Source organism: Anas platyrhynchos, chromosome 3, assembly GCF_047663525.1.
Source record: "Anas platyrhynchos isolate ZD024472 breed Pekin duck chromosome 3, IASCAAS_PekinDuck_T2T, whole genome shotgun sequence".
NCBI lineage: Eukaryota > Metazoa > Chordata > Aves > Anseriformes > Anatidae > Anas > Anas platyrhynchos.
In genome coordinates, this window is record NC_092589.1 from 35,618,448 (window position 1) to 35,905,178 (window position 286,731).

Consider the following 286,731-nt stretch of genomic DNA (forward strand, 5'->3'; position numbering starts at 1 on the left):
GGCATGACCCACAGACGAGCTCTCAGGGAGGAGAAGAAATCTGCTGGTTATGATGGGGTTGCAAGAACTCAGTTGGGAGGACTCACGTTGCCCATCTGGAGAACTGCAGACTGTTCTTTAGGATGGGGAGATGTGGACTGGGGAGCTGGGATTTGGATGCTGAGGAGGATGGAGTGGCAAAGCATGATCACTGTAAGGTGTATCTGCTTGCAGCACCTTCCCCAAGCACCTTAGCTTGCCTCCAGGCTCCAGTCATGCTATCTTCCCATGTCCTGCATCTTCCCCCTCCTTCTGGCAGTTATTTGAGGTTAATGGTCTGGATGATGATCTTCTACTGCAGCTCCAAGGTAACGCAGTTGCTGTGGTAAAAGGTCCTGAGAGACGTTCTTACTCTCAGGAAAGGAATCCCCACCTTGTACCAGTGGGGCAGCAGGGCAAGGGGGTGGGGAAACTGAGCCATGAATTAACTCAGAGACCCCCACTTTCTCCACAGAAGCAGAAGATGTGGGGGGCAGGGTATGGGAATACACATTAAAGGAGCTCTTGGGGAAGCAGGCAGAAGACTGGAGACACATGCACAGGGCAAAATCTAAGGGAACACCATCTGGAGAAAAGGGTGAACAGAGCACTGGATGTAGCAGAGAAAGTTAGGAGGATGGGGAAGGGGTAAAGGCTTTCAGGTTTTGCTATGGAAATGTGTTCAGGACCTTTCAGAGGGGCAGGAAGGAGCCCGGGTGCCTCTGTGAATGGGGACACAAGGCAGGGGCTGTGAGGGAGCCTGGAGAAAGGCAGTGTAGCATTTGCTCTGCTACAACTGGCAGGTGCCTGTGTTTTTTGAACAGAAGGTCATATATTTTGTGTGAAGTCTCCTGCATCTAGGGAATGACTTTAATGTAGCTTGAAGTGCCAATAAGTAGAACAAGTATGTGCCATTACCAATAACAATAACAGCCCCAGAATATTTTCCACGCAAGGATCTCAAAGCACTTATTTTTATGACTTATTCATTGACTCTTTATGTCCCCTGGGTGGGAGGGGATTATAACGATCACCCACTTTACACATGGTGGAACTGAGGGTAAGTGCCTGGGCTGTGAGCAGAGCCGTGACTGTTCTCCTCTGACAGCATCAATTTCCCAAGTCATTGGTTGAGAGGCAAAAAAACCTGCAGCAGCTGCTGGGAAACCTTTGGCATCACGAGGAGTGTGGAGAGGGCACCGTCACACCTTGCTCAGGCCACTGCCAGGTGGGGAGGACAGACATACAGACACGCTGGGAGGCCACCTAATGCCTTGCTTCTTTCCCTGGGTTTGGCACGTGGTCAGGTGCATGGGGCTATGCATACCCTGGGGAAAGGAGGCTGGGTTGGTTTAAATAACTGTCCTGCTATGTGTCGGTGATGATCTGCTACCTAACCGTCCCCTCCGGTCATGGTCCAAGCTCCAAAGTGTCCTGGCTCCATCTCTGGCTGTCTCCATCTCACAGGCTAAAGCAAAAGGCCTTCTGCAGCTGCTGAGGGGCTGGGGGAGCTGCGTGGCGGAGCTGAGAGTTATTGCTATGGCATTCATGGAGCATGTTGCTATGAATCGATATCTCACCATAATTATCTCATTTGCCCATTTTTCAAATTAGGTAACAAGGTTGAGCGCTTGACCAGACCATCCCTCATCCATTTACGCTTCCTCCCCTCCTTGGCAGAGGAGGGGAGCCCCTCTGCCATTAATCAGCAGGCTGTGGGGTAGGGGGGTTACACCCTGAAGCCTCCCAGCTCCGTTTGCCCGTCATGTCTGCATGTCGTCACCAAAAGGTGGGAGGCCAGGCCCGACCTCCCCCGCGGGGTGGCTGCTTGCCCCGGCTGACTGCGTGCTGAGGTGGGAGGCGGAGGGGAATGAGCTCACGCTCTGCTCAGACGGTGACATTTCCATGGGGCAGCGCTCATCCATCACCGTGCGGTGGCTGGGGAGAGCTGTTAACTGCTTCGGGCTGGCTGGCTGCCTCCCGCGCTGCAGCCAGGCCTGGGTCCCCAGGGAAGCCTCCCTTTGTACCTGCCCTTTTCTTCTTGGGGACAGACAGACTCTTCCAGCACGCTTCCAGCCAGCGTGGGTGCTCACAGAGTGCGCCAGACAGACAGATATCCACCTCTTCACTCAGAGGTCGATCCCTGGCAGGATCCATCACCTCCCCACGCCGTGGCCAGGGTGGTTCTGTTGGAGCACCCCTGCTCATGCAGGTGGCCAGTTGGCTTCTGTGAAAACGATAAGCACTCAAAATCAGAGGCCCTGCCAGCTTAAATCCCACCCCACGTATCCTCATCCCTCCCTGCGGAGCCTCCTCCGCAGCCAGCCTCTGGGGCAATGCCTGTTAGCAGGTATTACAAGCAAAGCACATGCTTGTAGTCAGATGGCTCATTAGCTCCTGCTCCTCTGGGGATGTCCCCATGTGTTTCTGCTGCTCCCTCTCTCCTGTGACAGCAGAGGCTGGCACCCCTCCCCGCCTTTGTCAGTGCTAGATAAGGAGCAATTAGAGAGTCATTAATCTGCAGAAAGGAGGGCAGGAGGGGCACCAGCTGCTAAGCTGCTGTTGCAGGGCTGAAGCATGGCGATTCGGGGGATCAGAGATGGGGAGCTGGCTGGTGCCTCTCCCTTGCTGTCAATTAGTCCAAGAGGTTAGCTATACCTCCAAGGAGCCAGGGGACCTTGGTGCAGTTCTGAAAACCGCAGGCAGACTCTTTGGAGACTAATTGGGGTCTTTCACCTCCTTTTAGTTGCTTCCAAGTGATTTGCTCTGGAGCGCAAGCAGGAGAGGAGGCACTTACTTTGCCAGATGCCGGGAGTCAGCAGGCATTTACCAGTGCACCGGAGTTCGAGGAAAAATAGAAAAAGAGTCCCGAGAGAGATGGTCTTGAGGTGCTCTGCTGCTAGGAGCAGACCCTCATAGGGCAGAATGGTGTCTGCAGAGGCATGGGGGATTCCCAGATCCTGCTTTCAGATGCTGCAGTGAAAGCCACCAGCTTTCCAGAGTCTCCCTGCTTTTGCATCTTTCTCTGTGCCCAGATCCTCAGGTGAATGCTCACCCATTCATTTCTTCTGCTTGGTCCCAGAATCCTGAAGTGCATTGCCTGACCTCTCTGCCAGGCCTCTGGGCTTTGCTCAGCCCTTTCACAAACTGGGCTAGACTGGACCCACGTATGGAAGCACAGCCCCAGCTGGACCCCAAGCCTAAAGGATTTGGATCCCCACATCTGTTTCCTCCCATCCCCTTCCAACTCCCCATATAACACACCGCCTACTTAGTCCCCACAGGGAGCCTCAGTGCTCAACCAGTATGGGACCACTTGTCTTCTCCTGCACCTTCTCCCTTGGTGGGACATATATGGGTAAAGGAAGTTGTCCCACAAAAAGGCAAGGAGAAGGCCTGCTCGGAGGTCTCTTCCAGGAAATGTGCCTCCTCCTGAGGAGAGGAGCACGGGACAGGATTGCTCTGAAGAGACAATCTGGACTGCACCAAAATACACCACGCGACGAGCTTGAATGGCGGCTGGTTATGAGCCCCTGGGGGGGCAGCTGGATTCAGGCTCAGTTATTAAGACCATAAATCATGGAGACAGCCACGGGGAAGGCTGATGAGGCAGGCACGGGCAGCCAGGAGTGCTGGGAGGGAGAGGCGGTGGGCACCGGCGGCACACGGCTGCTCCACGTTGCCTGTTATTTTAGGAGTTTTTCACTTTTATGGCAGTGCTGTCAGTTCTCTCAGAAGACGGGGCCGAATGATTTCAGGCTCCCCAATTTCCTGCAGGCCCAGGTGTGAATGCCAAGTCACTCCTGATGAAGAGGGAGACGGCAGCTGCAAGGGGTGCAGAGCAGGAGGGACGGGGCTGGGTGAGCACCACAGTAACGAGGAGGGCCTGTCCTCAGGGCAGGAAAAGGCCAGCACTGGGGATGGCAGTGCTTTCACCACCAACAGCAGAAGGGAGCCTTCGGTTCGCCTCCAGAAGAAAAACCTTTGCCACATGTGGCCTACGTATGCCCCATGAGGCCCATGTCACCACTCCCTCCTCCTCACGGTGCCCTTGGAGCATTCCTCGTGCCATGGTCTCAATGTGTGTGAAGGACAATCCTCCAGCTGCATGCATGAGATGGCAGGAACCTGGGCCTGAAACTCGGGAGAGAAAACAAGGATCCCTGCCTTAGTGCCTCCATATCACCTCTGTGAGGAGAAAAGAGGTCGGGGATCCTCCCATGCTGGTGCAGGGCAGGGTCCTGGCCAGGAACCACAGCTCAGCCACCACGCATGGGCTGGGAACCCTCCTCCCCATCCTTGGGGGTGCCGAGCACTTTCTGATGGATGCTCCCCTCCCACCAGAGGTGCTGCAGCCCCATGGTTTGCTGCAGAGGATCACAGAAGAGCTGAAAGCTCGTGTGCTTTCCTCCAGGCCAGGCCTAGTCCCATCTGCAGAACTTGCCTGTGGCTTGCTCTGCCCCAGGGGAGGCTCCACGCTGCCAGCTGCAGCCCCAGCTCAAATACCAACAGCACGCTGGGCTCCAGCTGCCAAAACCCCCGCCTCGCCTCCATTGGGAAGCATCAGGCACTGCCTCTCCCCAAGGCAATGTGCAGTCATTAGCTAATTAATCCCCATTCCCTCTCCACTGAATCCCAGCTCTCTGCCAAAGCAGAGGCAGGACGCTAATCCAGCCCAGCTTCCCCTCCCCTGCACGCTGCCGAGCTGATGGACAAGGTTTTCCCAGCCTGACTCACGACCCCCTGCTGCTCTGGGGCTGACAGGGGCTGGCAGGATGCTGCTGTGGTGGGCTGTAGCTACAGCCCGTATCTCTAAATCTTCTCGGATTTTTAGGTCACTTTGTTCTCCTTATAAATCCTGGCCCCGTTGTGCAAGCCATAAATCTTTCTCTCCAGTCAGCATCATTTATTTTTTTTTCCTCCGGTCTTGTTAAAATAACAGGGTCAGAAAATTTAAAATCCAGATTGTTGCATTTTCTGCAGTTTTGGAGCATAATAAGTATTATCTTCTTCTCTGGGAAACTGTCACAAACTCATGGCCAGGCAGGACAGCTTGGGGATTTGGGGGGGGAGAGGAACGGGGGAAAAAGGGAACCAAAAGATCTGCACTCTCACAGCCCTCATAGGTGGGCAAAATCTCATCACAACCATCCCTGCTCAGTGCTCTGCAGCTTTCCCCTTTACCCCTCAGTGCCATCAGCACCTTCTCAGCCCCATCCTTGCCCCACTGCTTCCTCACCCCTTCCCACAGGATGCTGCTGGGTACCCACCCGGGAGGAGCAGCCCCTCTCCTCTGCCACCTGCCTGGGGATGTGGACAGGCACCGTGACACCACGGGTCTGCGTGTTGGCACAGCGGGAAATTGCCCCTGCTAAGCATCAGGTACCTGGGCAGCCCTGCATGGGCCAGGAGCCTGCCAACAAGGCGTGTGTGAAAACCCAAGGGGTGTGACACTGGTGTGACACCAGCAGTCCTGTGCGCAGCTAGATGGGAGCCCGCAGAAGTGCAGCCAAGCATCCTTGTGTGTCTGCATTACTGTCCTCTTCTTAATGACCGTACAGCCAGTGTTTCTGCAGGTTTCATGTGAAGGACTGTACTCACTTGAGCGTGCAGTCAATACCCCTTTTCATCTTCATCACTCACTGTCTGGCTCCAGGCTTTATTTATTCCACAGCATCGAATCCCAAGCCAAAGACCAAAATGGCTCATTCTCCTGTGGCCTTTTCAGTGGGCATTCCCAGTGATTGCAAACTTTAACAGAATTAGCATTGCTCTTACCTTTGGAGGTGATATTGCTGTCTCCAGTGCGTGCAGGAGGAGCTGAGCCATAGCAGCTCTGCAATCAATAGCACAGAGCACCTTGCAGGAGCAGCCTGGACCTCAATCTAGTTTCAAATCTGCTGGCACATCCTCCTCTCCCACTGGGAAGGATTGCAGCATAAGCCCAGGTCCAAGTCAGTGTGGAGGCTGTGAGGATGACTGCAGATGGGGTGTACGGCACAAATTAAAGTGTGAAGTCTGGGGTATTCTTGATGGTGATACCCTGTATGGGAGAGCTAGGGACCCTGCTTTTAAAGTGTGAGTGTCATTTTATGGCAGACAACATGCTGAAAGTTGGGAGAGCTTCTGCAGAGCCCCATTGTTAGGACATCTCAGCCAGGTGGAATTAACAATTAATGAGAAAAATACACAATGACAAGGCACTGGGAGAGCCCTGACTTTCTCCAGGCAGTCCTAGATGTCAGAATCATACCGGTAGAAGTGGAGGGTATGGCTGTAGCTTAACCAACCCTATGATAAGCTCTTATAGTGATATCTCTTTTTACTAAAACCTTGATGTTGGGATGAAATATTTTTTAAGCCAGGTTCTTGCTCCTGAAGCCCTGAAGACCTCTGTGCCATAAAGAAGACACCTTCAGCCAAGAACATCTCAGGCATTGCATGGACCACAACCAGCACAGCCCATTCCCTTAGGGGCCCATGAAATAGCCAGGCCCATGCTGGAGACCCCAGGGTGCAAGGCAGTACTGGAGGTTGGAAGCAGAGGTTTGGATAAGGCAGCAGCAGTGTAGGATATAAGGACATCAGGGAGGGCTTTTTGCAGCTCACTCTGTGCCCCTTCACACGGCGGCCCCAGTGCTGGCAACCCCAAACCTGTCCACATCGTATCCCATGCCCAGTCACCATGCAGAGGTTTGAGCAAGAATAAGAAGCCTTCCCCAGGGACATAACCAGGAAAAGTCAAAGGCCAAACTTCAGCATGTCCCTTGGTGTCAGGCAGCAAGAGCAGCTCCTCCCTGCCGCAGCCACCATGAACAGAAACCAAAGGCTGCATCCCTGTCCCCTGGTCTCCATCCCAACCCGGCACAGACGGACACGCAGGCTCACCCGCTGGGGTACTGCAGCTTTATTCGAATGAAACAATCCACGCTGAGAGTCTATAGGTTACACGGCGGGCGCGTCGGGGTTTGGGGGGGGTGGGAGGTGGACGAGGCAACGCTTATAAAACATCTCACCCTGTTTAAAAGGTTCGGTTCAGTCCCTTTGTGCTTTGTGCTTTGAACGTTGCGGACGTCTGGGTGTCGTGGCGGCGACAGGGCCCCGGCTCTGCTCGGCGGCAGAGGCAGCACCCTACGAGATGTGGAGCGGGACGGGACAAGACGTGGTGGCGATGAGGAGGCAGGTGGAGGCTCTGTCCCAGGGCCCCCACCCAGGATGCCGATGTGAAAAGAAACAGGCGACACCAGAGGACCCCCCCTTTCTCCGTGGTATCCCCAAATACACAGAGTCTGTGCACAGCTCCTTTCGGGGGGGTGTTTCTGGGTGCTTCCGTCAGGTCAACACATACTTTCTACTGGCCTTGGCAACCTGGAAGCATGAGAGGGGTGGCATCTTGCTGGCTCTGGATCCCACTGAAGTGGCTCACTGTTGGGCCTGAGCTGGTTCTCCCTGCCCCTTGCAAGCTGAGGACGGGATTTTGGTGTGATCCCCATCTATGGGATCCAGGGATGATCTGCTGCTGGTCTCTCCAGGCTGGAAATGAAATGCCTGGTGAGGGTGAGTTTGGGGTAGGAGGATGGAGTGAGGAAGAGTGTGGGAAGCACTGCCTGATGCTCACCTCTGGCCACAGCTGCTGCCCCGTGAGGCAGTCGCATACTGGGTGACAGCCCCTTTCCTCCTCTGTGTGCGTTGTAATACAGGCAGGATGGTTCTGGTTGGGAAAAAAGACCCAAGTGAAACCATCCAGCACCAAATCTCCCACCCCATCTAGACACAGGGGACTGTCTCCATGCTGTTAGGCAAGGGCTATGACCAAAAGCACAAAGAAGAGCCAAGTATCTGTAGCATCCCCAGCTTTTTGGGAATGTCCTGAGAGATGGATGCATGTCGTGGAGCCCTCTGGGGTTAGAGGGTAGATATAGATGATCCCAAGAGCCATGAAAACAGGCCAAGATCATCTACTTGAAAGCACTGGCACTAGGCCCCTTTACCCAGAGCTGATGCCACCAGTTACACCAATGCACTGAGAAGCTAGGGCTGGGGAGCAGAAGAGGACAAACAGCAAGGCTTGATAAGAGCAACAGGTCACCTCCAGCAAACTCTGGGAGAGTCTTGTCCCAGGACGTTACGTACCAAGGGGCCCCTAGGAAACAACCAGATAAATGCACAGGAAAGCTCCTTTGCTCCGCTTCCCCCACCAGCATCCGAATTCCCCAGGGAACCTTCCAGTGGCAGCAAGGAATTGATTTTCCCCTCTCACCACAACCTAGGTGCTGTCTGAGCCCACCGTGCCATTACAGCCTCTGCTGGCTGTTGCTCTGTGTTTACTGGTACCAGTAACCAATTCCCAGGACCAAGGCCCAGTGGGACAAGATATATACCAAATGTCCCCACCTTGGAGGGCGCTCAGCACCTTGCCCGAGGTGCTCAGCACAGGATCAGGCACTTGAGGGGGAACATCTGCAATCACCTCCTGGGCTGGCTGAGGGATGGGTTGACCCACCCGGAGACCTGCAAAGGGTTCGAGTGTGGCCAGTGGGAGAAGGGAAAGCTGGGAAGCTGCTGCATCCAGAAGAGGTTTTTAAGTCCTTTCTCCTCTCTACTGCATCACTGGCAGCTGCTGCACACCCACACCTCTGTTTGCAGTCCCGATCTTTTCACATGCTGCTAAGATGATGCACCTCACCAAAACTGGACCTACACTGTGCAAGCAACTCCTGGAGACACCTTCATCTCAATGCCATCTTATTATCACAGCACCAAAAGAAAACCAGCTGGTGCCTGCCAGCAGGGGCTGAGATGCAGGTGGGGAGGTGGGGCAGCTCTCTTGGAGCTGTGTGGGCTCAGCCTGCACGCAGAGCAGCTGTAATGCTGGGGGCAAAGAAGTTGCTGCTCACCCCCCTGCCTGAGCAGGACTGCCAACGCCTGGTGTATTTCAGCTCCGACCCAGTTCCTGCCTGTGCTGATGAACTTGTGCCACAGGTATGCAAGTTTTGACCATCCAGGAGTAAATCCTCGCGGTAACAGCTGGGTTTTATGCAACCGAAAGCCACGCTGCTGCCTAGATGGCAAGACCAGAGCCCAGCTCCTTCTGCCAAAGGAGACCAGGAGGAACGCAGAGATGCTGATGCAGGGTGGCAGAGCAGGCAGTTACCCTTCAGCAGGCTCAGTGCTTAGCCAAGGACTGGCTGTTATCACATCAACCACCGCCAGCAGAGCAGCCAGCCCTGGGCACCAGCCCTGCTGTGGGGAATGGCACTGTGTGAGGGCTGTCCAGCTGTGCTATGCTGCGTCCAGGCCACCCTGGGGGTAAAAAATCCCACTGCAAGCCAAGCACTCATAGCTAAATCAGCCTTTAGGGCAGGAGTCAATGGAAGCATAAAATTGTGCCTCCTTCCACAGCAGCAAGTGGTTTATAGGCCATCCCCAAGCTATACAAAAAAGCGCAGACCTTCCCAGGTCTCCACACAAAAGCTATTTGCCCAGCTCTCCCTGCCAGCAGAGACAGCTTCTCCCTTGCTCCTGTTCCTTTGCAGCTTCCCCAGGGCTTTTCACCATTGCAGTGGTACAGGTTCAAGCTGGGCAATCTGATCTAAGGGCTTTTCTTTCTTCTCCTTCACCTACCATCCAAGCAGCTGCAGAGCTGAGCCTGCTGCCTGCCACCACTGAAAACAAGAGCAATGCAGTGTGGAGCCTTCTTTCCTTTTCACAATTAATGCCATCATGCCCTGGCTCATCCTCTCAGCCATCCTTGGCGCTGTCATGAGCCCTCTTTTTCCCATGGGAAGACAGGATGTGACCTTCACAAGGTCCCTGATGGAGCCAACACATGCCCTGAAGTCCTCTTGTCTTTCTGCTCCATCACCAGCACCCAGGCAGCCCCAGCAGCCCTGTGCCAGATGGAGATGGAGATGGAGGGAGCCAGATGGAGAAGGTGACCACACCAGGCAGTGAGCAGCCACCTGAAGACCCCAGAATCCCCCGTGATGGGCTGGGTGGTTGCAGACAATCAGGCAAACTGGCACGTGTCTTGCTCCAAAGGGGTGACTGCTGAAAAGCACATATATATCACAGCTACCAATTGGGATGCTGAGTGTACTGGGGCTATTCAGCTCCCTGCTGGAAACCACCAGCCGCCAGTTATTACCAGGGAGTGTAAATTGGGTCCTGTTAAAATGCAATTTCCAGAGCTCTCCGGGACTTGTTTTTCTGCAAATGCCTTTTGTCTGCATTAAATGCCTTCCCAGGCTGAGCAGGATGAGCAGGTAATAGTGGGGCCAAAGTAAAACACACATGGAGGCAGCACCTGGCTTTCCCAGCAGCCTGCATGGGGTCGTGCTGCTATTTGCCCGGTGGCTCCGCAGTGCAGGGTGCACCCGCATTGAAGGCAGCCTGGAAGAGACAAGATGCCCTGAGCAGTTCAGATCCCTGCCAAAGCCATGAGGGCGAGAGATGGCTTCTCTCTTGCACAGCAGACACTCACAGTGCAGCTCCTGTCCCCATCAAAGGCAGCATCCTGCTCCCTGGGCGCAGAGCTGGGCATCACCTGGGGGCGATGACGGATGAAGGAGCCCCTGGCTATTCCCACAGGCAGAACTCCCTGCCTGAGCCCTGCTGAGGGATAGAGGGGAGCAGGGATTCCTCCTGCTGGCACCTTGCACAGGGGTGGGCGCAGCCTGGAGGCAAGGCTGAGGGCAGTGATGGAGGGATGCTGATTGGTGACTGTCCCGGCCGGCTGGGTGCCCAAGAGCAGAGTGGTTCTCCAGGTGCGGAGAGGGAGGGACAGGCTGGGGAGGGGGCTCCCTGCCCTCCCTGCGGCACTGCTGCATTTCCACGTCATTCTGGAGGAGTGCACCCGCAGGACTTTGTACAGAGAGAAATCAGATTTCCATACTTCGAACAGCAATGGAGAGCGGAACACAATTTGTACGGCGTTTACTATTCTCGTTCATACAACCACAAATTATCCTTGCAGGAGATTTTCCAGCCTAAACACCTGAACACCCCCCCCACCACCACCACCACTGTTCCCCTGATCGCCACCCTACCTCCTTCCAGAACAAAACCACCTCCCAGAAGCCGGGCTCCCCGTCGCTGCGGGGCAGACCAGGCGCGCCGTGCCCACCCGTGCAGCTCAGGAGCTGCCGAGCCATTCACACGCTCCGCGCCGCGCTGAGATTTGTCACGGAGATGAAACATCTTTTCGCTCCCGTACGGCCGGGAAGAGCTGTGCTCAGGCATTCCGAATTACTTAACTTCGCATCAAATGAAACACATTTGCTCCCTCGCTTTCCAGCGGCTGATCTACGTGGGAGAAAAATAGGCTATTACTACTACCAGCCGGGAGCTGCTCCTCGGAGCAAGTAGTAGGAATTTGTATTTGTGTTGCTAAAAGCCATTGATTAAAGTCCTGTTGATGACCTGTTATTGGGACTTGCATCAAAACGTGGAAAATTATAATACAAAAACTGTATTTTTTTTTCTTTTCAGAATACAATGAACAACTACAAAAAGAGGTTTCAAATGAAAGTTTCTTTGTAAGCCCCGCTTGTAACTACACAGTAGCAGTCACTACTTCTAATATCTACAGCTTATACCCAGGAGCCTGCACACTCACATATTTTCTGTTTTATACTCTGGAAAAAAAAGAAAAAAAAAAAAGAAAAAAAAAAAAAGAAATGGAGTATATATCGGCTAACACCCACACAGCATTCTTCCTAATGTATTTCTACAACTACCAAGCAGAGGTCTCCTTGTAAATAAAAGCAGTCTCTTAAATTTATATTGCACTTTTCTTCTGCAGGGACTTTCATTCTATGTACAGGAATAATCTCCACCATCACTGAAATGCAGCCACTTCTGGAGCGGAATAAAGCAGCTACTCGATAGGCACACAGCAACATAAAACATCAGGGAGAGAAACATAATGTACCCAGTTGGGACTGCAACAGATATTTAAGAAGACAGTCTGTAATTAAGTTTAAGGACAGTTATTTAGCCAGAACACTGCGAATAGTGTGAGGGGGTCTTTAATTGCGAGGGGTAAGGGGCATGGCTTTATGTCTCACCTGGGGTGCATTACCTCCTCGAGAAGAATTGCCCCCTCAAGCATGGGGCTGGGGTAGCAAACCCCAAATACCACTGCCCTTGGAGAGCAGGGATGGAGCCTTCCCCTCCACCACAGCACACACACACACGCACAAACAGACCCCCTCCATCGCTGCACAGCTTCTCATCCTTGCTGCTGAAGTGCCTCTTTCCTCTACTACGCTCTCTCTGCACACCTGCCAGGGAAATGAGGTCCTTCCTTTCTTCCTCGGTACTTCTGACAAGCCGAGGCACTTGGGTTAATGACTTTCCCCCAAACTCGCCAGCAGCTGCTTTCAAGCCAGAGGTAAAGGAGAAGAGCTCTAAGTGGGAAGGGGCTCCCTGAGACTGTTTCTGAAGCTGCTGTGCTGGCAAGAGGCACGCCTGCTCCTGGCAGCAGGAGAAGGCTTCACCTCTGGCTGGGGCGAGCTGCTGGATCTGCCCTGGACCCATGGCCACGGGTCAGCTTGTGAGGCATTTACACCCTTCCTCGCAGGTATGTTCCACCAGTGCTGGAGCAAGGCCATGAGGGGCTCTGCCTCAAGGCCTAGGAGTTGCCCTGAGCTCTTGCCAGGGGCAGAGTGATGAATTCTGGCCTCCAACAAACACGGAGGACAGGAAGAGAAGAGCAATGGACGGAAAGAGCTCAGCTAAAAGATGACAAGGGCACTGATTGCCTGTGAAAATGGCAACAGACAGCAAGAAGCTGAGTTGCTCTAGGCACACACAACATCCCATAGCGCTGCCTGGCCCTGGGAGAGTGCCACAGATCTTCTGGTCAGATATTCAGTGTGATCAAGGTCTGGGCTCTGGAGGGAGGAACGGAGACAGAGCAGATGATAGGGATCATTCCTGGAAGTGGAGAAGAGCAACAGGAGCAAGGCCCTCTCATCCCTTTCACCTGTCTTGCAAGGCCCCCTGTGAAGGAGTTCCCCTTGTCCCTCAGAGCTGTTGCCCTTTTCTCTCTCCAAAGCTGGATGGGAGGTGTTAGTGCAGAGGAACTCCTGCCCAGGAGCAAAGAGAGCTGGGTTTGAGGACTTCAGACTGCATTTCTTGGGAGTGAAACAGAAGCTTTTCCCCTCCATCTGTGGAGAAAAGGAGGCACCAGCCGTTTCCAGAAGCTGAGCAGCGCAGGAGGCAGCCAGTACATTCAGGTGGTTTTGGACAAACACAGCTGTCTCAGGGAAGCTGATGTGGTCATTAGAAATGGGGAGAGAGCCATGGGTACGGGGGGTGGTGAGGGAGCTCATTGTACATCTGTGGTGCCCTGGGTGTGGAGTTCAGGTGGGGTGCCCCTTAGGGGGAGAAATCCTGTTTATATAGCAGGCTGGTAAGCCCCAGTCCACAGCACTATGGGGCCAACTCTGTCCCGTGCAGGGAGCCAAATCATGCCCAGAGCTGCTTCCAGTAGCAGCAAGGCTCTCACAGTGCTGGGCAGTCCCTTCTCCTGGGGCTTCACCTGAAGCAGCATGTGCCTCCACCCTGAGCAGGCCAGGTCTGCTGCAGAGACACCAGCTTTACCCCTTCCTGATGCCAGCAGAAAGAAGACGAAGCCCCCACTCCCTGTTTGTTCCCATGTGTCTCAGGGACAAACAGCAGCAGAGCTCAGCACGAGTCCCTTTTTCTAGTCCAGCTTCCTGCCTCCATCCTTCCTTGGGGCACTTTCCTGCCTGTCCCACCTTGCAGCTCCTCAACCTATTTCATCGCCAGTGGGAGCAGAGTAGCCCTAAGACTGCACGTGCTGACAAAACCCAGCCACCTCTCCCCTGAGCAGCGGTGCTGTTGCCACATTTCACAATCTCTGCAGATAAGGCCTCAGCAGTTTTCTGACCAGGGGCTGCCTCGTGGGCACGGGGCCTGCTGCTTGGCAGGAGGAGGTTGAGATGCCTGACCTTTCCCATAACCCAAAACACTTGAGCGTTGGGGAGTTAGGCAAAGGAATTAAAGATTATAATAAATAACTAATGAGACAGACAGAGAAGCAATCCTGGGCTTAGGGCTGAGGCGGCTCGTATCCCAAATTAAGTCTGGGGAAGCCAATGTGCAACAGCTTCCCCCTTCCCATCCCACCCCACCCCACCCCAGCGCATTCCTCAGCCCTGCTGAGAGACCTTTCTGTCTGCAGCTCAGACCTGCTCTCACAGCTTCTCCATCCAGCCGGAGGTGCTGAGAGAGGGAACGAGGCTGAGGCCAGCACCACGGCCGGCTCCAGCCGGGCCTCCCCCACCCCTGAGCACGGTCCATGGGATGGGTCCATTCCTGCTCCGTCTTCTTCAGGCCGCCGGGCGAGAAGCACAGAGAGGTGGGGACAGGACGGCAGCGCGAGCCAAAGCAAACCACACTGGGTGTAGGGAGGGGCAATTAAATACATGGGAGCCTGGAGGATGAGGGTGGATGGAGACACTGAAGCACATGCGGACAAGGCAAGGTGCTCCGGCCGCTGGCATGTGGGGCTACCGCTGCGGTGCTGCAGGGCAGCCCCAGCCAGCAGGGGAGCACGGGGCGCCGAGGGGAGCACTGCGGTGTGTCGTCCACGAAGCCGTGGGCTCTGCAGTAAAGAAGGTAACTGTTCTGGTAGAAATTTGTGCTTTAATATATTTTTTGTTTGTTTGTTTGTTTAAAACAAGTTCCCACTTCCCTGAGGAAGCCCTGTCCGACATTCCCGAGGAACCATGGGGGTGTTTTTTTTCCTCCTTTAGTTGCTCTTCACATTTCTTCATTCCTATTTTTTGTCTTTCATTCCTTCTTTCCTGTTTTCTGTTTCTTTCCTTCCTTCCTCTCTTTCTCTCACTCTCTTGTGCACGTGCTTTTTAAAAAAACCTTGTCTTTATTTTTTAAATTTTGTTTTAGACATTACGACTTTCTCAAGGAGTGCTCCAGTTCTGAGCCAGATCCCTTTGCGTGGTCATGCCTGTCAGTCTTTGGTAACGTATGGACACTTTGGTGTGCCAGTGAGGAGGGGAGGAAGAGGAGCAGAGGTGGCTGAGTAGGAAAGGAGCAGGAATGTCTCGGTCCGAAGACAGGAGCGCTCGCTTGCCATCATCTGAGCAGCACGTAAAGGAAGAAAGTCAATGGGCCACAAAGACAAGGGCTGTGCAGGGCTGGGACACCATTTCCTGGAAGAGCAACCGCTGCCAGCCAAGGAGAGAGAAAGAGAATTAGTGATGGGACAGAGACAGACCTCATCAAACACGTCAGTGCACATCAGTGTCACCACCTCTCCTCCCACCCCAAACCACAAAGCACATCTCAGATCTAATGAAAGTTCTTTATACCCTTCCCTGGACATTTTCAAGGCTTCCCAATTTTATTTTCTTTCCAGCAGGGGTGAAAATGCTGAATCTTGGTTACTTTTGCAATCCAACCTTCCTCTCTTTCTCAGAAGATTCAACTTGAGCCAAAAAAAAAGTTCTGCTTGTGGTTTGGTTGGAGCTTGGCCATGCTAGGCTGAAACAGATCTTTAACTGCACTGAAAATTTGGACATTTTTGGGGTGTTCTGCCTGTTTTGATGTTTTTTTTTTTTCCCCTTCACCTTTGGAACTAAGAAAATTGTTGACAGAAACTCTTTCTCAACATTATTTTTCCTTTTTCTTTCAAAATAAATAAATCAAACCATGCTTGCAAATCTCTGGCTTGCATACAATGGACATCAGCTCTCCTGCCTACCTGGGGCATGTTACTGAGGGCACAGTCAGGACTAAGGCATGGGACACACCAGTGATTCCTACCCCGGGACTAACATCTGCATACTGATTGTGCACCTTGCTATGGCTTCGACCTCAGTGAGATGGGGCTGTCTCATTTCCTGGAAAGCCGGCACCAGGAAAACGTGGATGTGAGCTAAGCACCATTGTCAGGGTAAGGAGGGAGGTGATATTTAGCTCAGGTAGCTTGCTCCCATCACTCATGTGATACCCTGCCTGGCCATGCCTCTCTGCTCAGAGGGCAATGGGAAGAAGAACAGCACTCCTTGCTCCAGGCCACAAGAGGCAGATTTTTTTTCCTGGATAAAGGTTGACTTAACCCTGCAGAAGCCCTTTAGCACTTTCCCTTTCCAAAGCCGCCATACCTAGGGCTTCCAGGAAATTAAATATTGCAGAAGCTTTTAGCAGCCTGGGGGCAACACCTCCAACCCAACCTACTGGCATGGACTTCAGCATGCTGGTGTCTCCTACAGGATCCAGTTGCTCCTCTGAGCTCTTGCTGACTCACTGCTATAAAGAATGAGTTCAAGGGTCTGACAGGGCCTCTCCTATCTTCTGTTGGAGGAGCTGACCATCTTGTTGGGTCCCATCAGTACATTCCTGTGCTGTGAAAGGAGCTATACATCCCTAGCACATGCATTCACGTCTGCACCCCCACCGGCTGGTTTTCCCCTGAGGCACACACACTCTCACCCTTGTTTGGTCCAATTGGCTTCCTCGGACAGTCCCCCTTTTTCAGAGTGACATCGTCGATGGCAATGTCCCCCTCGTAGCTCGTGCCCCGGACACCTTCAAAGATGATCTGCAACCAGAGCACGGGGCAGAGCCCCCTGTGAAGCTGCGGAGGACCTGCTCCCTTCCCATGCAGGGGGAACAGCCTCACTGTGGGGCTCTGCAGGGACAAGCAGGGCACAGACCAGCCCTTACCAGTCCCCCAGTGATCGACTCCCCCTATCTCTCCAGCACCCACAGGATTTGGAGGGCTGAGCCCCATAGCTTAGTGGGTCAACCCCCGTGTGCTTTGCATCTGCAGAGTCAAAAAATGAGCATGTAGAGTTTTGCTTTATTTAGTATGTTACATGAGCAAACCCAGCACTGAATAGCACTCACAAGAGTAACTAAATCCTTATTTATTATTTTACAGTACCCAAAAGTGTGCTGGGCGTTTTGCCACAGTACCACATCTTACCAGCCTGCACAGCCCCAGCTCTCACAAACAACCCTACAACAGCCAAGTACCCTGTTGGGCAAAGGCACCGGCAATAAAACATCCAGTAACAAAGCCACACACTTGTCTGTTACTTATAAATGATTTGTCGAGGGGATACAGCGTGCCCAGTCCACATTCACAGGCTGTCCTATGGTCCTAAACCAGAGGCACCGTGGGGATGGGCTCTTATACTTACCTGGAAGGGTCCTGGCGGGTTGATGGGCACGTGAGCTTGCTGCCACATGTTCCCCCTGTTCCCGCTGAGTGACCACACCTGGGTGTCGATGGCCCGCTTGTTCCGCACACGAACCAGCAGATTCAAGGAGCCTGTAGGGGAGAAACCGGGCGCTGGTGACAGGGGGCATGCAGGAAACCCAGCCCAATGGGCTGATCCTCGGCGTAGCTCTTTCTCCTGGGTTGACCTGCATGTCCCACTGGCAATATTTCAACCACCTGGGCTATTCAAGGGAGGATACAGACCCTGATGAAGACAAAGAGGACCTGATGAGGAAGAAAGAGTCTGTGGCATGGCTGATGTGGTCTTGCACAAGAAGTGGGTGGCAGAAAAGCTTGCTGCAAGGGACTTCCAGAGAGGTCCTGTTCAACCTCCTGCCTGAAGCTGTTTCCTGAAATTCTCTGAGGACAACAGCTTTTCTGAATGTCCAACATGAACCTTCAACGCTGCCATGTGTGGCCACTGTTCCCTGTTATATTGTCACATACTACCGGTAAGAGTTTGGACCAGTTATCTTTGTAATTACCCTTCAAATAGTCAGGGGCCAAGGGCTGATAGCAGCCTCCTCTTCACCAGACTGAGCAAGTTCAGCTCCTATGACCTCTCTTCTCCAGGACATGTGCTCCTGGCCCTTGACCAGCCTGATGCCTCTCTGATGGACCCACACCAGTTCCTCCACATCCTACTTGAACTGGGGAGGCCAGGACACACGTTCCCCTCTCTACATTCACCACTAACACCTGGCACATGCAGCCTACAGCCTTCTCCTTGCTCTCTGGCCATTAGAAATGTGACCCATGTCCTCAGCAGCCACTTGCTTCCCATCCCAGCCCCCAGGTTTCAGAGGGACACAAACACTCCGTGAATCAGCACTGGCTTTAGGCCCTTGCAATCAAAACAATTCCCCAAAGGTTTTGTCTACCATTAAAACAAAAACAAAGCCAACAAATCTCAAAGCGTTTTCAGTTTTCGCTTTGAAAAGTGTCACACCCCCCCTACACTCCATCCACAAATGAAACTATCTGTTTACCTTTCTGTAGTGTCTTTTCAGCAATCCTCCCCAGCTGACTGTTTTTTTGTTTGTTTGTTTGTTTTTCCTTTTCTGAAAACATTTTTAAACATTCATTTGGGGTTGAACTGAAACACTTTTTTTTTTTTTTCAATTCAGCTGGTGAACCAAAAAAATCAATCATGACTCTATGGTTGTTCATCAGTGTTTCTGGTCTCATACCCAGACGTATTACCTCTGAGAGCAGAGAGGCAATAACAGCCTTTACTTAGGTGTCCTTAGTCTGTCTGTGCTTGGGATGCTGCTTTCCCACCTGGTGCACTTTTCTGAAAGGCAGCAGGGAATGGTCAGGTGAAGGGGTAGGGAAAGAGGCTTTCCTAAATAACGTCCTTCCTATACAATACCCTGAAATTCTTCTTGGCATGTCAGCCCTGGGGTTACTGTGTGAAGGACAAGGACATGGAAGTACCCCTGTCAAGTGCCTGGCTGTCAGAGAGCGAGATACATTACAGGGAGTTCAGAGATGCACAATAAAGATGATTAAATGTTTAGATTCTGAGTGGCTGACTTACAAGAAAAGGTTAAAAGAATGAAATATGTGTATAATTTAGTGAACTGAGAAAAGACGGGCATGGTTATTGACTGGAAATATTCAGAAGCTCTAGCATTAATGCTGGCTGAGAAAACCAGATGAAAGGCCTGACCAGCCAGGGAGAGGGCAGGACTGCAGGGTCTGCAGGGAAGGAGGGCTTCCTCCTGTCATCGGGAGGACATCTCACCACCTGGGATGCAGCCTGACCAGCCCACAGAGCCAACATCCCCCTTCCAATTCCTGCAAGCCAAAGGCGAGTAAGAGAAAGGGGAGAAACATCCTTCTGCCTGGAAATATCCCACTATTGATTTCCTTTCCCCAGTGGTTCTGAGTTTCCCAGCTGGGATGCACACCACAGCCCAAGGTGAGGAGAGAAATAACTTGTTTCTCTCCTGGGATCAGCTGGCACTGTGCGAGCTCAGGGACACAGAGGCAAGCAGGTGGGATCACTCTCCTGGAAATGCTATGCCTAGGATGGACAGAAGGCACCACAGGAGCCTCTGGCAAAACCAGCTTTGAGCCACTGGCTTCTTGGTGTCCTCCTTGACCTCTGGAGCTTTGGAGCAGTCTCACTGGGACACATACCTGGTCCTCACTGGGGCCTGTGGCCAAACCGGTGGCCCACGCGGGGTCTACGCAACCCCATAGATCAATGTCAGCCACAGTGTGTTCAGAGCAGCTAATTACAGAGGCCAGAGCTGGTGAGGTGAGGAACTGAGAGAGAATGAAGAATTAATGTGGAGCTGCCAGCAAGCATGGATTAAAAACAACCGCTGTCTATTCTAACCTCATTTGGGGACTTGCAGCTAGGATCTGCTGCACCAGAGCCTGGCTGAGCAGCCAGCACTGGGACAAATCAGGCGGCAAATGAACTTTGGTGCCCTAGGATAAAAGAGAAGGAGAGATAGAAAGGGACCCAGAGAAGCATCTGGAATGCAAATCAGTGCCCCCAAAGCACTGGCTGTGAATACCTGGCCTGAACCCAAACTGAGCCTGAGCATTTCCTGGCTGACAGCTCACTGTCCTTGCAGCGAGAGGAGAAAAAGTTTCAACCTTTTGGCCTCCAAATTCCCTAGTAGAACTGTTCTGAACACGAGCAGGCACTCTTCAAGTGGTTTGCAATTGGAAAGGAAGCTCCCCTATCTGCCCACAACATGCTATGTTTCACCATCCCTGTCTACACACTGAAAACTGAAGGTCAAAACAGCCAAGCAATATGCCCATGACTGTCTTACAAATCAGTCAGAGGTGCAAAGGGGGGTCAGATCTGCTGCTTGTAGCCTACGTGCAATCCCAGCTAAGTTACAAAGCCTCCCCAAGGCTGGGAAACAGCCACAAACCCTCCCTTCTCCAGTAACACTGTCACTGGGAATGTGCTTCTGGGAGACATGGCAGGGACTCTAGGCCTTCAAACTAAACAGGGGTGAAGCCCCTGTCCATATGAGCTGGGCTGACAGTGTCGTAGGTGTTAAAGAGTGCACAAGTCTTCTGCTTTAGTCCTTTCCTCCGTGTGTCTGTCTGCCACAGTCTGCCAGTCCAGCTTAATGGCATGTATCCTGGGGTGGAAGTGCCTGGAAATGAACATTCAGAACTGAGCTACAGGCAGAGCCATCTAACTTAGCAGTCCTGTGCTACAGAAAGCCCCAAGTCACCTCTCTAATTGCTCAGAGCTTCTTTATCTCTGCTTTCCAGTCTGGCCTGAAAGGCAGCTCCGTGATGGAACAAGTGCTGCAGGGCTTTGTGTTTTCCAAGGGAAAGCTTTGGGTGCAGCCCACTGCCCCAGCACCAGATGTTGTTCCAGGATCCTACTTACATCAGAATCCCTATGCAGAAAGTAGATGAAGGCTCTGGCTAAATTGGAAGGTGGAACCTATGGAGATATTGAAGTCCATAGCTCCTGACCCCTGGTGAATCCACAGGTCCCCACACCCACCTCTGTGCAATGTGGCAACATCCCTCTCAGGCCTAATTAACTCTGCTCATACCCTATGTACGTTTCAGCATGAAACACAAGTTCAGGCCAAGCCTGATGCTTGTAAGATCCCAAAGATGCTCCTCCTGGAGCAGAAATTCATCACCCAAACACCACCGTGCAGAAGGTAGGCAATGCACGGACCACTCCTGTGCGGGGACTGGGGACCCCATTCACAGCTGTGACGCTAACTGGCCACATGATCCTTAGCAAACTGCTTTCACTCTCCGTGCTTTATTCCCCTTATCCGCTGACATGACATGATGAAGGTGATGAAGAGGGATAATAACGTTCACTGGTTGAGAGGGGAATTCAGAAACATCAAATGTTTTACGAGTGCTCTAAGACCTGAGAAAGAATATACCAGAGAACAGGAATACCTGAGCTCTTCTGCCTTTCCAACAGTCAAAGGTGAAGAAAAACCAAAGTAGGACCTACCCTCCAACCCCCATGCCTCTATCAGTGAAAGGCCCTTCTGGGATGTTCTCCTATGCCAGCTGTTGCAGCCAAGTCTTTTGTCTGTTTTTGTACTAAATTCATATCCAGTTTCTTGTATCAGAGTCCAAATCCATCTGGCCAGTTTTGTCACCTCTTTGTTTAGCCATCGCCTTTTCCCCATCTCCTCCATCAGATGTGCCTGGCATTTCCTAAGGGCACACACAAAGACGGGCCATCTATCTGCTGCCGAATCTCTCCAGCTGACCAGAGGCGGGCAAACACAAGAGAAGTCCCAGGATGCCCGCAATCCTGTTGTTACTCTCCCCAAACAAGGCAATCTTCACATTTCTCTTGTAATCTGTATTATTCCTTCTCCCCAAACAAAAGCGAGAATAAAGGCCAGTGAGGAGCGATGAGGAATCAATTACAGCAGGAGCGAGCCCTGCCTTCTGCTGGCTCCCTTTAAGACCAAAGCTGGCATTTCAAGAGTGGCACGCACACAAAAGAGCACCAGCTGGGCTGCCAGATAGGGTAGCCCAAGGGATGCCTTTAAATGTTACCTTCTCACAAGAAGAAAAGGTCTCCTCTCAGTTTCCACGGGTTGGGGACTTCACTGTCACACTGAAAAGCAGCGTGGATCTGGAAGAGCTGGAAAGGCCCAGAGGGGCAGCACCATGGGCACAGGACGTGTGGGGTGGCCGAACAGGCAGAGGTTGCCTCCAGGGCTCTCTGGGGGGCAGCTGGGAGAGTGAACATGGGGTGGGAAAAGGCTGCTGCATGCAGAGTTGGGCACACAGCTCAGTTTATGAGGTTGGGGGGGAAGAGGGGATGAAATTAGCCATAAAGTGAAGGGAAGACAATGCTGTGCGCTGGGAGGCAGGGTGCTGTGCCAGGCAGAGCTCCGTGGGCTGCATCAGGAAGCTTGTCAGGATTCACAGCCAGGAGCAGGGGGTGCTGCAGGCTCAGGCTGATCTCACCACAGCTCCCTGCCACCTTCCTGCAGCATCCCAGCTCTGGGACCAGGTGTTCCCAGTCTCTATGAACTGTGAAGTTCTGTCTGCAGCCACCGTTTGGGCTTGGCACCCAACTGAAGCTGTCCAGAGAGGGGAATGCAGGGTTTGGAGCCCTGTGGAAATTCCCAGGGCATTACAACTGCATAGAAGACAAACTGAGAAGAGATGCAGAATCTGAATCGTGTCCAGTGGGGAGAGGACAGGGACACTATATAGCCTGACAGAGTCATTTGCAGACCTAATATGAGGTCTAAAGCCAGACCTTGGAGAGAAGAGCTCTTACCTCTCAAACAGGGGCTTTGAGCACTTCCTTAAGTGTGGTTTAGTGTAACACTGCTGATCACAAACTACAAGCCCAAAGCTTAGTGCAGGCAAATCCCAGGAGCGAACAAAAGTCCCCAGAAAGAATTTATTACAGCTCATAATCCCCAGAACAAATACACGCCTCTGCCTCTCTCCCCCTCTCCCTCTCTCATTTAAATGGATGTTAATGAAAAGCAGTCCGTGTCAGGCTTGTGTTCTCAGTTACAGTGCTGTGGGGGAAAGTTACTGCTCCGAGAGCCAGGAAGCAGAGAGTGGAAAAACAATCGTAGCACAGATAGAGACAGGGAAATAATATCAGCTTGTACTGAGTCATAATTTTAAGGAATGTGAGTTGCCTTCATGCCATGATAGGATGTATTTATTCCTTCACAGTCTCTAATGATGCTTCATACATTAATATATGCGGAATAAGACAGTTAAAGCCCTTCAGCTTCTTCCACCCCTGGTTACACAGAAACCTTATCTCAATGAATCTTTAATTGATCCCATCTTGGTGTGAAGGGCCCCCGTGTCCACTCACAGGGTCACTACACAGACCCCTTCCACTCCTTCAGCAACTTCAGGGAGCTTGTCAATACCAAATACACCGAGTCTTGGTCACAGTTTGGAAAGCAGGGCTATCCCAGCTCTATTCACGAGGTATCCCCTTTGGCTTTAGAGAGACTGAGCACGTTCAGAGCTGTGTCACAGGCCTGCTAATTGCTACGGGATGCTGACTTTCAGCTTCATTATGCTGGGGAGACTCTGATGAAAGGGATCGGGGGAATCACAGCCTCCAGTTCCCTGCTGTGGCTGGGACTTTCTGAGGATAAACACCAATATAGTAAGTTTTGATTGGCAATGTTTCCCCTACGGCAAACCTGTGAAAATCATTTATGTCTCGCTACAGGGAATTTTCTTGGATTTTACTGTGGATTTAAAAATCAAAGAAACAAACACATCTCCACCCCTGACCTCCTAAACCACCATCAAATGAGGATGGGCTTGAAGCAACATCCCCTGACATGGCAAAGCCAATCGCACAGATTGATCTATGATCCATCACTATCTGACCTGCCTGGCATGCATGTGAATGTTGGGATGGGGGGAACAGACCAGCAGAGAAGCAACAACACTGCAAAAAGGCAAAGTGGCCACGGGGCTGGCAACCTGAGGGTTACATGCTGCATGGAAAGGGACCTGGGGCATGCAGGCAGTGGGGTAAATGCAATGGCATGGTCGTGCCTACCTTATATGACGAGGAATGGAAGTGCTAACAGGAGGGGAGTGGGCAAGCTCCAGCTACAGCTCCTTCTCTCTAGGATATCCCCACCTGCCTGTGTGCACGGAGAGCAGATGGTGATTTGGTAGGAGCAGACTTGCAGTGGAGCTACGCTTGAGCTCCTTTGCTCATTTGATCCAAAGTCTAATTAGAGAAAGTGTTGGCACATGAAGATGAACAGTACAAGACATCCATTTTTGAAGCCATGTGTACAAAGAAAAATCCTGCCATCCCTCTTCATGGAAAATTCCCTCAGAGGTTGTTTGTGACCAGTAACAGGCTTTCCCACACGTGGACAAGAGGATGTGGATTAAGAAATTCAAAAACAGGAAAAAGAAATCTCTACATTCCATAAAGTCAAATTAATGCTGTCTCAGAAGAACAAAGGCCCACCTATTATGCAGCTGGAACAGAGCAGAGGGAGGGTTCAGAGTCTGGCATCTAAAAGATGAGAAGCAGGAGTCCTCAGGCATTTCGCCAACTCCACATCTGATTCATCATGCCATCTTGCTTAACCACATCCCTTTCCAGTACTTAAAACATGTTGCAGGGGACAACATGGACAGGCTATGTCCTTCCCCGCAGGACAGTTGAGGTGTTTGACTCCCAGCCCCAAGCCCTGCTCCATTTCCACAAGCCCTGAATGCCACCTTGGGCACCAGCTCTGCTCCTGGGTGCCAGCTCACTCTGCTGCTGCCACCCACCTGTGTCCAGCACCAGAGCCATCATGGCAAGGTGCACCAGGCCTGTCTGACCAGCTGGGTGCAAATCTGTGGGATCAGGCTAGGAGCATCTTCTGCTGAGCTGAAGGCACCCTTTGTGTTCAGTCCAGACACCCAGCCTAAGAGCCACCAGGCCCTCTGTTTGCCCACACCTCCTGGAGACCTCCTGATCCATAGATGAGAGCACCTAAATTCATCTCAAACCCCAGAACACAGTCTAGGTTATGGTCCTAAGGCCTTGCTGAGGACAGATGTCCGACCACGACTTCTAATTACATAGGCCAAGCATAAGGCAGGGTTTTGGACCTACTCTGGTGAGATGTCTGTGAAGAACTACCCAAAGGCACCAGTGCTGGTCAGCCCAGGGATTGGATCTACAGCATCCCGTCTTTCTTCCCCTCAGACATTTTTTGGGACCAAGCTGTCTGAAGGCAGCCAAGCAGTTCCTTTCCTTTCACTGTTGCTGTAGCTGGTGGTACCCAGAAGGAGACCTTAGCTGGTCTAAGGGAAAATGGAAGTACAAGGAGCATAGCACGAAGGAGATGACACGTAATTGACTTTTCCCACCAGTTCTGCAGAGTGAAGAGGCAGAGTGAGCCAGAGCTGCTGTGAGGTCTGCCTGCTCCTTGCTCACCCTCTGTTTCGCGACGTGCCCAGATGCCTCCAGGCAGACTCCTCTCTTCCCCCAGCTTTCATAACTGACCCTTTCCTCTCTGCCACCAGAGACAGCCAGCCCCTCTGTGCATCTCCTGTTCCCAGCTCACTGTGCTCAGCTCTCTGACTAGCTGCAAGGGAAGCCTGCTGCACAGACACCGCCAGGTTTAAACGAGCACTTGCAGCCCTTCTGCAGGTAGGCTTCACAAAGACCTCAGTCAGAGGGGAAGGAGCCTCTCAGAGCCCCCAGGATACAAGTGGTGTTGGGGGAGGCTTCCTGACAAAACCCCTGCAGAAGCAGATGTACTTACGCTGTCTCTTCTCTGTCCCTATTAACAGCCTATTTCCCCATCATCGCCCAGGAGCCAAGCACAGGGCAGCTGCACGGCTGCGGGGCTTGCAGCAGATGGGCTGTGTTAGTGCAGGGCCGAAGCAGGCAAGACAGCAGGGATGAGCAGCTGAGATCAAGTATTCTTCCTCTTGAACTGGAGACTCTGCTCAAAAGCTGCTCTCTGGCTTCCTCTGCCTGTCCCAAAGAAAGGCGGATGTTTAGGGCCTGGGAAGTGGGGAGGACAGGGTCCTCTCCAGGCACTGTAAGAAGGCTGTTGAGCAGGCTGTGTTCCCGGCTTTGAGGTGGGATGGATGATTATAACCACAGACTCCCTTCCCATTTCATGCCTGGCTATAATTTCCCCAAGAAACTTACTGGGGAGAGGCTGAAATGGTGAGGCTCCCAACCAGGATGTGCAAACTCCAGCAGTTCGGGTGCTGGGGTGCCTGTCACCCATGTGGGGCTCTCTTTGGGAGAAGCAGGCACTCCTGGAAGCAGTGGTGATGACTGACACTTGTTGAACATTTTTATATTTTCTGGGAAGCATTTCAATACATGTTACACAATTAAGTCTCGCTAAAGCTCAAGAACAGGCTGGGATGGTTGCACAGGTAGTGCAAGATAGTTTTGTCCCCTGCCCCCCAACTTTATCCAGTCAGAGCACCTGGGAGGTCTCTGGAGGTGCACCTGGAAAGGCCAACTTCAGCTTCCACTTGTACAAGTGTGAAACTAGATGCTGGCGAAACAGCTGATGCTCCATGGAGAATGGAAGAGTGACCTGGAAGAATCCAGACAGGCACTTAGAGCTCCCATTTTCTCTTAAGCCTCTGTAATGCTTTGTATCTACCAATTTCAGAGTCTGAATAATTGATACAACACCTGATCGTTCAGGAGATGATCAGGTTGCAGTTTATCCTTACTCAGCTTTGCACATGGCTGCAGCTGCTGTGAGCCAAGTCTGAATGGAAAGATGCTTTGCTCAGAGCCTGGAGGAAGGGAAGGGGGGTTGCAGCAGCTTCCCACAGAACAAGTAACAGTGAATTAAATCAGGTAAGCAGGAGCAAAGAAGATCTATGAGGATTCAGGGCACCTGCAAATGAGTTGGTGTCAGCGATCTGTGCCTGACATTCTCTCCAACAAATTCTGTAGTAGGATCATGGCTGGAAAATCAGCAGAAGAGGACTTTTGAAGAAGGCAACATTTCAGTGTCTGTCTGCACTGGAAACTTGATTCAGTGATGCACTGATAGGGCGGGTGGCAAGGAAAGCTGGGCATCAGTGCACACGGATTCAAGGTAATAGCAGAATGCCTGCATCGACACGAAGACACGCTGTTCATGAAATAAACAGGACAACACATATATGACTCTCTTTTCTTCTTCAAGGGTTCTTCAACTTCACGTCAAGCTCTTTGGGCTAGGGACATTTCAGTCCCACATCTGTAAGCTGTGTCAAGCTTGCTGTTGGTGCTGTTTGTAAAGTAAACATCCAGTCAAGCTGTGGACACCAGTTATTTACTGGGTTCCAGCAAGAGTAACTGAAGGGAGTTGTCTGCCCTTGGTTATGCAGGAACTTTGATTAGATGATATATTGGTCCCATCTGGCCTTAATAATCTTTAGATCTATGGCTTTAATCCAAAGCTCACTGAAGTCTTTAGAAAAGCAATGACTTCAACAGCCTTTGGTTCAGAGCCACAGTATTGAACCTACAGAGCTTGAATGACACTTTACAAATACGTAGTTACCTTGCCAGGTATTTATAATCCTTGCTCATGATCATGGTATTTGACTAACTTCCAAAAGAACCGAGCAGATACTATCAGAAGAGACCACAGTCTATCCAAAGGGTCCATACCATAGCCCACAGCAAGCTGCTTGACGACTGCACGGAACATTAGTTAAATACACATCCATTGATGGATGAATGAGTAAAGCCAAGAACCCATTTGAATAAGTGGAAAAAGAAAGGGTATAAAAAAAAATTGAATACATTTTTTCATTACAAACTGTTCACTTAGCTCTAACTGCAAGTTGTTTTCAGGAGCCTTGGGGGAAGTGAATCACACTCATTAGGAAAATCAGCCTCCCCTCAATCAATCCAATGATGTAATCTCTACCGTGTAGAAATACTGCTCTGGTCACAATGGCATGGATTTAATTAATTTTGCAGTCATATATTAGGAAAACTTTGTATCTCCTGCAAAATGCAGCTTCCTCCAGGGTGGTACCTGTATAACTGCATGCAGTAGCATGGTGCTGTATGCTCAGCCAACAGAACGCATTTATCCAGGGGGTTTGGGTGGGAACAAGGGAGCTGAGATGTTGAATATTACGAAAAGGACTTCTTCATGGTTCAGGGCACTTTTACATTGACATAGCTGGTACCTGTCAGTTTGTGTGACCTAACACCTCTCTTACTACTGTCACTTGTCAGAAACAAGAAGCAACCATGGCAGGCATCCCTGCAAACATTGTCCCCTATTGCATTCATCCACCACGACCTCTCAGACACACCTTTGCACTAGCTGCGTTATTTGAGTTGGAGAAGAGAAGCAGCAATTCAGTTTGGCAGGCCTCCCTGTCTGTGTTTCCTGCTCAGCAGGGGGGGTGTCAGTGGTGACACCACCAGCCCACAAACCTATTACCCTGGTAAAACAGCTTACGGCTTTCTTGAACTTGGATGCTGTGGCAAGTGGTGTGATCAGGGCTCATTGTTTCTGCTGACTCAGAACTAAAATCCCTTTTAATCAGTCCCAAACACTGTTCCTCACAGTAGTTTACAATTTCACTGAAAGCTTCCCATCCTGATTATACACAGGCCAGGCTTAGCTGGTGTGATCAGATAGGGGCCGTATCAGCACCAAGCTGGAACAACAGCACCTGTAACTCTCCAGGTTTTTCATAGATCTTGGATGCATCCCAGAAAATAAGCTTCTTCTCTGATTTCTGGAAGAGGGACTTGCCAAGGTAAGTCTGTGGCACTGCTAGTGCAGATAAGCGGCTTGAACTATAAAACTACAAACCAAGAGCAGGATCTTCAGACATTGTGTTTAACCAGGCCTGGCTCTCGAAGCCCAGGACCTGCCAGATTTACTAGGGGAAGCAGATTAACATTTACAGCTTGGGAGACACCCCAGGGCGGGGAGGGGTCTTTGCCCTCTCCCCTTTCAGAAACCCCATGCTATAAGCCTGTGTGCAGTCATGAGATCTTTAAAAGCACAGCAAAAATAGTTTGGAAAGGATCTGCCAGTGAGCTCACCAATCAAAAGGAGGCTAAAAATTGCTATTTGGGTCATTTGATATCACTGCTTACACATAGGTAACCCCTGCAAGCATCCCCCTAGTAGGCAGCCTCTGGGAAGGGAGGAAGAGCTCGATGGTGGAAGCCTGTGGGGATCTGTCCCTAGCTTCAAGGCTGACTCACCAGGCCAGTAACTTGATAAAGAGTTGCACTTGATAACTGGTCACTGCCTGCCGTGCCTTCCTCTCCTGAAGGAAGGTGCAAAGCAAGCAATTCCTCATTTGACATATCTGCACCTGCTGCAAACAAGGCACCCTTGTTCTTGAATGTCTGATGGAAACCGTATTTCTTCCCTTCTCCTCCTCCTGATTTTCTTGTTTGGGCTGGCAGGATTGTAGGGCAGAGCAAATGCTCTCTCTGGAGGGGGGCAAAGGAAGGAAAAACGATGACCAAATAACTCCAGAAGAATGGGAATTGCCTCCAGGGAGCTCCCCTTCACCCTGCTCTCTCATCAGCTGCAAGATATTCAACATCATCCTGCTCTGCAAGCCGCTGAATATTTTATACCACGGCTACAAACGCTCCATTTGTATTCTGTTTCTCTCTTTCGTCATATCTATTATAAACGAGTAGTGTCTGAAAACTCTCCCAGGGAAGATTTGCCTGGATGGCTATGGATATTTTATAGTCAAATTGTGAGAGTAAACCAGCTTTCAAGTTCTGTAGAGGGGGAAAAGGGTAATAAAAGGGTTATTAAAAAAATAAATAAATGTCGGGGTTTTATACGGCTTCCTTTCACAGTGACAGAGCTTCAGTTGGCTCCACGATGGAGCTGGAGCTGCTATGAGAGACTTGAGTTGAGAGATCTCGTCTTGCTGGCACTGTTTGCCATCAGGAGACATCTGATACACTATGGTGGGCTCAGCAGGGCTGGAATCTGGCTTGGTAGGGCTGGGCTGACACTAGGTGACAGGGGTGAGGGATGGGTCTGCAGGCACTGGGGACAGGTGGATACAGGGGAAGCGATATGGACATGACCCAGGATTGTGGCCACCCCATCTTTACCTTCATATCAACACTTACGTGATACAGGTAGGAGGCCAGGGTCTGCCTCTTCATTTGGCAGGAGTCCTAGCAAGGGGGGCTGTATCTGAGGGTGGCTCTCCTCCTCTCCAGCCAGGGACTAAAGAGGAAGGTGGCAACAAGCTGAAGAAGCTTGCAGGCTGCCACTTCCACAGGGGGATCTCAGAGGACTTCAGCCACCAAAGGCATCAAAATTGGCACCATCCAAACAAGCTAAAGGTTTCTAGCTGGAATTCACAACCTTCACACAAGCAAAACAAGCCAGGGAGTATCCAACATGCATTAGAAAGGCAGATCGAGCCATTAGACCTACTGTTGGAACAGAGAGCATCCCAAATGTGGGTTCATTCATGTGTGGATACAAAGGACTGAATTTCAAATTACGGATGGATATATTGTGGGTTTCCTAGACCAAAGCACATCTTCTGTAGCCCAAGAGAAAAGAACTTATCCTCATTTTTTTTCTCTTTCTTTCTGACTCTATCTAATCAGTCTAATTTTTAAATAATTTATTCTCTCTCAGCTCAGCAGCACCCACCCTGGAAAATCATCACATAGTATTAAAACAGTCTATTTACTTCAGACAAATTTAACAGCCCCTTTGTGCATCCAGGGGGAAATAGGAATCAGGCAGGGACAATAAGGGAAAAATCAATTGATGTAGAAGGCACCTGAAGCTGGGAAATACAAATAGCACTTGGCGGCTTCCCGAGGTCTTTGGCTTAACTGTATATTTTGCTCTGGGCAATTTGTGGATGAAGCAAATGAGTGAAGAGTTTAAAATGTTAAAAGCCAAAAACCAGTCATGAACTGATTCCATAGCATGCCCAGTCCACACTGTCTCTGGACAAACCACGTGAATACTGTCAAACAAAACTCTCTTCCAATACAGACCAAAGCTAAGGGGCTTTTTCTTTCCCAATGAAATGAACTTGAAAATAGGATATACAGCTGTATTCCTAAAGGAAACAAAGCAAGAGGAGGTCTTCTCCCTCCACATCTTTTTTCCTTGTCAGTCTCCCATTTCCATTTCTCCCCATCGCTCTGTGCCACCTGTGATTGCAGTCACAGAAACCTGAATCCCTTACAAAAATGCCAGGAGAAAACAGGTGGGCATTAGGCAGCAAAGCCGACTGACCACAAAGGGGAATGGTAGAGAAAAGGGAATTTGCCAGCCAGCGTTAGCAGCTGGACTCTGTCAGCTAAGCAAGCCCAGGAAAACCTGCTGTCAGCCTGTACCAACAGCCTGAGTAACCTGCCAGCATGAAGGCAGCACAGAGCAGCCCATCTGCAGGAGAAATACAGGTATGTGGAAACACCTCTGACCTAGCAGAAAACACCTCTGACTGCAGAAAGCAAACACGGGTCCTCTTAGCAAAGACAGAGATGGAGACCTGCTCAGTGAACCGCAATCCATCCCTTACCGCTGGCACCCACGGGGTCAGGGTTTCAGCCTAGCCCCCACTGAGACAAGAAGATTTTACAGCTTAAACTCTCTGCTCAGCCACACATGCACAGGGACATGATGGCCGGACTCGGGAGTGTGCTCCCTCCCAATGCCATCCACGATGCTGAGGCAGAGAGCTGTTAATTAACCCCGTTTATTGAAGGGCGGACACATTCCTGCCTGGGCCCTGATTTTTCAGTCAGGCTCCAGTCCAGCAGGTGATTAATAACCCAGCGTGCTGTGGGAAGAGTGCATCTATTATTCAAATTAATGAAATTATAATCAAGAGGTGACGAATTAGCAATTGCTCCTTGACTGGATATGGAAACTCATTAGTGTGCCAGGCACTTCTGTGGCGCTCGCTGCGCTCGTAGGCTTACGGTTGGAGAGGAAGGAGCCAGGCAGAGCAGGGAGCCCCTGGGCACAGCTTTGCCCTGGCACGCACATCCTGACCATTCCAAAATAGCTGCGGCCACCACAGAGCTCTCCAGTCCCATACAGTGCCTCCACCTCCATCTCCTCTCTGACACCCCACTGTCTAGAGCAAGGCAGCTGTGGCCATGTGAAGGAGAAGCACATGAATGCAGCTGCAATGCTCTTTTTTTGTGGAGGGTAGGGGGGGGCCTGTGCCAGAGAAGGCACGAACCAGAGGGGAAGGTGTGATGGCTGACTTCAGGAAACCGTCCCTAGGACAGGCGGCAGCAGCCACACAATCCTAGCACTGCTAAGCTGTGGGTAAGGGACAACCATCTGAAGACCATCCTGCTGCTTTGAGCACTGGAGCGAGATTCCCACCCACCCAAATCGCTGGCTGCAGTCGTGGCTGGTGGAGCTGAGGCTGGAGGTCTTCCCTGACACCCTGATCCAGGCTGGAGCTGCCCGTCCCCAGACGGTACTCACCGATGTGCTTGCCGTACATGTGGTAGTAGAAGGAGACACAGTAGTACTTGGCCGTAATGTTGTAGAGGGGGCTGATCAGCCGGGCTTTGTCTCCCGTCACCCGGGGCCGAGATGCCTCGATGAACATGTAATAACCTACACAAGGAGAGGGAAAGGTGGGGAAAGGCAGCACGCACGGCATCTCCTGCTCTGCAAGTGAGGGCATGCTGGAGGCTGGGAGACCACTCCTCCTCCAAGAGACATGGCCTTGCTCTTCCCATTCAATTGTGATCCCAGCCAGAAATATTCCTAGAATATCTGCAGGTGTTCTCCCTGATGGGATTGGCAGACCCCATGTTAATGCACACAGCTGATGAGTCCCCGAACATGCATGCACAACTCTGTTTGGGGGCAAAACGAGCCCTGCTCCTGCAGCACAAGGAGCCCCAGAGCTGGCTGGCAAGAAGGAAAGCAGAAAGGGGATGGTGAAACCAACCCAGCCTAATTTCTCGGCCTCAAGCAGAAGGAGAGAGCATTCAATACATTTGGCCTAAACAACGTTGTTATCTAAAGAGAACAATACCAAAGTAGTTGCTAACAACCCAGGGAGGAATAGATTAGCTACTTGATTTGTTGGCATCATTTTCAATACTGGATCAGGCTGGCATACTGAACGCTAACAGGAAAAGCCATTTTCTTAGCTGGCCACTGGATGTTTCCTTTTTATTATTTTTTTTTTTCTGAGTTCAGAGAGTTGTGCTTGCATACAAATGTACTTTCCTTATTACAGAAAGGGAAAAGTAATATCCAGCTAAATCTGGAGTGTGTACCCCATGCGCAGCTCATGTGAGCAGTACATAACACCATTCTCCTCCAGCCAGGGGTGAGGCACCTGGTGAGTGTCACCTCCCCCAGCCTCATTCCCCGTGCTGCTGTTTAATACCGAGGAGATATGGTTGCCCAACTGAAGCCTTCTTTGAGGAAACAGCTGTCTAAAACCAGCAGGGTGATTTCTAGGTGTTAGAAACATTCTCCTAGTTGTTTATCCTTTTTTGACTTCAAAACAAGCATCAGACGGGACAAGGACATTAGGCAGTAGGCAATTAGCTGGTAACAAGAACTAATGCTCACACTATTCCCTTAAACAAAGTCGTGGGCGTTTTAATTGTGTGTTTAGTGCCAATCAGTAACATGCAAATTAACCGCCTGCTCCCTGCACCCTGTGCGGAGGAGAAGCGTGTGTGCGGAAAGCAGATCAGTGCTCCGCCGGCTCCCAGAGCCTCAGGACTCCCGACGAGCAGTGGTGTGTGCCTCGCCTCCACAGCCGAGCCAGAAGAAACCCAGAAGTGTGCCTACCCTCCGGCGTACCGCTGATGTCCGTGGGGGGCCCCGTGTTGACGGTGCGCTTGGGGTTCTGGGTCAGGGCATTCTGCCGCGTCCAGTCGAAGTTGTCCATCTTGTCCTGCACGAAGCCACAGATCTTCTCGTCCTCGAAGCGGCAGGTGTTATCTGCAGGGAAGGACAGGGGATGGTCAGCTGCAGCTTCTCAAACCTCCTCCTGAGGCTGCCTGGCTGCTTGAGGAAGGCACACGCTGCTGCTGTGGCAGCGCTGCGGCTCTGTGTGGAGCCGAGGACAGATGGGCAGCCCCCAGCCCCAGGAGGAGGCTGGAAAGGAAAATTTCTGTGATTAGTGTGATTATGGAAGGGTGAATCCAGGCTGATGGATGCAATGATCTGGCAAAATAGAGTAAGGCTAATAGGACTAAAGAGAAAGAGAGGTTCTGCTAGGAGGTCTCAGGGAGCAGACGTAGAGGAGGGCAAAAATGGTAAGAGGAGCACAGAAGGCAAACAGGCCACAAGGGCTTTTAAACCAGAACAACTTGATGGTAGAATAATTTACCCAGGAGAGAGGAGAAAGTGCGAGATGATGACCCCCACTTTGGTCTATGTATTAAACTAAACTATGGCACACATGAAAAAATCAGCTGTGGAGAAGAGGTCAGCTCAGCGCTACAAACATGTCATTTAGCTACAGCACATTCAATTTATACCAGCTAAGAGACACATTTGCTATTGCACCTTATGCTGGTTCACCTAACAAAGTAAGCTATGCAGGCAAAGGGTTTTTATGTAGGATCAAACACCCGTGCAAAAGGGCTTCCTTCTACTGCTACCACAAGATGGTCACACCTTATGGCAATATTATAAGGCAGGTGAAAAACCTGGGACATAGGCATGACCCAATACAGACTTAAAAAGAACGGTGTGAATTGGGCTTGACCAGACTGAAGATGGTCTTTTGTCTGCCCTTTGTGGTGAAAAGGTACTTCCTGAGCCACAAAACCAAAGGCAAAGGACAAGCCTTGCACCGCTAATATGGTTGGAGAAGGATAGGGAAAACAAGCAGAAAAGAAAGAGAAAATAAGTCCAAGATTGGTTATGAAAATTGCTCTGTGTTTTTGAAAGACCCATGGGCAGAAATCAGAATTGGGGAATGAGCTGAGAGTGGGATCTCAGAGCTTGTAAGTGGTACAGACACAGCAAGCACAGATCTCTATCTTCTGCCTTTATTTTAGAGCCAAGAGTTTGTGCTGTGAAACTGGAAGATAAGGTAACTAAAACCCATGAAAGAACACGCAGAAATGAAAAACATGTTCTTTCTGAGGACTTCAGATTTGTTAGAAACCTCATCCACGGCATGATGATGCGTGATTCAACTCTTTGGGGTTTACCCCCACCCTGTTCCTGCTGTCATGGCCAGATGAAGAGAAGCCTGAATGCCTGCCTGGGCTCCTGCATTCCTCCATCCTCAGGTGTTGTTTGTTTTGGTTCCTAAATAGGATGCCTCAGGCTTTCTGTCTGAGCTTGGGTGGCTCTAGCAGGACTTGTAGGACAGAGCAGGGTCAGCAATCTATGTGCTGGGTGCCAATGATGGGATGGGGAAGGGAAGTTTCCTCCAAGACCAGGGTGAAAAGCTTGAGACATGGTATGTTTTGTTGGTGGAGCTTCTCATACCTACTATGCACCCCGAAAACTGCCTTCTTGTACCAGAGAGAAGAGACCAGCCATGAAATGAACAGCACCTTGACTCTGAGATGCTACACCTCCCAGCTCCTACCTCACAGCTAAAGCCCCTCTGATTTGTGAAAGAAAACAACTGTCTGCCACAGACATCAACAACTTGCACACCCCTGTGCTCTGTCATTCTGGCCTAGCTCTCCCTCCAAAGCAGTCAGAAAAGAGGAGGCAGTGTCCTCCCATGGCCCATGAAGTGGTTGGACACTGCTGCAAACCAAGGGCTCGGTTCATGGATCGGGGCAGCTGGTTTTTCTTCTAGCTCAGCAGGAAACACCGTGCCTGTGAGCTGAGCACAGCCATAGGGAGCTTGGCTGGGCTGTCCACTTAACTGCTGATTAACCCTGGCTAAGTGCTTTCCGTTCAATCTGCTCATTTCTAATTAGCATCCTAATCCAAATTAGCCGCTGCTCCACAGTGCAGTGCCGGGCGCCGGGGGCCACGTGGTGGATGGAGCTGCAGGCAGGATCGGATGGGGCAGATGCCTGCAGGGGCTGAAGCCCAGTAATAAAACAGGCCAGAGGGGCTCTATCATCCCCAGCACAAGGAGAAGGAGGGGGAAAAGGGTGAGAAAACAGCTTCTAAGGGTCCTTCCCCAGCCATCGTGGCTGAGAGGAGGGCACCCATGGCTGTAGCAGGAACCTCAGAGGAGGCACTGGAGCCCACAAGCTTTCTGATATTGCTGGTGTAGTCTAGCACCCCTGGCTTGTCTTTCTCAGACTGAAAACAAATATTCTGTAGCTCCAACTTATAGGATGCTGGCTGCAGTCAGAAGACAAGAGTTTTCTCTTACAATGGCATTGCTCGACACAGCAGAATCTACCTTGACTGTCCTTTTGCAATCAAAGGCTGTGGGACAGGGAGGGTTTGCACCTCTGACCCTGTCGTGCTTGTGGGCCTTCAGAGGAGGTAGGTAACATCTTTCCCCAACACAAAATTCCCTTAACAGGGAAAATCAGACAGAAATCAGAGCTGAAATATGTAACACAGAGGCCAGACCAGCAACTGACTGAGAGGGAGCAAACCCACAAAGAAAAAAAGCAGAGAAACCAAAGGAGAAGGAGCCTAGGGAGAAAGCCCAAGTTCAGGTGGAGATCTGAGAGAAGGTGGTCAAAAGACTCAGCTTGGGAAGAGAGGAAAAAAACAGATCTCTGCAAGACAAAAGGACAGTGTTCTTGGCTTACAAGTGCCAGGTGATGGCCTGTTGTATAAGAAGTCCCACACACCCATGGAAAGAGGTCTTGAAAGCCTGAAGATGGTAGGAAGAGGCTGCACTTACTGCTGCATGTGGGACACCTGCCACAGGACAAGGCATAGTGTGCTACAGACTCCTAGCTCCTTGAATGCCAAAACAGGGCCCTGACTCCATCCTCTCCTCTCGCTCAGATGCAGCAATTTCCAAAAGGCAATGCTTCCAGCAGAGATCACAAAGGGGAGGAGGACCCTGGGCACCACAGCAAGATCAGGCTTACTTGCAACACCTTCTGCTGTGGGGGAGTTTAACTACAGCATGTTGCCCCTGCTTGGCTTGGGATCTCAAGGCACTTTGCAGCAACTAATGAACAAGGCTTCTCAATATCTCCAGGAAGCAGCAATGCCTCTCTTTATATATCTCTTGCATTACACGTGGGGAAACAGAAGCACAAAAATATAGGCAGACACATTTAAGGTCACAGCAGGCAGTTCTAAAGCTGGAAACAGAACCCAGGTGTTCTGACTCCTGGTCCTTTGGTTTAAAACAAACCATGGGAAGGCAGAAGCTCTGCTGTTTCTCCAGGCTAGAAGTGGAGATGCCCAGAATGACTTGGATATGTTCGGTGTGGTTTGGGACACCACCAGTATGTCACCTCTGGATGGTTATCAGCAATGCTGACTGGGAGAAAACTGGCAGATCCATCTGAAAAGTAAACCTTTCAATGACCCACTGTGTCTCAGAGGCCACAGCAGTGATCTAACTGCTGACCTTGTCTGTGTGAAGCAAATCTTCTTTCAGGCTCACACCATCTGCCAGGGATCCTGGCTCAGCACTGTGGAGCAAAGGAACCTTCCTGTTTAAAAATTAAACAGGGGCTTTAAATATTGAACACAGAAGTTGTTCTCTGGATTGTTAGAGGCGAGGTGGAAGTAGCAAGGGAGCTGGTTCCTCAAAGGCTGGAGTTAGTGCTGTCTTCACCAAACAGATTTCCTTGGCAGGCTTTGCAGTGGCAGCAGCTCAAAGTGCAGAGCTGTTTGCTCCTGGTTACAGGCACCTCCCTGCATCCCCAAGGGAGAGACCCTCAGCCATGGCTATTAGCATTTCTCGTTGCTTTACCTTCTTGAGAAACATAATGGAGGTTTTCATTTCAAGTCCTTAGGGAGAAGCCATTCCTGGCCCTGAAATTCTGACTGCCAGATGAATGCATACAAAAAATAATAATATGATCCTAGCTGCAAACTATGGGTGAATAGCAGATGGAAGCTCATTCGAATAAAATTGCTTTCATCATTTAGCTGTGCTCTGACGGCTGAAACTGGCTTGGAGCACAAGGGACCATGATCCGAGCCTCAGCTCTGCCACAGACCCACAGTGTGACCCACAGCCCGTCACTGGAGGTCACTTTCCCAACTAGAATATGAAGACAATGCAAACTGGATTGTGACCTCAAAGTACTCTGGGATTTAAGAAGCAGCATGTAACAAAATTTTCCTTGATAAGTTTCTAAAGCATTTATAACCAGTAATGGAAGAAAGCTTCACAATACAATAGCTGTTTGGGTCACACTAGAACACTATGTGCTTTAATATTCCCATCTACCACACTGGGATAATATTGCCTGTACAATCCCATTTGCCATTGTGATACAAGGAACTGGTGGCACTGCAGTGTTTGGGTTAGAAAGTGAAGGCTATATCCAAATGAAATTGCAGGGTCAAAGTAAGAAGGGCAGAACAGATTCTCCAGCACTGGAATTTAGACATGATATTAAAGATATTAAAGAGATATTAAAGACAAAACCTTAGAAATATGATAACTCTAATAGATTTTTTTTTTTTTTTTTAAGATAAATTCTGGTTTCTAGAACCAGATGAACTGTTTTTTAAGAGTTATTCAGTCTTACTGCTAACCTTTAAGTGAAATTTTCAATGTCTTTTGTTCACTCCCTCTGCTTTTAGATTGCTTCTGCTTTATAACCCTAGCACCTGGCTCTGTAACCATGGCACATGCATGCCTGCCCCAGTGCCATTAACATCTTATTAGGCTGGGAGAGAAAATGCATGAAGAAATAATTGTATTAAGTGACTCTCAGAGTTTGTAAATTAATCACCATTGTGCATGCCCTTGGATCAGGCTGCCAGAGGCATTAATCATCCAATCTTTGCCTTTCACTTGAGAGCTCTCAATGTTTGCTCCCAGAATTTGGCTGGGAAGCCTAGTGTGAGGATACCTTTGCAATCCCCTCCCTACGCCTTCCCCTGGGGCTGGTGGTAGGAAGGGAAGTAGGGGGAAAAAGTGGCAGTAGCAAGGCTTTCCATGATGCTGAGCTGAGAGGCTGGCAACTGGGCTGTGGCCCAGAGACAGAGCTAAGAGGCTTTGCACTCATATTTGCAATGGCAGCAGGTCTGAAAGGAAGGGGCATCTCTGAAAGCAAGTGTGCTGGCTGCAGTTTTAAGGCAGTCAATCTCAAGGTGTGAACTCAGAGGCAAGACCCTAATGACTGGCCCAGCAGTCCTGATGTTCAGCACAGGCTGGATAACATATCGAGGAAAAACCTTAAGTGCTGGGTTTACTGCATGAAAACAGAAGCGTAGATGAGTACTCCTCTGCCATACACAAATTTCACGTAACATTCTTGTCTCAGTCAAGCTGCCAAAGCAATCCCAGATGAGCAGTCTGAAGGCTCAGCTTACAAAGACCCCAAGGAGACTGACACAATTAGACCGAAGTTGCCCTGGCATTACCAGTGATACATGCAGTGTAAAAGCAAGTGGCAAAAGGCCAGATTTTGTCACTTCGTCCAGTGAGCCAGGATGCTCACCTACTCCAGCAAGTGCCAAAGGACACATTCTGGAGTGGGTCCCTGGCAATACGTTCAGAGTTTCCAAGTGAGTTCCCTCTGGAGAACGTTAGAGGAGGATCAGAAAGTGGGGAAAAGCAAAGAAAAGGGAACCAGGGACTACAGCTACAAATTCCATCTGCCTCTGTGAGAAGCTCCTGCTCTCAGGTAAGGTATGATGCATCAAATCATCCTCAGAGAGTGAACAAATGCCTCATGGCTGCCTTAACAAGATAATCCTGCTCCCAATTTCCTTGTAATTACTGTCCAGTCCCACCTCCTCCTGCCCACTGGTATTCTGCAGTGCAGCATAACATTTGCCTGCCTATACACAGCCTACTACCTAAGATTACTGAATGCTGTTTCAGCTTCTTTTAATTTTTACTCAGCAGCTGGAAATGAAAAAAAAAAAAAAAAGAAAGAAAAAAGAAAAAAAAAAAAAAGAACATTTACATGGAATGAGCTCTGTGGACCACCAGCAAGGAATCTGCCCATCTCTGCCCAAGAATTTTGCCTGGTCTTATATCCAGCAATCAAAGCACAGGAACTTTGTTTCATCCCCTGGAGATCACTCCACCACTACTTACAGCATGCTAGAAATCCTCTTTTATGCTCAACAGAAACCATTGTGTTCTTGTTAAAGACCACCATTCGGAGATGTTGTGTATTTTGCTCTCAAAATCAATGGGAGCTCTTGGTGCTCACTAAGGATGGGCCTGCATCTAAATGTCAGGCTGCCTTGGCAGGAATGACTGGAAGGTAAATGAGCAAGTAAACAGAGATGACACTGGAGGGGAAGAAGATAGGAACCAGGCTCAAAGAGTTTGCAAGAGGAACCAGATCTGAGCTGGAGACTGCTCCATAGCAGCCTGCAGAGGTGTCAAGCAGTACCCTTTCCAATCAAGAAGAACATGGGGGTTACAGACATTAAATGCAGACATTTTGGAGGACGTAGAATAATCTGCTTACTGGATGCAGACTGCTAATACTAGGGGGAAGGTGGGTTCCAATTCACAGCCTACCCAGTTACAGAGATACCAGGTGTAAATGGGAAGTATGTCTCTGGCATATGCCTTTGCAATAACTCAAGGTACAAAAAAAAAAAAAAAAAAAAAAAAGCCACTACTTATTGGAAGCATTATTACTGTACGAAATTTCATGCTGGTTTTTTTTTTGAAAAATATTTTTGCAAAGTCAGTGCTGTTTTCCAGCTTGCCTGATCTGCTGGAGCACTTGACTAACATGCATTACATTCAGAACATAAATACAAAGGTCTTGTTGCTTACCTGTTGGGTTGGGATAGCTGATTGCTGGAAAAGAAAATGGAAAAACAGCAAGTCACAACAGCTTGTACTCCCTCAAATCACAAATTACAATCAAAGCCTGAAAATAAAACAAGCACATCAAGAAAGGTCATAGATGTACAAATCTCCTAACAGCACCCCTGCAAAACAGCAGTGCTTGGTGTCTGCCTTGGCGATGGAACAAGCTGCTGGCTCACTGATTCAAGCAGCAACAAATCCGAAGAAGAAAATCCCACCTAAGTGGTGAACATGGGACTGCACAGGGGAACTGTTCTGGTATCCAAGCAGTTTCTTTCTGGAGCACCCACTGGCAGCTAAAGCTTAGTATCTGTGAGGGACATCAAAGTAGTTTGAGACACTGTGGAAGTCTGAAACAAGTATCTTAGAGATACTTGATGTGGTATGACTCCCCAGGACAAGAGGGTTCTGTGAAATCAGGCAAGCATAGCAGGAAGGGGCTCTACACTTTCTGCTAAAATACAGGTCCAGTCTCCTGAGGGAAATCAAGACATCACAAGGTTGTGAGAATGCAGTGAGAGAAGGTAGCTGTTGGGATAATGGAGAAAAAAAGCATGGTCACTGTCTATCAACGTGATGATCTGAGGTTCAGGGTGTTGGACAGAGCTACAGGATTACTAGTTGCTAGTTAGGAAAGGACCTGAATTCTTTCAGATCTGGAAAGAAAGAAGCCTCTTGAAATCCTCTTGCTTTTATGGGCATGTGGCTAATATGTAGCATCCACTGGCTATCCTCTAAAATACACCACTGAGCTACAGGAGACTGCAGGACAGCCTGACTGGGGATTGGGGTTTTGGTGCTCTCCTGCTCACAGTGCAGAGCATTTGTTGGAGCCACTGAGTGAAGAATAAGTAGAGATTGATCCTCAGAGGTCTCTATCTGGTTCTCTGCATTGATGGCAGCAGCCAAAACGTGACATAGTGTGGCTGCACCATGCCATCAAACCTTTATACAGCACACAGATCCACCTGAGGGTCACAGGAGACAACGTGTACACATGCCCATGTCCCTAGGCCTGACCCACTGCCAGAGGCTCGGGCCTGATCTCGTAGCCAGGGCTGAGGAGGAGACACCTACGTTCCATGTACCGGATGATGCGGGCAGCCATGTCCCCAGCCCCAAAGCTGGTGATGGGCGTCAGGCGAACTTCGTAGCTCTGAGGCACTTTCAGGTTGGGCAAGATGTGCTCCAGCAGCAGGCCCTTCTCCATCTTCTGCACAGGAATGAAGGTTTGGATGGTGCTTCTCTGAGCCAGCTGCATTGAAAGAGAACACACGGTGTCACGATGATGCTGAAATTAAAAACCTGAGAGGTTCTATTCAGTGATCCTCTGCAGTCATGAACAGGCTCCCTCTTTCTCCAAAGCCCATCGAGGAAGGAGACGAGCCATGCTAGCTGAACCTTACTAGCTGAACAGTGTTCGGTGTACGAAGGCAGCAAGGATGTTTCAAGAAAACCATGGGAAAAATATCCTTGTCAAAATCACCACCACTGAAAATGATGAATTATGTGTCAGCAACACTTCCCTGCTACAGTCATGCTTGCTTGGCGGGGGAAGGACAAGAACAAAGATTGCATTGTAAAGATACAGTTCCCTGCCTGCTGTTGTGCAGTGCCTAGATCCCTGTGGCAAGATTTGGTCCTGCTGTGTTGTTCAGGAACTGGTCCTGGTAATAAGACCTCTGGTAGGGCTTTCCATGGCCCTATGTTCACTTCCCAGTCACTCAGCCTCCCACTGATGTATCCTCTAGGCTGACAGGTTTAATTGCCAAGGCATTTCTTCTGATAGCTGGGCCCAGGGATCATCATTAAGTCTGTAGTTATGGGACTGAAGCAGGGTTGCAGGGAGGAAGGTTTACAGCAAATCCATCAGTTAGGAGTGTGAGGCAAGACTATGGAGCAAGGCCATGGCAGGGGTGGAGGCCATCAGCAAGGCAGGGCAGGGGAGGGATACAGACAGAGCACCTGGGAACAGCAAGCACATGCAATCCCTCCTCTGCTTGCCTCCAGCCCTACCATACGTGACTCTGAGTTCAAAATGAGAAGCAATGACTGCCTCTGAAGCGCTCACAGTGCCAGAGCCCCGTTCTTTTCCATCATGGTCAGGACCCAAGACCTCACTTGAACTGGGTGGATGGAGCTCCCAAGCAAAGGGCAGGGCTTGAACAGATCCTGCCATGGTACTCCAGGGTCCCCTGTGGTTGCCCGTGGTTCTTACAGTGCACAGCAGCTTTGTAGCTGCCTTGAACAGATCAGGGTGTAAGTTGCTTGAGGAACTGCTTTTGGCACCCTCCTCCCCTGGAAAAAGGGCCAGAGAACTGGGAACTGCTCCGGTGCCTTCCTCCATCACCATCCCTCCCAGGGATCAGTCCCAGTGGGCAGGAGCAGGGCAGTGCCTCAGGGAACCAAGCAAGAACTTGGCACCGGGATACTGTCAGGATCCATTCGCATCAACAACGCCCCATCTGCACGCACGCAGGCTGGGTGCTGATCCAACTGGCATGCCTACCGCCCAGCCCTTCCATCTGCCAGCCCGCGGCACTGCTGCTCTGCCAAGCGAGAGTGGAGCTGGCTCTCGGCAGCTCCGATCTCACCTGGGATCGGTAGCACCAGATCCCCAATTACCTGGGAGGAGAAGAGGGGACACAAGCCAGAAGTAGGGGTTTGGAGCAGTATAGCATGGGGCCCTGACATGGGGCTTTTGGGGTGCAGAGCAGGACCAGGGGGCTGGCAGCAGCTCCTCCTTGCAGACTGCCTCGAGGCCTGGGCGCTGGGAAGGCAGCCCGCAAATAGGAGGGGGTCAGGAGCCATTTCCCTCGTCTAGACATAACCTTTAGAAGAGAAACAAAATGGAGAATCGAAGAGAAGCCTGAGGGTGAGGTTCAGACAGTGCAAATTCCACCTCAGCTGGGAGTTATGTGGAATTTGGGTATCTGAAGCCTCTGGGAGCAAAGTGAAATCACGTACTCTCCCACATCACCTAATCCAGGACACTGAGAAATCAGCCTCCAGTCTGGACTGCAGAGCTCTAGGTTCCCCAGTGAAGTCTATCTGCAGGGACACGTGGGTTTAATCAAATAAATACCTGGCTGCCACATAGGTTTGGCTGTAAATCAGAAAAGAAAAACTGCACCTGTGTCCCCATGGGTCGCAACTGTCCTGCTCCCAGGTGAGACTTGTATCTCCAGGCAATGGGCAAGGCACAGCTGGTGTACTGGACATACCTCCTCCAGCAGCATAGGAAAAAAGTTTTGCGAAGGCAGAGAGAGGGAACAGGCTGGAGCTCAGCATGGTTTAAAAGACATGAAATCAGTGCAAGAGAGAACAAAGCTCCAGCCAGCCACTCGCCCTGTGTGCGCAGAGCTGGTGTGGGCTTGCAGTGACTAGTACACGTCCAGTACAGAGCAACATTAGGGTCAAAGACTGGCTCTGCCTCCCCCTCCCCAAACACCCTTTGCCTCCCTGACTGCCAGCAGCAGGTCTTTGCAGAGCTGCATGCATCAGCCCAGCTGGAACCCGTTTTCAATCCTTTCCTCCCATCTCCCACTGCTGCTCTTCTACCTTGCTGCCCTGGTATCTTCTTCCCTCTATCCCCTCTGCAGCCTCTTTCCTCCTTCTGGTCACGCTGGCCCAGTGCTCCAACTTAATACTGCTGTGGTGCAGTTAATAAAGCAGAGGCAGGCACAGAGGATGGTGAAACGCTGGCCACCTTATTAGAGATGCTGAAGCCTCTGTGGAGGATCTCACGCACCAAGCTCATTCATCACCAGGCTCAGGATGCTGCCAGCAGGGCCAGAACAAGAGCACAGCGCAACGCACAGCCTCATTTCTGCCTTCACCTCCTTCCATTTCAAATAATGAGAGGGAGGGGATGGGAAGAGAAAAAACAAACAAACCCACACTGTTTCCACCAGCTGGCTGTGAATATCACACAGGATGCAGAGGTGGGAATGCTCTTGCAGCACGGGTTTGCTAGAAACACCTTACAAAAGACAAAATCAGCCCCAGGTGGGGCATATGTATTCACACAAACAGTATGCAAGCTGTCCCTTTCCCTGTCACTTGTAAGCAATATTGGCAACCAAGGGAGAGCACGCACAAACACTCACATATGTATTTAATGCCTCAAGCCTCCCAGAACAGCAGACTAGGTCTGCCCGTTCTCATTCCTCACCATCACACCCTGTCGGCAGTCCTTGTCTACCCAGTCCCTGACTTATCCTGTGAACTGGTTTGTCATCCACAGAGAGGGCTTGGCCAGCCGAGCCAGCTCATGGTCCAGGAACACACAGCAAGAGCCTCAGAGAGAAAAGCGAGGTGCCACACTACCTCTGCCACCACATTGTGTTCCCAGCTGGGACACCGTCTCAGCAGAAAGGTCCAAAGTACGACACCACCACGCCTAGGCTTTCTGTTTATTACAGGAACAAAGAATGTCCTTTTCAGACTGAATGACATTTAAGCCAGGTACATAACAGCTAGCAGATATAATAAAGCCTAGGCATATTAGCAAACACATCCATCAATAGTTAATGTTGCACTGCTGCCTGGCAAGCCACACGAGGGATTCACAAGAGCACGGTCACCCATGTGTGCTGGGACTCGGTGCGACCCGAGCAGCCATGCACGTGCCCCCACAGCCTGCTGCACTCCAAGCAGCTGCACGCTTGTTTAGGGGAGAAACTGAAATCAGAAAGGAAACCTGTTTCAGCATTGGGCTCCGGGGAATCGTTGCAAACACCAGCTAGAAAAATGTACACTAAAATCGTGCAGATTCCCCAGCAAGCAGATCAGAGCAAAGGAACCGCTTGGCGGGCACCCTGCTTCCCAGCACTCCACTCCTGCTGATCTCTCCTTATTTGTCCCCGTTTTTCAACAACCTTGCTCAGCACACGAGCTCTGCTCTCCAGCACCCTCTCTCAAAATCCTTTCTCCACGCCCTCACCCTCTCTCCCTTCTTTCCTCTGCCTCCTTCCAGTTCCCCTGGGTGCTCCTTCGTTCAGCACCAACCAGAAGGGGTGGCCGCCTGCCCAGTGATGCTCTCACCCCCAGCTAACTGCAGGCATGGGAAGCTGGGGAAACTCCTGGCTCCCGTCCCCAGCCACATGGGCTGAAGACAGAGGAGATGGACACAAAAGTGGGCTGGGGTGACCCGGCAGTCTCACACCAGCTCTTATTTCACTCCCTGTGCATTTCCACAGCACCTCACCAGGAACAATCACACCACTGGTTTTAACACGATGACACTAGCAGCACTTGTGGTCTTCAAGTGGTGACAGCCAGGAAAGATGCTCCCAGACACCCTGCCTTGGGACTGGAAGGGATTGAGCTTTTTTATGGTGCTGGTGGCAACTCCTGAGACGAATGCAGGACTCTGCAATGCAAAGCACCATGCTACTACAGCAGACATGCCTTGCCCTCTATTTCTGCACCAATTGCACCTCCAGAGCTACAGGATCCCTTGCAGAGAGGTATCTTCAAAGAGTTTAGATGCCACAGGCTTCTCAAGATTGGAGAAAAAAAAAAGAGAAAAAAAAAAAAGGAAAAGGTGATGACAGGATTTATGATTACAGTGTCCAAGACTGAGCAAATTGCCCAAAGGCCAGACCCGCAGGTGCCCCATTTGCCTTGAAATGAACAGCAGTTGGGCTGGGACAATGAGCAGAGTTGTCCCCACACAGAGCTTCTCGCATTAAGGTATTTAATCCTCCAGTGGCTACTGCTAAAGAAGGAGAGTCCAGGAGATTAGTTCCATGGGTGAAAATAATATCATAGCAAATTCCTTGGGAAAAGAGAAATTAAAAATGTTCAAAAAACAGAGGCATGAGGAAGGTGGAGACAAGACAACTACTGGACACGAAGCTGCAGGATTTTCCACTGATCCTTCTCTCCCACTTCTTCCCATTCACTCTCTGGCACATGGCAGTGGATTGAGAGTCTGGTCTTTGACATCGCCTTGGCACCACAGGACAGAGCAGAGGAAGATGGGTTTTTCTTGACGTTACATTTGGACACTATGGATTTGATTCTTGCTCTCCGTGTTTAGGCAGAGGGATAAAACCCCTCTGCACTGGCAACATCCTCCCAACTTCCAGGAGTTTAGGAAAGGGAGCAGCATGGCCACCTTCAGGGATGCAGCAGGGGAGGTACAGTGCTGGCTCAGAGTCCAGTCCCCTGGCATCGCAGGGGACTTCTGTTCATTTGTTTTATGAACATATCACATCCCATCTTAAAAGCCATTCCCGTTTGGCCTGCTGCTCCTGCTGGATGGCTGTTCCAGGGCCTGACCGCCCTAATGATCTCATTTCCAGCCTGAATTTATTCACAGGCAGCTTGCACCCAGTTGATCTTGTGACAGTATTGTCCTTTAGCTTAAATGGCCCTTTTCCCTCCCTGCTGCTTGACCCTCTGTTGTTTTCATAGACAGCAATCACATCCCCTTTCACCCTTTGCTTCGCTAGGCTAAGCAAGCAGAGCACTCTGTGCTTCCTCTTGTAACACACTCTCACTTTCCCTGATCTACTCTATAATCCTTTACTGCACGATCCCACTCCCTGGGTATCCCAGCCCTGCATACAGCATGCAGTTGCTCCACTCCACCTTCCCTGGAGGCACCTCGGGCTTCATGTAGGAGTGCATTTGCCCTTTCCCACACCTGCCTCTCACCAGCAGCTCCCTGCAATCAGCTCATTCACCCACATCATGCCTCCACGTCAATCATTTCCTACTGACGAGCTCCCAGCTTGTAGCAGATTCCTCTGCTAGCACGTCCCACGGTCACAACCTTGCATTTGTACTGCTGCATTTCATCCCACCCGACCCACTCAAGTAGTTTTCAGTCTCCCAGATCTTCTTTACAGTATCCTGATCTTTCACTGTGGTGTCATTACCTTCCCAATGGTTATCACACACATATTTCAGCAGCACACACCTAACAGGAGATTCTGATCTGACTGCAAGTTATGAGCCACAGTGAAGACGTCTTCTCCCTCAGCAGGGTAGCTGCCATCTGCAAAAGCAATTTAGGTGAGTTTGGGGTAGTGGAGAAATTTGGTTTGGTTATGGAGACTTACAGTAGCTGTGACATTTCCCTACAATTTCTCATTAAACTTCCTGTGCCTGTTAGATTGGATAGAAACATGTTCCTGGGTTAGTAATTCATCACCACCTTGAACTGAAATGATGTCAAGCATAAACAGCATCAATTAAAGCTCTAGGATAAATTTAAACATGGATTCATTTCCGTTTCCTTGCTTGATGACCAATACTTATTAGAGGTTTCTAGAGCAAATAATCACACTGCAAACAAAATTGGCATCTGCTAGACAAGCACACCGGTGAACTGAAATTCATGCCTACGTTGTTCATCAGTCAAGCACACAGGTTCAGACTCTGGGGTTAAGCAAGCATGAGTGGCCAAAGCAAATCCATTATTCAGTCTAAATGAGGAGTCTTGGAAGGTTTTCTTCCTAGACCGTCCTTAGCAGAAGGCTCCCTTTCTGGGCTGAGACATCCCTAGCTCCAAAGAGAGAAGTAACCACGACCTTCAGTAGCTGCAGAGGACAGCTGGAACCATCCTAGCCAGGAGACAGCCTCTCTCTCTTTCACGCAGGCAATCAGCTGCCCATCCTCATTAGGTGCCGAGAGCAGCAGTTTACAGCTTCCCAGAGAAGCCAAATTGGTGCTGTCATGAATTACTGTAAGTGCTTGTTCCACACTCTTCAATAATGTCTTTCATTAGGGGCTGATCAGAAAGCAATATGTATTTTATTAGCATATGTTCCCCGGTCTAAGAAGAGCAGACCTAATCTTCACTCTGTCAGGGAGACAAAGTGAAAGCCTTAACCGAGGCACAGCATGACTGGCAACGTCATGAGCCATGGCCTGAGTGGAGCATTGCAAGGCTGCGTGTCCTGAGGAGCCCAGGTGCTGGAGGAGAAGAGAGGTAAAACAGCAGCTGAATTTGGGGAGCGGTGGGAAGGGAGGGAGAGCCACACGCTCCCCAGTCTGTGCAAGGAGCCTGTGTTGGGGTCCGTGTGGCCTGAGAAGTAAAAGCAACCCAAATTGTCCCAGCTTCAGTTAAGTTGGGCCCTGAGCCATATTGCCTGTAATACGGTTGAGCCTTACAAGTGAGACCCATGCAACCAACAGGCATTGCCACCTCCCAGGCCCCCTTTAGACTCTGTCAGAGCACACTGTTAGGGCACCTTCACCCTTACAAACCACAGATAATAAACTATGGGGCTATTGCTTACTGGAGCAGAAGCTGCCTTTGGGTGGGACTCCGGGCTTTCCAGTCTGGTACACATAAAGAAGGTACACAGGCAAGTATCATCCCCGTGCCTATGGGCCACCTCTAACACAACTGCATTTGCAATCTTACCTCTAGTAAAGCAGGGGCAGGCAGCACAGCATATGCAGGGAGAGCCATAAAAATCCTTCACGTTTCTCCATGCTGCCTGCACTGGCAGCAAGACTGCATAGGCTTTGTTTCTTTCTGAGGCATGGTCAAAAAATCCTCCTAGTGCATACTCCTGCCAGTTTGTCACCAGCTACGGGAGAGATTACATCTCCTTTCCAAGCCCTTCCCCCTTCACACGCTTTCTCTGCTTATCTCCAACATGCTCTAGGAAGCGAGAGCCAGGAAAAAAGAAAAAAAGAAAAAGAAAAAAGAAAAAGGAAACAAAAAAGGAGATGGAAACAATAGACTGAAGAGGTGGAAAATAAGGAGAGGGAATAGGGAAGGGGAAGGTGTGTAAAGAAAAGACTCCAAAGCAGCAGGAGGAACATGGACTGACTACTGACAACAGACGAGCAGAGTAAATGGGAGGAAGCTACATCACAGACTATCAATAGGGACTCTCAAAAAGACTCAATAACCGGCATGTACCCCTTGAAGCCACTGAAGGAGTGTGGATCAGAGATGCACACAAAGGACTTGCTTTTACCTTTGAGACCTGGCAAGCATTTTTCATCCTGTGCTCAGTTTTGTAAAACAGAAGCCAAGAGCCTGCTAGATACAAACAAGCACGAGGGTGTGAAAACAACATCTCAAGCCTGCAACGCTGATACGAGGGGGTATATTGGTTGGGTGAATGTGATTATCTCTTCTCTCACATTCTCCTTACCCTGAATGAGCACTGAACAGTGGTGTTAGGAGCTAGAGGTAGATGAGATTTTGTAACTACATGCGTTTTAAGAGCATATGAGCCTTTCTAGCAAGATTATTCATACTGTTCTCAGGCACTGTAACTATTCCAAACAGAGCTAAGAGTGGAAAAACTGTTCTAATTATTTCCTTATACCAGGAAAGCTAAACAATAGCCTGCTTTTTCTCTTGCCCAATCAAGTGCTTGAATTGCACTGGGAGCAGTTCTTATGAAAAGTGAATGTTAAAATGAAATCTCAACTCCAACATACCTTTCGAATGGCAAGCCATGTTGTAAAGCTTTTTTATACCCTGTTGTGGGCAGGTTACTTTACTTGGTATAATCCGAGAGGAGAAATGGTAGCATAATCCTGAGGCATGATCAACTTGCCACCACTTATATTGCCATTTTGTCCCCGATTACCTGATTGCAAATGATCTCTGGACCAAGAAAACCATGAATCATAATGAAGAGCAATGTGCGAATGCAAAAAGACGGAATTAGTCAGGCAAATTCATTTCTTAGGCATTGTTTGCGGGCCAAGGGAAGTCTCACTAGCAGAACTGGAAGGTATTTGGCAGGCCTAGGGGAAAACTCATCCCACTGCTCCCAGGTGTTTCCACTGAACTCACCTGACCCACCTGTGCTGTTCAGACCAGTGTTGAGCATCCCTGGCCAGCCTTGCAGGAGCCACCCTGACCCTCCAGCTGACAGGGCTAACAACAACCATGGCCAGGCAGACACCTCCGCCTGCAGTGAGGAAGGGCCTGGAGGAAACTCTTGGAAACTCCATTGGCACAGGGTGGAAGCTCCGCTGTTGCTGACTTAGCCAGTAATGAATACATACATGAAATGAGGAAAAAGCTTCTTGCTTCCCACCCCCTCCTAACATCCCTCTGGGATGAGCCTTCCCCTCCAGCACAGGTAGAGAGGGTCTTGCTTTAGCAGCTGCTCTCGTGGACGCACCCCAAAAGGCGGATTGCTGGGGGTGAAAAGAGGGATGGCTCGGCGTGCTGTCAGCTGCAGTGACTGATGCTGTGTCCCCTTTACAGGCAGGAGAGAACACAGCTGAGGCAGGATCCTGCTCTCTCTGCTCCCAGCTGCCTGTGGTACAGTTATGGCTTTACTCCCCAGGCCCTTCATAACAATCTCATTAAGACTCAAGCAGAGCTTGTCCATCAAATGCTATTGATCAGCCAGCTCTCCTTCCTCCAGAGCGTGGCTGCCACTCAACCCCACCACGTCCCAAACCTCTCCTCCTCTTGCAGCCTAAAAAGGCAGTGTCACCTCTCCCTCCCCTCGCTTTCCCTGGCTTTGCATCGTGATGGCTGTTTGAACCATCTGCTAAACACACTGCCCTGACACACTGGCTTCCTTCTGCAGCCTTTTCCACCTCCCTCAGGGCTGACTTCTCGCAGCATCACGTACGCCACTAGCATAACTGAAGGCAACTGGCTGGAGAGCACAAATGTAATCTGCCTATTCTCACTGCCTGCACAAAAGTTGGAAAAAAAGAAAAAAAAAAAAAAAGCATCAGCAGGGGAGACGGGGGAGTTAGAGCTGAAAAACCACCTCTTCTTGCTACAGAGGGCAGCTCAGCAGGTAGGTGAAATTGCGTTGATTTGACTTTGTCCCATACGACAGCAGCCTGTGATCAGACATCAAACTAGCAGACGGGGCAGGCAAAAAAGAAAAGAGGACTACAGAAGCTTTCCAGCAGGCGTGACTTACAAGCCTTCCCACAACAGAAGGTCTGCTTTGAAATTCAGTTCTGGGCAAACATTGCAAGGCCAAGTCACTGCAGTCCCCAGTCCTGACACCAGTGAGACAGCCCCAGCACAAACCATACCCAGTGACACAATGAATGGTAACGGGATGTGCCTTTTGTCACACCCCATGAGTTTTTTGATCCATGGAGCAGCTAACAAGTAGCCAGGGGCACTATCTGTTTCTTCGTGAGAAACCACGCTCCTCTTCCTCAGGCTGGGACAGTGATGCTGTAGCAGGGAGGAGGAAAGGAAAAGGGGCTTGCACTTCCCTTTTCCATGTGCCCTGTCTATGCCTTGCGCTGACACATCAAACCATGCCGTCCAGTTAAGCAGACTCTCAGCTTCACTCAGCGGGGAGGATTTCTTGGAGGAATCAGCATCACAAGCGCTTTCCATCCTCCAGGTAACACCGGGTGAGCTCTGTACAGCTCACATTTGATCCAGAGCACGATGGCACCCTCCCCAGTTTACCAACCACAACCTCATCCTTTAATCTTATCTTCTAGTATGAAAAGGAGTTAAAAGAACCTCCTAGAGAGCTAAGCTCTCCTAAAGCCTCATGGCATCACCTCCCCGGCTCCTGCAGTGTCCCCCACCTGAAAACACTAGAGGGGGTCACGCAGGATGGGGCCACGAGGATCACAGGGCCATAAGGAGCCTCGGGATGAGGGCTATGGACACAGGCCTATTCACAGCCCCATCTCTGTTACCTTGGTGATGGCAGCGCTGCCCAGACAGCATGCAGCCCCTGGGAGCCAGCAACACGTTAGCCTGTTTGTTTGTAAAACGAGTTCAGCCACCCCTGCCTGTCTTATGCAGAGCTTTCTTCTGTAGCGCTCAGGCAAGCCCCCCTGAAGAAAGAAACAAAGGATCTGGGGAGACCATATAGTGGCCTTACAGTCAGTACCTAAAGGGGACCTACAGGAAAGCTGAGGAGGGACTCTGTCAGGGAATGTAGTTATAGGACAAGTGGTAATGGCTTTAAACTAAAAGAGGGTAGGTTTAGATTAGACATTAGGAAGAAGTTCTTTACTCAGAGGGTGGTGAGGCCCTGGCACAGGCTGCCCAGAGCAGCTGTGAGTGCCCCATCCCTGGAGGTGCTCAAGGCCAGGCTGGATGGGGCTTTGGGCAACCTGGGCTGGTGGGAGGTGTCCCTGCCCATGGCAGGGGGTTGGAAGCAGGTGATCTTTAAGGGCCCTTCCAACCCAAACCAAGCATTGGAAGATGCATCCAGCTTCATCAGGTTGTGCTTGTCATGCATCAAGGGCCACCTACACGGGTTCATCAAGCTACAGTGGTGCCTGAAGGGGGGGAAACAGTAGTGTGAGCTAACTCTGCACTAATGCTTAATGTAGAAGCATATGGCCTCAAGTACGGTTTACTCGTCCTCCCTCTCGAGTCGCACAACCCCTGCTTGGTAAGTGATGAGAGAGCATGAGGGCCGGCCCTGCCCTGCCCTGTCCTGCACGCCCTTGGAGTGGCGGCTGGCTCCGTGCACTGATGAGGCCCCAGGCAGCCAGCAGCTGACAGACGCTGCTGAAGTGGGCTCCGAGGAGAGCAAAAGAATGACTTGGAGGTAGAAATGAAGAGATACAGATCTGCAGCCCGTGGGCCTCGGTGTAAAGATGATCCCACTGGGTTGCAATGGCCGTCAGCAGAGTTAACCTTCTGCCCTAATCACAATCATTAAATTCCTGCTAACGCCCCTGTCCTATGTATGTCCAAACAGCTCTGTTCTCTGTCACCTCCCCTCACGGTGAGCCTGGCTCCCCACCGCCACAGCTCTCATTAACGCTGCTCTGGCTGGCTGATGAGGCGAGTGGCAGCCTGCTCAGGAGCCCAGATGAGTTTTGTGGACAGCAGGGGATGTTTATCCAACATGGAGGGGATGAAAGTACAAACAAAGAGCGGCTGCACAATTACTCGGGCATCGCGTAGGGCCACTCTCATTAAAGACAGTCTCCCTGACATGAATTAATCTGAAGTGACAACCCAGTGAGCTAAATTAGCACATGGGTCCGGGCTTGGCTGGGTGCAAATCGCAGGGGTCTGTCTGCCAGGTAGGGCTGAGCCGGTTCCACAGAGGGGAAAGACAGGAAGGTGTTAAGCTGGCCTTCTTCTGCCCAAGTCTACCCAGGAAGGTGCAGGGGAAACGGCAGCCTCAGGTCTCCTCGAGGGGCACAATGAAGATTAAACTCCCCTTCTGCACCAATACCTTCTCCTTCCTCTTTCTCCTGCAGCCTCAGGTCACAGATGGGTTCCAGCTCATTACGTGCACAGTAATTCTGCCACTATCCCCTGCAACCGTAACCACCAGCCCAGCTCAGATCTTTCCTCCAGGATGCAACCTGCTTGCAGTATTAGATGGCTTCTCATTTCTCTTTAATGTTAGAGCAGAGCTCTGGGAGGGGATAAAATACACAGAGAGAAACAAGCAACTTAAAAGGCTTTTTATTTTTTAAGCAAAGATCTGGTTTGAGGAGGCTGCTTTGAATCCCCAAGCAACGAAAAGCATTTTCAGTTGGAGTGCAGTGGCTCAGTGCCTTTCCATGCTACAAGAGCATAGGGAAGAAAAAAGCTGACCAAGCAATCACCCCAAAGCCTTCTGGATCAGCCCACAACCAAATGACCCAAGGCTGTGGACTCATTAAGTTCGCTGGCTACAGTGAAGTAAGACAGACGGCATTTGGAGCAGTTGCCTTGGAGCAAGAAAGGGAAAACCTCCCAAACCCCCAGAACAGCCATCTGTGAGCTCCTGCAGCTCTTCAATGGGGAAGTTTTCCCTATGGAATTGGCACTCGACACTACGCCACTGCCTAGCCCACCTGACTGATGCACTCCAGGAAATCACAGCCTATTTACCAAGACACACAACAAAGGCTTTACAAGAAGCTTGCTCCACAATGCTATCGTATGTGCTTTGCCTGGGTCAGTGGCTCCAAGCTGTCAGGCTGTTTATTAGGTTTTAATCTAAGGTTAATTCTTATTCTACTGGAACTGGTGCGTCTGCTGTGACACTCAGCCTGCGCCATGGTGCTGGGAACAATCGGCTCCTATGGAAATGCACCTGTCTGTGTTGCTGGAAGCCCCCATGCATTACTTAAGAAACCAAATTCCCCCAGACTGCTTGCAAACCCCACAGGAATGCCCAGCCAGCCAGTGGAAGCTGTTGAACAGGGAGAGTTGGAAGAGCACAGCACCAACCAATTAATAAGCAGCACTTTTGCTCTCACCCAGCCCCGTTTTCAGCAGCTGCAGCAAACAAATTTAATTCAAGGGTTCCCAGGTGCCTTGCAAAGCATTCTGCGACTTAGGGATCTTCACATTACATATGCCAAGAGCTCTTCAAGCAAACTGGGGAGAGCAAAAGGAAAACCAGCAAAGCATGTCACCGTCAGCGGGCATCCCAGCTGGCTGCTCTTTGGATATCAGCTCAGCAATAGTTAACTTCCCCCCAGACAGCCCCTCACCACCCAGCAGGTACCCTGAGAGGTGTGCAGTTCGATTTTCCTTCATCCTTAGGATACAGAAGAGCACTTGGCCATGGAGACCAGTGAGCTCCCACAGGGCTGGAGGAGGAGCTGGCTGGGTAAGCTTTCATCAACTTGATGACGACAATAAATCAATAAATAAATCAACTACCTGTAATGTCGTCGTCCCTCCTCCCCCCCCCCCCCCCCCCCCCCCCCCCTTTTTTTTTTTAATCTGGGGAGAATATCCACTTCAATCCCAGCTCTCTGGGAGGGTTTTTGTGCCACCCCAGCTAGAACCTGGAAGCCATTGCATCCAGCGAGGATGGTGCACAGGCAACCAGTGGCTCTCCATGAGACGCAAGTGGCTTTGTAGGAGGGCCAGGAGACAATATCATGAACACCCTTTCCCGACTGTTTCCTGCTTGTGCTCAACAGAGTTTGGTAACAAATCTCCCCTGCTGCTTCCTTTCTCTGCTGTCCCTTATTCAGATTCAAGCCACCAAGATGGGAACTGCAGCCATTTCTAAGAGCCTGCCCATACATGAGATTGGATTACAGCAGGGTCACAGTACAACACTCCTCCAAAATACACCACTCAAGAGTCAATACGATGTAGTGCTGCTGCACAAGAAACATTAACAGCAATAACTGACAGGGTGTGAACAAAATCAAAAGGTTTAACTTTCACGGGCACTCAGCTTCCTTTATGTCATAAAGCAGAAATGTGGCTTTTCCTTCTCTTAATCCCTTTCAGGAGAAGCTGAATGAGGACAAGATCCAAAATTACTTTTAGGCACTATGCAAGAGGAAAAAAAACTCAATATCACTGGAGAAAGATAAAAATCACAAATTAGTTTGTTGAGTTTCTGTGCTGATAATAGCAAAACTTGGCTAACGGGGAAGGGGTACTATGACAAACTGCCTTCATTATTAGAGGCTCCCCTGTGTCCTGCATTATTATTAAGCACTGACAATGTGCTCTGCGCTGTATGAATAACAAACAAAGGCTGTCCCACCCCAGAGAGCTCACAAGCAAACGGAGACATAAAACTGAAGCCTACTGTGCAGAACTAGAGGAGAGAGACACTGGGATCTTTTTAATTATTTTGTTTTCTATCTGCAGTAAACAAACTTCTTACAAAATGCATTTGCTTCCAAGCTACTACTGAATGGCAAGAACCGCCAATTTTAAGTGTCCCCGTTTTTAAAATGTGTTGAATGCAGGCACTTTGCTGAGCTTGGATGAAAGTACATGGCAATCCTGTTAGGTTAATGTGCTCTTTAGAAACATCAGACTCTTACCTAACCTTCTCCAACCAGTGATCTCTTCAATGTTCCCTCAGTTCACTCCGCACCCCACCCGCCCCAGCTCTGGCGTGATTTCTGTTCAGATTCAGAAAACCTTGAAACCCACTTCTCTTCCCCTGCAGAGTTTATATAGTCCCAATAGCTTCATTACTGAGACAGTATGAAAGCCCTTTTGCAACACAAACAGACACTGACTTTTTCCTGCAGTTCCTGCCTGGAGAGCTCTTCAGCTTATTCCCTTTATTTCATACAAGTGGGGAGGGTAGAATTCCACTTGCTTGAATCTTTGGCCTATAAAATCTCTAAAACTTACTAATGACTGTGGGCTTTTGTTCATATTAAAACCCCCTTCAGAACACTGAGCATTAACAGTCCAAGGGGAGGCAGTGGGGCTTTGAAAGCTCTCGATTGTACCCAACACCTGACTTAATGAACACTGAGCTGTGTACTCAGCCTGTCTCTCCCATTCAGCGGGGAAGGCATAAGTCTATCAAGGTCTGGCAGTTTCCCCAACTACAGCTCTTAATCAGCAAGGAGGCATTGATGGAGCTGCTTTCTGAGGTTCTCTTCCCAAGAGCACGCACTGAGGCTCCAGAAGAGCAGACCTTACCTGCCTGACTTCCAGGCGATACTTGAGGATGGGATCCACAGCATCAGGCTCCTTCTGTGTCCACTGCAAGATGTAAGAGTAATTCTTGGATTGCTTCTGGCTCAAGGTGGGGTTGGGAGTATCATAGTAAAACTCTGGGCTGTAAGCTTTTGCTGAAGGAAAAAAACAAAAGGAGGAAAGTAAAGAGTGGGATGGAAGGGGAACATAAATTACAAAGAGATGCGGTGCGAGTGGAAGGGGACTGCTCACCCAATTTGCTTTTGACATGGCAAATCCCTTTAATATTCCACCTGGAGTTGCATTGACATGCTAAACTGTTCATGGCATCTTTCTCTGTGGATCACTACTACTTTCCCAGCCTAACCTACTGGGAGGGTTCATAGACCCACAACACCAGTGGGGCATGACCAACACCCAGCTGGGGAACAGCTTCAGTACTCCAGCTGGAACCAGCTCTCATATTTGTCTTGCTTTTGTAGTTTGGATTGAGGTAACGACTTTAAACTGGCACTTCTCCTCTTTCATCTGCTGCTTCACAGAGTCCCCTGCTAACAATCCCTGAAGAAAGATCATTTGGCCAGTAGGTCATAGGAAAAGCATTATTTATCGCACAGGGACCACGGCATTTAAAAGGAGACCTTGCTCTTTCTGCATCTCCCCTGCCCTGGCAGCACAGTGCTCCAGCCTCTTTGTAACGTGACGGTCACCTCTGCAGCAAAGGGGATGCTGACCTCAGCCAGGGTGAAAACAGCAGGAGCTTTGGCAAGGGCAGAAATGTCTTTTCTAAACCCACCTCTCCTCTTAAAAACAGAGGGCAGCAGGAGGAAAAGAAACACAGAAGAAACAATGTACTGGAGAGAAATTGGATGGTTCAGAGAATAAGGGATTTCCCATCATTTCCCCAGCTGCTGCTGTCCCGAACCAGTAACAAACAGGGCTTGAAAGCTGGCCGCCTGCAAAGCTCATCCAATTTTCTGGAAGTGACTGAGAGCCCTCCCTGGCATTGCCCTGCCAAAAACTGCCCCAAAATGCTGCCACAAGGCAATGCTGGCTGCAGCCCAGTGGGCAGCAGGCATGGCTGGACACCACGAGGACAGCAAATTTAAGCTTGTAGGGCAGCAGGCATGGCTGGACACCACGAGGACAGCAAATTTAAGCTTCTACAGAGGGATCCTACAGGCTCAGGCATTCTCCTTCCCCATTATATGACAAGACTCTCCCAAAATGTCACCATGTCCACGCGGATGAATTTTGGCTTAGGTGTTGCACCCAGCTTCTCAGAGTGAGTCAGGAACAACTTGAGGTCTTACCCCAAAAGGGCCTGTTTGAGATTACCTTCCCTTCTCCCTGTGCAATTCAATTTTTGGGAGGTTCTGGGCAAGGCAGGAGCTGGCCCTGAACACGAAGCCTCCTTTCTGAGGTCAGGTCCAATCTGGACCTGCACAGACCAGCACCGCGCAGAGCAGAGCAGACACAAACAGCATCTCCCCAAGCAGTCTGCCACACCTTGCCACTTGAATCATGGGCCCTGCCATTCAGTGTGGTTATAATTAGGCTCGAAAGGATTCAGTGTTTATTTTTTATGAACTCAGATGGATAATATTGATGTTTATTTCCAAGTCCTTTTTTTCTTATTATTTTTATTGACTTGAATTTTTGCACAAGCAAGAAGTTCAGAACCACCTCAGAGACTAATTGCTGCTTATTCAACTTGTATTGACTGTGGAAGTCAAGCTTCATAATGGATTCAGAAATAAAATCAGAACTGATGATAATCATAATCTTGCATGATATTAATTCCTTATTAATTGACTCTAAAATAGAAATAGAAGCTAAAAAAAAATCCTTCCAATAGAAAGGAAGCACATCAAAATACTTTTGGAACTTCCTTTCTGGAAACTTTTACCATTGCCAGAAAGTTTTGTCTTTTTCTTTCAGCTGACAGGAAGAGCTAAAGGTTATTCACTCAGTCTTTCAGGGCTTTTCTGAGCTTGCAGATAGATAGTGGGAGAGCAGCTGGTGACCAGTATGGGTGGCCCTGATAACTTGCTCAAGGGAGTGGGTTGGATGCCTCACTGTTCTTTCAAAATATTACCAAAAAAAGCTAATCTCCCATCCACAGAAGAAACTAATCCCATCCAATAGACCTTGGCAGGTTTATGTACTCTGTTTCTAGTCTGTCTGAACGCCTCACAGTCACAACTGAGTCACTGCCTCCCCATCAGACAGGAAGGTTCATGGACCTTCTTTCACAGAGCAGAAACAAAAAGCGACTATGCTGTTCCTCCACAGAGGAAGTCTGTAGCAGATGTGAATTTAAACTAGAGCTGAAGTGCCCTAGTCCAGCCACTGGATTATTTTTCAGGTTGCTCTAGAGGTTCAATTAGAGGTCTAATTGATTTGTAGCTGTGCAGGACACAGGCAGAGACATTTGGAGCTGAAAAGCCAGCATCAGCTATCAACACCTTGGAAAAAGAGGAAAGATGCAGAAAAACAAATGCTTGCAGCTTTCCAGATGCAGGCTCTGTAGGGATGACCACTGCTTTCTGCTGAGGGGATCTTGCCATGGGGGACATGCCATGGCACATAGGATGGCAGTGTGTACTTGTTACTACTTCCAGCAAGAAACTGAGAACCTGGGAGCGTTCCCGAACTTGTTAAGAACAAAGTTCACCCTGATGGATGGCTCATAGCGAGATATGGTTTGCCATGTAGTTAGGGAGATGAGAGTTGCAAGCATATGAAGAAAGATTAGGTAGCCAAGGCTCTGAATTGTAATCCACTGCCAGACAAATTTTGGGAGACACCCACAGTTGAGGGTAAGGTCCCGAAAAATGTTCCACAGAATAGAAATGGTTTGGGTTGCCCCATTCCTGAGAGCATCTCAGAGTTACAGCATAACTGAGCTTTTCCAGACCCTAGGAAAGATTTAAAGATTTGCTTTAAAGTCTGGCCTCTTTGCATATTATTTATTCTCTCTTTCTCTCTCTCTCTCATTTTTTTTTTTTCCCCACTCCTGTCTTGACATGTTTTATAAATTGGCCCTATTCTGGAAAAACAATATTTTGGCTGAATTTACTGTTTATTAAGGCAACTTCATCTGAGAGCTTGTCTAGAATCTGGTGCCCAAGTCAATTCTGAGGTCATGGGAAAAACAGATTTAATGATCAGTTAGAGAGGCTAGGTCAGATGTGTGGTTTTAGATGCTATAACTCTGCCATCCCTCTCTGCAGTTGCAGGTGCTAGAAAGCAGCTCTGGTGCATGCTGGAAAAACAAAGCAAAACAAAACAAAACTGAGCAGTAAATCCAATAGTACTAGTATCCAACCCCAGATCATGTTTGTCCTAGCAGACATTGTGATTCAAAGACAGCCTGGAGTCACAGGGAAGGTGTAGGAATATGTGGTACCATTGGTTTGTTTGTTTCAGAGGGGAAATTAGATGTTTTTGGAGACTGCTGGCAGGATGTAGAGCCTTTCAATCATCCTTGGTCAATACTTACCTACCAAGCTTGAAAATACTACTACCAAGCCTGAAAGCTGATGACAGCCTCAAGTTTTAGTCTTTCAGGCAAATTTCTAAATACTGCTAACATACAACAAAGGCTGGCACTAACTGCCCCGGGTCCATCCCAGACTTGAAGGACTGCCTGGATGGTGGAGACACTGTGGGCTTACAGAAAGTCACCCCATGTACAAAGGAGGCAGCAGAAGTGGGACACGCTGCTTGTACCAGCATTTACTGGGATCAAGCTTCCCACCTCTGTGCCCCCATCTCACATCTCGCTCCCACGTGCGCTCTGGGACTTACCAGACACCTGGAAGAGGCAGGCGGAGACCCCCACATCATTGGAAATGCTGCACTCGTAGTTTCCACTGGTCTCCCGGCTCACGCTGTCCACCTTCAGCTCCGAGTAGTCCTGCTGCTCCGCCGGGGGCTGCGGCAGGAGGGTCCCGTTGAAGCGCCAGACGGAGGTGGCCACCTTCATGGGGCTGCCCTTCAGCATGGTGCAGCGCAGGGTGACGCTGCGCCCCACGCCCTGGCGCACATCCTGGAAGGCTGGCTCCACCACCGGCGGGACTGGGGACCGAACAGAGCAACAGACAGGGGTGTCATCAGGGGACAGCCACCTCGCGCAGCGCGGCCAACACGACACTGCCTCTGAAGAGACAGGTGACGGTTATTTCTGAGGTGATATTTGTTTTCTATCCAGAGACAGATTTGTTGGACTGAAAGCAGTGATAACTGCCTGGCATCTCCTTCTGACTGGGCTGGAGCCACCTATTAACTCCCTCCCATTTATTAGGTAGTTTTATTTATTTATTTATTTTTTAACAAGTTCTCATCCCATGGGGAAGCTGAGCACCATAGCTTGGGTTCAGTCCCTGGATCCCAACCAGAATAACCTTGGTCCTCATTCCTCATATCCAGCATAAATTGTACCACCCAAGCAGGCAGGTACACTCACAGGCAGTAACATTCATGTCCTTCTCTTCAGTGTCCAACCATCCTACCAGAGACACCATGTTCAGATGGTGAGATGAACATTGTGTGTCCTCAGACCTCAAGGGATGTTAGAGGAATATATCAATAAAATACACTAAGGACTGGCTACCAGGACCCTTGGTCCTATTCTAATCTCTGCCAGCAATGCCCTGGTGTCATGAGGTGAATCAGTTCTCTCCATGCCAGTTTCTTTGCCAGTTACATGAGAGTGATGATATGTGGATGTCTTCCTAGCAAAGGGGGTTAACTCTTGATCTTTAGCACTTGCAAAAAATTACAGGAACCTCATGATTTGGGCATGGCTGAGGCAGAGCAAGGAGAAAGTCTGTGTTGGTATTGCTTGGGTCAACAACCTTATTTAACACAGTGGCAGAGGACCTCAGTCTCCACAGCCATCTGGTGGACATGCTTCATATGCAATAAGATCTTAATTAAAACACTGGAGCATAGGAATAACCAGCAACTCTCCCTCTAAAATGAGAAAATGCTTCCTGAACACAAAGCAGCTGTTAGCCCAAATGGACCAGAGGGAGGACAGATTTATAGCAGCTCCGGCACAACCACAGCTCACCTTCCCTGGGTTCAGAGCACCTGATTTTCCACTGACAACATCCTACAAAGCACCTGTCCCCTCTGAACGTCTGCAGAGCTGCCAAGCAGGGGTCCCCTCCTGCAGCCTGACCCCAGCAAGGCCCTCCAACAGCTCTGTAATATTGGTGACCTCTCCATCAGCCACCGTATGGGTCTGCCATGCAGTGTCCTCTCCCTATGGACACCGCCGAATCTGTGGGTATGCCTCCTACCAGCACCTCCTCCACCTGACAGCCCCACTCAGCTGTGGCTGATTGTTTTCTAGGTATCTGTTCTCAGCTCTCAGCCTCTGGGCCCTTCACTGCACTTAAGTGGATTAAAAGCAACCCTTGACTGAGCTCACGTTGCCGTGCTGAGTGGCATGGTCAGCTCATTACAGATGGCTTTGCTAGCAATGTGTCTCAGCGGGTGCTCCAAGCACTGACTTGCCTTTGGCTCGCATGTCTCCCACCTCACGGTGAGAATTATGTGAGAAGTTGTTTGATTAGACCTAGTGCCATGAATGTGTCATCTCCATCCCTAGCTGCTATCCCATTTCTTGGGTCACATCTGCTCCTTAATTGAAGACGGCGGGGTCTCACATTATAATCAAGGCTGGCTGGTGACATAGGGAAAAAAAAAAAAAAGGAAAGAAAGAAAAAGAAAAATGGGACAAAAGAGAAAGGAAGGTTTAAAAATAACATGTCACAGCAGCTCCAGATGTGCTCAAAACAATCCACTTCACAAAAGGGAGAGAGAGGAATGGGAGATGAGCACCGCGTGCGGAGCTGAGATAGAGGAAGAGAAAAGGTCTGGACGAGGACAAAGTGCCCCCCCCGGACAAAGTGTCCCCCCCAGGGCCACAGGCTGTGCCCCTCTGTTAGGGAGGGTCTGGGACTGGGAAAGGGACACAGAGAAGCAGGGCTGGGACCGTCCAGATGCTTCCTTAGGTCCCAGGAACAGCAGGGCAGCCATGGATGCGGAAGATATTTAATCTTCTTCAGCAGGGAAATGGGATTTACTTGGCTTACATGGGGACAGGCTCAGGACCTATATTACCACCTTGTGAAGGGAATGTCTCAAAGTACCTACACAGTAAAAACTGGTTATATTTTCTCCTCTTGCCTCTGGCACTAGGAAAAACCCAACAAGCACTGACCGTGCAGATGGTCCTGGAGCCCCCGAGTTTTCTGGAGAGAGCAGGAGGAGCTCATCCCATGAGCACAAAGGATGGAGCACCACGGCAGAGGGCAGCTGGTGCTGAAGGACGCCGGAGGTTATGAAAGAAATGAATGGTCACCAGCAATTACAGAGCCAGACATCAGCTCTGGCCCCGACAGCTGCTGGGGAGCCCACACTTCTGCAGGTAGGCTACACATAAAAGGGAGACCCGTGACCAAAGCGGGGATTCAGATTGCAAACCCTAGTGGATAACCACATGGCCTTTTCTCATTCTCAGCTTAACACAAAAGAAAGCTTGTTTAAATGAGCTGGTACTCTGACTGCCTCGGAGCAGAGCCCTCCAACACGACTCCTGCACAGATACCCTGGGGGAGCTGCAGGAAATGATAATGATTTTCCAGGTGCCTCTGACACCCAGAGGGAAGCAGCATCCCTGCTGGCCGTAAGGGAACTGATCTGCTGTGCACAGCAATATTGGGCTGTTCTGGCTCACTAAGCTGTTGTGGTGCTCTTTGGGGAGCCTGGGAATCAGACTGAGTTTTTAGCCTGCTTCCAAAGGAGGGCCCTTGTCCAGAGGCTCCTGAAGTGCCTTCCCGTGTCTCCCTGATCTCCAGCACAGGCAGCTGAGGTGCTCTGTTAAGCAGCAGCCACATCCCAGGCGGCAGGTTGCTACACTTGAAGAGGGAGTTAAAAAAAAAACAACCAACCCTTTGCATACACAGGGCACCAGGATTCCCTGGTAGGCATCACGGCAAACAAATATAGGCGATTACTGCTTTCTCTCAGCACAGCTTAGCTCTGAAAGAGCTAGTCAGCAGGAGGAGTGATGCAGGGGGTGAAGAGGGCAGCACATTGCTGTTGTAGGCAGCGATGGAGGAGCAAGGCTCCTCCGGCAACCTTGTTAAGATGCGGCTGCTGTGAGAAACAAGGCAGGGCAGCCTGCCTTCACAGTAGAATTATTGTGCAACAGAAGAAAACATAATCACTCACCTGCTCGTTAGGAGCAAATCAAATCAGCCCAACACAGGCAACCTACTCCAGTGTGCCAGGCACCAGGATGCAAAGCTGGGCTGCAGGCAGCTCCCTTGCTGTGAGCCCGAGCAGATGCTCTGCTCTGAAGGGGTTGCTAAACTGGCACGGTGTTCACAATGATGAAGGGCAAGAGCAAGGAAAGCACAACAAAGAAGTGTCAAGTGCCAGGGGGTGTTGCTTTGTACCCCAATTAGCTCTCATTTTCTTGGTTTCATTGGAAACGCAGCACGGAAATGCACTGTCTTGCCAGATGAGTGAGGAAAGCATTGGCCGCTGGGCTGTGGCCAAGTCATCAAACACTTGTTTTAAAAGTCCATTCTTATTTGAGCCTTGTGGAAAGGAGAACTGTTCTTTCTCACAAGACTCAGAGTATTTACTGGAGAGAGCACAGTCTTCGTGCTCTTTTCGTAGAACCTTGTGGTTCTACTCGGGCACAGCTCAGGGAGGACTACTCTGTGATCCCTGTGATACCATCTGCTTGCTGCAGGTTTCCACCAAGCTCAGATGCCTCCAGAAGGCATCTACTTGTGTCAAGGATGCTTCATCCACCAAGGATTAAGTCAGAGCACCCCAGGATGGCAGCAATGGACCATGAACAAACACCTTCTACTCTGCCCTCCAGAGTCCAGTCATCATTTACATTTCTATTTAAATCTGGAAAGTACAGCACTTAACATAAGCTATGAAAATAGCAAGCCTTGCTAGGTTAGAAAGCAGCTTGATTTTCAGCAGCTCTCAGCCTAATCTGCTGAATGAGTCCCTCCAAGCTTAGCCATGCAATTACAGCACCAGTGGGACTCCTGCTTGCAGGCTCCACCTCACCCTGTGTGTGTGAGCTCATAATTGACCATTCATTTACGGAATTAAAACTGCAAAGGACACACAGAAAATCTGGTATGAAAGACTGCGCTTTCCGCTTAATTTCAATTATTAGGTGTGTTTTGTTACCCAAAGTGGCTAAATATATCAGACAATAATTATTCTCCAGAAAATAAATCAGCGTGGACTGCTATCAAGGCCTTATGGAACATATATGACTCCATCCAACATCCATTTACATTCTGGTAGGTACCCTCCTGCAGTTGCACTGGATTTATCTAGATAACAAAAGCAATGCCAGCAGAGGGTACCCTTTTTATCCGGTTCCTGGTCCCATAATCTAGGATGCTAGATACGTCACAGGCATCATTCATGATGCTGCACTGTTGCCTTCACAGACAGTAGAAAACTCCATGGTTTGAGTTCCAGGAGAGATCACAGCTCTCCACCCAAACCAGAGGGAAGCTCTTGTGTTGTCACAAGACTGAGAAGTCACAGCTGAGTAATTCTATTCCCTCCAGTAGCAACCATAATCCACACACCAATAACGCACACCGGGCACCAGCCAAAGCAGTTTTCCATTTGGAAACAAATATCCAACCAATATTTGCAAGCTCAGTCTCCTCTGCTTGTTTCTGAGATATAATTGAGTAGTTAGGAGAGGGGAGATGGAGGAAGGCTAGCTCAACCAATCTGAGCTAAAAGCCAGAATATTTTTCTTTCATCTTCTATGCCTTTTGCCTTTGCACTCCAGTTTCCCCACATATAAAAAGATAAAACGTGTATTTCTGCAAAATACTTGAAAGCCAAGTTGCAAGTATTGTTATTTCAAACAAAACAAATTTATTTGAGTACATTTTCTGCCAGACAAGTGGGTGGAGGAAGGAGAGGAGCAGGGCGCAGAGCAGAGCAGGGTTAGTTCGGTGCTAGTTGACTGCTTTTAAAAGAAGAACAAATGAAATAAATTCACTACCAGCTGTTCTGCTTTGCTCTTCTCTGAACTTTCCAAGCCAATTAGCTCAACCTATCTTCACCTTGTTTTAATGAAGAGGGATTTGCTAAAGGATTTCCTCCTCTGCATGATGAGCTGTGGTGATTACTACATGAGATCCCCTAGCTCACTTTGCAAAGCGCTTTAAAGAAAGTCCACCCTGTGTGGGAATTTCCCGACCTTCTGCCTCACATATATGTCTCCTCCAAAAAGATCTGTCCCAGACATGCTGGAACTCCACTCAGACTCACTGCCCAATTAATTCATGCTAACAAGACTCTACAAAGATGAGCATTCCCTTGCAGTGTAAAGCCACCTCATTCCCATGCCTCACTTACCTTCAAGTGCCTGCTTTCAAAACAGTGCGCTCCCCTAATTGAAACAGATGAGTGGGAAAGGATGATGTATGTGCAGAAGACACACACATTTGTATGTGAAACGCACGCTGTTAACCCTCCCCCCACCAACACAACACCCAATTAGAAAAGTTATTCACAAAAGAAATAAAGAGGGTAAGGGAGTGGGCATGCCTATTTCAGGAGCGATGCCTACAATTACTGCCTGACCAATGACATAACCCAAATCTAGACTTTGCAGGAAAATGTTGTCGCTAACTCACAGGCAATTTTGCTGGTAATAGCACGGTGAAGCAGATGGACAGCTACGCCAGATCTGGGATTCTCTTGCCCACCCACACACCCACAAGGGGAAGTCCTCCCGTTTGAAGCAGCGTCAGACCACCAACTCTCCGCTCAGATTTTGCGTCTGTCTCCTAAAAGATAACGAGATGCCAGCTCATACCCATGCATCCATTATTACATGCTTCTGTTTAACAAATGGGGCTGGCAGTGACATCCTGCTCCCAATAGCATATAAATAGTTTAGATGCAAACATTCACTAACAGTCAGCCAATGACACTCTTTCCCCAAAAGCATCCCACATGCATTAACTTTTGGCAGAGAACCAGTTATCTTACTACTCAATAATTCATAGGTGTGCTACTCAGCTGGGTAGTTCTGGGAATAAAGAAACCCATTGCCAGTGAAAACTAAGGAGAAACAAAACAAAACAAACAAAAATCAATTTAAAAAAAAATGCCAACAAAGAACCAAATGGGATTCTTCTTCCAGAATGGAGAATCCACATCTTTCCTCCTACTTCAGGGTTTAATGAGTAGGTTTTTGTTACCATCTAACTTCATTCCCTTGCTGCAGTTTAAACCTATTGCAAGTCATCCCCATAGCTGGTGTTTTCATCCTAATAATCAACTCTGACCTATCCCCGCAGCTCTCAACCTGAACAAATAACAAAAGGAGAGAAATTTTGGCCCTCTTCTGAAGTCCTTGACAAATGATGTTGGCATTTCATACACATACATGCCTACACATTTCCCCTTTCTCTCCTTCCCTCTGCTCTTCAAGTGGCAGGAGCACAGCCTTAGTTCCTATTTAGGTTTTTGTTTTCTCTGGGCAGAGAGAATTTGGGAGAATCTGGGCCTTAGAATATTAAATGCCAGAGGAATCACATCTAGTTTGAGGAAGGAGAAAAGTAAAAGACAAATCTGAAAGTACAGCTCTGGCTCTCCTCACATGCCTGGCAGAGACAAGCAGGGCACAAGGGCCTATAAAGGGGCAGAGAGCAACAAGTACTGTTTAAATCCTTGTGAGCAGGAACAGAGCTGCTTGGCCCATTCCAGCAGAATGGGTTTCCCTATTCTTCCATCCACAGATTAAAACAGAGGGAAAACAACCGATCTGCGGTGTTCATAGTCCTAGGATAGGCCCTCCATATTCCTGTGAAGGATTGGAACAACTGAGAATCACAGAATCACAGAATTTCTAGGTTGGAAGAGACCCCAAGATCATCGAGTCCAACCACTGACCTAACACTAACAGTCCCCACTAAACCATATCCCTAAGCTCTACATCTAAACTGAAAAGGGAAAAGCCTGATCCTCTTCCCAAGTTTGACAACAAACTTGGAGCTAGCTGAAACAGGACTTTGAAGTCCTAATTTATCCTAATGTCCTCTATATGAACCTCTCCGTGAACTTCCAGTGGCTTGCTGAAAGAGTTCATCACATACATCTGAGTCGTAACACGCATCTGAAGCTTGGGCAGCATGTCCTACTGTTGGGCAGGAGCCACCTCCTGTGTTTGAGCTGCTTTGTACCACAGTGGAGCTACCCTGGGAAGGAAAACAAATACCAGCCAGCACGTTCCCTATAGCAAATCTAGCGAAAAATCTTTGGACTCCAGACAGCATCCAATTAGTGCCACTGCTAGGGCTCACGCCCAGAGTATGCAGCTGCCTGCAAGGAATTGACTGAGTTTCCCCTTGTCTCCTCTGGAGGATCTCACAGGTAGCTCTCCCAGAAGAGCTACCAGGTAGATGTGACTGCAAGTAGCAATCCAGTAACAACAGGCTCCAGTTCCATCACCAGCCGCCTGAGCAATTCAATTGCCTCCATATGTTTGGACCCTTTTAAATAAAATAACTGAAAGTTAGGGGCAGGGAGGTTGCAGAATAAAATGCCTCTGAGAACCACAATCCTGTCAAAAGGGAGGAGAGCTTCTGCTTTAGAAATGCAATGATTTTCAGAGCCACAGGTGGTCAGAGCCTTCAGCTCACAGCTGGGCTACAGCGTTACCTCACCTTCTGTTTTCTGAAAGCTAAATTGGGAGCACTAGATGATCCCTCCACAGCTGCTTTCAAAACAGGCAAGCAAAACAAGAGGTAGCATAGCCAAAAGAAAAAAATGTTGATTAAAAAATCAGAGCTCTTTTAATGTAAAGGTGCTGTCAGAGCTGGAAAGGGGAGAGATCCAAGCCAGAAAGAGCCTGGTAGGGGGAAAAAGGGCAGTCCAAGGCAATTAAGATAATCAAATATTAACCAGCACTGCTTAATATGCTTGCTTTGAATTCTCTGCCTGTACTATTAAGCAAAAAGGATGCATGGGGCAAAGCTAGACTAGGAGGAATTAATGCAGTGGTTCTTCACCTATCTACACAGTGAAAAGAGGTCAAGCTTCCCACGAAAACTTGGCTCTTCCTCAGACTCTCCTTCAGGCCTGGTAAGGGATTTGGGTCAGGAAAGAAGAACTTATCAAAGAACAACACCCAGTTCTCCATCGTTTCTCTGTCTGCTGCCTCTGAGTTCTGCCGCCCGTCGTTTAATACCCTGCTCTGCTAACTGTCATCATTACGCCGTTTTTCCATCCTTCACCCGTGATTGATCTTGATTCATCTGAGGAAAATGACGACAATGAAAACGTAACCATTCAGAAGGAGGCTGAAAGGACGCTCAAACTAAAAGATTTATGCCAGATATTCAGTCTCATAGATGAAGCAGCTGAGGTCAACAAATATCAAAGCAATTTTTCCCATAAGAATTAATGTAACAAGGGGGGTGGTGCATACAGGAACTTAAGAAATGCACACAATTTAAAAACACAGGATCAGCAGATGTAGCATAGAGAAAGGAGAGGCAAGAACATTTTTTACTATAGGCATTTTTGCTGTCTCTCTGTGAATGGTTCTCTCTTCATCACTGTCACCATCATCTTCAGATGAATCAAGATAGATCAAATCAATCAAGGATGAAGGGTGGAAAAAATGGAGATAGATTCAGGCGAAATGGCCGGGGTCTTCCAGAGCAGTGACTGGCTCCAAAAAGCCAGCATCTCTGCCATCTGAAAGTCCTGTATTCCCTCTTCATCCTTCACACTGTTGCCTGCATGACTTTTAAATGTGTGAGTGTCCCAAGTCCCTGTGTCCAACTCCTCCTCTATTAACTAATTCTAATGGAAAAATGCACTTTCAGCAGATTGCTGGTCACAGAAAAGCACCTCTCTACACCTTGTTCCCAAAACTGGTGGCTACCTATGGTCCCTGTGGAGGCTGTTTTTTTTGTCTAGGTTGGATAGTAGCAATGACAGGACAGTGAAAGATTCTGGGCATCAACCAGGCCCCTGTCATAAACTGATTAAGAAAAATGGGTTGTTAAGCCATTTAGTCTCACATTTTAGAATTATTTCTCTGCTGTTTCAATAATTTAGCCTCATAGCATCCCATGCTGAGCCTGGTGTACGCATACTTAACAACCTCATGCCATTAACAGCAAGACGTATTGAGCTACAGAGAGATCTGCTTGCACTGTTAACCAAGTATCTATTGCACAGAGGACACAAAACTAAGTATGAGGAGTTATTACAAAAGCTTGCTCACTGATCCACACAACAGGAAGAAGGCAAGCTTCCCATGTGGATCAACCTCCTGCTCTAACAGTGGGCAGAAAGCATGGGCAGGAGCTGGACCAGAACCCAGAGGAGGTGACCATCAGCTCCCAGCCAGGCCAGCAGCCTCCAGTCTCCCCAGCCATCATCAGGAGTCTGTGAGTACAGTCTTTGGCAACTTGTTTCTTCAGGCCTGAATTATACCAGCTGTATCAGAGGATATGGACTCAAGCTACAGAGGACTCACTTACCTGCTGGAAACTTCATGTTTTCTCTCTGCATCGCCACCCATGCTTCCAGAGAAGCAGCACACCAACCTCTGAACTGCTGAAGCATGCGTGCAACCCCACAGCTCTCACCTTTCTCTGCATTAGGAAGAGCAGTGTCACTTCTGACAGCTCTAGGTGTGGTGGCCTCCCAGAAATCACTCTCTGGGTCTCAGGGTCTCCTCTGCAGCGGAAGGCACAGGACAGAGGCCAGTGACAAAGCTGGCAATCATTCAAGGACAGCAGCCTGCTCTCTTGACCTCCCCATCTGGCTGTCAGCTCTGTCCCATCTCACCTGGACTTGGACCAGGAGACGGAAATTTATTAGCAAGCCCACGCACCAGATAAATCTGCTCTGACATTTGATTTTCCAGGCTGCTTCTGTGTCTGACCCTAAACTGGGACAGAACTAGAGAAACCACTTGGAGGAGCAGCATCCCTGCCACAGCTACTTTTTCATGTTGACTGAGGAGAACTCAGGTAGCAGCAAAGATGTTCTGCAGATCAACCAGTAGTGATACGCACTTTCTTTCTTCTCCTGATGGCCTCAGGTCAGAGCGGATTTTGGTCCAACAGATAAATGCCTGTAATCTGTTCCATAATGCTTCCTTTGTTCACAATCCCAATGTTTTGGGAGCACAAAAAGTTAGCCCATTGCCTTCCTCATTCTCACCCATTGCATCAAGAGTTGAAACCGGATCCTGGCCTGAGTCAGTCCATCAGCAGTCTTCAGCCTGAGGAGTCGTGGCAGCATTCACTGTAACACGGCACCCTGCTCCTTCCACCTTCTCTGTGATAGATTGCAACAGCTCCCAGAATCAGATACCCCAGGTGAAAAGGACATTTTAAACACATTTCAACAACTTTTGCTGAGCCATCCCACTGTGGTGGGCAGAGAGAGGACATAATTCTGTGTACAGCTCTGGAAAGAACCTGCATGAACTGAAATCTGGGAATATTTGTGGCTAATTCTATGATTAAAGTCAGAAATTAAGGGAAGACAGGCTTCTCCATGTCCTGTTTGTGAGACTTTTGCTCAATCTGGAAATCCTGGTCTGAATTCGTCTGTGCAAAAATGGCCAAATTAAAGGGTAACAACAGATCATAAAACCTCAAAAATGCCTTATGAAGTAGCAAAACATGGAGGAAAAATGTATTGGAGGGGAAGTGCGTGATGGCATTCTGTGAACATCAGAGGAGATAAAATTATCCTGTAAACTCCATGCTTGTGTAGCTTATAAGAGTACAGATATGAACCAATTGGGTCAATGTAAGCAGAGGAGAACTCAGAACAAACAGCAATAAACCTTTTTTTTTTTTTTTTTTCCTCACTGATTTCAGAAAAAGAACTCATGGAAGATGAATGTGGGATGCAACCGTACAAATTAAAAAATGAATGGTGATTAATATAGTTTTATGGGTCCTTGGCAGACAAACTGGGTAGTGTTTGAGAAAGCAACAAGAAAAGTAACTATCTTGTCATAACATCCTCAGGCGTTGGAAGGATCCTGGCTTGCTTCCACACGACAGACTAATTGAAGATGTAATACTATTCAAATGTAGCCCACATTAAGCAGCTTAAAAACACATTAGCTGAAAGAGTTCAAAAAGGAATTTTAAATTGGCGCACACACCACTGAGGTCTCTCTAGTGATAGGGCAGACCTCCTCTAGGAAGGCTTCCCTGGTGAGATCCCATATGAAACTCTTAAGCTGGTTCTATTTCACATCACCACCAAGGTCAGAAAGCCAGCCAGCAGGTTGGCATAGTTAAAGCATATCAGTCACAAAGTCCCCAGATCCGTCTGTGTAGCCAGCATCACACATAAGCAACCACCTTGGTGTCTGAATAACCTTGCTTCCATTTGCAGTTGGGATGGTGGGGTGCAGATTTTGGCACAACTCTGGGATGCGGCTTGGGCGTTGCTTCTTTCCATCCCTACAGAGCCTACAAAGGCAGTGTTTTAATGTGTGTTAACTGAGGATCACCATCATTAAGCACTTATGTCAGGATAAGATACTAATGTCTTTGGAGAACATAAAATACGCAGAAGTATATAACATACTTGGGAGATACCTCATGCAGCACAACTTGGTTTGCTTGATAGATTGGGTTTATGGTAACAGCACTCAATTTGCCTCAGAAAGTGTGAAGATCTGGAAAGAAAACTGTTGAGCAGAGAATGTGTCACTCTGTCAGGACAATGACTCCGGGAGGATCCTGAGTCAATATAGCCAGCTTTAATTTGTAGTCCGAAGATGTCCAAAGCTTTGGATGGTTGAGCCAAAGATTAAGAAACAAATTGTGAGGTGGACTTCACTCCTGTATCTGCATTGTTGAGAAAATTTTTGAAAATCTCTTGAACAGGGGTGACCACCATGCTGCCAGCATGATGCTGAAAAAGGGGGAGGGAGGTATGAAAAACATGCCTTGCAGTGAATGGCTAGGAGACTCTTCCTGACTGTGTACAGAAAAAAGGCTAAGAGATTAAGAGATTACTTGTTCTGGTATCTCAGACTACACAAGATAGAGACTGCTAATAACAAATAGTTCTTTATGTGAGAAGACAAAAGCATAAACAGAGCTTGTATTTGGAAACTGAAATAAGACAGGCTTAGATTAAGTAATGACCACTGAAGCATGGGAGTATAAATCCATTGGAACAATTTACTGAGGGAAGCAACTTACTGAGGGACACAGTGAATTCTCTGTCACTTCAGTCTATGAGTAGCTGCTGCACAAAAAATGTACAAATAGTGCAAGTTTAGATCCACAAAGGTAAATTAACCATGTTGCTCAGCTCCACGACTAAGAGTGATGACACTTGGCATTTCAATAATTCTCCTACAGAGACAAACAGCACAAAAAGGTTATAAAGAGATCAAAGAATATTTGCTTTCTCAGAGACATCAGGAAGCTGGAGTTCCAGCATTTTGGATAGGCACATTGGAGCACATAACCTTATACAAGCAATTTTCAAAAAAGAAAGGAAAAAAGAAATCCTCCCAAGCACCTTTCCTTCTCCCTTTAAAACCAGTAGGTGAGCTCATTTCCATCTTTTCATTTTTACATATGAGCTAGTCCCTAGAAAGTCAAACAGAATGAAAACTTGCCCATTTCCGTGCATAAATCTGGACTTCTGCAAGGCCTCATTACAAGCAGTTCAAGGGCAGGAGAAAAAAATACAATAACAACCAGACCACAAAGATCTGTTCTGAATGCTGCTCTGTTTTTCTTTCACCCACTAACTGCCACCATCTTCCCATCCTTTTGGATCCATTATGCTCTTTCCTGCAAACCACCTTACACAGAGCACTGCTCCCTTTTCTTCAAGCCCCAGCTCCGTGTTTTACAGCACACATATTGGCTGAAGGGCCTGTGTTATGCACATGCTGTGAACTGCTAAGAAAATGCCAGCAAAGCTAGCACTATTAAACCCATCTATATCACATTAAGCTCTTATTAGCTACTGCATTTTAGCTTATGATTATGACGGTAAAATACCTCTTCGCAATCAGCACTTGGTAAGGAAAACTCCTGTACTGTGCAAATGCCACTCTTATTTATTGTTCTCTTGACCTCAGCCTCAGCCACTGTCAGGAACCCATTAGTTTTGGCACTCCAACCAATCCCTCCCATCAAACATGTGGCTGACTTGGACCCAGAGTTGCAGCATATTTGGAATGGATGAGATTTACAGCCCTCACTTCATCAGACTTAAGCACAGGTCACAACAGATCAAGAGCCTACAAAGGATCAGCTGGAATGGCCTTAAATTGCCTTTCTTTCCTCACCAGCAGGGATCTACCCCAGGTGCCTCTTCCCCACAAAAATGGAGCAATTTTCAGTCTCTCCTACTTTCCACTCATCCCCCTGCAGCTTCGGCAAGCAGCAAACAAACTCAGAAGTCAGCTTCCTCCCAGTCAACAGTAATGAAAAATTTCCATGGTTTCCTGCGATCGCACATAACCCCAGAAACAAGGACTCCGAAATCATGCAAAATGCAACAGGTCTGCATGCAACTAGGAAATTTAAGTCTGTCTGTCAATCCGGGGGACCAATGAGGGCTTTGCAAGGTTTATCACTGAGTTCATGAAAGAAAACACACTGTTTTATCTGAGTCCTGGAGACCAATTAAATCTAAATCAGAAGCAAAAACTGAGGTAGGATACAAGCGTGTGCACACACATGCTTATTTGTGTTTGCAATAGAGACACAAAGAGAGAGAGAAATCAGAAACCATATGAAGTGAAATAGGGTGAGAGGTGCATGTTGGAAATGTGATCTCTGTGCATTGAGAAAACAGTTTCCTGGCTTCAAAGAAAAAATAGTTTATTTCTCAGAGACAGACCCAAGCAGAGAAGCACAAGCTAGTAACTGAGCATTTTTTTTTTTTCCCACAGAAAGCTCCAAAAAGATTTACACCTTTCCCAAAAACTGAACCCTCAGCTCCCCAGTACCGTGTCCCAGGCAGAACTGGTGGCAGGAAGACTTGTTAAGCTGCAGAGAAGCCTGAACACTTCTGAAATGTAATTCATATGCAGACAGTTTCCCTGCAGGAGTGACTGTAATTGGTGCTGTTTCAGAGTTTGGGGTAAGGATGTCCACAGCTGATTACAATTCAGACCCCTCCCTGGGATGCTCAGTTTCTCCTTAGGTTTTCTATTCACACTGAGAGTGCTTCAGAGGGACTTCCCAGCACAAGACCCCTCTTCAAAGGTGGCTTTGCTGTTCTGTGCCTTGCCTCTACGTGCCCTCTGCAGTCCTCCAGTGGGTCAGGAGGAACTCGCTCTGCTCCAGCACCAGGGCACAGAGAGAAGGTGAGGGATAGCACAGGAACCTATTCCTGCACCCTCACAGGTGCAGCCTGAAGGAGTTTGTGGCTCAAAAATTATGGGAGAAAAGCAAAGCCACAGTGCCACAGCACCACATCGTTTCTCTCTGGCAGAGAGGCTGGGGACAGCAGGCCTCAGCTCCCTAGGTCCTGTGTCAGGTCTGATGTCATATGTGCTCCCTTGCAAGTGTGGACAGCTGTTTTCACCTCTCCGTGCCTCAGGCTCTTCTGCAGAGTCTGAGAGTTATTATGAGACAATGACTTGCTTTTTTTGCCTGCCTTTTGTCTTCCTGGTTCCCCTAGCGAGTCTGGGTCCATGGCATCTCTCTCTGGGCACTCTACGTGCTTGCTTCCTGGTCACCAAGAGGCAGGATTTGATAGGGCCAGGCTATTCCCTCGTTTTCCACCTTGTGATCACAGCCTTAAAATGAGATCTGACAGCAGTTTTCTAACTCCCTTCATCTACCACTTTCCTTCCCCTGGTCTCCTGTTGCCAGTGGTAGTGCACAGCTTGCAGTATAGCACATGCCTCCCCAAATCTATTTTGCTCAGGGGCTAGCAGCAGCTCTCTGTCTTGCCAGAACATATACACAAGCCTTCCCATCCTCCTAGCTCCCATATCCCTAGCCTAGGTCCCTAGACTCAAGACTTTTCTCTTTCAAGAAAATCTTTAAACCAGTATCTGAACTTAAGCAGCACTAGTTGTGGTGGTCAGCCTTGAGAGGGTCACTGTAGGGGAGCAATTATCCAAAAAGAATTGACCAACACTGTCTGCCACCCACTATGTCTGCGCAGCTCTCGTCTCTCCTTTCCTGCCAAAATGGTATAGTTTGGACATCTCTCTCACTTGATAAAATTAAGTTGCTCTCCCTAGAGAGTCTGGCAAAAATAAAACAGAATAATGGCAGCTTATGGAAAGTGTATTTGTTTCTCCCCACAGTGACTGAGAAATGGATTAGCTGATTTAAACCGGTTGTCTTCTAAGCAAACGAATTCATCTCTCTAGGTGAGGAGCTCTCACACAAGCTTTTACTCATCCTCTCGTTACAGCCACAGAGGTGTTTAGAGATGAGTAATGAGCAACAGAAAGGCTGAACGGCAGCACAGGCAGGCTGCGATCCAGGTAGCAGACCCAGCTCTCCCCTCTTAGGAGGGCTCCCCACCTTCCTGAGGCACACATCTGGGCGTCATCGTCTCTTCCCTCATTGACGTTTCCCCAGGACACAGTAAGCAGGCCTCATGGTGCTTTGCAGAGGTAAATCTGAAAAGCTCTCAGGATGCAAGGGAGACTTCCCAAGAAAATCTTGGTGAGTGGCAGCACATGCGAACCTTCCCCCTCAGGCAGCAAGCAGTGAAGAGACTGGGGTCCTGCAGAACAAGTCCTAACTGCTGTGTGCTGAAAGGAAAAAAAGTTAGGCAAGCCGAAATTCATACAGCTGCTTTACCCTGGGAAATATTTTTTTTTCCTCCAAACATACACATACCAAATGCTACAAAAAAGCAACACTGGGAGTCCTGGGGCTTTGATCCATGAAGACAAAGACTGCAAAAGCAGCCACAAAGAAGAAGGTTTTGGCTGAGCATCCCTTGGCATGTCAGACTAGCTGCCCCTCACAGCCATGAGGCTGGCAGGAGGGTAGGGCCAACAGGTCCTAGACAAGCAGGAGCCATTCCCTCTTAGGCCACATTTGGTACAACCTCATCTTAAGATTCAAGCTGAAACCGATGTAAGCGCTGTCACAGTCTCTGTCTGCCAGGCCCCAGGCCCAATAGATGGTAATTGTTAAAACAAATCCGTGGCCAGCTAAGCCTCTGTGGTTGTTACTGTGCTCTGAACCATGGCCATTTGGATTTATAGCCATGACGGAGTAAAATGGATTCCTCCTTCAGCCCATCCTTAGACTGACAACCCTAATTACTTGTTAGCAGCCCAGGCACTGGGCAGCAGAGTGAGCAATCCTCACGCTGCAGCACTGAGGACAGGGCTGTATGCACAAACACAAACTCAGAGCAACGTAATCCCAGACGCAGCGCTGCTAGCTGAAAATGTGTTGACAATCAGGAACAAAACTCTCTGCTCTTAACAAGGGGGTTTATATGTGTTGATAGAAACACAGAAATAATGTATACTCTCAGCTTAGTTACACAAACCTCTGTATAACAAATTAGGTAGGAAACAGGGAGGATTTCCATCAGAGTGGGACCAGACGACAGGGTCAAGCTTTGTCTGTTCAGGCTGCTGGGTTGAGGTCACGTCCATGACTGCAAATGATTTTCTTCTCCGTAATGAAAGTCTCCAGATTTGCAAACACTGAATTTGCAGAAAGCACAGTTTGCCTGTGACTTTGAATGCAGAAACGTCTTTCCTGGAACCTCAGGTAATTCTTAAACCTTTGATGGCTTAATATTACCCAGAGCACTCCAGAGCCCTGTTTGGCATGAGAGCCTAGGGTTACCCTTTTACCCTTTTTTGGGAGCAAGACCCAAAGCAGGATATAGTGCAGCGGTACTGGAACATGAGTGGAAGGGCAGGAAAGACGCAGCCACTTTAAGGGTAGAAAAAGCACCTCCTGCCCCCACTTTAGCTTCCGAACTGCATTTGCCAGCTTGGAGGAGGGTGTCAGAATAGACTTCACTAATGAAAATAATAATAATAAAAAAAATAAAATACAACTACTATTAATAAACGTACTCACAAATGAATCCAGCCAAGTCTAAAATTCTTAGCAGATGGCTCCACACTCCAGCGCATGTGGCCAAGCAGCAAGATGGATAAGCCAGCTCCGTCACAGATATGGGTCAGCTCTGGCCAGGGACATCTCATTTCTCTCAGACTCCCTTCACATGAGCAGGGAGAGCTTCAGCAAGCTCTCAGGAGCCAAAAGTCCCATCCTAACCACTCTGAAGAACCATCTTCAAGCCAGGAGCATGTCTCAAGAGCACTTTTAACAGAGCAGTTAATATCCACACTTCTGTTTCAGAGGGGGTAGGACATCTGCAAAGAGCGCTGACACTGAGAGATGGCTTCAACAGTTGATCGAAACAGTTTAATGCATTTCTGTTTCCAGTTGCTTGGATCCAGCGATGCTCCTTACTTATTTACAGTATCACTCCCTCCTCTCCTCCCTGCTCTTCTGTTTGCTACATAGATAACGGGAAATTGATGCTGACTATTGCCCGTCTGAGCCCTGCCAATGGGTTCAGGAGGGTTTTAAAGAGGAATAAGTCAACAGGGTGACCAAGAATAACATTTGCCAGCATGTGAGCCCAGATGGGAAAACAAATCCTTGCATACCTGAACATTTCTTTAAGTGACAAGGGCAACAGATGCCTCAACAGGACATAATCTGGCTGCCTTTCAGGTAGGGGCTAAGCCAGACTTTCTCGTCACTGGCCCTGTGGCCATTCCTGTGTCTAGGAATATTCACATTTCCTGAAGTCCTGTTAACTGTGATAGCTGCCCTTCCAAAGAAAAATGTTGGTCTACTTTCCTGATTGCACCTAACAGTCATTATGCTTTGAAGTTAAACACAATAATCCACCTGCTGCTGTGTGTGACAAAACTCAACCTAAGGGCAGTAAACCTAATTCTTTGGAGATCAATCCCAGGTGATTGTGGACTATTATTTTGAATCCAGAAGGCTCCAAGCTCTCAGGTCATGTTATTCATTTCCTAGTCTTTATTCCTGCCAAGATGTCACCTGTAGTGTGACCCAAAGATGAAAAACAGCATCAGCTTTCAGACTGGACTATCCAAAACAAGGTCAACTCTACATAAATATTTCCTTCTTCCTCTTCCCTTCTTTCTGTGAGCACTTAGAGATATCAAGACTTCTGCCAAAGATAAGAATGGCACCAGCAAAAGTCAGCTTATCCAGTAAACAGAATTTGGTAAACTAATTACAGCTCTCAGTAGAGAAGATAGGTTCCCCGCTATCAGTTTTTGCTGTTTAGCCACAGAGAGAGAACCTATTCAGGTGTTCGATAGTCTCCCCTCAAGCAAGGGCCTGAGAAAAGTAGCAAGTACTGTGAGGATAAACAGATCAGAGGGAAAGTACTGGAGGCAATGCATCAAGGATTAGGTGTGATGAGGCGGGCAGGGTTGAGCTGGACTTTGACAGAGCTGTTCAGCAGTTTATGATATGGTCAGGACTGACAAGCCTTCAGGACTGACACAATATCATTCATGCAAACAGGGTAACGTACTGGGACTGAAATTTATACCACGCTGTTATATGAGGCTCCAAGAAAGCAAATGTAACATCACCATGATAAGATAGTCCTCTCAAAGGCCAGTTATTGCAAAGGCTAGAGCTTAGAGTTACTCCTGTTCCTTGTAATTCATTGAAATGCTATTTTAAACAGGCTTTCAGGATACATATTTTCAGGATATATATATTTTCTTCAATTTGCTATTATATACTTGTTAAATTTGCATCCAGGTAACATCATTTTCAGTGATCCACACATACACATTTTTTTTGTTTCCTCCTTTCATACATACTGGCTCAAATGATATTTTGTAAACCAAAATGCACAGAATGCCGTATATTTGCAAGCCCAGTATGTGTTTTACAACCTTATGCTGATCTCATCTACACAGGGTGACCCAGTCCTGATTTTAAACCCACCTCTGCAGAAGATTCACTTTGCTGCTGGGACTTTTTCTTGAGTGAGTACCTAATCCTGGAAAAAGGCTTGACAACAGCATTAACAATAGCATCGATATTATTAACAACAGTACTCTGCCCTTCCATGGCTATTTTTGTTCCAAGATTTCAAAGTGCTGTGTTTATTATGCCTCACAAATCCTCAAAGAGACAGATCAGTTTTATTCCTGCTTTAAAGATATAGGAAAAGACAAGAAATTGTCGCTCCGTGTGGCAGCTAGGTTCCCAGGAGTTCCGACAAGCCCAATGTCTCACTCTAACCAGTATATAACATTTCTTTATCTTAACCACAGAGCTATGAGGCTGCAAGGACTTTCACAAACTTATTAATCTTCCAAACCCCTACAGTTCAGACCAAGAAGTCGAGGGAACAGACCATCCAGCCTGTCAGAGAGCTGATGATAGAAAATTACTGCCTATAAGATAAAAGAAGAACAAGTTTTTCTGCTTGCAAAATAAAGAATAAAAAAAATAAAAAAAGCTTTTTTTTTTTCTTTTAGGGGAGGGGGGTATAGCTGACTTTTTCTTTTAGTCTTCTTTTTCTCTCTCTTTCCAATACTGCAGTGCAGTTGGCAAAGCCTATTTGTGGGCTAGTTTGCTACAGCACAGAACGATATGCATGAGGGTGAGGGGAGAAAAAGAAAAGAAAAAAGAAACACAGAAACAGGTTCTGACATCTAATCAGATCTGCTGTATTGATTTTGCAACTTTAGCTTTGGAGCAAATCAGAGAAACAGCCACATTATCACCCAGAATTCGCTCTTCCCTTGAGCGAGCCGGTTCAAAGGGAGCTCACGCAGGCACACACGGAGGCACGTCCGCATGCACACACACACACACGCACGCGGCCGCATGGATGCGCGTCACCCGCGCAGGCTCTCCGGTGGGAAGCGCTCATCACGGAGGCTGCAGAAGCCACACGATCCCCATTTCCGACAAGATGAGAATTCCAGAGCAAGCGAGCAGACTAATGAGCTCCCCGCGCTGCAGAGCAGCGTTTCAATTAACCACCGCGGCCCCCGCCGCCGCACCCAGCGCCTTCCAGCTGCCTGAACAAGGAGGAGAGGCACAAGCAGGGACTATGCTCTTTGTTGTTGGCTTTTTTTTAGGGGAACTGAAAGGGATATAAAGAGGATGGGGGCAATTCTTGCCCTACTTTCTTGCTCCACGGTTTGTTTTTCATGCCGCTGTTACCTGGGCTAGATCACAACAAAGCGTTGGTTGGCCTTGGGAAGAGCAATAGGAGGAATATGTTGAGTTGCTCTTTACAAAGAAGTTCATTGCCTCTTTGCCTTCTTGTGGGTCACATTTGGGGCTCCGCCCCACAACAGCTTCTGGTTTCTACCCACAATCTATTGCTCAGGGAGTCATGTCCTCCCCCTCCAGACCAAGATTCAGGGCTGTGCTTCCCCTCCAGACTACCTAGCAAAACTGGATTCAGCCCAGGCTGAACCCCTCCCTCTGCAAGGGCAATGAGAGACAGTGAGGACCACACTACCTTCAAACACCACCTCTGAACTGAGGACACCAGCAGATCTCATGGTTCTTTGCTCCAGAGTGAGATTTTGTTGCATCTCCCATCAGTTCTTGGGGTGAAAGAGTCACCCTTCCTGCTGTGTGCCTCTCCCAGCCTGCCTCCCAAAACAGCTTAAACCAAGACACTCATGTCCACCCTGCTTAGGGGAAGCTTCTCCATCCACACTTACCTTCACAGAAATCTGCACACATTTTTCTGTCCGTGTGCTGTGATTCAGCTGCTGACATGCTCCCAAATGGACAGACTGATCGTTTTAAAAGGGGGTTCTTTGAATATGCAAAGTGCTTGCAGGATCTGGCATATCTTTGTTACTGCTGTGCTCCCACCAGCTTGAATCAGCCAGCAGTATGCCTGCTTGCTGCAGACAGGTTATCTGCTCCGGTCTTGCTTCTCCTCTCCCCAGGGATCAAGCCGGGGAGGAGTGTGGCAGCGTGTCTAATGAGTGCTGCTGTGCTGTGCTGTGCGTGGATGCTCTGCAGTCACAGCCCAGAGACAGCATGCCTGGGTGCAAATTAACCTGCTCCCTACCATCCCACACCTGCCAGCTCCATGCAGCTCAGAGGATTTCAGCCATCCTGCTATCCCAACAGGATGAGGTCTTCAAGGGAGGGCTGTTCCTGCAGTCACTGCTCCTTCCAGACTGAGGCATTTCACCCTGCTGCCTTCACCCTGATTCAAAATCAGGAAGGAGACAGCACAGCCCCTCTGCTTCTGCCTGCCCTCAGCATGTCAAAACAGACCTTGACACCACAGGAGCACTCCTTTACCTGGAGGCGGGAACTGCTGCGGGGAAAAGATGCGGTCACCCAATGCAGACACCAGCAGCATCCCTCCCTCCACACTCACCTTTACGCACAGATATCACTGCCAAGCGGAGCTGCGAGTGTTACCCAGCACTGAAATCACTCAATACACCACATGCTAAGAATCAGTTTTCTGTTGCTTACAGCTTTGCTGCATGGAAACGGGGATTATGCAGTCCATAGTAGGGTCTGCCTACCTCTGCTTTTTTGGCAAAATGGTTCAGGCATGTCCAGAAGTGACAGCTGTGGGAACTTAGTTGCAGAAAGCGTTATGAGGTAGAAGTGGTGTCATTGACATTCATTTGCTGTCTTTTGAGTGCTTGACTTCACAGCCTTATTAATATGCCCTGAAGATATTTTGCACGTATGTTACGCACGCAAATGCACACCCTGCAAAGCTGCTGTTTTGCAGTCACCCACTGATCGGGAAATGGGAAGCATCGTGTACGAACACACACACAACACCCCTTGCATCACACTGCCTGCACGGTATCCTGCCCCTGCCTTCTGCAGCCAGGCCAATTAAATACAAACCGCTCAAAGGTCCCCAGACAAAAGAGACGTGTCGGCTCAGCCCAGTAAGAAAGGTCAGCCCTGCCTGAAAGCTGCACAGTGTGTCAGAGATGCTTAGCCCACACGCTTACGCACACGCAGGCATTCAGACCGGCGCCCCAGGACTGTATGGTTATACTCACACTGCACGTTGAGCTGCACCAGGGCTTCCCGGGGTCTGATGTTAAAGCCGTTGTACCTGGCTGTCTGACACTTATAGGTCCCGCTCATCTCTCGGCTCACACTCTCCAGGCGCAGCTTCCCATCGTATGTCTCCGTCGTCATTGTCCCTGAAGGCATGGGGGTTTCCTTATCTACCCGGGACCAGATGATGGGTGGCTTGGGCTTCCCTCGCACCTCGCACTGCAGCTCAGCCCTGGAGCCCTCCCGGACGGTGATGGTGGACTGACCCTTGGGGACACTGATGGTTGGTGGCACTAAAAGGGAGATAAGAAGGGACTGGTTTTACACTTAGTTTCCAGCACGTGAGGAACATTCTTGAGATGCCTTTGTCTGCATCACACCAACAGCCCTGAGAGCTGCTTAACTTGACTCTGGTCATACCAGTGCAACCCCTACAGGAACACAGTGCCCGTGTAAATCATCCTACAGGACCTGAAGCTGCAGGGCACCAAGGAAGATCCTGAGCTTCTCCAGGAATTGACCCCCATGCCAATGGAAAGTGCCAGCTTTACTTGAACATCCACCCAGCTCCCACTTCTCTGGATGAAAAATGCTCTCCAGCAGCAGGGCTAGCACTGATGAACCCCATATCAAACAACTCTTTGATCCATGTCTCCGTTTCTGGTCAGTGAATTTCCCAAATAGAACTGCAAACTTTTGACACAGAAATAGAAATTGTATCTACCAAGGCACCTAGTCCTCTTACACAGGTGAGACCAAAGCCAAGATTTATAGGATTAGTGTTTTGCAGACCTCCTGCCTTGCCAGACACCCATAATCTCTGTATACTTTACCTTGAGATACACATGTGCTGGTTATCTCTGGCTCACATGAGACAGGAATTCCAGTAAAGATCGCTTCTGTGCCTCCTTCCAGGCCAGACTGAGAATAGCTCACTGAGCCAGAACTGCTGCCTAGTTGGGGCTAGAGCTGATGGTACAGCAACACTCAAGAAATACCCAGATATCAGTAGGGAAAAAAAAAAACTTTGCTGATAAATAAAGCTAAAAAAACCCACAACACCAAAACAAACAATCAGGAGAAAAACAACCCAAGGATTGCAGCTAAAAGGAGCAGAGGTTTCAGTGGGAAGAAATTTGTTGTTCATGTCCCCAAGTCCACCAATACCCCTTCCCAGGAAGGGGAAGCTCATGCCAAAAAACATGTTATGTTGACATTTTATTTGTATTAGGCTTCAGAATTAACAGTTCAGCTAAAGCAACTATGGAAGCAATCGTTTTCTGAAAGCTCCTCTTTCAGCCCTTCAAGCTGACAGTGGCAACACTTGGATTGACACTTCCATAACCACAAGGGCTACGTACCTCATCTCCATTTAAAGAAAAGTTAAGGACTACAGCAGCCATAACAAGCTGTATTAGCTCAATTCTGCTCCAGCAAAGGAGATTGTGCTACAATAATTGCATACATTACAGCCCACAGCAGCTTTAGAGGAGATTTAGGATGGCTCCAGCCCCGTCTCCCGCAGCAGTGACCTCCCTGTGCAACAGGGAGGCCACATTTTCAATTTGCAACTCTCCCATGGGCTGGGGAACCTCATCACTCCCTGTCCTGAGCAGCGCCGCGGACGACAGCACTCTTGGTGCTGACACCGCCAGCAGCCGTTCACCTGGCGAGAGGCAATTTTCTCCATGGGGAAAAGCTGTAAATTGTATTTGGAATTTTATTTTTATTTTTTTTTTAATTAAAGCTTGTCTCCTCAGAGGCACTCAGTGGAAGCTGCCACCTTGGTGCGCACAGGCTTTGTTTGATGGGGAAACATGAAGCTGCCACTGCTGCTCTCCTGCACTTATCCTGTGCTCTGGGGAAAAGCCACTGGGTTTTTATTTAGGAGCCATGTGTTGGAAGTGGCTCAGTGACTGCTGCAGGGGATGCCGTGATCCAGGCAGCCTCAGCTGCTGCCCATGCTGCTTGGAGGGCTGCTCCAACAGGGAGGATGGTATTCACTCCCTTGGTCACCAAGTAGCTCTGCTGGACCAGATTGCTGAAGGGAGGCTTTAAAATGCCCCCCTCTGGCAGCAGCACCCATGTGAGCATGTGGGTCACCTCCACCAGGAGGGCCAGAGCTCAGAGCAGCTGCCAGTGCCTGTGGCCAGCTGGCTCCTGGGCCAATACCTGCACCAACAGACCCTGCCCAGCTCTGTGGTGGGATCATCCAGGGGCTCCCGGCCCTTTGCTGCCTCCTAGCCTGGTAGTGTTAAACACAACTGCACTCTGCCATCTAGTGATCTTGGGCAAAAAGGGTTGCTCCCAGCAGCGGCAGCCACACGAGGTTGGGAGACCCAGGTTTGCACCAGGACTGAGGGGTTGGTAGCAGAGGAAGCACCACCAGTGACATTTATCAGGTCTGTGGCTCAGTCCTCAGGCTCCTGCTGAATGTGGGTGCAGTCCCTTTGGGAACAGACAGGTCCCAGAGTTTCTGCTGAGAGACAGAGAGGTCCTGAATCCTCAAAGCAGTACAACAGCACTTTCTGCTGGGGTGCTGAAGCAAGCAAGGTCCAGAAACAACACTGGGACCAGCCTGACTAATGGGTTCATCACAACCAAGGACTGAGGACAAACTTCCAATGAAGGTTCAGGACAAACTCCATGGGCAGCTCATTGCCTCCAAGAGCCCTTACCAGACAACTAGCCCGATGCTGCTTTGTGCCATACCCTCAGGGTGACATGGATGTATTGAAAGGCAGAGCTAGACCCACCAACTTCTCCAGAAGCCAAAAGACAGCCCTAAGACCCTGAATTTTAGTCCCCACAGTGACCCACAAACACACCTATAGCTTAGTGCTGTCCTCACCAAGTTTTGACCCTCGATTTACAAGGAGGAGGCATTTATAACTCATGGACTTCTGCAGAGAGTGCCCAAGACAGACTGAAATTACAATCCCGTGAACGTTAAAGTTTTTCACAGAACTTGCTACGACTGATGATACCAATCTTCTGGCCACAGCTCTGAAAAAAAGGGATGTTCCTCATAAGCAATGCCAAAGAAAGCAAAGAGTTTTAATTCTCTTTTATTCCCTTCTAAGCAAAAGGACTTTTGAAATTTACTGAAATACCACCACCTCCGCTTTCTTCCTTCAGAACCTGGTTGCTTCTTTGAGCCGTCACACTCTAAACCTGTGGGATGGGGTTTGGGGACAGCTGGTGACGCCAACAGCTCCCCCAGGGTCCCCAGCTGCCACAGAGAGGCTCACCTGTCTCTGAGGAGATGTTCACCTCCACGCTGAGGTCAGGAATGGGTGCTCCCTGGAAGGTGGCCACACACAGGTAGGTGCCGTAGTCGCTGAACCTCAGGTCGATTATCTCCAAGCTGCAGGTCACAGGTGGGAGCTCGGGGTCATTCCTGGTGATGAGCAACCGGTCTGAGAACCTGGCTGGCTTCCCATTCTTGTACCAGGAGTAGACAACCTTCTCCTGGGGGACAGCATCCACGTGGCATGAGAGTTTCAAGTCCTGCCCTAACTGGATGGTCTCACTCTCTTTGATCACATCAGGGGTGATTTGGAACGTGGCATTCTTCATGGCTGGGATGAACACAGGTGCAAAACTATTTAGGGAGAGCAAAGTGTCTCACATGGCACAAGATAACAGCCCTCTGTTGCTCTGGAGGGCAACATCTCTGTGCAAAATGTGTCCTGAGACCTTCCCCAGCTATGCTCGTGCAAGAGATCCCCAGGGCTCACACCTGGCAGGCTGGGATCGTTTCTAGCCCAGGACAGTACTACAGCCTGGGATGAGGCTGGGAGCAGAGAAGATTGCATGACAGCTTCTCTAGAATACTGATCACTGTTAAGTATCCCACTCACCCTCAGCTGCACGAGAACAGTCAGGAGAAACGCAAGTCTGGCCCCTTCACCCAGAAAACCCACGCTACGAGAAAAAGAGCAACTTACACCGCACCAGCAGGTTCACTGTCTTCTTGGCTGGGTTCCCCACGTTGTTGATGGCTGTGCAGTTGTAGTAGCCGGAGTCCTCCACACGGATCCTCCAGATGGTGAGGTTGCCTCCTTGCACGAGGCTGTTGGGAGGCATCGGGCCGGGAGAGTGAGACCAAACCACCTCTGGCTGTGGGTCGCCGCCTGTCAGAGAGCACTGCATAGTGATGTTGTCACCGGGGTTGACCACCAACGTCTCATTGACCGACAGTTTCAGAGCAGGTGGGGCTGGAAGAGGACCAAGAGACACTGCTGAGCTTAAAAAGGACCCACCCACTCACCTGTGCACAGCTTCATACTGCCTGGGATTTGTTCATCAAAGCCTTCACCACGCACCTGGCCTGGGTAACTAAGAGCCTGAAACAGAGGACCAGAACCTGTCTGCACCATAACAGACCACAAAGAGCAACTCCACAGGTGTCAGATACAATCTTGTATAGACCTGTGTGCTATAGACCAAGTCCCGGGGATGCTCTTTCATGCACAACTGAACAACTGGGAACGATTCGAAGTGTCTAGACAACCTTCCCTTTGAATCACCTAGTACGTGGCTTTGGCTTATTTTACTTCTGCACCCTTCTCACTACACCCCCCTCCATGAACTGATCCAAAAAAACCCTCCCTTTGTATTCTCCATTTCATCCCACGACAAGCCTTTTAAAGCCCTTGTCAGCATCATTGCTTGCTCCATCCAGACAGCGCTGAGAAAGTAGCGGTCCCCAGCACAAAGGCGGGGAGTATGTTTTAAGTAACAGCCATAATAATGCAAAATAAGACAATGTTCCATATTCATGAAGCCTGATTTAACAGCATCATTATTTCTGCCTCTCCTCTCCCCGGACCCTGTGTTAATGAGCTGTGCTGGATTGGTGTTGGATCTCTGAATTACAGCCCGTACAAACAAGGCGAGGAATGCTCTCCACTCAGTACCCGCACCATCATTTAGCTGCACCACTATCTCTAAGCTGGAATATTGTTTTGGTGCACCAAACCTGGTGTCCTCTCCCCAGCCACGGCACATGGTATTTGTGCTAGATGTAGCCAGTTTGTGCCTATGGATGAGGGCAACTCCTCTGCCACCTGCACTGGGTGTTTTGGGGCTTGTGTTGGAGCCTTTGAATTCGGAGAGGCCACAGCCCGAACACAGAGCTTTTGACAGGCTTCTCTGCTGGACTCTTGGAAACTGTCTGAAGTTTAATGCTCACTAAGCAGCAACACAGAGTTGTGCTCCCTTTTTGGGTGCTGGCTGGTTTCATGAGATGTGGTGGAGCCTGGGGAGGCAGCAGCTCAACAGGTTGTGGTTGGGCAGGACACTTCTGTGGTAATGGGAGCTGATACCAGTAGCTGCTCCTGCCCTCTAACACTGAACAAGTCTCAGATAAAGGCACAGACAAGCTGAAAGATGCAGCATCTTGCCTGGGGACATCCTCACATCCCCTTCAGAGCTATAGAAAGACTGAGACCAGCTTATGTTGAGAGAGAGGATGTCAGAGTTGGGGAGGAGGAACCAGAGTTCCTGCAGGCTTTGGTTAAGATTTCAGGATCTTGTGTTGTTTGATGTGCACATATCTGACCAACACTCATCTTGCTGAGCAGTGACACGTTCTGGGCAAGGCAAAATGGAAAAGAAGTGACAGGTTGGGCAAGCACTGCCTCAGGGCAGGCTGTGTGTGCATGCAAAAGGAGAGGGAGGCAAACTGCAAAGCAGCCACGCGCTCGGCTTGAGGCAGCGAGCTCCCAAAGCGTGTCCCAAAACCGAGCCCTGGCTGTGGCAGCCTGCACAGGCTCCCACTCCCACTCCTGTCAGCAGATAGAGGTTAACATGCCGCAGACATTGTTATGCAGGAGATGAATCTCATTTATTTGTAACCTGTGGCAATTCCTTTTGTTCTTGGCTCAGAAAACCTGCTGGCGGAGTCTGCCGAGAAGCAAGGGGACCATTAAAAACAAAGAGTCGCTTTCAATTCCCTTTGAAGTCCAATTTGCTGCAGTAAAACTGCAGGAAAATTAACCAGCTGGGCTGCTTAATTTTGCAGAAATCAAGGAAGGGGAAAACATCGGCCCAGCCTTGTCGGAGCAGGCGATGACAGCCCGGTGCCGAGCCAGCCCCGCGATTCTGCGGGACCCAACCTGCTGCTCCAGAGCCACACAAGGGCAGGGGGACAGAGCAGGAGCAGGGAAAACCACCTTCCCACCAAGGCTGTAGGCTGAGAGCTGGTTGCCTGCTGCAAGGGGCACGCTGCTGACACTGAGCTGGGGAGAAGCACATCTCCACACCGCAGACTGTGGTCTGTCCAAAGTGAACCACCTAAGGAAGAGCAAACAAACTGGAGGAGCAGATTCCCTTGGCCTGACATGCCACGACCCAGCGGCTCCTCTCAAAGCCCACTGTGGCTGGGTCTATAAATATTTAAGAGATCAATTTCCATGCACCTCGGTGCCCTTTGGGCCTTCCTCAGTTACAAAGGCAAAGGCATCCTGAGAGAAGCTGCTCAGCATGCTGGGCACAGCCGAGGCTATGGAGGTTGCTAATGCATGAGCACAAGAGAAAAAGAAGAAATCTATACATAAAAAAAAAAAATAAAAGGAGAGAATTAAGACTTTTCTTTAAATATGTTCTTGTCTACGCACAACAATACCTGCAGGTAAGTGAGCCAGATAACATTTCATGTTAAATATGCTCCTGTTATTTAACACAAACCCTCCTTTCTGTGTAACACCAGCTCATTTTCGTGGGTAGCTTTTAATACAATTTGCTAGGAACACGTATTCCGTAGTCCCTTTGAGTTTGTGGTGTCAGGCTCCACTGTAACTGTGTATAAATATGCATTTACAGCTAAATAACATGAAAGAAGAACTAGATGTATGTGCTGCATGGGCCAGGTTCAGAGCTTTGGTAAGTACCCTAAGAAGTTGGTGTGAATTCAGCCATATGCTGGCTTCTGATCTGGCAACAACTTGAAAATACATTTTCCCTGTTAACTCAGTAAAGGGATTGGATTGAAATGAAGGATACTTTCCGTGCGCTTGGGCTGGCAGGGGGAACAGGGTATGGAGAGAATTTATTTATTTATTTTTAATTCTTCAAATGTAAAGCCACACCATGAAAGAACAGCTGCCTGAGATCCCTTTCTACACCTCAAGCATAGGTTTTTAAAGGGAATATTCCTGCATTCTCTACAGTTCCCTCCTGAGAAAATCTCAGGCAGTGATGTGAGCTGCCTGAGATGTGCTCACAGGGATCTTACCACTGGAAGAATTTTTTTTTCCCAACATTAGCTATATTTCACTTTCTTAAGCTTATTATTTTTCTTCTTTCCACATAAAATGAAACAACTACTGTTCAGCACCCTGGGCTCAGTCAGATCAATAAACATAATTTATACAGTATCAACAATATCCCATCAACAGTTGGCAACATCAAAAGAGTTCTGTTTACACTGCACAAAGATGACACCAGGGATACAAACTGCTTTGTGCTACATTAGAGAGAGGTGAATAATTCAAACAACTACATTGCCTTTCTTTCTGATCATGGAATACCCCAGAGCTGGAAGCGATTTCCTGACATTTACTTACTATTTGAAAATATTTGACATATGTGGGGACTTTGTCATGCTTTATTTTTTTTTCATGTTAAATGGACAGTTTGCAGTCAGGTCCTTGCAAGTGTTTGGTATGTGATTTTGGCTATCTGTGGGTTATTGCAAGTCAAGCAATAGGCACCAAATTGATTTTGTTCGCAATTGGAGGCATGCTCAGGCAGTGCCAGCATGGATATCAGCATGTGTGTAGTTGTAAGATTTAATTATTGGGAAGGCAACGGAGATATTTGCTTTCCAGAAACATTGGCACCAGCAGGACCCCTGGGCTGGGAGGCGCTCTGAGCGCAGCCTTGCAAACCAGGCCAGAATCACACGTGAATGAATTATTTGTAAGGACTTCTGCAGCATCTGCCCTGCTCCAGACTGTATCAAATCTATTTTTAAAGTCACTTAGAATTATAAATAAATAAAACAGCATCTGGATTAAAAACTGCGTTGTACTTCAACACCTACAGGTAGTCTGCTTCAGTGATCACACAGCAGGCCCGGCCAAGGCACCAGCTAGAAGAAATTGAAGTATTCCTGGCCACAAAACTTCTGCATTAAGGATTTACAACCCTAGCAGCCACACATGTGAACTCGAGGTGGTTGTCTCATCACTGTGGGCCTGGAGAGGCAATGGCTGCTCAGCAGGCCATTACATTACCTGTGGTGTTTGTGAGCTGGAAGGTGATGGACTTGTCAGGGATGCTGCAGACGTTGCGGACAGACACCTGGCACGTGTAGCTGGCATAGTCCTGGGGCCGCAGGTTCTTCAGCTTTAGGACTTTGGTTTCACCCTGGGAATTGGGAGGAAAGAGGGAAGGAAAGACACAGGTGTACAAAGCTCAGCTCATCATTGCGAGCCCATCCCCTGGCCCAAAGGCTACCAGCAACAACCACTGAAACACCATGAAGCTGTGCAGGCTCCAAGCCCTTATAGCTCTATACAAAGGAGACACAAAGGGTTTGCAGTGATAGATAGGGTTTCTCAAAACACCCAGCAACTGACTGTCATATAACCTGAAAGCAGCGCTGAATGGGTCTAGGCATAATTTCTTGTCAACTGCTGTCAGAATCATCTCGCAGAATGCGAAAGGCCTTGAAAGTCCAAGAACAGGCCCTGATCTCATGCCGAGATGTCAGTAGGAGCCCAAATGAAGTCAGTGGGGTCTCAGCATTGCAAAACCAAAGTAAACGGGAGCAGATGCTGGCCTAAATATGACATGCTTAACAGTTAAGCTTTAAAAAATTGCAGTGCAGGAAAAAAAAAAAAAAAAATAATTCAGAAAAATATTCAAATAACCCTCCCCAACCTTTCTGATCTCCTTTCTCCAGATTCTAATCTCATTTATGCTGGCATAAATCCAGAGTGCCTGCACTGACTTTGATAGCCTTTTCTCGTACTATGGTAACAAACAAACAAACACAAAAATCACTCGCTAACACTCCATCAGTTACTGGCATGTAGAAACAGAATAAAGTTGTTAAATTAACAATAGATGTGTTCTGTAAATTTTTATTTATGGAATGCGGAAAGCTCTGAGATGCATCCTGTGGTTTGCACACCCTGCAACTCATATGTCTTCCCACGACAGCTTGTCGCTGCTGTTCTCCTTGTGTTTGTCTAAATCTCTTTTGGAGAAACCATTCCGTAATTGCCTGCAAATGTGAGAAGGTGTCAGCACGACAAATCCTCTTGAGACAACCTCAAGGGACTGGGCGATGAGCTCAGGCATGCTAATACGTGGAGAACAAGGATCTGAACTGAGTAAATTAGAAAGATAAATACCTAGGAGACCAATAACCCCACGGAAGTCCTGTCCCCTGAGATCTGTTGCTACACCACACAAATGATGGCATTTACAATGTGCACGTCAGCTGGTGACCTACACTGTCGTATGTATCCATTTTATTGATTAGTAAATGTTGGGTAAATGTGTATAAAACTTCAGTGTAAAGTTTTGAAAAGCTTAAACAGCAAAGTGTTCATGTCCTTTTTATTGTGAAGGCCTAACCAAACCTGACACTGCTACCAGCTTCTCTGGCCTGACTCTCAGACCACAGTACCCCTATGAAGGGTGTTTTGTTAAACATAACTGATTTGAGCTCCAGCAAGGTTTGCTGTAGGGGTATGTTTTGCCTGACTTTAGCTCTTCTTAACCCAAACTCACAGATTTATGCTGGTGCGAGCAGGAGGACTCAGGCACGCCTGAGTGAGCACAGCTGTCCTAACACCCACCCCAGAGCTGGGAATGACCCATGGTGGCAGGAGCATTGCCTGACAGGAGCTGCAGGACGCAGGGTCATTTACTTGTTAACGAGGCACCACAGTAAAATTCTGCTGGATGTTTTGTTTAGCTTGAGAAAATGTCTCAACTCTTAGGATATCTCCTCATTAAGCAGTATCTCCTGTTAATCACAGTGAGCTTAATGAAAGCTGAAAGTGCCCATGGTGGCTTCTTCTGAGGCCAGGGATGTCCTGCTTTGATGCTGCATAGCACTGGACAAGGCAAAGCTCTCTGGAGGTCCAAACAGCAGCCCTGACCTACAGTATTTCTGCAAATCTGCTGCAAACCAGCATCTCTGTGCTCTGTCCTAATCCCCCTACACGTTTCCATTCAGCTGCCCATTTCCACAACCTGCAGAGATGGCGCGTTTCAATAAAACATGAACACGACTGCATTAACTGAAAAGTTGCCTGGGGCACCGCTCAGAAATCAAACTCAGCCACAATGTGCTCAGGGCCCAGCTTTGGGAGCACAGGAGAGCAGAATGGTGTGTGGGATGAAAGGGGCACCCTGGGGAGCTGCCCTCCCCTCCTCACGCTGCCTAGTGGTCTTCCAAAAGCGCTAGGGCTGGTTGACATCTGAAGGATACTCAGGGTTATAGCACGGCTGAGGATAACATGCCCAAGGTGCTTTGGCAAAAGAAAAATCCCTTCAATCACCCACTGCTTTGTCAGGCTAGTGACTGTGAAGGAAGTGGCATTCAGAGGGGTAACACAGCTGTGCAGGGACAAGTCCAGCACAGGGGAGCAAGGGAAGCAGAGAGCATGACACCTTGCCACGGGATGACAGTCACAAAGTGCCCAGGCAGTGTGGCTGCCTCTGGTGCTTGTAGGCATTAGAAAAAACTCTTCATCATTTGCCTCAGCGAGCCCACAGCAATTCCTGACATGGGCTCACACTGCTAAATATGGAGCACTTTCCCTTGTTTATGGAGCTTGGGTGCTTGTTGAAGTAAAAAGTAGCACTGAGAGGAGAGGAGGCCTTTTTTTATTATTATTATTATTTTTTGCTTGGAGAACAGTCTCAGCCATCCAACAGTCATGTAAATTCATTAGGGAAACTGTGGTCTGCTCTCAGGGAGCATGCCAAAAGGGGAAGGGATGGCAAGCCAGGGACTTCTAGGCTGTCGTGCTCCCTCCTGCTGCTCTTTCCCCCTGAGAACCTGCATACAGAAAAAGGTACCACGGCTTCTGGAGCCAGTGCTCCTTCGAACATCCACTACCCTCTCCCCAGCATCATAACCCACACGCAGAGAGAAACACCATCTGCTGCAGAGGGCACCATATCACACCACGATGCTCATCACAAGCTGGTGGAGGTTTGCTTTTTTTCACCTGTGTGTAGAGGGGTTCATAGATGTCCACACCGTTGTCCTGACTGTGGGACAGCGTCTCAGCTCCCCGTTTCCATATGAAGCGAGCTGGCGGGTTGGAGTTGACGGTGCAACGGAGGAAGACGGTCTTCTCCTGGTAGAAGCTGCCACGTACATCGCTGATGGTCTGGTGAACGGTGAGAACAGGCTCATCTAGATCTGGAAGGAAGGCAAGGAGGGCCGCAGCAGTTGTTAGTGAAGCTTGGTCTGCCTGTGCAGCCTGCAGGGTGGATGAAGCTCCAGGGGCCATAAGGGAGAGGGGAAGCTCCCACACATTTGGCCAAGGACAACTGCTGAGTTCAGAGCTGATCTGAGGGCAGGTAACACAAACAGTATCTAAAGGGAACAGACAGGAGAAGCCAAAATTCTCCCGCTCACCACACAACATTCAGAGAATAGGAAGCACCCTCTGGTTGACAGATCCCATGTGATCCTCCAGTAAACTGGCTGCCTGACACACATCTCTCTGACAAGTGGGCTGTATCACCCTCCTCAGAGACATCCCACACCCCAAATCACCATTCTCCACTTCAGTGACAGGCCACAAGGATCCCCAGTAACTCTACTCCATCCTCATTTCCTCTGCTCCCACTTTGCACTTCTCAGTGCCCTCCTGAAATCACATGCCCAAGTTGTGAGATGCCGACACAAAAGACATGACAAACCTTCAAGTCAAGGGATGAGAGTAGAAACCAGGTCAAGATCAAGGTCCTACATAGGAACAAGTCTGGTGGGGTGCCACAGGAACATGAGATGCAAAACATAGTGACAGGTGTGCACAATTTCCCTTGTTTTTCCTATTAAAGTATCCTCTGTGTATTTTCCCCTTTCCAAGGTTTGCACTGACTCTCCCTCTTCAGTAGCTTCTACTCAATACATCCCTACCACCCACCCCTAAACTGATCAGATTCCTTTCTCCCTTTACAGAAAATACTCCCTCCTTCACCATACCTGCACCAGACACTAGCCCTCATGATCAGATCAATGGTTATCAATGACTTCACTTGCAAGGAGGAGGTAATAGCTCTGCAGGGAACATACTTTCTCCCTCTACCCAGGGCACGCTGCTCCCCAGAGACTGCCTTCCTGCTAAAAAGGGAATCGTTTTCTAGGGCTTTTGCACCAGCCACCACTGTTGAAACATCAAGGAAACATGGGGAGAACCTCAGAGGAGGTGGATTTCCCTTCTTCCTGAGCTACTTTGAGATTGATTAGGGTTAAATGTAAAGATCCCACTTTATGAGATGGAACCAGCTAGCTCCCTAAAAATGAAATCTGCCCCAATGCCCTTAAACATGCCTTGTAAAGTGCCTGTTGAGCTCAGTGAAACAATCCTGTGCTTTCAGCAGCCTTATGACCCCGTCTTCAACTGCAAGAAAGCTGAAGCACATGCATCCATTATGCCCTTGTGTTGCCAACACTATCTTCTGCGCACAGTAGCAGAGAGGACGCAGACATGTGCCTATCACCTCCAGCCCTCTCATGTCACCTAATTTTCAAGATATTTTATTCTAGAGATTTGCAAGTTTGTAAGTCTGGCTCCCAGGAAGGAAGTGGAGGTGCAGAGATGAGTTCCTGTTAACGTGTCATCCAAATAACGTATGTTCTGTGCTGAATCACAACTGTTAAGTGGTGGATTTGCATATTTTAATGAGGTGTATGCTTGGTAGACAGCACTTGTAATGGGACACAAGATTTGTTGGCTTGACCATACCATAGCTCAGAGAGATGAGAAGAGCTATTAACTGAATGTCGACAAGAAAAGAGGAAAAAAAAAAAAAGAAAGAAAGAAATCGGGAAAAAAATGTAGAAAACATATAAAGATGGAGAAAAATGGCCCCTCTACATAAAGTGCTCCTTCTATATGTCCATAAGATAACTGAATTTCTGAATTTTACATCAAATTCTCTTGGACCAGGTCTTTGGACACAGGTTTTCCTCTTTGCCCCTTCTTTATTCCTTAATCCCCCTTTATTTGTTCCCACTTTCCAGGAGCAAGTCTGTGGCTAGTATCCCTCTGAGGCCCTATTTCTCAGAAGGATGCAAGGCAAAGCACTTCCCTTACCCATCAAAGAAGATGCTCTCCATTCAGTTCTGCTGACTCCCAGCTACTCCTCACACAGAAAATATCTTCCTTTTTCCTGCTAAACCTTTCCCCCTTCAAATCTTTCAGCCTTCTTTAATAGCAGTCAGCTCTAAGCCTAGTCCTCCTGAGAAAAGCTAAAATAAGACCTACGACAGTATACATGTCCTTGATGTACGAGTAACGCCACTGATGTCAGTGAGCTGCACAAATGATAAATTTGGCCCAAGGCTGCTCATGGAGATGATCACATGGGATGTTTCATGTGCAATATAAGCTTGTAAACATCCATTCTTCCTTTCTCTTTCCTTTCCCTCTCTCCCACATGGAAATACTCCACACGGCAGCTGTCTCTCTGCCAGTGCCTAGCCAATACTTTAAAGCCTCACTCAACATACAGTTGGAGCAAAGGAATAACTTGCTACACAGGTTAGTGCTTCGGTATTGATATCCTCTTGGCACCAATGATGCTCTCCACACAATCTGGCTGTCTAATACTAAAAGAATGAGTGAGGACTAGCACTGGCTGTCAAGGACACCAAGGTCCACATGAGAGTGATTACTTACCTCTAACGACAAATCAGGATGTAGGGAAAAGAGGGGTTTGTTTTCAAACTCTGGTTCATTCAGATGAAGGTTGTCTGGGTGAGCGTTCAACAAAAACTGTGGCTGTTCCTATGTGTTCCCTTGTACTTACTGCAAATACCAGCAGAAAATAGACTCTCCTCCCCAAAAACCAAGTGAGCAGAACAGAGGTGTGTTACCAAGTCCATCTGCAGAGTAGATGTTAGTATGAGAAAGCCCTTGGCCACCCCATTAGCCCCATAGTTCTACAGGTCAGAGCTGCACGAGGGACCACGGGATGCTACATCACTCTAGCTCCAGTCTGCACTCCAGAAGTAAAGGGAATGCCTGCAGGCCGTAAGGAGAGACTCATGCCACAGTTCTGTTCCTATAGACACAGGCCCTGGCAAGGGGTCATACTGAGGACTGAGAAAAACAAGTTCCTTTTGTTACAGAAGGCTATTGTACACTGCACCTCAGCACAGAGGACTGTCTTCCTAAAAGGGCCTTGAGAACAGGGGGTGATGGGTTAGGAGAGTTCCAGCTAATTATTATAATTTATAATAATTTGCATTTTTTTTTTTAACATCAACCTCTTGCTGGCTAGGCCTTCTCAGATGATGTGAGCGAGGAGAGGGATTTCGTGTTAACAGAACTGGAGGAAACTGGAACAGTGTGGATAGTTGAGGACAATGAGCAGAATCATAATATTCCTCTAGAGGCCAAATTTCCTCAAAAGTTGCCTAGACTTTAAATCTCCAATTCCCCCTAACAGGGGGTATGTAATAAGTCTAATTTTCCTCCCTTTTGATGGCAACAGCCCCAAAATAAACATTAAGTCAGCACAGGAAACTATCAAATCTTGGGGTGCAAGGTGGCATCGCTAGGACACAAGACAGACAGGCATTTCAAGCAGCCAGAGGAATGTTGCGTCACTGCTGAAACTGTGGGATCCTCAACAGATTCCCTCACATTTACCCCTTCTCAACACAGCTTTCTCAGGTGTATCCCAGAATTTTTTGCTCTGTTTCCACCACACTGTATTTAGCAGTGGCACTGGTTTCAGGAGTGCTCCAGGCACCTGAGGCACTACTGATTCCAAGAAGCAAACCAAGGCTTGTTCAAAATGAAGACAAAGAAAGCAGAAGCCATCTACAACGCCACATGCCACACAAGTGCTAGGTACCCCTGGCAGTGACAGATATCACAGCACTTAGATAAGAGTGGTCCACGTGGACAGGCAGAGCCATCTTTTTCCCATATGGACCTGATCTCCTAGGGAAAACAGACCCTGGGGACACCACAGTAGTCCCTTTGCTCCTGAATGAGATGCGCATAGTCCTAGGGCAATGCAGCTCCCTACCGGCCCCGCAGCAAAGCAGAGACACGCAGTAGAACTGTGGGAAGGTCTGGGTTGCCGCTAAACGACTTACACTGCACATCTACTCGAATGGACTTGATGGCTGGGACCCCAACCCCATTTTCTGCTTTACAGTAATAGCGGCCCCCCTGCAGCCTTTGGATCTTCTCAATCCGCAGGGTCTCGTTAAGCACTGACGTCTCTTGGAATTTGTCCGATGCGCTGCCAGCAGTTTTGGTCCATCTCACCTGCACAAGAAGAATGAGGGTAACACAAACTGTCAGTGGCACAAGCCAGAGATCCCAAAGAATGGCTGCAATCACTTTTCTCCTTCTCCTTTTCCTCCCCAGTCAGTCACAAAAGCAGTCCTTACAACACCACTAGACCTTACTAAAGTTCAGCGGCTGATCTCAGTATGTCTCAGTAGACCAGCTGCTAATTCTGGCCCATTGCCAACCCCCATGTCCTAACACCTGGGATAACCCTTCAGTTCACCCGGACACACACTGCACATTCACCACTCTGGTCCTGCAAATCCCAGCAATTTGCTTAGTTTAATACCACTACATGCACAGCACAAGACTTTCAGCATTAAGCCTCAGGATCCCACATGGCTAGCAGGCCACGAAGCTACAGCAGACATCAGCTCACACCTACAGGGCTTTTATTGCTGTCAGCACCCTTTCATCTTTCTCTGGACAGCAATGTTATTTCTGTTGTTTGCTTTTCCAAGAGTTGAAACCGCTGTTACTATCTGGCTCTAGCCTCCTTCCCACAGGGAGCCCCATGTATGTTATTTTTTAAAAGTCATTCTTCTGCAGTACACAAACTTTTACCTTGATTTGGAAGCTACACAAAAAGAAAAGGGGAAAAACCCTTTTAGATTACAGTCTGTCTTGCATTTTTGGCCGTATGTTACATGTCTTAAGATCCTGGCTGGTGGGAGCAACATAGTGGCATGGTATTTCATGGTGAACAGTGGCAAAAGAACAGCACTACTAAAGACTGAAGGGTATTTCTTATGTCTGTAACAAGGTATAGTCCAAGCAGTGGAAGTACAAGCTTGCTCTCATTTTCTGCAGCCCAGACAACAGAAGAGCGAGGCAGCTTTCCTCAGCCCATTGGTGCCCTATATCAAAACCTGCCTTCTGAAGGCTGGTGACTCTGATGGTCTCCCACAGTTGTGCCATCTAGATTCTGAGGCAGAGATCCAGCAGGTTCTGCCAACAGAAAGGAGACTGATTTTCATTCAACTTTGGCCATGGATGAGAAGGACCAGATACCTTGACCCCATATCTCAAGCTTTGCTTAAAGCTAACTGCCACCACCTGATTGATGCTGATGCTCTAGAAAGAGCAGGGGTGTCTAAATCCCAGTCCCAGAGCACCAGGCTGAGCAGATTTTTGGAGCTAATGACCATGGATTTATTTAGTCTTTGTAGGCTTATTATGAAATTGTCTGAGGGCCTCAGGACTCTCATAGTCTCATGTTTGCAAGGACACTTCAGCCAGCTCTTTAATCTTTCTAATTTCAATCTCATTTAAGTATTTTGGCCACATTTTCATGCTTTAATGACTGGCTGATTGAAGGGAAAAGAAAAGATTAAACAAAGGTTAGGAAAAGAGCTTAACTGTGGGAGAAATCTATCCATGAGGAGGGAGGGCAGAAATAGGACACGTGCCATGTTTTATGTACACAGGTCCCAGCCTCCCTGGTCACGCCTGGTTCTACACTCTAGTGTCTCCCTTGTGTGTCTGGGCAATGACAAGCCGCAGTGTTGCCCACTAGCATGCTGTCTGCATCAGGCTCTGCTCCAGAAATCTCTCTGACTACTCAGGCTCAAATCCCCACACCCTGCCAGCACCTTCCCACGTGTTCAACATCCGTAGGCAGGGCCAGACCTACCATCTTCCTCCTTTCTAATGTACACAGCTATCATCAGAGTGACTGTCAGGATTGGGGAAGGGGGCCAAGAAGGTGCACATATCATACTTGGCTCCCTTGAGTGTATTCTGTCACATCCAGCCTCCCAGGACACACCATCTGCCACTCCTATGATGCTCTGTCCTGGAGCAGGCAGACCCATGCTCTGGCCCTTCACATACTGAAGACCACTAGAAGTTCTGGCTAGGCTCCCACAAAATTCTTTGGACATATTCCTTGAAATCAAGGCTGGCTTCATACCTTAAACAGGACTTGTGTTATAGGGCATCCCTACTTGACTCCAACATGTAAGATGAAGCTGGGCACCCTGCTGACAGGCCAGGCTGAAAGCTTACCTGTGGCCGGGGATGTCCTGTGACCAGACACTGCAGGACTAACGTGTCCCCCTCCCGAATCGTGTAAACACGCTCGCTGATGTTGTCCTCCTTCACCACGCACGCCTGCCCAGCATGGATGATTTGGGCCTGAGCAGGAGCTGTGGGGAGGAAAGAAGAGGTAAAGAGGGAAACAAGTAGCACCCCAGGCCCTTGGCCCAACACCCGTGGTGGCTGTTCCCACAGCAGGGTGGAGGAGCCACCTCTTTGAACCACAGAGGGGAAAAGCCAGACAGTGCTGTGCACGAGACACAAATGTCTCAGGAAATGGAGCACTGAGAGCTCTTCCCCATCTCCTGAGGGGCTGGTATCAACTCTTAATTTAAATCCTTTGGTGCTGTTGGGATTAGCAGCTCTAGGCACTGAATGCATGTGGAGCTTTCCTAAGGCCTGCACAGTGTCCTGCACAGGCTTGAGGACCAATGCCTTCCTGCTCTCACCTCGCCCAGAAACAAGCATACACAAGCGGTTAAAGCTGGGACCTGGCCAAATCACATCTGCTCTGTCTAAAACAGGCCTGGCAGCTGTGATTTACCATGCAGGGGAGCATAACAAACAGCACCTATGTCCCACTGCAGCCCTGACCAGCAGCAGGAAGAGAGAAGCTGTAGGAGAAGAGGATTAAATAAAGCAGCTCTAGAGGCCTGCACGAGCAGGCCTCAGCTCCCTACTCTGAAAGCGCCTGTGTGATCACCAAAGCAGCTGAGATGTATTGAAGGTGACTGCGCAGCCCGATGGGACACCCGTGCTTGTTCGAGGGGAAAACTCCAGTCACACTTCAAGGAACAGAGAAACCCACAAATGTGTCTAAGAACCAGTACCTCAGTGACAGTCCCCCTGGGATGCACTTCCCCATCGTGCTACAATGCTTCCAGGTGACTCCAGAGCTGCAGCTCGAGTTCCCATTAGTGAAATACAATGCAAACGAACCAGCCACTGAGGAGGCGATCAAAGGCTTTAAAGCAAAGAGCCTTCATGAGCCTTCTGAAACAAGCACTGCTTTTTCCACAGCCTGTTAAAGCTGAACTGAGCACCCACTTTTTCAAAAAGGTTAGCTGAACTTCAAGACTACTTTTTTGGATTTTTTTTTGAAAGCATATTTTTGCTCTGCCACAGGCATGACCAAAATGCTTTAAACCCACCCAGCTGGGAAATGGAAGTGCTCAAATTTATGCTGGTTTCATCCACCAGCAACACAGACTAAGGGCAGGCTGGGCTTGGGCAGCAGAGAAGATCTGCCTTTGAGGTCGGCCTCTACAAACGGGTGTCACCACATTGCACTGCTCCCTGAGCAGCAGGGACACAAGAACAGCCCCAGGGCTAGTGGGGAGCATGCTGCTCTCACTGCTAGGATTTTCCAGCCTGCCACGGCCATCAGCACGCTGGCAGCAGCACTGCTCAGAGAGCAAGTTACTCCTTTTTGCACCTCTTCCTTCCAGCTTAGTGCCACTTCGTTGGCAAAATCGTTTTGGCCTTTTGCTACCCTAACTATGGCTAAGTGAAGCAATACATTTATTTGAATAATATGATGGCATAAACATAGACAAATCCCTCAGCTTTTCCCATCTGCAGGGCTCATGGGAACGTGCCTACCGTCACTTGGACACCATGCAATACTAAAACCACTTAGCAGGTGAGTGACCTTCCCTGCCTCAATGGCAGAAGATCCTTGTTAAAACAGAAGAAAGAAGAAATCAGAAATCTGTGTATGAGCAGGTATACACGTGCATATGTATACACTTATTAAGTAATACAGTAACTTATCAGGAAAAGACATCATGATTGCTTGTCAAGTGAACAATGGCAGAGGAGCAATCCAGATGAACATGTAACCTTTGCCAATACACCTGAATCCAAAAGACAGTCTCATCATGCTGCTTCAGCCCTCAGATCAGTCCTCTGCAGACATACCATAACACACATGCACCACAGAGAATTGTTCACAATGCCGTGACCCAGTCTGTGATGTTGAAGACTCCCTGCTCTGCGATTAAAGGAGACATCCTGTCCTTTCCTATCCTGGAGCATATTCTCCCTGTGACCTGTGCTACCCATTTTTCAGTAGAATCCTGACACCCTGCAGCAGCAAAGCTCTTGAAATCTCTCTACACGTTCTCTGGGCTGTATTTGCCGGCTGGTGGCTCTGTTCTCCCTTTGCAAATGCAACCTTGCTGCAAAAACTAATTGCCAGCCACCCCATGGAGAATTAGAATATTTATCTGCAGCTTTAGCTCTCAGTTAAATGTTTCCTTGAGTTGCTCTGCTGTACCCCATATAGTGCACAATTTCTCTAGCCTTAACTCTTTCAACTTGTGTGCTTCTGCCTTTGGCCATCCTGCTGCCATACATTCACCTGTCTGCTGTAACCCTTGTCTGCCACCTGCCTAAAGGCATTCATACATGGGGAATTTCCACAGCAATGCCATTAAGTACAGTGGTATGGGACAAGAAAGCTTTTGTCTAACTACTTGGATGCCAAAATACTTTGCCACCATCTTTGTTGCCTGAGTTTGATAGAAATATTGTTTAAAGTAATCCTTATTCTGCAGTACAAAGAATTATATGGCACTGGTTTATAGCAAAAGAACAATGTTAGAAATAAGCCCTGCATCACAGTTTTGTTCTTCTCTCCCAAATCCCCCGTAGGTCCACTGGGCTGTCATGAAGCTCAGAAGCAAGGCTGTGTATGTTCAAGCTTTGTTTGTAGGTTCCTTAACTTGCCTGTGTTACTATCAGTAATACCTTCAGCTGTATTTAGTGGAAAAGGACATCACTTTAAGTGAATCCCCTCTGTTCAAGCTGTAACATCTCTCTTGCATTCACAGCATCAGGTCCCCAGCAAGACCAACAATTGTTTTGATGTGTTTTAAACCTCATATGAATCTAAATGTCTCAAAAGCGAGCCCAGAAAGCCTGGGGTTGTCTTGGAGAGAAAAGCATTCAGGGAGATGGAATAGGAGGCTGAGAAAACTGACAGTGGTGGAGGTGTGGGGGCTGAGCAAGGGACCAACCCAGCTCCTGAGGGATTGCGTTAAATCACAGGATGAGACTCTGGAAGGCTTCGGTTCTAAGCTCAGCCTGCCACAGCATGCAGAGGCTGGGAAAGTCACCTCATTCCACGTTATGAATGGGCAGAGAGATCGTGAGGATTAATTGCACTTTTAATGTGTTTGAACAGAAAGAATACATTATTGTTTGACATCATCCTAGGTCTCCTGGAGGATTTCAGGATGCAGATAATTTGTGCATTGCCAGGACAACAGGATGGCAGGACCATGCCTGTCAGAGTCACCTGTTTCACAGAAAGCCCTTGGGAGGAAAAAGAAAGGCTGGAGAATGAGGCCAGGTGCTGGAGAGGAAGCAATAATCTCATCCATTCTCAGTGGCGCTCCACAAGGAGTGAGCCTTGCACAGATATAGCCTGCCCTGCTAAGCTCTGTGGAGCAGAACCAATCTCCTCAGGCTGGCAAACCCCAAAGCAGATGGACAAGACCGACCTCTAGAGACTTCTGGGGGGTAGGAAGGGCCACGTCGTTCCCTGCCCTTTTCCCCATCATTTCCATGGATAGATGCATCATCACTTCCATTCCACTTCCAGGTGAGAGATCAATTTATGGAAGGCTCCCAGTGCAAAGCACAGTAGCGAAACTGAGCCAACCAACTTTTTAGAGCCAGACACTTTGCCATGCAAAATTCAGGCTCTGAACCTGCTCCATTAAGCGCTTCCTCTGGAAAGGGCTGACTTGCAGTACATTCGGCATCTGCACAGAGATTTCCTACTATGCTTTCCACTTGATATATTTACACATTAAAACAAAAGGAAATTGGAATGGGTAAAATAATTTTATTCCCAATGCAATGTACTATACGATGTTATTATTACCATAATCTGGAAAGTTTATGACACTCCTGGTGCTTAGAGGTTGCTAATATCATTAAGAGGCAGAAAAGGAGAGAGATTTTTTTTTTTTTTTTTTGAGAGGACTGAGTAATGTGCATTTGGTTCACACATCTAGCCACTTCATCTTTTTGAACCCGAGATCCCATCTCTATGATGACAGTGATGAGAACTCCTTCACAGAGAGGGTGGTGGGAGATGGATCCTGCATTGCCAGGAGCCAAGTGAAAATCCATAGCTCAAGGAGGACAGCGCGAGATGGGGGCAGGAGATGGGGAGCAGAGATAGACAAGCAGGGAACAGCATCCTTAGGGCTCTAATAGCTTATTATCTGTTCCAGATATATATGTCTCCAGCCCATCAGTCTGCAACTCAGAAGAAGAGCTCTGAACACTCAGCAGCACACAGCCCTCCAGGCACACCAGAGGGGCTGGTTGGTGTGCCTGGTCCCCCTGCACACACTCCTGCAGTCACGGTCAGCAGCCATCAGGACAACCACTCATCCCTTTTATAGCACTGTATCAACTGCACTGCCACATTTACCACCTGCACGTGTCCTGCATACAATGATGAAGAGCATTAATCTCCAAAGCTGCTGGCCTAGGACCCATGGTCATGCACCCCTGGACACAGCAACCTCCCCCAGTGCTGCCCTCCTGCTCGGTGCAGAAAGGGAAGCTGTGGCTGAGCTCTGCCACGTGGTGCCCTCTTGCATGCCTGGTGTAATTTTAACATCAGGCTCTTCTGGAAGTATGTGCTTGAATAAGAACTTAATCAGTGACATCTGTATGTGACTTTTGTTGCTGCATGGCCACTCTCAGTAGCAGCCTGCCCACGGGTGGCACTGCCCTATGGCACTGCTTGTTTCAGATGCTGCAGTGCAAAGCACCCAGGGAGCATCTCAGGCTTTGAAGTCACTGCTTTAGCATTTTATCCATCTTGTTCATACAATGTGCAACACTCTGCTTGAAGAGGAGGCGGACACAAACATGAAGACCTTTGAGAAAGAGGTCGTGTCCCCTTAGCAGGGCACAAAGAGAAGCAGGGCACAAATAAAGGGAAGAGACACTGGCAACACTCAGCAGGAGCGAGGAAGGTCTAGTAGGAGGGGAAGGGTCTGCAGAGGCCATGTCCTGACAGTCAGACAAAACATCCTGCTTATGCCTGCCCTGGGAAGGGATGGCAGCTGCCTCGTTGTGTGGTCTGTCACTATTCAGCTGGTCTCATTGATTGCTCCACAGTGGATGAAGACCACAGGCCCTGCCGAAAATTTCAGCTAAACAAATTAACCAGGCCAGCTCCAGCCCACAATGCTGGGCAGGATATTGATGGGCCATTTGAAAAAGAAAACTCACTCCAGCTTGAGGCTGATTATGGAAATAATAATACACAATCAGTGTCCATTAACACTGTCAGGAGGGCTGCAGATCAATAGTGTATTAATGGCTGAAGAAAGACTGCCCATACCTACTGGCAGTTAAGACCAGCACGCTGGCAGAGGGAGAGGAGATGGCAGCAGACGGGTGTAAAGGAGCTCAAACACCTCATGTCTTTGAGCAGCCTGCCCTGGGGTGCCCGTGCCACCACCACCAGCTGAACATGCTCCCTGGCTGCTTGGGGACCCCCTCTGCACCTCATCCCCCTCCAGACCCTCTCCCAGCTGGAGGTGCCCAGCACAGCCTAGCCTACCTAGGGCTACTCCCACAGCAAAGAGGGAGGCTGCAGACACAGAAGCTCCCAGGGAGGGAGCTTTTTCAAGGAGCAAAGCACGTCCATGTTCCCAGGTTTCCTCCTGCTCCTTGCTCTGAGCCTTCCTTCCCCTCTCCAGCACAGCTTTCCGCACACAGCCTCCTGTGAGCCCAGGGCTTCTCTCCTGAAGCTCCTCCTGTTGACTCTTGTCACGGTGTGCTGCCTGGGTGACTCTGCCGTACCAAAAGGCTGCCCTAAAGCAAAAGCCTCCAGGAAGCCCTCCTGGCATGCTGACCCTGAGGATTACAGCTCCAAGCAAGACGGATCACCACTGAGACTCTTTTGATCCCCATGTACCAGGGCTGCAGTCCAAACCACATACACCTAAAAAGGTCTGCTTGCTGAACTCCTGGCCTAAATTTGCAGCAGAGAATATATATTTTAGCAGCAAAATGCCTGACCCTTCATCATGATCAAAATACAAACATCAATCCACCCACAACAGAAACACAGCCACTCCTGAGATATGCAAAGTGACCATGCCTAACCCTATACAACACTTCACAGCACTCGAGCAAAAAAATGAAGAATATCATTTCTTTTTGATGGAAAGCACACAGAAATCACAGAGATGAGGAAAACAGTCACAGAGCATGAAACTTGGCCAAAACTATCTCTTTACATCTCTGGCTGATTGCATATCCAGAAACAGAGTTCCCTTTTGCAAAGCTCAGCCAGATGATTTGCATGGTCTTAAAATAACTTTTTGCTTAATCAATGTCACTTCCTTGAAGCATCTCTATAATTTGGTTTCTTTTAGAAAAATGCCAGCAACAAAATCACGTGAGATGTCATGAATAGCAGGTACACCCCCCAGCGACTGCAACAGCTGCTTCTGAGATCTTCATTCGATTTAAAACTGAAGAGGGTATTGTGTGCTTTACTGAAGTATCAGAGCAACCAGATCATCACTAACTCCCCCAGCCCCAACTCCAGTGCCTGCAGCAGCTCATCAGTTTTCCACAGTGTTCAAGAAACTTGCTTACACGGGTCCACCCAACTGCAGAGCATCACGCTGCAGAGCAAAATCAATCAGAAACGTTTTGTTGGATAGGTATCAAGTGATAGATGTTTTACACACAACTCTGCTGTGGCATGAACTCTGCATCGCTGCCTAACTCGTGCCTGAGGGGAATTTGTACAGATGACTTAACACAAGGTAGGTTGCCCTCAAACCACTTGGGGTTCTAGATGCAGTGGCAGTCAGAGCCTGCACCTGAGTTATACTGTCCTGGGAGCATCCAGCTTTGGTCAGGAAATGAAAAAACAAGTGTGTCTCACGATGACCATAAAAGAGACTATCTTTCCCAGCCCACTTCCTACTGTACCAGCTTCAAAGCCTGTGCTGTATCTCTAAATCTTGCTGCAAAACCCAATGAGCCACAGAGCCACACTCAGGAGAGGTGATCCAGCCAGGCTGAGTGTTCAAAGCATCGCACTTAAAAAGCCAATTCTTGTCTGGTTGCTACTTGATGTTCTTAAGCGTTTTAGTGGGGAAAACGAAACAAAACAAAACAAAAACAAACAAACAAAAAAATGAAACAAGCAGCTTGGAGGAGAAATCAAGCACTCTGTCTTCTAGGGCCCACAGACAGGCTGACCTGTTTGCCAGCTGGTAAAACACCTAGAAATTAAACAGTCCAGTCAGAAAAAATAAAAAAGAGGGCTGCAAGAAGAGAAATTCAGCTGGACACAGCACTGACATTTCCTTATTCTGCCTGTAAGCTGCAGGAATGCTCTTGAGGGCAGACCAGCAGCAGGATGATCCCTTGGAAATGGGAGCCAATGGAAACTCCAAAAAAGTCTCCAGTGCCCTGAGCGGGTCCCCAGCTGTTCCATTGTCCCACCACCCTCCAAAGGGGCACAGACAGATGCAGGCTTGCAGAAAACCCACCAACCCTCCAGCCTTTCATAAGCAGCCCTCATGCCCTCAGCTTACAGCACGCTCTCACCCAGATAACTCCATGCTCTGGGTAGTTTCTGAGCACCCGGCCAGCAGGAGAGCTGAGGTCGGCTCTGATGGCCAGGAGCTGTTCTTCACACAGCTCACTTTCTGCTCTCTATTCTCCCTCCTCTTTCCCAACATGAAGATCCTCTGAAGCTTCACATCCCCACTCAGCCATGAAAGCTGCCTTCCACAGAGATGCTGCAGCTTCTCAGCACAGCCCAACAGGTGCCCAGGACCTGCAGTTAATAACCCTTGCAAGCAAATGGGCTTTGCTCAAACGGTCCCAAGGGTTTTGCTAATCTCCTCCTTTCCCTGAACTCAAGGTCTGCTCATTCCCAAAGTCATCATTGATACTGCTTGCTCCATATCCTTTTCCTTCTTATGTCAAGTCACTTTGGTACAACAGTGACTTTTCAACAGAGGTTCATGCACAGATCTATAAAGCAACGTAGTTTGAAACTCAGCTGTTGTTTTATTGCTGCACCATTTAACACAGGAGATGAAAGGAGAGCACAACAAAGACTCGTCATCCCTTCAAAAGGGAGAAAATATGTCAATTTGCTAATCATCCGTCAACTAGATTAGCGGCAAAGGTGCATGAACTCTAATCAATGAGTAACTACAGGCTCCTTTTCATATCAAAAAAGGAAAAAAAAAGTAAACATCAGGCAACAGCTGTGACTCCTGAATCAGAAAAATAGGGAGAGGCAGAGGAAGGGAGTGGTTTCAAACCCAGTTCCCTGGCTGACAGGACACACAAAGGATGCTACATTCTTAGCTGGTGAAAAATGAGGGCTCCGCAGAAGTTGCACACATGTGATAACCCACTTCTGAAAACACAGGAAAGCAGAGACTGATTCAAGAACAATAGACAAGACAGAACAAAAAGTGAAGCCCTGGGTGATTAGGGCACACTAACTAGAACCTGGGGTCTGGTGAGTATCAGACGGGCAGGCAGAGCAGAGCTGTCCAAGGACGGGACTTCTCCCTATGAGGAGAGCCACAAGGGATGGTGCACACGCAGGGCTGCTGGCCCCAGCAGGTGTGTGCAGCAGGACAAGGTGCTTGGGGCTGTGCCTACAATCCTACAGACAGTCCTACAGACTTTACCATCCGCATGACCAAACCGGCTCCACCTCTGCCACAAGAACTTGTGCAGAGGCACAGAGCTTGGCGCAGACCACAAAGCCCATCTGAGGAGCTGGGTAAATACTCAGGCACTGAATCTATGCTAAATCCTCACCTGTCACAGCTGAGCTGCTTCGAGGGCCCAATCTAGCCAGCTCAGAGGGAGCTGGGGACGTGAGGGCAATCACAGCATGATGACAGCACAAACATTTGCTCCATACAGCAGAGGAAAGATTCAACAAATGGCTATGTTTACCCGCTAGTACACCCAGCCTCCACAGCAAGGGAAAGGTTATTTCAGCTGAGGAGCAGAGCAGGGGCAGGGAGGGGGGGAAATCACCGCAGGAGCGAGAGGGTGATAAGAGCAGCGGGAGAGAGACTGAAATAAAATTTCACTGAAAGCCTCTTTTGTTCTTGCCGTAGCTAGAAAAAGCTGGAAGTACAAATGCCACTCTTAATTCAAGTATCTAAAAGTCCAGTTTTGCTACTGAAAAGTGGCGTTCAGCAAGGGCCTCTCTCTTTGAAGCTCTGAGCCCAGAGGTACCTGCCCATGGACTCCTCAGCCCACCAGCACCAAAGTCACCTTGTGGGGGACAGGCAATGGCAGCACAGACCCCAGCTCAGCCCTGGGAGAGATGCTGGGGACCCAGGGGACAGCCAGGACTTGGCATCCAGTCCCATACCTAATTCCAGTTTGGCACCTTGTAATGCCAAGGCCAATCTTGAGCCTCTGTGGCTGCCTAATCCAGCACTAAATCCACAGTCGCAGGGAGAGGAGGAAGGAAACCTCTTGCACAACTCAAAGTTTATTTGAGCAAAACTGATTTCCACTGGATTTTCTCCCATATCCCTTTTCACCAGCACTGGGAACTCAAGTCCAAAGACTACCACCAGCAAGCAAAATGACCTAGGGAGGGAAAAGCAAATACAACAGCTCAACTCCACCCCAAAAGAAGAAAGCAAGCACAGGGAGGAAACGCCAGCAAATTGTCAGCAAAGCTGAGGCAACTGGGGCTGCATGACACCCCTGGAAATCAAGCCAAGTAATGTTTTATCTTGACAGCATCCTCTGCATCCCTATGGTGCCTTTGGTGTGAAGAGTCCTAGAAAGTCCCTGGTTCTTTCCCTCTCGAGTACCAATAATTAGCAACCACAACCTGGCACAGAAGCCAGCAATTCCCCCTGGTTCCGATAAGAGGAGCTGACATCTCTCTAACCCCAGCCACCTCCATTGTTTTATTCTCTTTGTTTATTGATCCTTTTATGCACATGATGCAAATTGACATTTAATAATTCAGCCGAGTTAATGGTGCTTAAATATTAAAAAGCTTTTCTCTTTTAATTAGCTGTAGCAAAATAGGCAACAAAGGAGCACTAGATAGATGCCATTTAAAACACTGTTGTCCAAGTTCTTTGGCATTTTTCTAAGGATGGGAAGGATCAGTTTAGGGGAAATTTCATACAAATTTCCCACTCTCGCTAGGAAGGTAACTAATCCATAGCAGCTTTTCCAGAGGCTTTGATTCATAGAACAAATTTATCTTTGTCAGTTCTTTGTTTTCTCTACCTTCTGCTGATAAAGACAGAGGGGAAGGGAAAGGAGGGGCAGAAGGTAGGAGAAAAATTCTTCCTTGTAAGAAGCATTGCTACTGGAGGCCAGCACTCTGGGTAACACAGTGTGGACATGGATGCAGATGTGTTCAAATATGTCATTGCAAGACCTGCAGACAGGTTAAAACAGTGTTAAACGAAAGAAGCACATACAGTGAAATGAAGAGATACAAACAGCACGGAAATCTAGCAATTATACCTTGGGGCAAGAATAACTAACCTGGGAAATTCATGTAAGATTATACTGGAGGGAAAAAGAAAAAGAGATTTCCAGATGTAGCAGGGTAAGGGAACACACATTTATTTCTCCTCTCTTTGTTATGCCAAGGGTTGAGAATGAGAGGAAAAATACATGATATCTTTAAACCTCAGTTTCATCTCATCTGCAGCCAATGGAAGTAATACATCTTAGTCACAGCATTGCTGGTGTATGGCATCACAACACAAACTGCTGGTATTATTTGGGGTGCTTTAAGTGTGCATATCTCCCCTCTTAATTAGCCCTCATTTTAAGTACTGGATCTGTTTGAGTTTGGGATAATGATGTCCCACCTGACCCAGACCAGAACCACAGTCACAATAATTAGATACAGTAACTGTTAATAACTTAGCTTAATTACAACCTATTTTCTTCCAATTTTAGCCCAGACATAAGACTTCGATGAATTTTATTTACATGCCACATTTGAAAACCCTGTGCTCTTACATTTTTCAGTTAGTTCCAGACAAATAGAAAGGCTGACAAACACTAAATTCTTTACTGAGGACACTAACAAAAAAAAAAAAAAAAAAAAAAAAAAAAAGAAAAGGAAGAAAAAACACACAATCTTAATTCAGGCCAATTAATGGATTGACTTGGAAACTCTCAGCAAATTCATTCTCCCAGCGAGGACTAAGTACTGTAATTCTGTAGAGGGTAAGCAGCATTTTTCACACAAAGCAGAGATCGAATCCCTAGTTAATGGGCAAACTTGAGCTCATCCTCAGCAGCAGAGCTGCTACCTGCATTTCCACAAAACACTCTTAATCTGCGGGGCAGGAAAACATAGGGAAGGGTGTCCCCCACATGCCACAGCACCTGGTGACTTCAGGACTGTGGCTGGGGCTTGTCCCCCTGCCCATAAGGGCCAGGGTGTGCGACACAGCCCTCTGCACAGCCAGCATCCCCCCACGCACACAGGAGAGGGCAGTGGTGCCTGTAGCAGAGCCAGCCCATGATGCTTTTATGACGGATTTCAGGCTAGGGGAATTGTGATGCAGGAACTGCTCCTCGTTCTCCCCTCGCACACAAGTGCTAGAGGAGGGTCTCACAGCCTGGTCACACTCGGGATATCCCCTGCTATCCGCTTTGAGGGAACATGGGGGAACCCTTCCTCACCCTCTGGCTGTCTCGCTGCACAGAGGGAGCATTTTCTGCCACTCTGCATCTGCCACAAGCTGAAATATTCTTGACACCATAACAAACAGTTTGCACTGTTTCTCTTTAACAGATTATCCATCCACTCCTCCCCAGCTGTGCAGTACATCTGGCCACACTGCCTTTCCTAGGCAGGCGCTCCTCGGCCCGCTATGCTGCTTATCGGTGCTCAGAGGACTTGGAAGTGATGGGGGAGTAGATGCCCCACAAATGGATAGGGTCTCCAGAAGTGGTCAGGAACAGTAAAACACAAATCTCTTCAGCACCTAGCTGTCTGCTTTGGCCTCCTATAGTCTCCTTTCCACAGGCAGGTGTTCTCAGTACAGACAGAGCACTCTGGGTGTACCTGTGATTGCCAAAAACAGTACTGCGAGGCAGTTCCTGTGAAGGAGATGAGCTTTGGGCCACCTCTCCTCAACAGCAAGTGCCAGCTGTTGGTCTCAGGAGCATTCCTCAGCCCCTACAAAATGAAAGTACCTTTGGCATTGCCACGTCCTGGCACACACTCAGCTGTGCCAGCTCAAATGATTTATCTCTTTGAGGGAAATAAGAACAAAAGAAAGAAGAAAAATGGACTAGCAAAGAGGTTTGAGAGGGTAAAAAATCCAGCAGCAACGAAAAAAGCACACCAATTACAGGCAAGGAGAGGCAAGGCAGGCTGATGTTGGCATGGCTGTTCCCTGGTGAGAGACTGATAGCAATGAACTTCGGAGCAGCAGTTCCACAATACAGGGCTATGAATTTATTACTCTGCATCTGTGCAGAGTCAAAAGATCATCTGAAACACCAGAGATTTGCAGAGGAAATTGGGGAAGCGCTAATGCACATGGGATGGTGTTTAAAATAATTTCTCAGCCGGCTGGCTGCATGGGGGGTAGGGACAGAGATTAATTCTCTGCCCGAGATCATGCATTTGTGCAAACACTGTTGAGCACTTGTACAACAGGGGATTCGGGGACGAATGCAGCCATATCAAAGCAGCCAGGGTCTAGCTGACAGCCTTGCAAAGGAAGCAAGATGATCTTTGACACCGAGGAAATAAAGCTCTGAGAGACTGAAATGCTGACAGGCACCAGCCTCCAAGAGGAAGTGTGTCTGAAGAGGAAAGCTCTTTAAAGATTTTTGTTCTCAAACTCTTTTCTGCCGGAGAAAGGGCTTTGGCCTACTTAGGCAAGGCCGCAGCGGGCTAAGACCTCAGCATATTTTAAAATGACTTATCCTCAGCTTCATCAGATGTTCTCTTGACATTACTAAGATTTTTAGTTTTATTTAAAGCAGTCCTGGGCCTTTGGCTGCCTATGGAATAACACAGAGCAACCCACCTCATGAAGAATAAAGAAGTCCCCTGACTTCCAAGGGTGATGGGAGGAAAGCAAACTCCCAAAGAGAACGAGGTCTCAAACCTGCCTCCTTTCTTCAAGTCCTCAACCATCCCAGCCTGTTGCCTCCCACCTTTGGACAAATTAACACAAAATTAAACAATGGGCTTCCCATTTAAAATTAAAAAAAAAGAAAAAGAAAAAAAAAAGTTCTAGAAGGTAAAAGAGTTCCTCTTGCACAGGCCAACAAGCATCCTGAAATATGCGGGGAATGGGAATTTCAATTGTCAGTTGTGCTTTCCCTGCTGTTACCTGCCAAAGACAGGGGCTGGGAGCCAGCTCAAGTGTCTGGGGAGCTCCTGGTTAAACACAGAGGGATTTCACTTGCAACAGCAGAAATGATCCAAACCGCCAGTCACCATTGAGCACTGATTGCAAATAGCTCTCCAGGACTCTGTTAACCACAAAGTTATTCAGTGAAACTCCCCCAATGTCACCCAGGAGACGTGGCATCCTGTATTTTATGCTCGGTTAGATGGACCTAATGTTCTTCAGTTCGTGGCCTTCATCCTCTACTGCTCTGCTCAACTACAGCACAAAGGAAGATAGAAAGAGTAGGAGAGAAACCCAGAAACTGAGAAGAGTGAGCGCTAGTCAGTAACCGACTTGATGTCAGACCTTGGGCAAGCATGTTTTCTTCTTGATATACCTTTGCCTCCCCAGGTGTCATTTGACTAATTATACTACCTTGTCATGTAGGGTATTTTTAAAGCTTGTTTATAGAACATTTTGAAGATGCAAAGCACAACATAAGCGCTAAGTATTATTGTGGCTATTACCTTCCTCACAGGGGGGTTATGAAGCTTCATAATTAATGTTTGCAAAACAATCCTCTGTCATCGGTTGGAATGTGCTACAGAAGTGCAGAGGATTAATATCCTCAGTAATCTGATGTGCATTTTACAGTCCTGTGTAATACTTAATAAAATGTAATTAAAAACAAATCTAAGTTGATACCGGTAGGAAGGATTAGGAGGTGGGGCTGGACGCATGTGGAGACAACCTGCTCTCCATTAATTAAAACCAACACCATCAGTCACCAAGACAGTGCCAAGTGTCTTCTTGCTCCTTGCAATAACCATACATTAACCTTAGAGCTGATTTGGGGTCACCAGAGCTCTCGAGCACCCTAAGAAGTCTCACGCTGCAAGTAGTAACACCGAACATGGCTGAAGCAGCACGGCTCTAAGCCCATCAACCCTTTAAACAACAATTGGTACATGGGGAATTGAACGGACAGAGAATAAATAAGTGTATATAAGAAGGACTCCACAACCAGGTAGGGACAGAGGGGGAGGAAGCTGGCAATCCACCCATAGGACCCCAGTCCCATACACCTCAAGTTCCTGGTCTCCAGTAGCTAAGCCTGAAGGAGTTCCTTTGACTGCGTAGGAATCAAGTCCCCCATTGCACAGGTAGTTACCAGTCCTACAAATCAAGAACCAGTAGCTCAATGGCTCTGTAGAATAAATACCAACAGCATTATATTTCTTCGGTATGATGATTAAGTCCACTGCCTCTCACAGCAGCCCAAATCGCCTCTTGGTTGCTTGTGCTCCCAGTTTCCCATGGGTTCAGCTATGCCTCTTCCTTTCCTGTAAATTCTTGAAGGCACACTCCCGCTTTGTCTTTTTCCAGTGCTGACCACAGTAGCCTTTTGGCCCAAGTTGGAATCACTTAGCTGCTGCCTTCAAGCAACTCATAAGTTATAAAACTAACAGCAATGACTAAAAGATACGGAAGGCCAAAAATTGTCATTTTCTTTCCTGCTCAGGCCCAGACTTCATACTGCCTCCTGGGAATGAGATAAGGACCCTATGATCTCAAGGTCTAAAGCTCAAATAGCTCCCAGGCCAGTAGCCATCAAGTCTGCAACTCTCTAGGAAATAGTTACGGGCCTTTGCACTGCAAGTTGAAGAATATGGTATCCATCATAACAGGATAGATGATGCTTCACTTAAAGACAGTCTGAGTAGGGGAGCTAAAGGCTGAATGAGCAACTGTTATCTCTTAAGTAAAGACGTGAGGGATAAAGAGAGAAAGCTTACGCACAAGCTGGGCTGGAAAGCACCAAATGTGATAATTACAAAGCATCTGCAACAACAGGCCCCCAAACAGCAACATGCGTTCTGCAACACTGGAGCCTATCCAGCTTTCTGCTAAATCCCAGAAATGCAGCTGCAGGAGCAATTCGCAGTGCAGCCACTTCCACAGGCAACATAGATGGAGAGGCCTGTGAAGGGTTTCTTGAATAACAACTACCACCAGAGAAGCAAAATGTCTAGCAGTTGTTTTAGCTGCTTGAGTAACATCTTTTTCTCCATCACAGCAGATGCACAGAGTCAGTACCATCTACCTCCTGTACATGCATTAAACAAAAGTCCTCCAAATTCTTTATGTGACTGAGTTCCCACCTCATATCCCCTTGTTCCAGGTGACAGAGGCACAGGCTATCCTACATTTATGTGCACAGGTTGCAACAGTAACTTGCTGAAAGACTGAAAAATCAACAGGATATCCAAGGCATGCAGTTGTTTGTTTTTTTTTTTTTTTTGTTTGTTTTTTCTTGTACAACTGTTAATCAGATTTCACTCTTACTGCATCTACACATGACTTCTCATGGTGCTAGTTCTCTTTGGTTAACAGCAAGGAGTAAAAGTGTCACCAGTTTTGCCTGGCATGTGTGCATACATTGTCCAAAGGCAAATGGACAAACAGCAAACTCAGAGGCGCTACAGAAAGAGCTCCAGGAACCACGCACATTACAGACAGGAGTCTCACAGTACCTGTCAGGTCATCTTCAAGTCTTCCCTCCAGCCTGTTCCACAGTGCTGAGCCTGATTAAGCTTTAAAATGTCCCCAGAGAAGCATATCCACAGCTGTTTTCATTTTTGCATCAATAAACTTGCCCTGATATGCATCCTGAGTTGTCCCCGCAGAAATGGAGTTAAAGACAGTGTGGAAAAACAGCACCCAAAGCACCTGTCTTGTAGCAGGCTTGTCTTCTTTTTGTTTGCCACTTGAAGGCACACAGCAAGGAAATCTGAGCTCACATCAAGTGTTCCAGTAATAGGTGTGATTACCAACAATCCTGGCTGGGCTTGACACACCACCACAGCAGGGAAGAGACACATCCTCTCTCTGCAGAGGGTTCCACGTGGTGCTGGGAAGCTGCCTGCACCACCACAAGGCAGACAACAGCCACTTGAGCAGTCCCTGGGGTGGGGTGGGGGCATGATTAGCTAAACAAATATCCTTCATGTAAAAAGCACTCACTTTTGAATCCTGAAACAGCACCTTCCCTCTATACTGACTTATTTCAGACTCAAAAGGGATAACAAAGATCTGCGTGGTACCGTATGGCAGTGTCACATCCCCTTACTTCTCTCTGCCCAGCGCAAAGGATCAAGCCAAATGTCCCCTCTCCATCTTCAGTTTTATGGGGAGGGGGAGTTGGAGGGCATTGTGCTTTGTTGGAGGATGCTCTGCTAATCCTTGCTACACGGGACCGATAAGGGCAAAGGATTAGTATCACCAGCTGCTCTGCTAGGAAGTGCTACATGGAAAATTGGATGCATATATGCAGTGTGGAGCCATTAGGAAGAACTGTCTTAAACACCTCCTCCTCCCCATATTGCTGTTCATAATTCCCCATCTCATGCCCACTACGCTCCCCTTCACAACACAGTCTTTTATTTTGTCTCCTCTGCCGCCTGTTACTCCAAGTGGCATTTCCACTGCCGAAACACGAGCAACACCCCTCTCCCATCTGCACTGCTGCAGAGCGTGCTGCTCTCACCAAAACCACCCAGGGCAGCTGGCACGCACCGCAGGACGAGCAGAGAATTCGGCACCTTCTGCAGCTTGCCCTCGGCAGGGGGGAAACGCCAGATAGCCCAGCTGTGAGAAAAGTCACTTCATCTCACATTTCATTATCGTTTGTCACATCAAAAAGACTTCACAAGTACGCAAGTGGGGGAAGGGGGCTGCTCCTATAAGCGATAAAATACATCCTCCACTGAGGTGGATCGTAGACTGTTAACAGGGCTCAGGAACATTACCTAATTGCTCGGGCTAGAAAGGGAAAAGCAATCTAAACTGATTTGAAGCTTCAGAGGGAATTAGGGAAGCAGAATATAATTACTTAAGTTGGAATCTGGCCAGAGCTTGGGGGGGAGGTTCTGTTCTTTAATGACCACAAACAATCAGCAACCTATCTTTCCATGCCTTTGCAGAGTGGTGCAGGTGTGCATTCGATCTCGTTCACACTTAGATTGCTCATCAAGAAGCACCTCCTAGGTAAAGAAAGAAGCACAGGGTTTACACCAACGTGGCTGTCAGCTACATTGCAGTACTATGCTAGAGAGACCACAACGGCCATAATGTCTCACATCACGCAGGTGACCTCAAATTTTAGAGTTTGCAGATTTTCAGTCCTTGAACTTCACAGTTTTTAAAATGCCCCTAGAAAATCCTCAAGAAAGTAAGTAGAGAGTAATGTCCAACAGCAGCCAAACATTTTTCAGGACATTTCATGCCTACCATCTCAAGACCTTTCACAACGCACCCATGGAAGAACAGGAGGTTTTCTATGGCTGGTGGTCAGCTGCACAGCTCTGGGTCCTCCTGTCCCAGCAGAAGCTCTCGGTAGCAAAGGGCTTGGTCAAACCCATCCAAGCCCCAGGAAGGCTCTGTCCCAGCTCCTTAGCTCACCAGCTCACAGGTATTAGGACAAACTTCTGTCCTTCCTTCATGCCCAGGTGCTGGGTGGATCAGGGAGGCAGAGCAAGTCCTTGTCCATGCCCAGAGGGAAGCACAGGGCTGAGATCTCCCTTGCCAGTAACTGCCAGGTCTCAACCTGAGGGTGCCAGCAGAGTGGATGGGACCAGGCAGCTTGATTTGAACAGGCTGAAGCCTTTGTCTTTCTGTCCAAAACGCTTCATCTCCAAAGCATGTGTCAGTACTGTTCCTGGCAGGCCTGTTGTCACAGCGAGAAGAGGCCAGGAAAGCATGCAATACCAAGGCAGTAAATGCCTTCGATCTCATTAGCTCAGGCACACCGTTGCTTTGAAGCTTCCCTGGTATTTTACAAGCTGTGAGAGGCAGCCCAGCCAAATCTGGTTTGTTTAAAGGACAGCCTGACTCCCACTCAGGTCTGAAGCACTACACAGCTGCCTGAAGCTCACATGAAGCCCAGATGGGGAACAGGTCATGGCTAAAACATCGCTCATAGGAAGCTGCCAGCAGTGCCAGACTGGCCCTGTTCCACCTCCAACCTAGCAAGCACCTGTGAATGAATAAAACAAGGCTGCTGCCCTTCTGCTCCAGCCTACCCAGAAACAGAGGCAAAGCTCAGCACTGACAAGGTCTGAGCATTGACTGTTCCTGTCGTAGATGTGGCAGGAGAGGCACGGAAGAAGCTGGGGAGCAAAGTCCACTTCTGTTTCCCTGGGGAGAGGGCTCACCCCACAGCAGTCATCACCAGCCCTAGCTTTGAGAGCTTCAACCAGCACAAAGCAGGGCATAGCCCTCATCATCCCTACTGGTCCTAACCAAGTGCCTTTTTCACCTTTTCATCATAGTTAAGGGCAGCATTTGGGCTGATCCCATCCCGCTGAAATGAATCCTCATAATTCACTTCAGCGTGGTGTGTCAGTACAGACAACCCAGTGTCAGTGCTTAGAAGTAGTGGGATATATTAAAAGTCACACCAAGGGTTAATGCTGCACTAACATGGGCTTGAAGAAGCCCTCTACCAGAGTGATCGTGGGGGGATGGAGGGGGCAGCACTGTCCCTGCAGTTTGGTAGCAGTCACACAGCTTTGACAACAACATTGCTTTCCTCTTCTGAGGTAGAGGATGAAGAGGGTGGGACTGAAGGCAGCTTGGGGCAACGGGGAGGTCTGCCAGGAGAAAGGCACGTTTTTAGTGCTTAATATAATCTAATTAAAAAATCCCCGAGTCTTCACTGAAATTAAAATGTCACAGACTATAACACTTAAAAATACGCACACACACACAAAAGGAAAAGATTGGCAGCAGGCTTTGCTTTACACCCTGCCGCACTTCAGCTCTTAGTGGTAAAGCGGTGTGGTGGGAGACACAGACATCTCCAGTCCTCTGTAGACTGGGTGAAGTGCTGGTCACAGGCACCTGGGAAGAGTCTTGACCTTGGGAAAAGAGGAAGTTAGCAATGGGTTTTCTGTCTCTAATACATATGGATCCAATTCCACCTTCCGCTGCAAAATTGTAACATTCACTGCAGTCGATAGGAATTACACCTATTTAATAGACGGCAGAATTGATTTTGTGATCTCAGGTGTCTGGATGCGCAAGATTTCCAGCCCACATAACTTTAGATAAAAATCCAGCAAACTCCAAGATAATGAAGTCTTTGAGATTCCACAAACACTCCCTTACCGAGCAAAGCTCAGAGGTGACTAGAGCTCAATGCAATCATGAGCTAAATTACCTTGGGCAAGAAACATTGCAGATCAGGACATTTCCAGCCAGGCTAGAGACTAATGCCATGAGAATTGCTACCTAAGGGATATTTTTATTGCTGCTCCATTGCTCCTGGGCAAAATGCAAAAGGGATGATGTGTACACAGCACTACAATCCCCATCTAGGAGTTGAACCTGAGCTTCACATCAAGCTGTTTGACTTTACTCTGCAAGCTTTGCTTGTCACAGTGCAAACGCAATGATGTATTTAAGGAGATCCTGTTACCAGACAGAAAGAGTGAGAAAGACAGCAGGAGCAGCTGTCGCCTGCTGAGACACGGCTTTGCAACTTAGTCGGTGTCACGTTGAGGACTGTGAAGTGCCTGACAGGAGCAATGAAAGGTCACAGATACATATCTCACTAGTAGGTCTTGGCACCTTGATCTAAGCACCCCTGGGAGGTGGGGGCACTCCTGCCTTCTCTGGGTTTTGCTCTCCTTGCTGAGCTTCTGAGGGCAACAGGCTGCTGCTGGAGCCAGCAGGTGCCCGGCAGATGGGGGAGTTTGATGAGAGGACAGGGCAAAGATGAAAAACACAAGGACAAACATCTACGACTTTTCTCCCAGAATGTCTCATCTTTTCAGCAGCACGAGGCACCACCTTCCCCCAGCAGCAGGGAGGAGACACAGAAGCCATGCCAAGCAACAGGCTGGGCCCTCAGCAGGGCTCATCTCGCTGTGCCACCCCACAGCCATGCCTGCTGCAGACCCAAAGGCTGGCCCAGAGTCCTGCAGATGAATTAAGAGCACTCAAACAAGGTTTTGGCATGTAATCCCTGTTTCCCTTGCAGGATACAGCCTCTGCTCTCTTTCTCCACTGGGACCACTCATGAATCTTACTGCATTCAGTTCAGCATCCCTTCTCCATCACCAGTAGCTCAATACCAGCAGACCCTGCAGATCCATGTGATGCATTGTTCTTGCTGTGCAGAAATCACATCATTCAGCATGCATTCTGGCCATAATCTGCACAATTTTGTCATCTATTGGTCATAATGACTGTAGCCCTTGAGGCCCAGGTATGGCTGGTGGCACATCGCCACCTCTCTGAAGGCGGACAGCAGAAAGAGGAGCTGCGGCACCCCACGGGAACCTGCACCATAACCAGAGAAGGGTAGGTGGGAGAAAGAGGGAAACTCTTATACATCATTTCTCCTCTATGAGGGAGGAAGTCTGCCTGTTAGGCACCTAAGGATACACCAAGTGGCTGAAGCAAGCAGTTAGACTCAAAGAATTTGCTTCTCTGCTCCTCCAACCCAGCCTTACACAGGCTTTTCATTTGCAAAGGGACAGACACTCATGCCATCCCAGTTAGGTGGCCAGCAGCTGCACTGGTAAGGGAACCGGGGGCACAGAGATTCAGGATGCTGACCAGGGTGCTCAGGAAGCTGGCGTTGAAATGTTCAGGAGCTCACTGTTAATTTGCTCCTGTAACTATAGCAGTCGTCAGCAATGTATGGGGAGGAACAGCCTCTTTGGTGCTCACTCGTGTAGCTTCCAGTCCAGCAGCCCAGTCGCATGTCTCCCAGCCTCCCACAAAGGAAATCACATTACAGAAATTACCACAGCCTTCGGCACCCACTTTCTGTAAGGCATCCAGTATACGTGAGCTTGGTGCATCCTTATCCTGCTGTAGCTGCTCACTACAACAGCTTGTGCCACACAGCACCCGAGGAGCCTAGAAAAAGAGGTGCTACAAAGGCTTTGCACCACTCATGAGCAGGAGGCTGTGAGCATGCCCTCGTCAGCTGCCCCCTCAGCTTCAGGTCTGTCACTTCCAAACCACCCCAACACATGGAGCCCCTCAGCCTCTTGAAGGAAACAAAGGGAAGAGGCAGCTGGAGATGTATGACACGGCTGCTGCAGCAGCAAAGCAAACCCTGGGTGGAAGACCTGAAGCCAGCATGGCCACGAAAACCAGCTGGGGAGGCTGTGCCCCACAGTGACTGCCAGCACTGCCTTCCCATTATCCCAGCAGGGCAGATTATGGAAGGCTGGACCCTGCAGCAGGGAAGGCACATGGCCTCCCACGTAACGCCTTCAACAGCAGGTTTCAGGCTACTGAACACGTGGTCTGCAATTAACTCCCACTCACGGCTTGAGCCAAAATCCTCAAAGTGGAGGCTGATCCTCGCACGTTACCATTTACCCCTTCTCCCCTCACAGGCTCCCTCCTTCCTCGTAAAATTTAACACATGCAGGCTATTTCATGGTCTGTCTCTCCCACGTTGCCACAGAAATGCATCCACGTGGGGGCAGAACCCAGCAGCAGTTTAATGGTGTGTTCCAGCACCAAACGTCGCTTGAGTAGGGCAGGAGAAAGAGGAACATTAAATATGATCTCACAATAGACATAAAAACCCTCCTGCAATCGTAAAAACCAAAACAAATGAACAAACAAAAAAAACAACCAACAAAACGACAAGTTTTTCTTTTGGAAATTTCCAGGTAGCCAGCCAAGCCCAGAGACCAGTGCAATATTCACACCAGCACAGCAAGCAAGACAGCATTTTCCCATTCACCTCCCATCGATGCTACCCAGGGATTTTCTGCTGTTTCTTATGCTCATGACCCACACCACTACATAAGATGCTCACAGCTCTACTTCATGAGGGAAGACAAGATTAAAAAAAAAAACAAAAAAAAGCAGCAATTGGAAAAGTGCTCATAGTGCCCTTACATAGGTGCTGGTGGAACTAGTGGTGCTGGGTAGACACTGGGTAGTAACACCAGTTCCCACACAAAAGATGAGTTAGAGACCTAGGGAAGGCAGCTTTTCTGCAGCTGTGGGGTAGAGCTGGTGTGTCGGGAGCTGAGTGGGGTGGGAAGCAGTGAGGACTCGCCACCTTCACGCAGCCTCATCCTGGGGGGAGGGTTAGGCTTTTGGCACCCTCACAGGTAGTCCTCTGCGAAGGACTTGCCTTGAGAGACCACCTGACCCAGACAGGCCTGTAAATGATTTTATAAGGACACCACAGAAGGACAAAATTGCAGGTTCAGCTGGCTAGAGATGCACATGACGGAGGCTTCTTTCCCCCAGCACCCTCCTTCCTACCCTACTGCTGCTGGCTGCCAAGCCCAAAGGAGGCAGGAAAATGAGGGGAGAGTTTTGATGAAGGGTAGAAAAAAAAAAGGAATAACCTCCTCCAATTATTTGGAGAGAATTAAGGTTACTCTCAGAGAGGAAACATCAGGGACCAGCACCAGATCCACCTGGGGAAAAGCAAGCTCACTTGGGAGAAGTTCAAAGACCAAAGAGCAGATATGTAGAAAGTGCAGAATTAAGTTTTAAAACTGGAATGGATGTGGTATAAGGTGCAAGCTTCACCTTATAGCATGATAATTGTCTTGTTTTTCCTTAGACTGCATTTCACAAACATTTTTTCCCCTGCCCTTTTGTTCAAGATCCCTTCCAGCACTGAACTGTGCCTCTCCTGCAGGTACAAAGCTGGTGGAGAATCAGCAGCCAGGCTGGGAGCCCAAAGGCTTCAGTTCCTTGCAGTGAGGCAGCACTGAATCCACTGCTGCTGTCTTGGCTACAGCACGTCAGCCCAGCAAAGCTGCTCCCCTCCGTCCCCTCCTCTTCACGCACAAACTCAACCAGAACTCAGGAGAAGAAGTGGGAAAAGTTCCCATCGCTGCCCGTTCCTGGCTTGCAGGAAGGCAGTGCTTTGGCCTCAGCCTGCTGCACAGATGACCACAACACCAGCCATCCCCATTCCCACTCCAATTTACCTCCGTGCTTTGGTCCAAGGCCTGAAATATGAACTGCTGCTCACGCCAAGCACAGCTGCCAGGATCAGGAGCTGCTCCCTCTGGTTTCACGCTATCAGCCCCACATTAGGGGGAGATGCACCCCCTGGAGCTTGCCTGTGCACACAGGACTTGTGGAGCATGAGATTCAGAGCTGGAAGAGACTGAATCAAGCAGTGCCCCAGCAACACGGGCAGGCAGGCTTGCAGATAAACGGATGCGCGCGAGCCCTGCGAGGTACATCCTTCCCTGAACATCTCGAGGGAACTACCCCTGCCAGTGTTGTTGCCTCGCAGAACACACTCTTGGCAAGACGTTAAAGTGAACACAAGAACACACATCAACAGAGCTGGTGGAGGGAAGCAGGTGCTGTTTCAGAGTCCTGAAGCAGACAGGAGCCTGCTACCATCCCTGGGAGGAACACGCTGAATCAGCCTCACACCACAGCAGGGAGACCTGCTGTGATTCGGGGGACCTGTCGCAGACTCTGCTGTGCATCCTGGGGACATGCTGAGTTTCCACAGATACCCTGCGTGCTTTCCTAGTAGCCTTTTCCAAGCCTTTGCTCCACAATATAGGCTACAAAACTTGAATAGGAAGAAACAGCTTGCCTCAGCCCTTACGGTAACCTGTGGATACCATGCACCCCTCCCTTCACACACTTCCCTGGGTGGGTAAGAGTCACCCACAGCATCTTCTCCCTGCAGCCAAGCCAAAGCAGGGCCTGACAACCCTCCCCTGTGCTTCTGCCCCACTAATCTCCTCCTGACAAGCTGGTGCTTGGTGCTGTGCACAGGATCCCCCACGGGAGCAAGCACACAGCTCAATACCAGCCTAGCTCCATCTCCTCAGCACGGCAGCTGGCTTTGTTTGCTGCAGGACCCAGCACTGCAGAGGACAGGCGAAAGCATTAAAGATGTAGCAGGAACCATTCAGTTCCCTCCTACAGCCTGAGCCACAGCCCAGGAGGAGGCAGGCAGTGGAATGAAAGGGCAGCGCATCCAAAGCAACGGGAAGGACCCGCAGCTTGACAACTCTGTTTCATAAGTCATTCTTCTTTCTGCTAAAGCCCTGGGAACTGGTCACGTTTAAGGAAAGGATTGGACCAATTAGCTGGTATGAAAGGCCTAAAGTCCTGCACCTGATGGGAGGCAATCAATAGCACGTATCAAGCAAATGGCACCTCGGATTTTAATTGCCCCCCTCTAGTCTGCTTTGCTCGGGCAGTCCAGCACAGCACGTGCTCTGCCTGCTGTCCAGAAGTGATGCTGCAGGCTGAAGGAAGGGGGCTCTCCTTCCCTGGGGAAGGAGGTGGGCAGGAGGCTTGGGGTCCCCTTCTTCAGGAGCTGGTGACTCGCATGGAGGAGCCTGCCCTGCACTGTGCCTCCCTCCAGCAGCACCCTAACAAGCCCTCTGCTAACCATAAAAGCAGCAAAAGCACACTCCAAATTCTCTCCTAAATATTGCAAAATGATGTTGTTGTCGCTCCCACACACGCTCTCCTCATGTCATTGACTGCAGGGACCTCTGTTTGGCTGCTTTAAAAATCTCATAAACTTTCACACTCTTTCTCAAAGCTAGACTTACTGCACTCCCTAGGATCCAGGCCAGTTCCCTGAAAGTTACTGCCAAGTCAAAAATAAGCTTGCAGGTTAGAAATTGATCAGACTTAAGATTTAAGGTGCTTATTTATTTCTTCCTTTCTAGCCCCTCTCCCTCTATGACCATCACTAAATTAAAGCAGGTATAACAAGGCTGAGGAGAATTCCAGCCAATTTTAAAGGCTAAAAGCAGCATTAGGAGAAGAAATCCATCCTATTACTCCCCCCACCCTTTGCTTTTATATAAAGGAAGTTTTTTCTCCCTTGCCTTCTTTACATGAGGGATTTTTCCACTTTAGAGTTCTATATTTGGGCAAGTCATGAAAAACAGGCAGCATGGTATCACTGGTTAACATGCAAGCCCAATGTATGCCGTATAGATATCAGTCAGATGATGTTTAGAGACCTCCTCTAGTACTAATGTCTGTCAAAGCGATGTATTTCAAGTCACAACCCTGACTTTAGTGGCTTTCTCAGAGACAGAGAGCACACTGCCATGTATGAACCTGGGCTTACCTAATGAGCTCTTCACCTCTCCAGCTATGACTTTACATCTGCCCCATTACCAAGACAAATGGGCTCAACCCCAGACCTGGAGGCCAGCGGGGAGCAGCTGGTGTTAGACCTGCTGGTGACCCAACAGACACTGGAAACCACAAGCTTTGCTAACCTTGTCATTTTTTTCACTGCCATTGAGAATTTTGGTGGCTTGTGATAGCTGCAAGCACTGGATTTAAGGGGTGCTGAGATTATTTCCTATCTGGATTACTTCTGAAATAATAATGTAAGGCTGGGAGGAGTAAGAAGGGGAGCTCAATGTCCTTAGGGCACCCTCAGCATAGCTATGGGGGAAAGCTGGGAACCAAAGCTTGTTATTAGGTGACTTTTGGAAGACCCCAAGAAAGAATCAGGATCCAGGATTCTTTCTCCTGAAAGAATCAGAATCAGGAACTCCTACTGTGGGCTCTTCACTCGAGAGAAGCAGCTCCCATGCTGGTCTTCTCCAGTGAGGAAAATCAGGGCCAAGCCACTTGTGAGCCCAGTTGGTCCAGGCTGAAATCCACTGGTGGAGAACACCAGCCATCCCCAAAGGAAACCTGTTGCTCCACCAGTACTGACAGTGCACGGAAGGAAGGTGTAGGCAGGAGGAAGACTGCCTTTGCTTCTGCCCTCTCTCTAAGAGCCTGCATGGAGGGAAAAAATTTACCCCTTTCCTGCACAACTTGTCCTTCGGGGCAGGCAGATTTAAGTGGCCTCAACTGCAGTAAAAGAGGACTTCAAACTCCAGGACTGCTGTCAGGTTGGTCCCTTAGACCTTAGCATGAAAATGTAGTAAGATATAGGGGAATGCCTTTGTATGTGCACATATGCTATAATGGCACAAGAAGTCCTCCTCCTAGGAGAAGACCTCCTCTCCTCCCTGGGGCAGCTTTGACAGGGCAAGGCCATGCCTCCTCCCTGCCAAGGGGATGCCAAGGGCTGCTCTGTTCCCCTTGACATGCCAGCCTTCTGTAGATAACACCCAGACAACCCAACGAGACAGAAGGAGGGTGCCCGGCTCAGAGTTTAATCAGACATTTTGTTCAGCCAAGTTACCTGGCTCGAGCTTGATTCCCACTTGACAAGCACCAACCCACAAACCCCCACGACAGGGCCCCCCTCTGTATACTGTGCAAATTGGAATACAAATCAGAGGAAAAAGCTTTCCTCTGTTTGAACAAATTGCTATAGATTCACCCCCGTCTCAGGTCAGAGCCCCCGATGGGAAATATTTTCACTGGCTGACTGCTAATAGACTCTGGAGCAGCCATTGGATCAATACCTGAATAAGAAAATTAGCCAAAGCACACAATCTGATTTTGCCTTGTTTTGAATTACAGCAGGTTTGTGTTTATTTCGTTCCCTTTTCCCTCCTTCCCTCTCTAGCACGCTTCCCCAGCCTTGCTCCCTGGTTACCTATCTATCACATCTAGTCAGATTTGTGGGAATATAATAAAGTACGTGCAGGAAGATGTAATGCCTTTAGAAAAAAATGTTTACATGCATTAATATTTTCTAGTGAAGCTGCAGCACTGCCACTCCCTCGGAGGAGTCAGCTCAGTAGCGGCACTGAGATTTGCACACAGATACATAGCCCACCCCCCCCAAAAAAAAAACAATGCAGGGGACCTGCAAAGCACGAGCAGGGACTGGCTACATTCTCCCTCTCAGAAAACCCAGGAGGTCAGCAATGAGGTTTCCACATTATAAATAAAAAATAACAAGAAAAGTAATAATAATAATAAAAAAAGGATCAGAGTCCTTTCACTCAGATATTGGTAGCAAGAGAGATGTGCAACTGCACTTGGGCTAGATTTCAGGTGCACTGAGGGTGAGACAGACCCTTGAAGCCATCTTTGTTCCTTGAAAGACTTCACCAGCAAGGCAACCAGCAAAGGGGATGCCTTTCACACCAATTCAGTGCTGTGTTTTTGGCAGCTGAACACAAAGACTTCCCATCTTCCCAATCTCTTTTTGCTCGTTAAAAGCCTATTTCGTTCTAATCTGGAAATGGCCCTACAAGAGGGGAAGAGACAGAGAAAAAGAACAGATACTGAGCACATTAGAAAAAAAAATAGCTACCAAACCAACTGTTCAGATAGGGCACATTGCCCAGATAAAATTCAGTGGGAGTAAAATAATTTCTTCTTCTTCCTACCCCAGCATCCCACTCCCCGTGCCACCTACAATTGTGTCAAATGAAGAGAGAAAGCAAAACTGAATCTCCAGCTTCCTGCTCCAGCGCTTCACGCTGTGAAGCAAAGCCACCAACCGGGTGCCTATGGAGAACTCAAAGTGCAAAGAAACCCCAGAGCATCCGACGTGAGATGAGGTGCCCCTGCCACATTAGCTCACCGCAAGTGGCTTCGAACTAAACAGCCTGAGCGGGACCTGACGTTGCCTTTACAAAGCATCCCTGAGAAACTGCACATCTTTCTTCTGAGCTACTCATTTGTTGCTACACCCTGGGGACACAACTGCCTTACGCTGACAAGGTGCACAGCACAGGACATCTGCTGAACACCCTTTGCTTTCTAATCAAGCAAACTGGAGCTGGGTACCTCAACCAACACCCTGCAAAATATGTGTATAGTACATTAAATATGTACGCACATATATACACACATTTAAGCAGAGGTTTTTCTTCCTCTGGTGTGTGGTCAATGGATTTATTGACATTTTCCACCATCTCTAACCCAATGCATGTTTAATCTTTTTGTTATGCTTGCAGAAGGATACGAAATATGGTTATTACCAGAGATCACATTGCATATAATGGGAATATATAGAAACGTCTACCCATGTATCTTCAGTTTCTCTGCTTGTCTTCACGGCAGGCTTCATCAAGAGTGTGCTAATTAAAGTAGTATTAACCAACAATCTTTAAAGAGTAGGATATGTCACGAAGAAATCCTTTCTATAAGCACCGCATAGCAGGAAGCACCTCACTGAAGAAAATATCTTTCCTGGTTTCTTCCACAAAGTGCCACTTAATCTTGGATCAAGTCCAGTGCAAGACCATCGTGAAGGTCAGGCAGGGGGAGCACATGGTGTATGAAGAAAGCTGAGAAAAATGTTTTTGTTCACACACGTCTCAGGACAAAGGAGGTGTTGATATTACTTAATGAGGAGATAAAGAAAGAGCCAGCCTCTCCCCAGAGGTGCATGGTGAGAAGAATGCCAAAAACCACAGGTTGCAACACAGAAAATTCCCATTAGCCAATTAAAATAATAATAAAAATAATTATATATATATATTTCACACCGAGGTTGGTCAAATGACAGTAGAAGTGCCTGAAGAGCTTATGGAACCTCCCTCCACCCTTGGAGATGCTCAGAATTCAATTGAACTAGGTCCTGAGCAATCTGCTTTAACTTCAAAGTTGGCTCTAACCCCAGACCAGCCCTGCTTGGAGCAGACAGCTGGGCCAGATGGCTTCCAGAGGTCCCTTCCAACCTCAGTTATTCTCTGAAGTTACCAAGGCAAGACTGGATTAGACTGGCACCACAAAGGAGAGGGGGTTTGGTCTGTGCCTTTGTCTCCTCCAGCAGGGAAGAGACATCATACCACCACAGTAATAATAATAATAAATACATGAAAATATAAAGAGACACACATCTTAAGCTAACCGGTTTCAATGTAAAGATGTAGAAGCAAGGTAAAATAACAAAATCACTGATGTCATGAATATTTCATTTATTGATAATTTATGTTTCATTTCCTTTTGTTTGGTTCTGTTTTTTAAAGCTTTGGGCCATTAGTACAGGAGTTGATAGAGATGAGCAAAGGATTTTATGGTTTAAGACCTCTAAACTGGGCTGCAGTCCAGACTATAGGAATTTCTGTCAGTCCTTTCACCACGATTCAGACTAAATCCTCAATTACAATTACTTTGGTGTTGACTTAAATCCCCAGGCCTTAGCATCTCCCAGGGGAAGAGGAGAAAAAAAAAAAAAAAAAGTACAAGGAATGGAAAGATGCCAGAGATTAGATGTAAACTCAGTCCCAAAACAAACAACAAGAGATCTGTAGAGATTTTTTTTTTCCTTAAAAAAAAAAATGTAGATTTCCTTCTCCCTTCTTTATATAGTGTTGTTCTCCACCATTATGGAGTTACTGTACCATTTCCCTTTGAAGACCATAAAACCCAGAAAGAGCTTCTGGGAAGGTGGTCACAGAGCTCCCAAAACAATGCAAAATGTCACAGCTTTCCCCAGGCAGGGATTCCAGGGGAACCTAACAGATTATCAGAGACACAAAAGCAGTTTTCCCCAAATGCACTTGTTCCAAAGCCTACAGCCATACTGCTCACCTAAGGCACCTCACTGCTGCAGGCTGTGGGCATGCATGCTCCTGGGGGAGAGCCACCAAGTACTGGAGAAGATGAGCAGACCAGCAATGAAAGGGGACATGCTCCCGAGGGACGGGAAGGAAAGAAAGAAAGGTCACTCTACAATTTAAGTGAAAAGAGTTGCATGAATCCCTTGTCTTTGGTACAAAACAGGCTGTACTTACCTCTGTTCAACCTAATTATCCCCAGACACTGTAGAAGTTCTGTTTGTTTGTTTTTTATTTTTTTATTTTTTTCCCCACACTTCCTGAAAAATTACTTGAGGAAGCCAGAAAACACTGATCCAGCAGCAATGCATACGATAAGCACACAGAATCACGAGGGGACTGCTTCCTTTCTCCACCCTAGGGAATTTAGTGCCAGGTTATTCTGCCTAGAGGTTATTACACCCTGGAACATGGAGAATCTGAGTTGTGGCTTCCTTTCAATGCCAGCACTGGGCTGAGGAGCAGTCTGGCCCAACTGGCACTCATACCAGGAAGGGTAGCACTCCCAGAGACACATTAACCCAGAAATACACGAGCAGCAGCATACCCAAACCAGCTTTTCTTCCTAAAGGGTGATGGAAAAATGGATTAATTATCTGGGAAAGTATCTGCTCAAGAAAAAGGTAATTAAAAAACCACAAAAGTAGAGGTATTAGTAATGTCTGTGATTCCACAAGAGCTGACAAGAACATACTTTAACCATTTATTTGGCCTCATCTCTAACCAGAGGTGGTTTGTAACCATGGCTTTATCAAAACTGGTTCCAAACTTCTAGATATATTTATTGCATAAGACTGCTCAGCATAAGACTTTTGAGGACATAATAGGGCAAGCATTCATATCTCACCTGCAGAGTAGAACACCCTGCATCAGCCCTTCATTTCCCAAGCACAAGCTCCTATTCTACTTAAAACACCTTTTTTTTATATTATTATTATTATTTTTTCTATTTACTCTGGCAAGTTAATAGCAAATCCAGCCTGTGAAGTCAGCACAGCCACCCATCCTCAGGTGCTTGCCTGAGCACCACACACTGGACCAGAGAAGGCAGGAATGTCCAGTCAATGAAACCCGCAGAAGAGCTGAAAGGCAGATTGAAAGTGAAAGTTCAGGGTAAGAATACCTTAGAAAAGGATGCAAATGGAAAAGGAAGAAGGAAAGAAGGTCTGTTCCTCAACCCTTGCTTCGAGGAATTTAGGGATATCATGTGCAGAATTCACATGTGTGAAGCTACACACATTTGGCCACAGAAAATGGTGAGGCTAGCAAGGTGACTCTAAGCAGAAAGGAAAGCAGACTGAGGGAGCACTGGGAATCCCAAAAGCTACTTGACAGGGAAAATGAAAGTTCACTGAAAGTTCACTCTTGCTTTTACAACAGAAACAGTGATGACCATTCAGATCAGAAAAGCAAATGCAAGAGCAGAGATGGTTAGCGCTGCTGCAGAAGCAGCCCTAAGGCCTGTCTGCCCTGCCTCAGCTTACAGCAGGTCTCACACAGTCCCCAAGAGCTGCCCTTTGGATCCAAACTCCCTGATCCCTGTTGACGACCAGGCTAGGTTCTCACCACAGTAGGATGATACTTTCAATACCAAATATGTACAAATATTCAGATAAATATTACCAGGAAGGAAAGGGAAGATATGGATATAACAGAAAAATTCATCTTCTCTGTGTTCAGAAAATAAAGACCAAAGAAAGAAGAAGAGGGAGGGTAAGAAAATGCTGTACCACTGCCATCCGTCCCCAAAGAGAGCCGGTGCTAGAGGGTCCAAGGCAGCACAGACAGTCCATAAATACGGGACATGGAGAAGGACAGCAGACTGCCTTGCATGGCAATACCTGAGGGGACATCCCCCAGGGGCTTGGGAAGCTCCCCCTCAAGTGCCACATGCCACCAGTATAACTCAGTAACAGTCAGCCACCCAGATTAAAAATCACAAGAGTCAAGTTGCAAATATCAGCCTTCCCAAATGGAGACTTCAAAAGCTCAGCTAGCCAAGTCACACACACACAAACACTTTGAGGTGGACCAATACCCAATAACCAGGGAAATTACACCAATAACACAATACCCCAATAATAAGGGACACGGGCTAAGCAGTGTCAAGCTCTTGGGTCACCATTCCTTCAGTAGGAGCTGAAGTTATTCTGCACTTCTCCAAACCTGCTCAAAAGCTTTGTGAAAAGGGCTCAGGAAAGTAGCTCTCACCAGCACCATGCCTGCTACTTAATCTTATTCATACAGAAAGATCAAACCAAGCTTCCAGCTGCTGTTTGCCTTCAGTGTTATAGCTCAGTATAAAGGTATCACTGGCACGATTTCAATGCCACTTGGTTTTCCCTTGCAACAGCAACTCCTAGTGAAGCAGCCGCAGCAGCATTTGGGCATTTGCATGCCAGCAAGCGGGAGAAAAGGGCTTTCTTCAGTTGCAGACCTCTTGCAGGAATTTAATTGCACACTCATTTGATGTGCAAAAGAACAGAGTTGGACTTTCTTTGCAAAGCTGTCTCTCACAGAGCCAACGTGTGTATCTAAACTAAGCTGATAACACATTCCCTTAATACAGCTTTTACTATTCAAACAAATATTATTTTAAGCAAAGTGAATGCAGCTACGATTCTGAAGGTGAAACACCAGGAACCAATGAAAGAGAGGAGGCAGTGGGAAGACAGCGGGACAAAGGAACAAAGACTCCCCACCACGAGGCACACATCTCCAAACCTGAGTGAGATCCTGAACACTAGCTCTATTTATGTCCCTTCCTTCTAACTGTACTTTTTAAGGCCACCAGAAGAGCTAGGGAATAAATGTAGGTGACGAAGGCAAGGAAAAATGGTCTCAGCCAAGTATAATGCAATTAAGGAAAAGAAGAATTTTTCCCTTTCTGTAGCTAACACAACGATCCTGCTGAAAAGCTAAGGCACGCTACCCCAAATTCACTTAGAGTGACAGTTTTGCAGACTCTAGGAAAGGGTGCACAAATAATATCACATACTGGACAAAAAAGACAGATGTTTGGGATAAGAAAGATTGTTTTTCCCATCATTCCAAGATTAAGCAATGAAAACAGAGGCATGACTTGCTGAGAGTTGAACTATACTTCTAGTATAATAGGAATTATCCCAGTCTGGAATAAACAGGAGCATAATCTAAATCATCCATAGCGGTGGATTTTAAAACTAAAGTACTGGGACATTTTCCATGCCCAGAGAAATGAGGAATTCCCATAAAGAAGCCATCCTATCAGACAATAGATCCAGAAACCCCTGGCTACAAAGCTTGGCTCCGTAGAAGCATTTTATGTGGCTAGCCTGAGCCCTGAGGCATTGCACTCTGCACAAAGCAAGCGTCCTCCCGTTTTATGAAGCAGGTTCACACACAGGGATTTTCTGCACTTAGATCACACATGGGTTCTCCAGCAGCATCTTGCTGAAGGCAGCTCAGGAGCTGCTTGAGAGTGGCAGCAGCACAGTGACCACAGCAACCAGCCATCAATGAAAGGATGCTCACCAAGGCATCGGAGTGGAAACTGCCACAAGACTACAAGAGGCTTGAGTCAAGTATTTAATGCTGATGGGGGAGAAGGTGAAGGGGGTGGGTATCACATCACTGAAAAATTCAGCTACCACACAGGAACTCATGTTGCCTGTCTGTGCCCACCCTCCTCGTCCAGATGGAAACACCTCACTGAAACCACCAGCTTTATTTTCAAAACATGCGAGGCAGACAAATGGCACCACCTTCAATTCGCACAAGCAGAAGACCAGGAGAAACTAACAGACATGGCATCTTCTGTGGTTTGTTTTAAGGCTTATTTTATTTATTTTAACATGCTTGGCTTCCATTGATGTCTTGAAAAAAATCAGAAAGGAAGATTGACAGAGACAGGATCCAAGCCATTATGTGCAGCATTTCAGGCCAGCATTTTTACCAGAGGAACAGCTCATCTAGATTCAACTCCCCTCACTTAGAATTAAAACACCATCTACATGAGTAGCACAGCAGAGCCAAAAAAATGTAGCCAGGAAAGCGATACCCAGTAGTTCCTCTAAGATTTTATTTTTCCTTCTAACTTCTGCTTTCACAGAGAAGCTGAAGAAGCACAATCATTCTTCCCAGCCAAACAGTAAGATGCTGAAGTGAATTTGGCCAACATTTTTTTTTTTTTTCCTGATGGCAATGCTGAAAGCACAATGGCTGCCTGCTCATACCTCCATAGCTGCATCGTTTCCTTCTTAGCTAACAAGTAGAAAGCTCACTGTACCAGTAAGGCAAGCAGGTGTGACAAAACCCGTGTAAGAAATAAGAGCTTGTATCAACAAAAATGTAATCAGAAAAATATGCCTCAAAGACTAATTACAATGACTTTAGCTAGATAAGAAAAAAATGGAGAAAAAAAAAGGTGAAAAAAAATCAGAAGAGGCTCTGCAAATGAGCCTGTAAATTACAAGCTCTTGCCTATTCTGTAGCATCCTGGGATTGAGGCTCCAGCCTCAGTGTTAGCTGTACTGTTTACCTATAAACAACAGCTCTTCTCTGTCACAAAGCATCAAGAGCCTTAAAAATAAAGAAAAAAAAGGAAAAAAAAATGAGTATAAGAGAATATATGCACAATCTGCATTATATCCTCCCGTTTCTTGTTGGGGGCGGTGGTGCTAAGAGCAGCCCCCTTTTCCCTGACCCTAATATAACAGCTCTCGCCCTCCGGGAGATCTGTGAGCCTGTTTCAGCAAGGCTCCCGCCTATCGGAGACGGCACTTCTCACTTGCTCTTCCAATCCTTCATTTTGAACAGCAACAATGTCACGGGTATTATCATGAGGGCAATGAAAGAGAGAAATATTCTCACTCCTAGAATTTACACACCGTCAACAGCATCAATTTCTTCTCTCTCTTTTTAAATCTAGCAATAGCTAGACACATTTCCTTCTCATTTCCCTGTCTACCTCAACAAGCACATCACAGATCCTGGTACTTTTTAGCACCTTCCCCTGCCTCCTTCTTCTGCAAAGCTTTTATTTAGGCCTAACAAGCAAACAGCTCACACTGAGGTTTCCTTTCCCCAGCCTCCTCAGTCTCTGCTTCTAGACTTGCTTTGAAATAATTGAATGCAATTCTTAAATTAAAACCCTGTTTATTATTAGCTCTGCTAGAGCTGTTCTGCCTGTTGCTTGGTACTGCTGACCTACGCAAGGAAAGAAAAGTTTGCAATGCCACGTTGAGGGCCTCGCTCCTCATTTCTCTCTGCTGCTCTTTTAAGTGTCTGTACAAAATGCCCTGCTGACCCCTCAGAAGCGGAGTGATAAGCAGCTGATTTACTGTGTCTTACCGAATGTCTCTTATCTAAAACGATCTTCTTAAGCAAGCCATATGCTGCAAACATACTTTGAAATGTCTCCATAATAATCCGAGAAGCAGAACCGTTTGTCAAATAGCGCACACACTACTGCTGGCCACTTGGAATAACCATCAGCCACAAGTAGGTACATATGCTCATTGTGATCTGCAAAAATCAGCATGTCATATTTGCCAAGGCTTAGCAAATGCCACAGAGTGCTTTTGAGCTTTGATAGCCACCGTAAACTTTGGCTAATTTCTTCTTTTACATCATGTTTCAAGCCTGATTACCAAACACGAACATGTAGCAAACTGCTCCTTTCAATTTATTGTGATAATACTCATTCATTTCACCCAGCATCCCCACATGAAAGATTTATGGTATTAATCATGAACATCATAGTAAACAGTCATTCTCTACTGTCTATTTCATTTTTCTGCAGGAATAAGGATGAAAGTCCTGATCTGCTGTATCATTAGACCAACCAGAAAACAAACTATTATCGCACTATTTTAACCAAAGCTGGAGCTTAGTTACTATGGGGAACGTCTTCAGATGCAGCTATGTGCTTCAGGAGCTCGACTATCCCATTTTGAAAAACAATTTAGAAACTTAATCACAGTTAAATGCAGGGCTTGTCTTTGCAGGGAGCTATTCAAGAATAGCTTTTCAAGTAAAAAAAAAAAAAAAAAAATCAAAATTAAAGATTAATTTTAGACCTGTTGCCCAGAGCTTTACTTTCACAACAGCAAGCTGCATTAAGGCAACTTGCACTCTCACATTGCAAGCTCTACTTGCTTGACAGATACCACAGAGCAAGAACAACTGTGGCATTTGTCTTGCCAGAGTTAGCAATCACTGGAGTGCGCTAGCAAAGCTGCTACAGCCTCGAGCTCCAAACTACACCCCACGACAAAGCTGGGTTTATAGGATCTCCACCCGGTTGCTCAGGCGGGACTTGAGCATATTTGTTTGCTCTGCAACCCAAAAGCAAGCATTAACCTGGTGCAGGTGTCCTCAACATTTTCATCGAGGAGCTGAGCCCAGCATTCGGTGACCTCAGATGCAAGGGGCTCTGCATGCTGTGCAGCATCCTGAGAGGGTTTTGCAGCAACAGCTGGATCGTGAGCGAGACCGGGCTCCATGCTGTTAGTGCTGCACTGTGACCAGCAGCTGAAACAGCTCATTTAAGGCTGGCTCAGGAGCTTGCCCACAGGATACAGTCCCACTTTTGCTCAGGCACAGCATACACGTACCTCAAGTCAACGTGCTTGCAAAGGCATTCCCCTAATCCCTCTGTCTCATAGCATGGGGAAGCTCCTACCCAGTATCTAAGCATTTCTCTTTTGTGGAGGTAGTGCAAGGCCCCCTCTTTCACACCACCTTACCACGGGGATTTTCCCAATGTGCAGCTAACACCACTGCCCTCTTCTGATTCCCCATTGCCAGAGATAAAGTTGTCTTATTCAGCAACTGTTTGATCACTAATCATGATTATCCCCTTCTCAAAAAATCACTTGTAAATTTTGATTGCTCTAAATATAATAGGAAAATCTCTTTTTCAAAAGAAAAAAAAAAAAAAAGTCACTCTCACTAATTCCTTTCAGCCTTTGTTAGCATTTGGGAAACAAACACTGGAGATTTCTTCTTCCTATCTTTGTACTTGTGAGAAAAACAATAATACAGACTTAGCATATAATTAAAATAATAAAACTTCTTGGAATATTCAGACTTCCCTTCTTCAAAGCTGCACACTGCTCTGGCATCCAGCCCCTCTTTGGAACCACAACTCCGACCTCATTACCATTACTTCTCTGGTCCAGAGACTGCCTCCAGTAACACACCTATGATACTGTCCCCTGCTATTTTCCCTTTCCTAAATCTCTACTCCTTCGTGGCATAGTCAGTGTTTTTGTCCTTCCCTTTGGTGCCAAAAAGTTATTTAGCCTCACCCATTCATGAGAACAGCTTTTAATGTATATACAATTCAATTCTTTGATGCTTTGATCAAGTGCAAAATAATTTAAATTGCTGCCAAATGAATCAACATATTCCACAACTAATCTTTGCACTTCCCTCAGAGCAATTTTCCAAGCCACCAGCAGACTGGAGCAGAAGAGAGACACGTATGTACCCATGCCTGAAAGGTTTCCCTCTTTACACCCCAGTGCTGTACAGTAAGACTCAGCTTCTGGTACACCCTAAAAGATATCCCCAAATAAATCTTTACAAGTGAACAAAGATGAGCTAAATTGGTATTGGAAAACAAACATGGTTATGTCATTTTTAATTAAAAATAAATAAATAATTTTAAAAAAAAAGCTTAATTCTGAGATACCTGTTCTTAATGGCTTATTCCTTCTTGGGGATGTATTTACCTTGCATCTGTCAGCCACGGGGATTGCACTTAATACCAGCTGCACTTTACCGGATAGAAAAGGATGTTTAAAACTTTGCTGGTGTTCGATTCTCTTTTCTGCCAAGGACAAATCACTTAGTCTCTGTCTCATTTCCCCACAGGCAGAGTGGAATAACTGTAGGCAACAGGGGCCACGTAAAGGTGGAAGTTCATAGATATTACAGTGACGGGAAACACCTGAACTCACACGAAATCCTACTCATGTGCTCTGAGATGATTTTCAGGGTCTAACAACCACAGAGGAAGCTTTCAGCTGGTCTGGAGCACTTAACACCCTAAATGTGTGCACTTGCCTGGCCGGGGAGTTCAGTCACACATCCCCAGCTGTCTCCTGCTGAGGTCAGGTTGTTTTTGTGAGCCTTGATTTCTCACATCCCCACTATTTCAAGGGATGCTCTGAGTTGGAATAATCAATTTATTAAACTAGCAAGAGACAGTCATCCTTCACCCTGTAATTCTACACGTGCCTTTACCCACCACGACAGGCATAGAACAAACACCAGTAACTCCAACAGTGTCTGTAAGCAAAAGCCATTTTGCCACGTTTCTCAAACATCTGTCTGAATCACATTTCTTTTCCCTTTTTGTTTCATCATGAAGGCACACAAGAGATGCAGAAGAGTCCCCATCCACATTTATCTTAAAACAATTTGCGCCAATTAGTGAAGGACCATTTCCTTCTGAAACTGGAGCAGCAACAGCAAGCATCTCCTCTTGTTTTAAATGTCCACCTGCAGACATCCTAAAGCTTTTCTCACAGCTTGACTTTAGCTTTCAGTGTTATATTGGTTCTTTATGCAACACGCGCTAATTTTTCTTCAGAAATTACAGCCCTTACTGCACCTATGTCAATTGCTACCCTCACCCTGCCATCATTTCCACTTCCATAAAACCCAGAAGAAGTGTCTGCACACCATTTTTCCTGTGCTACAATCTGCAGCGGAGACACCATCAGCCAACACATCACAGGCAGATTTTTTGGTACATCGTGGGATCTCCCTTATGCGAGGTACAGCAGGATAGCAGCCAACAGCACCTCCACGAGTGATTTGCAGCACGAGCAAGAGGAGCAACAGGAAAGTGAGAGGCTGACCAGATAGATCCATGCTTGCTGCTTGAAACCCTTGTTCCCTCCCCTCCTTGCAGGTCTGCAGCCCGGTCGAGCCGTGACCTGCTCACAGGACAGCAGAGGTGACACTGAACCACCAGGCCATTCTGCCACCACGGCTGTCCTGCCTCATCTGCAGCCACTGAGATGTATAACTTCATCTGCCCCATCTGCAGCCACTGAGATGTATAACTTCGTCTGCCCTGCTGCTCATTACTAACACAATGCTGAGAACACAGCGTGCTCCACGGGAGTGTACAAAAGGAACGTCTTCCTCGTAGGAGTTTACACATTATGAGACCATAAAGCTCCCAAGATTTTGGGGATGCAGTCATACAAGCATATGCTGGTGCCTAGTCTAGAAAAACATGCAGGAAAATTAAAGAAATAATCATTTGTGTTCAGTAGTATTTTACCAGTTCCCTGTTTACTTTGGGCATCTCCCTTCACCTGGACCAGAGTATTTAGGCATTAAAACTTACAGTATCACTGATCAGAAGCTGACCTGAGATATCACGTAGCCAACGCACTGCTGCACAAAGAGCTCCCTGTAGGCAGCCACGATACTCAGGAGATAACATTGCAGTGAGCCAAGCCCTAAGTCACACTTTCCCAAGAGCCAAATCTGATGTATGAGCATCAATACAAGCCTCTGCTGGGGCACCCTCAGCTCTGCTGCCTTGTGGCAACACCATAGCACCCGGGTGCATCAGGGGCACCGCTAGCCAGCTGCCACCTTGCTGTTGTCTTTTTTCCTCCTGCCAGAGGAAAGCCGTGCATGAGGATCGCTCTTCCCTCATAACTGTTCAGATTCTTCTAACCCTGTTGTTTGTTTGTTTGTTTTTTAAAAAAAAAAAAAGAAAGAAAAGAAACAAACAAAAAAACACATAACCCATGATCACCTAAGTACATTAAATAAAAAAGAGATGGAGACAATGGTTGAAAAGCTAACTCAGGGTTTAAGATGCCTGCACTTATTTATTATATGATCTTTTATGGGAAATTGACAATGAGATACTCCTGGAAGGGAAAAGAAAAATAGGATCATGAACTGCTTGGACACTGTGTGACAGAGTTTCAGACCCTAAAATAAATGATATTTGTAAAGAAGCAAGCGAGCAGCCAGTGCTGACAAAAGGGAAGGAGCAGCTCCGACCCGGGCACTGCTCTCGCTGGACAGAGCCAGGGGGAGCACGGGGCTGCCCTTTCCCCAAGCCCACACGGGTGGCTGCGGTGTCCATGCCAGAAAACAGCCCCCACACATGTCTTTGGGGTCATTCCCCAGTGGTCCATCTCCAGCAGCTTATCTTTCAGCGAAGCTGTGGCACCCCCAGGTGCTGGAATACCTCCCCCTGCCGGGCACAGTCCTGCCACCCAGATGTGCCCTGTGCCCCCCTGCTAGATGAGCCCCGTCCCCATCCCCTTGTCCAGATGTGGCACAGCTGGGCTGAGACCTGTGGGCTGCCTTTCCATGGGCAGGGGGCAGGAGCTTCTGCTCCAAGAAAAGCCCCAGTGTTGGCCTGATAGCTCGGCCTTCAAACAGGTCGTGGCCCGGCTGACCTGTTGGTAAAAGCTCTTCCTGGCTCTGCTTTTGCTGCACCACGATCAGAGATGCCCGGGATTTCCCTTTCCTGGCTCCAGTTCTCAAGTTCTTTCCCAGATCTTTAATGCAGCGGTTTTTGATCACCAGCTCCATGGGGTATCACACATTTAATTTCTTCTTTTAAACACTGAGCTAGCGCTTGGCTATAAAAATAAGCCTCTGTTGTTCCTTCAACCCTTTCCCCCAAGTAAAGGGCAGATGAAAGCTTTCTTTCCTTTTCAAAGCGAGTGCTTTGGATCCTGACAGAGGAGAGATCTCACCATTAAACACGGGCACAGAGACATGAAACACGCACTCCCTTCTCCCACCTCTTCACAGCACATCGCTGTCTCTGGTAGATCCCAGAGCCCTGCCTGATCTGCCTGCTGCTGCACAGTGCCGGTACCCTACAGCCCTCTCATCCTTCCTCCACAAGCCAGGGGGATGCTGGCACATTTTCCCAGTCTGAATTCAAGCCAGCAGCTGATGAGTAGCAGAAGGTGGCCGGGATGGGAGCACTTGATGCGCCCACCTTGACTACTTGAGATTAGAGACAAAGTTTTCTTAATAGTTTTGATAAGAGCTCAGCTGCTCAGGATAGTCTAAAGACACTCCCAGCGTATTACCAGCCGCGGGTACCTGCTGCATCTCTGAGACCAAAATTATATTTTCCGCTGTTTTTTGCCTGGAAGGAGCCCATCACAAGAACACCCAGCTCCTCCACAGCAGAACACAGCCCCCTCTGCGGGCACAACGCAGCAATCCCTCGGCACAAAACCCACCAACACTTATCCATCACGGTGAGAACTTCACCACTAAGCTCTCTCTGCAGAGCTACACAGGCTGCTGACTTACCTAATGCCACCTAAAGAAACCTTTTTGAAGGTAGGGTTCAGAAGACTTCCACCAGAGGAGCAGAGCACACCCCGCCAGGCAGCCTTTCACTAGTAGAAATACACCTGGCTCTACTGCTTTCGCCAGCACATGGAAATTGGTCACACTGCAATTTTTGCCCTACCCCTCAGTCCTTCCCTCACCAAACAAGTGACAGCTGTGCAGGCAAGACTTTTAGGCATCAACTACGCTTAATGAACCAAGAGAGCACGGCGTGTATGAAGGGAGGGAGTGGAAGCCTGAAACCGCACTACTCCAGAAAGCAGAACAGCAATAACTCCAGTCAAAACATGGCCAAAACACTAAGGCTTCTGGCTGATGGGAAGTGTCACAGGATCTCTGAGTCTCCAGCATGGAAGTCTCTCTGTCTTGTTATTTAAAAATAAGAACAGCAGTCCCAGCTGCACAGCATCCCTCATTGCCACTACTGAATTGCTGTCTGACTATTAAACCTCCAAGGCCATCCTCAGCTGCATCTTCCACTTACAGGGAGCCACTTACTGCATCTCCCTCCCCTATCTCTTAAAATCATCTGAAATATATATAACTAAAAAGAAGGAAAAAAAAAAAAAGATAAATCCAGTGCAAAGCTGACATGGTGATAATTTTAAAAGCTATGCTGCTCATGTCAAATTATTCAACATCTGTCTTCATGTTCCCACAAAAATTAGCATAGGATGGTGGTTTCTGGTGACACCTATAGTGAAATATTTTGACTTCTACCAGCAAAGTTGCAAACAACCTGTCAAGAGGATAATGTCAGTTTTCTAGTACTGCATATTAAAGTCAATTGAGGGTTTATCTGGTGTGTGAAGCTACTGACCTGACCTAAAAACAAAGGCTCTGGTGTCAGGAGGGTGAGTATGACACACTACAGCTGGAGGATGCCAAAACATGCCGGAGCACGGGGCTGGCCAAATTTGATGCCTTGGACTTAAAGAGCTGCCAGAGAACCATGCAAATGTTGGAGCAGGGCAGTCTTTAGGCGTAGCCCTCCAGTTACAAAACACCTGTGATGGAAAGGCTACAGTGAGTCACCACAGATTTCAGGGCTGGACAACAAGGAGAAATGGCTGCGCCCACAGGGGAGGATGTGTGTCTGCATATATTTTATACATAAAAGATGCATATACACACTTGTACATAGATGTCTGGAGTACTGCTGTGCTCGTACATTCCCTTTCCCAGGCAGGATCAGCCAAGAAGGGGCTGACAGGAGCCAGCTCCGTTGCTGCCTCAGCCAGCAATTTTCTCACTCATTTCAGAGGGCACGGGGAGCACTGGGATAACAGCGAGGAAGCTGAGGAGCTCCTTGTCTGGCACCAGGCTCCTGCTGGCAAAACAGCTAGTGAGAGGCAGGGGAGGGGGACAGATCCATGCCACCAAGCTCAAGGTTAACACTAGGGTGTGCCTGCTCCCCCTGAAACAGGCAGCAAAGTGACATGTGTGAGTTGAGACACCCCGCTTGGGCGATGCTGCACTGAAAGCTCCAGGAGGAGAGGCTTTTACTTCACAGGTAAGAGGAGCGGGAAACAAATCTTGTCATGTGGACATGAAATGAAAGAGTGGGAATGTTTATGGCCTAAACCTAGGATATGTTTTACCATGACACTCCCCTGTTGCAGGCACAAGAAAACATTCTCCCGCTAGATTTTCTGCCTGCCTGCAGCGGCACCTCACAGGTGATTCAGTGCGATGGTGTCTCTTTAAAGAAAGGGCTTTATGGGGCCATTTATCCCCAAACTCAGAGGCCAGGACTACTCTGTATGTGCTTCACTCACACCACTTTTAAGTATCGCACCAGTTTTAAGCACCGCAGCCCATCCAAGCCTCCTGATGTCTGTGCCAGGCAGTTTTGCCTGCTGCCCAGCCCAAGCTTTTATTCCCCATCCCTTGCCTTGTTGCAGCCCCTCATCACACACTGCCATGACCATTCCTGAAAGGCTTCTCAGACACCTTTTCAGCAGGTGAATTATGAGAGGCAGGGGACAAAACAGCCCGCTTTCTTTTATCCTGCCCCAAAAAAAAGGCTGCTGCTGATCATCTGGACTGGACTGGGCTAGCTGCCAGACACCCCCCAAATGTTAATTATAGGCTACACATGGAGTAAGCAAAGCAGCAGCCCTGGGCACACCCTGAATCAGAGCTAAGTGTGTTCTGGAGTCTGCAAGGCTGACGAGGAAGCAAGAGGCGTGCTCTTCCCTTTGGAAACCCTCTCTACCCTCCCCTTTCAGTCTAATATATAGCATTTAAGCCCCGATAACTTGAAACATGGGAGGTCAGGACCCCTTTCCCCCTTACCTCTTTTCTTCTCTCCCTCCAAATTATGACGTTTCCTATAAATTGGTTACTGCTTGCTCCTTATCTTGACCGGCAGCAGTAATGCACCGGGACTGACAGGCGCACACAGAGTTTGGGAAATGGGGCACCACGAGAGGCTAAGCCTGCTGAACTGCCTCCCGTGTCAGGCCAGCTTTGTCTTATTTCAGCAAACAAGGCTGAAAGGATGGGATCAGCTAATGAGAAGAGGGTTTCAGACACTCTTCAGTCATTACAACAAATGCCAATTTATATAACAAGCCTCTTCAGGTAGCAGGCTAAAAGCACCTTGACTCCTAATTAAATCGCACCTCCACTGCGAAAGCTTCTTTCCCAGCAACCCCCTTACACACATTTTATTTATACCATTCATCTCAATAAACCTCTCCAGCAACTCCACTCTCCTAGACAGAGGTCTTTTGTGTGCATCCATGTGGGTGTATTATTTAAAGAGTACATCACATGGATACTTTATCTAGTTTAATCTGATTTAATCTTAGCAGATTTACTAAAGTAAAATATATTTATAGACCAATATACACGCCTCCCCCTATTCCCATCACCATGAATCCTCAAAAGCAGAAAAATGGACCTGAACCATGACACCTGAGTTCCCAAAAGTGCCACGGTAAGCGCCGCACGAGGCCAACATTCACAGCACAGAACACCTAAGTGTGATCAGCTCGAAGCTACGGTGAGAGGCTAGCATCTCAGACAAAGCAGCGGGGCAGTAGGGCTGATTTTTAATCCTGCTTTAGTTATCCTCGCAAACACAACGGTATCAATCCAGTCCTGCGTGAGCCATCAATAACAGCAATTTACCACCCAAACAGCGCTGGCTGCACAAAGCACGAAATCAGTGCAGATAGGGGGACCGAAGGCAGGGTTGGGAGAGACAAAATGAAAACTATTAGTCACCGCAGAAGTTTGTGGTGTGCTGCTTCCACGGCACGCTGCTCTGGGCTGCGCTCGAGGACAGCTGCGTGCAAAGACTCCCGACAGCCTCAACAGATAGTTGGGAGATGTAGGGGAGGGGAGAGGAGGGAGAGAGCGGGTTTCTCCTCTGCGTAGTTAAGTAAGAGAATAGATGGGAGTAGTACCATTTTGACTCAGAGATGCCGTCATTTTAGTGCACGTCTGTCTATCTGGGCTTTCTCTTGCACACTGCTTCTCCAGTCCCTCTCAGAGAAAAAGAGAAAGCCACCTGTAAGTTACCCTGAGGATCTAATTCAGCAACATCTCTAACAAATGCAAGTTCATGGAAGTAAATGAAAACGCCCACAACAGCCAGGCTCCTCAGGCACATTTAGGTAAACCAGGTGTAAGCTCTGTCCCTCTTGCTACGCTCCTGAGCAAAGAGGCCGTTCTACAGCATCAGCTACTCAGCTGCAAGCACATTAAGGCAAAATTAAGAAAGTTCAGCTAGAAACACATTGCCTGGTTTAAAGGATTAAATAACCTGCCTTGACTAGGTTTCTGTACCACAAACTCATTCTGCTCTTCATTTCCCTGCAATTTTCCTCTGGACATGCGGACTGCAAGAAAATGTACTAGGAGGAAGAAGGAGAAAAAGAAGCAAAACCCCCTCCATTAAAAAATGGTTATTTTACAAAGCAGACCTAAACTCAAATTAACATGCCAGCCTTCAAAGAGAAAGGAGGGATTGTTCCCATTAAAGAAATCCATCATTAAAAAGTGACCTACAAAGACTTACCCATAGCCAGGGAGACTGAACTGATCTTTGCCAGGGCTCACACAAGAGACTGGCTGCGTGCTGTTAAAAAGGGGGAGGAGGGGGCTGGCTTCTCTCACTGGGGTCTCTCTTCAGAGCTCAGAGAGCCGGGCTTGTTAGAGGCAGAGGCATGCCTTCCAGAAGGACTTTACAGCAACGCACAACTGAGTCGCAAGCCAAGATAAAGCCGGCTTGTTAGGAGAGGCAAGTCTTGGGGGTTGCTTTTATTTATTTATTTTTTCCCCAGTGCGTTGGAAATGCAGAGGCTGGAAATTCAGAGAGGGGGCTGGGGGCTGGCTGACGCGCATCCCACCCAGGGCTGGTGCTCGGAGGGGGCGCGGGGGGTCCCCAGCCGCTGCCCCCCGCCCTCCTCTGCTGCACTGGGCTTGCCATTTGCCACCCTGCCTCTGAACGAGACGGGGTGGGGGGGAAATAAGCACCACCACGGTCGGAGAAATAATATAAAAATCAAAATAACCCCTAAGCAGCTCCACATCAGCTCGGGGCAAAGTTCACCGGGGCGCAAGGGCAGCCCCCAGGGAGAGGGGGGAGCCCGGCGGGGGTCGCCCTGGGGATCGGGGAGGGGGGGATGATTTGGGGCAGGGCAGCACGGAGGGCAGCCGAGCCGAGCCGTGCCGGCACCGTGCAGGGGAAGGGGCAGCATCCATCCACCCCTGCCGGCATCGCGTCCCCCCCTCCCCGGGGCGGCCGGGGGTTACGGGGAGGAATTAGGGAGAAGCCACAGGCTCCGGGAAGCCTTTCGCTGCGTAAACCTCTCCGCTCGGGCTGCGGCGAGCTTTGGCAGCGTCATTTACTTTCTCCTGCAGGTGCTTTTTAACTTTGATCCCATCGCCGCCGCCCTGCGCCCTCGCCTCCCCCCTCCCTCCCTCCCTCCGAGCAGCCACCGCGATGCCGCCCCTTACCGTAAACCCCCTGTCCCCTGCTGTAGGCTGGCACCAGAGACAGGAATAAAAAACAGATCATCTCCATCTTCAAGGCAGCGCCTTCATCGCCGGCGAAGAAAAACAGCCAAAAGAGCCCAGGCAGCATCCGGCGGGGGAGCGAGGAGCGGGCGAAAACCTCCCGAAACGCCGCCCCATGCGCCCCGCTCCGGACACCGGCGGAGGAAGGGACCCCCCCGCCAGAGCCGCCTGGGGATAAAAATTAAAAAGCAACAAGAAAAAAAGGAAAAAAAAAAAAAAAAAAAAAAAAGAGAGAGAAAAAAAAAATGAATGGGAAAAGAGAAGGAGGCAGGGAGGGTAGGAAAGCGGAGAGCCGCTTCTCCCTTCGCAAGGATGCTCGAGGATGCCCAGGAAAAGAAGCAGGGCAGTGGGCAGCCCGCAGGGGCAGGAGCAGGAGCGGGGTCCGGGCCAGCCCAGCGCTGCCCCCCCCCAGGGAAGGGGTTTCCTTTGTGCAGGGGGAGCCGACGAGCGCTGCCCGGAGTCCTGGGTTGCCCGAAGTGCTGCCAACTGGGGCCAACTTGGGAGAGTCGTCGCCCGCCCTCCTCCCGACGAGGCTCTGGCCGCAGCCCCACGAGCGAATGGGGGAAAGGAGAAGGAGGTGGAGAGAAAAAAAAGAGAGGAAAAAAAAAATGGGGGGGGGGGAGGAAGGGGGGCGAGGAGCCAGCTGCTGAAAGGCGGAGGGAGGGCTAGGTATCCTCTTCTCCAGATCTTCTGGGGAGGGGATTGTTGTAATTAATCAAATCCAGGATTTTTTTTTTTAATTTATTTTTTTTTAAAGCGTCTCCCAGGAGCTCCCCCAGCTGCGCTGCATCGCCCCAGCCAGCCTGAAGGGAGAAGCGAGCGAGGAGCAGCCCCAGCAGGCGCCAAGCAGCTCAGCCCGGCTCTCCTCTCCTCCTCCCCAGCCTGCCAGCTCCTTCTCCCTTCAAAACTTTCCCCGGTGTTGCGAGCAGGGCTCTGCCGGCTGCTTCTCCCCCGCTGCTCTCCGGCTCCTCCCGCCTCGCAGGCGCTTTGCAGCCGGGGGGAGATCCTCGCCGCTCCCCCCCCGACGGCTGCCGGAGCCCCCCCGGGCAAGCAGCGGGGGCTGCAGCTGGAAGGGAGCCGCCGAGGAGGATGGAGGAGCTGCAAGAAGTTGGCTGACTCCCGGCCGGGTGCTCGCCCCGAAAGGCGACCGTCCCCAGCACGAAGTTGCCGGCGGCGTCCCCGCTCCCCTGGCAGCCCCGGGGGGCTCCGCTCCTCTGCCCCCCCCGACGGGGCGTCCGGGGGCACCGAGCCCCGGGCTCGCCTCAGCCCTGCCTGCCAGCTCTGCCCAGCACGCCGCGTTTTCCTTCCCCTTTGGCTTTCCAATTATTATTTATTTATTTATTTATTTATTTTTCCCCTCCCCTCTTCACCATTCCATTCCCCCTTCGGTTTAAAAAAAAAATAAAAAATAAATAAAAAAAATAAAAATAAATAAATAAATAAAAAATCCGAGCCAATTAAAGCAGCCGTGCTCCGGCAGAGCCCTGCCTCCTGCCCAATTCCCCGAGCCTCCCCGAGCCCCGGCCCAATTAGAGGCGACACCGCAGGGCTGGGGAGGAAAAGGGGCTCGCTCCGGGCGGAGAAATCAGCCGCCAGCCCCGGGTCCCTCCATCCTCAGGATGCTCCCGGCAAGGTCGGCTTCTCCCCGGGCGGGATGCGCGCTGAGCAAAGCCCGGTGCTGGGGAACGGGGCTCGGGGGTGGTGGGGATGGGGACGGGGGGGCTCCTCCTGGCTTGGATTTTTTTTTGTGGGGGGGGGAAGGTTTGCCGAGGAGAAGTTTGTGCCCCCCTCCAGGAGGGCTGCGGGTGCTGCCCTGTGCCTGCTGGGGTGGGGGCTCGGTGGTGTCCCCCCCCCTTTCCCCCCGGCACCCGAAGAAAGCATCTCCCGGCGGGCGGCGGTTCGCAACGCGAGCGTGTCGCTACCTGGATAAAAATGTAATTAAAGAAAAAAAAAAAAAAAAAGAAAAATAGCAGTAATTGAGAGATACGGCCCAGAGAGCGGCTGGCTGCGAAGTCATGCTCTAACAAACAAGCAATTAATAGATATAGCCGCTAATTACGAAGCAGTTATTCCTATTGTAAACGGTGCTCAGCGGCAGAGAAAAGCGGTACCGAAAGGCAGCAGAGGGAAGGCAGCGTTAGGGACAGGGCAGCATCACTCCCTGACAAGCATCCTCCAGGCAAGGCAGGGGAATTCCCTTTCCCTTGGACCCTGCCGGACCCTGTCTCCTCTCTTGTAAGGATGCCGCGAGTCTGAAGAGTCTGAAACTGCTTTTTTTTTTTTTTTTTTTTTTATTCCTCCTCCCCAGCCAATCTAAGGCAACGCTTGCCAAGAAACCGTGGGCTTCACGCTCCGAGGTGTCCTTCCCAAAGATGATGGCATGGGGAAAGACCTTACAAAGGTGTCTGGTGTGAGCAAGTTTATGATTATTATTTTTATATTAATTATTATTTATTTTTAATTCAATGAGCCCTTCATTGAGAAGGATGTGATCCTTCCCATGGCGGGTGCTGGCAGCACGGCTATAGGGTCTGTAGGCAGGAGGGTGGCACTGGGAGGACAGGAGGAGCAGCCCCTTTGCCAGGGCATGGGGAGAAGCAGGAGCTGACACTGAGGAGGGAAAGTAAAACTGTCCCCATCTGCACAAAGCAGGCTGGCAGCAGCGCAAGGAAACAAGGCAAGGAGATGTTTGCAGATCCAGGAAGCTGCGTGGTGATAAAAAAAACAGTGAGACATGAGTCTCATTTTTTTCTACTCTTCATTTTAAGATAAGGATATTTTGGGGGCGCTTCATAGCCTTTCTAGTATTTTTTTTCGGGGATTCTCATTTGATTATGAAATAATGCCTCGGAGTTTGAATGACTCTGAATTACAGATCTGGAGAACGAGTCTTTAAAAAAAAATCCCAGAAATGTATGCTTCACACCCCTTTTTTTTTTGTGCTAACTTTCAATGCACATGCTCATGTTTCCTTGGCACAAATGCTCATGAAAAATGAATTTCAAAGTAAACTGCCAAAGTATGTGAAACAACCCAGCTTTCTCTCAGCAAATAATAGTATTGGTGCCAAAAGTAGCTTTGAACTCATCCAATTAAGGAATAGTTTGAAGAAATAAAAATAAAAAAAAATGCAGATAAAGTGAGAGTGTGAGTGGTCCATTGAAACGAAGGGAAAATAACTGGATAATAAATAATTAGAAAAAGCTGTCACCTGTCAATGGATACTCTGAGTGAAAAAAAAAAAAAAAAGATAGTGCCAAACCCTCAGTACACCGTTGCATTTGCTAAATAAGGTAATTAATAATTATTTGTTGAGTCCTCATAAATCATAACAGTCAGAACAATAGAGTTTCCAAGCACAACAGTGAGCCAGCCTTCCCGACACACTTGTAAGCAACCCACTTGTCATCAAGAACCCGCGCCCTGCGGTGATTCTGCCTGTCAAAAGGGACGGCTAAGGGATGCCTTCCTTCCCCACAGGCCGTTTCTGCAGAGCAGATTTGTCCCATCCTTCCGGCTGGGAGTCAGCATCTCCAGTCCCTTCTCAAGCCCCGACTTGTCAAATGAGCCCTGTCTCCCTGCAATATTTATACGCACTACATCACCTATATTTCACCAGCTACGTTGAGGTAGACAGTCTCCGGGACGGATGTGGTGTTCAAAGAGAGCAAATCATACCCGGCACAATGTCACCAGGCAAGAGACGATTGAAGAAGTGTGTGAGGCCAAGGTCCAGTTACAAGGACATTAATTCTCTTTGTGTCAATGTTTTCATGCTACAATCTGGTGCAGGCTGTCATTTATTTCTTCTCGGAGATGATGCAACTATCTGTGGTTCCCGGTGATCTCTTGAGCATGTGGCCTGACATTTCGGTCACCTCTTTCTTGCTCATTTTCTTCGCAGCACAACAGCCACGAATGCCTCCAAGTTTGATCTCTTCCTTCCTCCCTCCCCATGCACACACATGGAAGTGAGGGCAGCCCAGCTGGAAGCTTTGCTGCAGCATTTCCCTTGCTATTGCTTACTAAAAGGGAGTGGGAATAGAAAGCAGGAAGGGAAAAGGAAAAAAAAAAAAGGAGGAGGAACCTTAAAGACAATGGGTGACCTGGAGTGCTGCAAGAGAGTTGGGAAGGGGAAAGCCTCTGTAGCACTGCAGCAGGGATGGGAAACCCAGGGAATTATAACTGCAGCACAGGGCTGCATCGAGGAGCTGGGAGCACGGGGTGCTCCTGCGGTGCTGCTGTGCCCTGCTGAGCTGGGAAGACACTGACACAGCCCAGCACAGGCCCAGAGCAAGGGTCTGATCCAAGGTGATGAGATAAGGCACACAGGAGCCAAGCAGAGGGAATTGGGATGGGCAAGGGAGAGCCAGCGCGTGTGGTGTCTGCGTGGGGAGAGGGAGCCCTGTAGGGCTGCTATAAACACATCAGGGAAACAGCACCAAGTGCCCTGCAAAGCGAGAACTGCTGGAAGATGGGGAAGCACGGGCTAAGCTACAATGACGGGATGAAATCTGTCCATTGTCTGTCTTCTCCATGTTTAACTGGTCTTCATAGGAGAACTGTAAAAAAATAATTAAAGAATAAAAGCATAAAAATGCTAGTTTGTGATTCTGAAACGCTAGAATCAGCATCTCTTTGGGGAAAAAATCTCCCTAGCCTGGAGCAGTGCTTGCTGCCATCCTTAACACTAGGCTGGTGCTGCTTCTGCCGCGGATCCTCCCGGGTATCTCCTGCTCCCCATACAAAGCATGCCAAGGTAGGGCTATAAATCCCAAGGGCTCTGCTTTGCTGTCCTCAGTTCTCTGGTGTATTCCACCCCAGGGAATATACCTATGCTGTGTTTGCTTTCTTCCCAGATTCATTTTACAGCATTAGTAGTACCTCTGAGCCTCTTGTGTATTCTCTGTTTTTTTTTTTTTTTTTGATTAACTCTCCCCATCACCAAGTGTGTTGGGCACTGAAAGGAGTGACGAAGAGGGAACCCACCTCTATTCCTCACCCCGGGTACTCATCCTGCCCTGGCTTCACCACCCTTCCTCCCTGTGCTTGCATGATGCCGCCAATCCCTGGGCCGTGCTGGGAGTTCTGGAACCTGGTTGACATTGCACTGGTTTTGCTTTTCCTGCCTTTCCCCGGTTACACTTTGAGAAATTTCTATTTCCTGGTTCAGGCTTACCTGAAACCCATTGCAATCCCTTCCTCTGTGATCTCCATGTGTGGCCACTTTTCTTTCCTCAGCTCAAGTGCTGACACACTCGCACACCATCCCGCTTCTTGTGCACTAAAACCACAGGCTTTTAACTCAACATTTTCCACCAATCTTTATGCTTTTTAGACTATATATCTAGTTTGCCAGAGATCCTGCTGTTTTTTTTGCTCTTGTGCTTTAGGACAGATAGGGGCTGGTGTAGGGGTGCAGACAAGTGTCTCGGCACCACTGGAAGCATCTTTTGCCTGTTTCACCTTTTCTTTGATCTTTTTTTTTCCTCTGCCTCCTTCTCCTCCTGCATTCATGCTTTCTTCTTCTTTCCCACCTTCCCTTTCATCTGTAAAAAGTGAGTTGGAAAAATGTCAAGCTGGTGCTGGTCAAAGGAACTTGTTCTCCTTTCTTTCGTTTGCTTTCATTGCCTCAGCCCCCATCTTCTAGCATGTGTCTCCCAGAGTGCAGAGGAAAGGGATGTTTTTTTCACCGAGAGCAGGTACAAAAGGCTGGGTATGATCCTCCCCTGTTGGTGCTGTCTGCCACTGTCAGCAAAGGGTGCATCGATCACTGATCTTTTCAGTGTCGGGCAGATGATCTGAATTGTGTGATCTCTGGCCCATGGTGGAGAGCAGGGAGCTGGGAAGGGTGCAGGAGCTGCTCTTGAAGATGCCTTCAGCCAGTGCCTTGTTGCTCGAGCAGCTCTCCCAAAGGGCTGTGCTACTTTTCCTGTGAGATGTTTCAAACACAAATCGCAGCATGGGGTGGATTGTCACGAGCTGATGTAAAACACGCACAGGACAACCTCAGATGGGGTCTTGCCATCAAGGCCTTGGTGGAGACAGACCCTGGCCACAGGTAGCACGTTACATCTCCCATACCCTGACACGAGGAGTAGGCCATCCTGCAGAGGCTCTTTTATGGGGTCTCTCAGGTTAGGCTGTGGTCTCACATGCCCACTGACTGGTGAGAAAATGCCCCAGCTGGTACCTGCTCACTTCAACTGCCCAAGGACCACCCTCGTCTGGGGAATCTTTGCAAGGGAAGCTGATCTATCATTCCCTTAGAATTGCACACAAGGAGCTCCTCAGTCCATTTTTGTTCCCAGGCAGAGATGCCTTCACTTTAAGAAGGTAAGCATCTGCATTTTGGATGAAAAAAGAAAGCTGCAGGGAAAAAAGTATTTTTCCACCAGAATCCCCCCTCACTACTTATCCCAGACCACAAAGAAGTGGTAGAGACGGTTACAGAAAGATTCAGCAGCTTTCCAGGCAGACTGCAGAAAAGAGCACGCCATTCAATGCCTGAAGCATCCCTTCTGCTTTCTGAGGAGCCATGTTCATCAGTGCTGCAGCTCTCTGCTGGCCTCTCACTCTAACACGACAACAAAAAGCATTTGAAACCCAAAGGTGGCAGGAACCCATGCGCACTGCCACCATCCAAAAGGCTCGGGCAGTCAGACTTTGCACAGAGGTATTTTCCTTGCTGGATGCTCTACATGGACCATGAGTTACCCCCTCAAGTTACTCACGTCCTTTCATCTTCAGATGTTGTTGGCCACTGCTGAACACTCTTGAGGAAGGATCCAGTGACTGTTGTCCTTGTGTGAACCTGTCTGTACCTCCACACACACATCCCTTTCCCTCCTGTCCGGTGATGCACTACAGCTACATTTTCACAAACCACCTGTTCAAGGCAAAATACCTTAATCAATTCTTTGTGAAAATTCAGAGGATGCAAAAAAAAGCTGTGTAAAGAAGCAAAAGCATTTGGAGCTGTGCCTGCTGAAAGGATGCTTTATACACATACACCCCCTCCCCAAAGGTTGCTGCTCCCTCCTTACCTTTGGTGGGTCTGAACCACAGCTCCCTGGTGACTCAATGCTTAAATACACTTATATCCTTAAGGCACAGCGTCATCCTTGTCTTTCCTCTGTAACCTGATAGACTGTGCCATTTTAGAAAACTCATGGTGAAAGACTGTTTCGATTTATCATGACTATTTATAACACAATTCTCTGGCAAACCAGAGTTAGAAGCACCATTACTGTACAGCCGTGTAACGTGAGACAGCTCATACTAGAAATTAACAGAAAAACCCTAGTGGGAGGAAATTATAGAAGCACCAACCACTTCTTTTTCCTCTGAGCTGCCCCTAATCATTTTAGCCAAGCTGGGGCTGGCAATAACCAGGGACACAGGATGGATGTGCTGAAGCAGAGAGGCAGAGTTTGCCAGCACAGGGTTTACCTGCCCCTGCCAGGAGCAAGGCAGAGGCATGGGCAGAGCTGGAAGGGAGTACTTTCTTCTCTCATTCCTCAGTGTGGCTCCAGACAGACAGTATTGCTGCTGAACTGTGTATTTCTATGTATAATTACTTGCTTATTAGCTGGAGAGCTCATCATGCCAAGAAAGTTAGTGGATACAAAGCAAAAACATTTCTCCTCTCCCTGTCTTTCAGACCAGAGAAGTAACAATGGATCTTGCAACCTGCAGGGAACCTCCCCCTCCTCCACCCTTTATCACCTGGAGGAGGTTGAAGTCTGATTGATTTCTCAGTTACATTTAGTTCTAGAAGAAAGAGAAAAAGAGCTAATCATGCTAGTCTGATGCTAGAGCCAGGGATGCTGATGGCCGTGGCCATTACCACTTTCAGTGATGTGCTGGGCATGTTTCCCTGGCTGGGAACCTTGCACCGAGCCGTGAGGATGAGGGGAGCCACCACACACCATTCCTCAGCCCTTCACAAAGGACTGAGACAGTGGGAGGAATATCACAGTGTCAGCCTGAGGTAAAGCCGAATACAGGGCCACAGGAGTCGAGAGAGGGTTTGGTTTATTTATTGTACAGGAAGCGCTTTTTGAAAAGCTTGGAAATGCAATGCAGCTGCTGCAACCTCCCACTGGGGGCTCACCAGACGCTGAGGTATTTTCCTGCACTTCCCTCATGTCTCCAGCCTTGCACATTCACCCTGTGGGTTTCCAAAGAAGTTTCTCCATGCAGCTCCCCAGATGACTGCACTCCAGTGAAGGATGAAGCCATTGCCATGGCCAGACAAGCTGCAGCATCCAAACTTCCCTAGGAAAACTAGATGAGGTATTTGAGTAACAGCAGCAGACTTCCCTATCAGCAAAGTCAAGCAGGGAAATTAGTAGAAAATAGCGTAATTTTTATATGGATCAAATCATTCACAGGTTACAGAGACAGAAGGAGACACTGCTGGTCCGACCTCCTGTTCTAATCAGAGCACATTGTGAGGAGTAACCTCCAGTCCTGATTTCTAAGAAGCCAATAATACACCATTCATTTGTATTTCATACAGAGTAATGCCATATTTCATCAGGATGCACAAACCTGTATTCTGAAGGAACAATACACATTTGGGATTGGATTTACAGCTGTTTGGTAGCTCTCGCACTTGCAGGCAAACTGCAGTACCTGAATGGCTGGGAGGTTTCCTGGCAGGCGGCGGGGGGGTGTCAGGACAGAGGAGCTGCCTGTCCACACAGCTTCAGCAGGGTCTGGGGGAACCAGCAAGATCCAGGAGAGAGGGAGAAGCTGGGGGAAAGCTGGGGCAGGATTGACTCAGAAATTAATGAGGGCAGGCAGAAAATGGAGGGTGAAAGAAATGGCCCAAGGCAGGATAAAAGAGGGATGCTGGGGCAGCTTGAAGCATGGAGGGAGAAATGAGGGCTGTGGGAAGGATGCTGGGGGAAACAAAAAAAATGAAACTTGGGGACAGACATGATGTAGGCTGGCATTGATGGGGCATCACTCGAGCAAGGAATGATGGCTCCAGGGGCTGAAATGGGGTCCTGGGCCAGGGGCAGGGTTATGGAGTCCTGGGGTTTTGCAGCGACCATCAGATTTGGTGGCGCCCTCAGGACCATGGCAGTTCTGCCCCCTTTTCTGCCCTCATTTCTCTCCATCCCACTCCATCAGACTTCCCCAACATGTCCTGTCCTTGCAGGGAACAGGAGGGGCTGGAGGGGCCAATGGGAAGGTGTGGGAGGAAAAGTCAGCCCAGGTCCCTTGGGCACAGCTGGCCTGGGGGACACCGTGCAGTTTGACCGCCTCGGACAACTGGGAAGTAAGCTTACCCTGCTCCAAACACCTTGCCTGAGCTCTCATATTAAATCCACTTCCTCAGTCACCACGTCTGGAAAAAGGACCTCTGAGCCCCCACAAATAGCAGACATTTTGATGAAAGATGCTTGAGAAAGAATATTTTAGTGAAAACAAGAGATGCCTGTCGCTTTGGAAAATGAGCATTGGCCGATCAAGAAATTACCAATAGAAATTTCTCATATTAGCACTTTTTTTTTAACCTCCTTGCTTGTCTTGGTGGAGAATAACATTTCATTTTCAAACCACAGTTCTACATTTATCATCCCTGATTTGGTAAATTGCCTCTTGCGGAAGCGGTGTCTTACCTACCTTTATTTAAGACTTTGCAGGATAATGTGTTTATGTTGGACTCACAGAGGGTCACAAAAAAAGTGACAGGTGCTGCAAACATATTGAAATGGAGGTAATGTAAATGATTTTTAGATTTAAAATATTCCTCCTCAAGTAACTTCACACATTCTGAAAATATTGTATTGTCAGTGAGACTTAAATCTATAATCTTGAAAGCAAGAGGAGTTTTATTGTCTTTCTCCTATATTTTCTTCTTAACAGGGATCAAAATCAACCTTTCAATAAGCCTCTCTTTGTAGTCAAAATAGAAGGAGGTGAAGATACCTCTATAATCAGAGTTGGCTCAAGGCTTATCAGCAGGGTAGGCAAAATTTAATTTTGTAGCCCAAGGATTTTCTCTTCATCCCTGGGCAGGCAAAATTCAGCTGTGTGGTAGCGGCAGGGTGGGTGCCTCCCAGGACATGTTTCTCTTTTTCTACCCCCATCTTGATAACACACAACTCTGGGGGTGAAGGCTGGGCGGGCAGCCTGCTCCTGCTGCTGCAGCGGCCGTCCCCATCCCTTCTTGCATGGACAAGGGGCTGCTGGCTGCCCCTGCCAGGCCACCACCTTTGGCAGCCAGCAGCTTTGCCTGTTGCCCAAAACCAGCCCTGCCTGTAATGAGGTACAGAAGCTCGTGCCTGCAAAGCCGAGCCTGAAATCATTATCTTGGAGCTGCAAACGCAGCCTCACACTTAAATTAAAGGATGCAGATAATTGGGTTATCTTGCATAAAACAAATTCTGCCTTGTAAACCATAACCAGGGCACACAATTCATACTCATGGTGCCAGCCAGGAATGAGGGGTGTTGGGACCGAGGCTGGCTTACTCACCCCAAACCGAGAGAGAACCGCTCCTGCGCCCTCAGCTTCCACACCTGGACTGCAGGGGATCACGGCATTCATGTGCACGTCCCCTGCTCGTGCTCCGTGGCAATACAATCAAGCTGATGCTTTCCAGTGGAATCAATAAGAAAGGCAGAGGGCATCAACAAAATCATTAATAAATTTCTCTCAATTATAATCCAGTTTCTTCAAATACAGCTGTTGCTGGAGCCTCCAGCCAGAATTAATGATATGGAAAATCTGAAGGACAATAAACAATATATTTGGGAGCTAGAGGGATCAGAACAAACAGTACACAAAAAGGGAAATGTCAAAGGGGTTAAATCTTTAATAAACTACTGCTCCAAAAGCATTTGATACGCTCTCCTTCAGGTGTTTCACAACTACACTCCCTTGTTTTCAGAGTTAGGCTGGCCTTTTTCAAGCTAAACATGTTTCACAAGACAAAACTGTAAAGGAGCCATAATGGGTCTTTAACAGAGACAGATTGTAACCTTATTTTTACATGTTCAGCATGGAGCATACCAATATTTGATTTTTTTTTTGATTTTTTTTTTAAGTGAATCAAGCAGGTACATTTTGCAATTGTTAGTACTAAGGGTAATAATATACACACACATATGCATCCACCCACATAAGCACGGAGAGGTTAATGCTGATCTAAAAATATTTTGCATGGCACAAAGAACACAGAAACATTGTCAACAGAGCTGCTGGAAGACACGGCGACATTTAATGGGAAGTTTGTAGTCTTGGGCACGTGAGCGCAGGATTTAATCTGTGTTCATCTGTCCAGCCTGGGCAAACACTGCATTTACCTCTTTTAAAGTAGTTTATCAAATGCTTTGGGATGAAAAAGGCTACAACCCCTGTATGGCTTAAATAAAGGAGCCAACAACAGAGATGAAAAAGGCACATTTATGAAGCCAGGAAGGAAACAATAAGTTTTCTTAGGCCTGATTTCATGTCACAGGTGCATTTCTGTTACTTTTGAACTTGCCAAGAGCGACTCAAAATGCAGAATTCTAATCCCCCCAAGGCTCAGAGACAATCAATCACTGATGAAGGGGAAATGCTGAATTCCCAGTATCTTGCCTTCTCCAAGAAAGCCTGTCAGCTGTGTAATGCAAACTAATCTGTTCCAAGAATCAGCTTTTTTGTTTCTTGCCCTGGTTCACGTACATACACACATCCAGAGGGAAAGAGAGAGAAAGACAGAGAAAAAGAGAGAGAGGCCACATCCACACATATCAATGACTGCTCGAAGAAAACAGCTAATACACGGAGCTGGAGCTGGAGCAAGGTGGGACTGCTCCGCAATTCTCCCAGTGAACTGCAGCTGAGATCAGCTCAGAAACCAGCAGAAATAAAACACTGCACAGAAGATGAAAACCAGGGCATGTTTTTCTACTGGCTGAGGGAGGGGGGGAATAGCTATAGATTGTAGCTGGGAGAAGCAGATGGCAGTGTATTAAGAGGACAGGGCACTGCTGCTGTTGCAGCCGCTGCCGCAACTGCCACAGCTCAGCTCTTTCCCATCTGACAGAAGGGCCCCTGGGCAGCCAGGGATGAGTCAGGCTCACGTGTGTTGCACAGGCGTCTCTGGAGGACCCCACTCTTCTCTTCTCATTTGTGTCATGCTGCTTCAGGGTTCGAAGTGAGTCGTGCAGCCCCAATATCCTACGAGCACCGTCCTTCCCAGGCAGCTGAGGCACGGCCAGCTCCCGATGAGCGCCCAGTAGATCACACAGGATGGGGCCCTGCAGTCTCTAACCAAAGGTGCCACTGGCATCCTCCACATGCAGCACCAAAAAGACTCCACTTACAAACACAAGGATGGGCAGATGTGTCACAAACCTTCAGGATTTAGCAAACTCACTTAAAACTTCAGGTTACCCTTTAGCACTGCTGAATGGTCTTTGTTGGCTCTGGAGGCATCTCAGCCCCTGACCAGCACTGGCCCCAAAACCCCATAGAGAGAGGAAGCAGGAAGACAGCATTTTAAAACCGAGATCAGTGGAAACATACCCAGTGCATCCCACCAACCACCAGCTGCTCACAAAAGAGAAACTAAGACAGCGACGGCACCCTGGGTTGCTCTCTTTTACACAAGATGTAGCTGTTGGTTTGAAGCTGATGAGCAGTTTCCTATCCTCAAAAGACTATTTTAAGATCCACACAGAGCAGTTGGTGGACAAGCTGTGTTGATGAGGAAGAGAAGCAGCAAATCCGTTCCACCTTCATCACTAATGCTTCCTCCTCCCGGAAAAAAAGACCTGAGGCTCCCTGCAGCAGGCTGCTGCCCTGGCAGCTGGGAGGGGAAGGGGCACCCCTCTGGTGAACTGGTCTGAGGGCTGTGCTAGAGGAGGGGAGACGGTCTGGATGAGGGTTTATCACTCTGTGCTTTGATACTTTCTGTGGAAAAAAAAAAAAACTAAAACAAAACAAAACAAAAACAACAACAACAAAAAAAACACAACCAGGGTTACTTAGCTGCTGTCATGCAAACATTTTATGCAAATCTTATCTTCAGCTTCTGCATACTGGTACATAATTTGCATCTGATTATCAACTTTGGGTCTATTGTTTTTTTCTAAACAGAATTCCTGCTGCGGAAAGGGTTTGGATTGACAACCCTGGTGAATAAAGTCATTTTTTTAACTAGGGGGGCAGGAGGAGAACAGCTTCCCACACAGAGTGCCCTGCCATTATTTCTTATCCAGGGCCAACAGAGAAGATGCCAGCCCTTGCCCTCTTCTGAGCCTGCCAGCTGACGTAAAAGGAGGTTGTGAATATGAAACCCATGTGAACTTTATACAAAGACAACCCAAAATCCTTTAAAAAGGAACAGGTAGTCTGTTAGGTTGGATTCACATTCATGCTTCATGCACAAAGTGTTCCAGTACCTATGTGGCTCTCAAGTGACACTCAAGTATCATGAGAAAATTCACACCATGGGATCTTCCCAAGCACAATGAAAACCTTTACCCTCTTGACCTAGAGGAGAGGAGTCTTTTGCTCCCCCTGGCATGTACACAAACACTGCCAGTCAGATATAGCCCTGTCCCCAGCAGCAGCAACATGTTGGGTCCATTTCCTGACTGTCGTAGGGTGTCTTGCTTTGTGCTGAGGCAAGTCAAAACGACTTGCCTAGGGTTGGAGTGGCTCAGCTCCACTGGAGTTGGGGGTGTGACTTCAGTTTACCTTGGTTAAGATAGGCTTAGTTACACTACATTAGTAGCAGCTTTTTGGGAAGCCCTGTGTGGAAACCAGTGATAACCATAGATCATGGTCTTTTAGTTCTGCAGCCTCTGGATCTTATCCGTTGCCTCCTCTGTGTCTGGAAAGATGTTTTTTTTCCACCTTGAGCAGGGGCACAGGGCCCTCCCGAGTGCTGAGGAAGCCCAGGGAAATATTCACAGCAGCTACAGGATGAGATGGGGACTGAACTACCAAGAGCTTACCCTGGGACACAGGGCTGCTTCTGTCAAGCCAAAGGATGAGGACTAATGAATGTTAATTCTGATCCTTAGGCTTCAGCAGCCACAGCACTGAGACGTATGAGTCTGTCCACTTGACTTTGGGATGGATGGCTGCTCTAGCTGTATTTGTCCTGTCAATAAAGTATTCATCCCCAGTAACAGCTGCTTCTGAAAGAGTGCCAGATTAAGACAAATAATACAGACTTAGTGCTCTTTACATGGATTGCATGGGCCGACCCAGCTGCAATATGCACACCCACAAATCTTCTCAGCTCATTACCTCATTGAACGCTGTTGTTCCTCTGTAAGGACAGGAGACGGTGATACCCCGACAGAATTTGAACACAACGTGCTAAGTCAGAGCTGGAAATTGCTGACTGAAAGCTCTGGGCCTGGCCTGGCAGGGAGGTGGGCCCCACCAGCAAAGCACAGCCTGAAGGACACGTGGCAGCCCTGCCGGACAGGACCCTTGCCTTTGCGGAGGAGGGGGAGTAGCTTTTAAGTCAGCCCTTTTTATTTCTGCACTTGCTCTTTGCTCAACACCCCCTCAGCACTTCACTTCTCTCCTTCACTGCATGGCCAGCTCTGGGTTGAGAAAGCAGGAGTATGCATTGTGTAAATAAAGGTTGTTGTTTTCCTTTGAAGTACGCAGGAAGGCTTTGAAAATGCAACTGCAGCTGTTCCCAATAATCTCAACTTTCTGCTCTATTTCTCTGGTTAACCTTGCTGACTCAAAACAACAAAAAGCATAGCCTGGAGGAAATAGTGCTCACTGCTTTCTTAACTTTCCAATGGCATTTTACTGGAGATATTTTCTTTTTGTCAAGATCTTTGAAGTCTGTTCCTCTTTGTTTGTGTGGATTCCCATTGAGACTGAATGGCTCTTACCAGCTTGCTTCCCTGGGCACGGGGTAGGAAGCATGACTGTCTTCCCCAGGTTATAACAAGAATGAAGAGGCAGTGAGAGGGTTGCTGAGATGTCAACAGTAAACAAGTCAACACAGAGAAGTGGTTGATTTTCCGAGCATGCTGGGAGTTAGATGTCTCACAGGCATGTCCTAACCAGAGAGCCAAGATATGCTCTATTAGCCCACCACTCTGATGGTGAACAAGTCTCACCTTCATCTTGCTTTGCAGTCAACTCAAGAGGTCACTCTTGACTCAAGCAAATTTGCTTCCCCCACACATTCTTGCTTCCTCTTCCCCTGGCTGTATTTACAAACTAATTGCTTGGAGAAGGAAGCAATAGGAGCTTCACATCAAGGTAGGTTCCTGCCAAGCTTTGCTAAAATATCTGACTGGCTGAAGAGGGTGAAATCTGCAAATGAGGTCACTCGAGGGAAAGCAGACACCCTTCCCACTACCGTACTGCCAGGCAAGAGTCCATCTTCCCTCTTTTCTGACCCAAAGGACCGTGGTTTCCTTGTCTGTCTCAAATGCTTTACGCAGAAGGGTTTTCCACATGCTGGTCAGTGACTCGAGGGACCACCATCCCATCTTTGCAAGGTATAGATATTGCTTCTGCTGAGGTGCAAATCATGAATGTGAAGACCGTGAAGGAGAAGGATATTTGTCCTTCATAGGATACCACATCATAGAGCAGGCTAAAAATGGGAAAGACCTACAGCTCTGGGACGTATCTGCCAAGATTTTGTTGAAGTCCTCTCCCATGGATAGAGAAATAGGGTTCATCCCGACCAATTGAACAGAATACACCAACCACCCACCTACAAGGATTTAACACCACCACCTCCTGCCTATCTCTCTTCTTTAAGGAAATGTCCAGTCCTTCAGTGGAAGATGAAGATAAAAAACTTGTTCTGCCTCCATAAATCTCAGCCCATCCATCCAAGAGGCACCAAATAAAGGGAGGTGGAACGAGCTGTATAAACAGGCCCCTTGAACATAATTGAAGGACTAGACTAATTTGGCTTGTCTTTATAACAGGCCAGAGCTGGGCACTAGACTTACCCACAACAGATAAAGATGAGTAACTACATAATGAGGTTAAAATATTCATTAAGCTAATTGCATGTTAATTAAGTAAAGGATGCTATTAGGGATCCATTGAGCTCCATCTGTGTGTGCAAACAGGAGTGAGAATAATCACACCAGAAAGCAAAAGAGACAGTGACAGCTCCGGAGCCCCCCAGCACACAGGAACCACAAGGGTCAGGGGCAGCTCTGTGTGCCAGGGGAGCTGGCAGCCGTGAAGGGGAGAATGGTTTCATGAGCAGAGGGGCAGCTGGTAAGGAGAAGCTATGAGAGCTGTTACAGGCAATCACTTATGTATGGGCATTTCCCCATGCTCTGCCTCCATTTCCAGGTATGTAAAACAGGATCTATAACCATGTCCCCAGTGAGAAAACTCATAAGAGAACTCAGAAACTCAGGGTCTAGACAAACATACCTTTTTTGTTTTATCTGTTGATTTTATCAGAATTGCTTGCAGGGGCAGAGATCCATCACACCAGAAAGCACCACGGCATTCAAGCCAACAGGCTGCAAGGCACTAGAAAGTCCCATTTTTGAAAATGGCCTACAAGAAGGCTAAAAATAAGGAGGCAGAAATTAGTTTTCAATTTAAACTTCCTCTGTCAGCACCACAGAGGACAGTTTCTAATAAATACTTCTTCAAAAAAGGAGAAAAAAATTCTATTTGACATAATTATGGCCAACAGTCCATAAGGCAGAATAGGGAAAACGTCTACATATTTCATGTTAAAATTCATCAATAATGGAAGACGAGGATTAAATTATATAACTGCCACCTTTAAGTTAAATAATATTTTCAGCAAAAGGCAAGGGAGATGGGATAACTCTATAGCCAACACGTTTATTTCAGCATATGAATAATTTAGGCAAATAATACAACAGCTTTTTAGAAGGGAGAAGATTCAATGAAGGGGTTGGGTTAGAAAGGACTTGCACTGCATTTGGAGGTTTGAAGGACTGGGAGAATAATTCATATTCAATCATTTATTTGATTAATTTCTCCTTTCTTTCAGGCCCCTAATGGGCAGATCGTTCTTTTCACAAATGCACTTACAGTCTGAAGTTACTGGAATAAATCTGGTCCATGGTTCCCCTTCAGTGGCCATTTTCTTGCAAGTAGTCACTGTGCTAAATGGAAGTAATTTTGGGTGGGGATGCCAGTTCCCAGAGGGTTTCTGATCTCAGACCAGCTCCTCCTATACCTTCTGTACCTTCCGCAGTGAATGTAACCTTTCTCATTTTCCTGCAATAACTGCTCAGAATTTTTACTTTCACAGGTAGACCTGCCAGCTCACCTGGCTCATCCTGTGTGGGTAGAAACTGGGGGAGTGAACATGGATGAACCAGATTCATTAGCAATTTCAGACCATTATTCATGAAAAATTAGTTTATTGTGCTAGCCTGTCCCTGAAGCTGGCATTGATCCAAACCACCCTTCTGATGAGTGGGAAGGAGAAGAACTATCTAATTCATTCATAACTCTGCATTAAACCCTGACAGATGAAGCTTTATCCAGGGGCTGATTATTGTCATGTGCAAAACAAAAAATCCCTGTAGAACCTGATAAGTACACAACCGTATGTGCTCTTCTCCACAGTCCCAGAGCCTCCCAGACACACTCTGACTCACAACAGATGCCCAGGAGAACTGGCACAGCCCTTCCCACAGGCTCCTAGATAAAACCAGCTGCAGAAGTTAACCAGATTTCTCTGAGCCACTGGAGCTGCTGGCAAGAGGATGGGATGCTGGTCTTGGTATGATGATGACTGCATAAGAGCAGAGCTTGGGCGCCCAGAAGCCATTCCTGTGACTGACTCATCAGGAAGCCTTGATCCTGATTGTTTTATGGCTCTTAGAGGCCTGTGCCTAATGACTTTTTCCAGGGTGCCTGCCCATTTCCAGGTAGATAAATGCCTGTGGAATGAAAACAGAAGCTCTGCTTGGCACTGAGCTGCCTGCCAATCTACAGATCTGAGCAGGCAGACCAAGGGCTTAGCTTAGTCTCCATCGCCATCCCACAGTCCACATCTGGAGAAGGCTGTTTTGCAGCAGGACAGACAGTAAAAGGAACGAAAGTGCATGGTACTTCTGCTCTGTCTGTAGCAGTAACAAGCAAAGAACACCCAGAGCCTATTTAATTTTGCATTCTATTCTCCTCATGCAAAGAAAAATTAAAAATAATAAAAACTTCTGAAAATATTTGCTGTGGGTTTGAGATGCAAGTGAAATCAAGGGAGTTCATATGTGTATGCAAATGGGAGGAAGAGTAAGAAAGAATGAGAGAGGAAAGGTAGGTGAGATGGAGACTGTTGTTTTATCTGAGCTGCTTTATGGGCTAGATGACCTAATAAGTCTTTTCCATCTCTAATTTCTCTGCTTCACCTATCCCTAGTTTATCATTAAGAAATCACTTATGCAAATTCAATTAAGTATTTAACATTTTCCTTCCTGTGGTTCCCCGCCTCACTGACTTTTCATCCCATTTCAAGTCTCAGCTGACAACATCTCTTACCTCACTGGCTCACATTTCTATGCCTTTACACTATTAACTCAGCAACTGTGTGATTTAATCCAATGAAATATTTTGGGTTTTCACTGCCTCGTAAAGGAGAGACAAAATGAAGCTACAGTGTACTGCATTAGCAAATCCTTGCTCACAGCTGCTGGGTGCACCGTTGTATGCTACAGGGACTTAGCACACTGACCGGGCAGCTCTGGTGACCTGGCTACCTTAAGTCAGGAATGAAAGTGAGGCTTTCCTTTCTATTGTTGGTGTTCACTTTACTACATTATGACATATGGGGCTGAGTTTAGCAAAGTGTTTTTGTGGTGTGGGCTGGAGAAAGGGGAAGAGCAGGACATAGAGCAAAGATATGTAAGCACTGCATAGTCTTGGCCAGTAGCTACCATTCTTCTGGGCTTTAGGAAAAAAATTAACTGTTTAGCACCTTGGTTTTTACCTTCCTTTTTGCTATTCTTCTGGATTTTCACTCCTTACAGTGCATGCTACCCCCCTCCCTACATAAACGCTAATGCAATTGTATGCAAACTTGCTCGAGTTGAAAAGCAATGTTCTAGAAAGGCTCAGGAGCAAGTCACAGCTAAGTGCTTAATTATATAGTACTTGGAGTAATTTTCCTTTTCCTCTGAAAATGCACATTGGCTCTGATTTTCCTATCTGCAGATTGTAAGCTCATAATTAGCAGTAAATTACTCACACAAGTGACAAATTTTGTGCTTTCAAGTAAACAGACAAAATACCCACAGTTTACAAATTGCCTCTTGGTGCCACAGACACCTGGCTTTTCCTGCTCCTATCTATCCCTCTTGCTGGAGGGATAGAAGCAGCAGAAAATATCTCTTCTAGGAGCTTGGATGATGACATCAATTACTGAGTTACCACAAAAAGCTATAAAAGGCAACTGCTGAGCTAATGCTAGCCAGTCCCCTGGGACTAGATGTCTTGGCTGGGTGTGAGCAGGAGCATGCTTAGCTGAAGGCCCCTCTGCAGGCATGTCCCCAACCTGCCTACTCAGAGCTTCTGAGGACACCAGTAAATCCTTGAAGGATGACCTGCAGAGGATACATCCAACCCTCTCAAGCAAGAGGAAGCAATATTTAATATGTTCTCTTGGGAAGCTGCTGCAGAGAACAGGAAGAAGGTGAACTTGCTGAGCTATGGTGGAGCAAGGGTTGGAGCAAGCATAAAGGAAGGAACGAGCTCCTTACAGCCCGGTCTCGTCTTGGGCAATGCTGTATGGTGAAGCAATAGTGATATTGTTTGTTAATCATGGTTAAACACATATTTAAATGGCACCAATGGCCAGATGTCTTGCTGGGGAGACAGCCCAAGCAGAATGAGTGGACTTCAGAGCGAATGAGCCTCTGATTTTTCAATTTTAAAAGTCATCAGCTGAGAAATGGCTCCTGGAAGAAGCCCCAGAGATGGGTGGAGCTGGATGGAAAATCATCTGTCCTGACTCGGCATCTGTCCTGACTCGGCATCTGTCTGAGGCTCAGAGAATGGCAACAGTCCCATTCATCTGGTTAATGAGCAATACATTTTCAGGGATCTGACCTGATGGCCATCGGTATATCTATCACATAACAAGAAGATGTCTCAGAAAAAAAATAAAATTGTCATGGCAATTATCAAAGAGATAGAGATGACAACAGGGAAAAAAAAAGATTTTGGGGGTCAAAAGGTAGCTGCCTGGCAATGCATAAATGCAAAGAAGGGCTTCTTGGAACACTCAGTTTACAGTAGAGGAAGAAAAAGAAAATGTGAGGAGAAGAAGCTGGGCAAGAGAGGTTGTTTGCTTTAGAGTAATTTGCCAAAAGGCAGTGTGTGCAGTGGCAGGGTAAGCTTTGTTCCCAGAGCTGGGATGCTGTCATGGATGCTGCTGTGAAAACGGGCATCAAAAAAGGCAACAATTACATTCTAGTTTTGGTCATTGGAAATTTGGGAGGGGTAAACACATTCTACTCAACAAACAAGAAAGAACAAAAGAGGAAAGGAAAGATATTTATAGTGAAATTGGAAAAAAAAAATAGAAAAAGGGGGGAGATTACAGGGAAATAATAATAATAAAGAAAAAGGTAACCAGAGGTTAAAGTTGGCTTGGTATCATAATCCTTTCATTATTACATATTAATATGTAAGGGATGTTTGCACAGAAAAGATAGGATAAAACAATTAGTCTAGAGCATCCATCCAGAGAGAGGCAATTCTGTCCTATATGTAGTATCATGTGAATACATTAGTAACAGGCCTGATCACAGAAGTCTTTCACACTAAATTCAGTCACATTTTCAAAGGTGGACTGAAATTTTCTTAAAGATACATACTTAGGAACACTGTTAAAGTTCTTGAATAGCAGTGCTTTGCACTTTTGTAGAAACTTCCTTCTGAAGGACTCAAAGGACTTTACAAACATGAATGAATTAAGTTTCTCCAACCCACTGTGAGGGAGATAACTACGATTACCTTATTATACAAGGGGAGGAGGGGAAACAGCAACACAGAACAGTTAAGCAATTTGACAGAAGTCGCACAGTACATCTGATGGTCTGAAGGAATTGAAGAATGAAGTTGTTAAGACGCTACAGAAAGTGTGCAGCCTGGCTGATATTGGCTCTAAGGAGAATCAGGGGGTGGAAACATTGCAGCAGCCCTCTGAAATGAGTGCTTGGGAGAGCAGAGTGGGGTGTGTTGGTCACCTGCGGTGAAAACAGGACTGGAATGACAAAATATCTGAAAGTTGCAGATAGAAGAGGGACTCTGGAAGGGCATTTGCAAAACCACCTCCATCTATTAGCACTCTTTGTGTGTGTCAGCAGATATGGGACAAATGAAAATTGTCTGCCTCTTTCCTCTTAGCCTGTTTCCCACTGCCATTGCAGGATGTTCTCATTAATACAGTACCTGATTAATATATATATATATATATATATATATATATATATATAATTTAGCTTCAAGTTTGCTTTTTCCAATATGGCAAAATATTACCAGAAGCATACATCTAGCTCCTAGAAAGATCAGCGTTAGTTTGAATATTAGCAGATAATATGGCAAAAGTGAGTAGTCAGGGAGGTGGCAATGTTTGCAAACAGTCAATATTCCTAGTCAAAGGTGGTGAGACATGAGGAATCAACCACGTAACAGTGTATAGTTTTTGCTAACAAACACACATTGAAAGAACTCATTTGGATCATCCTGATGTGTTGCCAGGTTTGATATGAGAATTATCTGATGTCTTCTGAGGCTGCATTCTAATTTCTTGTGGCACTGAGCTCCTCTGGTCAGTGTTCTCCATTTGCTGGTGCGTACATAGGCGCTAGGGTGGAATTTCTTACTAAAAATGGTGCAAGATCAGTAGGTAAGTACATTATGTCTGGAACATTGTGTTCAGTTCTGTATTCAAATAAAATTATAGCAGAAATCAAAGGGGTCCAGAAATAGTCAAAATAATTGTTTCAAGGCATTGCATGACTTCCATGTAGGAAGAGAATTAAATGGCAGGTGTATTTATTTTAGAAATCATATGAATAGAATAGGCATTCAAAATAGTTAGAATAAATTATGTAGAAAAGTAAATTCAATGTTCCTATTTACCTTGTCTTTCACACTCCAGCACCAAAGGCACATCTCATTAAACTGAGCAATAGGGAAAGTATTCCTTCAAAGGGAATACTTTTCCTCAGGCATCCTCATTCACCTGTGGAAATCTCTGCTACAAGATATCTCTGAGGTGCAGGGTGTGGAAGGATTTGAATAAGAAGATACTCATGGATATTGAAATTTTCCAGATTTTCAATAGGTGAAGTTAAGATACAAATGATGAATATAAAAGCTTCAATGCTACAGCATGTAAGCCAACCACTAATGAGGGTGCTAGGAAGCATATTTCCTGAAGCAACAATTTTTAAGTGTCCAATGTGAGATCCTGTGAGCCTTCCTTCATGGCTTCTGGTGCTCACCAGTATCAAAGATGAAAGAGGAAACAACAGGATAACTGGCCACATCAGACATGGCATTTCCTGTGTTCTTGAACCTTCTTCTCCTCAGCTTCTTTCTGTCTTTAAGGCCACCCTTCCTGTCATCTAAAGTGCACAGAGGTACCACTGAATGATTAACATTTCTATCAGTGTTTTTTTGGCTCTTTCAAGCAATTGAACTCATGGTGCCCAGTGTCAGGCTCACTGCCAATTTTGACTTGACCTGGTCACAATTTTGCAAGCACTGTCAATGCCAGAGCGACAGCTGAAATGGAAATTTTAATGATGTTAATGAATAAAAGCTTAAGCTGTGCTTCCTGCACCTGGGCAGCAAAAGTGCATTTATAATTACTTGCCAAACAAGCCTTCTGGCTGCATTCTATCTGCCCCAGGCAAACAGTTAACTGAGGTTCTCTCCTTTCATGAAGATTATTTCTGAGTGAATACTTCTGCCAGTGAAAGGTGTTGGATTGACAGCTCTGGAGACTGAAGTCCTCTATTATGTGACAGAAGTGAAAAAATGTGTAACAATAGTTTTTATTAGGTCACCTAGTTCATCCCTCTGTCAACACAGGATTGTTCTCTCTAATACATTCTTGAGTGATTTTTCCCACACACCCCTCCTGCTCTTAAATATAAATCCCCAGGTTTTTCCATTTTGCTGCACGGCTCTGATCCTTCCACACTGACACTGTAGAAAACCCCTCCATGTGTGTGTGTGAGTGGGCAGATAAGTGTGCACATCTTCCAGACTCAAAGAATTCATCAGAGAAGGGGCAACAAGAGAATTTGGAGTCAGCAGGGAAGATACTGAGAAAACTATCAAAAAGTAATTTCTGTGTGCCAGTGCTTTTCCTTGTAGATGCCTCCTGGAAGGAGACTTCAGATCTAACAATGTTCTTTTCCTTGCTCTAATGCTAATAAACTACTGGCATTGTTTGGAAACTTCATGTCGTCTTGACTCATCTTTTTACCAGGGGAGTGCCCTGAGAATTCATCTTGGCCTTTGTTTTAAAGAAAGAGAACTGAGGGACAGAGGGATTAAGTGACTTGTTCAAGCTCCTAGTCAGTGAAATGAGCCCAGCCTTGTCCCTAGCCTCTGGCCCGACCTATTCAACCTTCTCTGGGGACTGGTTCAATAAATCTCAAATGTTGATGAATCATTGTGTAACAGTGTGGGGGTCTCATACCAATGCAGTAGGTACAGAAGAGCCCTGACCTCAAAGACTTCATCCCAGGAACATAGAGACCTAACCAAATCTTCATTGCATAGATTTCTGGGAATTCAAATCTCTTAGTCTCTTCCCCAACCCTTGCATATTGCCAAAGCACAGGATTTATTGACCTGGTATTCTAACATGATAGTATTTCTTCCAGGATAGGTTCTTGTGTCAAAGTTGAAGGTCCTTGTGTCAAAGTTAAATCAACAAACATGAAAATTGGAGCCTGCTTAACCTCATGAGAAAAGCTCAGATAGCTGTTGCTAGTTAGTACATGAATGGGAATGGTAGCAGAAACTACATCAGGGATGACCAGTTTAAAAGGATGCATTTTATCTCTGTTCTGAAAAGGAGTTACCAGGCACCCTTTCTTATCAGATTCCCTTCCTGTTGCCACTTCATGTTCTAGGGCAGACCTGGGTTTGGCAGTATCCTCTGGAGAGGCAACCTGAGACCCCTGAGCTTTGAAGGACTAGAATATTGCTAAATACAATGTCCAAGACAGCTCTCCCAGTCATTACACAGTTTGGTTAACATTTGGGTTTCTGCCATTTAATTCCATGCATTACATTTATAGAAGCCCCTTGTCTGGCTGTGACAAACAGTAACCAGGTGTGCTCAGTCGGAGGATTACAAGTGACTTGTTCATTGCTGTGACAGTGCACATGGCCAGATCCTAGGCCGTGTGCTCCAAATCACAGGGCATCTCCTGCTCCCTTTTACACTGGAGAGCATATCTGGATCATGCACTGCAGCTCATGCAGAAACTGCCAGGTTTGCACCGCGTTACTCAGCTGTGGTTTCAGAGGTACGAGGACTGCACTGTGTGGCGCTGGCTCCAGGGACTCGGTCCTGCTGGGAGCACTCTGCTGGCATTGCTGTGCCACTTTTATGACCCGTGCTAACATTTCCATGCAGCACCCTGCTGTCGGGTCCGCTCAGTGCTCCAGCACAGCAATGCACCATGGCACCATGTGGTGCAGACATACCCTTGGGTCACTCACCAAAGTCACTCAGTTTCTCCCAACTCACGCAATGGCAACTGTGCAGCATCCAGCTGCTTTTATTGAAAAAGAGTGATTTTAAGGGTGTAAGTGATGGTTTCTAGGAGTCTGAGCTGGAGAAGGGCCAGCCCAAGAAATTCAGAGCGCGAACAGAATTTAGAAAGTACCCTGGGACTGAAGACAGCTTCTATGGGGATTTCTCTATGCAGAAGAAAAATACATTCATAAGCCAGATTCAGCAAAGAAATAGAGGATACTGGAAGTGCTGAAAAAGAATTAGTAAGGCATTTAAAAGAAGGTGAGAATCTGGGATGTAAATACCAGTTGTGTCAGATGTCTGGACCAAGCCTGGCCACCTGGCCTCCTTCTGTCTAATATCGTTACTTTGCACTTAGCAGAACAAGGGCTGGCTGGCAAAGCAAAGTCACAGGGACCTGCCCCGTCCTGGAACAGAGACACCTGGCTCCTGGCCACCCGCACGCACCACAGAGCAGCCAAGGGCAGGAGCTGTGAGGACCACCTGGGGTCTCACCCACACTATATCCACAGTGCTCATCCAGGAGCGTGCGATGCTGTGCCCTGGCACAATTCACGCCCTCTGTAAGTGAACAGTTTCTGACGGAGTAACACGAGTGATTCATTCTGTCTGACAGTCTTTCACATGTAAATATTTTATATTCCTATTGAATATTTTTGGATGATTATGAATTCTTGATGTGATGAGGACCTTGCTATGTATGAGATGCAGGCAGCAGCAAGGACTCGGCAAGGAGGAAAAGCATCCAGGAAATAAAAATAAGATATTACAAACTACAAATTAGAAAGCTGGGAGAAAAACGGTGGCACACATTGTTCTTCATCCTCTGTCTGTACACTTTCAGAAACTGTCTGGAGCTCACATAAGGAGATTTGCACATGGATAGATGTGAAGTCAGCTGCCTCTCTCTCTCTCTCTCCTGATTTAGTTTTACTTTCTTTATTTCCGTTGAAAGACGCAACACCAACAGCTCAAGGGACCCAAGACCGAAGTCACTCCAGAGTTAATTTACAGGAACACTTCTCTTTTGTCTTCAGTTTGACTCTGTTTCTACAGTGCACCCAGACACCAAGACTGCACCTCTGATTCCACACGGTGAGTCTAGACTGAAGGTGGAGAACTTCTACAAAATGGGAAAAGATTTAGACAAGAGAAAATTTTCTTTTATATCCCCATTATTGTTAGCAGCAGTATGAGCTTCCGTACGAGTACTGAAATGGCTCAGATTCTACATGAGGGACTTTGCTGGGCTGCAAGAATTGAGCTCTGTCTCATTGTTCCTGTTAGTCATAAGGATCTGTGCACATGCAGAACTAAAGGGGTCAGAAACGATCAGTCTCCATCAAATGAGGACAGAGCTTGCCAGCAGAAACATACCCTCTTGATTTGGACTGAAATAACTAAATGCATAAATTAGAGTTAATGTTGTTTATCCCTATATATCCATACCTAAGGTTTGCTTCTTTTCTAACAGTCCTCCCGTCCAGACCACCAGCAGGTGGACCGATACTGCCAGTTCTTTTCATAGTGCTCTGACTGGCAACGCAACGTCAATGTCTCTGGGTCACCACAAGCTAGCTGAGGCCTCACCTCTTAGCCCAGATATGAAAATACATGTCTCAAGTTTATCCAAAGTGCGTGCAGTTTACATTGCTGGTATACTTAGTGAGATTAGGAATAATACCTTTTCCTAGGTTTCCCTAGGATCTTGCTTGTCCCTGGGCACAGAAATTCCATATCCACAGAAGTCCAGTGACAAAGAGGCATGCTGCTACCTGCAGAAGAACCATCTCCATGAAGTCTCTAGGAAACAGAAAAGATTCCTTTCTCTTATTTATGTGGCGATGGAAGAGAAGCTAGTATGGTCTTTGCAAGAGTGAAGGCTAATTTGGACAGGCCTTCACTAAGAAATCAGCACAGAAAATGCTGCCCTGAGACTCATCTTGCAGACCTGTCCACCTCTGCTCATGCAACCCTGAGCAGATGTCTGCAAGAACAGCCCCTGTGTGCCTGACTGCTTAGCACGTGGCCTGCAGAGGCAAACCAGAATCCCACTGTGTGCCAGGGAAACACGGGGCCACCAGCATGGTGAGGAGAGCTCTCAGCTGGGCAAGTCCAGATAAGGATTGCACAAAGGGCCCTGATTATCTGGTTCCCGTAGTGCTGGCATCAAAGTCCTGCACTGAGCATTAGGGTTTCCATGAGTCCCCAGGGTGCAGTACATTGACTTCGTTTGCAGTGCAATTTAAGATTGATGAATTCACAGGTTTTAAATCAACTCCAAGCATCTGGGCTGGCCCCTTGATGGAGGCTGTTAACTTAATGAAACTGAAAGGCTGTGAAGTCAGATAACAGACATTAGAGTCTTTATTTACCTAGAGATTAAAGGAGACCTTTCTGAGGTAGCACAGGACTTCTTTTCTGAACAGTGTAAGCTGCAGCCTGGCAGCACTTCCCAGGCACCCATGTGCACACACGCATACACACTGGCTGCCAGGAAGGCACGGTGTGCTGACAAGTGCTCGCTCCCTCACACATTGGCTGACGAGCACGAGGAGAACATCTCCTTTTAAAAGTACAGGTTCTGCTGCAGAGGCTACCTGGCACCAAAGGAAGGACATCCAGCAGCCATTGGGGACCACATAGCCATCCCCCAAGAATGAAGCATCCAGATAATTAATAGACGCTTTTGACCAGGTATATCCAAATTCACTCGGAAACTTGGTGGCAGGGCCAAGGACAGAGGCTCACTCTCTTGACCGTTGCCCAGATGTGCAGGGCACCAGGCACCACAGCTTTCCATCACGCACTTCAAGAGGATGAGCCAGAGCAGTGCTCCAGCTGAGTGAGCTGAGATTTAGTACCAGCTGAGATCCTCGTGCTCCCCGCCTCATGGTTAATTCATGCGGCATAGCACGTGCGTGCTCTTTCTGTGAACAAATGTTGCCCATTTCAACTCCTATCTGAAGGAGTTCCTCTGATAAGCTCAAACCTTATGTCTCCTGCCTTCTCTCTGCTTAGCATACGCAGTGACATTGACAGGGTGCACTGTTCAGATGCTCCAGTGGCTGCACACGAGGCGGGAGAGGCCTGGCCATCTGGCTCACTGCTTTCAGGAGCAAGTGGGAGCTGCAAAGCATGCACCCTGCACGTACAGCAGTCCCCAGGCCCCCTCTGCTTGGCATCCTGGCATCACCAGCAGTACCAGGGAAAGGGCAAGGAGAAAAGGAGCAGCAGATGGATGCTGAAAAATGGAACAATCCCCCAGCCCCTCTCTTCCTTGGTAGCCACTGCAAGGAGGAGAGAAGGTGTTTGGAAAAAATACAAATAAAAATGAAAATAAAACACAAATTGACATAACAGCTCAGAGTCCCTGCCCTCACTGCAGCCAGCTTACAAAGAGATGAAATCCCACCAGATTTCACCAACCACACAGCTCTGCACAGAGGGCTGTTAGGGCAGTGTAGTAGCCTCCTACAAGGCAGTAAAGATGTCCTGCTGCCTAGGCCATTTGGAAGAACAATCCCGAGTGAACCACTGATTGTCAGATGTGTTCACAGCTAGGCCTCCTTTGTTCAAAACTGCCCCTCTCCCTCACGCACTGAGGTGCACTGGGACAAGTTCTTTAAAAGTCACTCCTGTCTTGGAGACACTATTGCAGAGCCTGGCGTATCTTGCACAAATGTGCTTGGATTCCTCCCAGCACCAAACAGAAGGACCCTCAGAAGCATATGATAGAGGATTTCAGTGTCAAAATAACTAAGGAGTATTAGGGAATTTATCTCAGCTAAATGACATATGTTTCAATTTGTATGAGGCTGAGGACTACTCCATTTAAGCTCTTATGCAGATAGTTTTTACTTCATTTCACCTAGATACAACCACGTCTGTTCAGCGAAAGTGCAGGGGTCACCGCCTGAAAAAGTCTTTCTATTCAATCAGGAAAGAAAGAAAAAGAAAAAAAAATTAAAAAGAGAAAAAAAAAGGGTGGTTAAGGTTTACCTTTTAAACCTTAAAAGGCTTTCTTCTTTAGTGATGTAACACCTCTTTGGATTTTCCTGTAAGCTGAATGCATTAGTTAGTCAGTAGCAAGAGCAGTACATTTAAGTTCCAGGATTATCTTCCATCTGCAAGAAGTTGGGATCAAATGTTACGCTCAAGATCTCATTTACAGGTGAAAAGAAAACATATATATATATATATATACACACACAAAGCCAAGAATCCATTGTTAATGTAACTGAAATCTTGACAGTGTGATACAAGAGTCTTAATACTCCAGATCAGACTGTAACAAGAAAAGGAAGAACACTTCTGTACAGAAAACAAAACAAAACAAAACTGTATTAGTAATAATAGAGTTGAAGTAGTTATACATACACTTTTTGCCCTTCCACTGCTCTTCTGGGTCTTGATGTTGTCCTTCTTTCTGATGGGAGGAAGTGGGGGTATCACAGTTTGTCATCAGACACTGGAGTCCTTCAACAGGAAGAATACGATAATGTTGACGGTTTCTTCTTCTTTCTCACTCTAGGATCCTTATGAGGCATTTCTATATGTTTGCTAACATACTTTTACACTTTCTTCTTTCTTTATTGGTCTTCAGCTCCACAATACATCCAAATTTATTATGTATGGTGCAGTTTACATATATTAGGTATTGTTCTTTGCTTTCTTTGTTGCCTACAAAAACTGTTTTTGTCCAGCTCCAGGTTTGCATTGCACAGGGTTGAGTAGCTTTTCCTTTTGAATCCATGTAGCTCTCATTGCTGGTTCACTCCATCCTACCTGCTGCCTTGCACTTCTAATTAAAGTGCAAAGAGCACGTCATGAGGACTGTGAAGTTGTAGCAGGACTGCAAAATTTGTCTCCTAGCCCTGTCACCAACTTATTGACCCATCTCAAGCAAAAACACACTGTGTCTGCCATTTGTTTTTCCCTTTGCAAGGAAAGGATGACATTGCTTGTATATCTTTGCAGCACTCTGAGAGGATAATACATTGACCCGGATTTGCAAGTGTGCCAGAGCTCTGCTCTGACAACTCAGAGAACAAAGTGGCTATAACAGACTATTTTTCTGAACAGTTTTTTATCGGGTGTGGTTCTGAGAAGAGAAAACTCAGGCATCGCTGAATAGCCAGTTGAGATAGTTCTCAAGGGATTATCTACCTGCAGGGGTTGGTGAAAGTAAAGTGTGACTCCCTCACTTCTCCCATATCCCTCACACCTACAGCATCATGGATGGGCTGGGGAATGATGTTGGACCTCATCCATGAGACCTGTATCAGATCCGTGTGGGGAACTCCTCAGCAAGCAGGTGCACATTGCCTCTGGCAGGACAACATGATGAGGAAGGTCTGATAACCTTTCAGAAGCAGTTATAACAGCAATAAGAGGAGCAGTCCCTCTTGCAGCCTGCCTCCCAGACTGAGGATTTCTTACTGAGGCTCTCATCCTAATTCACTGCTTCATGCCTCAAAGACTGCAACTGCAGAAGCATGCCCTTGTGCTCAGAAAACGTTTCTAGTGTACAGCCGCTGGCTCCATTATTAGAAAATTGTGCATTATCCACCGGTGAGTGACTTGTGTACTAAAAGACCCCCATGGGGCCCTGCATGCAAAGGTTGGTAAAGCCTTTGGTTATCAAGATTTGGCATTTTGTTTCAAGTTGCCATAGATTATTTCTTCTCCATCCCTGTGTCACACTGCCTATCACAGTCTAGCCATAATTCTGTGTACTGGAGGGATACTTCTGCTTGAGTTGTGATTGTGCAGACGGGCAGCAGTATTGCTAAGGACTGATGGACATATTACAGGCTAGGGGAAAGCAGAATGCAGCCTTCTTATTCTCAGACACAGCTCCTGCAGCAAACAACAACAAAAAAGCAAGTAATACAAGTAATTACATCTCCTACATCTTACCCTTCAGCATTAGGAATAATCAGGGGCCTGGATGTAGTCCTATATCCAAAATCAGGATTGTAAATTTTGCTTTCTCAGCACAACTGACAAGGGGTTTGGGAAGGAAAAAAATATATATATATATAAATGATAACTGTTCCTGTCCCCATTCCCTGCTGGAGTATTTCTGTCCTGTTAGTTGTTGCAGAGCCAGAGAAATAGCAGATTGACTGCTTGTCACATTTCTTCTTTGGCAACTCACCCTTTAAAGACAGTGCCCTTTCCCTTTTCCATTCTGGCTTGGGAGATTGCTTCTTCCTGTATCTTCATCAGCAGTTTTAACCCTGCCTGACAGAAGTAGCCAATTCTGAGTGTGGCTCAGTCTGTCTCAAGTAGCATCACCACAGGGTGGGGGAATGGGACCTGCCTGGCTTGAAGGCACCATGGCGAACTGAAGGGAAACTCTGTAAAAGATATTAACCAGAACTAACCCATTATCATCTGTGAGAACACTGATGATTACATCTACTGTGAACTACTCTAATCTAACTCTCATTTCTCCAGACTGCCTGGTTCTAGGGGCAGAAATGCAGCTTTAAACTGGCCACCCCAAACTGAGATCAACTGGGAGTTCCTTGAGCAGGAACCCTCAGCATGGGCCTTGCCTGTAGGAGCAGCTGGGGAAATAGCTCGGCACACATGCAGCTCCCTTGGAATTGTGTCCAGTTACTACAGAGAGCCCAGGATCACTGCCAGCTGCCTGCCCAGCCACCTTGGGCAAATTCAGCATTTACTCTGTCATACCCGAGGCAGATTTCACAAGGCATCAATTCTGTTTTGCCCAAGAACAAGCACAGAAAGCTTGCCGCAGCTGAGCCCCAAAGAAAGAAAGGGATGCTCATCTGCTGCTCAGCACGGGCGGGTGACAGCCACATTAGGGAATGTGCAGCCGCACACTCCTCAGAGAGCAGGGAAGCACCCAAACTTCTGGGTCTTTGAGCCATTTACAGCTTTTCTCAGGGCCACCTTCTCCACCCCCAGAGCAGGACTAGATGGCATTTCTCCAGCCGGCCTGGCCCTGCCATGTGTTTTGCCTTTTCCCTCTGTCATAGCTGGATTAACCCTACTGCTCAGATGGACAAGCTGATTAGTTAAAGAACTTGTTTCATCCCTCTCTAGGGCTTTATTTTTCATCTGTCATTTTCCTCTGTATTACTGTGGGAAGCCTCTGCCTCCTCAGCTCTCCACATGTTCCCAATCTCACGGCCCCCTTCATTTCCCCTGCCATCAGCCCTACCACCCTTTAGCAGACAGAGTGAGGGAGCAGGGCCTTTTCCTTTACCCCTGTGTGGGATTTCCCAGTATCCTTTCACCTCCTCTGTTCAGGCACTCCCTTTCACAAGGGTTAATCCCCCATTTACTCCCCCAGCACTCTGCTTTTGTGCTCCCTTCTGTTCCATCTCCCCAGGGCTGTGTAGGCCCCATGTATGTGACAGTGCTTATGTGCCCCAGTGCTCCTGCACAGGCAAAGACATGAGGCCTCCCCTCATATTGGGGTCTCCGCCAACCATGCATGGTAGTCTCAGACCAGGAGTCACTGAGGACAGTGTGTGAATGTACTTGCCCTCTAGAAAGCATGTGCATTGGTGCTCTTTGCTGGTCAACAGAAGCTCTGAACCGAGAAAGAGAGGTTCCAGGACATTACATTCAACCAGAATGAGAGTGACTAAAGCTACTAGCCTTCCTCGGCCTTTTGCAGGTCCAGCAACAAGATCTCCTTGGCTCCCTTACTCATCTCAGCAGTTTGAACACTCATGGTTCTGCGTGGTCTGTTGGTTACTGCATCCTGACCAAGGCTCACTCCTCCATCTCTGAGCAATACAAATGAGCCCTCCAAATGCTGGGCAAATGAGATGTATCTTTAGGAAAAAAAGAAAAAAAAAAAAAAAAAAAGAGAGAGAGAGAGAGAAGGAAAAAAAAAAAGCCACAGAAAACACATATACACACACAAAAAAAGCCCATAATTATGCTGCCCCCGTGGCTCCTAGCAACAACCCTGATCACTTTGATTGCACGTTGTGACCTCTTTTGCCATGCTCCATCTGTTTGTTTTTATAGCCTGTAAATTTGCAGCAGCTAAAGGAACATGTCTTCTTATTTGTATCTGGAGGGTCCCCTGTGCAATCTGCCCTAGTCCTGACCAGGGCCTTGCTCTACAGGAAAGACAAGTAAGAATAACAATGAAAAGTGGGAGCTGCAGCTAGCAGCACAGCCCTACTTTGGGAGCAGAAAAAGACAATTAAGGAAAGGATTTTCAAATAATCCAAATGAAGAATACAAGGGAATAAATATTTAATACTCAGTCATGCAGCTTCATCCTTTCTAATAATCCCTAATGTTTCTACAGTGCCTTTCAGAAGGGAGAAGTGCATAAAGGGCAGATGCAAAACTGGTTCTGACAGACAAAAGATCCCTTTGCTTCCCCCAGTGGGATAGCAAGCGTGCAGCTACAGCCAAGACATGAGGGAGCTGTTTATGCAAGCAGCCACAGCTGTAACCCCATGGAGACCTGTTGGAAGTATATATTCTGCTTAAGAAGTAGTTGTAGTTCCTACTCTTACTCTCCCTGACTCCATGGGCAGGAGCATGCAGAGATTATGGATATGTAATACAGTAATACGTTGTTTAAAATTAAATAAAGCCAAATTACTTTTTTTTTTTTCATTTTTTTTATTTTTCAACACAGTCCATGGGGTCCTTCATCTGTGGGGCTCAGCAAATATTATGAGGTCAGAAGAAAGTACACCGCATGTCTCCGCATTGGTCCACATAGAGGGTACATTGGTCTGCTGCAAAAACTCAGTATCTCTCAGGCAGTTTCTCTGCCCTCCTCTTCCCCAAGCCCTCTCAGGATGAATTCCCAGCACAGACAGGCCATGTGTGTTTTGTAGGACTCAGAAGACAGTTCCTGGGGTACGTGCAGGTGGGAGTACTTTATCTGTGTATGCAGAAAAAGGGGGGGTGGGCTTCCAACATTCTGTTTTTTAACCCCTTTTTCCCTTGATTATCATTTGCAATTACAAGCCAAAATTAACAAGGCAAGCACATGATGTGCAGGTAATATCTGTGCAAAACTGGTGATTCAAATATTTGATAGGGAACAGGCCACCTCCAGGGTGGCTACATCTCTCTTCTTTCTCTAAGGACAAGCTTACTCTTTATTCTTAATAGTTGAGAGCTATTTGCAATCAGTGGAGGCAGAGGGGAGAACTGTTACCAACCAGCTGCATCCTTATCTGAGAGCCAATGAGTGTGTCTGGGTGAAAAGAAATCCCAATGGCAAAGGATGGCTCCACTCTGGGACCAATAACTTTAATTAGGGGATGGTGCTAGCTTTCTAAGTCTTGGACAAAGGGGCTGCTCTACAACATTGCCTCCAGAAGCTCTCTGCATTATAAAACCCTTTGCAATTTTCTGCAAAATAAAACATGTGGATAGAGAAAACACTCACTTTCTAAGGTGTATTTCCACATCCCAACAGGAAGACAGACTGTCATTTCAGAAAGGTATTTTTCTTCAGCAGTTTCCATGTGACCATGAGTACTACACTACACAGTGGCAATCTCAGGAGGAGAAAGTAGCTCAAACAAAGAATTACTGAATAATCCAGGTTGGAAGTGACCTTCCAACTCCTGCTTGTAGTGTAGCTAACTTCAAAGCTACGTGGGGTTACCCAGGGCCTTGTGCTGCTGAGTTTTGAAGATCCTCAAAGATGGAGATCCCACAGCCCCTCTGAGAACCTTTCTCATGGAGAAAAGTTTCTCCCTTATGTCCAATTTCCAGTGCTGCAACTCATGATGACTGCCTCCTGTCCTTTCATCTCTGGGAAGAGCATCTTCACTGTCTACTCTTTTTCGGCAGTAGAAAACAGCAATTAGATCTCCCCTTTGTCTTCCCTACTTAAGACTAAAAAACCACACTTCTATCAATTGCTCCTTCTGCATCATGTACCGCAGCTCCAAATTACCACAGTGACCCTGTACTGGCCTCCCTCCAGTTTGCCAAGCTCTTTCTTTTACTGGGAAATCCCATGCTGGTCACAGAGCACAAGATATACCCTCATGAGTTACAAATAGAGGGTACTAATTACTTTGCTCAGTCTCATGTTCAGCTCAGCTTTCCAGATCTTTCCCTAATCAATCCACATCCTGGATGTGTCCTCTGCTAGTTCTGTGCTTTGCTGCATACATGTCAGAAAAGGGAGGGTTTACTGGTGAGAATCAGGCAAAAAATCCTTCTCTACTAAAAAAATAAAAAAATAAAAATGATTAATGTTTGCAAATTACCAAGAGGAAAGAGATTTTAAATGTTCAGTAACATTTAAGGGCAAATTGTGTGTGTGTATGTGGGATGTAAGTGAGTAGGTGGCTGAGTGGGTGTCAGTGGCACTAGAAATGATTTTTTTGATGATTTTTAAAATAAAAAACATTAAGGAGCTAACAGTATGAAATAGCAATTATTATGAAGCGTGATCTCATTTCTGAAACTGGTATGAATTTCAGGCTCTGTAGTTATTACATTTTGAATAAATAGCAATTAACATCTAAGGCTTTTCTATTTCTTCTTCATTTTAAAAAAAAAAAAACTCCTGGCTAACAGACAAACTTAAGCCATTCTATTATTCAAACACCATAGAAGAGAATGTCAAGACCCCTAAATCACCACGAATGGCAAAAAATAAAAAAAAATAATAAAAAAAATCCAAACCATGTTGTCCAGCTTTGAGATTTTGTTGCATCTTCCTGGACTGACATGTACAGACCACTTGTGGGTTGTCATTTATGGCAGTGCCAAATGCCTGCAAATCTCTTGCTGACTGCAGTTGGTTTGTGGTTCAGCTTCTCATTCTAGAGTCTCACTACGAAGCTTAAACATTCTCCACTTTCTGCAGTTCTTTGCCAGCGATACAAATGCATATGCTAATTCTCCAAATAGTGCCTGAGGCAGCAGTTGTGAGATGCCCCCACCTCCACTGGCACTTGTGAAAATGCGCTGTGAAGACTAGGCATGGAGAGCTGGAGCTCAGGTCACCTTTCCAAGAGATGTATTGGTGCTGTAAGAGATATAAAACTGAAAACCAATGACAATGTGGTTATCAGAGAAACCAAAGCTAATTTTCAGATGGTACCATTTCCTTTCACTAGAAAGGTTTTTCTAACCCGTCTTTCTTCTCCTGATGTCTCTAGTCAGTATGTCTAACATCTACAACTAGAAACAAGTTTTGAGGGCAAGATGAACCATCTACGCTAATGGATGATCCCATATGTTCAGTTTATGAGCTCCTTAAAATTTATTTCCTATAGAACAAATGTAAGACAGCTAACAACACTTATGCTCCTTTGTTCTTTTGCAAGTCATAGGAGCAGTCTGTGATCCTACAGGACTCTTCAGAGTTTGGACTGAAAACCACTGCAGTAATGTATACAGAGCAGGTATACTGGCTGCAGAGTTGGCAGTAGGACTGCTGCTCAGCCCGTTATGAAAGCTTCTAGTAGACAACACATTTTGCTATTAACTGCTATTTAACAGAAAGTGCTATTGCTGGATGACTGATATGAGTGCCATATTTGGAGAAGAAGCGTTACTACAGATCACCTGATCCTGAAACATATTAACCTTACTAAGGAAGCAGTGCAAACAGAGGCTGTGTAATGTATGCTTTAAGACAACCACAGATGCTCTTCCACCCCTTTCCCTGGGAGACTGTTCTACAGCCAGATAGATGCTCAGTCAAGATTTGCCTTTAGACTGAATAATGCAGTTCAGAACAGAATCACAGAATCATTTAAAAGATCCTTAAGGTCATCAAGTCCAGCCATAACCTAACACTACCAAGTCCACCTCTAAACCATGTCCCTAAGTGCCACATCCACATGTGTTTTAAATACCTCCATGGATGGCAACTCCACCACTTACCTGGGCAGCCCGTTGCAATGCCTACCTGCTCTTTCCATGAATAAATACTGCCAGACATCTAACCTAAACCTCCCATGGCACAACTTGAAGCCATTTCTTCATGTCCTATCACTTGCTGCCTGAGAAAAGAGGCTGAAACCCACATCTCTACAACCTCCTTTCAGGTAGTTGCAGAAGGAGCTGAGTTTGCTGTTATTTTATCCTCCCCCTGCAGTGTTTTACCTATTGCCTTCATGTACACTTTCCAAACCTCCGCTAAAGCAAGCTGGGGTTTTTGCAATATCCTGAAAGTGTAACTGTAAGGCTCCAGTTGTCCCTTTCCCTGTCTTCCCACTTGACTCCACATTGCCTCTGCAAACCACATCCCTGGCAATGCTAGATCTGGATGGAGGAAGTCTCCTGGAAGGTTTCCCCTCTACAAGGGCAGGATTTTTCCCCACAGCTGCAGGGACACAGCTTCTGCTGAGGGCAGAAACAGGGAGCTGAGCGGCATTATCGAATCTCTCATTCGCTGCTATTAGCAAGGGTCACTTTCAAGCGCTTCTCCCTTGATGAAGCGCTGTCTGTTCCTTCCTGGTGTTTCATTAAATTGTAAGCTGGAGCAAGCAAAGATGCACTGGAGTGAAAACAGAGAGAAAGGGGCCGCAGCTGGAGCCCTCTGTCCTCCCTTGGAGCCTTCAGCCTCCCCTATCTCACTGAAGATTAAAGCAACTATTTTTTGTTTTCAGATTTTTTTTTATTTTTTTTTTGTTGCTGTTGTTGTTGTTGTCACCTTTCCCCAGCACCGTGCCCATCGTTCCAAAGAGAGGAGTGAATATTTGATTGCGGTAATTAGTTAATCAGTAACTGGCATAATTTTTTCCCTGATTAATGCTTTGAATAATCATTGCAGCCCTATCTGTAGGCAGTCCTGTTATCAGAGTCACTTTGAAAACAGCTTTGAAAAGATAGATCTGCATCCTTACAGATAAAATTAGACAGGTCAGATGCTCCACCCTCCAAAAACTGCTCCTTTTCTGATGTTGGCCAGGGAAAAAAAGAGATCAAAACCACATCCTCTTCCCTCAGCTCACTCATTTGCACTTCCCTGTAAGTACCATGAGGTAAAGGACCTGGGGAAAGAGTCCACATGGAAAATTTCTAGCTCACAGGGCAGATGGAAACACAGGATGGGCCTTCCTGGAAATGAGGACCAGAAAGAACATTTATACAAAGCCTAACCTATCTCCTACCTGGAGGGTTTTTTCATTGCTCCAGGTGAATGCTGAAACAGAGGGACCACATGCTGATCTCAGGGAATAGTAAGCTCAGTGTGGACTCTCCGTGTTTATACACAAATATATATATATATATATATATGCATACACAAAGAAAACATTAAATCTAGTGTTATTCTGTAGTAAGAAAAGGATGTGACGTTGTCCTCCCTTCAGGAGTAAATCCAACTCCTAAAGCAGTGTTGAAGCTGAAGGTCAGCTGTGCTTTGGAGGGATGAATAGCACTCACCGGGTATTGCTATAACCAGTCTGGGTGGGAATTTTTCAACTCAGAAAAAAAAAAAAGTAAAAAAAAAAAAGTAACAAATTATTAATACAGAAAAACTGAAAATCTCCAGAGTGATACCCTAGTCCTAATGCAGCAGTAATAGTCTCTTTAGTATTTGTTTTTTTGTGTGTTTGTGTGTGTTTTGTTGTTTGTTTGTTTGTTTTTCCACTGTGAAGAGAGGGTATTTCTGAAATCCTCAAAATGCTGTGAGGATGGGATGCCATTCCCTGACAGCTCCACCTGGACCACCTGGTCCCAGAAAATACCACATCTGCAACGGACACATCGTTGTTGTGCAATGGTCCCATCAGCAGCTGTGATTTGATTATCACATCAAAAAACCCAAGGCAAGAATACAGCGGGTATTTTCCCAGGGTACATTTCTGTTTATTTGATGGAAGTATATTGTTTTTTATCAGCCACTGTTAGCTATCAACAGCCATGGGAAACTAGCAATCCTTGCTGTGCTTGTTAACAGTGGCTAAGTAAACAGAGCACGACCTGCTGCCATTTTTGCTAAGAGAAAAGAATGAGAAGATGTGTACAGGAGGTGAAGAAAGTGTCCCTCTGCAACCGGGTCTATCATGGCAAGGATGAGCTAAACAGGATAAAATAGGGAGCTACCCAAGCATCCTCTCAGATACAAGCTGAGGCTCCTCATTGGACCAGTTCTTAGAAAACTACAGCACTGAGAAAGTATGAGCATCAGGTAGAAATCAAAGAGATTTTTAGATTAAAGGTGAAGAGAAAAGCACATTTTATTTGTGAGGATATACACTACATCATTCAGAAGTGCTGGACCCGGCTCCTCCATGTGACCGCACCGACATTAGCTGAGAAAAGGTTGAGAGAACCGCCCCTATGAGACTGGGATTTCCTGTAATATACACAAAGAAATATATTTATCAATCTTATAATGTGATATTACAAGTAAATCGGGAACAATGCAATATACTTATGATCAGACTGTCTTATCGTTATCTAAGTTATATCCTCAGTTACGCCACAACTTAAGTAAAAAATTAAGTCTACGGTCTTCATGGCAATGAGGCCATTTCTTCTGACCTTTTGCCCGTGGAAAGCCTCAAGTCATTTGTCTCACACCTCCAATATTTCCTGGACATTTAACTTCCACTTAGCCTACCTAATGCTGAGCTGACAAAAGCTGTCTTAGTAATGGGTACTCATATGTGTGAAACTACCACCGATACTCCGATCATATTCCATCTCTAATGATTATTGTATAATATTTCCTACTTTATCTTATGCTTAATATTATACTTAGACCTACTAAAAGAGACAGGATTAAATGACATGTGAACAGCTATCAAAATGGATAATACTATTCCCCTAGCATCAGGAAAACTCCCAGAGTGATATGGTCTGGATGGCCAGTGCATTTCTAGTCATGTGAAATCAAGCAGGCAGATACCTACTTATTTCTGAAAGAAATAAGAGAAAGGAGAGCTTAGAGCTGCTTTCTGGCTGCTTATCATGCAATGGCCACCTACACAGGAGAATAAAGTAGGACCCAGGTCCCGGAGCGGACCCTGGGACAACCTTTTCTCATTGCTATACTTGGAAGAGCCACGTCACTTACTAGTAAAGCAAATAAAAATCGTGAGCTTCATTTTTGCTTATATGATCTCAGAAATAGCTCACATCTTCCAGAGATGGTTTCTGCCTTAATAATTGACCTGGTCCTGCCAATACAGAGATATCTGCAGAGGGTAAAAGATGATCATTTACTGATGTTTATTCGCTCTCCTCCCAGTGGAGATGCACCAAGAACAGAGCAGTGGACTCCCCTGTCCATTTATTTAACTAAAGGGATTTGTGCTTGGAGCTGCCCAGCAAACCCAGGGCTCCCAAACCAAGCAGAGGGAGGGCTGCTGTCCCATCCCTGCTGGTGGCAACTCCACAGCCCCTGGAGACTCAGACTTCACTGGAAACATTGGAAGCAGCAGCAATGTTAAATTTAGACCACGTTTGTTTCTGCTGAGGGAAGAGGGGAGCAGCTGCCTATGCCCTGAATCCCCCATCTGATCTATCTCTCTCTCACGCTTGGATGCTTGGGCATGAAGAAAGTCTGGGAAAGGACTAGGGCTGGGGGCAGAGGCAGGAAAGCTGGAGGACCTCTAGACACTCTCATCCCCAGGGAGAATCCTCTCCAGGCTTGGCTGTATTTTTAATCTGCCTGTTCCATCAGCAATAACAAACACAGTCAGAAGAAATAATAACAGGAATTTTGCTGTGTATGAACTTGTTATCACAAAATGTAATCTCTCGATCAAATTAGAGCTGTGTTCAGATGTTCTCTTTGCTGACCTTGGGCTCATCAAGAGAAAAACATTTCCCTCCAAAGGTGGCCTGCTGTTCACTCAGCCACCTAGGCACTTTCCCCTTGTAACTTTTGCTCTAATCTATCTATGCCTAACCACAGCTGCCTAACTCTGGCTGACTCAACAAGTAAAGTCAAAGCAGTTTGAGATGTTTTATTGAACGTGATATGTGCCATAAAATCACAGCTGAATCTGTTTACTATCAGGGCTCTTGTTACTCCTATGCCCAGGACAAATTCTGAGCCAGAAGAGTTGCAGCCCACCCTAGATTTATCGTACAGCTTCAGATAGCCAGGTGTATCTCTGCTCCTCATATTCCTAACCGATGTATAGCTATGAATTGGAAAGTGACTGCTGTAGTTCACAGCAGGGCTAACAGAATTTCAGTGCTGGACAGAATGATACCAGTATGTATGAGGTGTAAGGAACTGATGAAGTTTGCTAAAAATCTTGGGTGCTAGACATCTTGGTAGAAGACTCTCATTCATCCACTACTTATTTCAGGTTGCTCCATCCCCAAGTGCCAATGCTGAACAGCACACAAGGAGCCAACAGCTCTTGCACCTGCATTCTTGGGGAATAATGACCTTTCTGGTGAATGCATGGCAGTATTCCCTCCTGACCCCTAAGGCTTATCGGACAACTCCCTGATTCATGCAGGATGGTTCTTTGTCCACTGCTCCTGCAGTTTAGTCGTAGCCCACCCAGCAGAAGGTATAGGGCAGAGGTACTGAATGACCCTGCCTTGTCCTTAACTTGCCAGCATGCATAATTCATCATCCTTGGATAACCTGCAGTCCTTCCACCCTTCTGGTGACTGTATCAGCATTTGCAATGCAGAGCACTCCTTTAATTTTATTTATTGAGGGACTGATTTGCACAGCAGGGCATCACTTTGTTTATTCTCCGCTATCATTGTTACCTTTAATGAAGACAATGAAGAATTTAAAATAATAATTAAAAAATATATCTCCCTCAGTTACCGTGGCAACAAGCTGGAGCTTTTTAACACTGCCACATATTCCATCTGTTTCTTTCTTTTAAATGACAAAACAGCTTCCTCCCATACCAGCATTGCATGGAGGAGAGGAGGTTCTCAGGAAGGGGAAAACAGAAATTCCAGCTAATAAACAACTCATGTTCCTACCCTGAAGGAAAGCCCCTTTCTAGTCAAAAGTGGTTTCCTCCCACCAGTGCTGTCTAGCGTGGTTTTCTCTAGGCACAAAAGGGCACTAGTCTGTTAGCAGCCAAGCCTCCAGTACTTTCTCCTTCCCCCATCACCAGGGCAGTAGATAAAGTGTTGCATGTCTCCCTCTGTTTCCTCTGTCTCAAGCTAAATCAAACTCTGTCAGCTGAATGTCCTTGAACTTGATGCGAGTCTAGACCTTGATAAGACAGCCTGGTTTTGAAGGAAAATACTAAGGGCATACTTGTGATAATGTGAGAGAGATGTCATAACAAGGTGCTTTCTGATAGATTTTGGGGGTGGGAGTAAACAAAATATCACAAAATTGTTATTTCCTAGCCTCATAGGTTTCCTCATTTCTCTCTATCCTGGATTTTGTGGACTTTTTTTATCTTTCTCCTCATTCTCAGACTCTGGTTTGGGACTTACTCCAGCCCACCTCTGTTCCCAGAAATCTTTCACGAGCTCCGCTTCAGCCAAAGCAGACATTTCTTAGCACCCTAAAATGGGCTCTGGTCTTCTCTCTTTCCTTGGGCTTTAGTTTTCCTGGCAGATAAGTCCTCTTCCCCCTACACTGGCTGGCTGCCACTGCTGTATGCCACACCTGCCTCCTGCTTAGCATCTGACTCACAATTTAATCTGGAATAATTTGTAATGTGGAGAATCCATCTGAAAGATTTTACTCTTCATTGTATGGATATAAAGCCAAAGCAATTCTCCCAGATTCAGTGGAGACATGCCCTCTCTTATGCTTGCTTGTATTACCAAGACTAGAAATATGCTAAAATGTTGCCCTTGGCCTGATGGCCTGCTGAGGAACAGCAGTGGACAAAACCGAATGCTTAGAAAGAAAGCTGGGAAGTCACCTTGCATGCACAGCAAAAGCGAGCCTTACCTTCAGAAGTATCTTCAGGATCAAAGAGGCTGTGGTCTCTCTCTCTTTCCCTCCAGCTTTCAAGTTTTGTTTTGTTTTATTTTATCCTTTTTATCTAAAATTTTCCCATAGTCTTCTACACTCCTTGGCAGTAGTTTTTCCCTCTTTTGTCTAGTGTCCTATTGTTTCTCTCAGAGTCCAGTTCAACCACCTGGAATTTTAGTTTCAGGCAGGCTGTAGAGTGTTTTGGTCTTTTGCCTGTCCTTATATAGCCAGTTTATTGGTTCCTTCTGTCCTTCCAAATAAGCAGCAGATTGCAGCTGGGGAAAAAAACACCACCACCAACAACAAAAAACTGTTGGCTGTTTCTCTCTGGGAAGCAATCTGAGAGTACACCCAGTGTTGGGGCAGCAACTCCAACCAAGCTTGAAATGAGAGACAGCACCTGGCCAGAAGAGGTTAATGCCTTTCACCTCTGCACACATGGATCCTGGCTACAGCTGCCAATGAAATGAGTTTGGTGGAAAACATTTTGGCAACTGCTAAGAGACACCAGAATATCATCATGGTGGCAGTCTCTGCTTTGGAAAGATTCAGGGCTGAATAGCATAGAAACGGGACAGTCAGTAGAAAGGACAACTCTGCAGGAAAGCTTGTAGGTCACAGACTGGAGTAGAAGAAGGTGCTGTAACACCGACACAGAACCAGGGCCTTTTGAGAATTTTGTTTGCTGATGCTCACCAATTCTGAGATCCAGAAAAATGAGAAAAGCTAAAGATCAGGGTAGGGAGTAGTGAAGCTTCTCTGCTAACCAGCCCAGGGTGGGAAGACTGACAGAGGTCTCCTTAGTGAAGTGTTTCCCACACTGTTGGTGGGAAAACAAAAACAAACAAGCAAACAAAACAAAACAAAACAAAACAAAACAAAACAAAACAAAAAAAGAGCTTAGTGGCTATTTAGCAAGTGGAATGGAAGTACCACTCAATAAGTAACAGAAAATGGAAAAGGTGGGCCGTTTTTGTGATACCAAGCCTCAGGTCTTCGGAGGGCAATGTGCAGTCTCTGAATGATAGAAAACTAGCAGAGTGATTGATCCATGTCCTAAGAGACACTGTGATGAAATCCTTGAGGGCTAGAAGAGGAAAACAGACCTTTAACATCTGTAATGTATGGGTGAACCAGGAGGGCTTGGGATGGAAATGCCACCATCTTGGTCCTGCTATTTTATGATTGCCTGTGATTTTACCCTTCATGCTGAGATGTCCCTGTGTGTCCATTCTAATAAGCAGGGCACTGGAGCCAGATGGTCCCATCAGCAGTCCTGATGCTGGCAAGACAGGAGTACTGCTGCATGGCACTTGGCGCTTTATTACTTCCTCCTTTACATTGTGTATAACTGATGGTTGTGCTGCTAAAGAAGGACAAATATGATAAATAACCACGGAAAAGAAATCTATGGAGATGGATATTCTACTGTAAACCATATGTCTCTGTCCAAGACTACTGCACAGTCATTACTGAAAACAGCAGGGTAATAAAAAGCAAGATTTCCTACATTTTCAATAATATTTTCTGACCACCTGAATTATCAAGTGTTGAGAAACTGGCCAGAATTGCAGCCCTGGAGGCCAGACAAAGCCTCCTCATGTCATGCCTTCTGGGTCTTTTTACTAAGAGGAGGGAGCCATTGCTGTCGGCCAGCTCTTGCCTGGCACCAGGCCCTCCTCCTCCTGCTGGTGATGAATCTGCACCTCCAAAAGAAGACAGTTTTCACTGTAATCCTGATGATCATAAAGTTAAATGTACTGGCCCTTAACGTGAGTGGTATGAGGAAGGAAAACATACTTAGAGGGAGAATAAATAAACTGTGGAAATTACAGAATACTAATGCCAACAAAAAGTTAAATCCCCAATTTCCCTGATGACAAGGTCAGCCTGTGAGATTCCTTTCCCACTCATCAATGAGGATGTCCTATGGGGAGCAGCTTTTGAACACCCACCTACCAAACCCCACTCACAGCTAGAAATAATATCACCTTAGGTATTCCTTTTCAGACCTGCCTCTACTCCTTATAGAATCACCTGCATTCACTCTCTTATTCCAACTAATTATTCACCTCAACTAACGTCCATGCAGGGAGGACTTAGCAGAGGCCTTTCTGCTCTAATAACACCCTGACCATCATCTTTCACCCCAAAGTCTAACAGCTGCCTTTGCCAAGCCTTCAATCTATGTCTGAGTTTCTTGATTTATACAATTCTGCAGCAAATCCTTGCAGGATGAAAGCTGAAAGTGCTTAGCAAGGCAAGGACCAAGATCAATGAAATGTAGTGTTTGGTACTCCCAGGTGAGCAGCAAGACACGAGTAAACACAATATGCTGCAGGTTAGAAGCAGTGCTGTCCTTTACCTGCATCCAGGGAGACGTAGTGAGTGGGCAGTTAATTAGCTGGTGCCCCCAAACAAGAATGTTTTCTGAAATTCAGCATAAATCATTGTGAATCTTACGAATCTGAAATCCAAGGCTATATAGTGTTATGGTAATTATTGCCCTGTCACACAAAGCACTGTGGGTAGGTAACCCATGCAAATGGAAGTAGCAAAGGAGTAATTTTCTCCTCTGCCTGAGTAGGCAGAATAAAGAGGCCTTCCTCCATTACAGCTCTGGCTTTTGGGCCTTGGCAAGCTGGGAAGATTACCTTTTTACTAGCAACTACAGACGTAATAGAGATTTTCAGTTGGATTTATGCCCCACTGTGTTCATAGAAGTGAAGCATTAAAGGAGTGAAGAGCATCTGCAAGCCATCCTTCCACGTCTTATCATCTTCTAGCTGCTAAGAGGAGCCGAAGGATTTGTTCCCCTACCTGTCTTTCCCAAGCTGTTTTTCATAGTGGACAGAGAAGGGCTTAAATATTACAGATGGCTGAAAATCTTGAGGCATCAGCATGAAATAGCTGTTTCTGTTCATGCTAATAGCCCAAAATGAACAGCAGCAGCAGCAATGTGCCATTGTGAGCCTTGCTCCGGTCCCCTTAGTGTCAATCAACTGAAAAAAATGAACCAACATACCTGGTGTCAAATGGAATCCCAGGCCTTTCTGGCCCGAATTTCCAACTGTTGCTAAGACTGCTTTGGCTCCCTCAGTGGTAGCAATGAGAAGTGAGAAGGCCCATCCAGACAGCTGCCAGCATTGTTAATGTGTTGTTTATCAAGCCTGGACCTAAGTGACTATATAGGATATCTGTGTGTTGTGCATAGCAAGGGAACTTTCAGAGCCTCTTGTTGTTTTTGAGACTCCTTGGCTACCAGGTCCCATTAACTTAGCTCTCTATGATAGCAGAAGCCAACAGGTCAATGTTGCATAGCCTTTCTTCTGCTGTGTGGTCTTGGAGCAGCATTCAAGACAGGCAGCATCTCACTGTCTAACTGCTCTGTCTGTTCACCAAACCAGTGCATGAATGCACAGTGTCCTATACAGGTGGGTTTTTAATTGGAAGGCCTCTCAGTCAGTCCTTGTAAAAGTTCTTACACATATTTTGTCCCTTCAGACACTGCCTCTTTTTTGTCTTATTCATTCCTTTTGTTACACATGGAATTTATTATATTTTATCTGCCTCTGGTAGGGTGAGAAACCAGCTACATTATATGTCTGCACAGCATGATGATTATTAAATGCAGTTGCCTGGTGCAAGAGCGCCTGCAACTGAAACCCATCATGAGAGCCCTGGAGTCCTCTGCTCCTCATACGCCTCCCTGAAAGACAGGAATTTGCCAGCATACATATGCATGGACATGTGTGTCATCTCTACAGCTTTTTCTGTAACTAAATGTGTAAGGAGGTATCCAGCCAGGCCTGTGTTTGAATTGCTCATCTTACGACAGTAAAAGCAATCTTTTTAAAAAAATTATGAGCAGGTATATTAATACTTCAGGAGGTACATTTGTTGAAGACAGATTCCAGGGTGCTCCAGAGAAGCTGAGCTCAGCTAGCAGTAAGTCACAAGGCCTAAAACTCACTTTCCGTGTTCTTTTGCAGATATGTTTTTAACACTACCCATGATTATGCTTTGGACTAGCATACTAGGAAAGCAGATGGGTTTTCCTGGCATTGGGTTCCCTGGGCTTTTGGCTGTTGGAGGCTACTGCATCCTGTTGTGAAGGGAATGTATTTTCCAGTGCCCTAACACGATTCTATCTATTTCCAAATATAATAGTTCCCTGGTAATTCTCAGGCATGAGGTAATGCCAGGCATGGCTCAGCCTGACACCAGTTTACTACAATGCACATGTGAAAATAGCCTGATTTCTGCATTGGGTTCCAAGCCAGGAATTAATTGAGCCAAGAACAAATAAATAATTCCTTGTTTATTCCTCACTTAAGCTTTGCTTCTGTTGTCAGGCCACAACAGGTCAAGGAGGACAACTACTCTGTGTACCTTGCAGAAAACATTACTCACTATTAAAGAAAATTAATAAATAGCAACACTCCAGAGTGGAAAAGGACTTATCCTTCTTCTTTGTAATTTACAGTAGTGCTTAATAATCTCTACCCCTTAACTACAAACAGTAGCAGTATCCCTACTACTCTTTAAAGCAGTGGAAAAGTTCAACCAGAGAGAACAAGATGCAGATCTTCCCTGGAGTTTTCTCACACCTGGGACTCCACATAGGTTCCCCTACTGGAAAGTTGTGCAGGTTGTTCTTGGCTTTAGAGGCAAATCCAGAGACAACACGGCTGAAAGCATAGAGCTTGTGAGCCGAACCCATAGATTTCCATGTAAAAACACCCGGGAGTTAGTGTTCATCATTGCCTCAGTAATGCCATGGGATCTGAACCATGACCTCCTTCTGAAGCTCTCTGTCCTGAAACACCACAGTCGGAAGCAGCAGGAGTCTCCAGTAAGTGCTGCCCAACATGCTCTCTTCCTGTGTAGATGCTTCTGAGAAGCTCATTGGGTTGTGATTCCATTTCTGGTCACCGGGAAGTTTTCTTCTGGATTTACATCTCCGGTGGGAACAAGCTAAGCTAGAGGGGAGTCTGTAGGGGCACACAGTCCTGCTCCAGCAAGGGACATGGACAGGCTGTCTCTCCCTGCAAGGGGCTGGTGTGGATGCTCCTCTCCTCAGCTGAGACAAGGGGGCTGCTTTGGGACTCTGCTCCGTGCCTCTGCCATTCCTCTCTGACCATGGTGTGTGGCTACTGTTACAGCAGTGCTTCCACCTTAGTATTCCACATTTCTCTTCTGCTTTGTTTCAACATTGTTTGACGAGCAACAGCCCCCTTTTAGAGTGGTGTTAAACACCGCTGATATAACTCACAATTGGTAGAGTCCTGCCTCTCTTGATGTAAGACAGCCTTGAGATAAATAACCTGTGGAGAACAAAGTGGCTGTTTAGTGGTGTCCAGTAAAATTTTGCTAGAGTATATGGCAAAAAGCAAAGTGAAAACCCACACTAATCAGAAGTGTTAGGGAGATTTAAAGAGTGGGTCCATAAATAACCTTGCAGGAGTTTAGCCAGAAAACCCTGTTTAGTGCTCCACTCTCTTTAGGAAAGCACCTGTTTTTTTTTTTTTTTGTTTGTTTGTTTTGTTTTTTCATTTTGTTTCTTTTTTTTTCTTCTTTTTTTCTTTTTTTTTTTTTTTCCCATGTGCAGCAAATAAGGGCTTTACCAGAATATTAGCAATATCCCCATTCCTATATAACAGTGCATCCTTGATGCAAATAGAAAGGTATTGCTTGCCACCCACGGTCTATTGCCTTTGTTACTTAAAGACCCCAAGCATTTCCACTTTGCATTTTGCCAGCCACTTGGAATATATATACTAGCTATAAAATGATACTTAAAGAGTTCCTGCACTTTGTACAAATGGCTATTTATGACCTGCCATCAATGTTGTGCTACAGAGAGGCATGGGGAGGGGGAAATTGATGGAGCACTGAGCCTAATCCATCAGTCACTCCGCTACAAACTTTAAACAGATTTTAATTGTGAGGCCAGATTTACTCCAGCCATCTGTATAGCAAACATGTCTCCCCACTGAAATAGAGAAATACTTTATTCTGAATGCTCTTTTGCAATGTATATATTGTATCAATGTCAATAAAATATTCTTCACAGCAAAAATGTAAGCCTGTCTGCTGCATAACAGAGAGTCCCAGTGGAAGGCAACACTCCCAGATTTAATGCTGACTAAACTTCTCAGTTTCACAGGAAATTAATGGGGCTGGGGAAGAGCCTTGCAATTAGAGGAACAGGGCTACAAATTCTTGCCTTGCTGTTGGCTTTCTTTATTGGAAAGATCTCAGTTCTCTGAGCAGGACTGGGCTGACAGCTGGAATTGCTGGAAGCTTTTATGTCTCCTCAGAGCAAGAAAAATAAAGCCACTGGCATTATAAGCTTGCTTAAGCCTCTGTCCCCGGCTCTGCCAGTGCACCTCAGGTTGTTCCCCACCCAGAGCAGTGGATTTACTCCCTGCAACCCCTTTAAACCATGGCATCACTGTTGAGACTGCCAACAAGGGAGCCAATTAGGTGGTGCTACAAAGATGTTGATGCCTGTGGTCTGAGAGCTATCAGCTCATCTCAGATATCCCCTGGATGGCCATGAGGTGGTAGCAGCTTTTAATCACTGCTGAGCTTGACTTCATTCAGACCATTTCCTTGAGCTATCCAGTCCTTTTGTCCGTCTCACTTCTGTGGTGATTAAAACTCTGTTTGCTACAAGGAGGCACTTGCTTTAAATGTTGTGCCTTTCCTCAAAGCTAGCTATGACAGAATTGCTCCAGAGGATCCTTTTGTGAATCAATTTCCATGTAACATGCCCCTCTCTCGTGGCAGGCCCAGTCAGTTGTCACAGATCTCCAGCCAGCCGGCACAGTCGCTGTACTGCAGGCCTGGTAGCCAGCCCTGCTCTGCTGCAGTGCAGCTCTGTCCAGCTCTCAGAGGGGACCTAGTTCATAGTCACAGAATGTGACACAGAATTAGTGGTTTGGGTTGGAAGGGACCTTAAAGGCCACCTGGTTCCAACCCCCCTGCCATGGGCAGGGACACCTTCCACCAGACCAGGTTGCCCAAAGCCCCGTCCAGCCTGGCCTTGAACACCTCCAGGGATGGGGCATCCACAGCTGCTCTGGGCAGCCTGTGCCAGGGCCTCACCACCCTCTGAGTAAAGTATTTCACCCTAATATCTATAGAATTACACTGTCCTCTCTGCATTACCACTGTCAGACACTTTCTGCCACTCTCAGGTCAGTTTTAAACTGAGTAGAACAGCTTTTCTGTACAATTCTTGAGGCACTTGCTGGTGAGATGTAGCTCAGAACAAAGTGCCCAGCCTAAGAGCTTGTTTGCTCAGAAGAGGTTGTACTCTGTGTATCCCAGGAGCCCAGTCCTGCATGCCCAGTGCATGCAGGTGTCATCAGTCTCCTCTGTGAAGGTGCAAATCCTACCAGTCTCATTGCATCCACATTTTTCTCCTCTGATGTTACAGGTGCAACTATTTAATCTCTTGAAATTTGGGATTATTCCTGTAGCTGAAGGCACAAGACTTCAGTCTGGTGGTCATTAGTACTTAATCTGAATGGATGCCGTAATGTTAAACATTGCACACTTTGATTTATAAAGGATACCTCAAATGTTTATCCTTGCAAGGCTTTTCAGAATCTAATTTGTTTTTCACTTTCTGCTGTTCGCTTGTTCCTTGGCATTTCTCTCAGATGGACAATGAAAACAGATGCATGGCTTTCACTTCAGTTTCTAATCAGGTTTACTCTCTGAATTTTGTGCACTAGAAGAGTAAGATTCATGTTGCAAATCCCAAAAAGGAATTTTTCCTCGTCTTTAAGAATGTTTCTTTAACAGCATTTTTCTTAGATGAATTGCGGTGCAATATTTTTATTGGTCTGTGGCATATGGTGGGCAGGCTTATTTCTAGCAGAAACTGTATTGGGGGGCTTAAGCCTTGGCCTTGGTAAATCCCTTAAAATGGTGGTCACTGGGTAGTAGTTATATGAATCTAAAACATTCATTACAGGTTTTATGTGTGCATGAAGGGAAGAGCAAATATCAACAGCCTCCCATCTCTATTTCTGGTCAGCCCTGCTTGGTGTCGGGGCAGTAGCTCTCAAGTCACCAGATGAACCAAGACGTCTGCACTGTGTGATTCAGAGAGGTGTGCCAAAAGAAGAAAATAGTAGGTCAGTGTCGGTCCTTCGGCGTTAACCTGGTGATATTCACTGCACAGGCAGGAGTCTCGTCTCCTGGGTGATATTGAGCAGCCCAGGAATGACTCCAAACTCCTCAGGCTTTGCTCTTGCTGGGCTGGTGGTGCATTTCTCCCTGCTCCCATTAGTGGTGAAGTGAGACAGGGAGTGTATGGATGGGAAGATAAGACGGGATCCCAGTGAGGCAGGCAATAGTTTGGCAGTTAAATTTACCATCAAAAACACTCTAATGTATTCTAGAGGCATTTTAAGTGCACTGCATTAAACACGACTGGTAATACAAAAACAGAGCAAAAATATGCCTTTGATTTCCTTGCTTGTGTTTTATTGCTCTACCGTGTGCTCCATAAACCACGTGAGCATTTACATCCAGGATAAGGCATTAAGTGACAGTGCAGTTCAGTGGGCAATGTTCCTGCCTCTAGGGGGGAAGGTCAGTGGTTTGTGTTTTCCTCCAGGCTCACACCTCCTTGTAGGACAGCAGCAAAGGGCTGGAGGGATATGTTGCTTTTTGGACCAAGCATTACACACAGAAACAATGTGAGACGCAACAGGGTGAAAATGAGGATGCACATCACTCATTTCAGAAACATTATAGTGGGGTATGTACATCTGACACATAACAAAACTTATTAAAATGACAGTACAAAGCCAAGCACTGAAAAATTAGGAGAAGGCAGGAATCTTCAGGCAACCATTAGTTTGCTCCCTTATGCGTTAACCACGTGGCTACACACTGTTTTCCCTGCAGGGCCCTGTTTTATTCACTGCACAAGGTAGGCAGCACTAATTTAATAAATAGCATTTCAGTATTTCTTTTCTCCTTGGTGCTCATTCTGTTTTCTGTCTGGTTAGGCTCCTCATCTCCTCTGCCCCTCTTCCCTTTCCTGGTGTCTGTGCCCCCAGCCATGTCCCCCATCCTTGCTGGTGTCCCCTGCTGGTTCCTCTCCTCAGACTCAACACTGAGTCTTGTTGCCCCTTCCCACCGGCACTTCCAAGCATCCTGTCACATTAGTCTCAGCTCCCCTACATCCACCTTGTCCCCTTTCTTCCAGTCACCCCACTCATCTCCCCACCCCTAGACCCACACCAAGGTCCCACCGTTACCTCCCCACACACCTAATCTCAGGCACTGAGGACCCAGCCAGCCCTGGCCAAGCCCGGGGAAGAGATGGAGGGAAGAACTGAGGAATGCACACTGCATCCAGGGGCTGGGGAGTCAGACTGTGACACGGAGAGATGCCCTGCAGGAGGCTTGCATGCCAGCATGGGACTGGGACTGTGTCCAGTTCTCATTGGCCTTGGCTTAAAACCCCCAGGGGATTCGGCAGCTGACATCCCTCCTGCAGGCTGTGAGGCTGGGCTCCATCTGATCCTGCAGAGGTGTCCATCTGAGCTAATCATCTGACAAGCCTTTTGTAGTCAAGGCAGAGAAATCAGCAGTCCTGGGGCATGATTCATCCTAAGCAGACATTTAATATAGGTCACATGAATTGTTCCCTGTGAGTGTCACTGACTGTAAATGGAAATAGAGAATATGAAGCTATGCAAGATGAATGCCACACTGGTGGCCAGGAGAGGGAGATCACACCATCACCTAGGCAAAGTCTCTTTCTTTCCGCAGTCCCAGCCCAGCCTTACTCCCTCATCCCTCGGCCTGACCATTTTCCAATCCGAGTCTTTGCTTGCCACATCCCATCCTGCAGCCTTTCATCTTTCTCTGCACCCCACACCCCATTTCCTTCCCTCTCACCTTCACCATGTCCCAGGTGAAGCTCCAACCCCCATGCAGATCTGCTCCCCCAGCAGCACCTGAAAGCTGGTTCCAGTGGCTACAGCCTGCAGGCCCCAGAGTACAGGAAATTCTGCATAGCCTGGGGCATCAAACATGCCCAGGACAGGCAGACTGTGGGGGGAACACTGCCTCTATGATCAAAGAAATTTCTAATAGGCATGTGCAAATCACCATTTCGGGGGGCCAGATTTGGGCCAGGTTCATGAAAATACAAATGGTGCATTCTCAATTCGGAAACTACCCAAGCGCTCAATTTCAAGTCCTATTTCCACAGCACGCAGGATAAAGAGCATTCATAGTAAAAGGTCACCTTCATTTTTAACATGGGCAAAGACATTTTTTTCTTTTGGCTTCATTCTTGAAAACTGCTACCTCGTTTTGGTTGAAATAGATACAAATGCTTGTACCCCCCAAAGAAAGACAAAGGAATCATGAACAATCTCTGCCCAGAAAAATTCTTACATAACTAAAAATAAGATCTGATGATGGGAAATGCTGGACAGGCTTAATTATAGGTGAGGCTAACAACCTGAACATAAAGATGAGACAGTGTCAGGAATTGATGTATCAAAAGAAAAAATGCTAGAATAAATGGATTACATTAAAGAGTATTAAATCACCAGCTTCTGATTGCCCAGGTTAAAAAATTCTGAAGGCACTTAAGAAAGAAATTTTGAAGGAAAATACATAATCTCTCAATAGAATTAGTTACACAGCTGGAAGATAGCAAACACTGAATTTACCATTTTCAGAAGCACTAGGGTTAGTCATCCCGGGAAATACAAATCAATACATCTTACTCTGATAAACAAGTTTTGTAATGAAAATTTAAAACATAATTATAGTGCCACTGATTGAGATATGTTAGGGTCTAGCAGGCAAATTTTCAACACAGGAAAACCATGTTTCATTGGTCTATTGGTCTTCTTTGGATAAAGAGGCAGTGGAGAATTTGTTGCTACAGGCTATTGGATTCCTACACAACTTTTGACAAAGTCTGCCTTAAGATAGAAATGCAGAAACCGAGCAGCCAGGGGCAAAGCAACATAATAAATTAGAGCAAAAGAAAATGAAGAGGAACAAATTGGTTATTTTCATTATGGTAAAGCACCACTAGTGAGTTGCAGCAACGTTTAGTACTAGAGGATCGTATTATTTAATACAGTCATTGATGATTTTGAAATGAGAACAAGCAACGTGACAGCAAAATGGGCTGATGAGGTCCCTTTACTTAGCCAAGACTGTGTGAGACTGGGAGGCTTGGTCTGGGTGAATCAGACCTCTGGTGTGGCCATTACAGCAGGCCAGGATTTGGGCCTACAAACCCCACATGGAGCCTACATCACTTTCCTAAGCCTGCAGTTGCTGTGTTCATTTTTCTGATTGTGATCCAAAGCACAGCTGCCCTTTGGGCAAATGCTTCCATAAAATCATCAGTATTTTCTTGTGAAGTGTAGCCCCTGAATCCAGTGGCCTACACTACTGTAGCTGGCTCCTGAACTGTCATTGCAATGACTATACAGTGTCTGTTGTATTAATGTATGGAGGGGACATTCAGCCTTCTCTCTCAGGAAGTTGTCTTTCACAACCCTTGCTGCATTTGCTCTGGACCACGAGGCTCAGCACTGGTACCAACAGGGCTCCTGTGCCTGGAAACCTTTGCTTCAAACTCTGTAAAATTTCCACTACATCTTTAAGCAGCGTAGCGTCGTGTATATTTATAGCATTATAAAAATTAAAATAGTCCTTTTACTACCACCAGTCCACTCGACTCAAGGGTCAAGCTAGTCTAGGTCCTTTGTCCTGGCACATTTGGATAGGATGCTCCTTAAACTGCCTACAGACCAGCCAAGTTGAAGCCAATTGCTCTGGAGGGCAACTGCTTTAGTGCCTTGTGTGTCTCTGCTTTTGAACTCCCTGCTTAAAGCTGCTGAGGACAAGGCACCTCTAATCCCAGCAGCTGGGCATGCATCCAAACATCACAACACCTCTTGGGCCTGACCCCATTTTTTGCTGTGGCACAAACAAATTGCCCATATTGTGCATGTAGCAGGTAATAAACAAGCCTCGTGCTCCCAGATACGCGTCACTGCTGAGTATGGGGGGTAGACAAGAAGATGCTGTTTCCCTTAGCTTCAGAAATGTTTCTCTATTGGGATTTTCCCCCCTTCTCGCGCAAAGAGGAACTGCAACACCCAGGAGCTTTCAAAAGCTCTCCACCCACAACAGCTCCCCACAGCACTGTGAAGGGGGACATAGGGAAGAGGTGGAGGAGGAAGAGGAGCGACATAAACTCATCAGAAAGCAGAGTCAGAAATGGGAAGTGTTTCCAAGCCCTCGCCTGCAGCATGACTTTCAGAATGGTCAGGTTGGTTTAGAGGCTGCAGTTCTGTGATAAGGTTTGCAGAGTGCTCTGCGAAGAGCTGGACAGTCCCCAGCTTGGTCCCTGCGGTATGACAGTAATATGTTCTGCTGCGGTCTGACAGCAATATGCTCTGCAACCATTCATCCCTGGGAAGTGCCAGTCGCCGGGATGCTAGCTGCCCATGCTCTCTGATGGGGCTACGTGACGCAGAGGTGCTGCTTTGCACAGGCCCTTCCTGTGCACACAGTGTCCCAAGATGCTCGACTGAAGATCCTGGGGATCCTGGTGATGTCTGCTCATAATCATTAACTGCACAACGCATCGTGAAACGTCAATCACCTCCTCTTCTCCATCTAAATCTTCTTGCCGTGTAAGCCACCATTTTTTCCTCCTCAGATTCCCATTTGGAAATTTTCCCTGTTTGACTTCCACAAGGGGCTTCCCTAAATACTGCCCTTTTATGAAGTGAACATCGAATCAGGAATTTTTTCACAGCAGAAAAAAAAAATAATATATATATATATATTTCCTGTTTCTCCAGCTATTTATAAAGGAAGGCTGATGTCCTGTGCTAGTGCGTGCAGGAGGCAGTGAAAGCCATCCGCCTGTGCTCCTAAAGAAAAGCAGATCCACAGAATAGCCAGCTGAGCTGAACTCCAGCATCACTCCTTGGCCTCCCCTTTGCCTTCTCACCCCTTCCTCCAAGTCCCCAGCTGCACAGCAGAAAGGCAGCACATCTTTAAAGGTCATATGCTGGTGCTGGCTTGCTGGGGTAGGGGAGATTGGCGTCTGACTTGCGGTGCAGTGTCGTTTTCCCTAGTGCCCACAGCTCAGTGACAGGCTGTTTTGAGGATGTCACCCCAGAAGCAGGATGAATATTTGGGGTCTGAGTTGGATGACAGCTGTCTAATATTGAAGAGAAGTGTAAGAGGACGGTGGTGTGGACCTGGCAGCAAGGGACCAGCCCCCTGATTAATATCTTCACATGAAGCCTGGAAAGAGTGCCCTCCCCACCCATCCACCCATCTGACTGCCTCAGAGAGCAGGGGGGGCATTTTCTGGCACTGTGCTGGCAGAAGAGCAGCCCTCGCAGCAAGGAAATAATGGTCAAAAGCAGGGCAGCTCTGAGGTACAATGCACACATGTCTCCCTGGAGCGATGTGCAGAAGGCACCAGCCCAAACGCACACAGTAGGAAAAAAACTCAGCCGCCTGAAAGATAGACAGTGCAAAGAAATTAATGAAGTTTGTGTATTTGCACAAGTTTTGCACAAGAAGCTGTATCTGGGGTCACACGTGCCCATGACTTTGCACCTCCTGTAAATTGCTGAGGTATAAGGGATGAGAAAGAGGGGTGGGGGGGAGTGGTGGCAGGGAATATTGCAGGTTTCCATACTGACCTGTTGGGCCAGAGGGATGTGGGTCATGCAGCTCACAGAGCACCCCAGGCTATCTGCAGTCCCCTGGCAGTCAAAACTGGGGAGAGCATCTGCTCCCTCCCTGCCCAGGGTGGAGTTGTGCCCGGACACCAGCATACACCTGGGGGTGGTTTTTCTCCCTGTATAAATCATCCCTGGGGGAAAACAGGCATTTCAAGCACACCTCCTTGCTCCAGACACCCCACTTGTCTGGGCAGAGGGCATACAAAAGGTGAGAAAGGGACCTGGTGGGTCATGGGGGAGCCCAAAGTGGAGACTAAAACAGAGATAACAAGAGATTTCTCCCCCCAGTGGTTAAATAAGTTATTTGGGTCCATTTACTTGAGCTTACTTTTTTTTGGGGGGGGGAGGTTATGAATTATTTTGGAGCATTTCTTTCAGATTTTTCTGCAAGAGGTTCATAAGTTTGTGGGGAAACCCAACAGCTAATGAAAAACTCCTCAGTTGCTCTGATGAGGAAAATGCTAGGGCCCCATGAGTGGCCAGGTAAAGTTCACGAGCAGAGACTATGAATTTCTTGACAGTGTCATAAGTCCAGAACAGCAACCTCAGGCATCTTTATAAAGCAGCAGCACATCTTTTCTTATAGGGGTCAGGCTGCCACCGCATCCTGCTCAAAGTAGTACCGCAGGGGAACTAAACCAGAATTCCCAGATAGGCTCTGTCAAGCTGTCTTCCCTCTGGCTCAGCTATCTGAGACTTTCAGCCCCACTCTCTAGCCATATACGAGAGCCTTAGCTGGGCACAATGTACTGAGTGGCAAGGGTTGGGGGGGGGAGAAAGTTTATCCCTTTTTATGCCATTTTGTCAATGTTGTTCTCTATTAGACTTTTTCTTCAATAGGAATTGTTTCAATTTAGACCTCTAGGGATAGTCTACGCATAATTTTTCATACTGACTTAACCATATTAGCTTCAAAGCCAATGTAATTAAAGTAGTATTCCCTCCTCCTCCACAGTCACACTTTAACTGGTATAAAGGGACTCCTAATGGTACCGCTTACATGAAAATGAACTGCATTAATTCTTCCTTCTCTGCACACCTGTATTACCATCTGGACAGCTGCAGCATTGCCAGGGGGTGGACTGGGGATGAAATACGGAGACCCTTCTGATAAAGTTGAATGGGTCCAAGCATAGGCATGTAATACTAACAAGGCAGACTACCTCACACTCTGGTCTTACACATAGTGAGACAGACTGAGAATCAGCATCTGCTTGGGGAGAAGGGATCTAGAAAAGTTTGACTTGTGGCACTGTATCAAGAAAGCCCCAAAAGAAAATAGACATTCAAGCTTCTGGTCTCACACCAGCATTAGGATCTCCACTCCTGACAGCAGAGGACAATGCAGCAGGTTCAGCTATTGCCTTCGACCGTGTCCTCCTACACACAGCCCTGTCAAGTTTCTCGGCTCCTTGTTTGGATGCTGAAGCTCGCAGCTGTCCCTCCGCTCTCCCTGCCCTGCTTTCCCATTGCCCAGGCTCCAGGTCTCCTTCTGCAGCGAGGAATTGCGCCCTGCATCAGGCGAGCGCCACTAAGGCACCGCAGCCATCTTCCCCACACAGATGCCAAAGTGCAACATAATTCCACATTTGTCACTTCCCAGGCTCCTTCCCCAGTCTCCCTGATTTGTGATTTCTATTTCAGGAGCTCTGCAAAGGAGCTCCACTGATTAATCCTCCCTCTATGAACTAAAAGTAGCTGTAATCCCAGGGCATGGGGGAGGGACCCTTAAACATCCCTGGTGGAAAGAGGCAGTATTAATTCTGGCATGGGAGCAGCACTTAGCTTGCCTGCAGAATGACTTAATTTGTTTCTTAATGGACACGATGCTTTGCTGATAAAAGCCCTAAAGTGCCTTTAAAAAAAAATTAAGAAAGTGATTGTTCATTCTTTACTCATTGGAGGTTTCATTTGTAATGTTTATACTCCAGCCTGGAAAGTGGAAAGGGTTATGCTCCGGATGGGAACTTAACACACATGCAGGCCCTGGTACTTTGTTAACTTTGAAAGGGAGGGGAGGAGCCCACAACAGAAAAAAAGCAAGGAGAAGATCTCCTAAGGAGTAACTGCCTAGCCAGAGCTCCAGGGCAGGCCAGGAGTGATGCCTAGGTACCTAGGGAGATGTTTTACCTCTGAGCTTGTGTGCTATAGGAAGTAGAGATGGAACATTAAACCCTGCATCTAAATTTTCCTAAACTATAAGGAAAGTCAGCTCCACCAGGAGTCACGTTCCCAAAAGCTGGCACCAAAAGCTGCTCCCTGGGCACAGAGTGCTACCAACTACTTGGCCCTTCTCTGTACTGAAGCCTTCAGGTGCTAATTTCCCTACAGCTGATGCTGTCTCAGAGTGATGGAGGAGGTCCTGGAGATGGGAATAAGGAAGAGCTTTTTAGATTATGAATGACATCAGAATATCAACCAAATATTCAGAAACTAGAAGTCAGATCACTGCTTGGCTCTGGATCTTGGCTGAGGTCTTTGTTTTGGCTGTTTCTGCACACTGAATTTGTGCTGCTGACCACTGCCAGGGACACAGTGCTGGGCTAGACCACTCATTCAATCTAACATGACAGTTCCCATGCCCCATAATGCACAATGGCCAACAAATTCCTAGAGACCCCAGGCTTTCACATTAGTCTCAAAATTCAGGTTTTGATCCCGAGCCTCAAGCGCTAGGTCTCCTGCTTGTACTCGTTACATTTGCTTAGAGTTGCTGTACAAGTGCCAGCTCCAGCACTGCCATTTCTGCCCAGCTCTGTGGCATGCAAAGACTTTCTGGCATCTCTTTAATATGTGCTGTGTACCAGCGATGGTGCTGCAGCAGCACTGCTTATGTTTCCTGGAAGCCTTAGCAAACCATCCCCTTCCACCTCTCCTTGTCCAGGACCCCTTGTTTGTTTTTTCTCACTCCAGGTTTGTTGGAGATGCATGGATGGCAGGAGACCATCACCTCTTATGTTTGGAAGCCTCTTCTAGTAGGATCATGAAGGTGGGAAAGGATCCCCTTGTCAGAGGCCTATCCTTCTCTCCAGGCTGGGAAGAGTAGACCGTGTCAGAAATGCAGGGCCTGGAGGTCAGGGTCCTCCCCCATCAGAGAGCTGCCTCCCTGCCTGGGAGAGGAAGAGAGAGCTGCAGGGCTTCCAGGTGTGGGGACTAACAGAGGTGAGGAGCCAAATGTAAAACATCCGAGCTCATGGAGAAAACCTGATGATCCAGGAGTATCAGCAGGATGAGGGAAGATCTTGCAGAGATCAGAGCTATAAAGGGCAATAAAGCAAAAGAACGTGACTAGCTACTAAAAATAAAGGTTCTTGAGTCAGACTGCATTAGCCTATTGACTTTAGCAGCAGAAAAATACCCTAAGTACAGAGCAACTAGGTACAGAATTCCTCTAACTGGGCCAGAGCTAAAAGAGAAGGAAGGTGCACAGGAATCTGTTTTAGTGTCATGAGTGTTCAGCAAGCTTAAAACACTGGTGATAGCTGCATTTCCTTCCAGCCCACAAAGCAGAAAGGGCACACTTGTGCCTTCAGAGCAGGAAGGATGAGCATGAGAGAGATACAGGGACTTGGCACCAGGCAAGGTGAAATTCCCTTGGCACTGGGCAAATCCAGGCTGAAAGCAGTTTGGAAAGACCCATGCTCTTTTGAGCTTCCATCCCTCCAGCCTAGCAGGGTTCAAATATAACCTTACTTGCTTGTACAGGAGAACCCAGGGAAATCCCTTTTCCTAAATGTGCTGCTCTCTGGCACCAAGCATCCAGCCCAAATCCCAACCTCACTTCCACAGGCAGCATTATCATCATCTGAGCAACTTCGGGCTTAGAGTGGTGTCACCAGCATCAGAATCAGCCCTTCAGTCATTCCTAGCATGAGACTCCGTTTCCCTCCCCCTCTTCTTCCCTATATTTTCTGCAGTCTGTAATACCATTTTCTAAAAATATTACAACGTGCAGTTTACTTCTGGCTGCTTCTTCAAGACCTTCCTGTACCTTCACCTCTTCCCCACCCCCACTTCCCCACCTCTGCAGGAATTTCACAAATCACTGCAAGCTACGCTCCCCTAACACGAGGACATGCATCACCTAAACACCCTCTTCACAAACTGCCTTTCACCTCAAGGACAATAAAAAAGATGCTCCTGCTGGCTGGTCTGCTTCTCACCTCACAGAGGATGTGTTAGGAAAACTCCAGACGCAGCAGTATATTGATCTAAATTAAACACACACACACAAAATCTAATTGAACTGACAGGAAACTGCTGTTTAAAGGCAGAAAATTAAAGCTGTTAATATAATAATGAACAGTTGTGCTTACTGTCTGTGCCACTGACATTTCATATTGTCATCTCACCAGCTAATCACCGCCTCTCCCCCTTTTGTGGGAGTTAATGTGTTTTCATCCATTCACCCAACAAGGTAGCTCTCCAATTGTTTGACAGTTACTAATATATCCAACCTGCTAATGAGCCACAGAGCTGGAGCCGCTCAGGTGATGGAGTAATAACAGCTGCTCATCGCTCGGGGCTGAGATTTTGGACCCTGGCCCTGGATGCAGCCACTGGGCGATGGCTGTGCATCCCCTACGGCACTCAGCTGCAGCTTTGCAAGGCATTGGGCAGCTCTGCCCATTCCCAGAATGAGCCCTGGAGGTTTTGAAGGTACCGTAAAAACTGCTGGTCATGGTCTTGATAGAAATTTGTCTCTTCTGATCCGCATCTGACTGCTGAGTGGGCTTCAGCCTGAAGAAGAATTTCAAACAGCCTTTGCAAGTTTGGTGGCCAGCCACCACCTGCCTGCTCGCCCAGACTCATGGACTTGAGCACCACAGCTCGATGGCAGTTTTCTCTCAGGAGCTGTACTCACCGCTGAATAAATATCTCTGCTCACAGATGGGGAACCCAAGAGGAAGAGGCAAGGACAGGCTTGCTTGTGAGTCAGCGACAGGACGGGGAAATGGACCATTGCTCCAGCCCCTAGATCTGCCAGTTTCCAAAGCAGAAAAAGGAGAAGAGGAATGAGGCTCATCCACCTTTCAAGATGACCCGCAAGCTGATTTCCTCCACTGATTTTCCAATAAACTTGACTAAATCGCTCGAGTGCTTTCTTGACAGCCTCAGCATAACAGAAAGGGCACCGTGCTCCCCTAAGGTAGCCCCCATGAGGGCTACACAAGCTCAGAGCCTGTGGAACAAAATTTACATTATCCAGGCCAAATTCTGCTTTGTGCTGCACACCAGCCATACCCTGGGTGGTGTGTAATTACCTTTTAGAGGGGTGAGCTTTAGCTAGTAGAGGGGTGAGCTTGGAGGTGTTAAAGTGGTTGCACCTGTGGCTATTTGTCATCATGACCAGGAGACACCTGCTTCTGCTTGCACAGCCAGTGTGAGCAGAGTCCTCGGTCCAGCTGGAAAAGAGGAAATCCCAAGGAAGGAGGGAAAAGGCACAGCTCTCCTGATCCATCACCATGAAGCAAAGAGACTGTGTGGGATTAGAGAGTGAGCTGTGGAGACTCACACTTCGGTTTCTGACTTGAAACACAGCGGTGAGCAGGTCCTGTGGTGACATCCTTACTGAGATTTCCAGAGGACAATGGAAAAAAAAACTCTGCAATGTGTGTCCCTTGGGGAAACTTTCTCCACCACTCATCTCATAGAAACTGGCTTCTGCCTTGAAGCATAGGGATTTATAGTCCATCGTATAAAATCAAGGGTGTTTCCATTATCCATGTTAATGCATAATTTTTTTTATTCTGGCCCCATTTTGGTTTTTGGACATATTAATTTCCAACAGCAAGGAGTTCCACAGACCTGGAAGTATGTACTGCATTAAAAAAAAAAGTCCTAGTTTTTTTCATGCAGTTTTTCTATTTAATGAGTCATCTCCATGAAAGAATCAGGAGCATCCAGTATACCTTCTCTAACCCATCTATTCTTTTACTCCTATCCACCATGTCCCATGTTATTTATCTACCCTTTTTGATAAAGAGATCCAGTATTTTCCACCCCCTTTCCAATTTTTTTTTTCTGTCTGGTTAGCAGTTCCTGCATCACTTTTACTTCTCTTGCACCTCCTCTGGCTAGTTCTTCAGGACTGAGTACACTATTGCACGTAAAAGCAAGCTATTTAGCAATATTACAGAATTAGCACATATTTGATCCATCACATTTCCAGCTGTTCTTTGTTTTGCTTTACCATCTTCCATGTGCTAGAGGGGTTGGTTGCAAGGAGCTCTTTGCACTGGGAAGCTCACTTTTTCTTCTCTTAAGTGAAGACACAGCAATGTCATTGAATGGTTTAAATGATCTCTCCCCACTACTCATTCATGACGGCACCAGCATCTTCAGGAAACAGATTATTGGCTTTGTTCAGGTTAGTAGTTTCCCATCCTTTGTATCTCTGTTTGCCTGTCACCTCCTCTTTCAGCTCTCTCTGCTTATCGGGCTGCATGAACTGTTCCCAGGTCCCTGAGTTAGCCCCACATAGGCAGACCCACGACAGACACTTGGAGCAGCACTGATAGAGATGATTTGAGACCTCTTCCCCCCACCAGTTCTCCCAGTTCATCCAATTCCAAATCATCCAATTCCACTGCCCCCTGCCAGACAGGTGAAGAATGACATAGCCCCTGACACTGCTGCCACACAACTCTCCCGCAGCTTGAGCCAGGCAGGTTCGCTTCAGTGCTCGGTCTGATAAAATCCAGAGGACAGTCGGCAAAGGCCAGTGAACAAGCAGGGACAGCAGAAATCCTGTTTCAGCAGGAGAGAGAGGACAGCAAGGCAAAGTGTAGGGAGGCCGTCCTGCAGAGCAGGGCTGACCCCGCAGCCACTGCACCACTGAGCATCAGCGCAGTCCCCAGGGGTTGCTGCTGATGTCAGGGATGCTTGATGGAGATGCTTCACCTCTGGGCAGCCCCAGCTGCTGGTAACACATGCTGCATGGTAGTCAGCGGGGAAGGGGATGGAGAGGTCAGAAAAACCAAGAGGTGATGAATTGTAGCAAGGAATCAGCTCTTGCTGTAGTCTGGCCCATCCTTGCCTGTGGGGAACGGATGGTAGGTGTTGGGTGTAAATCAGGGCTGCTGTGCCTGCCTTTCCCATCAGGACTGGGCCCAGCAACATCCTCTTACACACAGACCCCTTACTGTCACTTGTAGGACACATCCAGGCTTGCCCTGCAGTTTGCCATGCAGATGTCTCTTCTGGGGCTCTGTGCTCCTCCTTTACCCAGCCCACAGCACAACAGAGAGGAACCCAGAGTCCACTTCCCCAGGGACGGGCATAATTTCCCATTGCCCAGGCAATAAAACTACCTTTCCTAGTTTTATAGACACCTGCTGACAGGCTTTAAAAATAGGGGACCCAATTTCCATTTTCATGGTGTTCCCTTATATAATATAAAGGAGCTTTAAATTGGAGTGATCTATATTCATCTCATGGCTTCTTTCCGCTGCCAAAGTGCTATAAAATCTGTTGTAGTGTAAATGAGAATCAGGTCCAAAATGTTCCTCCACAGCACAGACCAGCATTGGCCCCTCCAAGGCTTTTAGCAAGGCATCGGGGAAGGGAGGGTTGAGAAAAAAATTCCAGGTGGGAGGAAAGTAGGAGGGCAGGGAGGAAAACGTGACCTCGACAGGTGTGTTTGGGAAATAACCCTCTGCCAGCTGGTGGCTGGGGATGGTTCCTACGTATCCGAATGCTCAAAGAGACCACAGGTGGGTGAATTAGTGTGGGTTTAGTGTGAGAGAAACAGGCACAATGCAGGTAATATCTTCTGCATTATGTATTATACTATATACCTGTATGTGTATAAATTGACACACTGATAACCCCAGGTTTTGGCAAATCTTTTCAAATGTGTCTCAAGTACTGCAGAGATCCAGTGGATTACTGATAATTCAGAGTTATCCTTCCTGTACAAGATAACCGGTTTCATATGCAGTGTAAGCAAATGCATCAAGCAATTTCTTGGTTCACCCAACTGTAGCTGCTAGTCATGCTAGGATTTATGTATTAACTGCGTTGGATCAAATGTCGGCTCAAATGTTGGATAACTTGGGGAGGGAGGCCAGTGTTTTTACGACTGAAATTAGAATGTGCTGGAAGAAGAACAGGACTGTGCACAGCAGCTTACTTTTTTAACCCCTGACAAATGCCGCAGGCAGCAAGGCTGATCGCCTCCCCTGTTAAACCTGGGAAGGTGACTGTGGTTTTGGTACACACCCAGCTTATATCAGGAAAGCCACTGCCATGGGCAGCGCTCCCCTCCGACCACCTCTTATACACCGATGGGTGCAAAGAGACAGCTGGGACTGCCAGGCTTGGACGGGGAGGTAGCGCACTGGCCATGAGTCAGAGAGCATCAGCAGCTCAGCAACAGGTTTCTGTGGCTGCCAGCCTCCAAAAACACATCCTTTTCTTTCTGGGTGTCTGTTCTGCCTCTCCTCTCACCACTCATGGACGAACCAGAACAGATAGAAAGCATTATGGTTTTATGACTGAGATCCACAGAGGCTTCCAAGTTAATTTACACATCTATCCTCCAAATAAATTGGTACAGAGAGAGGAGGACCAGCATCAAGCTCTAGAGACACTTTCTGGCTTGAAGATGTTGTGCTGGGTGAAACTCTAGGACCTGGACCAGGCCAGTGGCTGAATGCTGGCAAGAACCACCCAAAGATGATTTGGGAGCTGTAGGAGTGAAGGAGGGACAACCTCTCTGACCTTTCTGCCTTTGCTCTGGCTGAGGCACCTCTTGGCCATCCTGTTCCCTGAGGGACTGAAACTGCTGGGAAAAGCAGGTGGATAAAGGAGAATCAGCTTTCACCCAATTGCCTCTGCCCTAGAGCACTGGGAAAACTCAGGTTAGGGTTTCTGGGACATTGAAAGAAGGGAGTTTCCCATCCCAGCAAGGGTGAGAGGACACACGGTTTACAGCAGGTAGCCTCCATCCCTAAAGGACACTGTGTCTGAGGTTTCTGCTGCATTAAAGAGAGGTGCAATGTGCAAACACATTGGCCACTTTGCAATAATATCCTCTCACCACAGAGTTACTGTCAGCGGGTGACACAGCATTTGGGGTGAAAGAAAGGACCACATGAATGTCAGTGGTGTGGGACCAGGAGACCCCATTAACTCTCTCCTCTCCTGTATTCCTGCTTCAAAACAAACTGACCATTGGTTTCAGGCACATCCTACAAAAAACAGCTTTCCCAGTTCCAACCCGTGGTCTCATTATTCAAAAATTGATTGCTCCTCACCATCACACATTCCCCTTCAAAGAGGATGATCAGACATAGTTAAGCAGCTATTTAAGAACTGCACATTTTCCAGACAAAAAAAAAAAAAAAGTAAAAACAGCTAAATGGAGTGAGTGGGTTAGAATTGGTCCAGGATGCTGGTACCCTTTGTCCTAGGGAGAAAAGCAGTGGCATTTGCCAGGGATTAAAGAAATCACTAGCTGTACAATTCCTCCAGGTCTTGCTGACTCTTTTGTTTAGCATGGACTCAAAGGGCAGAGCGAGGCTCTCTCCCGCAAACGTAAACACGCCAAAATACCAGCACCATTTCCTGCAGCAGCTACGTTTCCCACAGTGGGGTTCTGATGCAGATTGCTACTGATTGCTTTGTAGGACAGGCCAGAAGCAGAGCCCTGAATGATGCCACGTGCTTGCCCTCTTGCTATACCTTCCTTCTGTTGAGACTGGTCACATCTCCCTCCAGCTGCCTTGGCCTACGTATCCCAAGCAGGGAGATTGCTGTCGCTGGTTGAAGTAGTCAAAACCCACAGCACTGGGCTCTTTCTCAGAGCAAAACCTGACCACAGCAACCCAAGGGATGAGCAAGAGCCAGGAGTGACCCTTCCTGAGCTCCCAGGCACAGAGCTTCTCATACCAGGTTGTGCTTCCCAGAAGACTTCTTTGGTTGGAAACGTTCCTCCAAGGCTTGCTTTGCACTCACTATTTCCTAGCTCATATTTGACTAGTTAAAAGTTTTATCAGCCAGGGCCATAAATTACAGTGACAGCTTCTAGGGAAACTCGGCCCTTTCGTCTCCTGCTCATTTCCTCCCTATCCCCCACCATTGATCAAACCTGCAGTTTGAGACTTTTCAAAAGCAGAAACAAAGAGAACTCTAACCCTGTCTAATTGAGACCTGGGTAAAGTTAAAAAGCAGCCACCATGCATGTATTTGTTACAATTAAATTGGCTCCTTGATATATCTGATAATTCCTTTTTCTTGTTTCCTTTTTTCTTTTTCTTTTCTTTTATTTTTTTTTTAAAGCAGCTTTATGATTAATGGCTGCTGTGATGTGCTGACATTTCAGCTTTTCACATACCCCACGCCCCTGTTAAATGGCGGGGTCTCAAGCTCCTGTTTGCAAGGAGTGGGACGACCACAAGTTGTACTATTAATCAATGGGGTAATGCAGCCAGAGAGCTCGGAGCTTGGCTTCTGGAAAACATGATACCCCCCTGGGAACCTCGTAAATGTTCGTATCAGATGAGCTTTGTACCTGAGAGCAAAGCAGGCTGGCTGAGTAGAGGGCTCGAGGCGGTATCAGTGTACTCTTTGAAGGTCATTAATTTGTGTCTGATGAGGAAGAAAAAAAGCAGTGAAAGCCAATGCTTTTCCAATGTGTGGATCGAGGGCTCTAACAGGCCATGAAGAGCTGATGCTGGAGAGAGAGCAGGAGTTGTGTTTCAAGCCATTAAGCCCTGGCCTGACTTCCAATGTCAAAAAGGAGATGGATGATGGTGCTGAGAGCACAGTTTCCTTGCACAGGAGTTTGGAGACCACACAGTAAAATTTGAACTGGAAAGAGTGTGAGGAATATCATGCTGGGGGCTGCTTCTGTAATAACAAGTTTCAGACACTGTAAATGTCTCTGATCCTAAAGGGGCTTTAGCAAACTTGGGCACAGTGCTCACTGTGTTGAAAATTGACATAGAGCTGCTCCTGGAGGAGCCAGTCCCAGCGCTGCAAGACAGCACTGCATGCGGGGTGCCAGCCTGGGGCTGCAAGCTGGGACCCTTCCATTTAAAGAAAGGATTGATGTCAGAAGTCAAAGAACTTAGGTAATGTTTAATCATGTCCCTGTGATGCAGGGAAATCATGGTTTCTGGATAAAAAGCCTCAGATTTCCACAGGCAGATTTTCTGGCCAGATCTCTGCTAGGTCAGTCGTTGTATGGCTGGGGAGACCAGAGGGGCTCACAGCCCCAGGTGGGCGACAGCTCTGCTTTTGGGCACAAGCAGAGAAAAGCACAGCTGAGGAACGGGCGATCAGGATTCTCCCTCGGCTCAGCATTTGTGCCAGCCCAGCATTATGCATGTGAAGAAGTGGCCTACTTTAACAAAGCATCGAGCCCCCCTTCATCTGAATGGGAGCAGAACCGGCTCCCTTGCGGCTGGAGGGGTGGTTACATGATAACGGTGTGTTCAGCAGCAAACCAAAAGATACCCGTACAAAATAATACTTCCAGGAAAGGTCTGAAGAAGCTAAGCTTGATCTTAGCAATGCAGAGCACAGCCCTAAAATTGGCGTTATTGGGACAACTGAGGGGGCTGCAAAAAGTGGTATGAGGGCAGGAATTTCTTAAGTCAGCTTTGTGAGCAAAGGAAAATTATTGTGTAATTACACCCTGCCAGTAATCACAACAGCAGCAGGTCTTGGTGTCTCCAGATTTCTGTTTCTCCCTCAGTGGGTGTAGTTATAGGAAAAGTAATCCAGGCAACCCCAACTACCCCATGCAAAATAACAGCAGTGGAAACAACAGCTGAAAGCTTTGTCTGCTGTGGCGGTATGGGTCTTGTAAATGATGTTCCCAATCCTAAGAACAGAAAAGGCTTCTCCAGGAGGTCAGGACACCTACAGTCACTGTGTTGCCTAACTAGCATGGAGAAAGGAAAAGTTGTGCTTACTGTTTGGGAAGACTCGTAGAGCAGCAGCCATCGGTGCAAGCAGCACTGGTAATTAGCTATTGCAGAGAGTGCCCTGGTTCTGCTCCATGACAGTGATTATCCCACGCTGGCTGGGAGGCAAGCAAAGAGCAGCAAAGCCAAGATGAGAACCTCGCAGCCTATTCCACTTTGCTGCCTCTCTTTCTGGAGCACCAGCAGAGGCATACAGAGGAAGTGTAATTGCCTTTTTTCAGGCAAGTTGGGCCCAAAACCACTGTCTTTCCTGATGCTCTGCCTGACCCGATGCTGAGAGATACCAATTTCAAGCAATCTCCAGGATATCTAGAAGGAGGGATGTGCATCAAGAATTGTCCCTGAACCAGAGCAGGTCCCAAAACACCCACAGAGCTTGGGAGGCCCATGAGAAAAGGATTTAAGGAGGCTTTGGCACAGAATTCAGGGCCAAGAGTATCAGAGGGGAGACACCAGAGGGACACATTGGCACAGCTCGCTTTGCCTGGGAAGTTTCTGGTATGAATGGTCTTGAATAATATGTTGGGCACATGTCTGTCAGGAGAGACTGGCCCTGACTAACTCTGCTGGTGTGTGAGGATGGACCATCAGATCTCATAAGGTCCTTTTTACTGCCATTTTTCTGCCATTGCCGTGAAACTGGCTTCTTTGTGACTAAAACAAAGCATCACCTTAATTTTTCAAAAAACATAAAACAGGCTTAAGCAGAGCAAATAGATTTAGATATAAAACCCAAGGGACTGGCAGCTCTATTGGAGACCATAGCTTTATCCAGAAACCACAGCCACTTCCTCCCCTGCTGAATAATTCAGAGCTTCATTTTCTTATCTGCTTTAATCTGGGTTTGTACAAACCAGTCCTGCTGTTAAGTAACATGAGCGAGATAAAGAACAACAAGACGTCGCTGTGCAGGGGGAGCCTCAGCAGGCAACACACATCTCTTCTTTGCGCTGCCACACTCTGCGAGAGAGGAGCTGGCATCTCCACTCCACTCTGGCCCACTTGTTTTCCTCCATCTTCTCTCCAAGCTCCTTTCCCCACAAGGATTCAGTAGGTGCCTGCCTGGACTGGCCTCTACCTGGAGCAGGGAAAGCCAAGCAGCACTAGGGGAAAAAAAAAAAAAAAAAAAAAAAAAAAAAAAGCCCCCAAGCTCTGTAATAGACTTTTCATGACATTTACTAAATCTTTTAGAAGTTTTCCTTCTTTCTGCACTAAATATCGGTTGCTTAAGATAATCTGCAAACCTGTAGAACGGCCATTAGGAGCTCCCTGGTGACTAGGTTAATTCACAGTAAATTACAGTCACTGCCAAGGAGATTGCAGGGAGGTTAGGAGGAGATTGGAAGCGGCAGGCAGTAAAGCACTGTAGCATTTACCAAAAAAAAAAAAAAAAAAGAACAATAATCAAAACTCTCCCTTGTAAGGAAGGTACAAGGAAGCCAGACACTGAATGCATGTTGGGATACAGAGATGCTGGTAAATACTGGGATCGACCCTGGGCAAGTTCTCTGAGTGACAGACCAGCAGCTGCCATGGCTGGGAAATGTGAGGAACAGCCACAGAGAGACTGCCCCTTTCCTGACTTTTTTATTTTAAATGAGGTAGCACCCAGTAGTGCCAGGCAAGAACCAGAACCTCAGCTGCACCAGGAACTGTACACATGGGAAGATGTTCTTCAGACAAACAACCTTTTCCACCTTCCCTTCCCCTTACCATCCTTCCATCTTTTCCCTTTTCACTGTTTAAATGATGGCAGTGACCTTTCTCCAACCCCAGTGAATCCTAGAATCATTAAGGTTGGAAAAGACCTCCAAGATCATCTGGTCCAACCATCCCCCTACCACCAATGACACCCACTTGTGTTGCTGTGAGTACACGGGCTATTTAATAGCCCAGATGTTTGCTACTGCACTTACACCACAGCTTAGAGGCAGGTCCTCTAAGTTCCTGATCCTGGCAACAACAATGTATTTTTAAGTATAAAACAGCACATTCCCTGTGCAAGTCACAGCTCACTTTACCTTCTTTCTTCTAACTCAGTTCAGAGCCCAAATCTTTCTCATCCATTCGGCCACCTTGATGTTGAGAATAAATACATTTCCATAATCATACCTCAGTGGGGAAAAAAAACACAATCCAGGCAGCCTCCATATTACACAAAAAGTTATTTGAGCCATATGCAACACTTAAGCTCTGTGACAAAATTGTGCCTGGAGAGCTTCTTAGAAGATGCCAAACAGGGGTCTCCACTGTAGGACCGTCCCCAGGACCACCACCCTACCGTGCCTTCTCTTCAGCCTCCCACCCAAGATCCATATCCCTTCCCTTGATATTTCCAAGGTGTCTTGCTCCAGCTGCTGCTCCAGCTGCCAGTCAACATTCAGATCCCTCCAATACTTTGGCCGTGGCTTCCTTGCTTACAAAGCCCTGATATTCAACACAGTCATGTTAAGTTGGTAGTAGGCCATCCTCCACAGTGCTATGGTCTCCTGCACAATTCACCTGGATTCATACCTCTGCCATCTACCCCAGGAAGATGTACCAGGCAGCTGCTTTAGAAAGAATTTAGAAAATTCCCTGACCGCAGACAACAACTTCTTCTCTAAAATGGACACCAGGCAGAGGCCCTGGAACTGCAGACATCCACTCTTCACTCTCTCCCTTCACTCCCTCTCTCTTCAACAGCCTCTGGTTCTTTGATGACGAACTTTCATTTCTGCTGCTCCTAAAATTTAACTGCACCAAAAACTAATTTGTGCCTTTTTGTTCTCTTCCTGAAAATATACATATTAACCTATCGGAAAAGCTTCCTTTCTGCTGCCAACCGGTATCAACAGTCAATCAGAATCTGTCAACATAGCAATTTTATCATCTCAAACTCTGGTAGCAATGCAGTCGTCATGGGAACCAAAATAGTAACTATGGAATAGCTGCCTTAGTAACAACAACAACAAAAAATGTGTTGGCATAAAATTGCATTTGTAGTAAATTTCAGTTAACACTTCAGAAATTAAACAGTCGCTGTGTGAATCCTGGAGACTGTAAATTCAAGGGCCCTCTCCAGGGGAACGGTGGCTTTCAGAGTTCCCTGAGATCTAATCTTGCTGCTGGCCCATTGTGCTGCGAGTTGAAAGAGGAGGAACAGAGAGAAATGGGTCTTTTTTTTGATATGGACATCTGTGTAACATGAGATTAAGGATGCAGCAGCTTTATCCTGCTTGAAGAGGCAACCTGCATCTCTTATGTAGAGTTAAATTTGTGATGCTGGGGAGAACTGCTAACCACAGAGACTTTAAAGGCAGCCAGCTTTAGTCTGTGTGAAGATCCGAAAGAACATGACCATGGGCAAATAGCAGGAAGAGAAACATGAAAACTGCTGTACCAGAACAGACCCATGGCCCAATGCTCTGGGGTGTATCAACATTTCAAAGTGAAATGCATATTCTCCAAATGCTTTTGGTCACATATGCATAGATATTCATCTTTGCAGGGTGGTGGGTCATTCCTCTAGCCCATTTGATGCTCACGCTGTATTCCCAAAAGCAAGAGAACAGAAAGGCAGGTTATGTCTGAGAAGAGCACTTGCTGAGTTTTTCTTTTCAGTGTAGGTTTAATACACTTGGTGCTTTTATCCCCTCCAGACCTCTGGTTTCTGTCCTGTAACACCTTTGGAAATGGAAAAAGTCAATCCTAGTTTTATTTTGCATGTGGCCTCTGAAGATCCTGCCAGATCTCTTTGCATTGCATAGATGACCAGGACTCTTTTAACAGCGAAGATGAATAGCTAATTTCCAGGACTGCTTTTTAAATTATTTGTCAAGGAGCTGAACATCAAGACCACCCAGAACAGCAGGTTCAAATCCCTGCATTGTCTTCTCTTCCCTGTATCTGCTAATGGATAAGTCGTATTCTCTGCCACTGAAGACATTCTGGACAGTTGAGGGATGAGGGTCATAAGAGTCCTCAAAAGAGTCAAGAAGCTCCTTATGAATGGTTTCAAGGTCCTTTTTGAAATGAAAGCACCATTTGATGCAGTTTGCCAACATCACCAAATAAATAGAAACCACATCTGGCACTAGAAGTGTTGAGCCATAGGAGGTTGGAAGCTGGAGAAGAGGCAGGGAAGTATCACTAGCTGCTTACACCAATTTTATGTTCTTCAGAAGTCCAATTTTTGTTTCTTGACAGAGAAAAGATACTATGCTATATAGATCTTTGGACAGGCAGTTTACGTTTTTTAATACTCCTGCATTCACATGACTAGTTTGTTATTGGCCTCCATCCAAGGAACAGTTTTATTTAATCTGTGCTGTATTAAAATTGTAAAACCATTCTGATAAAATGGGATGGATAGCTAGTTAATATTAATGTTTGTCTGCCTAGAATAAGAGGTAGTTTAAAAGTTTGTATAATTGATGCATCACAAGGTTACAATCCGTTCGCTTTAGCTCCAAGACTTGTTCTTCGGAACAAGGCCATTGAGATTGCTGACTTGCAACAAGGGTCAGTGACCCAACCATCAACCTCCTGCTCCAGCAGACGATGGTCTCAAACAAAACACAACCATTTAGAATGGTATAAGTGGAGTACACAACTTAAGTGACCTTTTAACCAGATGAGGTTGTCCTAGTGACTAGTTACCTGGAGAGAGCACGTCCAGAGGAGAGAAATGGTCAGAAAGGTCAAGAAAACTTTCCACTCGTCACTGTTCTGATATCTTTTTGAAGCCTAAAGATGTGAGGGTGTCTTGAGATGCTCCAGAGAAATCAATAAGAAAATCTGCTGGAGCAGTAACAAAATCTGTGTCATGTAAAGTGAATTTAGACCTAAGGTTTAATGTCTTTATCTTAAAGGGCATCTCTCTACATTCTTCCCAGCACTGTGATAATACAGTGAAGAATGGTCAGAAAAGGTGTTTCTCAAGAAGAGATGTGAGTGCTGGAGGGTTTGGAGGATTAACCTTTCAGTTCTGGACACCAGGGCTCAAATACCGGCTTTGGCATTAGAAGTGGCTACGAGTAAGTAAGGTCTGTAACACTACCAGCATGGACAGAGCTGATGAGGTTACAAAACAGTTTGTGTGATTAGCCAGGAGCCACAGCAGAATCAGTGACAGAAGTGAAAACAGATTAGAAACGATGCAGCTTTGAAGACAGGAATGGGGACATTGGGTAGAGAATAAGGTTAGTTTTCCCAGAGGTGTTCCTGTATAAATAAACAGGAGACAGGGGACGGGGTAGAGGTGGTAAAGCTGATCCCAAAGTAAAACTGAATGTGAGAGAAGGATTGGCCTTGGGGGCAGTAGCAGGCCTAGGAGGCATTAGCAGGCCTAGAGTGTCCCCATGTAAGATAAGTTTATAACCATTATTTCTTTATTTGACACTTTTACGAGTCTCTCTCTGTCACTTGTCCCTACTCCCTATCATCCTCACATACGGAAACATTTTTTCAAGCAAAGGTGGGGGTGAGGTGAGACACCTTCCCAAACATACCATTCAGGAGAGTGGAACACTAACCAGGGGGGTTGTATGAAACCTTCAAGGACTATTCAGCTTCAGTGACTGTTTGCCAATCTTATTGTGCTTTCCTGTGTACATGAACCATGCCCCTACAACCCCTGAAAGACGACTGCTACCATTCTCACTTCCAAAATGTAAAAGAGAATCACGACTCCTTGTTGTGTCAGGGAGTTCAGGGTTGCCCCTGGTGTTAAGGGTGCCTCGCTACTGCCTACACTGCTCACATCTAATCCTTGAAGGTTTCTATATCCCCTATACACCTCAATTAAAAGATTTTATAGAGAGATTTAACTCCAAGCAAAAAGAAGTGGAATACTCCAAAACTCCACTAAAATCTACCAGGATGAAGAAGGCTTCAGGAAGGGCAAATGAAGAAAACAAAATTGGAGCTATTTTAGGAGACAAATGGTACATGTGCACAACAACCAGTTTGTCACTGGTCCTCAGTGCTATCCCTGGCTCAGGAGGTCCTCTAGCTGCAGAGCACAGGCAGCTGAAGACAGAGCACCAAGGAACATCATCACCTAATGGTTTATTGCTGATACTCTTCTCCGGGCATGAGCTACTGTCATATACTGGATTCTGAGTGAAGTGGCTCTAGGGTCACACACAGAGCAGCTGTTTGGGTGGTGGTCGCATCCTGAATTCCTGGAAGACAGCACTGACTACATGAGCTAGAAAGGAAATATCTCAGTCCAAGATGAAATGCTGTAAGTAGTTTGTACTGACTGCTGTCTAAAAGTGTGGGTTTACCTTTGACATTTCCAAGAAAATGATGCTGAAATCAGGTCTGCAACTGCTTACTTACATTTGCAGTTACAGAACATGTGATTTTTGAGGAAAACTGACCAATTGGTGGCAATTTTCCCTTATTTCAAAGTAAGAAACCAAACTGGGAAGGCATCTCTAAAGCACTCTACATGGCTATGAACAATAATCCCTGTGATGCAGCAGCACTCAGGTGAGGGAGAGGGCATGAATCCCCATCTCAGCCATGCACCCATCCCAGCAAAGGCACAGACCTCAGCTCCAGTTGGGTGACAAGCTGTCTGAAAGCCACAGTGAGAGGAAACCCAGGCCTGAAATGGTCTCCCTGCCTCGCTTTGTGCAGCACCATACTTATCATTTGATGCAATTATGTCATTAACTAATTTGCAAATTTGCATAGAACCATTAATTTAATCTTTAAATAAATAGTATGGATTTAGCGCTGGTGAAAGCGATCCAGATTAACTGCTCCATGAATGAAGCCCCCTGCTTATCTGTGAGACAGCAGCAGGACAAGCTTTATCCACACACTGCCCTGCCAGCAGACTGCAACGCTGATTTGACAGATACACGCACAGCTTCATCTGAGGACTTTGAGGAAGGAGCTCGGCTCCACGGCTCAGGCACCTCACCATCTCTCTTGGGCCAATTAGTGCACATAAAGGCAGAAAGTTTGCAAGGAGGGCGGCTGGAACCGAGCCTCACTGCTTGAATTTCAAGATCGTCGGAATTAAAGTGATGAGCAAGTTGTCACAGGGAGCCAGAAATGGCCCCTCTAAAACACAAGCCCTACACAGCTGTGAAAAGCCACTGCAGAATAACGCTTTCACGCATCCTCCCGCTGCCTTATTGTCCTATGCCACCCACCTCACCGGAGCTATTTATACCCTGCTCCACACAAGATGCTCACACCTCCCTAGAGACAGGGAAGACAGACAAGGCATCTGATGGGTGCATTATGACAGCTCAACTGATCGGATTACCCTGGCTGCTGGGGAGCTGCCCCCGCAGCCACTGCTCTCTTGCCAGTTGCACAGAGGCAGCAGTTGGGTTGAGGAGGGGCAGAAGATCCATAGATAGCTGCCTGCTGGCAGATGGAGATGGATTCCCTCATCTACATGTAATAGCTGGGTGGACTGACAACTAACAGCCCTTCTCCCTTCAGCTGGAAAAAACACAGGGCACGAGGAGGAGGATCCATGCTCTTGCTCCAGTGCATTCACGAAATTCCAGGGTAGCGACATAACCATGACAACTACTGCTCTGCAATCACAGCCGTGAGGACTAGGAGACAGCTGTGGCCAGCCATGAGGAATGGCAGACAAAACCAGAGGAAGAAAATTGACAGGAAGGGAGTGAACTCACAGCATGTGCTGTGAAAGCAGACCTGGCTTCCTTGCACCGCTGCTGAGGAGGCGCGCTCAGTGGCGGGGCACACCTGGACCAGCCAGTTGGCTCTCGGCTGCACTTGTTATTCTCTGCGACCTTTCAACATGACTCTTGACAGAAAAATTACCAAATGCAATGCACTTGTGACTTAGTTAATTTGCACCTGCATCTAATTTCAGACTCGCTAGAATAAAGAGCGGTTCCATAATCAAAACAGGAGGGAAAAAAAAATAAAAATAAAGTCAGGTCTGCTACACACAAGCATCCGTGGTGGAAACTGTCCCTGTTACATGCAGAGCCTGGTGCAGGAGCTTTGCACTTCTGGCAGACGTGGCAAAGAAGGGATGAGGTAAGACCCTGGGACTTGGGCATGACCTCCTGGGGGCTCACGGTGGTCACTGTTGGTGCCACGCTCCTCCCTGGTTTCTGAGGTAGAAATTGCTTTGGACTTCTGAATACCTCTGCATTTTCTTTTGGGGGCATTGTTGTGAGTGGTTTGCAGTTGCAAGAAAGTCAAGAACACTTTGGGTTTGGCAGTTCTTGCATGACTCTCAGGCCTCATGGCACCTGCCCCCAGGCCGCTTCTGTGCTGGCCCTGTGGGACCCAGGGCCACCCTCAGCCCACCCAGCCAGCCACCTCTCCTTCAGAGCCTGGGGCAGAACTGTGACAGCAAAAGTGCTCTTTCTGAAGGAAAACAACGAGGATGATCTTTTATTTTCCTCTTATCCAACTCCTGTATCCAGCTCTCCCTGAAGAGTGCCTATCTACCTTGTGTCCTGCAGTCTCCTCCCTGCACGGACCCTCCTGCAATGTCTCCAGACACCCTTTGCATCTTAATGACCCCATACCACATGGCCTAGCTCCAGCCCTGCCCAGGGGCTGTCATATGAGCCCCTGTCATGCTACATGCTGCCAACCAACCCATACCCAGCCTCCTTCTTACAGCCCACCTTCCCTCAATGGCTCCAATGGCTCTGTTGTTCCTTTGTCGCAGTTGCCCAGCTCCCTCCCCAGTGAGAGCAGTGACTAACCCCTGCCACCTCCTCCCTGCGGGGAGCTGGAGGCCATACGGATACACACACAGCACAGAGAAGCCTGCACTTTTCCCCTCTGGACAACCATAAGCCTACAATAAAGCTGCATGGGGAAAGCAAATCAGGACATAAAACATTTTGAGATCTTCAGATGAAAGGGGTTAGTACATCATTAACATCAATTTCTTTGCCTGAGACACATGTTAAGCACAGGACTGGGAATATGTAAGTCTGATGTTTCAACCTTGGCTTTCTCACTGACCCCTCATCTCTAACCCTGGTCATGCATTTTAATACCATTGCCTCCATTTCGTTTCTAAAGGAAGATGATCCTAACTGCCCTGCCTTGCAAGGCTGCTGCAATTGTGTAATTAGGTATGGCCTGTGGGTCACTGTAAATGTAAAGAGCAATATGTAAGCATTATCTATTTATAATAGCTTCAAAATGCAGTGTCCTATGACAGCGGGTGTACCACTGCAATGTGCTCCCAGAGGAAATCAGTCCTTCCACCTCATGGCCTTGCTTCTCTCCACACAAAAGTGCAGTCTTTGGCAGTCTGTGCAGGGAATTTCCACCCATTACACCTGAAGCAATCAAGAAAAAGGAATTTCAGATGCTGTCTCAGGATGTCCTCACACCACAAATGCATTTATCGTGCTGTTATCCAAAGGGATCTCTCTGCACTAGAATACACTCCCAGGAGGCAGTTGCTCACTCACCGAGGGAGAACTGTGCAAAGCATAACCACTGACCCATGCTGATCTTCCCATCACTGCTGAAATTTCCTACCAGTGATATCCTGCAGCAACGGAGCTTGGAGGAGAAGTCTGGGTGAAGGATATGTGCTTCTGTCTTCAAAGTAACAGTTGAAGCAGACTGAGGCAGATCTCACACCAGAATCATGAGAGAGAAAGACTACAGGGAGCAAGGCAAACTCAGGGCACTGCCTGGTGTAGAAGACTTTCTTCATATTGCAATTGACTCCAGCAAAGCCTTCGCTTTGGTCAGCTGTTGAACTGTTTCACATTCACGGCGCTTGTGCTGAAATTCTTTCTTTTGTGGTTTCTGTGCCAATTAGCCTTTATGTGATATGCTCTGAGTGTTTAGAACAACTTGCATGGAGATACTGGAGTCTTCTCAAGCCACTGTCACTCCTGCCTAGCTAATTACCTACAGACCTGCTCCTGTGAGACGAGCACCCACCTTCCAGTTGGCATCCATCCGTCCTCCTTCAGTCTTAGCAGAGGCCAGGCCCTGAGTACACCAAGCAAACCAAACATCTAATCCCTCGAGGTGGTGCCTCCTGGGCGAGGTTGAAGGCGTATTAGCGATGCAGTGTGGGAGAGCTTTAGTTTATCTCAGGTTCCAGAGCTATCAATCCAGCGCTGCGGTTGTGAGATGCAAAATCTTTAATTAACTTCTGCTCACTTGCTACCAGCGCTGGTGGAAGTGGGTGGATGTGATTGTCGCTCAGGGGAGGATTCTCCCCTCCCCCTTCTTTTGAATTCCCTGGCAATTAGTGCTCTGTATAGAGCAACATAAATAGAGCTCCTCCAACCCCAAGGGTTTAGCTTGGTTTTGTTTTGTTTGGGGTGGGTTTGCCCTCCTACCTGTTCTATCAAATACCAAGCAATTTATGGGCCGCTTTACATTTATTTGCACACCCTTTTGCATCTTAACTGACAACCTACGTGCTTTTCTAATTAAAATTTTATTGGCTTTTCCATAAGTGATATACCTACAGTAAGTGAGCACAGTTCAGTACAGATAACATGTGGTTTGTTTAGCTATCTTGCGGGAGATTATTTCTGTTATCATTGTAAGTTGATTATTGTAATTATTGAAAGAGAGAAGGCTGAGAGAAAGAGCATACAGAAGGAAAATGGGGGGGGGTATTAAAAGATAATAATAAAAGATAATAACAGTCTCCTTTGTTCTTACTTCTTTCTCTTGACAGCCTACTGTACATGCTAAATTCCAGTTTAATGTTAGAGTCAATCCCTCCTGTTGCTAACACACCCCCATCAATAACACAAGGTCTTTAAACCCTCAATGCCTGCAATTAACTTCGATACCAAAGAATACCGGGGATTGTATCTCCCCTCAGTACTGCCAGCCCTACTAGTGTCACAGAAGGCTTCTTTTCACCTCCTTATTCTGAATTCACTTGATAATTTTAACACTCTCTAGAAAGTGTATGGCTTAAAGATGCATGTAATTGAAGATAAGAGTTACATAGGGGGGCATAAAAAGATGGGGGGTGAGACAAAGATTATATACTGAATCAATAACCATGCTATTGGGCCATTACTTTGGGGCCAGCATGTGTGATGTAGAAACCCATGAAGGCCCTGAAGTCTCAATGCAGTTAATGAAACACTGCTCTACCTTGCTGTAGTCACGAGGGACCTATTTTTCAGAGGCACTTACATCCCCTGCTCTTGTAAGGTACAAAGCAATTGGAAGATGCTGGGCAGCTCTGCAAGGAAAATCCTAACTGTCCCAAGTGAGAAGATTTTTTTGCACACTTCAGATGGATGCTGGCCAGTGCTTAAACATCTGGGGGAGGATATCAGAGAGCCACCTTTTCCCCATCTTGCTTTTTGCTCTCGTGGGAAGTGGAGAGATCCTCTTATAATTCAGGTGGTGTTGATAAGTTGACTTTTTTAGATGCTTTGATCAAGGCTACTGAGGTTTTCAAGGTCCCAGACTTTGAACTTGGCAATGTGTCCTCTTAAAACTTGAGGGGAAGATATGGCACAGTGAGCTTGTGCTCTTGAAGCGGTTAGGACTGCATCGGTGTTTCTCACACCCTGATGACTTTGTGCTCAAGTGGGTCAGCAGAAAAAGGAAAAGCATACATCCCTGTGGGACAGCACCACAGTTAGCAGTGGGGGTGCATGTTCACATCACTATGAACAGGGTATGTCCCTCCATACCTTCCCCATCAGTCTGCAACCCCCCTCCTCAACAAGGGCCAGCATGAGGTCATGGTCAACAGAGTCAAACGCTGCAGAGACATACAGCATCTCCCTGCAGGAGGTCTGTCCTCCGGCCATCAGAAGCAGAAGTGCCACAAAAGCAGCTTCATTTAATGTCCTGGCCTGACTCCAGACGGAGCCCCTGTGTCATTCCAGGAATACTGTGAGCAGCAAACCTCCCTCAGGTCAGGGGGTCAGCGCTGAAGCTATTCAGCCATCAGCTATTCAGATGTTTCTCAGAAAATCCTCCCAACAGGCCAAGCCCCGTGAAACCAACCTGAAAAATAAAAACCAAGAAATCAATGCTGTGCTCTTTACGGTTTCTTTGCGGTAAATAAATACTGCATTACCTACACTGTGCTCACATGAAACGATTTTCTTCACTATGGGTAGTTACTCGCCTCAGAATATTCAGCGTTTGCTTCTCCTCTTTGCCAGAGGACCTGATTTGTGATGTCGCATGAAACTTCAAAATGAACTGCTCCCACACACAGAAAAGCAGACTAACAAGCTGCATACCCTTGCCCACCTCTCACAGAGAGGGAGAGCTACAGCCCGTGTTATTGCTTTATAATGACACGACTATTTATGGTTGCAAAGGTTCTTGCCAGGGTTCTTCTAGTGAGGAGGAGACGGGCAAAGCAGTGCTTTGAAGGTCAAAATAAAATGGGCAAACCAGACGAGTGTTTGTTCCGGGCAGTGTGGTGGGAACATAAGCCCCTCGAGATCATCTGTGAACCATAAAAAGCCGCAGGATCAAAATATAATTTTCATTTGAGAGGTAGAAATCTGAAGAACGGACTGAAAATAATGTAAAGAATAACCAATTTTTCCATGTTTCTTTATATAGCAGTGCCCATCCTGACCTACATGCAGGAAGCAAAGGAAAATAAGAAAGTGTAGGGAAAATACTTTTAAATTAACCCATCTTTCTCAAACCATTTCAAATAATCAAACAAACAAGAAAGCCTGAACCGTCACTCACTCTTTGGATGCAAGCTCACGTCAACTTTTATTTTTCTGAATTGATTTGCTTGTTTGTATTCCTTGCCATTTTTATTTTTTTGTCCCTGAAAGTACCGTAAAAGCCAACTAATAGGGGTACAAAACGGTAAGGTTTATGTTCATTGCAGAAACTTGTATATGATGCAATTTGTTAAGATCTTTGCCATTCCCCCAGCAGCCCATCAGGTTTGTCTAACACCCAGCCCTTGAGTTACGGTTTTACGGTGCCGATTTACAGCGTTATAAGTTTAATATAGTGGTGCATTGTAAAAGGGCTTTTTTTTTTTTTTTTTATTTAATTAATATTTTAGACCCCCCGAGGAAAACACCACAGGGGCACGTGGCAGGAGCGGCGGCACGGTTTAGGGTGCCTGGAGCGCAGCCACGGAAAAATCACCTCCTAGGGGAGCTCCGGGACGAGTCCCTGGGCACGGCTCGGCCCGGCTCGGCCCGGCTCGGCTGCCCGGGGCAGCGCTGCCCCCTGCCGGCCCGGCTCGGAGCCTCGGCTCCCGCTGCAGCGGCTGCGGCTCCGCTCCCAGCGCCGTGCGCCCGGGGCGCGCACCGGGGTCGTGGCGGTGCCCAGGTGCCCGGGGACAGCGGCGACACATCCCTCCTGCCCTCGGGGGACCGAGCAAGCATCCTTCGCAACCCACAATCGGTTTTAAAAGCGCGCTCTCGCCAATGGAAAAATGACTGACCCCACCCAAGATTATGGCAACCAGAAAATGAGAAGAAATCCACAGGCGCACCCCCTTAGTTCCCTGTCATCACCAATGCTAGCATTAAATTGTAAACAAGTAAACAAGTTCGCAATTTAAAAGGTGCCAGCCTGTGTGCGCGGGATGTAAAACACCAGCCCTAAGCTCTGGAGTTATCTCCTTCGTGGGTCTGGTGCTCCTGGGAAGACCTTGCTGCCAGGCTTGTGCCAAGCGCTTGGGCTGCCTCTGCGAAGCCTCCACCTCTGCGGAGCTCACCTCCAGCCTGACAGCCCTGACAGGCCTCCTCTGAGACAGCTGGCAACATCTGGGCAGCCCAGGGAAAAGCAGCAGCATCGCCAGTACTTTTTTTAGCCTTTTAATTTGCCATTCTCCAGCGGGTTGTTTTCCCAACAGACTAGTGGGATCTAACAATCATGCTTGCAAAACCAAGCTGTATTATCTCACAGTGGAGGTGGTGCTGCAGAAGCAAATTGCAGAGTGCGCTTCAGGGATGGAGGAAAGAAGAGATGCTTTGGCTTTTTCTGTAGTCCTTCTTCCATCGGGCCCCCCCAGTCCAAACAGCACCCACCACCAGCCAGGTCTCTCATTGGAGTCGGCTCCAGCTTCAGTCCTCACTTCTCTGTCACCCTTCTCTCCTTCCCTAGAACACCAATTTGTCTGATTGTTTGTAATTAACTGCAGATTATTGTGCACAGAAGTCCAAAGAGGATAATTAAAAACAGCTCAACCAGCGGCAGTGGAAAGAGCCGGCTGCCAAGGAAGAGAGAGCAGCGCACAGCAAGCACACCCATGCTTTCTGTGCACCCAAGTGAGCTGGCAAGGACCAGTGATGCTGGTAGGCACGGGCAGGCTGCAGAGTGCTCCCATCCCATTAAACGAGACCGGCAGCCCTACTAGCACAACACGCACCTAGGTCCATGGCAGCGGCCTCGGAGCCCTGAACAATTTCCTCAATAAGTCCACCGAGCAGATTGGAGAAACCCAGCTTTTCTGCTTTCTTTAGCAGCATCTCTTTTTAGACAAATTGTCGGTGGAAAACCTTTCAAGAAACCGTCTCTCTGTGAAATACACTTTGGTTGTTTGAAATAAAGGACATGGGCAAATGCCAGAGCTGATAATACAAAGTGCCCACTCAGTCCTGTGTCAACACAGATCATTTTTATACACAGTAACAGACAACGTGGAGTGTTGAGGAAAAGCCTGAGCAGGAGAAAAGTACACATGATAAATTTAAACCTTGGAGGACAGAGAGCTGGAAGTGGAGTTTTATTGTAGTAGAAGGATTTTTTCACCTCTTCATTTATACCAAAAAGAATTGCAGGTCAATTAGAATGAAGAAAAGTCTTTCTAGTTGTATATGGAAAGCTGGCTCTAAACTCGGAGCTCAGAGCCTCTCTAAGATGCCACCTGTGAAAAGGAACAGCCTATGAGTGTGCAAAAGGAAGGAGGATGAAGCAATAGAGAAGAAGGGGATGTTTTCAGGGAGGACTGCCATTTACCTCTACTAGTATGTCAGAAATAATTTAAATAGCTTTTCCACTTAAAAAAAAATGAACCATTTATTTAGAAGGGACTACTGAATTTGAATTTGCCCCACTATAGTCATGGTCAGGGTTTGGTTCAGGGACAGCTGAGGCAAGGCAGCTGTCTCTGCCGAAAGGAAGGGACTTTTTTCCTTGCCCTCTTTCTGTTTCTTTCTCTCTCCCCTTCTCCTGGCCCTGTGGGCATGCCTTTTCCCTCGAGACAATTTCTTTTGCTTACCAAACCCTCCAGTGTATTATGTGAATTGTTAACCCAGCAGGATACGATCCTATTTTCTGCGGTGTTTTCCTGCTGTCTTGGTGAGTTAAGGCCACTCAGGGTATGACGCTAGCAAAGTAAGAAACTAAACAAGAATCTTTCTCCAAAGGGATACCAAAAATATGCCAAAGTCTGGTAAAATGGTTCAGTATTTTGCTAGAAATAGACCTTGAGTTAATCCCAACCCTGATCTGTATTTTGGTGACCGTCTTGTTCCCCAGATAAAACCAGCAATGCAGAAGTGACAAAAATGAAGAATAAAAAGAATAATTGAACTGCTTTGATTTTCAAAGAGAGGTTCAGGACGGTCCAGCTGTGAATATAATGAGCATCTTTTGTTTCCTCCATAGGAGACCTGTAGGGATACTGTTGGTATAAAGGTACAGGCTCAACAAACCGATAAGGCATGACTACAGGAACTGTGCCATGCTGCTACAACAAAGTGTACTTCAAGACACAGACACAATATTTTCTCTGAGAAAGGTGGAGCTAATTGCAAATTCTCTTGGTTTCACTGAAATCTGCTTCTTGGCTTCATTTCTTAAAGCTGGAGCCAAGGAACTCTGAACAGCTGGGATACCGGGGGCAGAATGGAAAGAAACGGGAATTCTGTGCAGGAGAAAATGCAAAAATCGAAACTGAATGAGGCTTAATACATCAAGGATGAACTCTGCTTTGACATTTTTTAAATAATATCCCACAGCCTGAAGACACAATGCTAGACGCTGTAAGAAAATAGCTCTCCTCTGAAGCCCCATGTTTCAAAAGAAGCAAGGCTTATAATCCCATTGGATGTTTGTTTAAGAACTAACACATTTAGCAGCTGTAAAACCTTACTATAATGTATTGCTGTTTGTCCACTAAATCACATTACGCTCTAGCAGTGGGATGTATATTCTGCTTTGCCATCCTGCCTGTCCTCAAAACTGGAGCTTTCTCACTGAGTGTACCACCGGCGTTGTACTGACCGTGTTCTAGACCTTGTATTTAGGGCTGGTCAAAAGGGTTGTAAGAAACATCTCTGAAAAGTCTGACCTCCTGCCAGGCAGCTCGCGAGCAAAAAGGCAAGATTTGAGCTGAGGTAAAATAAGGATTGGTTTTGCTTTTGTTAGAATTCAAGAAGCAAAGCTGACTCCTGAAATAGGCGACTGTGGGCCGCTCATCGATTCCAATGATGCAGTGCTTTCCTCACAGGCTGCTGCTCTGTGCCATGCTACAATGGGCAGGTCTGAGCCCTGAACCAACAGGCTTCATTTACAAGGAGATTCTCCCTCTTGAAGCCACCCTGCTTTGTTGCATTTGCATGGATCTTTTCCACTGAAGACTAATGCAAGAATCACTGATGCTCAGCTACACACTGAATCTGTTCTTGGGTGCACTGGTAAGTCCTGACGTCCCAGCATCTGGGCTGCTAAAATGTGACAGCTTGAAGCCTCAGATCTTCAGGTCAAGCTTCTCATTTACACCACTCCCTGACAGGCTTTCATCCCATCCAGAGAAGCTGCTCTCAGTGCTTAGAAAGTCATCCTCACAGCCCAGTCTTCAGCCCCTTTGCTGAGCTTCATAGCCAGTTTATGATTTTATAGCTCTGTCCCCTGCTGTGGATGTGCCAGACCCAGAACTGACAGTCCTCAGTATTCAAATCAATAAACGGTGCCCCGAAGTCGTGAGTTTTGTCCAAAAGTTCCACGCTCAAATAGACTACTTAGGGATGATTTCAATGCGCCTCAGTCCCTATTTCCCTATGAGTAGTTGGCTGGAGGTTTGCTTTTTTAGACAGAAGAAAAGAACAAAGGCATTAATTCCTTGTAATCACCCGGCTCCAGGAGACAGACCTGCAAGACATCAGAGATCCAGCAAAATCCTGAGCTGGCAACACCCCAGCTCTGGGGCCTCTGAAGCGCCGCTGGGTGAAAGCAGGCTTCATAGCTCATCAGCATGGAGCAAATACAAACTTTATTATGTAACCATTGTAGCTGGAAGAATTATCTATTCTTTATCTCAGTAAGAGCGGGAGAGATTAAGCTTGGAAGCCTATTAGCCACCACTGAAATGCCATTGTTATCATTCGCAGTTAATCATCACGCCCAGCTCGAGCACACTTCATCAGAGCAGCTGACACTTGGGCTCTAAATGAAAGTCAGCCAAGCGGGAGAGAGGAGGAAAATGCCCATGGCTGTTGCATGGGTCTGGCATCTTCTGCTCATGGCAGCTTTCGATTCAAATAAACACCCCGGCAGCAGGGTGGGAACTCCTGGCACATTTTTCCAGATCCATGACTGATTACAGCTGGTCTTGGCAGTACAATTAAATGGCATAGAGAAGTTAGCAGAAAGGCTCCCTGTCACAAAACATCCAATGCAGGACTAACAGACACGTTTAGGAAGCCAGCCCCTGGTCGAGGAAAACACTTTTTTAGGGTCTTTTTGGAAACTCCTGCCTGCCAGCTGTTAATGGATGGGGTTGAACTGCAGTCTGAATGTTAATGAGCTTATTATGAAGAGCACTTTATCTTGTGACAAAGGTGGATTTAATGGAGTTGAAAGGTTTCCCAGAGTAAATTTCAAAATGTCCTAATAATGCAATGAAGAGTCCATTAGTGTATTTATTAATTACATTGCTGCCACATTTCAGCAAGGCTGCTTCAGCAACCCAGGATGTGAATCTCCCAGCAGAGGAAGCTCATGTGGAAGTGACCTGCAACCTGAAGATGTGGATGTGGGGTCCGTGTCACAACACAAAGGAGCTCCTCATGATCCTAGGCCTTACTGAAGGACTACAATAACAAAATATCATCTCTAAATTTACTTTAAAATGTTTCACTTGAGCAGAGCAAACCAGGGGGTGGAGAAGCCCTCTCTATCCTGCACAAACATGTGGAATCTGAGGCCAGGAGAGACTATTAAATAGTTCAGTATGACCTTCTAGAAGCCCTTAACAAAATGTTTCTTATTTCTTCTTCCACCTTAACTTCCAGTCTGCTTTGTTTTGTGATAATTCTGGCCTTGATACTTGCCATGCACTCTGGACCCTTATCATCCAAACACTTCTAAAATACCTGCTCAGCTGATCCGTCACTGATATGGATTTGGAGTGGGATGAGTCCCTGTCTTATATAGGTTTGCAGGTTAGGTCCAAATCTCACAGCTCCCTAAGCATAGCTCTGAGCTATTTTGGCTACACCTTTGCCTCTATCATGAATCTTCCAGCAAAAGTGATAGTCAAGTCAACCTCTCTGGTGCCTGCTTTTAAGAGCTAATGCAACATGTATCGATACTTTTTCTCCACATGCCTTGGCTCAGATCCTTTAAAGAAAAGGTCAGTCTCAAGGCTAAGATGAATCCCTTTGCCTCAGGATTGATGCTGTCCTTTTGACCCTGCTGGTCAGAGGTCTCTTCTATCTTAGATGCTCTCGCCTGCCTTTTGTGAAGATTGTCCTGAGAGGTAGGGAGCATGTTTATTGTTTTACAGCACTGTCAGGTAGAGGACATCTCCCTCTGCTTTTCAGCTTATGGTCTGTGTTAATAGTCAAGTGTGAATGACTGCAGGCTTTCTGTGAGTTTGATGGAGTCAAGCTTTTGAACTCTTTCCTCTCCTAGGAACTAGCACACTCGGAGGTGAGGAAAACAAGTCATGCAATTAACATAAAATTCTGGCACAACATCATGATTCACAGTATCACCTTTTATTTTCTGTGCTCATCACCTCTGTCTCTTACTGAATGTCTTACCTCTACAGAAGAACACCTGTGTTGTCAGGCTGTAATCCACATCTCATTCAGCAAACACAGACCAGATAAAAATAACAACAACAACAAAAAAAGCCAACAAACAAAAATTTCAACTCAACTTTTTACTGTCAAGGAAAATGTGATCTTTCCTACTTCAACCAAAATCTCCAGCTGAACACTCTCCTTCATGCCACCTGGCTCATTACTCATTTTAAAGCAGGGGTTTTAAAGGCTATTTCAGTTGAAAAAGGGGACTAAAGTTTTCTTCAACCCAGTCTCACTCCAAGCACTCAGCTGCATGGTAATTACCTTCACTATCTCCCGCAATCAAAGGGCATCTTCAGTCAGAATAAGAAATAATACTTTTTCTATAGTACTTTCTGTCCGAGACTGCTAAAATCCCAGAATTATTTCTCATATCATCCTAGTCTCTATAGCCTTCTTTTGCAGATGGAAGAGCTGATTCAAGGTGATATGAAGCAGCTTGTCTCCACTGTGGTGGGACAGTCAGACTCCATCTCACTGGCCCTGACTCCCTTCCCATTCCTACACACTAATGTTTCCTGTCTCATTCGAAGACACCGTGAAAGAAGCCATGGTGTGTGAACTCCATTTTTTGGTGATTTTCTAGGTCTCATCAGAGATCTAGCAAGTATTAATCTAGTATCTGGAAGAAAAATGACTGCATTTTTGTTTTCTAATGGGAAAACCAGGAAGAAAAGTTGCCTCATTCAATCCTTTCCTCACATGGAAGAAACTGCTCTGAGCATGCAAAGGACTCTGTCCATACCATCTGGCTCACATGCCATCATGCAGTAAGAGTGAACTTCAACATCATTAGAGAGGGGTATCATTAGAGGAGGTGGTCCTGGTTAACATAAGCATCCGCACACCTCTGAGAAACAAAAGGACTGTGACAGGTCTAGAAATCTGTCTTACACACTGCTCCAGGTGAATCGCAGGAGCCTTGGCAGACTTCATGAGGAAAACTCTAAGTGTTTTAATCTTTGTCATAAGTGACTAGAGAAGCACATAAAACACAAATAAAGTCATTTGTATTGCTAAATGTGTCCTGAACATGGTGTTTTTCTAGAAAACGCTAATAATAGAAATTAATTTGTCATCTCTTGTTTAGGCCCAAGCCTGTTCTACAGCAAAACATTGAGGAAAGCTGGTTGAAATAATTATTCTTGATTTACGCAATCATTCTTTTTATTTCTGAAGGCTAATGGAGTGAAAACATGCTTTCCAGACCTTTGCTAATGACAGAGTCAGAAATAATGATCAGGGACCCTTATGTTCCTCTCATAATGAGGAAAGCAACATGAAATGATAGGGATGCAAGTCCTCAACAATCATTTGTTTTTTATTTAAAAGGCAAATGGAGCATTCAGATGACTTATTTAGGTTAATGGAGCCACAAATAAGGTTTGGGGGCAAGAATTTTTCATAGATAATGCAGCATGGGCAATACTTTCTCTGGAGATTGTTGAGATTTCACCAATGTAGAGAGGCAACCTAGTCCCTCAGGGTGCTGAGGCACTGTGTGCTCAGCCTGGGTATCAGGTGCTGACATGGTGCAGGAAGGTCACAGACAATGCCAGCCCCTAACCAGAGTCACAGAAGGAGCCACAGCAAGTATGAAAATTACTCCCCACATGCTGGTCACCCTAACCTCACATGCCCAACGTGGACTTTCCTGCTCACTACTACATACCTTTGCCTAAGACACAGATGCCAGCACAAGACCCAGACTACATAATAACCCCTTCAAGAAGAAATGACCCCGTGTCTCCTGCTCCACTGATGTTTGCTGTGGGTGGCAGGTTTGAACTGGGCAAGTCCAAGAGCAGTAAGCAGCAGCTCCAGCAGTTTTACCCCAAATCTGGGAGAAAAGAGCAGGAGCCATCCACAACACTTTCGTCTGATGATCAGGTAACTGACAATCAGGTAGGAAACAGCTACAAATCAGCTACAAACAACTGGAAGGAGAAGAGAGAGCCTGGAAAGACTTGTGCCCTGCAAGGTCCTTCCTGCTTTATGACATTTATAGGGGCTGCCTGCCTACAGGCTGGTGAAGACAGCAGCAGAGCAGAGCCCCCCTAACCTTGGGATGGCAGTTCAGGTCCAGGTCTCCAGAGGGATCTATTTTTTCACCACATCACCACATGAAGGAGGTTCATGTTTCCGTCCTGGTTCTTTTCGTACTCATCAGTTCTCCTGTAAAAAGATCTGGCACAACAGCAGCAGGCAGAGGACTTTTAAAGAGAGAGACCTTAACTCCTTTGTCGCTAGCACATAAATTAATTTTACATCACTGCTTTCACTTCTGGTGTTGCAAGAGGACAGCCAGGCTTAGACATGATCTCTGCCACAGAGTCCTGAGTCACTGCTTTCTACAGAAACACAGGAGGAAATACAAATTCCCTCCTCCACTCTTAAAAAGCCTATCGTTCAATGGGAGAATCATCACAATCCTCAGGCTGCTGGTTCAGACAGTTAAAAAAATCCAGATATGGGTACATTGATACCACTGATTACTCAGAAGTAGGAAGCAGTACATAATCTACCAAATAAGTTCTGAAAGATGCATAATTAGTACAATTAACAGTCTCTCATTCCTTTCAATATGAGACCATCACAAGGGAATAACAAAATTTAACAACCACTGTGATATTTATATCACAGTATGCATCGTGAAGCAGTCTCCTGTAAGGAAACAGATAATAGTTCACAGATACATTTGGTTGTTTTATCAAAGCCTGTGCAGCATTTATACATTGGAAAGAAATTTAAACCCATTGATCTGTCAGGGTTAATGACAAGAGAACCAAATTTGAGAAATTGGTTTGATTCTCAAGTCCGTATTTTAATAAAGCTAACTGCTTTCCCAGGCTGTGATCTCATCAGCTCTCACAAGCTCAGTGGCAGGAGCTTTGTCAATGTGTTCAAGACCATGATCATGCTGGCAAGAACCTTGTAGTGATGGAGGAAATCTTCCCCACCCTGCAAGCCAGGATTTGAGCCCAGCAGCCTCAGTGACATTTACCTGGTATAGTCCATGAAAAAGAGATGTGAAAACAATGTCCTAAAAATCTGTGTCTAAAAGAATTTAGTAGGATTTTATCTGTACAAACTTAGTAGGTTTTATCTGTACAAGGTTTTGTCTGTACAAGTGATGTTTGATTTTAACAAACAAACAAACAAACAAAAAACTTCTAAAATTGAGCATCTACCAATGGATCCAACCTTCAAATGCACAACTTCTCCCGTAATTTTTTTGACTTCAGTGGAGTTCCTGGGTGAAATCAACATATTCCTTAATATTTAACTGGAAGCAGATTCCCCTTCTATCGTCTTTATGTTGTTCTATAGAAATATGTCTTTGATGCTGCAGAGCAAGCACCAGCTGGAGAAATTCTGCTCCTATGACTTTCTCTCCCTACTCTGACCAAGACAGTATGAAATGCTAATCACCCTTCAAACCTCACAGCATGAAGATCGACTCCTGAGAGTCTATTAATGAAGGCCCAGCTGCAGTAAGCTGGGCTCATGGTTTGGACAGATGGTACAAGAATGCCCAAATAATGAACTGGGAAGGGCAGTTGTCCAAGAAAGTACTTGAAGAAACTTTACATACACATATGACTATGTGTAATTTATCAGCCAACACATGAATCTTCAGTCACAAGCACCAAGCTTGAGGAAGATATAAGCCACTTAGATCAGTTTACCCCTGGGCAGAAAAAGCACATAAGGAAGAGGATATCATCAGTAGCAGAGTGACACATGCTGAGAGTACAATAGGTCTCCACAGTCACCTACACCCCCACCAAGTCTGATTCACTCGTCACTTGTATGACACTGTCACCCTCACCTGTAAGAGACTAACACTGACATATGCAACCAGTGAAAACAGCCTGTGCTGGCAAAGACCATTGGCAACACCGTCAGTGATAAGATCCAAACGCATTACCCTCGTGTAACAGAAATTTCAAGGGAGATAAATAAATAAGTAAATAAACTATGTTATGGCTGCCATGAATAAGAGTCGACCAGACCAGAACGACTCCTTGTTCCTGGAGCCCAGGTGAATGACCTGGCATTTGGCAACATTAAAAAACATTTCATTGAAATGGGCACTGTGCACTGCACCATCCTATCGCGCTGTGCAACCACTGTCCCCATCTTTATTGGCTACTACATCAGTTTGTGTGTCATCCTCAGATTTTATCTGCAGCAATTTTATATGTATTTCCAGATCACTGGTAGAGAAATTGAAATAACACCAGACACAGACTATTTTATATAAACCTCTCTCCCATCAGTCAGCGTGCTCTGCCTCTTTTGACTCAAGTCAAAATGTTGTGTTGGGCTATGTTGAACACATTGCAGCAGCATATTATCTCTCTGCAGTCACAGTTGACAACTAAATTTGTAAACACAAAAATGAAAGCCATTCTGTTTAGCAGGCCCTACCTTCTTATGTTACCTGGTGTTAATTATATTTCTAGCTAGCAACTGAGTGTCATTTTCCTGTGCATTATTTTGACAGGTATTGACATCAGGTTGCTTAGCATATAATTATCTTAAACACTCCTCAGACTCGTCTGAAGTACTGGCAAAACCTAAGACCTTTGCAGTCCTCTGTAATACTGCCAGCACTCCCAGGTTCATTAAAACCCAGCGTTTCCTCAGCCAATTCTCTTAAGACTCTTAGGTATATGTTATCCTAACAGATTATGTTTAACGAACTCTTTGGTTACCTCTTCTAGGAAGTAATCATCCTTATCCAGGCCCATATGCTGTAGCTTTTAAAATACAGAGTGGAAATCATGACACAATGCTTTTGACTCCTTGGCTTCATTACAGTATCTTTAATTATTTCTGCCTGATAATGCCAGAGCTCCTGCTTTTCCTGAGCCTACAGAAAGTCCTTTACCTCCTTTTGTTGCCTTTACCTCCTCTTGCATTTATGTGCTGTGTTTAGCTGTCGATGTCTCCAGCAATCTCTTTTCATGGGTGTCATGGACAAGGAACAAAAAGTGTATCCTGGAGGAGGATCAACAAGGTGTCCCAACAGCTGCCTACAGATTTGGAGGTTTTCTGTAATTCACCTAAAAGTTAATAGGGCCAAGAGCCCTGTCTGCAATTAGGGGAAAATTGCATGAGGACTAAAATTTGCTCCCATCCTAAGAGTCTCCAGATTGTTGTATAAGGCTTCTCACTTTCCTGACCTTTTTGTGGAAGGAAAGGTAAGAGCTGGCACAGAGCCCATAACAAAGACAGGAGCAGAAGTCACCACTCTAAACTACTAATTTTGAGTCTTTTCCCTACTCCATTTTTTTTGCCAAATTACCTGCCCCATCTTGTCTATGCTGCCACACGCACAAGTGAACTAAAAGCCTTGCACTCAGAATAAATATCTACTATGAGGAGAAGCTTGTTATAGTAATAACACATTCTCTGCACACACACCGCATTCTAATAACTATGGTCGTGCAGAGAAATCCTCTTAAACCAAAGAAATACCACAACGAATAATGAGAATGTTCAACAAAACTCTCTGAAGCAAACAGGGAAATAGAAAGATTGTTTGACCTTTTAATACTGTAAATACATCTACAGTGCCCAAGGAATAGCTGCATCCCACAGCCTCCTGAACAAATACCTGATCCCCCTAATAACACCGCTCTCCTGCATGTCTCTGTAACAGCCACATGGTTCCTCTTAGCAGCAGGACAAGATAGTTGGGATTAGATGAAGAAGCATTTCTCAGGTTTTGGTTTTGTTTTGTTTTATTCTTTGTTTAGGTTTTGCTCTGTTTTGTTTTGCTCTGTTTTCTGCTGCAGGAACTCTCTCCATTGAGTAGGCTAGGTCATCAGATGGAGCATCCACTTCTTTTCTGAGTCTACCTTGTTCCCTAGCTGCCTGCAGAGGCTGAGCTGCTTCACAGCTAAACTTGTGGTTAGTGCTTGGCTAGAAAACAAGTCGATAGAGTTAGGCACTAGCAGGACACCAGGCATCCACACATGCAGCCAATGTCTGCATTGCTAGTCACAGAACCAGCTGCAATGAAACATGAGTCCCATCAGACAAACCACCCTCTGCTGGGAGAAGCAGAATTAATGGCCTGATATTAAAGGTCTCACAAGCCTGAAGATGCCTGACAGAAGCCCTGAGGGTCAGAGGGGAATTTTGATGAGTGCCTGGGGCAATGACATCCAGCACCTCCTCAGTCTCCCTTGGCTGACAGCGGAGGCAGCCACCATCAGTTTTGGAGTTTACTCCATGCAGAAACAGTTAAGGAAAAAGGTTCCTCTTTATCTGGGACAAGGGTGAGCTTATCTATACACACCCAAATCATTTTCTGTGAGCATCTACATGGCAGTGGTAGATACAAAGCATAAACTCGTCTTCTCCATGCACGGGGCAAAGGTCATCAAGATAATTCTACTGCAGCTAATTCTCAGGCTGGAAGCAGAATAGCTGTGAAGCTTCCTTGCCCTACAGAAAGGCTAATTTGCTGGGCACTGAAAGATCTATCGGATCTCCAGGAGCTGAGCTGTTATCTGCGCAGAGCCACGCTGTGCCATGAAGACTCACCAGCTTGTTAAGAGGTGTCACCGCACAGCCCTGGGTCAGATTTCCAAACAGGTCTGTGAAACTCTAGTCCCAGGTATGAGTACTGATCTGTTTGGAAAATCAAGCCCTAAGCTCCTGAAATCTGCCCTTTCTCATGTTCTTTCAATTACTACTGAACTCATTTAAAAGCCTGGTAGTGCTGAGGGATGGCGTGATCAGCACTGTAATAGAAACAGGTTTTTGGAGTCTGCAAAGCTACCTCTGGTCAGAATATATTAGCCATTCTTCTTTGAAAATAACATTAAGGACAGGAAAAAAATAGTGTTTAGCATGATGCTCACAGAAAGCAAAACTGCCTCACTAATCTCTCAGAATTTGCTGGCCATGTTAAAGGAAAGCCATGACTTGTTCAGACTGATAAAATGCTTTTGAGCAAATGTGACACAAAGAGAAACTATAGGAATTAAGACATCTTTGGGAAAGGGGTAAAATATATTTTGGATGAAACTCTAGAGAAGAGGAAAACAGCTAAGCGATTTATCGGATGGCCTAATTTTCACCTTGGCAAACATTGTATGCCTGAAGGCTCCACCCAGGATCCCACACTGCTCAATTTGCATGTGTTTATGAATGGTCTAAAAAGGGATTGAACTGAAATAACAAAAATGGCACCAGACACATTTTTTTTTAGATGGGTCAATACCAGGGACAATTATGATGACATTCAGGAAGACCTTAGACAAACAGATGACTGGCCGATGTAATGAAACAGCAGTGCTGAAAACACCAAAGATAACAGCAGGGCAACATCTCCCCTGCACACCTCACCTCCCTGGATCACAGCATGGGTCTCTGCTGGCTCATGAAGGTGGGTGCTCCTCTGCCTTCCCTCACCCACCACACATACACACATGGGTCCCTTGGGTCCCTCTTGGCCTCTGTCCTAGCCAAGAGCACAAAGAAGGAGAGTGGAGAAGGATGGAGGCTGCATCAGGAAAGAGAAAGGCTGCAATGTTATAAGGAGAAGGAGAAAAAAGGACATAGAGCAGGGAGTAGGAATGTTAGACAGGTGGGGCTACAGAGAGGATGTTGCACTGCAGGTGGTACAAGGATGCAATGTGGGTAATTCAATGAAATACTCCAGGAAACCACCAGAGATATATTCATGTACACTCAATATGTGCACAAATAATAGCAGAGAGCCAATATGAATTAGAAATAAAAGACTAGAAAGTGTTTGAGCTGTTCTACATATGCACTACAGACCCAGCTGAAATGCCACACAAAACAGCATCACTTCATAGGCTCTAAAAAGTTCCTCAGAAATACTGCACAAGTTAAGTAGGGTTATGACAAGAGAAAAAATATCAAAAAATCCCATTATAGCAAAGTATTAAGAAGGCATTCTAGGAAAAGTGCAGCAGATGAGACTAATGGCTAGGGTTGGGGTTTAAAAGAAAAACAATAAAAGAGTTACAGATAGAGTAGGGCTCAAAAAAAAAAATGCCAAAGGAACAGGGAGGCTGCAAATGTGTTCTCCACTGAGAGCCTTTACACTTCGGAGGTGCCTGAGGGTCTGGGGTAAGGCTATGCTGACAAACAGGGCAAGGGCAAGGGTAAGGGTGAATGTTGGGAGAGAGACAAGAACTACTGCTCTAGATGGACTAGGGCAGAAAGAGGGCTACCAAGGGACAGGCAGCAAAAAAATAAAAGCTCTCCTCTGAGAGCTTGCTCATCCTAGCCATGACTGGAAAAGCTGGAACAAAAGCCAGCCAAAGTCTGTAACTAGGATTAAGATATGGATTAAGTTAGGGTTGGGAGCAGTGCAAAGACTCCCTCTATTTTTGAGATACCAAACTGGTGCTTAGGCAGCCGAAAAAATTCATCCCCTGAGACCTTTTTTCACAGTAATGTGATGAAGGAATGTATCATCTTTAGAGTATACTGAGTTTATTCCTACTCCTTACTTCGTAATGGCTGTAGAAGGGACATAGAGTGAAGAAAAATCACAGGGAAATAACCACAGATAAAACCTATGTATTCATTGCCGTACTAGACCAAGGACACAGAACGATTCAAAATGAAAATATATTTGTCTATGGACAACATTAGTTTCCAGAGTCATGGGAGTTAATGATAACAACAATTTTCAGAGAGTATTAAATGCCGTACTTCAAGGCTTAATCCAACCTCGAACTATTTAGGGATCAGGATGAGATCTAATGGGGCTTGAGAACAAGGTTGAAAGGATTGATTATCCTGCATCTGCCTGCTGTGAGGTTCTTACATCTTCCTCTGAAGCAGGTAGTGCTGGCCAGGGTCAGAAGCAGGATGCAGAACTGGAAGGCACCCTGGATTAGCTTGTTTGTACTCCCTCTGCTCTGCCTTGGCTGCTAGCTATGCAAAGGTTTTATGTCTGTAATCCACAGCTCTCCTTGAGGAACACAGAGGGCCTCTGAAATGCTAAACAATCCAGGGAAAGAAGCTTACCTGAAGCCATGAGTAAACCCAGCAGTCAAACCTCTGGCAGAGATTTTGGCTTCTTCCTCTTCTAAATGGCTCAAGGTTTGGATGTCTTTGTTTTCAGCCCTGTATCTGAAAGATAAAGGAATTAACAGGATTTCTTTAATCTTCGTGTTCTCCCAGATAAGTGTATTAGAGGAATTTTGTAGCCTATGAAAATATTTATTTTGAATTAAAATTAAAGCTGCACCACACTGTGTTTTATTATATCTCAGTGTAGGACACGGCTGAGTCATGCAGTCTCCCATACCCTGACTGCAGCAACATCATTTCCTTTGCCCAGACCTGGATAAAGGAAAAAAAAAGATGCTCTCTTTCCAGCAAAACCCAGTGTATATCTGTTGTGACATGGTATAAACGAGGTCCAAAAATTCTCCTGAAATCTGTATTTTATTTTCAAAATTTCATAGGGAAATTGATTTCGGCTTTCAAACAGCAAAGAACTAGATATGTAACCTAGGGCACTCTAGAGTCGGTGTGCCCTGTTATTGACAGAGGAGACCAATAATTGTATTTCTGTGTAAACTTCTTTTAGTGAATATAAAAATATCTTAACTGGCTTTACCTGAGTTCTCTCCAGACCCATTTTACTCTGATTTAACTGGAGGGAAGTTTGCTGTTACCTTCTACCTAAAAGAAAGTAGAAAAATGCTAGTTTTGAAGTCAATGACCATGCACACATGCTTCCTCACTGCAGGCAGAGCTGGTGCTGGTGTCTACAAATTTCACAGAATCACAGAACAGCCCAGTTTGGAAGTGACCTCAAAAGCTCATCAAGTCCAAACTGTCATGAGAAAAGGGAGCATAGATGAGATCACCTAGCACCTTTCCTTCCCTCCTTCAAAAGAAATATAGATCTTAGAAAAGATCAAGCCCAAAACATGCTCTAAACTTCAGAGGCAAAGACTCGTGAACAAAGAGAAGTTATTTCTCAGGAACAGGGGTTCTGGACAGAAGGATATGGGGAAGGTGGGAAACGTGGTAGGTCTCTTTCCCATCTCAGCAGGTATGAGCTTCTCTGTTTCCTTCTCGTGATCATATGAAGCCCTCTCTGAACATAGCCACCCACCAAACAGAGTAACTCCAGCACCAGCCAAACCATATACCTACAGCCATGCAACCCTGTCAGAGCCTTCAGCAAACCTCCTTCACTCTTAGCCCAGGCTGGCCTGGGAAATGCAGTTTCATTAAGCCTTTCTCACAAAGACTGCATTCAAACACACCATCCTGATGTTCGCTTGAGTCCTGCTGCAGAGTATTTCTATGCCTCAGTTTCTCCTGCCACTTTTTTTTTTTTTCTTTCCCTTCTGCTTTCAGTAAGCAGAAGGATTCAAGCACTTATCTCTGGCCATTTTTTTATTATTATTTCAAAGCTGGATTACTGCATTAACTCCCTCTCCCCATTTTTCTACCACTTATCTCAATGCTCTCTGACTGTGAGGATGTAACACAGCAACAAAGGAACAGGAAAAGACAAGGGATTAAAGTATAAATGAATCTAAATTCTTAATAGCTGGAAGGAACAAAAGTGTGACCTACATTAATCAGAGGCAAAATAATGACAATAGGCTTCAGCTGGTTGTGTACCTTATATATACATGTATATTTAAGAGGCCAGGTAGCAAGAAAAGATGCTCAGAAAGATTTCATTCAAATGTGAATTCAGCCATAATTTGGAATTTTTCTATGCCTTGGAAACAATCTGACAGCATATGAGAAAAAAAAATATCAAAAATACCATCACCTTTATGAGGACCAGCACACCAGACAAGAGACAGCCAAGAGTTGCAGATTGAGCCCTCTTGTGTGTAAATTACTGAGATTTCTGTTTAATTTCACCATGAAGATCTTTGCTGCCATTTCTTGCAACTTCCCCCACATGTCTTTCAAACTGCAGCTTAAAGCTCCAGGCCCTGGAGTCAAGAGATGATATGAGAGTCTCTGTTTCTATTACAAACTAAATTGAAGCCTGGCCCTTGTGATAGTGAAGAGAATGTTGAATGGAGGAAAGGTTCAGAAATCAAAAGAAAAAATACTCTTCCATATTTCTTGACTTCTGATTCTTAAGGCAAACCCATAGAGATGGGATATCAACTTGTTTTCTGAGTTGCTGGAGTGAGCAGTGCAGTAAGCACAAGGCTGCTGTTAGCATGCAGATCCCTCAAGGATGTTGGCTGCATCCTTTTATTTCTCACTCCAGCTGCTTCTGGGAGAAAAGACAGAAAATGCAAATAGCCAGTGCAAAGAGCTGGGTATGTGCCATCCGTTCCCTTCTGCAAAGTCTGGGAAGACTTGCCTTGCTGAAACTTCTTGGCCAACCCCAAATGGTCTATTTGGGGTCTCCAAGCCTGAAGCAGTGAACAGCTGGGGATGATGCATTAATAGCTTCAGTTTATATCTTATCTGCTCCCCTCCTTGGAAACATTACAGCTCGAGACGTTGACTGTACTCTTGCCCCAGCAGCCTCTTGAGCTCTGAACTGGATTGGTTTTCCTTTAACAAATCAGCCTCCTAGCCCCCGTTTTAACATTAATTGATTGGAGATGCTTTTAACTGTTCCTTCTGGGTGTATTAATTTTTTACAGATTGAATTTGGTTTGATGAGGCAGGAAACATGAAACTATTCCTGGCATCTCCTGCATACTCAGAATAGCCACTGTAATGCATTCAGAGAAGCACACAGCAGCAGGGTGGTAACAGAGCAGGGTGGGGAGGGGGGCTACGTAGTCACCTATCCATTTCCAAAAGACATCAGTAAGTGATTGCTTACCCGTGTCATCTTTTATATTAAACATTTTTTCCCGGCAATGCAGGTATTTCGATCAGGCTGGGGCTCCTGACATTAACAGATATTAAATACACTCAGGAGAAATATGATCAAATGTTTGAAGTGTCTAGTAAATGTGCTGTTAGCCGCCCTCCCAGGGAGGCTTAGAGCAAGCTATTGTGTTTTGCTGAGCGAGAGAAAGGCTGGAATATTAGACAAGGAATCCAAAGGCAATTTTATCAGCAGTGTTATGCAGCTCTGGAACACATTGCTAAAGGATTGGAAGCTTTTCTATTACAGCCATCAAATTACTTGCTATTCTTAAACATTGAAATGCCATTTTGCATTTTAAACCCTTCTAGCTGGCACCTGTAATGTATTGCCATGCTCAGCAACAAAACCTCCTTATTCTGACACTGTGGCAAAGCTCTGGGCAGGGCTGGACTTTGACACCCTGTTAGACCAGGCAAAGGCTTTATCCTCCTTGCTCACCCATACAAGAGTGGAAGATACACTTGGCCAAGCTCCCCTCTCTTGTAACTCTTCTCAACTCAGCACGTTTAACCCATGGATGAGGTTGACCGATTCCATTCTTATCCACATGTCCTGGATCATCAAACAGGCTTTTTCCATCTCAGAGAGCTTTCATTTCTTCCTCCAACAAGATTTTCTATATTTTTACCTCCAGAGATGTCATACCACCAAACTCCATCATCACAGCTCAACTGTTCTTCTCCTGGAGCAGAGCAAATATTAGATGGGAAGAAGACAAAGGGCAGGGAAGGAAGGGGGTTGGTCACTCTGGTTATGTGAAAGAGCAGAAGGAAAAAGCACTGGGAGAAGATCCTCCCTGAAAGTATCGTGTTATACTGTGGCTATTTCTCTTCCATTTTTCAGATTTCGGTTTCATGAGAAGGAGCCTGAGGCTGTTCTTTCCTCTTGACAAATCGGGTGTACTGTGTCTGAGCCTGTGAGACCTTTGTTAGGCTGGGCAATGTAAACACTCCCTCGCAGAGGTTTTCTTATTCTTCGAAGAGCCTCTTGATCCCACAGGACTCTTCCGCAGGGTCACAAAAAAGAAAACAAATAGAAAATAAAAGGCCACTTTCTTTGGTAAAAAGCCAGGTTCCCCTGGCCTTTTGGTCATAGTTTACCAAAGAGATGCCATTGATCACTAATAAATAAGTTACACAGATTAGTGACATATAGAGTTTTCTATCCTGGAAAGCATCCTCATTCTTTAAAACTCTTCAGTATACAGGAATCAGTTCATCTAAATACAGCCACATTCGGACTAGATAGAGCATCTCAAAACACTCCTCTCCAGCCCCAGCCAAATGGGTTTTCAGTTCAATTCAGCTAAATTAAAGAATCAACTTTTTATTTATTTATTTTTATTTTTTTAGATAAAGAAATCGAACGACATGTTTCTAGAATACATCCACACCTTAACATAGGTTATCGGTGCTACACCAGTGCTGCATAGCCAAGCACCCTTGCACATGAATTGACTTCAGACTACGACACACGAACGTTACCTGTCCTTCCAGCAGGCAATGTTAGTGTCCTGCTGGGAAGGACTTGGACTATTTCATCTGCCCAGCTTGTTATGTGATGTTGCCACAAGGCAGATGAGATACACAAGGAGAGCCGGACCATGCACATCATGCTGGGGTCCCCAGGTCTGCTCACCCTTTAGCACACATGCCATGTTGCCTTTCTCCCTTGACCCTACAACCCTGAGATGAACAGGACATCTTACTTCAGAAGTACCCCAAGGTAGCAATTCAACAGGCTAGGCAGTCAATACATTTAGCTTCAGTCAAGGCTTTGAGGCCAGTCGTTAATCAGCTGTGATGGTCAAAAAGTAATTGGTAAATGCACTGCAGAAGATTTTAACCCACCGTTGAAGCACTGAGTACCAACTGCTGCTGGCTTCGGTGAACTGGTGGTGTCATTCAGCAAAGCAAGCCCTAGGCCCTCCTGTTTGTTCGAATACTGTGGTTGTTTTAAATTCAAACCTGCTGTCTTTTTCCTCCCTTCTTTTTCTATTGCTAAAAATGGTTTTATGACAGATCTTGATGGATATGAATTGTCTGCCATATGCTGTTTCCTTTCCTGACTGTTATCTCCATATGTCAAATGTACTTGCATCTGATGATCTCCATACAAACGATAACAAAACAAACAGACAAGGAGAGGCCAGACTGCAGGGGAAACAGAATCCCAATCAGGGAACTGAAATACCAGCAGACAGGCTTTCTACTGGAGACTGTACAGTTTACAAGCTGTCACTCAAAAACTGTGACGAGTTTCTCCTTCCAGGCATTCTTGCACATTAGTTGCTCTCTGACTGCCGAGAAAGGATGTGTACGAGGGGGAATTCCCCAGGGACCCACCATCCCAGTTAGGATACAGACAGTCTAGCAAGAGACCTTGCAAGTAAAGGTTGTTTTGCCTACAGCATAATCATTGCCAAGCTTATATCCTGTTTTTATTTTTTTCCTGCTAAATTGGGTAAATTATGAGAATCACCCCCAGTGACTTCAGCCTACAAGAGATTTGATCTCATAAGTCCCTTAGACACTTAGGAAAATTGGATCTCTTCTCTGTCACGGTGCTTGCCTTTCTTTTCATTTTCTCCTCACCACTTTCACATTATTCTCAGTCTCTTTGAGGTTCCTCTCATAATCCAAGAGGTCCAACATTAAGGATCATTTAGAAAGCAGAGGATGATAAATATCTGATAATCCAAGACAGTGTAAGGGGGGGGTGGTACCATGTTGTCCTTAACTACTTTTTCCCTGTTGGCCACAGGCTAGGCTGTTCCCAGGGAGGCTGGTGACAGTGAGGACGGGTAAAGCCATTCTCTACGAAGTTTTCATCTTTGTGGTGAGCTCCCCACAATGTTTGTGCAGTATGCAGGCCGGGGACCTTCACAGAGACAGCATCCACACCAGAGGGGGCTTTTTCTTAGGTAGCACAGATCCAAAGTCACACTGTGCAGCCCCCTGTGACAGCATCACTGCAAGGAATCATCTTTCAGAGAAGTAAGACTGCAGCCCTGTCCCCTTGCTCCTGTTTTGCTTTCTGCACTAGAGCAAAATGCAGTGCCTTTCATCACAGCTGAGTCCACTAGGAGTGAAGTTCTTCCTTCCTGGCCAAGGCAAATCTGTGCAGTTCCTGAGAACAAACTCACCAGCAAAGTAAGTATTAAAAACTCACATTCTAAATATGATAGTTCCTGACTTCCTGAATTTCTACTTCTCTGAATTCTTCCTTCTTCCACCCCATGGCCAAGAAAAAAAGCACTTTTCTTCCCCTCACAGTTATTGCCCAGGTAAACTGCTCAAGGAATGAAGAGAAGTGTTGGAAGTGAGATCCTTGCAAGGTTAAAGAAGACACCTTTCACTTTAACAGATGATGGTCTCTATCTGCTTAGTATCCCTCTCATGTGTCAGTAACAGATACAGGCAGAATTGATTATCTTTACTTCAGACCTACTAATTAAAGCCCTCTTCTGATGTAATGGTACTACTAAAATTTCCACTTGGGTCATCTGTGCTTTTCTGTGGAACCTATATTTTTTTCAGGACAGAGAAGCTAACATTTAAGGATATATCTATTTATCTATCTATCTATATATATATATATATTAAGGGGAGGGGTGGCAAGGGGGGTGGGGGGACCAGGGAGCGAAGAAATTTAAAGAGCTGATGAGTCAAAACAATCAACACAGACAAGAAGTTTTAAGATTTAGAGTAATACAGATTGGAGGGATTTGAGTCTATTTAATCCAATAACAATCTCAAAGTCAGCTTCAGAAGTAGATTATGTTGCTCGGGGCCTCATCCAGAAGAGCTTTAAAACTTCCAGGGATGGAGATCCCACAGCTTCTCTGGACGCTTGTTTCAGTGCTTGACCACTCAACTTGCAGACTGATATAGCAGCTTAATAAAGGCTTTTATGGTTAGTATCTGTCTTGAGCTGTCCTTTCAAGGAGAAACATGGAAAGCACACCTGGCTGTGGTCAGTATTTGCCTGGGGCTCAGCATCTACTCAAAAACAACAACAACAACAACAACAACAACAAAAACTCTAGGGTATACAAAGGAGCTGGTGTTGTTGTTTCAAGTCTTTGTTATACTACAGAATGTGTCCAGGATGCCCGCTCATGGGGAAGCATTAGTCAGCCTGTACAGCCATTTGGTGAACAGTGCTGAGAGAAAAAGATCTGTAACACAATTCACCTTGGAAGGTTCATTGCTGTTAGTCTGACACTTCCCAGAGCATCCCTTACCAGGGGACTAGCCACAATGCACTTCAAAACCAAGAGGATTTGGGGATTCACCCATGTCCCTGATGCTTCCAATGTTTCTATTAGGCTTATAGTCACACACACTCACTTTGCTGCAAAAGGCATCTGAAGCAGATTTCCTAGCATCCCCCCTCCCCTTTATCTTTTCAGAATCTTAGTGAGCGGTCCAGGCCTGCAGTACAACCAAGAGGGCAGTCAGCTTCCATACAGAGGCAGAAATGAGCAAAAATGAGCAGACCAGGTCAGAGAAAATAGACCAGGCTATGCAAGCTTCAGTGCCAAAGCTGACGTTCAAAATATGGTCCAAGCACTAAACCTCAGCTGGGGGAGATCTCAGCAGCTCGTTGAACCTATCCCATGGAAGGAAAGGAGAGGGCACAGGCTGCAGCAGACCTTTAAATGCATGGGGGAAAGAGATTTTTCTAAGCAGCTTCAATACATGTGTATTTGTCAATGCAGTAATGCCCGAGATAACAAAGAGCTTGCTGCTACTCTAAAAATTTTAATAAATACTAACATTTTAGTGGTTGTCTTAGGCCAGTACTGTAGCAGATCAGTTGGGTTACTACCATTCTACATAAGCATTGTTACTAAATGTGTTCTTAGAATATTTTTTAAAGGAACATGGTTCATTCTTCTGGGCTAACTGAAACAACGACTTGACACAGGCAGAGCGATTAGACAGTACACCACCCTTGCACACACTGGATATTTTCTTTATCTGAGTAATTCTAGCATCAATCAAGCCTAAGATTCCAGATTTTAGCAGTAAAACTCAAGCTTTTTAGAATTCAAGTCTTCTAGGTCACTTGCTCATTAGCCACAAAAGTGCTCTGCTCAGAAATGCAGTATAAATAAATAAAAGATAATGTAAGTAATTCAATTTCAATTCAAGAAATGTGAACCTGAAGAAAATTTTTCTTTTTGAAGTCTTTCAGCTTTCCAGGACTCTGGTCTTCTAACTGCACTTTAACAACTGGTGTTAAAGAAACAAGTAGTTTAGCAAGAGACACTGGAATATGAGAAGGACTGAGGACAAAGAAGAGATCAGTTTGGGGGGATGATGACCATCTCAGCATTAGATCTGAAAGAAAGCAGCAATTTCAGACCCTCCTTCACCACAGCTCCAGGTATCAGAAGCCTGTCTGTAAGGATTTACGTAGTAAATAACTCCTAGTTTTGTCTCTTGTACATCTCTGGCCATTAAGTACCAGTATCATTGCCCTTGGGGAGCACTTAATGTCTCCATCTATTTTAATTTCATATCATTTCTCACTGGTTCTTTAGAAATGCAATTGCATGGTTTTCTTTGTTTCAGTCAATATCACCTAGACAGCTTGAAGTCAGTACACAAACTCCTTAAAGATAATAATGGCCTGAGATAAAAAGAAAATATTTCATTGCTTCATACGGTTGAATAGGAAGGAATTGAAAGGACCTCTACCAACATCAGACAAGCTCACCATTTAATGCTATATTTTAAGAGTCTGATTATATTTTGTTGTCAAACTCTTGTAGTTCAACTCCATACAGAATTTCCTGACAGACAGAGCACTTCAAAGCTGCTAGTGCAATTGTTTCTGTTTAGATGATGCTCTTTAATCAACATAAGAACTAGCATTACAAACAGCATATACATGTATGTAGAACTCATAGAAACCTTACCAAATCAGAGCTCGTGAACCTCCACAATCTCTGAAAGAAAGCAGGCCTGTTTCTGACTGGAAAATAATAGAAACCATAAAGCTTCCCTAATTAGTGCATTCAGTTTTGGTGCCATCTAAAGACTGAAGCACGTAAGTCTCCTTGTTTAAAGTTAACTCTACAGGACACGGAGGAATCACAGCAGTGCACAATGCAGAACCAGAAAACGTGAGAGAAAAGCAACTTGATCAGCAAAATGACCATGTCACTAATGATTGTGACTAATGACAAGATGTTGCAAGACCTAAATCATCCAGAGTGAGTGACCCAATGAGTGTGTGTGTGTGTGTATGTATGTGCACACATGTATGAGTGCATGGGGCTAGAATAAAAAGGGTGGACTGCTAAGTGTCAGTGGAGTTGAGCAAATTATTTAATGTACGTAAGCTTTTGAATGTAGCTTATCTTTTACTCTATTTACTATTTATGATGTGTTTGCTCACTGATTTGAGATTTTCCAGAAATTAATTCAACATTTGAAATTGTATCCGGAAACCTTTAAAAAATTCAAGTGATCTGTAGTTCATTCACAAGTTGTTTGTTGCAAAAATTATGTAGCTGAAATTGTGTGGTTATATTTAGATTTCTAGATAACTTAATATTCATGTCTATCCCTAATTCCTGCCTCCCATTGATTGCTAGAATGGGTTTTCAAAGCCAAGTTCTATTATTAATTCAAAATTTGTGCTCTCTAAAAAATTCACACACCAGGTAAATTTGCCAGTAAAATATATCCAAGGAAGTTCTTCCTTTTTACCAAATTTCTGTCTGCACGTGCACTACTGGGAACCATCTCTTCCAGCGTCCCATGGGAGAACATGGGAGGAACAACGACAACCAAGTCCTATACTGAGAAGGAGTTCTCAACATCACAGAAAAGGACAAGGGAAATCAAAATGAAGGGTACATTTGTGAGGAGAGCAGACATTTGAGCTTACACTGAGTGGCTTCTCTTAAAATTGGAGACATTTCAGATAGATGTTTTGGATACCCTGAAGAGACATTCTAAGCAAAGACAATCCCAGCAAACTGATTTGAAACTACAAATGTTGAAGACAAGTTGATTAAAGGAATCCCTTAACTGGTTGATTTTGCTCTGGTAGTAATGACTGGAGTCATAGTAATGACTATCTTGAGTCTAAGTGCTACATTTCTCTTGTACAAGAGGAGGATGATTAGATCCCATCCCCCTAATGCAATAAATCTCTAAATGACATGATATTTGGGATAATTACATCAATAGGGATACTTCAGCAAGTGGCCACAACTCTGCTGATGCCATATTTTGTTAAGTGACACCTAAGGAGGACAAAATAACTGCCTGCACATATTTGAAGTTCATTTATAGCACAGTTGAAAAGGGACAGTGTGAGAGGTACCTAAATATAGCAATATATCTGTTTTGTGCTAAGATAAATAAGTCATTGAATCCAGTTGTGACCCAGCGAGGACTCATGCATGCCATATGTTCCAGCTACATTATGGGTGAGCTCCCTGACTCAGCTGCTTAGATGGGCTGTAAAACTAAAGTATTGAAATCCTACAGAGGGTATGTAATGCTAGGTATCAGGAAACAAAGAGCTTGTAATAATGAGATCTGCCAAGCCAAGGGACAGAATCATAGAAGAAGAGAGAGGAACCACATTTTCTGAGACACAGGCATCAAGTTTGATAGCTGCTCTGCACAGAGGTGACTGGAGGGATGCTGAGTCAGTCTTTTCCATGTATAGCTATGATTTTATTTCCAGCAGCCAATGTGAGTGAAAAAGAAACTTGTTTTCCTCAGAATGAAGAACTATACCTTTTCAAATTCCATTTCTGGCACAACATTAGTGAATGCTAGTGAATGGACGGACAAATTCCCCACTCCTGTCAGTGACCCTTCATCAGACGATATTTCCAATGTTGGGCACCTCTTTTTGGTACATATTACTCCCTTGTCAACAATAAACCTACATCCATTGCTGCTGCTGTTGCTGGATAGGTTTGGACATCAGTCTGGACTCCCAACATGAGAGCAAACCCATGGAGGCATGACTGACAATAGGCAACATTTTAAATTAATTGAGATTTCCCTCCTCATTTGGAAACAACTCAGCAAAAACATAAACCTTGTCATATCTGAAGGACGGCTTAATACTACACTTCTAAATGAGACATGACTGAGTCTTAATCCCACTGAGTGAAACTTGACTAGTTCCTATTAATAGTTTATTATTATCTCTGATACTTTTCCCCACTCCAAATCCTTTGTGCATGATTTACATGGGATTTTTAAGTGGTAAAGCAAAACCCATTTGGAGAGACATTTTCCCATTTTAATAACATTTTCACACACATCAGCTAAGTCAGTCACTGTTGCAAATTCAGCCTCCCTTTTCTGCAGTGATCAAAATTAAATGCCAGCTGATCCCCAGGGAGGCTACAGACTGAGCCAAGAACAGCAAGCTCCTCTGGTAGATACCAATGCTCTTGGTGAATCCCCTCATTACTTATTCGTGTATTTAGTGGTAATTCAACACCATATTTTTACACAAATCACAGGATCCCAGCAATCTGAGCTCAGACAGTTTCTCCATACCCTGAGATCTGTCCTTAAGCCTCCTCACTTCAGCCTCACCATTTCTTAGTGCATAGTTAGATCCTTTCTCCACACTGGTTTGAGCGAACAAGCGGCCCCAGAGTTTGCACATGAACTTACAGTTAAAATGTGTGCTCTTTCAGGTCAGGAACCTAAAAATAAAATGTCAAATTCAGGCTTTGCTGTTGCGTGGACAAGCTCAACAAGACGGGGCAGGATATAACTACCTTGCCAGAATTTATTTATTCTCACTGATAGAAGAGGTGAGGGCAGAAGTCTCCCTTTATTTTGCCTTGCCACAAAACAGGCCTCTGCCTGTCTCTGCTGGGAGGAGCTGAAAGGAGAACAACAGACAACCTGCAATACAGGTGAGGTCTTTCTTCCTAAAGGCTGTGATCCCATAGAACACTTTCCTAAAGATAATGACCTTTCATAAAGATAATGATCCATCTTCCTAAAGATAATGACCCACAACACCAAGCAATTCAGGACCCTCTGTTACCGGGATCTCCAAACCCAGCCAGGCAGACCGTATGCACACATCCTTCTGAGGACACCAGAGGGAGATAACACTGCTATCAGAAGGAGGAAATACACCCTTCCTAGGAGTTCTTCCACAACAACTACCTCCACTGGTCCCCTTGAGAATATCTTGCTTCTTAATAACCTGAGCCCCAGCCCCTTCTGTGCTACAATACAGAGCTCTTGCTTGGAAAGTAATTCTTAAGGGAGGGCACACCGCTGTCAGCACTGCCATCACCCAGAACACTTTGCAGGACTATAAACCAGTTGGGAAAAAAAATAATATGGGACTACTGTGTAACAAAAACCTTTCATTCCCTATTAGGTATGAAAATGATGGGTTGTAGAGGGTATTTTAATTGTAACTGCATTGTTTGCCAACCATTCTGTGCTCAGATATAGGTGATCACAGGACACCTGAAAACTACTGAGGAAATAAACTGGCAATGTTACAATTCCCATATGGGCCCAGCTTTGAAAAATTAAATTGTATTTGTAGGTTGCAAGTGAGCAAGACCATGGGTAGTTCTGTTTTATACTTAGCTTTCTGAACGTATGCCAGTTTGGTGGGGTAAGGATTACGATCAGTTTCAGTGATCCTGTTTTCAGACAAGAGGCAGAAGAACTAAGGAAATGTGCTGCCCCATTTCAGCATTTGCTAGTAACATTCTCTGATTGGGACTGTTGTAGCATCTGAGCTAGTCTTGCTTTGCACCTTGCACAGGCATTCATGCCTGAACAAAGAACATACAAAATGCTACTCTCTGGATTTGGCAGCATGTTATAAGCATTTGGCACAAGCATACATTTCAGTGTAAAGTGCAAGGCAACAAAGAACCCAATCCCATTCACTTCAAAAATAAAAATAAATAAATAAATAAAAAGAGTATTTTGTACTTACCTAATGACAAAATTTGCCAGGTCTGAAGAGTCTTTTCTTTTTCTTTTTTTTTTTTTTTATGTTCCTATCAGCCCATCAGCCCTGCTTTTAAAACAGGAAGAATGGCAGCTGAGGGCAACTAATAGCCTACAGGGTCAATCTCAGCATTAGGATTTGAATGAAGTGATGAAAGAGGTCTAAAGGGAATGAAATCCCTGGACACAGAACTATGATCCTTTTGGGAATCGTTCCCATGGGGCCACTTAGCAACAGGCCACCATCCAAACACAACACCCCTGAGAGCAGACTAAAAACTTTCTTCTTTGTATTTTGCCCTCTCTGCTGAAAATACTGTTTCAGGCTCATTCCCTGGGGAGTCAGTGCCTCATCAGGAAGAAATAAAGCTGGCCAGTCTGAGAGTGATTGTGTCTCATGCTCTGCAAAGGCACACATTTCTCTTATCCCCAGGAAGAAAATTGCCTCATTTCATATTCAGAATCAAATGTACTGAAATTATAAGCGGTGGAATAATTACGTTCAACACGACACACTAGATCTGACCTTAATAAGACAGCCCGGTAGCCTTAACTGTTATGAGACTGGCTGCTTCCATTTGAAGACCTGGGGATCATTTCTGCATTTTCCCTCCAGCAAAAATAAGTTATGTGTTTCTTGCACATGTCCATGGGCTCTGTGTGACCCTGGAGGCTGCAGCAATAATTCGTTTCATTCTGATGCATCTGAGTGTTGACTTGGCCAGTGCCACTGACATAGAAACAAAGAGAGTAAACATTTACTTAGAGAGAGGAATAGACCCAGCTGTGGAGTTATTTTTAACCTTTAATTGTTTGATATTGAATTTTAGCAAATCTAGAGGAAACTGTGGTTCCTCTGACAGAATGAAGTTGCCCTGAGTGTTGATGGCGCCGATGCAGCAAGGACATACCTCTTTGATAAAGGTATTTGGTATCAAAATCTGTCACAAACCAAAATCTGTCAGCAGCCCTCAATTCTGACCTTCAGGTCACATTGGTATTCATGTGACACCCTCACACATCTCTGCCGATGCTTCTCAGTCATGACCTACACCCCCTACTATTAGAGCACCAAGCACCCAATGCGATCCAGAAAACACATTTTTCTGATGGGATAACTATATCACAAAACCATTACACAAGTTGGAATTGTTTGCCTTTGCTCAGAAACCTCCCTGCACTTAGATGATAGAAGGTCACAGGATGGGAGGAAAGGGGAAATGTCTCTGTCCAGGACATTTCCTTGGCAGCCTGCAGACATGGCTTTTTATCCCTCTTTTCCTTTGGGATCAGTCAATCAAAAGCACATAAGAGATGAAAATCAACATCCCATCTTTCTGCTGAGTAACAGCAGCAGCCGGAGAGAAAACTGTGGATATAATTGAGAGCTAACAACTATGTGCAACTTCTATTCCCCGGAGAAGGTACAAACATGAAAGTTTGATGGAGAGTCTGTCCCCTCCCCTGGCAGAAGACTTATTAAGGTTTCTGCATCTAAATATCCAATATCAGGTTATTACACTGATTTGTTGCAGGACTTGTGCAACCATTATTTATACCAGTTCAGCTTTCTATATAATCTAGGATTTCAACACATTCAAGGCAACAGCACAAACCTTAAACCCCCTGCACTGTTATTCCTCAACTATTAAAGAAGCACTCTAGTACTTCCTTCACAGGGATGCTGGAAGGAAAGCACTACAAATGCTTGGGAGGCGTCCAGAAGCTGTGGATGTAGATGTTGTACACCATAAGGACATACAAAAAGAACTGACTTGCGTCTTTATCAGGAAATTGCATGTGAAGGGTTAGACCCGGAGACTTGGAGAAAGATATCCATATTATTTTCCCAAGACTGCCCTTGATCTTCTAGGTGACCCTGGGAAAAACACTTTTCTTTCCAGGACATCCATTTCCCCAGCCATACTATGGGAACAGTAATACTGACCTTACAACTCAAGACATCAGAAAAACTGAATTCACTCATGTAGATTGCTTCACAATTTCCATCACAGATTGTGGCTGAGAATTAGTAATCTTGTCCTGGTACAGCCCCAGTGCAGCTGTTTCTGAGCCTCTCAAACTCCAGTGCTAAAGAAAGGAAAGCAAAAGTCCTTGTTGCCTTAACCACCCTTGTGCAAAACCTGCCCGCACACCTTGGATGACATGGCTCATTGTAGCCCATGTTGCATGGGGCCCCATCCTTGTGCAATGAGCTCTGAAAACCAAACCATAAGCAGAAACAAAGACTAAGAGAAACCCCATTGTACTTTTGTCCCCCAGAACTCCTCTGCTTACCCTGTGCCTGTGAGCTGCCTTGGAGGATGGGGCAGGACAGAAAACACCTCGTGGCAGTTTGTCACTCAGCGCCGCAGGTCAGGGACTCACATTCCCTTCTCCGTGGTGTAATCCTTTGTCCCTGAGGAAGGTCCATAACCTGAAGTAAGAGAGGGCCTCCTACACAGCAGGAACTCTTCAGTGCCCTGCTGCTTCCCAACAGCAGGCTTTTGCTCCTTGTGTTATTTAGCATGGCTTCAGCGTTTATGGTCTGTAGCCCTCTATACACCCTGCTCTTTGCAGTGCCACCATGGAAATGTCTATATAAATGTGAATTTCAATAGCCATTATACTTCCAGCAGCAGCAATCTGTGTTCGGTACCTCAGAGCCTGTTAATCTGTAGTAGTCATAAGGCTACTTATCTCCTGCTCTTTTCAAATACCTCAGCAGTGGATACAAAAGGGAAATGGCATGAGCAATTCTCCTCTGGAGTCTGAAAGGGTGTGTGTTTTTTTTCCTTTCTTTTTTTTTTTTCTCTGCGCTCTACTGTTGCTACATTACCAAATGTCACATTCAAAACTGATGGCAAAGTTTGGAGAGAGATAAGAGATGACAATCTTCTAAGTTTCTACTCGTGTAAGACTCCTGGCCTAAGAGAGCAGCTAGCTGCAGGGTGAGGTCGCAAAGGCCCAGTGCTTAGCTATCTGCTAGCGAATTAAAGCACCATGGTAAGAAAGCTTTGAAAGATTCAGTTCAGATCACCTTTGGGCTCATTTTTAGCTCTACTGTCTATTTGCTGGTGAATCTTCAGCTCCAGCCTACAGGCGCCGAGCTACAAAAGAAAGGTAGGAAAGGTGTGCTGGTACACCATGGACATAGGCATTGTCATAAGACAAAGAGAGGCACGGTTCCAGAGAGACTTCTAGTGAAGATAACAAGAGCTAAAAATGTGAAAGAAACTATGAAATAAAATTATCATCTCAATTGGATTTGGGCTGCTGCTTCTAGAGCTCTCTGGTGAAAAATCTTTGGTGCCAATTCACTTAGCCTCTACCACTGCTGAGATCCAAAGCTGAAGCCATTTCAGCAGCCAAAATCTGGAAAACAGCTTTCCCTGAGAGTCAGCCATCATTCCTTTTTGCACCCCCAGGTGGAAGGCCACGGAGAATAGAGCACATTACCCAGCCCCAGAACTCACCACATGGCCAAGGCCTTTTGGTCCACAACACAGCCACAAAAAGAGAAATAGAGGCACAAAGCCCATGATTAACCTGCTAGGTAAATTGGATGCACTGTGTTTAATGAGGGACAGAAGAGCATTTACCTGGAGGATGAAGTGTCCCAGGTGAGAGAAGAGCTCTGTCAGGTACTAGCACTATTTAAACTGTGGCATCAGCTTTGCAAAAACAAAGAGTCCAGACGTTTCTGGGAAGGGAAGGAAAAGGAGAAAAAGTAGAGCTGAGTCCTGCAAATGAAGAATAATTATGCCAACTAAGGCAGGACAGACTAATCCAGATGTGAGGAAAAGAAGAGGTTGCTGCAGGCAAAGAGCCCCAAAAGTTGGGGATGCCTGGTTCTTCTGAGGAGATGGTAACAAAACAACTTTATTTTCTATGTATAGTAATGAAGATACTTATCAATTCTTTCAGGTCAGTTTTAGTAAGTTGGTAGACAAGAGCCCTCACCCAAGAGACAGAATGCCAGGAATTAAATCTTTAATACTTATTGTCCATCACCCAATCTTTGCTCTGCTGGCTCATTTATCACAAGGTATTAGTGAAATCAGCTGGCTCACAGACCACAGTGGAAAAAGGTTCAGGAGCACATGCCAGAAAGACCAACACAGAGAGGGAGGGATCTTTGCAACTTTCTGCTTGGACTTGCAGGAATACTTCAGCACTGGCAGATCACCCTCAAACTCTTTATCTTCTTCCACCTTGGAAATAAATCCTTAGGTCTTTCCCCACCTGCATGTTTGCCTTTTTTTTCCTAATTGTCATGAAGGTAAATGGATCCCATCACTACCAGCTGAGGAGATTAACTGCCTGTACAGCTGGGACTGGAAATCTCCAGGACCTAATTGCTTGGAATTTGCTGAAACAGAGGAAAAGAAAGGGCCAAGGACAGCCAGTTTATAGTGCAACAGCAGGCAGCTTCCTACACTGCCTGATGTAAACAAGACATTGCTCAAATACTCCTTTTTTTTGTGCTATCTCTCATACCTTTATACATCCCTGAAAAGCATCCTCATTCTGCAGGTTTTGCTGGAAGGTGTAATCTTAGAAATAAATCCTAGATTAGCAAAATGGGAAGCTTTTCAAGTGCTGACTGCCAGAGGCTGGGGAGATGAACCAGGCAAGGCATAGATGCTCTGTTCTTACATTCATATTGGAGCATCCGCCACTGCTACTGTTAGAAAGGCTGCTGGGCTGAATAGGCTTTTGATGCAATGCATTGCAGCTGTTTCTCTTTATGGAAGGGGTCAATAAGTAAATTTATGTGTTAAAAGTTAATAGCTTGAAATTTCATTCAGATTTCCCTTGCCAAGACAGCTAATGATAAATTTGTCTTTTAAGCAGGAGAACAAGCTTGTAAACCTCTCCTAATTAGAGGAATAGAAAGGCACACTGTTGCTTTCACTTAATCCAGTCTGCAAATCTAAACAGAAATTCTGCCTTTCATGAGCAGGGATCCATGTAGACCAAAATATTCATAGAGCTTCACTGATCTTTTATTTATTTATTTATTTTTGTTAAAACTGTCTTTCACTGCTGTCACCTGTGCAACTCTACCAGTGGCAGCAACAGGGCTAGAAAAGACAGAGCAGCAGAGCTGCCTATGCCCTATTACCACATCATTTTGGCCCCCACAAATCAATTTGAGGTGATATTACAGTGCAAATGTCAGCAGCCAGGGCTGTACTGTTGGAAAGCTTTAGGGAGAAAGCATGGGGAAGCAGTCATGGTTTCTGCAGAGTCGAACTGGCATTTTACACCAGGGATAATGAACAATGGGACAGCACAGGATCTTCTCTCTTCCTGCTGCCCCAGGTGAAAGAATATTCAGTAAAGGACAAGGCTGGGCTCCTTGGAATGTACCTCTAATTCCTATTGAATTTTTGCAGGCACAGCCATATATAACAATAATCAAGACAAGACAAAATAAAAGCCAAAAGCAAGGCCCGGCAACCTAAGATAAACTGTGCTCTTCTTGGTATTGATCACCTCAACTCGGCACTTTCATTCCTAGTCAAATGTGAACAAAACTCCAAGAGTTCTGAGAAAACAGGACAAATACCATATACCTGGGGATATACTTGGGAAAAAAAAAAAAAAAAAAAAAAAGGTCTATTTGAAAATCCATTGGCCAGGAGCAAAGGAATAAAGTTGAATCAAAATCTGTCTTTCTTCAACCCTACTCACCCTTCTGCCACTGCTCCACTGAGCTGGGAAGTTTACAGCATCATCTGCTTATGGGAAGGCAAAGGCTTCAGGCACCCTCCGTAGTCTGTGCTGTATCACTGTAATTACATGAGCAACCATCAGCGTAGTAAAGCAGTCTTGCATTTTCTTCAGTGAGTCAGCCTCTTTGTCCAAACTGGAAGAAATGTGATTTTAGTGTCTTTCCACATGCATCTACATTTACAGCCCACTGTGACTTCACTGTTATTTGCCTTCCCAGCCTCACGGGGACAGGAAGAAGTGGAAAAGTGCCCAAGGTGTTTCAAAATACGGTTGGTTTGACTTCTGAATGATTGCTGCCAGAAGCCAATGAGCGTTTCACCCCAGACTCGTCTCACAAGGCCAGAAAATTCACTTGGTTTAACAAGATTTTCCACATGCCTGTTGTTGTGTGTACAGTCTACCCAAAGCAGAACCGAGACATAATTTCTCAGTTTAGAGCAGCCACACGAAAGCAAGAGAAGCTTTTGCAGAAACCAGGAGATGCAGTGAATGAGCTCAGATTTGCATTCAGACTTAACCTTCCATTGTCAAAGCGAGAGAAATTTGAGGTGATCTTTCCAGCACGTTTCCTTGACGCCTGTTGGCAGTTCAAGTGCATGAGTACAATCTTGTGGCATGTGCATGGGTGTGTATACACCTGCTGATTATTTATGTGAACTCCAGCGTGTGCATTTACGCATATACTCAGGGCTTACTCCTACCCATTTGACAATACCAGTAAACTTATTTTCCAGTGTTTGCCTATGCAAAGAAATAATCCAGTTGTAGCATTTTGCAGCCAGGACACTTGGGGCACTGTAGAACAACAATAGGAACAATTCAGAGCACAATACAAACACAGTATTAAAATCATCTTATAATTCAAACAAAGCATGCTGGGTTCCTGAGGGGCAGAGCAATGGAGATGTCAGAAAGGAATAAATGTGTGATTACAATTGTTTTGTTTCAAAGCACACTGACAGAAAAGTGTGTTTTAGATGGATTCTGCACTGACGTGATGGCAGGGTGAGCTCCTAGTGCCGGAGCCCTTTCTGACAAAGACTCTTTCTAAAAGCTGAGCTGTGTCTGGGCACTGACACACCGTCAAATTAAGCTTGAAGGAAGCAAGGCTGCAGTACTTCAAGGATCTGTGGTGAAGGGCTTTCAAGCCACAGCACCAGCGAGTGACAGTCACTCTGGCCCAGAGGATGCTGCTCTCGTGCCGAGCACAGGGCACGGGGAATTTGAGCGGTGCTCATTTCACATCCTAGCTGGTACTGGGGAAGTGACCTCCTCACACTGAGGGCTGCTCCACCAGCCAGCAAAGCATGTGGCCCATCACCGTGACAAAGCAGAAGCCCCCCCGCCTCTTTTATTACACCTGAGCCTTATGCCCCCATGGTTTTGCCCATCAGGAGCCATCTCCCCAGATTGCCTGCTGAGTGGCGGAGGGGTCCCCAGTGTAAGTGGTGGGAGCTGTTATCATTCCTCACATGATTCTGAGCACAGCACGGAGATACAAAGCCAGCAGGAGCCCCGCAGACGAGGGGCTCGTGATTCACTGAGAGCCTTCTCCAAGGCTAGCGCTACGTAGAGGGAGCTGCATCTGGTGATAAGCGCCTAGCTCCAAGGCTACTGAAAGCTAAATAAACCTATGTTTGTTTTGCAGCAAGCAGAGCTCAAAGCCAGCCTCCCACTGCTGCCCGGTGCCTTCCCCATGTAAATCGGGGAATTCCTGCTCAGATGCTGAACATTAGAGCTGCCTTTAAGTGCCTGACATTGATTTCAATGGGATGTAATCGCTGGATCTTGGCTCTCAGTGAACAAATTGAAAGACCTAAGCAAAGTCATGCCTGGTGGAGCTGAGTGTGGTGTAGCAAGAGAAAGGCTGAACACTGCCCTCTGCCTTTTCAGCTCTATGCAATAGGCACTTTACACTCCCACACAGGCTCCCATAGCGTCTGCAGCAGTATTCCAGGAAAAATGCCAGGACACTCAGAAGAAAGAATTTGGGGTCAGGGCTGAGACCTGCTGTTGGTATGCACAGTGATCTAGGAACACTGGTGGGAGTAAAGAGTATTGGTTAGGCAAAAACCACCAGAAAAGAGTAGTTCATACTGCTTTGCTCTGGGAGGTAGCAGGAGGCTATGGATCTTGTTCTCTGTCCCTCGGGAGTCCCAGTGCCATCACAGCAAAGGACCCCACAGCAACCTGTCTGGCTGTTTTGACAACTGTGTGTCAGAGTCCCGCAGTGCGTGAGGCTTGATGTAGTGTAAAAATAAACCCAACCATTTAATATAATCCCACTGATATAAATACAATCATGAATTTCACGTGCCAGTTCAATCACGAATGTGACACCTGTATTTTCCCTCTAATTTAAAGCACATCAAATGATCCTGGTCCGAACTTTAATTTAATATTACCAGATAGGGAAAGAGCCTTCAGTGTATAAACAAAATTACTTGTTTGCTTTATCAGGATAGCACAGAATACAAATTAGTTACCAATATTTGTACAGTGCTTAGACAAGACAATGGCTCAATGCTTGGATAAAAGTCGTCTTGGAGTATCCACTCAAGAAAAGGAGACAAAAGGCACTGTTCTGCCCTCTTTGTGTTCCCTCCGACAGCTGTCCTTGTGTGATGGGTAGGATGTGGGTCTGGCTGGCAGGGACCATACTGCAATTTCTTTTCTCTACAACAGACATACCTCAAAATGCCTAATTGTTACCTGGAAGTGAAGGGTGCTGTGTATCTCAGGGACAGAGCCCAGAAGTGGTACTCCCAATGAAGTCATCGGTGGCTGAGAGGATGAGACCTTAAGGTACTATTGAGTAAGAAACCAGAAAATCTTAAAATGTATAGTATCAGAGTTATTACCAAGCTTCTCCAGACAGTGCTTTAGTTGGAAAAGTTCCCATGGCAGTAAAAACAGCATCCCTACAAGACTCGGACAGAGCCTGAGACTCCAAGCAGACCCACCCTAGTCTCAATTTATTAGGCAGGACTATGCAAGAACAGCTACAGCAGCTCTGTCCTTTCAAGGTTAAACATTTGAAATGTTCTAATATATCAAAGGAGGTGAAACATCAGGATAAATTGGACCAATTTTTGTAATTAACCCCCAAAGGACGACTGAATTCCACCTGTCCAGAATCCCTTAAGTGCTGCCTTTCTCTCCAAAGACCTCCTGTTATGCTGCCTCATGTATTATTAGTGACATTAGACCTATATCAATGGCCTCTCTCCCTGCCACAGTCCGTACATATCACACGCTGACACTGTCCTTTCCTCACAGCTTTCATAAAGAGTGACATTTTTGACATCAAGCTATGAGGAAGAAGTAAAGAAGCAGAAGCAGCAAAGAAGCAAGCTATTCCTGGATGAAAACACATGGATCCAACTAGCCAGTGATCTGATAGTTTAGAAGATGGGTGATGTCTCCTGTAGATTCCATCTTCAAATGGAAGGAAAAAGGCTATGTGGGGGACTGTCTCTCACAGTCCGGGGCACCTGGTGAGAAAGTGATTGAGAATGTCCAAAATTTGTTTCTTATAGGACATGCCTATACTTTTGGAGTATTTGAATTAAAAATCTTCCTGAGTCTCCCTTGCTCAGTTTGAGAAAGTCCTTTCTTCTGTGAAATTCTTCCTTCAAGCATTTGGGAATGAGGAATTGTGAAAAATGTACAGCCTGGGAGAGAAGCCTGTAAAGGCCAGCTCTTCTGGGAAGATGCTGAAGGTGCTGGAAGAGACCACTTACATCTCAGTGTGGGCAATTATGCCTTCCTCTTCTTTTTTCATTATTTTTCTGGGGAAAAATAAAATAAAAGACAAGAAAAAGATAATGATCAGCAATAACACAAATAGCACAAAATGACAATACCCAGAAATTTAAAGAGGACACACTTTTCAGGGACTGGTCTGGAATCCAGTGTTGGAAGTCACAGTAGAGCCTGACTGCAATGTTGTTCAAACCTCTTGGTGTCAGTTTCTCACCTTATGTTTCCTTGCTATCAGCACTATACCTATATGACAGTGTTATATGCAAATGAACAAAGAGAACATTTAGTGCTGCCTAAATTTCTGAGGTCATAACTCAGTTTTGACTCAGTCTTTCCTCAGACTCCTTCTGGAGAAAGAGCTGAATCATGATTAAATAAGGAGCACGTAAGTAGGCAATGGATAAACAGAGTGTGGTGTGTTTCTCCTAGAACTTTGTTCATTCTTCAGCCATTGCCCTCCATCTATGTACAGAGGTGTAAGGTTGGGTACAAATGTGTTCCAGGCTAGACAAAGTAAAATTGATGAAGACTACAGATGCCACAGCAAATGAGATCTCTGAGGGGTCTGAAAGAAGCTCACTGACATATCCACTAAATATTCATTGAAATGAGCTTGGGGAACTTTGCTTCATTAAAGTCTGGCTGTGGGGGGAAAGCAGATCCCAGCTGAACTCAGAAGTGTTTTTCTGGACCTGGGAGGTCTAGGTCAAAAGAGACATAACTGGCCAAGGGATGCAATATATTACAAAGACATTTTCCTGAAACAGTGTTTTGGAGCACTCCAGCTTAATGATGCTCATCTCTCATAGTTATACCAGTGATGCAGCTTAGTATCAGAGCTTTACCTGTAAATGCAGACTCCCACAGACAAAGGGGACTTTTGACCCTATTAGTCAGTGAATAACAATTAGGACAGTCTATGGTCTTAGTGACAGTAAATCTGGAATAAATCCATTTAATTCCTTGAAACTTCTGCAGATTTACAGTAGCATAAACTGTTTTCACATATTCAGTTGTGATACTGCAGGTTATATCGATATCATCATAAAGCCTGTGTCCATTTCATTTGGAAAGAGGAAGCTACAGACAACTGGAGTCAGCATTACTCACTACCTCCCTAGACATGCATAAAAGCTACAGAGCAAGCATGACTTTACCAGTGAAGGTGAAGCAAACAATGCCCTCTGCATTATCATTCTGAACAATGCTTCCCTCATGGTACAAAGCAATATTGATACAGTCAATTGCAATAAGATCTTACAGTTCTGTAGCACCTTTTATCCCAAAGGAGCCAGTGAGGGATCCAGTTTAGAGGTTTTGGTGAAATGCATGAGTTGCCTTTGCTGCATATAAGCTTATTAATTAAAGATTTCTAAATCAGCACCTGCAGTCTTGCACTGCCTGTGGAGCCCTTTCCTGGAGTCTACACAGCTCAGTCTGAAGCTCTGAACAAGAACATCACCAAATGACCATCCAGAAAATACCTTCAATGGGAGCTCTGAATGCATGTAAAAGACTGTCAGAAGAGCCACGCTTTGTAGGTGGAAGTCATAATCCCAGACTAATCCCACTGCTGGAGCTGTACTGTGAAGTATAGGTGGGTGACAAATCTCCACACAATGAATAGATGGCCTGACCTATCAAATATAAAATTAGAAGAAGCACTTTCAGACACAGTCTGAGAGAGAATCTAGGTCAGACGGAGGCCAGGCAAACGTTGTGCATTTCTATGAGGCTGCATTCTCAGATTAAGCTGTGAATATCCAGTGTGGGAAGGAAAATCTTCCATGTAGGATATGACTCTCCTCTGCCTCCATTTTGGATAAACAGTTCTCATGGCAGTGAAGGCAGAATATCGTTTAAGTAAATATGATACCAAACTCTGGAAATAAAGAAATTAGAGCCATTCATAAATCTTCTCACCTCAGAACTTAAACAAACAGGATCAAATTGCTATCTGGTGTAATCTAATTGAATTTCATGGATTTACAACCAGAGACAAATTTAGCCAATAAAGAGAAGAATATAAATGTTTTATTCGACATTTGTGACATCATAAAGTTAATATAGCTGTGCAATGAAAGGAAGATTTTCTGAGCACATTTCTCTAATTTAGGTCTCATTTATAATAGAAAGTAATTAAATACATTCCATGAAATTGAAGAAAGCAGAAGAGAATGCTGAAGAATGTTGTTTCATTCCTGGGACAGAGATGTACTTTGTTGTTTCCTGCTGTTTATCTTTCTCTTTGCAAGCGGGAGTTCCCAATTATGTTCAGCTATCAGCTGCCAACCCAGAGCCCACTAGAAGATGCATGTCATTTCCTGAAGGATCTTAATAAACACCACCAGTAGAGACATTTACACTTGGCAGTTTATATGTCAGAGCAAGAAATAACTTCAAATAATTTCCATGACCATTCTGCAAGTATTTGTGGAAGGATGCTAACACCGAGAAAATAATACTTATGGAAGATGCAAAGCTAGGAAGAACTCACTGGCTTGATTAGGAGAGATCACGATTCAATGAGCTTAGGGGTGACACTCATCTCACCATTGATTTACTACACCAAATTCATCAGGACAGTGAATAAAATGGAAATAAATGCACTTCCTTGTAATGAACAGCACGGTCCTACCAATGGTATCCCACAGCTTTGGGGTGCCACTGCCAAATGTCCCTTAACAAGGAGCTGAACCTCATTGTGAAGGGCAGAGCATTTGTGGGAGGAGGTAGGACCCAGACAAGCATTGGAAAGGTAAGAAATCATCCCTCAGCCCCCATAAGATCCTTCCTCCACAGCAGTATCAGAAAGATAGGCTTCTTCTCTTTCTCTCAGAAGCTCTGGAAGGTGCTGAAGATGCTCCAGCTTAATTATAAGGCCATACAGCAAGCATTCTCAGGAAAGGTGTGCATATATGCAGTGTGTCTAAAGAAAAGCATGACCGAGAGGCTTTCTCCTGCAGCCATCTGGCAGAAGCTCCTGGCAGCATTCCCCATGGCACAGCACTCCTTCAGCAGCTTTCCCCGCAGCGTGGCTCCGCAACCTGCCCTGGGCTATGCTGCCTTAGCATGGGGGTGTGCACCACAGTCCTAGCCAGCAGTGCTGAATTTTGGTTCCTGCTGTGCTGCTCAGGAGCAGGGATGAGAGCAGGGAGAGGAGGAGAGCACAGGCCCAGCTTGGGTCCTCTCCTGGACTGGCTTTATTCCTTGTATTTTCACTTATGTGCACATGGAGCCCAGCATTGCTGAGCAGGGAGTCCATGCATGTAAGGGTTTTGCTCTGGTTTTGACTAAACCTAGTAAGTGGGTCCTCTCTGACAAGGATTGACCTTTATTTAGGAGAAAGGGCTTGATATTGAGTATGCAGCCGCAGACTTTTGGTTTTGGAAGTAGGGTTGCTGGGAATTTTTTCAGCCTTTGTTCTTTGCTCACAACCCTTGCTAGCGCAACCGCTCCAAGCACAGCATGTCCATTCACACAGCTTTCTGCTCAGTGCCCCCACAGCACTGCAAAGCAGCACCAGTCCTTGTGAAATAGGAGCTCCATAATTCTGGGCACGTATCCCGGAGGGTTTATTCCTCCTCTGCTTATGCCCATGGACGTCATTACATCATTAAACTGCAAAAACCTCTTGCAGCTACTACTAGCTGGGAACTACCCAGCATGGGGTTAGAGGAGCAGGTGCTGGTGTTGCTGTCAGGGAAGCTGTGGGAATGGTGCTGACAGTCCAAAGCAGGCAGCTGGGTGATGCACAGGTTTCTGACAGATTTGTGCAGCTAAGCTTTCTGATTGCAGCAGAGCTGCTGAGAAGACCCAGCTGATGAGTCTTCACACACACATACACAGATACTCACACAGAGCAGCTGTAAGAGTTCACCCAAAAGCATAAATCAAGAGCTTGGATCATCACTAGAGAAGGTCTGCCCATGTTTATATGGTGTGACCAGCAGGGACCTAGGATGCCAGGACCCACCAAAAGCTAGACCTGTTTCATCTAATGAAAAATGTAGCTCTTACTCCAACAGCTTTGACAGCAAGGGTCACGCGATTTTTTTCTGTTCTCAGAAAATGATCCCCCCATCAGCTTTCTCAGCTCATGGAACTTTTCCCTGAGCATTTCTATGAGACTGGCTCCATTCTACCAAGAGTTAATGTGGAATGAGTACAAAGTATATACTTGGAAGGCTGACAAGGATATGACAAAGCTGGATGCTACTGAGTGATATCTGCTCCTGTAAAATGTGAACCTCCTGAATTTTTTGCCCCATAGCTAATCCTAGCCCTGAAGACTCAATGACTGGTAGAAAGGAGAAGCCCAGGGTCTTGAATGTGTTAAGGTCAGCAAACTGCAGCAACTCATGGCTCAAAAAGGAAGGGGGTTTTGTGTTTCTTCTTTAAAGGTAGGTGCTAACCATGCTGAAATGCAATGTTATTATGCAGCCTGGCGAGATTTCAGTGATTTTATTGACAGGGCATTTTGTTATGTTTATTAGATTTGTCAAAAAGGCATTTTACAATGTTTATGAGCTAGCATATAAATTTATAAAACTTTAACACTTTTGTCAAAAATAGCCTTTACTGAAAATCAAATACTGCAAGTAGTGAAACCTCCTATCAGGCAAACCCAGGCAAAATTTTCCAAGAGCCAAGGCACGGACTCATCCACAGAAGAGTCTGTGAAGCACTGTTGGCAAAACCTGTATTGTAAAGCACTTGAATAGCTGCTGGGTGCACCCTGCAAGGCTGCAAGGCTCCCAGGTGGGTGTTCTGGCACAGCTCTTAGATGTGGCACTTCTGTCTGATGGCCTTGCCTAAATACAAGCGTGGGAGTCACAGGGCATTTGCTAGTTTTGTTGCTGTAGCCTTGCAGGAGGAAGGAAAGAGCTTCTGGGTTGTGTTTTGGCGTGGGTACTGCTGTCCTCAATAACAGCTTGTCCCTGTGGACTCTAGAGCACAACAGGACTGAGGCTGATGTACTGCACAGGAACAAGCCACAGGCACATCCTGCACCAGCTCTCTGCTTCTGTTTCCACTCTAGAAGCCCCTTCTGCAGGCTTTTTTTCATTACTGTTGTAGCTTTTAATTTTCTGCAGTTCAATTCTGTCTTCTGCCCCTTTCAAGGAAAAACAACAACAACAAAAAACTTATCAGCAAGCTCCCCTCTTTTTGCTTTGTTCATCCTCTGCAATACCATCAAGAGGATGTGAAACACTGGTTCTCTTCCCTTCCCCTTCTTACTTAGGAGGTTTATCTGGCACTCTGCCAGTGATACTTTCCCCATTCTTGTGGGCTGTGATATGGCAGCAAGGAAGGCTGAAGAAATTAGTAAATCATTACTGTGTCAGCTGGGATCTCTGTAGCAGCCATGACAACACTTTCAAAGTGATAATTTTGGAATGCCATCATCAAGTCTCTTCTTCATGCAGGGGGAGGCTTATTGGCAATAAAATGTTCCCCATACTGCTTCCCTTTAGAAAAAGAGTCCTAAAAGGAAGGCAAGGTGGAGGGGGTGAGAGGTATTGGGAGGTTATCCGTAGAGAAATCTGTGGAGTAAAGGGCTGGAAGAAGAGTGAGAAGCAAGAGTCAATGAAGGCACTCTTGCATGGGTGTTGAAGCAGGCTGTCCTTATGCTGGAGGAGTTCACCATGGCATGAATGGGGTCCTAGAAAACAGAGAATCTTCATAACCCTGGCCAAGTTAGGACTAGTCTCCCCTTTGCCACCAGCACAGACCAAAGTCTGCACACCCCTTTCTGTACCAAGTATCAGACCCAAAGCCTTGGAAAAGAGAGAGGTACCCAGAGCATTGCCAGAGACTTTGTTTATGGCCTTGGGGATTTTCCTCCATTTCTGCCAGAACTCTATTCCTTCATCGTTGCAATGAGCTATGTCCTAAGGGGATTCTTCTCCACTTGTTCATTTTGGTATATACTCATATAATTCCAGATCACAGGCATCAAGTTTAGAGCAAATCCAAGCAGCCTCCTCGTCCCCCTGGGTGCAGGATGATCTATGACTTTTAGACTGTACCTCATGTATGCCGGGCAATGACATTGCAAGGCGTGGCACTGTATGTGAGATTTTGAGAGTAAGATTTTTACAGCCTACTCTCGGGTGCACACACCATTAGCCAAATCACATTAGCTTCACCTTTGATCTGGTGAGACCCTACAGGTGAACAGTGAAACAGACTTAGTGTGAAGCAATATCACATGGGACATCAGCAAGATGCTCTACAGAAGGGTTCAAAGTATAAATGTGCCCACACAAACCTTTATAGGCTAGAGCTCATACAAAGATTTTCTCAAAAGACATTTTTGTATTGAATCCAATCAATGAAAAATGAACATTGACTTTCTGTAGTTCACTGTGAGAATTCAAAGTGTTTCAGATTTGTAAGAAGAGGGTAGTACAAAAGCATAAATAAGATAAACTGGCCATTAGGTAGCGTTTGTCATGTGGCTGTGAATAACTGAAAGCATGTGAGCAGCACATGCAAGATAGCCACATAACAAAGGATTTGGGAGAAAGGGTTGATCTTTGGGAGAAGATCAGAAAAAATGTTAAAGCTTATTCGTCTTATGAATTTATTTAACCCTCTGACTGCTTGTTTTTTAAATCAAAATAAAAGATTACTGGTAGACCTCCATGATCCTTGGATGATGTACTCAGGACACCACATTCAGCACTTTGGGATGGACCCTTCGGATTGAATATGTTCTTGGCATAATCCCAGTGACTTCCACAAAGATGTACCCTATTTCCACAGTGCTGATTTTGTCCACTCTTGTTGACCCCACATAACTGCACACTGCACTCTCACAGTAGGGAAGAAGCATATTGCGTGCCAAGACTGCAGATTTAAGGGGTAAATAGAATGAAAGGCATGACTGCAATTTCATTAATTTTACTCATGTCTGGACAAACTCAGAAAGCTTTCTAGGCATGGTTTTGAAATGAGGAAATATTAAACCACTTCCTTTATTTTATTATTATTTTTTTAATCTATCAACTCTGCCCCTGATTGAATATTTTCCACATCATTTCAGACTCCAGGATTCATAGTCAATCAGAAAGGACTTTCAGAGGAGGCTGTCCAAGTACCTGGAGGTCAAAGCATAGAGGTCTTAGAAATGAACTTTCCTTGATATCTGAATGTTGTTAGCTATTCAGAAATGTTTCTTGTCCACTGGCAACCACACTGTGCCTATGGTCTTCATGATTTCAACTACCTCAACAAAGAAATTTTGCTTCACATGTAGAGGTGGCTAATGCCATAACTGATGAAGGCCTGAGATCCATTCATGTTTGGAGCAGTGTTTACTGTGGAAACAACTCTACTGCATTATCCTTTAGGGCTTATAGAAACAAGCCAACAGGGATGGAAGAAAATAAAAGCTGATCAGCCCTCCCCAGGGCAGCTTTCATGACTTGTGGTGGGATAGGAATGAGTCTGTGTAAGCTCAGTCCCACTTCCCTCTTCTTTCCCCGTGTGCTGTCCAAGATACTCGTGCATCTTTTCCCTGAGTTGTTGAATTCTCTGTCTGTATATGATGAAGTCCTTGATGCTCCTGTAAATTATGCAGAACGAGTATGTGAGAGACTGAAAGTACTCCTAACTACTCCCTGGGCTGGCAGCTTGAAGCAGAGCAGCTTGCAGGGGAACAGACGGCAGCGTTCAAAATATTTGGGCTCCCCAGAGCCAGAGGTTTGAGTCCCAGCAGGGCCAATTCAGCTACTTGTTCCCAGTTGCTTTACTGCAGTCCACAAATCTTCTTGTCCCTAATGCTCTAGACAAGACCTTCAAATCCTGAGACCGTGCCTGTTTTGTATGCCTGCAATACATTTTGTAGCACTCCTGGTGAAGGCTGGGGTTTCCCCAGTGTTTTGGGGTAATGTTTGCACCAGGAAAGATCCAAATATCTAATTGGCAGGAATCCTAGACCTTCTGGGGAATACATTTCCTGGGGAGGTATTCAATAGATAAAATGCTCTGCCATGTATATATCAATATTTACAATTCCTAGGACCAAATCTGGAGTATCTTCTTGCATAATTAGAACTCACACATATTTTGACAGTGCTAAGTAAGCACGTTGGGCCTCAGCTACAATTTATAATGTGCTTTGGGATTAAAGGTGTCCTATAAATGTAAGATTATTATTAATAACAATATCATTGCAAATCCCAGAACAGTGAGCTAGGAGCAGATACACAGTATTTTGCATGCTTGTTAAACCAAATATAACCACTGCAGGAGACTGAGTTATTCTCACCTTTTATTAGACTGAAGCAGAGAAGCAGTGTGAACAAATATGATTAAAAAGACCCTCTGGATTAAATGTACCCCTGATTGCTCTTGCAAGCCAGATATCAAATTTTGTGCTGTTTTCTAGACGTTGTTTTTTACTCTACAGTCTTCATCTGATTTTACAGTCAGCACTACTTCAAGCTTATTACATTTGTAACAGGATACAAATACAGCACCATTAATTTAATTTTATTTACATTTCAGAGTTATTCAGATAGAATAAATTGAATGGAATTTGATTGAAACTGTCCTGCAGGACTGACTTTAAGCACATTCAACAAGAGTGCTTGATAAATAATGGCAGCAGTTAGTACACAAAAGACACCCCCTTGGACTGGAGGATTTGCAGCAGTCATTAACAGATGAGAGAAAAGAAACACTGCCAAGAACAGAGCTAAGCTGAACACTTCCATTTGAAGTCCAGTTCTTACTGCAGCCATCTTCAGATGAGACCTCTGCTACTGAAGATAGTGACCTTCAACATACAGCTCTGTCTGCGACCTACAGAAAGCAGTCGCTATCCTGGGTGTTTCACTAGCACAGCACTCAGTGTTCAAGTGAACATTTATGTAAGAGGAAGGAGAAATATCAGTGCTAGTTTTGCAGTGACCCTTGGAAATCCTAGCTAATGATAGAGAAGCTGTTGTATAGACACTTTGCAGAACCAACACGCATTCCCAAATTCAAATCAAAAGGACAATGGATGTGTCTGGGCAGACAGGGAAGCGGAAAGGATGAATGGACTCGTGTTTGTCAGCGTGATGGGGAGTGGCCAAACCACTGTCAAGCTCTTCATAGGCAGCATGGTAAAGGTAGGGTTTTAGAAGAGGTTTTGCAAAAGGATAATGAGGGGGTTTCACACTTCTTTACCAAGATTCCTCCCAGTAGCACCAGGGAAGACAGCACAGAAGTGTTTCTATAAAAATGTTAGCAAGTGAGAAATAGAGACTGACAGAATGATGAGAAGGGAAACGACATTGTCATAGCAAAGGAGAGCTCTTTGGCAGGGTGGGAAGGGCCTGACAGGAAAGATAAATAGCTTGTGTTTGATGGGGTAAAGAGGAGGAATGTAGTAGGGGAGCAAAGAATGTGTAAAATCCTCAAGCTGATGGATTAGGAGGATGATCTTTACAGCAGTATTTTGCAGGGATGTGCACAGACTGAAATTACACTTGGCAAGACCAAAGAGAAGGGTGTTTCAGTAATCAAGATGCAAGGCAGTTTAGTTTTAGCCAGGTTAGATGAGGCCTTCTGATGCTTTTAAACAGGAAGGCTAGGCTACTGCCATGATCTTTCCTATCTTGCTGGAAAGTGAAAGGCAGAGTTTTGAACCGTTTTTTCCTATTAATTATTTTTGTTTCATTCTTAGCTGATTGTGTTTTGTTCCTGCTCCTGTCTGCCTGTAGCATTCGTAAGACAATCCCATTCACATGTGTGGGAGAAGAGGACATACCCTCAAAAGCTGTGGGCTGTAGAGTGTTTGGCATCCAGCCACCCCTCTGACTGATCTCATGTAAGCCCTGCAGGAGATTTGGAAGGTATCACAGTTAGGATAGACACATGAGATGTGTTAGTGACTATTTGGTGGTACCTAATAGGTGGCTCTCCAGATCAACCTTCTTACAGAGCTAGCAGAAGGACAAAGAGGTTCTGTTTCAGACCACTAGGATTTTTGTGATCTGTCACAGTGGGGCATCTGGTTATGAAGAACTGAAACTGCTTTGCAATACCAAACAAATTGTCCATATAGTTTAATAATCCCTCTGTGATACTGCCTGGTGAAATGCTTCTGATTAAATACAGGAAATGAAGCAGAAGACAAGTAGGAATGACTTGCCAACAGGGGAAGTTTCTTTCTAATTCTTATCAGTTAACAACTGGCCTAGGTCCTGAAGCAAGAGGGTTTATATCCTTTCATAACAAAAGAAAATATGTATTCTATTTAATGAGAACATCCCCAATTACATTATCCGTATAAATGTCTAATCCTTTTTTTGAATCCTACTAATCTCTTCGGCTTAATGTTATCTTATGGGAATGAGCTAATTAGGCATTGTATAAAATGTATTTCCTTTTAACAGTTTTATATGTGGTGCTTTTTATTTCCATTGAAAGTCCCCTCATCCTGGTATTCTGGAAGGGTGAATAGGACTGTCTATTTTTCCTCTTTCTACCACCTGCATTTTCCACAACCCAAACAGGAACCAACTCCCTGATGTGTAACTTTTGGTGTTTTCCATCATTCCTCTGCCGAATAAAACATTCATTCACATCCTTTCACAATCTCTTCCACTTGTATCTGGGAGCCTTATTCGGTATCCTTACTGAAACAGGAAACCAGGGCAGGACAAGATTGTGCTGCTTTCTTCAGCAACAGCATTACCATGACTGCAAGCTGACTTGCCCCACACTGTAGGTAGATTTACTTTATTTGCATATTTGCTCACCCCATTATGCCCTGAGCAAGTGAATCCTTTAAGCCGTCCCTCATACCACCTTAATTCCCTTCCTGTGATGTTACAGCTCAAGCAAAACTCATGGAGGTGTCTCGGTAGTTTCCATGATCCCTTCTGGAGCATCGCTGTGTGCCTGCTGGCGTGGGAGCTGGCCCACCACCACTGCCTGCTGCCAGGGATTGCCTCTGCCATTGCTCCATCTCTGCCAGGTTTAAGGAGACTATGGCAGCATCAGATCCACCTCTTACACCTCACGTTTCCCTCCCCTTTCCAAACCAGTGAATCATTGTCAGCTCAAAAAACGATCGCTTGTTCCTATGTTTTGTTTCCAGCTCTTTTGCAGGTGTCTGATGGCTCCTCCTCTCACCTTTCACTTGCTTTTTTAACAGTGTCATGGTATGGGGTTTTGAAAAGCGTTTTTAAAGATCCAAATAAAATCTGACAACTTGTTCACATCCTATAACCCTGCAGTGGTGCTGGAGTCATGAGAGCAGAGCTTAGTTCTCACTAGAATATAAAGAGCCTGTACGGAGCAGAATATAGAAATTGTGAAGGATTTCTATACTCTGGATTGAGTACAGCACTTCTGGCTCTCATCCAAGTATCCTCACATCGATTTTTATTTTTTTTCAGAGTTTGTACAGGAAGCCAAACAACCTTTCCATTGAACCTAGAAGTAAACTGATCACAAGCCAAAGATGAGTCCTCTCTCTGCAGCTATCTGAACCATTACGGCAACATTTGTTGAGTTTGCCTTTATTTTTCTGGTTTTAATCTGCAGTGTGCTGACAGCCCCAGAAAGATCCTTCTTAATGGATTTTAATAGCAATGCAGCACTAAACATATATAGCACCTGCCACACCAAGGCATCCCAGTAGACCTCCCAAATAATAGAGTTTAAAGCTTCTGCTTTCAGGAGCCAAAGGCAAGGCTCAAGAGAGCAAAATTAAGTCTGGGTTTTAAAATATTGACAAGCTCGCCGTTATTAATTTCAAGAGGAGAATTAATCACTGATGGACTGGATTGCAGAGGAGAAAGCAGGGCAGGATTGGCAGAGACAGCACTGATGAACTTGGAATGACACTGCTGGATGGGAACCTTTCAAACCCCAAGAACGAAAGCCTGTGTTCAACATTCAACAATTGCATGATTACAACTGCTTAGCACATTGTAATTAAAATTAGTCATGCAGAAAAGTGACAACAAGTCTGAAGTCGGCCTCACTGTATGCCTTTTTGAGCTTTCGTGGGGTGCCTTCTATGCAGTGGTCTCAAAGCATTCCACAACTACTAATAGGTTACACCACTCTGGTAGCAAAAGCATTAGAGCTATTGCAATCCAACACACGCAAAGATCAAATGATCTGTGCAAATGAATTCATAGCAGTACTAATAGTGAAAATCCAAGAGCTGTGATTCTGTTTCCTCATCTGCCCATTAGACAATGAAGCTTCCTGAAACTCCAAGAGGTTGAAGCATCACATGCACGACTTCTCTTTCACTTTGTTCCTAATCCTAGGAACGGTTATATGTGTGCTATTAAGGCTATTATAACATAAATTATGGTAGCCTTATCTGACATAAAGCAGGAACCATCTCCTTTCATCACTAGAATGTCATGGTTTTAAAGCCAAAGAAGCAGGAGAAGAATCAAAACTTGTTTTTCCTGAGCTGCCTGATCCTTCAGCAAAAAAAAATTAAAAAGTTAGAAACAGCTTGCAGGCCATCTGAAAAAAAATACAGGGGGAAGCTGAAATGTTTAGAACATTTATGAACACAGCTTAACAGACCCTGGTAAGAGATTTTACCCTTTTCAATGGAATATGAAATCTATTTCTTAGCTATCTGCATGAGCTCATGAAAGCTGCTTCTGAACTACGGCTGCACAATTCTAGACAGGTCACCCATTCCAGTAGGAAATAGGGCACATGCACTCTGAATATTACAGACAATATATACTTTTTGCTTCCATATCTTTAAAACTTAAATGCATCTTCAAATGATTACAGCTATCTTCTTATTCTCAAGTTACTTATCACGTCTAATAAATCTGTGAGCACCAATCTGTGCATCAAGCCACAAGTTCCCATTTGAAACTCTTTAAATATTTTTTTTTATAATGGCAATAAATGATTTTGATTCAGGCAGCATAAGTAACTGTAACTTATAGATATTATGCAGAACTGAGCTTGGAAAAAGGCATTTTTATTTCTCTACTGTAAGATTGCCCTCCTTGATTTTCAAACTATTCTCAGACATTTTGCTGCTAGGCAAAAGGTGACATGTAAAATAAGTTATTGGAAGAAAAGGGTATGACTGAGCAAAAAGTACACAGAGAAAAGACAAAAAGAGCTTTTCAAAAGAGCTTTTCTTTGGCAAAGAAAGTTTATAACTAAACTCAAGCAGTGCAAAAAAACAATAACTGGGGATTCAAACTAGTTCTGTCATCCAGTACATGAACTTCCCCCGTCTTCAAGGTCATTCTCTCCTTCTGTCTCCTAAGAAGCCCACTTACAATCCTTTTTTTTTTTTTTTTTTTTTCTTTTCAGCCTCTGTTGAAGGTGTGAGTAGGAACACAGCTCTGACTGAGCTCTTTTTGGCTAGGAACTAGTTAGTGCCCTAGAGCTTATCTACAAATCTGTAGCATGACTATGACTTTCTTTCACCTAGAGAGCATCTGACTCTGGAAACTAAAATGCTGAACTGGTGCTCTTGGGCTCTGCCACTGTTGTTTGGTGTCAGAAGAATCCAGCTGGGTAAATCAGGTAACAATTAGCAAAGACACACTTCTGTCATCCTCAGTTCAAGAAATTATAGGACCAGTGTCAATGTTGCCTAATGAAGAAGGTACAACTCAAAATAGGATGTGTTATAGTTAATTCCTTCCAGCATTCAGATGAGAAAATCATGGAGGGGCATGTGTTTTTCTAAATTCCTAAACACCACAGAGGTGCCACATAAAACATGAGGCACATTGCATGTCAGAGCTCCCCCTGGTTCATGCACTATTCTGCACGAGCCACAAAACAAGCTGTAAAAAACCTGCATGCTGTCCTTTCTGTCACCACATCCAAAGCTGGTGCAGTCATCAAAAACAGCTGACACTGATACTGAGTAGAGGAAAAAAACAGTCTAGTATGGTTCACAAACATCCAAAGGGTCAAACAGATGAAGGGACAAAGAAAATTCATAAGTATTGCATCAGACTGACGTGTCTATTTGGCTGGCCCTTCCTGAGGATGCTGCCCTCTGGGCGGGTGGTTTAGCAAGGAACTGAGAAGCAGCTTTTGCACCTTGCAGCTTAAGGGAGGAGAAGGGATGCTCACTGATTCTCTGGGAAAGAGCTGAGCTTTTTGTTAGAGGTTATTCAGGGCTAGCATGGCATGAGAGGGGAAGAGAAGGGAGAGTGAGTTTAATAAGTGGGTGCTTTATCCTCTTTTCTTTGATGGTTTTATACATGAAGAGGACTGTGTGTGTTTCATTCAGCAGCCCAGTACTGCTAAGCGTTGTCATAACATAAAACACCGAGGCAGTTCTGCCTTGATAAAGTTACCAGCCAGAAACAGCGAGCGCAGAACAGATCAATATATAATGTGGGAGTCATCGGCAAACCACCTGCTTAGCCAATGTCTAGCAGCCTGTCTCCAGAAATAGACTACATGAGGCAAACACGGGTGTAAGAGGTTCTGCAGTAAATAACTCTAGATGAAGCTCGAGCTAACTACTGGGAGTTTGTCTCTCACCCATTTTTCTACTGCCCCACCTGTGGCTGTAGTCCTTGTGCATTTTGCTTCAAGGTCGATTTTCAGCCCCATGGAAAAAAAAAAAAAATAAAAATAAAAAAAGAAAAAAAAAAAGAAAAGACAAAGAAAAAAAAAAAGAAAAAAAAAAAAAAGCTATACATGTTTTAGGATTATAAAGTAGAGCCTAAGTTTCAGTGTAAGCTGAATCCAAACTGGACACAGCTGAAACCTAGAGAGCGGCGTTTAATTTTAGTAGTCCTTCAATGCCACTACACAGCCTCCTAAAGCTGTGCTTTCCCGTCCCTCTATTGGCCCTGCTTCTTCACCGGCACACTAGAAGCCACCTGCTAGTTTCTAGCAAAGCTTGAACCCAAAATATCACAACATGCTCTATTTCTTCGCTGCTCAGCTCTCTACAACAGCCTGAAATGACACAATCTGAATGGGTTGCTCGCTGGGCTGAGCACTCAGCCCTCGGTGCTTGCTGGTGAGAGAAGGAGAAAAAGTGCATGGCTGGGGACATGCATGAAAACAGCCATGGAGGCTGGCAAAGGAAAGCTTTGGGCAGGTGGATATCCTGCATGGGGGTAGGTTAAATACAGTACCACCACCCCACTGCCTGCTTTGCAACAGCAACCGTGGCCACGAGGTTTTCCCACAGCAAGGAGGTGCGTGGCCAGGTGCTGGTAGAGGGTCGAAGAAAAAGAGAGAGCAGACTACCTTGAGAGAGACCTTGGCAACAGGAGGACCAAAAAAAGCAGGAACAGACCTTGGGACAGATTGTGTGATCAAGTGGAGCTGGAGATAATTGTATTTTAAAGATCTCCTGGGGAATGGGCTTAGAATAGAAGTAGCAGCAGGGTTGAATCTGTAGCTATGTAAATAGCTAAAGCGGCATTTGTTAGCAGGGAGAGGGAAATGGAGAGCTGGGCCTAAATAGGTAAATTTCTTTGTAACAGGTCAGTGCGCTGTTAGACAGATGTGCCAATACTAGTGGTGTAACACTGTCCCACACAGGCTGTTATAAGTCCCAGGGCTATACTAAATGAAATTGTTGACAGAAATAACAGTCTCCAGGGCTGATTTGTTCACAGCCTGCTGTTTGGGAATAATGCAGGAAGCTGGAGAAGAGATAATTTTGTAACCATCTTCTGGTATCTCAGTTCAGCACCATCTGGATGTTCACCCCAGTTTTTCCTTATTCCTGACTGAACGCTTCAGATTTTTTTACAGAGGAGAGACTTGCTGCAAGCTGTGATATTCATAAGCAGGATAAATGTCCAACAGCTGCCAGTGAGCTCTCCCAATTCATTCATATGCTGATCACTCAATAGGTGCCGAAATCTCTCTTCAGAATAAGAAGGTGGTTTTCTGTCAAAAGCCCAAGAAGAGTCATGCCGTCTCTTCTTTAGGGCTCTACAGGAAAATGGCATCCTGGAGGGTTTCTGTAGGCTAGAGAAGCATTAGAGCAGCAGTGGTAATGAGCCACACACCTGTTTTCAATCTGCCCTCTCCTTTTTTTCCTAAATTTGTTTAATTAAACCATTTGAAACCAACATAGTGGCATACATGTGGCTGGTGTTGGTAAGTAGGCTACTAATATCTTTTGAAAAGGTTAAGCAATTAAATGAAGGCAAAACCACAAACCAGTGGTCATTCCATGCTGTAGGAATTAAAACACAACTTTCATTCTTTCTCTGGACAAATAATAATAAAAATAATGATTTTTAAAAAAAGTATGTTGTTGTGCATGTGCTGAGCTCTTCTCCATTTTTTTGGGGTATGCATACTGCTTACTGGCAGCTGTGAAAACCTGTGGTATCACATCTGTTATTTTAAAACTTTGTAATTTCTTCATAAATTGGTTAGATTGTACCATGGATCTGTATATACATGCTGCAGAAAGAAGGAAGAATAAAGATGTTGCACCCAAAGCTTATAATGAAACATTTAACTCTTGTAATGATAGAAAGAAGGGTCACACCTTCCTCTGCACTTGACAGACAGCTCTACAGAGCATCACCTACCCCATCACAGCATGGCACAGCCTTCCTGTGATGGTGATTGTGAGGACACAGGTCCTCACTTTGTCATTTCAGTCCAGCCACAGCACAGACAAGTGCATTTGCTGGCTGCCCATGCATGCGTACAAACCAACAAGGTTTTGAACCCCTTGCTGGAGAGCCCTCCCCACCTTCTCACAGACGTTGCACAGATGCAGTGTGCTGCAGAAAACAGGAGCTGCATCCAGCAGGCCTTGCAGGCAGCACAGCCATGCCTTCAGTGCACCAGATGTGTGCTCCAGCAATGGCTCAGCACACATAAACTGTCTTCTCCCAGGTGCTTTGATTTCAGCATTTAACTTCTTGAACCAGAGCAGTGCATCTGGTTTTCTTTAAAGAGGGATGCGTGGCCTGACTGTGCTGATCCTGGATGCAAGAGCAGCTATCGCACTCTGTGCATTAAGTCAGCATGGCCAGAAAGCACTGGGGTAGAAGGGAGAGGGACACAGTGTGTGGCCTCCCCTCTGGGCCCAAAGGAGGGAGGTGATGGGCCCACCCCAGAGAGGCAGGAAACCACCACTGAGCATGATTAATGGCTATCAAGACCTACTCACAATCATGCTGTCTGGAGGATTTGTCTGACCTCTTGATCAGAGAGATGAATGAGTTCATGTTAAGAAGACCCTTCTACGAATTGCAGGTAATGATAGCACTTCACTAATTAGCGCAGGCAGCTCCCACCTCAGAGCTGTTGTCTATAAATTGCCTCCAAAAGCCAGTAGAAATTCCTGGATAAGGTTTTTTAAGCTTTTCTCTGAAACCAGGAAAGCGGAAGCCTTTCTTGCTTGCTAGAGAAATGATTAGAAATAGACCAATAGAATAGGAAAACAAAGCTGTTTGACCCAAATCCCATTTTGAGGTGTCAAAGAGAAACTGTTGTATCACTTCAGAAATATACACTACTACAGACAAAGCCACTATTTCAGCTTTTCCCTCGGCCTCCTTGTGCCTCTCACATCCCCGTTAGCCACTGCTGTGGGGGTTAATAAAAGAACGAGAAAGCTCAGCAGCAGGCAGTGCAAGTGACGGTCCCAAACGTGCAGACCAGCATCAGGAGGCTAATTGCAACAGTATGAGCTTGAGGATTCCTGCTCAGAAGTCTCGCAACTCTAGTATTGCTTACCAAGAGCTCACTGATACCTTCTCTTTTCCTATCCTCCTGTTACTCTTTTCTCCATTGCCATGGTTTCAGCCTGTGGTATTTCACTGAACTATTTCCAGCTTGTTAACCATTGACCTGTCCCTATGGTACACCTCCTCCTGTTTCCTGCCTTCAAAATCTACCCTGTAACCTGTCCCTCTGTTTAAAAGTTGTCTGTAAAATACAATAAACCTTCCCAAAAGCCATTTACCTACTCAAATAGTGACTCATGCTCTCTCCCGTACAAGACAGAAGGGTGGCTAGACATACATGATCATCCAGTCTCTCCTTCCTGTGTCAGCCATCAGCTCCAAACCTCAGTGTGAGTATTTGCACTGGTCTTCTGGCCAAATGTAAGGCCAGACCCTTACTCCATTCACATTATCATTTATCCTGTGAATCCACACATTTGTAGCCTGAACAGGCCAGAGTCACTCCTGAATTCAAAGAAGGGTTTGGGAAGCTGGAGGGGTGAGTACACATTCAGCAAGTGAAGAAGATGTTAGGAGTCCATCTTCCCTCACCACGCCAGGACCTTTACATCCTCCAACCACACACAGACATGTGGAGTTACTTTCCCTCTTACTTGCTTATAAGCAATCCTCCCTTTTGCAGGAGCTGACTGCCTCTGGGACCATCTGTGTAACTGATAATACACACTGAGAGTGTGTATTATATGCCATGCAGTTTGGGACACAGAATCCAAGAGCCTTTGAGCCAAGGCTTGCCATGCCTGCATGGCAAGAACAGAGGGAGCTCCTTGTGCTATGGGGAGACATCAGCCCCCCCGCAGCATCCCCACACCACCCATTCCTCTTTCTGCACTGGTGGCAGCTTCAGCAGAGCTGCACAGGACCAAAACGAGGGCCAGCAGCTGGAATATTGCCTGCTGCTCACACAGGGTGCTTTGGTCATTCAGCTCAGTCACTGCAGCTCTTCCCTCTCCCAGCCTGCTCTCTGCTTTCCATCTCATCTATAACTACAATGTTGTTGGGCAACCCAACTTCTTTCTCATTCGTCATGGGTGAAAGCTCCTTCCCATCTCCATTCTCAGCCTGGAGACAGAAGAACAGAGCACACCACGAGTGCATTACTGCTGGAGGGGGAAACAGGACTTAGCAGCAGCCCTCACCAATTCACCTCCTCTTCCTCCCTCTTCGGCCTCGGTCCAAATCCCACCTGCAAGTGCACCCGGAGTCTGCCAGCCATTTGCAGCCAGCAGCTGGCATGATGTTCCTCAGAGGTGACCCGAAAAGCAAGTGTACTGAGCACAAATGTGGCTGCCCGGTCATATAGCATAAAGGAAAGCTCTAGGCATGCACACAGCAAAGGAAATTTTGCCATGGGTACAACTGTTAACACTTTAAAGTTGTTTTATAACACTGTCAGACAAATTTGAAACAGCTGCTCTGTATGCTATTCATTTCCAGCGGCAATGTCTGTTTTTTTTTTACTTGCTATAAAAGAAATTGGTGCTGCTGTTGTTTACAAAATTACCCGGGCTGCACTTATGACTTCTAACTACTGATCTTGCTGTGCTCACAGGGACACCAGAAATGGCAAGATCAGGATTTTCTCAGCTAATGTTGGGGCCGCATCCCTGGAAAATCTAAATGTTGAGTGCACTGTGGAAGGGAGCAAGCAGGGGCAGAAGGGGAGAATCACAGGCTCTCAATTCACATTTTCCTCTGACCTTTTGTCATTGAACTACTGAGCACTTTCTCATGCCGCTAAGCAATTAAGCCTCCCTGACATCGTGGCACTTATGAGGGAATTGCTGCTCATCTCAGCTGTGCTCAGAAACACCAGGTCAGGAGTCAGAGAACTGATAAACCCACCGAGGGGCTTGGAAACGTGTTCTGATGCAGATTTCCCCATCCGACATCTTCAGAGATGCTGAGGAAAGAGCAGGAACAGCTTCTCTTCAAACAGATTGCTAGGGGCAGGCACCTTCCTGTTTAATGAAGACCCGACTGCTTTATATTTATACAAGGTCAAGGCTTTATTATGCTTGTTTATCTACCTTAGAGTAGGACCCAGAAGGCCTAGGTGCAGACAAGGACCCTTTGGTCTAGTATTGTGAAAATACTGAAGAGAAGCCAGGAAGCAAAAGAAATATATAAATATCACGCATCTTCCACCTTTCCATTTCATTATATTCTTTTGCCTTAAGCTCCCTTTTCAAATGAAAGGAAGTTTCTAGTGCGTTATTTACTTTTAACTCTTTCATTTATAAACCAAGTAGTTGCATCAAAGATGATTTGGGATGCTGCTGTTAAGTAATGCTGAACCCAGGGCAAAGGAGGGAGGTCTTGAGGGTTGCAAAGGAAGCATCCATGGCACTAAGGCTGCTTTCCGCCTGGGTAAAACTGCTGTGATAATGTTTTGGTTTTTGTTTTTTGTTTTTTTTTTTTCCCTTAAAAAAAAAAAAGTGCTTGGCGAACGTTTGCTAAAAAGAGTTCTCAAAGGCTAAGAATGGTTTTTGCTGAATCTGCTGTCTATGATTAGGAAATGTCTAGCATGATGTGACCATCATTGCACATTCATGAGTCTCACTGTTTATAACAATAATAATAAAAAAAAAAAAGTATCAGCTTATATAGAACATCTGCAGGTTTATTTTTCTGTGAATGATTTCTTTCTTAGTCACTGTCACATCTGTGTGGGGTCACTATTATCCCCTCACCTTTCATTAAATCATGACAAAAGTTTTGCTGTTGTTGTTTTAATATTTGATTTGTCATTTTTTAGATTAGCCTAGAATGTTTTGTTTAATTGCACTATATATATGTGTATTCTATATATACATATACATATATATGTATATATATACATAATATACATAATACATATACATATATATATATATATATATATGTATTTTATTTATTTTTTGCATTTGTGCTTTTCTCAAAGTGTCCTGGATTACATAAAGGGCAGGAAGAGGAAGTAATACATGTGTGAAATAAATAAAAGTATTTTAATAATAATTGCCTCTGGGTTAGTCATATCCTTGCAAATTACATCTGGCTGTGTTAAGAGTTATTGCTTTCACCTTGGATTCTCCGTCCAGCCATTAATTGCAAAGAAATGTCACTCTTTTAGTTAGAGCAATAATAACAACAAATTCTCATTTCTAAAAATGCCACCCAATAAAGATTCTGCTTCCAGACTGTTGATGAGATGTATAAGCATTTCCATTCAGACAGCAAAACTGAGAGATTTAAAACAACAGAGATTTACAACAACATGGAAAAAAAGTCAAAGCTCTGACTCCAAATTCTGTGCAGTGACAATTTAAACCTTTCCTTTAGTGCTCAAACTTATGTTTTATGTTTTAAAAAAGACATAGCTATGAAAACCTTCTAATCTACATGACTCACAAGTTGATAATTCACAGATGATTCT

The 286,731-nt window shown here is 46.5% G+C and overlaps 2 protein-coding genes and 5 long non-coding RNA genes across 13 annotated transcripts; 2 read left to right on the forward strand and 5 right to left on the reverse strand.

Annotated features, from left to right (window-relative positions):
• Nucleotides 1–6,910: 6,910 nt before the first annotated feature.
• MDGA1 (MAM domain containing glycosylphosphatidylinositol anchor 1) lies at nt 6,911–146,976 on the reverse strand. 4 transcript variants are annotated; one of them, XM_027454015.3, is made up of 17 exons: nt 146,849–146,976; nt 100,627–100,766; nt 98,421–98,595; nt 94,303–94,499; nt 91,345–91,477; nt 87,052–87,321; nt 86,353–86,682; nt 83,101–83,394; nt 60,771–61,040; nt 56,961–57,112; nt 41,729–41,906; nt 40,616–40,639; nt 33,589–33,729; nt 32,242–32,376; nt 17,217–17,347; nt 16,504–16,612; nt 6,911–15,236 (listed from the first exon to the last, which is right to left on the reverse strand). In XM_027454015.3, exons 1-17 carry the CDS (start codon nt 146,973–146,975, stop codon nt 15,145–15,147), a joined length of 2,898 nt encoding a protein of 965 aa, XP_027309816.2. In that variant the 5' UTR covers nt 146,976; the 3' UTR covers nt 6,911–15,144. The 4 variants fall into 4 exon arrangements, with proteins under 4 accessions (XP_027309816.2, XP_027309815.2, XP_012964245.2 ...); XM_027454014.3 differs by having other exon boundaries at nt 33,577–33,729; XM_013108791.5 differs by lacking the exon at nt 146,849–146,976 and adding an exon at nt 145,908–146,050 and having other exon boundaries at nt 33,577–33,729.
• A 254-nt stretch (nt 146,977–147,230) lies between these two features.
• On the forward strand, nt 147,231–150,151 carry LOC113843157 (uncharacterized). Its single transcript, XM_027454017.3, has 2 exons — nt 147,231–147,485; nt 147,666–150,151. The coding sequence occupies exons 1-2, from the start codon at nt 147,231–147,233 to the stop codon at nt 148,311–148,313; spliced, it is 903 nt and encodes a 300-aa protein (XP_027309818.2). The 3' UTR covers nt 148,314–150,151.
• An 83-nt stretch (nt 150,152–150,234) lies between these two features.
• Nucleotides 150,235–154,593, reverse strand: LOC106020137 (uncharacterized). 3 transcript variants are annotated; one of them, XR_011808164.1, is made up of 5 exons: nt 154,489–154,593; nt 153,955–154,058; nt 153,643–153,797; nt 152,088–153,252; nt 150,235–151,470 (listed from the first exon to the last, which is right to left on the reverse strand). It is a non-coding gene; the product is annotated as an uncharacterized lncRNA (long non-coding RNA). The 3 variants fall into 3 exon arrangements; XR_011808166.1 differs by having other exon boundaries at nt 152,088–152,840; nt 154,489–154,592; XR_011808165.1 differs by having other exon boundaries at nt 152,088–152,890; nt 154,489–154,592.
• A 136-nt stretch (nt 154,594–154,729) lies between these two features.
• LOC106020138 (uncharacterized) lies at nt 154,730–155,463 on the forward strand. The gene is made up of 2 exons (XR_002406504.3): nt 154,730–154,901; nt 155,067–155,463. It is a non-coding gene; the product is annotated as an uncharacterized lncRNA (long non-coding RNA).
• A 51,963-nt stretch (nt 155,464–207,426) lies between these two features.
• On the reverse strand, nt 207,427–208,547 carry LOC110354470 (uncharacterized). Its single transcript, XR_002406505.3, has 2 exons — nt 208,168–208,547; nt 207,427–208,043 (listed from the first exon to the last, which is right to left on the reverse strand). It is a non-coding gene; the product is annotated as an uncharacterized lncRNA (long non-coding RNA).
• Nucleotides 208,548–226,499: 17,952 nt separating this feature from the next.
• On the reverse strand, nt 226,500–262,751 carry LOC119716345 (uncharacterized). 2 transcript variants are annotated; one of them, XR_005264226.2, is made up of 3 exons: nt 261,802–262,751; nt 243,262–243,366; nt 226,500–227,209 (listed from the first exon to the last, which is right to left on the reverse strand). It is a non-coding gene; the product is annotated as an uncharacterized lncRNA (long non-coding RNA). The 2 variants fall into 2 exon arrangements; XR_011808167.1 differs by lacking the exon at nt 261,802–262,751 and adding an exon at nt 243,860–243,924.
• LOC110354468 (uncharacterized) lies at nt 246,185–260,054 on the reverse strand. Its single transcript, XR_002406498.4, has 4 exons — nt 259,704–260,054; nt 258,400–258,520; nt 258,050–258,192; nt 246,185–249,244 (listed from the first exon to the last, which is right to left on the reverse strand). It is a non-coding gene; the product is annotated as an uncharacterized lncRNA (long non-coding RNA).
• Nucleotides 262,752–286,731: the final 23,980 nt, after the last annotated feature.

Bases quoted from the DNA above. Each gene is read 5' to 3' on its own strand.
- MDGA1 (XM_027454014.3), bottom strand. From the start codon at position 146,975: ATGCTGCCTGGGCTCTTTTGGCTGTTTTTCTTCGCCGGCGATGAAGGC. The intron at 98,596-100,626 runs GTAAGCTTTCAG...CTTCTTGTGCAG, and splicing joins CAGGACATCCCCGGCCACAG to GTGAGATGGACCAAAACTGC. The intron at 16,613-17,216 runs GTAAGTATAAGA...CTCTGGTTGCAG, and splicing joins ACCCGCCAGGACCCTTCCAG to ATCATCTTTGAAGGTGTCCG.
- LOC113843157 (XM_027454017.3), top strand. From the start codon at position 147,231: ATGCCCAGGAAAAGAAGCAGGGCAGTGGGCAGCCCGCAGGGGCAGGAG. The intron at 147,486-147,665 runs GTGGAGAGAAAA...TTTTTTTTAAAG, and splicing joins ATGGGGGAAAGGAGAAGGAG to CGTCTCCCAGGAGCTCCCCC.